This window comes from Macaca nemestrina, chromosome 8 (genome assembly GCF_043159975.1).
Source record: "Macaca nemestrina isolate mMacNem1 chromosome 8, mMacNem.hap1, whole genome shotgun sequence".
NCBI lineage: Eukaryota > Metazoa > Chordata > Mammalia > Primates > Cercopithecidae > Macaca > Macaca nemestrina.
The window spans coordinates 40491102-40779459 of NC_092132.1; the positions used below are offsets into that span (position 1 = coordinate 40491102).

Here is a 288358-nt window from a genome sequence, read left to right on the forward strand (position 1 = left end):
CTGTATGTGTTTGTTATAGTTTTCTTCTGTGTCCATTTATTGAGTTTAGAGATCCTGTTCTATAATAATTTGGTGTACACTGATCTACTATCTGTTGACCACCTGTATCGTTTATGACATTTGTCTGGATACTCTAAAGGACCCCCAAACACTAAACACTTAAGCACATGATATTTAAAATAAGGATATCTGAAATGCTGACTGATACACTTCAGGTCCTCTGATAACAATGCTCTTTTCTGGTTCATGACACTCTCTAATCTAGTGTCCCACCCCTTAACTTAGAGTAAGTTACCAATGCATTTTTCACTACAAACAAATTTGTTACTGCCAAATGTTGCTAATATATGAATAAAAGTAGCATTTGTCTCCTGGTGACCCTGCAGCCTAAAATAGAAGAAGCCATCAAGGTAGCACCAGTGATTATGACTGCCAAGCACAAGACAATAAATTCAGATTTGGCTGATGGGAAATGCTTAAAAGCCCCCAAAATTCAAATAGAAAAAAAATAATAACGAAAAAAAGAGGGGGTTGTGATGGAAATTAGAGTAAACAATAAAATATGGAGACTGGAAAAACAAGTTAAAAAGGAGAAGATGTAACTTTTAATTCAGCTTCAAAGTCCAAGAGCTTGGAAGTTGATGCTCCCAGTGTTGTAACAAGATAAAGCTGAACAACTGAAAATCAGTGACTTTTCTTGGACCCACCAGAGAAATGAGGACTCAAGGCAAACTGCCACTCCAAAATATGGAAAACAAGTGCATCCAGAGGGTTACAACTGCTTCCCTAAAGCAGAAGCTGTTGGGACCATAAACTGGTAGAAACACTTGAATGGAAATTTTAATGCATTTCTGAAGGCTAAATATGGACTAGCATGAAAGTGAGAAACTTATGAAAGCTGTTGTCTCAGGGGGTCCTACATACTGTTGTAGGCTTCACCTGCAGGAATCCCACCAGGTTCTCAATGTGAAGCTCCAAGAAAGAGACTTCATGGTGCTGGTAGGATGATGGGGAAAGTAATAATTGTAAAATACATCAAGAGCCTTCACAGCAACAAAGGCCTACTCTATAAGGCAAAAGATATTATCACAGACTTAACCACCTAAATGGAGAGTATTTATCCAACTCAAGCTGCCTTTCTGTCTCATACAAGGGAAGAAAAATAGTCAACAGGGGTCAGGGCTTTTAGGACATAGCTGCAAATACCACAGTCAGAAAAGAGTAGGAGTGGGGGTAAAAAGCTATACAACTGGGGAAACTATTGTAAGAGTCACAGTCCCCAGACACAGGCTCACTGAAATGCTGAGATTAATTGAATATTATAGAATGCTCTCTCTCCCCAGAATCTTACTATTGTACCAACATGTCCCCAGCATAATAACAGGGAATTCTAGCTAATAGAGCTGCAAGACCCAGACTCTCTAAGGAGGGGTACTTAGGGAAGCCCAAAGTCAAACAAACACACTAGAGGAATTTGAAGTTTCTGGCAAACATTAAATACAACCCAAATCTTATGCATAAACTCCCATTTAACATAAATTCTCACACTAATGGCTTATTTATCTCCATATATGGCTTTTAACATAACTGATTTTCAACAAAATGGCAAGAAAACCCACACTTTGAAGAAACAAAGCAATTGCTATCATAACCAGACGCAGGCATGATACAGATGTTGGACTCATCAGAATGAAATTTAAAATAACTACAATTAATATGCTAAGGACTTTAATGGGAAAAGCAGACAACATGCAAGAAAAGATGAAACGTAATCAGAAATGAAAATTCTAAGAAAAAATCAAAAACAAACACTAGAAATTAAAAATGTAACAGATGAAGGATGCCTTCAATGCGTTCACTATAGGCACAAAAAGGTTGTGAAAAGAATTTAAAATTGAAGACAGATCAATCAAAATTTCCCAAAGTAAAATACAAATAAGAGGAAAGATAAGTAAAACAGAACATCCAAGAATAGTGAGTCAATTTTAAAAGATGTAACATACACATAACTAGAATACAGAATAAGAAACACAGAAAGGAACAGAATAAATATTTGAAGGAGTGATAGCTGAGCACATTCCAAAATTAATGACAGACACCAAACCACAGATCCAGGAATCTTAGAGCAGAATACATATAACACACATTCTCTCTCTCTCTCTCTCTCTCTCTCTCTCTGTCTCTCTCACACACACACATACACACACACCTAGGCATATCATATTCAAGCTACAGAAAACCAAAGACAAAAAGAAAATCTTATAGGAAGCTGAAGGGAAAAGAACACTTTATCTGTAGAGAAATGAGCATAAGAATTACAAAAAATTTCTTATCAGAAACCACGCAAATAAGAAAAGAGTGGAGTGAAATATTTAAAGTGTTGAAAGAAAAAAAATCATCAACCTAAAATTCCATATCAAGCAAAATTACCCACCAACTATTAAAATTATAATAGTAACATTCTACTGTATGATTATAGCATAAGGATAAGTGAAATAAGTGACAGCAAGACCAGCCAGGAAGAACTGAGAATACTCTAAGGTACCTATCTGTACCATGAAGCAACAAAGTGTATTTGAAGGTATAATATATACTATAAACTAAGATAACCACCAAAAAGATTCTATAAAGATGTATAATTGATTTGCTAAGAGAAAAGATCAAATGTAATCATGTAAAATGCCCAATAAAGACCAGAGAAGGCAGAAAAAGAGGGGAAAAAACGAAACAAATAGTAAATGTAACAAATAGGAAAGAGTAATAAACATGGTAGATATTAATTCAGCCATATCAGCAATCGCATTAAGTGTGAATTGTGCAAATATACCAATTAAAATAATTGGTAAACATGCCAATTGTCAGAGTGGATAGAAGTAACAAGACCCAACTATATGTTGTCAATGAGAAATACAATTTAAATATAAAGATTCAGATGAGTTAAAAGTAAAAGAATGAATAAAGATATACCATGAAATCACTAAACAATAACAGTAAAAGCTGGAGTAGCTATGTAAGTTTCAAGCAAAGCAAACTCAAAACAAGGAAAATTATCACCAATAAAGAGAAGCAATACTTAACAATAAAGGGACCAATTTATCTAAAACACAATACTCTGTGTATGTATTTAACAACAGAGCCTCAATATGTATGAAGCAAAAACTGATAGACCTTAGAGGAGAAATGAACAAATCTATTATTATAGTTGGATATTTCAACACCCCTCTATCAGTAAATGATAGATCAAGTAGAAACAAATCAGTAAGGATTTAGATGACATGACTAGCACTACCAATTTGTTCTCATTGAAATGCATAGAATATTCCACCCAATAATAAGAAAATACATATTCTTCCCTAGTTCACATGAAACAGTCACCAAAATAGACCAAGTTTAGGGCCATAAAACACACATTTACAAATTTAAAAGAATATATATTATACAATGAATGCTATTAGACCACAAGATAGAATTAAGCTAGAAATCAATAGTCAAAAGTTAGCTGGAAAATATTCAAATATTTGAAAAATAAACACATTTCTAAATAAACCGTGGGCCAAAGTAGAACTCACAAGTGAAATGAAAGAATGTTTTGAATTAAATGAAAATTAAAATATAAGTTATCAAAATTTACAGATCATAGTAAAAGCAATAAAGAAAAATTTATAGCATTAAATGCATATATCAGAAATAAAGAAAAAAACCTAAAATCAGTAACTTAAGTTTCTGTCTGGGAAAGAGAAGAAATTAAGCCTAAAGTAAGCAGAATAAAAGGAATAATAAAAGAAATTAGAGCAGAAATAAAAATTGAATTAAAAAAAAAAAATCAATGAAACCAAAACCTAGTTATTTGAAAAAAAATCAAGAAAACTGATAAACCTCTATCTAGACTAATCAAGAAAAAAGGAGAAGATATAAATTAACAATATTAAAAATAAAAGAGACATCATCACTACTGAACCATGAACAATGAAGGAATATTACAAACATCTATAAAAACAACTCTATGTCCACAATTTTGATAAACTGGATGTATTGGACAAATTTCTTTAAAGACACAAACTACCAAATATACAGAAAATAAACAGACAACCTGAATAGCCCTATATCTATTAAAGAAATTGAATCACTAATTAATAACCTTAGAAGCACCAGGTTCGGATGGTTTCGCTGATGAATTTTATCAAACATTTAAAAAAGAAATAATACAAATTCTTCACAATCTCTTCCAGAAAATAGAAGCAGAAGGAATACTTCCTAACTCATTCTGATGGATAATCATTATCTTAATATCAAAACCAGGTAAGCAAAAGATAAGTACAGATCACTATTTCTCATGAATATAGATGCAAAAATCTTCAAAAAATACTCACAAATTTAATTCAACAATTTATAAAGAGCAGCTTTATCCACCTAAATGAAGAGTCTTATAGAATTTATAAGGAGAAGTAGACAACACAAGCAAGTTGGATTTATTCCAGATGTGCAAGGCTGGTGTGACATTTGAAAATCAATCAATGTAATTTACCATATCTACAGGCTAAGAAAGACAAATTATATAATTATATCAATTTATTCAGAAAACACATTTTAAAATACCCAACACCCATTCATGATAAATATTCTTATCAAACTAGAAGCAGAGGGGTACTTCCTCAGGAAAAAAAAAAAAAAAAACCATAAACAAGAAACCCTGCAGCTATTATCATAGGTAATGGTGTGAACAAGATGATTTTTCCCTAAGATTAGAAACAAGGCAAGAATGTTCTCTCTCACCATTTCTATCAGCATTGTACTAGAATTTTTAAGTACTGTAATAAGACAAGAAATAGAAATAAAAGGCATAAAAATAGTAAAAGAAAAACTAAAATAGTTTTATTTTCAGATTACGATTGTCTGTGTAGAAAATCCCACCTAATCTACAAAAAAAAAAAAAAAAAATCTCCTGGAACTAATAAGTGAATATTTCAAGATTGCAAGATATAAGGTCAATATGCAAAAATTATTTACTTTCCTATAAATCATCAATGAACAATTGAAATGTAAATTCAAAAACAATTCCATTAACAATAGGACCAAAAAATTGAAATACTTAGGTATAAATGTAATAAAACATGTATGGAATATGTAGGAAGGAAACTACTAAATATTGATGAAATAAATCAATAAATTAATCAAGCAAATCAGACAGTCCATCTTCATAGACTAGAAGACTCAATATCGTTAAGATACCAATTCTTCTCAAATTGACTTACAGATTCATCACAATCCCGATACAAACCAAGAAAGCTATTTTGTAGATCTTGACAAGCTGATTCTAAAATTATTTGAAAACTCAAAAGGCCTAAAATTGCCAACACAATACTGAAGAAGAATAGAATTGGAGGACTGTACTACTAATTTCAAGGCTTATTATAAAACTAAAGTAGTCAAAACAACATGGTATTAGTAAAACAATAGACACAGAGATTAATCAGAGTAGAGAGCACAGAGTCTGATATTTGGTAGATACCCAGTATTTTTAAGATAAATATATCAATGAATCCTCATTCTGTTTCCTAGCCAGGGGGCAAAAAATGTTATGTGAAATTGGATCAAGGGACACCTCTTGTGCAACTGTGGATGGACATACTAAACCATACCTAGTGAGTCAGGTTACCTCTGGCTGAGAAATACATCAAGGGCTGAGACTCTAGGAGAGCCCTTGTTCCTGGTAGCCCCAAATGAAGCTAAGATACTACCAATTGTACATTCAGTGTGATAGAGGTGGAAAATCAGCTCTTGTTCTGCCAGGAACTATCCACAGGCACAGGTCCTATGTACAAAATAACCTGTCATTTCCCAATATCAATCCATCTATTCTTCTTGCTGCTAGTACTATGGAATATGAGAGTGGCTCATAGGGTGCTATTAACTACTCCAGTTCTTCTGCAGTTATGGCCCTAGGCCCACTGCTGCTCTTGTAGGACACTGGTACTTCTAAAAGATTCAGTAGATTGGTGCAGACAACAATCAGCCAGTGCTTCCAGTCAAGTGCATTGATTGATGAGTCTTAGCTCAAACTGTCCACTTATCATGAAAGGTCACCAACAGGTTTATCCAAAAGTGTCCAAGATCTGAACACTTGTTTCTATATTACCAACACAATCCATTGAACCACAATCGGTAGTTTAGTATTTTCTATTTGTCTGATGCTCAATTTGAAGGGGTATATACCATGTCTTAGTTTTCTGTAGCACACCTGAGATGAGATTAGAGCAACACTAAATAAATAATTTGACTCACATATACCCTTGACTCATCTAATCCAAATCAAATAGAAAGAATATGGGGAAAACGTAAAAGATTTTTCCCTCTCTTTCATATCCCAGTTTCCTTGCTTCTTCCCCAATGACAGCAGAAATATTTAACCTTTCAACAGAGACAACAGAAGATTATGAATCGATGAAGGCAACTAAAATAGAACGCAATCCAACAAAATTCAAATCCAGAATATTTTAGATAGCTAGATAGTAGCTGGAAATGTCATGTTAGCCCACTACATTGTCTGTCTAGCCTGACTCCAAGAGATTGAACATGTACAAACAACATGTTTGTACAATTTTGTCAAATACAGATACATTGGTTTCAGATTATCTTTATAATTTTTGAAGAATCTTTAAAAGTTCGACATACAATTTTAGGATGAAATTCTAGTGGGATATATTTTGAATAAGTTTTTCCTTGCCTATTGCTCTTCTCCTTGCCCATTCTGCTCTAGGGACACCATCTTTCTTGATGCTTTCAAAGAAATCAAGAACAATTCTGCCTTAAAATTTGACCATTCCCTCTGCCTAGAACACTGTTCCCCAGATAATACATAACTCACGCCTCACTTCCTTCACTTCTCTGTTCAAATGTCATTATAAAGCTCACCTCGACCAGCCTATTAAAATTGCAACCTGCCACTCCAGACAACACCCTAATCCTCCTTTCCATAACACGTCATATTCTAATGCATTTTATAATTTGCTTACTCATTATCTTTACTGCTTGAATCCCAATGCAAGAAAGTGAGATCCACAAGAAGAACATCTTTCTTTTATTTACCATCTTATCTGAAGTGTCTGAAATAGTATTTATCACAGAGTAGGTGCTCAAAAATTATTTGTTGAATCAACCAACCATTCAACCCTGTTTTCTAAGAAAAACAAATCTGTGTAAATATTTTTATGAATATTAAGTAAACTAATTACAATTTTTATTTTTATTTTTGCACATGTATATATGTGTTTTATGTCTATCTACCAATCATCTATGTATGTATGTATCTATTATGTATGCATATACTAATGACCTATCTATCTATCTACAATCTTTGACTGTCAGGTGCAAGCAGCTGAACCCACAGTTCCTCTATTCCCCACTTGATCTCCTCCCTCATCTTCTACTCCTGGGCAAGGCATGTTCACCTTCATGAAAAGCAGTGCTAGCTTCACTTGCAGGTCACCCACATCATCAAAGTTGGAAGCATGTGGTTTGAGAGATAAACATGATTCTAGTCTGTTTTCATGGGTTCCAGTTCATCCTTCAGTTTCCAGTTTGCAACTGCTGTTTCTCACTTTATGCCTGTCTTCATAAACTCTTTAACCAGTTCCCACAGTTCCATAAGGTTGAATCCTTACAATCAATCACTTAATATCTATTACTCTTAATGGTTCTGCTTCTCAGAGAAAAAAAGAGAGAGAGCGCTATCCCAACTAAAGCCTAATAAGTACATGTCTTGTTAAGCATTTCACATATATTGTATCACTTAACACCCACAGAAAATTTCTGTGGTATGCGTAGAAGATATTTGTCCAGTATTTGTTTCTTTGGCTGTGCTTATCTATGCATGAAGGTATCATATGAATTGTAAAGACCAGACATTTACTCTTCCTTGACACATGTAGGCATGGGAGTGTAATCAAGGCTTGACTATTTGATGCTCCTGCCTGGAAATTCAGATTTGGACTGTGTGATCAAAGCAGACACAGCTTAGAGTTATATAAAGGGCCAAAGGGGCGCCCTAACTCAGACGTGTCCATATATGACTTGTGTTTCCTCCCTCAAGTGTAACTCCCCCATTTTCCAGGCCCAATTCACCAGACTTCTCACAAATCCTGTGAATTCTTCTTCCAATACATTCCTTTTTTTTTTTTTCCTAATCTTGCAACAAAAAACCCTGACTACTAAACAGGTATAATTTTTATCTGTATTTTACAGATGAGGAAAATTAAAGCTCAGAGAAGAGACATGCAGTTCTGTCTAGATTCAAAGCTGATGATTTTAACCAATATTCTATGACATCTCATTTATTTACTTATTTATTGTTTGATGCTTTTTGTCACTAGACTTATTTTTTACTGGCTCTATATTGAAAAGCAAAATGTCAATACAAAAAGCTACATGTAAATACAATAACTGACAACCTTCCCCTGTAAATATTTGGAAATGAGTATTCCCTGACATTAAATATTCTCAATACTTCGGATCTGGTTTAAATTTGTTGATGACAATTATGTTATGTCATATTGAACGCATACATAAACTTGGATTTTACAACATAGAAAATAAAACAAATCAGCCAAATACATCTACAACAAATTAGTTCTCAGTTCTCAATATAACTTTTCAAAAACTATGACCAGCTTCTGCTGTATCACACAGGAGTGAGCACACTGCCAGAAAGACTCTGCTGTGCTCGTTCGCTCACTCTCTCTCTCCCTCCCTCTCTCTATTTGTAGCCCTATATAGAACTGAGTGACGTGGGGTCACAGGTGGTGTGTTTATCTCCAATCTCTGCATAAGGTCATGGCTTTGGAAAGGAAGAAAGAGGACCAGGTGAACATGTGGATGGTGCTGAAGTACACAATTTGTCCTCAGACCACAGCTTATCATGTAAGAACGATGAGCTCCTGGCAATGGATTCAGTGCCTCTTATGAAGAGTAGGAAGGATAATTCTGACACCAGGATAGCTGAGTTGACCAAGATGGCCTTTATCAGAAGGGGGAAAAGGAAAAAAATTCGCTGATAACATGCCCAAATTGCTATCATGTAGGCCAAAATCTGTTAAAGGAAGTAAAATAGTGTTACAAAATCTGTTGAAGGAAGTACACATTCGTTTTCAAAACAATAATGCAGAAAAATAGCTGGAGATATTTAGATCTTATATATCTTATGCTAAATTTACAAAGAATGATTTAGACAATACAACGAGTCTAAATACACTCATGATATTGAAATCATACAAAGGATGTTCTCTGACCATAGTGGAGTTAAGTTAGAAATCAACAACAGAAGGAAATTTGGGAATCCATAAATATTTGGAAATAAAGCAACATATTTTTAAATAACCCATAGGACAAAAAAATCATGTGGAAAATTAGAAAGTATTTTGATCTTTCTGAAAATAAATTTAAGATAATAAAATATTAATGAAATAACCATAAACAATAGCTAACATGTTTTCTGCGTTTACTGTATACGTGGTGTTTTGCGCACACTTTCTCCTTTAATTCTTCCAGCAGCCCAGTGAGGTAGGTACTATCATTAGCCCCATTCAAAAGATGTAGACAGTGAAATTTAGAAAGGCCACATGCCTAGAAAGTGGTGGAGTAAGATTTCAACTCTGCTGTGTCTGACACTGAAATCCTGTGTTCAATCACTAAGCTATGCTGCCAACACAAGACGAATCTGACCTATGGTTATTGCTTACTTTTGCTGAAAACCTAGTAATTGAAAACGTGCAGCATAAAAGGAGTGGCATTTTGTTTCAAGAAGGCCCCCTTGGGTTTGGAATTCCATGTTCCTGAGCACAGAGACTATACTGAAGAGCTTTTAGATGAGGATGAGGGGAAAGAGGCAGTTTATGGATGTGTGTTACCTACCACCCATGGAGAAGGAAAATGTGTGCTTTCCTAAGATTTATATGAAAATTCTCACAAAGGTAAGATATGGAAACAGTTACTGAATAACTACTGCCCTTGAAATATAAATATGAATAAGATATTCTGTGTCTTTAAGATACTGACAATTTTCTAGAATTAAATGATAAAGACAGAATTACTAATGATTTAAATAGGGTTCCCCATGAAACAGATTTGGGGATATAGATTAGTGTGCAGGAAGTTTATTGTGACGTGCTCCAGGAACACTACTCGTGAGAGAATACAGGTATTTTTCATTCATTCCTCATACCCAATTTTTACATCTCAGTAAAATTTTGCATCCAAAAATTTGACACAGAATCAACATGAAGAATCATTTATGCAATTGGTCATTTTTTCTGCATCATAAAAGTCAGAAAACCAATGAAAAGGAACTCAACTTGTGAGCACCAAGCAATGGTATTTTATCTCATTCAAAGAATTTATTAAAACTACTACTACCAAAAAGTTACATGTAGCAACAAAAACACATTTTTTGAATGCCACGTTATAATAGGTTAAACTAGTATCCGTCCAATAAACTTTTCCATCTTTGGAGCTCTCCTTTGGAAAATGTGGTCTGAGAGATGAAGGATTTATGAAGCTCAGTTTCAAAGTACTGATAAAAGAAATCTGTTATGGCCAAGACAGACTATGGAAGGAAATAATCTGGTGACAGGCCTAGAAATTCATACTTCAACTGAATTTTCATACTATTTACACTACAAGTGGTGATTAAATATATGCAAAACTGAATGTAAAATTCTCAAATTTTGTGATTTTCCACACTCTCTGCTGATGAATGCCAAATCAATCATCTGTAGCCACAACTTCTTCTCTAAGTTCCAGATATGTATATCCAGCTGACTATTACATATTCCCACTTGAATGTTCCATACATCCTTGGAGCTCATTGAGTTTAAAGATACTGATCACATTATCTTCATGTCCAAACCTGACCTTCCTATAAGATTCCCTATTTCTATGAATGGTACTACCATATACCAAAGCCAAAAACTTCCTCTATTTTCCACATTCTCAAAAACACTTATAGATTTGACGTCCTTGTTATGATCTCTCATTGAATCCTATGCTCTTTATTCTGACTGCTAATACTTTTATTCAAGCCCTTATTTTCCACATCGATCTTGTCATTCATAACTGTAACAATCTCCTGACTGCTCTTCCTGCTTTATTTCTAGTCCTTCTCCATTATTTTTTTCATCACAGTGAGGTTTTACACTAAAAACTGATGCTACAACTTCTTCAATGGCTTCCATTGCTCAATGAACTCAAGTTCACATTCTTGGGAAATTGCCCCAAAGCTAGTTATCCTCGCCCCTTCCTTCTGCCTTTCCAGTCACATCTGCTACTCCTCCACCTTATGATGTACACTGCAGCTATTCTGATACCTAAATGTTCCTGGAAATAGCTTGTCTCAAATGTTTGTCCCTTTGAATGGAACATACTTCATCCTCTTCTTTTACCAGGATTATTTGGGTTTGTCCTTTAATCTTGACTTACAACTTGAATGGCAACTGGCAACAAAAACTAGACTAAGAAATGTCATGTACAGACCTACAGCCTCATCAATACTACAGTGAAATTGCTATTTCCACTTTGGCTTCTTTTAAATCTGTTCAGTCCCCTCCACCTCTGAGATACAAAACATAATCTCAACAAAGAAGTTGAGTTTCTACAAAAGAGAGAAATAACTGTTCATCCCAAATAGTTTCTGTTTTCTGCTCTGCAAGAATGACAAACCAGGGAATTACTAAGGGCTTTTCTCTCTACTTGAAATATATGAGAGAAAATTACAGAGAACATTGTATCTCAAAAAAGTATTGAGTGAAATTATCACGGTCACACCAACACAAAATAGGAAAGTAGAGTGAACATGGGATTTGGTAAAAGAAACTGTAATGAACACCTTTGAAGTGTCTACATAGCCCATAAGCCAACACCTTCTTCCTTTCTCTGTGAACTACTCCTAACCACATCACCTCAGGAGTAGGATTCCAGTGGTTGTTTTTGTAGGGCACGACCTCATCTCTTGGCCACACTGATTACTCCAGATGTGGGAATTTTACCTAGGTTGAACCAGTTGAGATTTTTTCTCTAAGAATTTGCAATTGAGACTAAGACTTAACCTGGAATACAAGAACTCAGGAGATGTGGGGAAGCTGTGCTTTCCACTGTAAACCTGAAAAGCAGAGACAGTTGGTACACAGAAAGAAATATAGAAAAAGCAGCAGACACACACACATGAGAGAGGGGAAGGAGAGTGGAGGGGAGCGGAGGGGAGCAGAGAGGAGGGGAGGGGAGGGGACTAGACAAGAGGAGAAAATACTGTGTTTACTATTGCCTTTCAGGTTTTATTCTTTCTTAAGACCTGTACAACTTTCATGACCTTAGGTTCTATATATTTATAATAACACCTCTAACTTTTGTTTATTTCTGTTACTCGCAACCAAAAGAATTCTAACTAATACATAAAGAATTAGCCAAATTCCCAGAACTTTACTTTATGAGCCTTAACTGTATTCATTTCTCCAAGTGTACTTTTTGAGTGTCTTCCAAGTGCTGGACACTGTGCTGGTCACTGGGGATACAAAGGTAAGCTCATCATTGTCCTTGGACAAACCTCTAAATCTGAGCCTCAGTATCCTCTTTTATTTAATAAGGATAGTCGTCACAATGGTAATATCAGACTCAGGGCAAGGTTTAGATTGAGACCATATTCATGAAAGAACTTTGCAAGCCTTAAAGACCAAATAAATGTTGTTTTACATTCATTATGATACAGTTTTGGTTTTATGGCTTTTTATCATGTTTGTAATCTCTAGGATAAGAATGTTTCCAGTTTGACTTTTATTTTCAAAACCAGCCCTTACTAATAAGGCATGTGACTAGAAAATTTCCAGGTCAATTGGCTCAGTCATAAAGCTACTTCATTGTGGGTTTGAGAATCTCCTCATGGGTAAGGAACACAAAGATCATCAGGGTAAGGCACTGAAGAAAGTTACAAACTCAGCTTCACTCAGTTTTACATAAACCTTGCAAGAGGTCCCTCTGCCTTCCATATTTCTGTCTAGTTACCTTCCACCCCTTTAAGGCCAGACAAATGAGATGTCTAGATGTTCTTCTTTACCTCACTGACTGACTTCCAGCCCAATTTACAGATTTATGCATGGTGCGTGGGTGGGGGGATGTGTGTGTGTGTGTGTGTGTGTGTGTGTGTGTGTGTGTGGCTGGCCAAGTTCTCCTCATCAATAATGAAGCAGGTAATCCCTTCTTGTTTTCCAGATCCTGTTCCTTGTTCAAATCCAAAGCCACATCGGCAGTGAGAAACAAGATTATCTGACAGCGGTTGTCCTCACCAGCTGTAGAAATCTGACTACTCAGACACCAAAATTTTCCCAAATATTTATTTTCCTCTTCTTTAAGTGTATTGTTTCAGGATACACGGAACTTAGGGTAATCTCTTTCATGAATTTTCTAGCACTGTCATTTCATCTGCATACCACTTTCTTATTTAATTGGTGAAAAAGAAAGCACAGAATTTTACTTATGGCAGGTGATAGCTTGTATTTAGCAAAAGCAGAGTCAAGATTCTAGTCCAGCTCTATAACTGTTTCATAATTGGTTAATGAAGAGTTCAAAGGGCTCACTGAATCAAGGTTTATTAAAGAAGTTACTAGAGATTCCTGACTCTAAAGGCAATGGACATATCTGAATGTCTGTAAAATGTAACTAAACAGTACTTGCATAGTATTATTACCAATATACACTCCATTCTGCATGTCAGTTCTTCAAATATCACTGTGTAAATTAATGGTAATCAAAAGCAAATCAAATAGACATTTCTTATATGAGGCAGCTCAACAATGTACTTACTAATGATGACCTCGTTCTTTTCTAAGAAGGTTGTAGATCTTCACTTTTCTTTCAAGTCTTATGACTTTTATCTATGGAATACTTTTTAGTCATAGCATTCATGAAAAATATATAGAAGACTCCAACCGATTTCAGATTACTAATCAACACACATAATTCATCACTAAGTACTAACCTAGCCTATCTTTTTAATGTACAACTTAGTTAAAACAAAAGGAACCATAGTGCATATTAATTTTAAAGCGTTACTGCATTTCCAGAGGAGAATGGTTGTACACAGTTTATTAACAGTAGGTTGCAGATTTCTAAATGGTGTGTTACTGATTCTAAAACAATTTGACTGTAACCATCCTCTTGCAATGCTTAAAGCAATATACATTAACAGAAGATGAATTCTGCTTTTTCTAGTACAGTTAAACAGTATAAATGTAAACACTGAGAATTCCCGTCTGATACAAAGCAAATATCACACTGGTTCTCCATATGGAACTCTGATGTGCAGGGAAAATGTAAGTGCTGCAATGTAACACTCAAGCTTGCTTTCTGGAGAATATATCAGAGGTCAGCGTAAGCACAGTGTCTAGTGAAAACTTCTCTCATCCCGTTTACTCTGAAAGCATACAATCCCACTGGTTTATATGGCATTGGAGAGATCTTTTAAGGCAAGAAACGGGTACACCGCTTTCGAATAAAAATGATTCTGCAACATTTGATCCTTGTTCTCTGGTTATCACATCTGGATACCAAAAATGCAACTCAGAATCTCAGTTCTAGGCCCAGAGAGAACATTCAGCAGAGTCACTTTTTCCCCACATACGGTTTTCTATTGAGTCCTAATCTCCAGGAACCTCCTCTGCCATTGGTACTGTTAGAGTCCTGGGTACCCTGAAATGCCTCCAGCACTGCCCATGAGAGCAGAAGAAGCTGAGCTGGAGTGATGCTTGGCTCCTCACTGCTCTTCAAGTAAGAAACCTCTACTTTTATAAGTTTTCTGTATTGGTAGGTGTTTTGGCTTTGTTTTGTTTTGTTTTTGTTGCAAGAATGATTCCTCTGTCAAGCAAGTTTGAAACCTGCTGCTCTAAATAAAATAGCTGATAGGCCCAGTCTATCAGACCCAATATATGGCTCAGTTAAATGGAGCTTCTAAGGATGTGACCAGGAAAGACAGCACCATTAACTTTTGCTCACTCCCTACTGCATCATTTACTCATCAATACATCTCTGAAACTTGAGTTCTCCACATGCTTGTAGCACTTTCTTTTTGTGACTTTGTGTCTATTTAAGTATATGTTTTGAAAATGTTGCAGAGAGTAGAACCATCTTTCCACATATAAAAAAATATGGTGAAGAACATTTTAACATGTTTTGTGTTTTATACCCCTACCAACTTTCAAAAAGATTCCGGAGCAGCTAATAATCACAAAATGGGAAAATCGCTTCAAAATTTCAAGCCTTTCTCCAAAACACCGTATCAGGAGAGAAAAGATGTATTTGAGAAATATGAGGCACCCAGGAGGAATTGTTTGATTGTGAGATGAGTGACACAAAAGCCTGAAAGAAATGAGTGATTTGGTCAGCTCACAAGAAGGAAAAATTAGAAATCAAGTTACATGCTTTGGGACAGCATCTAGACTATGCCAAAGGGGAGGCTTCTCTGCAGAGAAACAGACTGTTCCTCCAATCACTCTAGTTGTGAGAGTCTAAGAAACTAAAAAAAAAAAAATGTAATCATATGAGGTTTCTATTTTAAGGAAATTATTCCTTGTAGTAAGAAATGTGTTCTGATACTTTCTTTGTTCGTAGCTCCAATGAGTTCCTTCTTTTCCCAAGTTTCCCAGGTGTGAGGGGCTATCCCATTCTGATCTGAGCCCAGTTAAAGGTAGTGACCACTTAGAGTAGGTCGTTCATATAAGAAATGGGCACAATCCCAGGACGTAGGCAAGAACCACTCCTGAAAGACAGTTAAGGAGGCTGACAAGATGCTGTTAATGAGTTGTGTTCACAGTTCTGCTCTGAGGAGGACATTACTCTGCCTCTGGCAGTGACCAGCCTTGCTAACACAGACCCATGGGTACCAGATCAGCTTGCAACCCTGTCCAATCTCTGCCAGTTGGTGAGTTCTAGCCAAGTCTTCAACTCACCCTGTATGGTGACCATTCTCACTGTACTTTTCTGAGGTGGCCATTAGAATCTTTTGCAGGCACACTTGTTTTCCCTTTCATCAATACACTACTTAAATGCCCATAAAATTTTGGAATTCCCTCTGTACCCTTCTGGGAAACTCATAGCTGTCTCTTGTTTCTTCTTCTGAAACTCATAACTCTGCCAGTTTTACTAGATGGTATTTGCAAGTATACTATGGTTGCCTTCTTTCTGGATCTCATAAAGCATGTGAAATACAGTTTCTCTGTCCTCTCAGATCCACAGACTCAGAGCTGGGGTGTCTATCATGCTTCCCACATGGCACATGGGAAAAGTCTACAGCAAGGATCAGAGGGCAAGATATAAAGTCTCCCATACTAACTCTGTTGCTTCCATAGTAGTTTTTATCACTCTCCCCTACCCCAAAATTCAGGGGGTTGTAATGAGTTTGGAGGGGAACAGAGTGGACAGAGGATATATCTGACTTGGATTATTCTTACTGCTTTCTAAAACATTTTATTTACCCTTGAATCTGTTACCTTTTGTATTAGTCAAGGTTCTTCAGAGAAACAGAAACAATAGAATGTGTATAGATAGGAAGGGAAGGAGATTTATTTTAAGAAATTGGCTCACATAATTATGGACGCTTGGCAAGTTCAAATCTGAGAGGGTAGGCCAGCAGGCTGGAGACTCAGGAAAGTGATGCATTCCGAGTACAAAGGTATTCTCCTGTGGAACCAGGAAGAGTTGATGTTGCAGACTGTATTAGTCCAATTTCAAGCTGCTGATAAAGACATTCCTGAGACTGGGTAATTTATAAAGAAAAAGAGGTATAATTGACTCCCAGTTTCACATGGCTGGGCAGGCCTCACAATCATGGTGGAAGGCAAAAGGCATGTCTTACATGGTGGCAGTCAAGAGAGAATGAGAGCCAAGCAAAAGGGGAAACCCCTTATAAAACCATCAGATGTAATAACAGTTATTTACTACCCTGAGAACAGTATGGGGAAACCACCCCCATGATTCAATTATCTCCCACCAGGTCCCTTTCACAACATGTGGAAATTATGGGAGCTACAATTCAAGATGAGATTTGGGTGGGGATACAGCCAAACCACATCACAGATGAAATCCCAAGGCAGTCTGCTGGAGAATTCCCTCGTGCTCTGTAGAGAGAAGCTTTTTGTTCTATTCTCTCCCCTCCCCCAAAATTCAGAGGGTTGTAATAAGTTTGGAGGGGAACAGAGTGGACAGAGAATATATCTGACTTGGATTGTTCTTACTGCGTTCTAAAACATTTTATCTTAACCAACTTATCGGATGAGGCCCACTCACATTATGAAGGGCAATCTACTTTACTCAGTCCACTGGTTCAGATGTTAATCTTGTTCTAAAATACCCTCAGAAAAACACCCAAAACAATGTTTGACCAAATAGCTGGGCACCATGGATCAGACAAGTTGACACATAAAATTAATCATCACACCTTTGAACTTAAAAGCAAAAAATGCTGTTCTTTTTCTCAAGTTTCAGTGCTAATGTTGTCCACTGGGCTAATGATAAATCTATGCCTAAGAGAAGAAAAAAATAATGGCCATGGTTGAGGAGGGAGGGGAGAAGAAAGGAAAGTCTGATTAATATTCATTAAACAAATACTTACTGATAACCTACCATATAGCAAGCAATATTCTAGGCACTATGATTATAATGATTATTCTGCCACATTCATAAGCAGCATTGTTTTTTCTTATTAAATTGTTTGATCGCAAATCTGGAAGCACGCCAAAGACATATTATTATTTTTTAATCCAAAATTTTCTATTTCACATCATAGATTTATGGTAGAAATGATTTCAAGTTCTAGATGTTGAAAGAACTTTACACCTCCCAGAATCTATTTAATTTCATTCCATAACAGGACCTCTAGCTATAGAGTGTTATTATCAAGCTAAAATTCTGACATAAAATTAAAAAAAAAAAAGAATTGAAAACCATTTACTATCTGAAACTGTAGTCACTTACCGGGAAAAACAAATTCTGGATGAAAATCTGGGTCCCTCATTTGTTTTGCAGTAGCAAACACTGGCAACACTTGATAATATCTTCCCTAAGAACACCACACCTGGTCTTTAGGCTCAAATTCTTGCATAGAAAAATTGTTCCAAAATACGTGAAGAGTCATAATACAGACCTCCCTTGTTCTTTTTGTACGTAATTTCAAAATTCAATGTCTGACTGTGACTTTATTTGAGAGAAAATGGATTCCACCTAGGACAAGTTTTTCCTGTGAGTCTCTCACTGACACCTCTCACTTTGGAAAGGTTCTAGCCCTTTCTCCTATCAATAAGGAGACATTGTCTTTTCAGGGTTGTTAGAACAAAGAAATCATTTTCCCTTTCCTGAGAAGCCACTCCGACAGGATTAAGTAGCACAATCCAGTGGCCATAACAGAGACAGATGTGTGGATCATAGACAATGGATGAACTGGCTTCTGGCTTGGCGAGCCCATGTCTATCACCAGTGATAGAAAATGTTTGACTCTTCTTAGAGGAAAACAAAAGAAACCTGACCACACTTAAATCAAGAAAGCCTTAGACCACTTTCTACTATACAGGCATGCTAAGGCAACGTTTCAGGAGAAGTACTCAAAATATTTCAATGGCAAGGCTAATCTGTAAAAAGAACTCTAATAACTTGTAGTACTGGTTAGTGTACAATGGTATTTTTTAAATATTCCATTCATGACCTATAAAGCCTCCTTACTTACAATTTCTCTAAATGCAAACCTTCTACTATATAGATTGTGTCTTGCAACTAGGAAAATTTTTAACATTCATTTTTGACCTATATTGCTAAGTATACATGGTAGGTGCTCAGGAGTTATTCATTAAGTTACTCTAAAATCCCTGAAGTTTTCTATCGTGTTGTTGATTTTCCTCCATTGGAATTTCAACCTTCCAAAAAAATTATTTCTATGAGTTTAGGATCAAGGACTTATGTAAGTTATTGGAGTTCCATGCAGTCAGAGGCTGAGCTGCAATGGCTAAAGTCACTCTCTCTCTAAAATAATTAACTGATAACTTGTTAGACAAGTTGCTTTCATGTGCTTTGGCATCTGTATAAGAAGAGAAACAACAGTTAAACATCAGATGCCTGGAACTGAAATCATGGAAGATATTAAGATTTTCTTAGGGTAAGTTTCTTGCAAAGTAGCTTCCTTGAAATAAATCTGAATATAAAAACATTATAACAGTAGTTCTCAGTTGCATTGGACGATTTTAACTTTAGTAGTCCTGTGGCTCATTTACTCTAGATAATTTAATAGAAGACCTTGACTTATTTTTACAAAAATCAAATGAACACTTCCATTGGTAATGCTTCTCTTTTCAGGAGTATCTTTACATTAATAGAATATACTGGCCACTTGTTAAGAAAATTAACTATAAAAGCCTAATGCAAAGTGAGTTGGTAGAACTTCTAGTAGCACTGTGTAATGTTGAGACCAATTTAAATATTAAATGTTTGAAATGGGTTGGATTGATATCCTTAATATCTGACTTGATAGCTGGAGTACTTCATATTGAACAAATGTTTATAGAGCAGCTATTATATGTAGGCATAGTGATAGATGCTACTTTAGTTACAATGATCAATAAAGCAAAGTCTCTGTTCACAGTAATTCGAATTTCTAGAATTGCGGGGAAATGAAAATAAGCAACCATAAGAATGACCATAACATGAGATTGTATTTGATACACCAAAAGAGAAATATAAGTGAAATGCTACTACAATTAAAGAGATGAGTTATAAAAGAGAGATTAAATTATAAAATGTTTTATAGATTAAATGACATTCAAACTATGCCCTAAAAGATAGTGTCTAGCATATAGGAGTTTAATAATTATAAATGAGTAAATGAGTGAATGAATGAGATTCTGGTAGGAAGAGAGATAAGGATAGAAACTTCTAGCAAAGGGAATAGCATTAACAAGGGCTCAGAGGCAGGGAACAACAAAGTGGGACTGGAACAGAAGGAATAGTTAAGGTTTACATTTATAGTATAAGAAGTAGAGTATATAAACCTAAAATACATGTTTGTTGGGGCAATATAATCTAGGACTTTTAATAGTTATCTGAGGAATTTTTACTTATTTTGAGAGGCAAGTATCATAAGAATATAAAAATGAAAAAGTTAAAAAATGGAAAATACTGCAAAATCTTTAAATTATTTTCAAATTTGTCATGTTTAGCATTATGATCATGATGTATATCTGCAAATACTATGGAGTAAAATCCTCTAAACATTCTAAAACTCAAGTGTTGTAATTTATCCATGCTGCCCAGCCAGTGATTTTCACTGTGCTTCTGAAATGTTTGTTCACTTGTTAAAATTCGTGTCACAAATCTTCAGTGCGGCAGCTAATATTTTACAATTGATCAAATAGTCTTGGATATATATTCCAAATATGTGACTTAATGAAAACAACATAAAGATTTATGCTCCATTTAATGTACTTAGCTAAACTCATGGGATTTCAAAAGAAGATAAAAAACAAAAGGCAACACGGGTTAATGCTTAGTTATCTTTGGTTAACTTATATAGCTTAGCAATCAAAGAACATGAAAGAGGAACCTTTGATAAAACTAAGTTGCTTTTTAAAATCCATAAAAGCAGCTGCTTTTCTAGGAAGGGCCATATTAACATTGGAATGTACAACTTTTAAACAAAAGCTCTCACTAAGCTTCATTTGTAATTGACAGCCAAGAAACAATTTTTTAAGCCATTATCACTCAGTGGTGCTAGCAAAAGAAACCTAGAATAGGAAGATTGTTTTTCTTTATCCCATAAATGAAACTTTAGGACCTTCTTCCTTGTTTGTTTAGAGGACTTTGGTGTTGAGTAAGAGCAGGTGGAGGTTCCTGGGTCTTGACGATAGATGCAGACTTGACAGAACAGAAGACAAGACTGAAAAGCTGATGGACATCTGGGAGGGTACATTTTGTGTTGGGGTTTCTTCTGAAGGTAATTTAAAGACAACATTAAGATTCCTATAATTTTCTCAAATACATATCAGCATATAGATCAGTCCAAAAATTTCCTTCAGTAGTATGATCATGCAATACTACACTATCAGCAGCTCTAGAGCTCTATGACTCCCTCTGGGAAGCCACCATGAAAGGGAACAGAACCTCGGACCTCAGGAGGATGAGGTGGCAGAATGTGAGCTGTGATGAAGTGTGGCTGATGAAGATTCAGGACAAAACATAAAGGGTGGTTCGATGTTGGAAGCGCATTGCCAAAGATTCATGGCATTCAAGGGGCTAGGATGGAAACAAGGGTGGTTAATGATAAAAAATTGGTCATGACCCTCATAGAACTGGGGTCACTTATTCATCAGGTACAGGCTCACCTATACCTCAGACTGTAAGGCTAATCTTATACTTATCCAGGAGAAATAAAGTAGGGGGCCATGACTCAACCTTAAGCTAGATTTGCTCATTACTTCTTGTGTGGCAGTTAGCAGACACACCCTGACAAATTCCCTAACCATCTATGTCTATTGTACTTCCTAGTACCCTTAAAACTGACTTTCTCTAGAAGGTTCACCCAAGGTACAAAGTCCTTCCCCTGGAATACAGATCTCAATACATGATCCAGATTAGAGGTTCATGATGTAGAAAATGCCTACTTATCCAAGGAAATTTTGACAATTGGCTTTTAGGAGCCTCTCCTAATGCAGAATTCTACCCGTCTGACTCTCAGCCCTTGGCCAAGTACTCGGACACTACTTGCTTTAGTTACAACTGGTTGCCAAGGAGCCCCTGCATCTCCTAATGATGTTCCTAAGCTCCTCACCTAACCTTGGTGACTTTGTCCCTTCTATGAGCCCTTATCTTCATTATTTGGGTTAGTCTAATGCTCACTGACCTCTATTCTGTCCAGATGAATGATATGCCCTCTTGTGACAATCTGGATAATTAAGTTAGAAACTGCTGGCATGATTTCATGTAAATACCAGAGATAAAGTGCAATCTAGGAAATTCTGTGTTGATGGGACTAATCAGCCCTTGATGGGTGTGAATTTTCTAGTCACACAATCAATCAATAAACTAATATTTGCAAAACACAAGTTTACCTTCCCAGAGCTTCAGCCCATCTTCTCTCTGATACAGAAAACTTAATCTAGTCCCTTCCAAACACGTTTATAAAACTCAGTGTCTTTTTGCTCATTCTGGTTTTAAAATTCATCAATATTCAGGGTTCCATAACCGCTTCCCTGTCCCTTGGAAGGAAGGCTATGCTCCGATGACCTACGTAAACACAGATTATGGGTAACTTCTCCAGCCTCGATCTACCTCAGCCCTGTGCTGGTCTCCTGCTCCGGTCTGATCCTTAGGTGTGTCTCCTTCCACACGAGCAATTGATTGGCATATTGCCACATTCTAAAGCAGTCGCCAACTGGGCTTCTTTTGCCCTGTGCTGCTCTTGCTCAGCAGAGACCCTCTGCCCATCCATAGGTGCACCCCCACAGGTGCACGCGAACTGGCTCAAACGTGCTTTCTCACTACCTCTGTCTCAGCTAGTTTCTCATGAGTGCAGGGAAGGCTGACTGCTTTCTCCCACATCCTTCCGGGGCCCCAGGAGGCCTGAAGTTGTCAGCAGGTACTCACTTTGCCCTAGCAGACCCCATAGCCATCTCTGTTCTGTTGTTCCTACATCATATCTCAATATATTTCTGTAGGAGCAAGGAGACCTTTCTCCCTCTTCTTATTGATTTCTTCAAATACATCTGGGATTGTAGAAATAAGATGATGTAAGTCATTGCTTCCTTCCATCACTCCTGTTACTCCCTAGGTGGTGGAGTCTTTGGCTGGTCTACGTGAGGGACAGAAAGCCCATTGTGATTGCATGTTTTCAAATCTTTCTTATCTCACATCTGAATCAAATAAAAGCAGTAGCACTTTTATTCTCTGGTTCTCCTACTGACAAACAGTAGTACAATTGCCTGTCCTCTGTTTTGGCCACCTGAAGTAGGGGTGCCACCTAGTAAAGACAGAATAAAAATCACATATTTTGTTGTGAAATCTATGGAAATTTTTAAAAAGCACTTTCTACATATCAAGCACAGTTCTAGATTAGGATCATTCTGTTGAAGTGATAGGGAAAACTACCTCAGGGAGGTGGGATATTTAATCTGAGTCTTGAAGAAAAGGCTTCCAATGCTAATAGTGAGGGGATGAGAACTCCATGCAAAAGAAAAAACAATAGAATTTCTGAAATGTAAGTTCCGTTCTACCTTGCTCTTGTGTATGCGTGTATAGGTGTGTGTTTCACCATTAGAATTTTTTTCCAGTTTGATGTACTTTCAATGACGTTCGTAGGCATTAAGTTAAAATTTTAAGAAAATAACTTAGAGCCACTGAACGTACTTCTCAGATCTTCTTCTCTGATTTGCAGCAGCATGAGCAAATGCTACCTATTTTCATCCCCCTGAAAAGTGTTATCTTAAGGACAAAAGACTGCATGCAATCACTCACTCTAGGCTCTCCCCCTGCTTCTTTGATCTCCTCTTTATGAGTCTGCTCTGTTGGCTTCTTTTCTTGCTTCTATTTCTAACTGTGTATCTCTCCTAAGGTTCATCCCTTAGTCATATGCTTTTCTCCCCCAAGAGATTACCCAGAGTTTCTAGGCTTTATCTACCCATGTGAATGATTCACAGATTGTTTTTTCCAGTCCTTTCCTCTCCCTGGTCTCCAGTTTCTTCATGTATTACCATTCAACACCCTTATTTAACAATTGTTCATTGAGCAACTACCACCTGCCACCTCAATACTAGATTCCTGAGATTCAAAGATGAAAAACACAGTTCCTGCTCTCATACTAACCATAGAGGAAAGAGATTATATCACCCCAAATGAGACATGTCCTACCCTAAACTCTTCTTTCTTTGACATTCTTGTTTCAATTATAGCAAGATCATTCTCTGAATCTAAACACCATGGTATCATTACTGACTCCTCTCTTTCTTTTTCTCCCCCTTTATTATAAAGTCATCTATATCTCCTTATCTCATCATACCCTTAAAACTTCCATAGCTACCACCCTATGGCAAGTCCAGTTTACCTGATGCCTGAGATAATCAAATAGTCATCCAATGGGGCTTCTCAGCTGAGTTCCTGTATCTAAATGCACATGTATGTCCATCATGATATTGTGAGATTCACCTTGCTAAACCAACATGATAGACAGTTAGTTTGTGCTTTGATTTCCCTGCTGCCTACCAATCCACTGAACAGCAAACATCTGTTATATTCATAGCTGCCCTTAAATACGTTGAATGGACTTCCTATTTTTGGAAAAACTCTACATCGTGTGTTCTGCCTCCCTGACATAGGAGTCAGACCTAAAAGTTCCAGCCTCTTTGCAGGTAGGAAGCAGCTGGATAAGCTGCTGCTAAGTGTAATCTGATACACTTACATAACAGTTTGATTTTGGAGTGAACATGCTCTGTGTAAAGCTTCCATTTCTTTCTCATGATTGAGACATTCAGTTTTTGGTGATAGCAACAGTAATGCTGGTTTCCCAGAGTTGTAAAGTGAAGTTTCTGGTGCAGAAATGGAACAGAGGGTGGGCAAAAGCAGTGGCTTTTAGGTTCAGTAAGGTCACAGAAGAGGCAGAAGTTTCTTCATAAGACTAGCTCTGCAATGTGGTTCTGCTCTTGGAAGCTTAACTTCCTGTCTGATTCCTAACATTCACAATAATCCTGTGAGCAACCCAATGGACAGGCATATTAGCCAGAGTCAGTCCCTGTTGTTGGAAATGAAGAATCTTGACTGATACGTTTATATAAGTAAGACTGCCAAGGTTTTCTTTTATCTACTCTATACATTTCCCACCTTTATTCCTCCATGTTTTCATTCATTTACTCATTTACCGATGATTCGTTGATGCCAGCTACTGTTCTTGGTACTGAGAATAGAAGAGGCAGCAAAACAAACCAAATCTCTGCCCTTATGGAAATTAGATTCTTACTCTTCTCTCTACCAGCTCTCAATTTCAGTTAAGTTCATCTACCCTTTATGTCCTGTATACATCATATAAAGCTCCACCTTTGGGTTAGATGATGCTCAGCCTAGAATGATCTCTCCATTCCTCTTAGTTATAGCTATCCTTTTTCCTTGGTCTTAAGAAGTCCCTTATTCTATAAACCCCTTTCTCATGTGCTTTGTCTGAATTATTTTCCTGCTGTCTGACCTTTTACTGAACATTAAGTGGACTCTTTTAGTAACTGGATCATATTTTATATTATTATTCAATGCATAGAACTATCCATCTACTAAATTCTAGGCTACATGCAGGCAGAGACTGTGCATCATACCTTTTTGAGCCTCAGCAGTTGGCCCAATGTCCTGAATATACTATGTGTATAGAATGGAATGGCGAGAGCCTCCCCACTTGTGCTGTTGCTGTTGTCTTTTCTGACATGATGCTGACCAGCAAAGCCCTTTAAAACTTTAAAATTCTCTATTTACTCTCGGACACATTTTAAATTCTTCTACTGAGTCTTTAGGGTCCTCAACAAGCTGGTCCCAAGTTTCCTTTACACTGAGACTGCTCATGGACCTGATTTTCTTAAGAATATTAAAAATATATACTGCTTTTCTTTCCAAACAGAAGTCAATCATCTTGAGACTTGTTTTTATAAAAAGCAAACAATTCTCGATCATTTGGACAATTCCATTTGTGTGTGTGTGTGTGTGTGTGTGTGTGTGTGTGTGTGTCCATCTATCTAGATATCTGATTTAATGATTGTTCTTCCACATTAGTTTATATTATAAAAGCTCTTAAAATAGGAATACTACGTTTATTTCTGATTTATAAATTATGAATGAGGGGAAATAAATAGAACATTTGGGAGAGAAGAGAATGATGAAATTGTAGTTTTTGATTATTTAAATAGCAATTTTAAAACCTGAAGCAAAATAGATAATGCTGAGGAAAAGAAGAGGGGCACAAGAGAGAACATACTGGGTAATTCCATTAATTTTAACTTCTAGAACTTCAAAATTAATAGAAATAGTAATCAGAGCAGTAGTTACCTGGGGCAGGATAGGAGGAGACTGACTGTATGAGGGATTGAGGGAAGTTTCTAGAGTGCTGTAAATATTCTAGATCTTGACTGGGTTAGAAGTTACAGAAGTCTATACATTTGTCAAAACCCACTACCCTGTACATTTGAAATGGATATATTTTGTTACACATAAATTATACCACAATAATGTCAGTATAAAATAAAATTTTTTAATCCAATAAAAACAATTTTGAGGGGATGGGGTCAAGATGGCCAACTAGAAACTGTGGCGATCAGAGGCTCCCATCAGAAGAACCGTATTTAGTTTGTATCCAGGTTCTCTTATCAGAACGAACTAGGCAGCTGGCCTGATCCACAGAGAGGAAGGAGGAGCAGTGTGGTGTGGCGCCCCACCTGAGAGCCACATGGGCACGGAGCCCTCATCCCCAGCCAAGGGAAGCAGTGAGTGAGCCTGCTATCCAGCTAGGGAAATCACGCATATTCCACGGAACTCTGCAACCCACGGATTGGAAAATCCCACTCGTGAACCCATGTCACCAGAGCCTAGGGTCCAACCCTGGAGCAATGCAGATTCTCATCAACCTCTCAGCTAAAATCTGCTTAAGCCTGCCGAACTCCCAGGGGGAGAGGCGGCCAGCGCCACAGCTGTGACTGCCTGCTGTCCAAGCCTTTTGAGCTCCTTCGGGGAGGGGCAGCAGCCAGCACTGGGACTCATAACTGCCTAACACTCCAAGCTCCCTAGGTGGGGGAAGCATCTACCTCTATAGCGCTAGGCCACACTTCTCCCCTGCTGGAGCCAGGGAGGCTGGACAACTTGTCCCAAGAGGTGTCCCCCAGAGCCCAACACACTGGCTGTGGCAGACTGTGGCCAGGGCACCTCTTCAGGCCTGACTCTGACCCATCCTTCCTCACCGGGTGGGGTTTCCAACAACTCCAGCCAGAGGCTCAGGGACAGAACCCAGTCTCCCTGAGCCTGAGCCCCTAGGGGTAGGGGTGGACATAGTCTCTGCGGACCAGCAGACTTAGCCTTTCCTCCTGGTACTTCTGAGGAATGGGGGCAGCCCAGACGAATGAGTTTCCCCACAGTGAAGCGTACCTCCTCCACAAAGGAACAGTCAAAGAGCTTTGTTAAACACATCCTGTTCCCTGTGCCACCCAACTAGGTGAGACCCTCCAAAAGGGGTTGTGAGACACCCTATACAGGAACGATACTGCTGGCATCAGGTCGGTGCCCTTCAAGGTCAGAGATCCCAGAAGAAGGAGCAGTACCCATCTTTGCTGTTCTCCAGCCTCCTTGAGTGACATCTCCAGGTGTGGGAGCGAACCAGATGAACAGGGAATAAAATGAGCCCCCAGCAAATCGCAGCAGCCCCACAGAAGAGGGAGCTGACCACTGAAAGAAAAATCAACAAACAGAAAATAACAACAACAGCATCAACAACAAAGAAAATGTCCCCACAAAAAACCCATCTAAGGGTCAACAGCCTCAAAGATTGAAACTAGACAAACTCACGAAGATGAGAAAGGTTCAGTGACAAAAGGCTGAAAACCCAAAAGGCCAGAGTGCCTCTTCTCCTCCAGATGATCACAGCACCTCTCCAGCAAGGGCACAGAACTGGACGGAGGATGAAATGGATGAATTGACAGAAGTAGGCTTCAGAAGATGGGTAATAAAAAACTTCACTGAGCTAAAGAAACATATTCTAACCCAATGCGAAGAAGATAAGAACCTTGATAAATGGTTAGAGGAGCTACTAACTAGAATAACCAGTTTATAGAGGAACATAAATGACCTAATGGAGCTGAAAAACACAGCATAGCATGAGAACTTCATGAAGCATACTCAAATATCAATAGCCAAATTAACCAAGCAGAAGAAAGGATGTCAGAGTTTGAAGACCACCTTGCTGAAATAAGGCATGCAGACAAGATTAGAGAAAAAAGAATGAAAAGGAATGAAGAAAGCCTCCAAGAAATACGGGACTTCATAAAAAGACCAATCCTACAACTGACTGGATTACCAGTAGGAGACAGGGAGAATGGAAACAAGCTGGAAAACACACTTCAGGATTATCTGGGAGAACTTCCCCAATCTAGCAAGACCGGTCAATATGCAAATTCAGGAAACACAGAGAACAGCACTAAGATACGCCATGAGAAGATCAACGCCAAGACACGTACTCATCAGATTCTCCAAGGTCGAAATGAAGGAAAAAAATGTTAACGGCAGCCAGAGAGAAAGGTCAGGTCACCTACAAAGGGAAGCTCATCAGACTAATGGCAGACCTCTCAGCAGAAAATCTACAAGCCAGAAGAGATTGGAGGCCAATATTCAAGAGTCTTAAAAGAATTTAACTCAGAATTAATATCCAGCCAAACTAAGCTTCATAAGGGAAAGGAAATAAAATCCTTTCCAGACAAGCAAATGCTGAGGGATTTCATTACCACCAGGCCTGCCTTGCAAGAGCTTCTGAAAGAAGCACTAAATATGGAAAGGAAAAATAGGTACCAGCCATTGCAAAAACATAACAATATATAAAGACCAATGACACTATGAAGAAACTGCATCAACTAGTGTGTAAAATAACCAGATAGCATCATGATGACAGGATCAAATTCACACATAACAATACTAACCTTAAATGTAAGTGGGACAAACGCACCAATTAAAAGGCACAGACTGGCAAATTGGATAGAGTCGATACTCATCAGTGTGCTATATTCAGGAGACTCATTTCACATGCAAAGACACACATAGGCTCAAAATAAAGAGATGGAGGAATATTTACCAAGCAAATGGGAAGCAAAAAAAAAAAAAAAAAAAAAAGCAGGGCTTACAATCCAAATCTCTGTTGAAACAGACTTTAAACCAACAAAGAACAAAAAAAGGCAAAGAAGGGCATTACATAATGGTAAAGGGATCAATGCAACGAGAAGAGCTAACTATCCTAAATATATATGTACCCAACACAGGAGGACCCAGATTCATTAAGCAAGTTCTTAGAGACCAACAAAGAGACTTCAACCCACACAATCATAGTGGAAGACTTTAACACCCCACTGTCAGTATTAGATAGATCAACGAGACAGAAAAAGTCCCTTAGACCACAGTGCAATCAAATTAGAATTCAGGATTAAGAAACTCACTCAAAACCACATAATTTTATGGAAACTGACCAACCTGCTCCTGAATGAGTCCTGGGTAAATAATGAAATTAAGGCAGAAACCAAGAAGTTCTTTGAAACCAATGACAACAAAGATAAAATGTACCACAATCTCTGGGACACAGCTAAAGCAACGTTAAGAGGGAAATTTATAGCACTAAATACCCACATCAGAAAGCTAGAAAGATCTAAAATTGACACCCTAACATCAAAATTAAAAGAACTAGAGAGGCAAGAGCAAACTAATCCAAAAGCTAAAAGAAGACAAGAAGTAACTAAGACCAGAGCAGAATTGAAGGAAATAGAGACATGAAAAATCCTCCAAAAAAATCAATGAATCCAGGAGCTGGTTTTTTGAAAAAATTAACAAAATAGATAGAACACTAGCTAGACTAAAAGAAAAGAGAGAAGAATCAAATAGACACAATAAAAAATGATAAAGGGGATATCACCACTGGGCCTACAGAATGCAAACTACCACCAGAGAACACCAGAGCACACCTCTACGCAAATAAACTAGAAAATCGAGAAGAAATTGATAAATTCCTCAACACATACACCTCCCAAGACTAAAACAGGAAGAAGCCGAATCCCTGAGTAGACCAACAACAAGTTCTGAAATTGAGGCAGTAATAGTCTACCAACCAAAAAAAAAGCCCAGGACCAGATGGATTCACAGTCGAATTCTACCAGAGGTACAAGAGGAGCTGGTACCATTCCTTCTGAAACTATTCCAAACAATTGAGAAGAAGAGACTCCTCCCTAACTCATTTTATGAAGCCAGCATCATCCCGATACCAAAACTGTGCAGAGACACAACAAAAAAAGAAAACTTTAGGCCCATATCCCTGACGAACATCAATACAAAAATCGTCAATAAAATACTGGCAAACCAAATCTAGCACACAGCAAAAAACTTCTCCACCATGAAAAAGTAGGCTTCATTCCTGGGATGCAAAGTTGGTTCAACATATGAAAATCAATAAATGCAATCCATCATATAAACAGAACCAAAGACAAAACCACATGATTATCTCAATCTATGCAGAAAAGGCCTTTGATAAAATTCAACATCCCTGCATTTTAAAAACTCTCAATAAGCTAGGTATTGATGGAACATATCTCAAAATAAAAAGAGCTACTTATGACAAACCCACACCCAATATCGTATTGAATGGACAAAAATTGGAAGTATTCCCTTTGAAAACCGGTACAAGACAAGGATGCCCTCTCTCACCACTTCTGTTCAAGTTAGTATTAGGAGTTCTGGCCAGGGCAATCAGGCAAGAGAAATAAATAAAGGGTATTCAAATAGGAATAGAGGGGGTCAAATTGTCTCTGTTTGCAGATGACATAATTTTATATTTAGAAAACCCCATCACCTCAACCCAAAAACTCCTTAAGCTGATAAGCAACTTCAGCAAGATCTCAGGATACAAAATCAATATGCAAAAATCACAAGCGTTCCTTTACACCAGCAATAGACAAGCAGAGAGGCAAATCATCAATGAACTCCCATTCACAATCACTACACACCTAGGAATACAGCTAACAAGAGATGTGAAGGACCTCTTCAAGGAGAACTACAAACCACTCCTCAAGGAAATAAGAGAGGACACAAACAAATGGAAAAACATTCCATCCTCATAGACAGAAAGAATTAATATCATGAAAATGGCCATACTGCCCAAAGTAGTTTATAGATTCAATGCTATTCCCATGAAACTACCATTGACATTCTTCACAGAATTAGAGAAAACTACTTTAAATTTCACATGGAATCAAAGAAAACCCTGTATAGCCAAGATAATCCTAAGCAAAAAGAACAAAGCTGGAGGCATCATGCTACCTGACTTCAAACTATACTATAAGGCTACAGTAAACAAAACAGCATGGTACTGGTACCAAACAGAAATACAGACCAATAAAACAGAACAGAGGCCTCGGAACTAACACTACACATCTACAACCATCTAATCGTCAACAAACCTGACAAAAACAAGAAATGGGGAAAGGATCTCCTATTTAATAAATGGTGCTGGGAAAAATGGCTAGCCATATGCAGAAAACTGAAACTAGACCCTTTCCTTACACCTTATACAAATGGATTAAAGACTTAAATGTAAAACCCAAAATCATAAAAACCCCAGAAGAAAACCTAGGCAATACCATTCAGGACATAGGCATGGGAAAAGACTTCATGATGAAAATGCCAAAATCATTTGCAACAAAAGCCAACTTTGACAAATGGGATCTAATTAAACTAAAGAGCTTCTGCACAGCAAAATAAACTATCATCACAGTGAACAGGCAACTTACAGAATGGAAGAAAATTTTTGCAATCTACCCATCTGACAAAGGTCTGATATCCAGAATCTACAAGGAACTTAAACAAATTTACGAGAAAAAAACAACCCCATCAAAAAGTGGGCAAAGGATATGAACAGACACTTCTCAAAAGAAGACACTTACGCAGCCAACGCACATGAAAAAAAGCTCAACATCATTGATTGTTAGAAAAATGCAAATCAAAACCACAATGAGATACCATCTCACACCAGTTAGAATGGCAATTATTAACAAGTCACGAAACAATAGATGCTGGTGAGGCTGTGGAGAAATAGAAACGCTTTTACACTGTTGGCAGAAATTTAAATTAGTTCAATCATTGTGGAAGACAGTATGGCGATTCCTCAAGGATCTAGGGCCAGAAATACCATTTGACCCAGCAATCCCATTACTGGTTATACACCCAAAGGAATATAAATCATTCTACTATAAAAACACATGCACACGTATGTTTATTGTAGCACTATCTACAATAGCAAAGTCATGGAACCAACCCAAATGCCCATCAATGATAGACTGGATAAAGAAAATGTGGTACATATATACCATGGAAAACTACCATAGAAAGGAATGAGATCATGTCCTTTGTGGGGACATGGATGAAGCTGGAAACCATCATTCTCAGCAAACAGGAACAGAAAACCAAACACCAAATGTTCTAGAAGTTGGAGTTGAACAATGAGAACACATGGACACAGGGAGGGGAACAACACACACCTGTTGGGGGTGGGGGATGAGGGGAGGGAACTTAGAGGACGGGTCAATAGGTGCAGCAAACCAGCATGGCACACATATACCTATGTAACAAACCTGCATGTTCTGCACATGTATCCTGGAACTTAAATAAAAAACAACAACAACAAAAAAAACACAATTTTTGCATAAAGATGCCTTTGAATTGAGGTTAGGTATCTCATTCACTATTTGCCACTATTTCATGTGTCTACTGCTGCATAACAAGCTGCCATGAACTTAATGGCTAAATCAATACGTATTTATTATCCCACAGTTTCTGTAAGTCAGGAGTCTGAGCATGGCTTAGCAGGTTCCTCTACTCAGGATCTCAGGACAATAAATAAAGGCAATATCCAGGCTTTCTTCTCATCTGGTGGCTTAACTGAAGAAGCTCAGTAAGGTTATTGGCAAAATTCATTCCTTTGTGGCTGTATGGCTGAGGGCCCCGTCTTCTCACTGGCTATCTGCTAAAGGTTGCCCACAGGTCCTAGAGGCTACCTGCATGCAGTTCCTTGCCATGCAGCCCCTCTCAGTAAATACCTTACAAAATGCTGTTTACTTCTTCAGTGCCATCAGGAGAACCTCTCACTCCATTCTACTAAAATAGAATCTTGCATGATGTAACTCAGTCAAGGAAAGTAACATCCCAACTCCTTGGTCACATTCTATTGGTTAGAAGCAAGTCACAGGCTCCACTTTTACTCAGGAGAGGGGGATTTTACAAGGGCGTTACTTGTAGGGAGTCACCTTACAGTACAACCTTCGGCCAAAATTAAGAAAAAAACTGCGAATAAACTTCGAAAATTAAGGATACTATAGCAAGCAAGGCACCTTTCATGTTATGATTTCAAAGGTAAAACTACTGCATTGTGTGGAAAGGAATGTATACTATTAATTCAACTGGTTGACAATGACTCAGGATGATGAATGCCCTCTCATATTTAATTGATCTAATTCCTTCTCCAGGCTGACAATATTTTTACTGCCAATTTTCAATTAAATTGTTTCTCTCAGGCCTCCTTGACCCCTGGATGCTCAGTTCTGAGGAGTAATCTGGAAACCCTCATCTGAGTAATGGTGTCTACAAAATTCAGAACAAGTCCCTTGCACTATGACAGTAAACATAGGCAAACTGTACTAGACTTCTTAATATACCGACCCAGCCAGAATTACTAGCTCAAAAATATAAAGTTTGTCACCATGTTCTTGGATCATTTTCCTACAGAGAGAAAAATAAGCCTTAGGAGGACTATGTTTCACGGCATCAAGCACCACACTAGACTCAAACACAGCTCAGTAAATCCCGTTAGTATAGCTTGAAGAGTAGCTGAGATTGAAACACCATTTCTGTCAGTGGTGATATGTAAATTATGTCATTCAATGACATCCTGAGCAAAAAGGTAAATGAAGAGTTAAATTAAAATGCCCAGTGTATGGTCCCCTAGATCATGACCCATTCAATAAGGAAGAGAAGATACTGGGATGCATATTTCTCTTGTAAATATTTCCTGTGTAATTAAATATCCCACCTTAGAAACCATTCATGTTATCGGGTTCACAACATCCTGTTTAACAGAAAGTACAGTATCCTGATTAGATACCCTTAGATTGACTATAAGTAAGACAATTTTTAGTTATATCTTTTCCTATCCACCTACCCAGAGACGTAATTATAGGTGTGGCATTTATTGTCATGACCATATATTTTACTTGTCCTATAAAAGATAGAACAAATTAATATTATAACCATTATTTTTCTATAATGTTTTAAATGTACTCACCCTTGACAATTTTCATTGCAATAGAGATCTATGCAGATATTGAGCAGGCTGCTTCTTCCTGAAAGGAAATAAAAAGTTTCCATGAAAGCTTGGTTTAAGGATGTCAGTTGAGGAATACGTTCTTATAACTTAATTTTCCTCTACTGAGCCATGAAAATTAAAGGTATCAAGTTTAATGCTGATGCTGTGTTTATAAAAGCCTAACCTGATAATGCTGGTTAATTATGCAACTGAGGTCGTCTCTGACATTTTCCTCTGTTTTCCTATGGGTTAACACTTTTTCAGCATTTATTAACACTGCTGCTGTTCATGATGATAATGATAGCTAATAATTATTAAACACCTATAACTGGCCAAGTACTTAAGCCAAGTACTTACAATACATTATCTTACTGAGCTTCACAATGCTGTATAATAATCTCCATTTTGCAGATGAGAAACTGAGGCTTAAAAGCTATTAATACCATGTGCAAAAGTCATACAAGTGGCAGAACCAGGACTCAAACCCAGTTCGTGCCATCATCAAAGTATATGCTATTGGCCTCTACACCCTACTGCATCACTATGTCTTTTTAGTGGTTTAATTTTATGAATCAATGATACATCATTTATAGAAAAGTCAATGAATGCCCAGTATGTATATGCTGTAAACATTTTAACCCTGGACAGGTACTACAATGCTCTATAAATTTCACAATACTGCCACAAATATTGTGAAATACTGACAATGTACCAGATTAAAGTAATTTCAGCTTCAAAATATCTGTGTAATGTATGACCTTATTCTCAGAGCTTACCAGAGTGTGCATTTCTCTCATTTGAGATGAAGTTTTCTTTAAAAACGTTAATGCATGTTGTGGTCATTTTACAGAGATCTCCCTCGAAAACCAAGTGGCTAGATACAATTACATGCATGTTCCCGTAAAGAAAATAAACACAAGGAGAATCATATTATGCAATACAAGCTGAAAAATGAATATTGACTATCAGTAATGTCAATAATATTGTCAATATCTTTTAAAGATTATATTTCTCTTAAAACGATTAATGAAACAGGGTAGCAAGATGACATTTAAGGCTGCATTAGTTTGCTAGGGTTGCCATAATGAAATACCACAGGCTGGGTAGCTTAAGCAACGAAAATTTATTTTCTCAAAATTCTGTATGATAGGAGTCTAAGATCAAGGTGTCAGCAGATTTGGTTTCTTCTGAGGCCTCACTCCATGGCCTGCAGATGGCTGCCTTTCTGCTCTGTCCTCACATAGTCATTCTTCCCTCTGTGCATCTGCATCCTAATTTCCTCTTCTTATAAGGACACACATTGGATTAGGGCCCACCCATATGACCTCATTTTACCTTAATTTCCTCTATCCAAATCCAGTAGTATTAGGCATTAGCAATGGAACATGAATTTGGTGGGGCAGTTGTGGGTGGGAGGGACACAATTTAGCCCATAACAGAGGCATATCCTCATGATCACCCAGCAAGTAATAAAAATATTGCATTAGGCTGGTACCAAATAACCCTCTCCTTTTCTTGGTATAATTTCTTAAACACAAAAGTCATTAAATTATTCAAAAATAAAAAAGCAAAAATGCTCACAGAGAAGTAGTAATCCCTACCTCTCAAAAGGAAAACAAATCAGAAAGTGGTTAACAATTTACAAAATACAAAAATTTTCTCCCAAAAATTTCAGTTAAGTACTCTAAAAACCATCTCACATTATACAGCAAATAATTTTGACATATTATATATCAATTTTGGCAAAGAAAATTATATTTTCCTACAACTTTCATTATAAAAGCAAAGTTATAGCTCATAGGTATCAAGGATTCCCTTAACTTTATCTTCTGAAAGAGTCCTAGGAGGAGTCATCACTTATCTATTGTTTTTGGATTAGTTCCAGCAACCAACCCTTCAAATAGGCAAGTGATAAGTAGCTGTGACCCATGTGGTGCCTACATTGTATAGGGGTTACAGATTTGTTATTTTTGCAATTAATAAATGGTACAGCAGACATTCCTGAAATTTGTGGTTGGGAATCCACAGACCTAATTATTTCCAAATTCATCCTCATTCTTCATTTTTACTAGAATTTGGCAAAGAACATGCAGTAGCAATTTAAGATTGGGGTGTTTGATGGCATTAGGTAATGGTGATGATGGTAGGGTGAATATTTCAAGATTTTATAAACCAAGGGTATTTTTAATCATTATTAATCATTGCTTTAAATCATGGACCAATGAAGAACTTATAAATTCACACAAAATTTTACACCAATTTCAAAGGCTCTAAAGATTTCTTGAATACCAATGGACATCAGATTTAAAATATCTTGTATTATATTTAAAAAAAAAAGGGGGGGGTAAGAGACATCAATCTCAGCTCAGAGACTTAAGAGAGTTGAAAAGAGCCCAATTCCTGACTACATTAACACTAATCTCCACACTAATGGCCTAGAAGATGGTAAAGAGTATTGATCTCAAAGCATAAAAACTATTTACCTCAGTCTTTCCTACTACATACGATGGCTGGCTTTCAACAGAAAATGACAAAATATACAAAAGGTAAAACAAAACAACAACAACAAACTCCCGCAAGACAAAACAATTATCTGAAGCAGACTTAGATATGACACAGATATAAGAATTCCCTGGAGGTTATTTAAAATCACTATGATTAATGTGTTAAAAGATCTAATGGAAAAGGTGAACCACATGTAAAATCAGATGGTTAATTTCAGCAGAGTGATAAAAAGAATCAATAGAAGTGCTAGGAATGTAAAACACAGTAACAAAGTTGAAGAATGCATTCAATGAGCTGATTAGCAGGCTCCACGCAACCAACAAATAAGTAAATTTTGTTAGATCTGTACAGATCACCCAAATTGAAACACAAAGACAAAAAAAAAATTAAGGGTGGAGAGGGACAAAAACCAGAAGGGAGTATCCAAGAGCTATATTCTATTTGTTCCATCTCTTATTTGTTTCAGTTAAAAATATTTTTTATTTCCCTAGACTTTCTCTTTATTTCATGCATTATTTAGAAATAGGTGGTTTAATTTCCAAATATTGGAAGATTTTCAAATAACTTTAATTGGTTTCCAGTTTAACTCCAGTAAGTCCAAGAACATACTTATTTTTAATTTTATAATCCAGAATACAGTCTATCTTGATGAATTTTCCACATGCATTTGAGAAGAATGAGTATTCTCCTGTTGTTGGATAGTCTTCTAGAATGAGTATCAGAACAAACAGGTTAATAGTGCTGCTTGGGTTATCCACATCCTTCTTGATTTTCTACCTATTTGTTTTTTTCAATTACTGTAAAAGGGTGTTAGTGTCTCCAAGAATAATTGTGGATTTTTAAACTTTTACCATTCAGATATATTTTTTCTTTCAGTTATTTTAAAACTCTTTTGTTATGTGAATGCACATTTAATTTGGCATGTTTTCTTGGAGAATGATTCCTTTTGCAAACTTCTAGAAAAAAACATGGAAAATCCATGTGATCTTGAGATAGGCAAAAAATATTGAGATACAACATCAAAAACACCAGCTATAAAATGAAAACATGATAAATAAAATTTTATCCAATGTTGAAATGATTTCTCTTTAAAAGACAATCTTAAGAAAAGTTTTTAAAAGCCACAGAGTATGACAAAATCTTTGCAAAACATATCTGACAAAGGACTTGTATCTAGAATATACAAAAATCTCTCAAAATTCAACCACAAGAAAATCTAATTTTAAAAATGGGCAAAAGATATAAATATACACTTAACCAAAGACGAGATGCAGAGGGCCAAAAGGCATATAAAAAGTTACTCAGAATCATTGGTAATTAGATAAATGCAAAATTAAACCACAATGAACTATCACTATATACTTATAAGAATGATAGTATAGCTAGTATTAGAATGTATAATATTATACAAACTGCAATCTCACTCACACATATTTACTCAAGTAATTGAAAGTATACATTCACACAAAAACCTGTGAGAGTATTTATAGCAGCTTTATTCACAACCCCCTAAAACTGGAAACAACCCAGATGTCCTTCAATGGGAGAATGGATAAACAGTGTTATATCCACACACAGTCTCTATTTCTCTACTTAAAAATAAAAAGAAGCAAACCATTGATCTATGCAACAACATAAATAAATCTTAAATGCATTTTTCAAAGTGAAAGATGCCAAAATCAAAAGGCTATTAATGAATTATTCCATTCATATGAAATTCTTCAAAAGGCAAATCTAAAGGGATAGAAATCAGATGAGTGTTAGACAGGGATAAAGTGTTGGAGAGGGGTTGACTACAAAGGGATAGCGTGAAAGAATTCAGGGGGCCATGGAAACATCCTGTATGGTACTGCATTGGTAAATATATAACTTTATGCATTTGTTAAAATCCATAGAAATATATGCCACAAAGAATGTATCTTACTCTACAGAAATTTTTTTAATGTAAGCAGATTATCAGGGGACCCCAAGATGGAATGTAGACCATGACAAATGTACCATGTAAGATATTAACATTAGGGGAAGCTGGGTGAAGACTATTTGGGAACTCTGCTATCTCACAACAGATATGGGCAAAAAAATAATAATCTGAATAGACATTCCACAAAAGAAGACATACAAATGGCAAACAGACATGTGAAAAAATGCTCAACATAACTAATTAGCAGAGAACCACAAATAAAGCTACAATGAGGTGTCATCTCAATCCAGTTAAAATGACTCTTATCCAAAAGACAGGAAATTTAAAATGGCTCTTATCCAAAAGACAGGAAATAATGAGTGCTGGTGAAGAAATGGAGAAAGGAGAACATTTGTACACTTCTGGGAATGTGAATTAGTACAGAACTATATAGAATAGTATGGAGATTCCTCAAAAAACTAAATATAAAACTACCATATGTTCCAACAATCCCACTGCTGAGTATAAATCCAAAAGCAAGGAAATTAGCATATCAAAGAGATAGCTGCACTTATATGTTTATTGTAGTATTCACAATAGCTAAGATATACAATCAACCTATGTCCATCAATGGATGAATGGATAAAGAAAATGTGGTGTATATACACAATGGAACACTATTCAGCTATAAAAAAAGAGATCCTGTCATTTGTAACAACATGGATGGAACTGGAGGCCATTATGTTAAGTGAAATAAGCCAGGCACAGAAAAATAAATATCATATGTTCTCGCTCATATGTGGTAACTTTAAAAAGTTGAACTCATGGAAATAGAGAGTAGAATGATGGTTGCCAGAGGTTCAGAAGGTTATCAAGATAGGGAATAAAGTGGGGATGGTTGATGGGTACAAAAATACAGTTAGATAGAATGAATAATGTCTAGTATTCAGTAGCACAATAGGGTGACTATAGTTAATAATGTATATTTTAAAATAATTAAAAGAGTGGAATTAGAATGTTCCTAATACAAAGAAAGATAAATGCTTAAGGGGATGGATACGCCAATTACCCAGATTTGATCATTACACATTGTAGGCCTGTATCAAAACACAATATGTACCCCAGAAATATATTCAACTGTTATGAACTTATAATAATTAAAAAATATTTTAAAGCTACCTGGTTGTATCATTGTCACTTAATATAACACCCTAACACCAAAAGAGAAAGAAGACCATAATCTTATAACAAAGTTCCCCAAATTTACTAAAAACAATTTTTTAAAAAGGTTTTAGCAGTCCATTAGAGCTGCAAAAACACCAGTTTTACATATCCTTTTCTGACACATTTTAAATAATTATTTAAAGGGTATCTGTCTAGGAGGTGCTTAGGGAGGTTTCTGAATGAATAAATGAGCTAAGAAATTCTCAAACTCAACTCATCATCTTTCTCTTAGCCCCAGTTCCATCTTCTAACTAATTTCACCATTTTAATTAATGATGATTTTATCCTCTCAGTGCCCCAGGCTCAAAATGTTGGCATCTTTTTAAGCTCTAGGTTTTCATCTCAACACTTCTCCCCACCCTACATACATCAAGTCACCAACCATGCCATTTCTATCCAGATAAATCTTCCTTTAGCTATTACCCTGATCATGGCATGATTATGTTCTAAAACTGTCAGTGATACACCATTTCCTACTAAACAAATTGCAATCTCTTCAGGGCATTTAATGGCTCCTCACATTTACCAATACAAGCAAGTTGAATCGTTCAATATTTCCCAAGGATAGTATCCATTTTCAGATATTTCATGCCATTGTTATTGCTATTTGTCTACTAGAATATGCTTTTCCTGTCTATTCATAGAAATCCAACTATCTTAATTCACATTCCATGTTCTTCATAAAGCTGCTCCTAATTCCCTGGAAACTGGATGGAAATTCCCATCCCCTCCAAAACTCTATACTTAATTTTGTTTGAACTGCTGTTATGAATCTGATCACATTTTCACCTTGCATTATGATTATTTAACCATCTGATTTATTGTCTCATTAGATTGTAAGCAAAATAAAAAACTGGGGCTGTGATTCATCTTTATTCTTTATATTGCTTACTGGACCAAGAAAAATGTCTGATGCATGGCCACAAGACATTAAATATTTTCTGAATGAATAAATAAATGAGATATCAATGGGTGAATTAGTGAATACTGACCAAATTGTGATGGGGAAGGAGGTAAAGTTTGGACTGAAGATTTCTTTTTAAAAAATAAGTCATTCCTTCTCTCCTATAAAAAAAAAAATTGGAGAAGAAAATCAGCTAAATAGAGAAGAATATCAATGGTTCTTCACAAAGTCTGTGGCTACTGGACCTACTATTTTAGTCACAGGCACATTGCTAACTCTGTAGTTTCTTCAAGGAACTTCTGTGAAAACAGAGAGTGGCAGCCAACTGTCCTCAGTCTTCAGAACTGACTTTGTGAGCTCTGGCAATGGCTACTCTGATTCTTATGAATATAAGATCTTCTATCAGCTTCCATGTACTGAAAATAAAAGTATTATAAAGACTTATCTCTTTTACATAAAAGAAACTAGACTGTACAGAAAGAACACTAGAGAATTTACCCCAGATAATAGCAGTCTCAGTAAAAAGTACCTGCTGACCCACACAAAATTAAGACATCACATACATTAAAGATACACATCAAATTAGATTCTAATACTCCAGATGACACTCTTCTTTATTATGCATGACTGAAAGCAAAAGCCTGTGAGTGACAGATATTTTCTTAAGCAGCCATAGGTAAAAGATAATTTATGGCTCAAACAACTAATTTAAATCCCACATTGAATGTTCTAAACAAGACATGTGTGCATTTTTTTAAAAGACAAATTCTTCCTCAATGCTATTTTCCTGCTGTGAAATATTTTGTATATTTACACAAAATTACTTGAAATTTTTCACTTTGATGGGCAGATCTTGCCTAAAACCATTTATGAACATAAGAAAAATAAAATAACCTCGACTGCTTCTGCTGGTTTTTTCATGGAATATGTCAATGGTCCTAGCCAACCTAACCATATTCATATGGTGGCTAATGTTGGAGAAGTCAGAACCTAGTGCTGAAATACCAATAACCTCCCTGTATGTTATTAAGTCTGGCCTTTAACATGTTGGATTTAACACATCCAATGTTCTTCTCTCCTTTCACACAACACGAATTTAACATATCTATACTTACCTTTTAATACTTTCATTTTTTCTTGGATAAAACACAAAAGTTGAATGTTTCAAAATTCAACATATATAGATATAGATACATATTCTAAGGACAGCCAAACTTTTCAGTGGACTCACAAATCATTGTCTGATGCCATTTAGTTGCCCTTTTTATAGCTCTGAACATATGGGCAAAGAACTTACTATTTCTGAATTATAATATTTTATATGTACAGCCCAACTCTTTAAATGGCTACGTTGCAGCTTTCTCCAAACTCACCTCTACTTTTAAATCACTGAATTCTATATAAGCATCCTGAAAGGGTTATAATATTTTATACCAATAAATCTAGAATACACTTTTACACAAATTTGAATTTACACTAAAGGCATAATAATCTTTAAAGGCCTTATCCTAAATACCACTGAGTCCTCACTTTAAGAAACATTGCAATTTTAAAAAGGAAGAGTTTTTAAAGGAATTCTCTAGTGAATCCTTTTGCAAAGTGAGTAATCACATTCCAACTTATCTGTTTTGTAAGTTGGGAAACAAGATTCTTGCTTCTGTATCTCTGGTAGAGGAGATGAGATGGAGGGCAAAGAGCATCTCTTGGATGGCCCAAGAGGAAAGGGTGAGATGAGAGGAGAGAGAGCAGCCCGGGTTCTCTCCCTGGAAAGTTAAATGTCAGCAGGGTTAGGCCTTGCCAATATAAATACAATCACAATGATGGTATAAAAAGACATGCATTTTCACCTCTATTGACTTTTCACGTTCATGGGATAATTATTGTAACATTTTCTTAAAGGGCAAAAAGCTTTTGATGATGAATACATCTCATTACATGGAATTTTACGTGTAATCCTTACATGAATCTCATTGTAATTCAATGGATGAATTACGTGTTAATGCTAGCATAACAAGCCTTTAACCTATTTGACTTAATTACAGACATATCATCAGATTTACTGGGAAAAGGTTTCTTCCCTGTGCTCTAAAAAGTCTTTTCACTTTTTTTAACCCTTTGGTTAAATCTTTGGAAGTTCCTGTTACAATCTCTTCCTACTACTTGCTATAAACTTTGTCCATAGGAACGGGGAGGACAGAATGGAGAGCACATCATTTTGCTTTGTGGATGTCTATCTAGGTATTGAGGGTTCCAGTATCTCTGGTCCCTTATGGGCAAAGTCTTTTTCAAATCAAAGAATGTAGTGAAATAGAATGAACTTTGGATGGGAGTTAGAAATCTGGCTCCTCTGACAGTCACTAATAGGGTAGCTTTAGAGAAGTCAATTAACCAGCAGGAACCTCTTTTATGTTAAATGGAGAAAATATACTCACCTGCCTAGTCACAGGGTTTTGCTGAAGACCCCAATGATATAATGTAAGTTTTTGAAATAGTGCTATATAAACAATAAAACATAATACAACTAGAGAGTATTGAGGAAGAATAAGAGGGAAAAAAAACAAAGGAGGAGGAGAGAAAGAGAAAACAAAGGAGAGAGTAGAAGAAGAAAAGAAAGAGGGATAAAGGGAAGAGAAGGAAGAAAGGCCAATGAAAGGACCTCACATTCGAAGAGTGAGGATTCGAGTTTTATATGTGTTGTTAGTGTAAGTTGCCTTCACATGCACCTCCTCTCAGGGTACTTTGAACATGCAGTGTTGACAGTTGACTTGTGTTCCCTTCAAAATTCCCATGTTGGAGTTCTGACCCCCAGTACCTCAAAATGTGACCTTATTTGAAAACAGGGTTATCGCAGATATAATCAGTTAAGATGAGGTCATACTGAGTAGATTGAGCCCCTGATCTAATACGACAGGCATTCTTATAGCCCAGGGAAATCTGGACACACGCACAGAAAATCCCTCTTTTCTTTCAATATCCCGGTTGCTAACACCCATAGGCTGAAGCACTTCACATGTCTGAGCCCAGAGCCAAGAGACAGACCATCATCATGAGGCCATAAACGTATAATTTTATTAGAAAAGATGGAAAAATTGGGACCAATAATGTGATCTGCCACAACCACTACACTCAATTACCTCAACATCAGCTTCAGAGGAGAAAGGTAAGGGCCACGGGATATGTGAGCCTCCACAGGACCTCACAAAGGAATAGATTCATGGATGGGGGATCTGAGGTTTTAGATAATAACCTGATAATGGTGCTGATGCAGAATCCACTGTTGCTGTGACTCAGGTTCTCTTGGTAGTATCCTAAGAATAAAGTAAACTTAGAACCAAAGGTGTATTTGTAGGATCTATTCATGACTGTTTTATATCCTGGTGCAATGAAATTGAAGACTCAGAATTATAAACATTTTTTGTGATCAATGGTACTGACATGACCAGAGGACACTGGACAGATAAGGGTCCTCAAGATCACCACAGGTACTGGGGATGTGACTTACCTGGTCTTTCATTCTATAAATATTTATTTATATGAGCCATGAGAGGTCCCAGCTTTTGAACTTGTAGGAGAAAGGCATAACCAAGAGATGATTCAATGCAGATTCCTACTGAAATGGGAGTTGTGATCCTATAAATGAGAGCATTACGTGGATCATTTCTGCATAGTGTCATTTCAGTAAAGTTCCTAAGGAAATGCACTCCAGGCATGGTATATTGGCAATTATTCTGCATCACTCTTTAAATCATTTGAAGACATGCCATGGCTTCACCCATATTAATTTCAACTGCCTTTGATATAGTTATTGGTCAATGCTCCCAGGCTGCATGGAGGTGCATGATCTGCAAAACGTCAAAAGAGAAGTCCTCCAACTAACGTAAAATTTTCATTTCACCTGCACACCTTTTGTTACTGTTGTAAGTCAAGGCTGTTTCCCAGGCATGAAATAAATGGTGGAAAGGGAGGTCAGGCCAAAATGAACAGCCTGCATTGCAGAACACACTTTATTTGGGATATAGCAGCAGAGCACTTGTTGGCTGGAAGCATATGTGGCATGAGGTGCTAAATTTCATTAGCCAAGAATCCATAGTGCAGTGCAGTCTGCCTTTCCGGTATTCATTGTTTTAAAGCAAACAATAGCATTCAGAGCATGACAATATATCCACATACTGGAATGAGTGGTTATGTAGCTATAGCTATACATTAGAAATTATTTCAGAGATCAGCAGTATTACAACAAATCAGCACTTTAAAGCACCTTATTAAATATGCAATACGTGTACTTCCAGAAATAAAGAATGAATAGAACACCCATGGAACACATAACAAGGATACTTAACTCAGGACAAACAACTAATCTGAGACTTGAAGATTAAAGTCCTATTGAAATAGGAAAGAATTAGAAGAAAAACTGTGTTGGGGGCATGAAGGTAAGAAGTTGCAGAGTTTTCATGATAGGGATAATTTGTGCCTTACTACAAGGTGAGGACCCAGTAAATTTTTGCTCAATGAAATAAAGGGAGATCGGCCGGGCGCGGTGGCTCAAGCCTGTAATCCCAGCACTTTGGAAGGCCGAGACGGGCGGATCACGAGGTCAGGAGATCGAGACCATCCTGGCTAATATGGTGAAACCCCGTCTCTACTAAAAATACAAAAAACTAGCCGGGCGAGGTGGTGGGCGCCTGTAGTCCCAGCTACTCGGGAGGCTGAGGCAGGAGAATGGCGCAAACCCGGGAGGCGGAGCTTGTAGTGAGCTGAGATCCGGCCACTGCACTCCAGCCTGGGCGACAAAGCGAGACTCTGTCTCAAAAAAAAAAAAAAAAAAAAGAAATAAAGGGAGATCATAGTTGAGCACAGAGTGCAAGCTAAAAAAGAGTGGGAAGTGAGGGTGAGACAGAAGTGGAGGCATGCTCTAATGGGCTCAGTTGTAGAATGGTGACTCTAGCTATTCTGTGAAGAGCACTGTAGAGAGGCATGGGAAGCAGAAGCAGAGAAGCCAGACAGGAGGCTACTGCAGCCATTCCAAGTTCTTGGAGAGACAGAGGACTCAACTAGTGATTGAGTGTGGAATGTGAGGATATCTTGAGGAAGGGTTACACAGTGCCATCTTAGATTTAATGAGGATGGAGGCACTGTGGCAGAGTTTCTAAACCTCGCCCCAAGTTACAGGAGCATATGGGAAGAAAGACCAAAGTGTGGTGTGCCAGTAGACTCATCCTGAAAGAAGTTCTCTTTGTTGAGTTCTTTTTTTTAACTTACATTTTTTTTAATTCTAAAGTTACGGGGTACATATGCAGAATGTGCAGGTTTGTTACATAGGTAAACATGTGCCATGGTGGTTTGCTGCACCTTTCAACCCATCACCTAGGTATTAAGCCAAGTATGCATTAGCTCTTTTTCCTAATGCTCTCCCTCCCTCAACCCCCACTCCCAATAGGCCCCAGTGTGTGTTGTTGCCCTCCCTGTGTCCATCGGTTCTCATTGTTCAGCTCCCACTTATAAGTGAGAACATGTGATGTTTGGTTTTCTGTTCCTGCATTAGTTTGCTGAGAATAATGACTTCCAGCTCCATTCATGTCCCTGCAAAGGACATCATTGCATTCCTTTTTATGCCTGCATAGTATCTCATGGTATATACGTACCACATTTTCTTTAACCAGTCTATCATAGATGGGCATTTCAGTTGATTCCATGTCTTTGCTATTGTAAATAGTGCTGCAATGAACATTTGCATGCATGTATCATAGTAATAGAATGATTTCTATTCCTTTGGGTATATACCCAGTAATGGGATTGCTGGGTCAAATGGTATTTCTGGTTCTAGATCTTTGAGGAATTGCCACACCGTCTGTCTTCCACAGTGGTTGAACTAATCTAAAGGACAAGGAGGAGTTCATCAGAAAGTGGTAGAGCCCTTGTTTCTTGTGCATCTGCAGGTCAGCAGGGGCAGCTCTGCCTCAGGCGATGGGGGCTGAGGGCCCCTTGCTGAAGGTCTGTGCTTCGACTGGAGTGGCTCTCTCTACATGATCTCATTCTGTGGTCTGGGCTAAAGGGGCAGCCCTTATATGGCAGTACCTCTCCTCGTGGCAATAGCAGAAGCCCAAAAGGACAAATAGAAACATGAAAGACTTGGAACTCACATGGAACCAGCACACTATCACTCCTGCCCATATGCCACTGGCCAAGGCAAGTCACATGACCAAGGCCAAATTCAAGGGGCCAAGGGATGGGAGCTACATTCTACCTTTAGTGCACATGTGTTTATATAGCAAAAAGTACAACTGCAGGAGTGGGGACTAGGGAGTGGTGCAGAATGGGCTCGATAACTCTAGCCACCACAAAGAGCATCCAGAGATAATGTACATGAACAAAGAGTGTATGAGATAATAAACCAGAGATCAGTTTGACTCAGCTTTAGAGCACAATGGAGGAAGGAAAGGGAGTGAGAAAGTGGGATGCAGAACAGTGGGCCTGAGTTGCAATGAAGGCTTTTCTCAAGTCATGGAAGGGAAGGAAGTGCTACTGTGCAAAGGAGCACAGTGTGCCCTGGGAGCAGGTGCAGGCACATTGGCTCTTAGCCAGTCTCAGGGAGTTTTGGAAGAGACTTACCAGACAAAGGGAGTGCCGCAGGCCTAGACTGTGGAATTGCAAGCCCTTTACCAAAGCTGGAGCCCATTGACTGAAGGCACATTGTCTTTGTGGCCCTGCAATGCCTATTTTGACAGAGTTTATACTTAAGCAAAGTAACCAGGCTCTTCTGTTGTGATTTGGTGGATAATGTGAAAGGTCCTCTGTCCCCTAAAATAATCATCCCACACATCTAGGAAGCCAATGGAGTCCAGGATGTGTTGCACTAAAACAGAAAAGAGGGAGGAGTCTGGCTTCCCTGCTGTTCTGAGCACAGCCCACCCCATGGCAGGGGCTCCAGCAGGATTAAACTGTTTGTTCTCCTATCAGCAGGCTAGTTAATCCTCCAAAACCCTTGCCAGAAATATGCACACAGTAAACACTCTGTTCTGTAAGAACTGTCTGTCCCAACAAAAGCCAAAAGAGAACATCTACTCCCTTGTAGATCTGAACACATCTTAGTCCCCTTTCTCTGCAATTACCAGAGGTGATAATTGGTCTCCAAAAATAACGGCAGATTTCACAAGCCTACTAACTCCCCTCTTTTTTATTATCCAAGTACAAGTACATATTACATATACATATGATTGAGTGAGGCCAACACACTCTAGAGAGTTGCTTGAGGTCACATTGAGTCAGTGGCTCAGTGCGGATTAGAAAAGCCTCATGCCCTGTCTGGTCTCCAATCCTTTTAATTTAACCACAGAACAAGTTGCCATATGAACAAAACATAAAAAGCATTAACCTCTGGTAAGTTACATTTATTTTCTTGTGCATTTGGCATTTATTTGGGTTGTTTCAATTTGTGTGTCTCAGTATATAGAGTTTTGCACATTGTCCTCTGATTTCTGGGTCTTTTATTTCTGTTGGTATTTCTCTGATTCTTTAGTTAGAATTACTATTTTCCATTTCAATAAAAGTTGTCTTGAGATCTGTCCTTTGCTTTGGTGTCACTGCAACGTGAAATTTAGCAGGATTGTTTCCACTCCACACTGAGACAGCAAGTCATTTCAGCATCAGCCATTCTTGGTCAACTAATGTGAATGCTTCCTAGGAGGACAAAATGATTTTAACAGTGATTTCACATCTTTCCTCAGGCCATTTCTGTCCCCGGTGAAAGGCTTTGGCCTTTAAATAGGCCCTAACGTTTTCCCCCATTCACAATGTAGTTGGTGTCAGTTTAAGTCTTTGCTGCATTTCAAGCCTATGCATGCCTGCAGTTAATTTTCTTTTGAATCAGAGGTGTTGACTTCAGTGAGACAGCACCACAGGCTGGACACGGTGGTCCCAGAGCTGTCAGCAGGCTCCATTCTGAAAAAAACAGAAATGAACCCCAGAAAATAAAAGGCTTCACTTGATACAATCTAAGCAGCCCCTATGTATCTGCTTTGCCTAACTGCCAAGCTATGTGGTGAGATTCATAGACTGCCTAAATACAAATGAGCATAAAAATGAGCCCAATTCCCTTTGCCACAGCATGTTTTCCAAAAGTTTAAAATTCACGTGAGAAATATGAACAGTTCCCTATTTCTAAGGATTACTATTAAATGATTATGTTGAGCTGGATAAAACAAACAGCATCACAACAATATCTAACAATTTGTTATATCATAAAATAGCCAGGTTTCTAAATTTGAAAGAAAATCATTACGTGTAACTGGGATGCCGTAGACAGCTTCATGACCGTCCACATCTAAGGACATTCTTGCCTGCCATGCTAGCATGGCTGGCACTAAAATGAGGCAGTCATTTCAAGAGCGAAATTTAAGGGGTACCAAAAACTCAGTAGTCAAGATACATATTTTAATGCGATATTTAAAAAACAAAATTACTGCAAAAAATTCATGATAAAAAAATATTAAAATAAATCAATCAAAGTGGATTGATTGTAAAGTTACTGCCCTTCAGAGGGGTACAAAAATCACAGGAAGGACAGAAAGAAACACGTCATCAGTTTGAAATGTCTAGTTGTTGGGGGCACATTCTGTATTTTTCCAAGGACTTTAAAAAGAGATAAATTCATGATTATTCAGTGTTGTGTTTTATGATATCTACCTTACATTAAACAGGACGGGGAAATTGGGGAAGAAGAGAAAGTCTATAGGAAAAGGAAAAAGAAGCGTAAGAGCTACTCAGGTGGTCATTCATCTTGATCTGTTCCCTCTACTTCGGGCCCCCTACCTTGAAGGGGAGATGACATTCTCTGGTTTCCAGCCATGCCGGGCCATCAGCCTCCTTCCTTTATTCATCAGCCTCCTACCCTGGGATTTATCAACATGTTCATGCCATAGCTCAGCACTCACTGAAAGCCTGGCTTTCCAGACCAAGAAGATGTGGAAAGTGACAGCAATAGTTCAGGTCGTTGGGCAAAAATTCTTGGCCAAAATTTTCCTGAGAACCATCCAATGGGTTATATCAACCATTAAAATTGTATTTGGAGACAGTGGAGAAAAGAATGTCAGTTATGAAAAGATCAGGTGTTATAATGTGTGCTATATAATATTCAAGTGTGAAGTGTTATCCATCACAGTCATGAGAATGGGTAAAGTCCACACACAGAGTACTGCTTAGGAAGAGGAAGTCCCTGAGCAGAGGACAAGCATGCGTCTATGTAGGGCAACAGCAAGATGAGACCACCATCTGTGTGCTGCTTGATGCTTGATATTTTATTAATTTTCACTGCTGAGAACTTCAGATCTTTTCACTGTATTTTACCGAGCTTATGCCTTCAGGCTTTTCAAGTAAAGGGCAAAATTTTTAAAAATTAAATCATCTTCATTAAAAGTGTTCATTACCATGAATATGTTTAAAAATAGGGTGCTGAAGTTATCACATAGATCTCCCAAACTGAAATGAGCTGAAGAGAAAATGCATCACTGAGAAAGAGAATCCCTGGATAAACAAGTCAGATCAAAAAGGACAAGGTCCATGATCACATCCATCTGACTGCTTTGTGTCTACTCAGGCAGACCCACGGGATAGATTTATAAAAGCCCAGCCTGGTCGTTCCTTCATTCACTCAACAAATGTGAATTGAGGGCCTACGATGTGTCAAGCACTGAACTAGATCCTGAGAAAAACAGACTCAGTCCCTGCTCTGATGGAGCTTAAGGTCCTGTACAGAAGACACCCTTTAAGAGAATCATATCCTAAATAAGGGATCCCAAATAAAGGATATGTGTTGTTCTACTTTTATCCTAAATAAAGGTGGAAGGACACATAATTGGGGGACTAGACCTAATCTAGGTTTCAAGGAAGAATCCTCTGAAAAAGTGAGGTCTAGCTTCAGACCCGGACAGAAAAGTTACAGCTAATTTGGTGAAAGGATACCTACATGGGAATAAGGAAAGCAAACTGAAAAACAAAATTAACGAATCAGAGAATGAGCAGGAGAGGTAGGCAGGTGAAGATTTCATATAGGAAGTAGAACTTTCAGGGATATGAGAAAAGGCAGACAAGTGCAAGTCTAGAAAGATGTGGCTAAGAAATCTGAGAAACAGTTGCCAGTGGCTTCGGCCTGGAGTCCTGGAGGGTGAATGGGAAGATGAACTTGAAGGGAAGACTGCAAAGCCCACCTCAACCACAGATTAGGAGTTTCCAGAAAGGTCCATGAAATTTCTGAGTGTATGACAACTCCATGTCTGAACCCCATGACCACTTGAGAATCTCAAATCAGGTCCTGTCATTGGCATTGTCTAACCCAGGACCATGAAGGGAAGAGGACTCTGGAAATCCTTGCTCCCAGCCTTAGGCAGATGTGTAGTGGTGGGAACCTCAAAGCAGGATCACAACATTTACTGCTTGCTATCCAGCTTAGAATGTGAGTTTTAATACTAAAATCAATAAGAAGTGCTTGCAGGGGATAGCATAATTGGAAGTTCATTTTCACCATTTTCATCTAGCCATGCTCCGTAGTACTGATTGGAAGGCAGCCAGGAAGAAGCAAAAATACAGATTAGAAGGCTGTGGTAAAGCAAGAGCTGAAAAAAAGTTGGACTAGGGTAGAGAGATTGAGAGAAGTAAGAAGATTAAGATGTAAAAATGTAAAACAGGACTTTCTTCTGAATTGAATTTAGCTGGTAAAGATGAGAAAGGACACAACCAATAGCTGTGCCACATGCGTTTCAGTGCTGGTGCAATTCTCCAGTCTTTAGATTCAAAGACAATCAGGATTGCAAGGACTTCAGGTCAATTCATCTAACTCCCTCCCTGGTTCTGACTGATTGCTGTCTTTATTCAACACCACATCGATTAGGTGAAGGGGGCATGCATGCTTATTTCAAGAATTTGTTTCAGTCCACCTAATTTTCATGTCTTTGCATGAAAATGTCACTGTACCAGCATGAATGCAGGAAGTAGAGTGCAGACATTTTCTCTTTTACTGCAGATCGGTTGTAGACAGAGCAGCACACTAAAGAACTAGGACAAGCCAAGTCTAGCTTTTAGCGAAGACAGGTACCCACCTCCTGCAGCTGTATCTGGATCAGTTATCAGAGGATCAAGTTTAGAGATGAGTAAGAGTGGAGCTTAAAGGGGATTTGAAGGTGATGAGAAGAAACTCTATCTCTATGTGGATGGAGAAAGAGATACTGCAGGCAGCGAAGCCGCTGCTCCTCGCCTTCTCGTTTATCTGTCTCCAAAGCTCCATAGATTGGCAGGAGCTGCCTCGCTTTGAGAGGAGTGCTAAGATAAGTTAATTATGTGTTTGTATTTGATACCATTTGTTAGAAAAATGTCCACTTTTGACCGTTCAGTAATGTAGTTAATGTAAATGAGAAACTCTTACGATACGAGACAATAGTTGTTCTAAGTAAATTTGACAGTAGACTTTCAAGTTTATAAAACTTTATTGAATCCGTTAGAATCTAATTTCTTCCTGAAACCTTGAACTTGGGGATGTTATGAATCATGTGTGAGATGGTGAAACCTACTGGCAAAAAACAACATTGCAGCCTCATGTATTCATGGGGAAATAATAACTTCGTCTGGGTTTTAGATAAGTAAAGCAAGAAAGAATGTAACACAGTTTTGCTGGGTTTGAATGTGAAATCAAAGGATCACCAGAAAGAAGGAAAATATTTATGGGTCCTCCTGACCCAGGAAGAACATTAAGACGGAGGGAATGACACCTAGCGCTCAGAAGAAAGAATATCCTCAAGTGAAGAAAATGTCCTTAAGGAAAAAGCCAACTTCCAGTTTAAAACCTTGTTCAGCCAGTATCCAATGATGTACTATGAGGCCCAGTAGCTCCTGAACTGGCAACATCTTAATCACTTTTACCCCCAAATACTTCAAATCTCCATTAGTAAATTTTCCTTCAAAGGCATTTCTTTTTACTTGCTTAGCCATTTCAGTCAGAAATACCATTCACCTTCAAGAAATATGTTTTATAAAAAGCTTCGCTGTAAGATATATAATTGTGTTTTACTCAACACCTTATAAGCATGTTATGAGACACATGTTTGTTCTTATGAAAAGGTCTGAATAATTAACCTTATCTAAAATAGCTTAGAACTATAAAACCATTATTCTAACTTTAAAATAAAAATGTAATGATATGCAGTTACAAAAATTGATTCTTCATCACCATCATTCGGAAACACAATGCCCCTTTTCTTATAGACACATATAGAGTTGTCAACAAATGAAGCATGAAGTATTCAATCAAATTACTTTCAAATATACAATAACACTGTATTTTAAAAAATTAATTTTATTTCCTATACAGAAAGCAAATTTTCAAAAATTGTCATGTTATTCAAACTCAAAAGGACCAACACTGAAGATTTTAGAAAAAGATTAGTGGCAGCATCTAAGACAGCAATTTTCAGTTCATGAATGACACAAAACCATTTTACAGGGACTTGTTTGTATCCTGAGTGGCATCGTGATGGTTTCTATCATATTGAATGGTAATGTATTAATGCCCCAGAGAGGGCTGAGATTATTGGCCCCCGTAAACTTTTTAACAGCACCTCCAAGTCACATTCCTGTTGCATTTCTAATGTTGTATTGTATGAAAAACAGCGTAATAGTAACAACCTTTTAAGTTTTTGTAAAGATTAAATGAGATAATGCATATAAAGCATTTAACACAATGCCTAACATAAAGTTCATGCTCAATAAACAATTGCGATTATTATAGTCTAACCTTGCCAGCCAGAGAAATTCCATGAGCTGAAGCATGAGTACAATTTTTGTATTGGGGGTTGAAGTGATTTCAATAATATATACTCTGTCATCTTCATCTAATGACAATAAAAGAGTGTCAACACCAGATCAGCTAGTTATTCTTTGTGGGCGAATTTCAGGGGGACCTAAGTCATACACTTGTTCCAAATCTGAAAGAATTTAGTAAAATGCCTCCAGGTCTTAACACTTCAAATAAGTACTTAAAAGTCAACAATAATCTGTGCTCTCTGTGTGAGTTGGGAACAGAATAAAAGATAGTGGCTTCTATTCTTAATTTACATAGTTACTCACATGGGACAATGAGACTTGCCAGCAGATTTCTCAATGCATATGTGTTTTCATCTGAAAAACTGGGATGTTAATAATAATATCTCATGAACAAACTTCTGCAGAGGGCTACAAGGCTAAGGAATCCAGCTAACTGTGGTTTTCTAATCTTGCCTCTTCCTCCTCTTCTTTTCTAGAACTTAACATGCCCGTCACCACAATTCAGTGATCAAAATAAGCAATACTTTTGGCTCCCGATAGCAAAAAGATACATAAATAAAAGTGGTTTAAATAGTAAAGGCACTATATTGTTTATGTACCAGAAAAATCCAGCAACACAGCAGCTTCAGGCCAGTTGTGGTCAGGGTTCTAGCTCTGTTTCCACACAAACACATTGTGTCTCTCCCCTCCTTCCTAGTCACCCTTCATCCCAGGCTGGCTTCTGCCATGGGGTACCATATCCAGGTGTGAGGCCCACACTTCACTTTTTCCAAAAAATAGAACTTTTTTCCCTTACCACCAAATACAAGTTCAGGGCTTCACTTTGACTGAGTCACCTTCTGTCCTGCGCCCATCCTTGAAACCAATATTTATGGTCGGGAAATGAAATTATGCTGATTTACTCAGGGGGTGGAAGCAGAATGACTGCTACCCACAACAAGGAGGCTACACAAGGAGAAAGGGGTGGATGGTGAGACAACCAAAAGCTGCACCATCTGTTAGATTCACCACAGAGGCTAGGAAGTAGCTCCAAGAAAATTGCAGAGATTCTTCTGTAACCCAGCTCTGTCATATTTACAACCTCTGAGATCTGCTCCAGTCCCAGATGGCCAAAGAACAATCTAAAAGATATATTTCATTCTCTGCTGAAAATTGGCACTCCTCTAACAACAGCTTATTGTCCCGGGACCGAGATTATGTATTGCCTCAATTTCCTCTTCATTTGACAGTCATTCTTCTCAAAGACTCCTTGGTCCTTCATGCAAATAGGCTCCCTACAATTCCCTCCTAAACTGCTGGGTATGTGGCTCAAATTAGTGTCTACCACATCTGCTGCATATTTATACTAAAACCTTACATGGAAGTAAATAATTTTATAAGAACTAATTGGGATTCGAAGTCCCCAGGGTGAAGTCAATGAATAAGAAAGCGTAAGTAGAAATCATAGAAATTCTTCCCTAGATGGACTGCAACATACAGGGGCATATGTGTTCATTTTCTTTTTCTTTTTTTTTTTTTTTTTTTTGAGATGGTGTCTGGCTCTGTCGCCCAGGCTGGAGTGCAGTGGCACGATCTTAGCTCACTGCAAGCTCCGCCTCCCAGGTTCACGCCATTCTCCTGCCTCAGCCTCCCGAGTAGCTGGGACTACAGGCGCCTGCCACCGTGCCTGGCTAATTTTTTTGTATTTTTAGTAGAGATGGGGTTTCACCGTGTTCACCAGGATAGTCTCGATCTCCTGACCTCGTGATCCGCCCGCCTTGGCCTCCTAAAGTGCTGGGATTACAGGCGTGAGCCACCGCGCCCGGCCTCATTTTCTTAAAAGAGTGTGTTGTAGGAAATGCTGTGAGGGTGCCATTTTGCACTTTGTCTGACCATCATTTTTAGATTGGAAGAAACAACCCAAAGCCCTTCAGGTCCTAAAATTTCCTCAAGAGTTTTCACAAGTGATTTAGAACTTCAAGGAAATATTTTAGCACGTTTGTGTCATTTTCAAAAGAATTGTTTTCCTTTGTGAAGCTTAACTGAAAAGGTAATAAGTACACTTCTTCATGTATTTAAGTGTCAAAAATACCATCTTGCTATTCATCTTCAAAGGAGTAAATGCAGATCACCTATCAAAAAGAAAGATGAACACCAAAAATACAGCTTATGGGGAAGGGATGGGAAAAACATTCAAACTTTCTCAGGCCACCCAAGTTATCCTATCAATTTAACAGAACTATGTATCTCTCTCTGTGTGTATGTATGTTTATGTGTTTGGAGAATTCTGAGTTTTCTATAAAGGTTGTGTACCTTTTCTGAGCTACAGGTCCCACTGGCTCTCTGGTGAAATCTACAGAACCCACCTCAGAAAAAACAGGATTACAAAGGAAATCAAGTATATTATAACATAGTTTTCAAAATAAAACTGTATAATATGGTAATATATGTGCTTTTATTAATTCATTCAACAATAAGATCTAGAAGCAGGTCCACCAACTACTATAATTTTGAAGGAATTATGACTGTAAATAATATTCTGAGGTACTTGAAAAATTTTAATGTGATACGGAAACATCTGTGATATCGATAACAAAATCATAGGCAGTGCTGATATTACAATGGCCTATTGCATTGCTGAGGGGACACAGTTGAGATACCAACCCCAGGCAATCTGGCTGTAAAGTCTCTCTCAACCACGTTGCTATTCTGCCTAGCACAGATCCATGAGACAATTTAGCTCCAACCCTTCATTTTGCAAGTAATGTAATTAAGGTTCAGAGAGCATAGGTAACTTGCATCCACAACTACAGTTAAGAAATCTTTTCTTTGGTTTTGGTCTTGTGGTCCTCGAATGTATGGAAATGGACTAACCACAATCATTGCTTCAGGACCTACCATCATTACCATCTAGGCATGGTCCTTCTTGCTTTAATTAACTAAGTGATTTAAATAAAATAATGAATATTCATAAAGTCATGACTCAACCCAAAGACTCCACATTAATAATAATTTATATCCACCCCTCCTATGTAATTATTTTTTCCATGATAGCCAAAATGTTTATGGTGCTTTTACACAGACACACACACACACACACACACACACATACATTTTTGTTAAATCACAATACAGGCATTCTTAAACAATGTTGTTTAGTTTTACTTGAGGTTGAACTTTATCATAAAATAGGTAATCTGGAGCTTATTTTTCATATTCACCATTTCATTACTGATATTCATTCATATTGTTGCATGTATCTATAGTTCAATTATTGGTTAGAAAACACACACACGCACACACACACACACACACACACACACAGTCCAGTTCTATTGTGTTTGCAGGAAATAGATTTGAACCCCAATCTCCTAACTGAAACACCAGCACTTGCTTCATTACCCTAAAAGTGCCACTCTTGCCCTCCAAGCATCCCTTCCTCTTCTGAGTGAAATGTTTATTCACAGGAAGCTCTTCCCAGGAGCCCTGAATCACAACAGTAAGTGGTTGCCAACCCAACATTGGGGAACACTGGCTCGTTATCTGAAACATGTAAATAAATTGGCACTGATGGAGAAAAAAGAAAAGCCAGCTCACAAAGGCATGCAGAGGATGAGGGTATGAGTCTATCTGGGTTTCAAAGGTAGCTCAAAGTCACAATCGATTGGGCCATGGAAAGTGAGAGGTGGGAAAGACCCTCATATTGCTTCACTTGGGCTAAGACCAAAAGCCAAGCATGGCTGAGACCTTTGTGGGCAGGACTCAGTGCCATGTTGCTATGGCAATTCTTCCACCAGCTCAGAAGCTTCCCCTGCTCTCTAGCAAAGCCCAGCCTCTAAGATGAAAGGGAGTAGGAGAGGTGGGGAAGGAAAAGATACGGCTGCTGAAGTCAAGACCAGAAGAATTCTACTGTGGGAAGACCATGAGATAAAATCCCCTCTGCTGTGTGCGTTTATGTGTGTGTGTCTGTGCACATGTGTGCATATGCCCACACTGGGGAGAGAGGACTAAAGAGAGGATTTTCTCTGCTATATGCTCACCATGGAACATAGCTTTAACTAATTCATTCTAAACCTCAACATCTTCCCAAATGATAATAACTAATTCAGGTAACTCTATGTTGTAGGATTACTCTTTTACTGGACTGTGAACAGACATCCCTGCACAACAAACAAACACACATGCACACACACTACACACACCCTTCTGCCATCTTTTCTAAACAAACAACAGATTGCATTGCTGCTGTTCAGACTATTATGCCAGGAAAACAGGGAGAAGTTTAAAAAAAAAAAAAAAAAAAAACTTCATCATCAAGATTCAGACCAAATGTATGTGCCTACCAAGTGATACACTGCACAGTTCTAAGCACTTCAAAAATGCTCATTGATGCCCATGCCTGTAAAGATCCAGGGAAACTGTTGCCCAGCCCTACTCTCTAGGGAAAGGCCATATGCGAAAATGAGTCATATTTGCCATCTGCACAGTACATTCCAGAATGCTCAGCAAGCATTCTCTTTGAGGTCACTCATAGTCCCCATTTTACAGATGGACAATCAGAGAAAGAAAAAGAGGTGATATGATGCCTGTCCCCAGTGCTTCTCTCAGTATCCACAGAAATTAGTAAGTTCCTTTTTTATTCATTGAAATGATTTTTTTAAAGCAACAACTTTTGCCAGATCGCAGATGCAGAGTTCAGAGCATGATCATTTTTCACCAGGAAACATGGCATCTACAATGACTGCCACCAAGTGTAAAATGAAGAACATATTTCTCCCTCCTTCCTGGGGTAACTTGACTTGAAAGTTATGATGACAGATACTCACAGGCCACTACACCCACCAGTAACAATTCTGGGTAAGCCACTCAGAAGAACTAAGTGCCTGTTGTATTGTGGCATCATTGTGATGATATTTTTGAAGTGAAATAAGATTAAGATGCTTAAAATCCATTAATTTTTTTCCCAAGTGAAAATTTACAGTCATAGCAAAAAAGAAATTAAAAATAGAAAGACTGCCTATTCAGCAACCCTAATGACACTACTAGAATATGTCATTATTCTACATATGACCCCAGGCAAATTACTTTAATCTTCCTAAGCCTCATTTTTCTCATCTGTAAAATGATGCTATAAATAGTATTAGCCTCTCAACCCAAGTGATTTGATGATTAAATGATTCATTGTGTATGTAAAAAACTTGACACGGTGCCTAGCACCTAGTAAGAGCTGAGTAAATGTTAGAGTTCTCATACTGTGCCAAGTTCAAATGCATTACTTGAACTGGCAAATGATGACCCTTCCCAATGGAAGGATAAAGAATTGCTGCTTTGTGAATTATAGACAGGCCTTAGCAAAACACTGGCCATTGATAAATACATCCTTAAATTATTGTTGAGCATCCATTATTTATAATTTACATGAAAAGAGGCCCATTGTGCAATTTCTGAAATCATGACAGTACTTTCTGCCCCGAGGTGAACTCTGCTGTAGTACGTAGGTGAGCTGAAGTGGAGAAACCATATGCAGGGAAGGATCCAGGTTGTTCCAGGGCATAGATTCCAACTCTGGAGCATGGATGTGGGCAGCTGGGCAAGTTGCATCAGCCTGGCAGCAGCTAAGCCTGGAGCAGCTCCTTTGAATAAAGGTTTCCAGCTGACTGCACACCTAAGTGGCAGGGTCAGGAATGGCCTTAGGTTCTGGGAGGCAAAGATGTATCCACAATCTGAGAAGAGCCTTTACTCCAGGGATGTAAAAAGAAGAGGGCTCACCCCCATCAGTCTCTTGAGCTGCAGACACATATGCTGGGAAGGGGAACCCCCCAAAGCTGTCACCTTTGAATAGCAGAGAATGGCTGGTTATTAACAGTTTCATAACTCAGTAGATGTATTTGTTCATAAGGCTTCAGAAAAACGTGAGTTCTCCCTGTAACCAACCTAAGAGATGAATTGCTGTTCATCTCAATTAGCAATTGATAAACATAATGAATTAAACTAGTTTGTGGCCAGTGTCATCATGGAATCCTAGATGTGCAAGACTCTGAAGAGAATGTAAACATCACCCAATTTACCATCTTCATGGTATAAAGAAAGCGCAGTCAAAGGAGATATGTTGACTGGCCCAAACCCTCACAATTAGCCACATTACATGAGAATGCAATGATTCAGTGCTTTACAATTTTTTGAGAAACTGCCTGCCATTATCACCATCCTTACCTCAGGACCATGACTCAAATATTCTGTCAGTTTAACCATAAAGAACACTCAATCGACTCACTAGTTGTAGGAAATCTTGGGCCACAGTTTGAATAGCCTCTTCCTTTTTGGAAACCTCAAACTGCCTGCTCCCTTGCAACCAAACAAGGAAAGCCAAATATACTTAGAGGCCAATCACAACACTTTCCCATGCCCCTTTCAAAAATCTCAACCTAATAGAATGTGTTTTTTTCTATAAAACTCATTTTCCTTTGAATCCTCCTTGAACCTCTGAAGGAACAAAAGTGACCATAGATATTTCCCTTGAAATAGCAAACATATGAATAAACAGCATTGGCTAATTTGATTTCTAACTTAGTTTTGGTTTGGGCATAGAACTTGAATATAAATGTGTTGTTTAAAAAACCCTTCCCATTGAATAACATTTTTTTAAATACAGAATTTTAGAATTTAGCAGCACCAGAACACCTTAATAGCAAACCCTACATGAAACATTTGAATTGAGGCAGTACAAAACTCATGCATGATTCCAACTCTTTCTTCCTCTGTAAAAGCTACCAACAATATTCCAGATAAGTTCTTTGTCATCCTGTGTCTTGAGTCACTGATGGTACAGAGATCTAAATTGATCTATGTTCGTATACACAAGATGAGTGAGATATAAACTTGTGTGTGTCAAACCATAGAAATTTGAAGTTTGTTGGTACAGTGCTGTAACGTAGCCCATCCTGACTAATCCACCTAGTAAAGTCTTACATTGAACAAGTGCACAAGAGGTTTATTCACTTATATTGGAAAAAACTGATAAAACACAGTTAATTTTTCTGACTTGTGGCCCACATCTTCTGAACTTTAGTTCATGATTGGAGACTAAAAGAAATGTAAGAGAGACATAGACCCAAAAAAACTGTTCACACAAAATCAACCTCTGTTAAATTTTGTAATGGAAAAATAAATAAAGGGCTCTGGGAGTAGAGTGAGGTTGGATTAACTCTGCTTTGCAGATCTGAGAAAGACTCAAGGACGATATATCATTAAATCATTAAATCTATGCCTAAAGAACTTCTCTGGGTGGTGTTGAGAAGCAACGGAAAGGAAACAATATGAATAAAAGCCCACCCTGCAGTTCTGTTGGTTTACTGAGCTGCAATAATAATTACATAAGAGCCTATGATAGTCCCCTGTGGTTTTGACAACAGATAAAATCAAAAGATCATTTTCTAGCTGCTAACTGGTCTCACTAGAAGTCCGCTTAAGGAAGATGATACTTCATGCAGGTAGCTCATGTAGAGATCACTGTTAAAGTGTTCTGGAACTGCTACATTTTAAAGTCTATATTTTTAAAATGCTATTTAATGAGCATGGGCTTTTCTTATAATAACTTCCTATTCAAATTCTTCTTTGTCAAAAACAAAAGTAAGTTAGAAATCAAATTAACAAAGGCTGAGAATACACTTGCTATAGTGAAGGAACCATCTACCATCACTTTAACTCATATTTCATCACGTTCGCCAATTCTATACTTATATCATGATCCTTCCCAAGGGGCTCTGTCAAGGTGGGATTCTCCCTTACATGGTAAGCAATGAACTCCGCTTTGTCTTATAAACAGGTTGTTTTGGTGATGTTTTAGGGAGCCAGCATTCAACAATCACCACTTTTCCAGTCCCCAATATCAGTTTACTCAGTCACCACCCATAACCTGATCACCAAACCAACATGATACAAGTTTGTTCTGCATCACCCCATCTCAGTTACCAATTTCCAAAGTAGTCAAGATAGACTAATTGGGCCAGGTGCGGTGGCTCACGCCTGTAATCCCACCGCTCTTGAAGCCCGAGGCAGGTGGATCACCTGAGGTCAGGAGTTCAAGACCAGCCTGGCCAACATGGTGAAACCTGGTCTTACTAAAAACACAAAAAATTAGCCCAGCATGGTGGTGGACTCCTGTAATTCCAGCTACTTGGGAGGCTGAGGCAGGAGAATCTCTTGAACTCAGGAGGCAGAGGTTGCAGTGAGTCGAGATTGCACCATTGCACTCCGGCCTGGGCAGCAGGAGTGAAACTCAGTCTCAAAAAAAAAAAAAAGACTACTTGTACCGTGATAACAAATAACCATAAAATCTCAGTGGCTCAATACAACAAAAGTAGATTTTTTCCTTGGATTACATACACAGCATGAGTCAAAACAAGGCCATGCTTCACACGGTTACTCAGGAACATAGACTGACAGAAGCACCACCATCTGAGACATTATCATCCACCAAAGCAGAAGACAGAGAAACCACAGGATCATTCATAGGTTTTTTTTGCTGCCTCAGCTTAGCACGACAAGTATTTCATTGGTCAGAACTATCCAGATGGCCCACCTAACTTCATGGGGCCCCGGTAATATGGGAAGCATATTTGATGAGAGTCACTGTCCCTGACACACTAATGTTGTCTAAAATTTTCAAAATAAGAAAAGTGAAGATACTTCCAGCAAGGGGCTTCAAATCTGGTGAAGCAAAAACACTATAAAAACACAAGATCCATAATAAATACCTTCCTGAGGTCATTTGCATGTGGAGCTGCCTCAAAACTAAGACATGATAATTTGCAAAGAACTATCAGCAGACAGGCTGGTTCTAGACCCCACCCCCAGACCTTGCTCCAATCTAGAGAAGAGTCTAAATTATTTGTATCTACTCTGAACTGCTCCCCTCCTTTACCCACTCCAATGTTCCCTTGATCAGATTTAAACTAGGAACATTTGGGAACTTAAAAATGACCTTCTAACTGAAAGACTTGGCAGTTTCATATAACGGCATAACTAAGTTTAGCCTAGCTCAAAGTCAATGGGAATAAAGTAACTTGAAAAATCATAAAATCACCCCCAGACACTGGTAGATGAGTAAGGTCACCACCGCCGCATTGGAAGCTCTATTTGGTTTGGGCATCACTGCAATCCCCAGTTCACTCCTGGGGCAGGTGATTTGGTTGATGGAAATCTAGCTCCTCCATGGGGCTCTGCATTCAGAATCCTATTTCAGTGCTTTAGAGCCTAACCTTGGATCTAATCAAGTCCAATAACTCACACGTCTGTTCTCATTCATTTGAATGGTGAGATGTCTGTTAGAATTACTATGGTCCTGAGTCTCTGGATGTCAAAGCCCCAATAAATTGAGATAAATCAACCCCAAAAGACAATAAGTGATAGCCCTTCTCCAGGAAGACCCTCTTGAGCAACAGTGATGCCATGTCGACCCCATAAAGCTCTCTCCATAGTACTGTATCTATTCTTGTGTCTATTTCCAATCTAAGAATAGCTGCAAGCAAAACAAAACAAACACCCAGAATCGAAATGCATTTCTCTGCCAGGAGGACAGACTGCAGAGCCACAGGTGCTCAGGAACCTGAGGCAGCCCTCTCCAGACCAGCCAAGCCATGGAAAATAACCACCATGTTTGCAAGTTCAAAAACTAAATTATTTAAAATGTGCACTTCCCCCACTTACTTCACATTTCATTTTGTCTTTACTCCCATCTCCCCAAAGGTGAGCCATGCTGGTGGTTCTTGCAACTATTTCAACCATCTGAAAAGGCACTAACTACATCTGTGGAATCAGCCTGTCATGCTTTATGTATCTATTCAGTATGGTGTGAAATCCCTTTTCTTTGAACTGTACAAATGAAATCAGATAGAGAAGCAAGTGCTCATACCTCATGTAGGCAGTGACTAGGGGAGCCCCACAGAGAGGCAAATTCAATTGCATCAAGACAGAACACATCTAAGAGGGAAGAAGAAAGTGAGGAATTTTGCAGAGAAAGGCCCTGGAATCTTGGTTGTTCTGTAGCTGAGGCCTTGACTATCAACCTCAGAGGACAGGGAGGTAGTAGGAGAGATGGTATCCAGATACTGAGCTGATGACAAGTGACAAAAGGGTATCCGAATAAAGAATCCGGTAGAAGGACTTTTTAGAAACCCTGTTTGCATTAGTTAAGAAGACCCTGAAAGAGAATGGTCTTACCAACATAGAGAAGTAACACCCAGCAGTAAATTGCGGAAATGGTGCTAGGATGAGGGTGGAAGAAACCCTAATTCAGGTCTTAAAATAATAGAATCTTAGAATGAGGTCATTGATTCTATCTGTTAATTTTATAAAGAAACTGAGGCTCAAAAAGATGGTGTGAGTGTCTCAAAGCCAAAGCCACAGAGATCCTTAGGGCATTGCTTTGCAAACAGGTTTTAGGTGAATTCTCACAAACTTCCATTTGAAAATGAAAGTGCAAAGCATGTATCATTGTTCAGTTATCATAGTTGGAGTTCTCCCAGAAGCAGACCCTAAGACAAAGACTAGCTTACAAGTTTGGGAGGTACAGGAAATACTGGTAGGATACTGGGGAAGTAAAGACAGATGGCCAGAGGTCTAATAACGCAGCAAGACAAGAAATGGTGTGTTAAGCAAGTCGTACCTCTGGGCACCTGGAGATTATTCAGCTGATCTTCTGGGATCAGTTGGAAAAGTCTGGGAGATGGAACAGAACACGTAGTTTGGAGTTCTACTTGTGGAAAGAGGGATCCAGGGCATTTATCCATCAATTCCTATCTGTCACTGGTTGAGAGGGCTGTGCCTAAAAAGAAATAATTTTCTGGCCCTTTCAGCCTTGTCTGCAAGTGAGCTGAACAGAGTTCCATAGCTTTGGAGAAAGTCCTCAGACAAAAAGAAAATCAGCAGAGTGCACAGAAATGAAAAGGTCTGAAGGAAACAGATGAGGCAACAACGTTTGGTTTTCTGGATATCCACTATATATTTAGCTATATTTCTGCTCATCTCTCAATATGGCTTTGTGTCCCCACCCAAATCTCATCTTGAATTGTAATTCCATAATCCCCATATGCCATGGGAGGGACCCAGTAGGAGGTAATTGAATCACAGAGGTGTTCCCCCACCTATGTTGTTCTCATGATAATGAGTGAGTTCTCATGAGATCTGATGGTTTTATCATGGGCTTTCCCCTTCACTCTGCACTGATTCTCTCTCCTGCCACCCTGTGAAGAGGTGCCTTCCACCATGATTGTAAGTTTGCTGATGCCTCCCCAGTCATGCAGAACTGTGAGTCAATTAAACCTCTTTGCTTTATAAATTACCCAGTCTTGGGTATGTCCTTATAACGGCATGAGAATGTACTAATACACCTCTATTTCATTGATAATTAACAGGTGAACACACTCACTTTTCTCTTGTCATGCGACACAGTTCCTTAAAAGTATAATAGGATTGGCAAGTGCTAAAATGCTGCCTCAATAACCCACTTTTGCCCTTGATCCATTTTTGCAAATTTTGTACTGTAAATACTACATCACTGATTTGACATACACATAATGTACTTTATAGCCTGAACCACCTGTTTATCAACATATTATTACAATACACAGCACAGATACACAAGTATGTTGTTCATTTGGTTAACTCCCAAATTGGTATATGTATGTTTCAAACTTCTAAATATTATAGGATTTTAAATTTAATGAACCATGAGAAGGTTGCTTTGATACCTATAATTCAGGTCATGGAATTTGGAAATATGACCTAATCCCCAGTGTCTTTGTTAATATATCAAAGAGGCATAGTAGATAGGCATATGTCACATCACCTTTGCAAATAAGCAAGTACATCTTACCAACTTTAAAAAGAAGACTGTGTCTCAAATAAAACTGTATGCTTTCAGTTGATGCTGCCTGAAAAACTGTCTGGAAAGTTGATTTCTAGAATAGTTAAATTTAGAGTCATTTTAATGTACAAATCTCTGACAAGAACTAGAAGTGCAACCTATCACCCTGAAAAAAGATAAAATAAATGTAGATTTAAAAAGAACTTGAATTTTTTTAAAGCCCTCAGAAAATGTTACCATTTAGTAATGACATTCCCTATTCATTTGACCTCAGCTTGACACACTGAATTGCTCTGAACAGCTGTGGCCAGACACATAAGTTCCACATCTTAACTCTTGCTTTTCTCATTTGTACAGAAATGTACATTAAAAGAATACCAAGGCTAGGGCCAGAGACAATAAAAGAAGCAAAGTCACAAGTAATTATAAAATCCACATCTACCACTGCAAAGAGGTTATCAACATTTCCCTGAAAACTTTGATAACATTCCACATGGAAATAGCACAAACTTAGAGATATGCCATGCTTCTCACCTGATTCCATGGATTCAAAATGCCTGGATTAATAATACCTGAACTCATGTCTCTCAAATTAAAATAAAGAAGAACACCCTTGTGACTGTTGGACTACTAACTGGATTATAATATGATTAATTATAAGGGATACAAAGTATAGGAGGAAGTATTGGGTTATTTCAAAAATGCTTATGAAGCGAGTGGATCTACAAGCTAATTTTCATGCACGTGTTGGCTATTTTCTATTATGTGATACCAGAGAGACTCAGCCCCATAAAGCTGGAAGGGAGCAATATACTTTGTGATCTCACTTTTCAGTGATTCTTCATGGTTCTCAACCCTGGCCACACATTAGAATTACCTGGAAAACTATTTAAAAACACAGTGCCCAAGCCTCACCTGGCATCTTTAGGGTTAAACCCAGGAATTGAGATGATTTTAATGTTCACTCAGAGTTGAAAATCACAACTCCTTTTTAGCAGGAAAAGCAACAATGCAAATTGCCTTAATAGACACCTTTATTAGTTTGCTACAAGCCATGATATACATACTCAGTTGCCTATAGAAATATATATTTTATTTTTAAAGTAAATAATGAATATATTGTAGTCCTTCATCAGAGATTCACTGAGCACCTACTATGTGTCAGAGTTAGCAATAAGTATTATGTATACAAAAACTAATAAAATATGGTTGCTAGCCTTGGGTGTGGGAGGAAACACATTTGTTAATTAGACAATTATAATGTACTGGAATAAATGCTTTAACAGGTCTTATAAGATACAGATAAAAAATAAAACATGAATCAACTAATTCTACCTAAAGGAGTCAGAGGGGGCTTCATAGATGGTGAAAAAATTAACTTTTCACTGAATATTATGAAAAAATATAACTATATCAAATATAATTATGAAAGTTATATTATGAAAAAACTTGAAAACAGATTTGATGCAAGTTCTAAAAACACAGGCTCCTATAAGCAAATGACTTGAATAGACATTTCTTCAAAGAAGATATGCAAATAGCCAATAAGTACATGAAAAGATGCCGAACATTACTAATCATTAGGGAAATGCAAATCAAAACCACAATGAGCTAGTACATCACACCATTTAGAATTACTACTATAAAAACGAAAACAAAACAGAAAATAACAAGTGTTGACAAGGATGTGGAGAAACTGGAACCCTTGTGCACTGTTGGTAGGCATGTAAAATGGTATAGCCTCTACGGAAAATAGCAGAGCAGTTCCTCAAAAAGTTAAAAATCGAATTACCATATCATCCAACAATTCTACTTCTGGGTATATACCCAAAATAATTGTAAACACAGTCTCAAAGAAATGTTATACTCAGGTTTATAGAAGCATTATTCACAAGCTAAAACACTGAAGCAACCCAAGTGTCCATCAATAAATGAATGGATAAGCAAAATGTGGTATATACATACAATGGAATATTATCATTAATGTTGACACATATTCATACAATATGAATGGACCTGGAGGACATTTTACCAAGTGTAATAAGCCAGTCACAAAAAGATAAGTACTGTATGATCCCATTTATATGAGGTGCCTAGAGTAGTCAAAATTATAGACAGAAAGTAGAATGAGGGTTGCTGGGGACTGGAGGGAGAAAGAATAGGCAGTTATTGTTGAATAAGTATAGAGTTTCAGTCTTGCAAATGAAAGACTTCTGAAGATGGATGGTGATAATGAATGTACAACAATATGAATGTATTTAATCATTGAACTGTACACTTAAAAATGGTCAAGGTGGTAAATATCATGTTATGTATATTTACTGCAATTAAAATATTGGAAAAAATATGTGGGCTCCCAGTGCTTTCTCAGTAGCAGCACTTTGTCCTCAGTTTGGAAGTTATTCTGGGGCTACCCAGTGATCTTGAATAAGCAACTCCTCACTGGGGTGATGATACTGCTCCAGTAGAGTACCAATGAGGTGGACAAGACCAATGAGGTGGCATTTGGCTGGGCAGGGGGTTTTACACAAGTCTGTCTTGATATACCCACAGCCAGAATGGCATGACTTCAGAGTCAGTTAGAGAAAGCTATGGTTTAAATAAGACACTCTTTAAATATGAATACAAACTCCAAAAACACTGTAAGAAGAAATAGGAGTGCCCAGAAATAGGATTAAAGTGAAGGAAAATTGGCCATAGGAAGGTGGGATCTTGGGCAATTGCAGGAAATCCTGGGTGGTGGTTGGGTTAAACCCTTCCTCCCATTCCCATTGCTCAGGAATGAGACTTTACCAAGATACTGGCTGGAGTCTGGTATTTATTTCACTGTGTATCCAGCTCCTCATCTTGAGTCACTGGAGCTGGGCCCAAGAGTGTAGGATGGAAGACAAAACTGAATTGGCTGATAAAATAGGAAGAGGTCATGGACAATGACAGTTAGAGAAAACAGTCTATGGAATTGTTGCCTTTGGAGGGCCCTGAAAAATGTTCTTCCAATTTGTAGGAGTCAGTGTTTGTTCATTCAACAAATCATCTTTATGTGCACTTAGTATTTGTCAGGCACAAGAAACAAGGCACAGGCTCTGCCCTTCCAGAGTTTACAGTCTAGTGGCAGAGATAAACACACATAATACTGTAAATTACCAGAAAATTGGAACTATACTTTCTATGTGTGTTTATTTCCCTTGTCTCCCCCATCCCATCCCTATCACTATTACAACCATTGTTCTTAGAAGTGTTCTGTAACTTAATGAGGGAATAAACGAATGGTTTAAATGTCTAACATCAGAACTCTGTATGTAAAAAGCCTGAGTTGAAAGAAAGTCTTTAAAAATCTACAGAACAAAGCTCTTACCTTGTAAATGAAAAAGTAGTATTAAGAGAAATTGTAACTTGCTCAAGGTCATAGCTAGAATCTGTAACTTTTATTTTATCCATGGCTCTTTTTGCAAGACCTTTATATGTTGACAAAAGCCTTTCTGGTAGTCCCAGTGAAAATTTCTGTGTGGGAAAACTTGAAGCTTAAGAAACTTATAGAACACCATAAACTACAACAATATTTCTCAAAGTAAGAATAAACAGTAACATATGACTAAGGCAATTTTGAATAAAAGAAGCTTAATGGAGGAAGGAAGACACTAGCCCTCCCAGAGTTTAATGCATTATAAAGCGATAATGATTAAGGATCTGATAAGACTAGACAGACAAAGTAATGGAAGAGAATATGTAACTCAGAAACACAGCTAAGCATATCAAAATTTAGTATGGTATAAAACGTGTATCACAGATGAAAAGGCAATTTAAAATTATTTTTAAAGGCATTAGAACATTTTAAAGGTGCTAAAACACATTAAAAGATACTAGAAGTATTTAGGAAAAAAAAATAGATTTTCCCTCTTCACTATATACTAAAATTTTAGCTGGAATAAAGAATAAATGTAGAAGAAAGAATGGTAAAAAATAAATAAATAAATTGTAAGCAAATATTTATCAAGTCTTTGGAGGTAGAAAGGTTTTTATGGCTTATATGTGGTAAAGAAACTCACAAAGTGATTGGTATGGTTATAAAATGTTAAAGTTGGATGGTTCAAAACTTTACAAAATTAAAAGGCAAGTACAAAGAAAATATTTGCAACAAGTATAACAAAGCATCAATACTTCTATGCATTACAAACTTATAAATAAAGAAAATGCCACAAATCTACAGTGAGGAAACAAGAATGAACAACTTATGAACATAAAATCAAATTGCTAACCAGCACATGGGAAAATACTTTATGTCAAAGGCCATCAAGACAGATATTTACCTATGAGCTGGGAGCAAGTCCCAGACCACGCAATGAAAAGAAAGAAGTAATTACTAACACAATTTCTCTCAGACTATGACACCAGAAAATACTCATTTGTTTCCGGTAATGCCCTCAAGCCAAGCCTCAAATTCCTTAAATACAAAACTCTTGGGTGTCTACTTCTGACATTGCCTTTTCAAAACGAAGTAATTTAATGTTGAAAGATTGTTGAAGGAAGAAATGAATGAAAGAACAAATGTATGAATGAATGAATGAGTTACTTAAACCTTAGCACCATTTATGACTTTAAAATTTACACAAAATATATTAATAGCAGAAGAAAATCAACAAACTGAAAAAAAGCAACAATAGGGAAATTCAAAGTATTTGGGATTACTAAACTATATGTATTTAGCTAAGACAATGCAGATTAAGCCATGTCTATTCTTTGACTTCAGCAACACAGGTAGTTTTGTAAATAGAGGAGTAGATTCTGATAATACAGAAAGTGTGGTGTCTATTAAAGAGATCAAATAGTCCTTTTAGGGGTAGTTGCAGAAGATATATGAATATTTAGCTGGAGGAAGCACCCATCTAATTGCTATTCACTGGAGCAGAAAGCAGAACAATGACAGCTACAGAAGCTACCTGCCCTTACATTTGATCTAGGATAGGATGACTCTCTAGAAAAAGCCTGACCCCAGAGGTTGCAGTGAGCCGAGACTGCGCCATTGCACTCCAGCCTGGGCGTCAAGAGTAAAACTCCAACTCAAAATAAAAAGAGAGAGAGAAAAAGTCTGACCCAAGGAACAGGAGGCCTGCATTCCAGTCCTGAAGAGAGATCAAGAATAGAATCTTAGGAAACCACAAAATAGACTGGGAAGGAACCAAGAAGGATGATCAAGGAGAAATAGGAGAGTGTGGTCAAAAGTGAAAAGAACGAAGAGAGGTAGGGTGTGGTTAACAGAAAGACACATCTTAAAGAAATACAGAAAGATGGTGGCTAAAAACAAAGCCATTAGAGAACGTAATGAAAACTTTTATTAGAGTAGGAGGAGCATCAACCAGGTTCTGTGGACTTTATACATAAAGTATATGAAAGTGAAGAGCTAATGTAAAGGAAGTAAAAACATCAACCGTAAAACATTATTTTCAAGAAGTTTGATGGTAAAGGAATAGTAGGATTGCTTTGAACTAAAATTGAATTTAAAAACTGAATAAATTAATATATGCCAAAACAATATGCATGCATTTACTTGTCACGACAATTAACCCTGGATAAACTGTTCTGATTTTTAACAAATTATTTAAAAATTTTATGTTGCATTTTTGGATTCAAAAACTCTAAATATGTTTAATATATTTATTAGTATTCTTATGTTATTTCAATAACCACAGGACCCTAATGACTACTAGACTTTTGTACATGGAATCAAATGATTTCCTCTCCCATCCCCATTCTTCAATGCAGCATTATTTAACATTCATTAAGCATCAGTAACTTTATTTCAAGGTCTTTTGGTTTTGTCTTGACCAGGTAACCTTTGGAAATATTATCATTGCCATGTAACCTTTTGTCAGCCACACCCTCTCACAGAGATATTTCTTCTATACGCCATCTGCTTTGCCAAAAAATTACCCTGATTATAAAGTTAATAGGAAGAAATGTAATTAACAGAAACAATTCATTCCAAAAAGAAAAAAAAAAACTCACAAAAACTAAATACTCAGAAAAGCCCTAGGCTCTTGGTGTCAGAGTTTTAGTTAAATTCTCAGGCAATGAAGGAGAGAAAGAAATGGAAAATCAGGGTGGCTTCAGAAGCCCTTTATGTTGCCCATATTTGTTCCTAAATCTTGCTTTTGTTTTAATTCTTCCACAGTCATCTTTCTTCCTAATCTCCATGGACTCTATTTCTATGTATTTGCATTCTGGGCAAGGCCACATCAGGGAACCTGGAGAGGGCACTGTAGCTATGCTTCTACTCAGTTAACTTTCCATTCTGAACATGGATAGAGGTTCACCTGGACTTGACATCAGAATGCTATAATGAGAAATGATTCTCTCTCTCGGAACTTCCCTATCAATTGTTCTCATGCCCAGGATGGGACAAGTATGTTTCATAACGGGAGGGTATTTGTAATGATGAGCCAAGAACTTTCCCCTCATCAGAAATATAACTGGATAATTGATCTAATACCAGGACTCACACTCTCAAAAGTACAGGGCTTCCCAGGCCTGGCCCTGGGAAGTAGAGAATGCTGAAAGATTTATTCCAGAAAGGTAGTTAACTATATAAACATATTAGGACGACCAGAATCTAGACGCTCTGGTTATGTCATAATGCCATTCTGGCTGGCCAAGCTGACCGACGCAAACCTTTCAGCAACATGCACGGAGACTGTTGATGAGCCCACCCATGACAGGCAATGGTTCAAGTGTCAAATACTGGCCTAGCCAACCCAAGAACACTGAACACTGCATTCAGAATACCCACAAATACTACCACATTATGCTGCATCTCTGACTTCCTCTTCCCTCTACCGTAAGAGTACCCTGGTAGCTGTGGTACATTTAGACTCCCGATCTTTCAACTCCCATCTTCCTTACCTCTAACCTACCTACTTCATCTGACCACAGACCTTAGTTCACAGGTCTGCTTTAGATAAGGTCATTTAAGGCCTTTCACATTCATGTCCACTTAGCCATTGTTGGCAGATGGACCCATGGAGCATATTAATGCCTAGAAAAATTCCTCCATCAATAAACTACCCATCAGCAATTGCAGTTACACCCCCTACCCACCCCCACCTCATGCCTGAATCTGCTTCTATCAATATCCACTTTCACAGCAGCTCTGGCACCCACGCCGGTTTGCATCATCCATCAATAAGCTCAGTCCAAAAAAGCCCTGCCAAGACTCTGATGATACCACATGAGGAACCCTTGTATGTGCAGGGGAGAGCTGGTCTCCTGATGATGTCAGATTCTGGCCCACCTGAAAGTACAAAACACAAACTCGCTGGCCATTAGTACCTTTTACCAGGTAAACACGGGGAAATCTCAGTGTGGTTCTGGCTAAGGGAGCAGCCAAATAAAAGTACATGATTTACTGGTGTCTTCTGCTTTATATGATCCTGGTTCATACTCACAAAGGACCTTCAGAGCAGCATCAAAACATACTAGGTTTCAATATTACCCCCAAAAATGTAAAATACAAAATTTTTATATTGAGCATGTTTTTAAGCGCTGCAATAATAATAATTCAGATATATTGGGTTAAATAAACTCAAATATAATAATAATTTTAAAAACAAAAACTTTTTTTTTTTTTGAGACGGAGTCTCGCTCTGTCGCCCAGGCTGGAGTGCAGTGGCCGGATCTCAGCTCACTGCAAGCTCCGCCTCCTGGGTTTACGCCATTCTCCTGCCTCAGCCTCCCGAGTAGCTGGGACTACAGGCGCCCGTCACCTCGCCCGACTAGTTTTTTTTTTTTTTTTTGTATTTTTAGTAGAGACGGGGTTTCACCTTGTTAGCCAGGATGGTCTCGATCTCCTGACCTTGTGATCCGCCCGTCTCGGCCTCCCAAAGTGCTGGGATTACAGGCTTGAGCCACCGCGCCCGGCCAAACCAGCTCTTTTAATGTTTGCATTAGGTAATTATTCCAAGATTTAATGTAGTTCAAGAAAATAATGGAAAATAAAAAGCAAGAACCAATCAAGTTCTCCTTCAACTGGCCACCAAGCTCATTGTGTTTTTGGTTTTTGTTGAAAAAAAAAAATCTAAAGAATCTCACGCCTGCAAACAATCCCTTCAAAGTTTAATTCATTTGTATTTGTTTCAGGAAAGTAGAACATCTGTCTTCCCACACCTCTCCCTGGCTCTTGCTTCCTTCTCTGGAATGTTATACGTTTTTTTTAAACCTCAGAGACATCCCATTAGGTTAATAATTTGGAATCAAAAATGTCTGCTTTATTTGTTTTCTTCTAGTTTGATAAAGTAGCAAATATTACTTTACTTGTCCCTAAAGTATACAGTGTTAGATTTCTTTCCTTACCAAGAAAATGGCACATACAGTAATTCTTCTTCTACTGTATATAAATTCCAAATGCTACCTTAGCAGAATTATGAAATAAAAATGAATGCTTTTTAAAGCATTTATGGGGACTGGGGAATAAATGATAGAATTTTCTTATATTTCTTGTATATGCAGATAACAGATACATTTAATGCAAGAAGGAAATAGAATTTTAATAGAATTTTTAACTAAAGATCTTGAAACAAAACTAGACATACATTTTAATTGAATTTCTGGCTCAAATTACAGCAAACCATTATAAATCATTAGGAATCAGTTTTTAAACTGCTTTCACTTTTCTCCGTATTACAAACACAGAGGTAAGCTTTTACAGCTTCAGATAAGTGTTAATAAATTACCCGAATTTCAAAATTAATGGCTGCCCGGCTGCTTTGGGGAGATATCATTGTGTTTCATGAATATTTTGATTTTGTGATTAGATCAAAATGCACTGAATTCCTAAACAGTCATAACCAAGGTCTGCTGATCATAAACTGTTCTTTTTTAATAAATTATATTCCTCACAAATCTGCTGATATGGAATAATTAGAAATTGGTTGCCTGCATTTACTGTAATATTTGCATGACTTTAGATCTCCACCTACTGATCTAGAGGCTGGCAGGAAATGTACATTTTGTACATTTCTAAATATACCTTGCCTGCAGAGATAATGGTTTATATTGTGACGGGAAGAAGGTTTTTATTTGCAAAAAACAAAGAGGTGTCACTTGCCAGTTCTGGAAGACATTGATTAGGCAGTTTATGTCATTTCTATTCAGAACTTATTATTTACAGCTTCCTTGTTTCCTTTCCTTTGTAGGAGATAAAGATCTGTATCTTGTAAACTGCTTAAAGAGTGTCTATTTTGTCTTTTTAGGGAGTCTTGAAATACATTTCATAGAATGCAAGCATCCTGAAACTAAATGTGAACTGAGTAAAATACAGTATCCCAATCTGTGAGACTATCTCCAAGGGTAATCTTTAAATTAAGCAATACATAAATAGTTACACTGAGGAAAAAGAGAATGTCCCCTGTGTAAATCCATCCTTTACCATGTAAAGCACATGTACATAAATTTGAACCTAAACAACCTACACCACGTAATCTGATAATTAAGTACATTCATACTGGAGAAAACACTGACTGCACAAATTAAAGACTATTTTTATTCTTATAAATCTAATGATCTTCTAAAAAAATTGAGTAACCTCAGGAGCTAAAAGCCAGTGAGAATATTCCAATACAGTAATATTTACGGAAAATTTATTCAAGGTTTAGTGAAAGAGAGGTTTTCAAGAATGGGGCAAGAACAACTCTTGATAAAATCTAGAGAAAGTTTCAGGAGAAGGATGCAAGAGAGTTTCAGCAGCTTCTCACCATTTGGAGACCTGGGAAGTAAAGAGGGGGCCCCTGGGAGCATCATTTACTGCAGTAATGATACAATCATCTTCCTCTGGGCCTTCATAAGCCAGAGCCAAGGAGTCATAAACCTAGTATTCACAACACATTGCAATAGTTTCGTGGGTCTCTGAAGTTAAAACGAGGCTTAAATCGGTTGCCTTACTTGTGGTTCATGGCACGCGGCATTTTTTTAAAGTGGTTTAAGGCTAGACCAGTGACAGTTACTCACTCTTGGGGTTCTTTGCAACTCCTCATCTTACCACAAACACAAGAGGATGTAAAAAGGGGGCTAGATTCAAATTACTAAGAGTCCAAGGCAAGCCTTTCCATGAGAAGCATTTAACCTTAATAGAAGACTCTACCAGTCCAACATAGTAAATGCACAAATGTTCCTTTGTTTTTAAGAAAAATAAAAGTGAGGCCGGGCGTGGTGGCTCACGTCTGTAATCCCAGCACTTTGCGAGGCCTAGGCGGGTGGATCACGAGGTCAGGAGATCCAGACCATCCTGGCTAACACGGTGAAACCCTGCCTCTACTAAAAATACAAGAAATTAGCCGGGCGTGGTGGCATGCGCCCGTGGTCCCAGCTACTCCGGAGGCTGAGGCAGGAGAATGGCGTGTACCCGGGAGGCGGAGCTTGCAGTAAGCTGAGATCGCGCCACTGTACTCCAGCCTGGGTGACAGAGCGAGAGACTCTGTCTCAAAAATAAAATAAAATAAATAAAAGTGAGATAACACTCACATTTATAATTGGGCAGCCAGGCTTACTATGGTTTAGTATGTTAGCAAATATATCTAAGAATCTACCCCAAAATTCTGATTAGAGTCCATGAAATCTAATAAGAAAGAGTATAAACTAAAATTCATTAGTTATTGTATATACCTCCTGGAGCTGTTAAGTGGATTGAATGAAACAAAGCATGTGAGATGCTTCAGTGCCTGGAGCATAGTAAAAATAAATATTACAAAACAACACAAAACAAACAAATAAAACCCAGTGGAAATACTACGAATTTCATAGAGACAAACTTTAAGCATGGATTTTTTGTTTTGTTTTCATCTGACCTCTTTTACACATTCATTCTGTTTTCACCCATTCGCAATTTCTACATAAATCTTTATTTATGCTTATATTTGCATTGAAAAGCATTTGGGTGAAAATATTTTTTTTCGTTACTCAAAAGAGAGGGCATCTACATTAGTCATATATGTCAGTATTTGCATAGACAGAGGGTATCTCTATAGCCACAAGCAACTCTGTGCACTTTAATGTAAGGTGGAATCTGCATTGTAGAAACACATTTTCCCAAAAATCAACACTGTCATCGGAAAGCTTAATCATGTTACAATATATTCTTTCCCTGAATATGTTTATGCACATAGATTTATATTTTTAAAAGTTTTAATTAGTTCTATTCCAAATATACAATTACTATTTTAAATAAAGAAGGCTTTCCTAGTAACAAAGAGTGGGTTTCTCAAGAATGATTTATCCACTTAAATATTTATTGAGCATCTGTTCTGTCCCAAGTACTATGCTAGGCCCTTGGGATACATGGACCAACAGGGCCAGGTACCAGTTTCAGGAAGCTGAATCTGTTGGGCAGAGAGAAAACTTCATGTTCAGTTATGGTTTATTGTGATCAACTCTGTGTTGGAAGCATGCATAGAATACCATGGGGCCAAAGGAAGGCCTCAAGAACAGACTAGATGGTCAGACAGAGAACTTGGAGACTGGGAAAACCAGGAGGAGGAAATTAAATGATGAAGCAGAAGAAAAGATAATTCAGAGGACCAACACTTGAGACACGAAGCAGTACATGTTTGAGAAAGTTCATGTATTTCATTAGTCTGAAGCAAATGATGCCTCCAGGTGCCCTGCAAAGCATAAGGCTCCATTTACAATCCATTGGACCATATTTGGGGAATTAGCCCAATTGGGTCTACCTAGCCCAGGTCTAACTGGGAAGGTCATCCTACTAACCACCTTTCACCTTTCCATAGCCAGTTGCAGTCATACGGAAACAAACATTTCAAACACGAGATATACAAAATGGCATTATTGATCTTCTCACTAGACTTACTTCTCCCCCCAGCCTTCCCATCTTAGTTAATGGCACCACCATCTATTCAAATCAGAACTATGGAAGTCATTTTTTACATATATGCCTCCTTCACATAACCCCCATCCACATCTTCAATACTTTCCCAGGCAATTACAATTCCAGATTATACCTCAAATAACTGTTTCTCTGCATTTCTACTACACTGTTGAACTGGAGTTCAAACTACCACCAATTTATGTCTGAACTGTTGCACTGATTTTCACTCAAATCTCTTCACCTCCATTCTTGAGCCTTTAGAATAAATTTTTTCACAAAAGCCATTTTTAAATGTTAATCTGATCATATATCTTTGGCTTAAAACCTGCAATAATTATTCTCTGCCCTTAGAATCAACTCTAAATCTATACTCTCCTTCTTCTCTGGTAATACAGTTACATCTGGACAACAGGTGTCTGGACAACTGGAACTTGCCGTTCTTCTAGGATCTAGAAGTGACCATATAATTAGGTTGCAAAAATGATTCCAAAATGAATGGGAATGATGTGTGTCATTTCCAAACGCCAGCCTTTGCACATGCGAGGCCCACACCCTTATGCTCTCTCACCTTTCCACCAACTAAATATAGCAACAACAGGAGCAATCTTGGAAGAGGAGTATTGAGGATGGCAGAACACTTCTGCTAGCCTAGATCTCTGGACAAATCTGCCAAGCAGAGATCCCTTAGCTTTCCCAGACTCTTTTGTGAGAAAGAAATGTACTGCCATCTTGTTTGAGTCATTGAACTTTGGGATCTCTTCTTTCCAACAACATGGATTTCACCCTGATCCACTCACTGATTCTAGTTTATAAGCCTTTCATGACTTGTCCTTAACAACTCCATCTATAGGACTCTCCCTTTTTCGCAAATGACTTTTGAATGTGACAAGTTCTTTTCTGCCTCATAGCCTTCAAGTATTTAGTCCCTTAACTGAATTCCCACTCCCTGTATCTTTATCTAACCCTCCTTCTCCTGACTTCTACTTATCCTTTAGGACAAATCTTTAAATAACTCATGAAGGAGGTCTTCCCTGATCCTGGAAAACTAAATTAAGTCTTTTATTTTCACTCCTATTAATGTCCTGCTCTTTTCTTTCTTTCATTCCTCTCTCTTTCAATAAATGTTTATTGAGCACAGTGCCAAACACTGTGCCAGGGATTGAAAACAAGAGTTTCTGGTAAATACATAAATAGATAACAGATACATAGAGACATAGATACATAGATAAATACATGGCATGCAGGCTATCAGAAAAGATAGAAACATAAATAAATTAACAAAATAATTTAATGTTATGGTAAGTACTATGAATGACTTAGAAACTAGTAGAAAAAACTAGCTTTATTATAATTTCTAAATTATATTTCATTTGTAAGTTTACTTGACAGTGTCTTTGTATTTCACTATAAGCTTTAAGGGTAAGGTTCTATCCGTTTTGATTTCCCCTGTGTATATTCTGTCTTGTACAAGACCTGGAATATAGTAAGTGCTTGATACAGTTTGGCTGTGTCCCCCCACCCAAATCTCATCTCAAATTGTAATCCCCATAATCCCCACTTGTCAAGGGAGGGACCTGGTGGGGGGCGACTGGATCATGGGAGCACTTTCTCCCATGCTGTTCTCTTAATAGTGAGTTCTCATGAGATCTGATGGTTTTATGTGTTTGACAGTTCCTCCTTCACATGCTTCCTTGCATGTGCTCACTCTCTTTCTTTCTCCTGCCACCATTTAAGGCAAGCCTGCTTCCCTTTTCTCTATGATTGTAAGTTTCCTGAGGTCTCCCAGCTATGTGGAACTGTGAGTCAATTAAACTTCTTTTCTTTATAAATTACCCAGTCTCAGGTAGTTATTTACAACAATGTGAAAACAGTCTAATACATATGCTCATAATATAAGCATAAAAAGAAGAAATGCTTCTCGAAGATTTATGCTAACAAGGCCCAGAATCTGGGGTACACATTTGTGACCTGTATGCTTCTATTACCAATCTTGAACTCATAACTCCGACAAGCATTAGTATTCTCTAGGCACTGCTTTTTTCCAGGCCTGCATATGATCTTAGAACACTTATTAACACTATTCTGGGACATCACTACTAATTTTCAATCTAATCTTTATTATTTCCTTTCTTCTACTTGCTTTAGGTTTAGTTTGCTCTTTTCCCCTTAGTATCTTAAGGTAAAGGGAAAGTTAACTATGTGAGATATTTATTTTTTATCTTTTGTGACAGGGTCTCACTCTGTCACCCAGGCTGTAGAGTAGTGGTGCAATCTCAGCTCACTACAGCCTTGACCTCCTAGGCTCAAGCTATTCTCCCATGTCAGTCTTCCAAGTAGCTGGGTCCACAGGCACACACCACCACACTTCGGTAATTTTTGTATTCTTTGTAGAGATGGGGTTTCATCATGTTGTCCAAGCTGGTCTCAAACTCCTGGGCTCCAGTGATCCACCCACCTAGGTCTCCCAAAGTGCTTGTATTACAGGTGTGAGAAACTGTACCCAGCCTATTCTTTTTTAATATAGGCATTTATAGGTATAAATTTTTCCTAAAGCACTGTTGTAGCATACGTTTTGGTACATCTTCATTTTCATTCATCTCAAAGTATTTTCTAATTTCCATTTTGATTCCTTTAACCCATTGGTTATTTAGGAGTATCTTGTGTTGCTGAATGGAGAATTCCACAGATTATCAGTCAGGTCTAGTTGGTTTATAGTGTTCTTCACATCTTCTGTTTCCTTACTGATCTGCTTAGTTGTTCTATCCATTATTAAAGGTGGGATAGTAAAGTCTCCAACTACTACTGTTGAACCGTCTATTTCTCCCTTCATTTCTGTCAGTTTTTGCTTCAGGTATCCTGTTGATACTCTGTTGTTTAATGACTAATTTATTGAATACTGTATTAGTCCATTCTCACACTGCTATAAATAGAAAAAACTGCCCGAGACTGGGTAATTTTTTTTTTTAAAGAGAGATTTAATTAACTCACAGTTCCACATAGTTGGGAAGGCTTCGGGAAACTTAAAATCATGGTGAAGGGGGAAGCAGGCATGCCTTACATGGCGGCAGGTGAGAAAGAGAGAGCATGTGGAAGGAGGAACTCTCAAGGACTTATAAAATCATCAGATCTCATGAGAATTCACTCACTGTCATGAGAACAGCATGTGGGAAACCACCCTTATGATTCAATTACCTCTCACCAGTTCCCTCCCTCGACAAGTGGGGGTTATGGGCATTACAATTCGAGATGAGATTTGGGTGGGGACACAGAGCCAAACCGTATCATTCCATTCCTGGCCCCTCCCAAATCTCACATATATTTTACATTTCAAAACCAGTCATGCCTTCCCAACAGTCCTCCAAATTCTTAACTGATCCTAGCACTAACCCAAAAGTCCAAGCCCAAAGTCTCATCTGAAAGAAGTCCCTTCTGCCTAAGAGGCTGTAAAATCAAAGGCAAGTCAATTACTTCCAAGATATAAAGTGAGTACAGGCATCGGATAAATGCTCCAATTCCAAATGGAAGAGATTGGCCAAAGAGGCTACAAGCCCCATGCAAGTTCAAAATCCAGTGGGGCAGTCATTCAATCATAAAGCTCCAAAATACTTTCCTTTGACCTCATGTCTCATCCAGGGCACACTGATGCAAGGAGTGGGCTCCCAAGGCCTTTGGCAGCTCTGCCCCTGTGGCTCTGCAGGGTACAGCCCCTGTGGCTGCTTTCATGAGCTGGCATTGAGTGCCTGTGGTTTTTGCAGGTGCAGGTACAAGCTATCAGTGGATCTATCATTCTAGAGTCTGGAGGATGCTGGCCCTTTTCTCACAGCTCCACTAGGCAGTGACCCAGTGGGGACTCTGTGTGGAGGCTCTGGCCCCACATTTCCCTTCTGAATTGCCCTAGCAGAGGTTCTTCATGAGGGCTCTGCCCCTGCAGCAGACTTCTACCTGGAAATCCAGGCATTTCCATACATCCTCTGAAACCTAGGCAGAGGTTCCCAAACCTCAATTCTTATCTTCTGTGCACACTCAGGCCCAACGTCACATGGAAGCTGCCACGGCTTGGGGCTTGCATCCTCTGAAGAAACAGCCTGGGCTATACATTGGCCCCTTGTGAAAATTTTTCAAATTTTTATGCTCTGCTTTCCTTTTAAATAAAAGTTCTCATTTCAGATTATGTCTTTGTGAGTACATATGGCTGGATGCTTTCAGAAACAGCCAGGTCAAGTCTTGAATGCTTTGCTGCTTAGAAATTTCTTCTGCCAGATACCCTAAATCATCTCTCTCAAGTTCAAAGTTCTACAGATCTCTAGGGCAGTGGCAAAATGCCACCAGTCTCTTTGCTAAAGCAGAGCAGGAATAACCTTTGCTCCTAAGTTCCTTATGATCATCTGAGACCATCTCAGTCTGGACTTCACTGTCCATATCACTATCAGCATTTTGGTCAAACCCATTCAACAAGTCTCTAGGAAGTTCCAAATTTTCTCACATGTTCCTGTCTTCTTCTCAGCGCTCCAAATTATTCAAACCTCTGCCTATTATCCAGTTCCAAAGTCCCTTCCACATTTTCAGGTTATCTTTATAGCAGTACCCTACTCTGCCAGTACCAATTTTTTGTATTACTCCATTCTCACACTGCTATAAAGAACTGTCCGAGACCAGGTAATTTTTAAATAAAAGATGTTTAATTGACTCACAGTTCCGCATGGTTGGGGAGGCCTCAGGAAACTTATAATCATGGTGGAAGGCAAAGGGGAAGCTAGCACATCTTACATGGTGGCAGAAGAGAGAAAAAGAGAGAAGGGGAAAATGCCAGACACCTGTCAACCAACCAGATGTCATGAGAACTCACTATCACAACAGCGAGGGGGAAATTCGCCCACATAATCCAATCACCTCTCACCAGGTCCCTTCCTCAACAAGTAGGGATTACAATTTGAGATGAGATTTGGGTGGAGCCACAGACCCAAACCATATCAGCATATATATTAGGCTTATATATCTAAGAGACTGTTTCCCTGCTAGGATACTTCAAATTCTTCGCTAGGCATGTTACCATGGCACTAGAGTGTCCCTGAGGAAAGTGGATCACTATAGATAGTCTAGCATTGTTAAGGGGTCAAAGTGGAAGCAAAAGGACTGCCTTGTTCCATCCTCATATAGTAGTCAGCCAGATCAACTTTCCTTCACATACCTCCTATTGCCCATGTATATGCTAACATGTTCAACAGTTGCAGCTCTACTTCTCCAACGTTATTAGCTGACTCTGAACTCACCTAATTTCTTGTATCATTTTGATATTTATTCTGAAATCTGAAATTCTCCAACATTTATATTTTACAGCATATTGTATACTAATGGTTAAAAGCATGCAGTCTCAATCTCGATTTCCCAGGTTCAAACATTTCTGGTTCTGCAACTTACCTGTGTGATCTTAGACAAGTCACTTAGCCTTCTCTGTGCCTCAGTTTCTTATGTAAACTGGGGATAAAAACCACATAGGGTCTTTAAAATAATGAATAAATCAATAAATATATTTAAAGTATTTAGAAAACCTACCATACAAATGAAAACATGTTGGCCACAATTACTTTCTACAAAGAATTTATACATACACCATCTCATTTAATTCTCATAACCAGCTTGGGAACTTGTTTATTCTCTTCTGACAAATTGGGAGACAGCAGTCCAGAAGCCCAACTTTCCCATGGATCCACAGTTGTAAAATGGGTTTAGGCTCCATTCTTTCTCCATGCTGCTATGATGCTAGAAGGCAACAGATACATTGAAAAAAAATATGGGCTCTGTGACCAAGTAGACTTGGATTGGAACCTCACGTTAGGGAACCTCGGGTTGCCTACCTTCTAGTCATATTCCTTTGGGCAAGGTCCTTTACCTCTGAGCCATGTTTATAAGACAGGTATAATAATTCCTACTTCATAGAGTTATTATAAAGACTGCTGTGAAAAAAACATCTCACACAGTACCTATTACATATTATATGATCAACAATTGTTAATTTTCTTTCTTTTACATCTTCTCTTAGTAATGAAAATATTCCCTCCTCACTGTGAGCTGTGCTCAGGAAGATCCCTCTGTGGCTGTCAGATCAAGAGAGTCAGCTTTGAAATGCTCTCTTGCTGCTTTGTCATGTTAAACATTTAACACAATTATTGTAAGTAAGGCATCCTCATTATTACTGGATGGGATGAATATTTTAAAACGAGACTTATAATAAGATTGTCATAACTGTACTTTTTCAAAATGCCATACACAAAGACAGGAAGTTTTATTTTGTTTTTTGAGCACTACAAAATAAAACAAAGAGTAAATAAATTTTAAAACAAAAAGAGCGGTTAGAGGTTCTAGGGGAGGTGATATATATATGAAGTTAATATTAATAGAATTATGGTGAAACATCTTATCAATCCTAGCCTTTCTAGCAGAAATCAAATATTCAGGCTTTTGTGACCTAGTTGAAGATTCACTAGAAATTAGTAAAGTTATATTAATGGATGGAAAAATTACTAAAGGTATAAAACAAAGTTTCTGTAATTACATACAAGTTTCTTATCCTCTGAACATAGAAGAATAGATTAAAAAGTACTTGCCAAATTAAATAACTAAAGAAAAGGGACAAAAGAAAGATTCACTTAATATTGTTTTCAAGAAGGGACTGGTAGAAAAGAAAGACAGCCCAACCACCTTCCCCAAAGCTAAAGGTTGTAGTTATCATTTGTACTGAGCAAAGAAGGAAAGTAAACAATACTTCAGAGGACACAGAGACACTACAATTTTGGGTTTCAACTAAGCAAGAAAAATGCTTTGCCAAGAAATCTAGGGTAAAAAATGTGATTTGATAGAAGGCAGTCATCAAACAGGAAGAAACTTTTGGGTCATTTCTAGATTCATTTTTCAGATTAGGAGCTCAGACCACAACAAACATCAAAACTATAATAGTTATTTTTTGCCTTTCATGATGCCTAGAATTTGAGCAGAAAACAAGACAGCAATATTCAAGCCTTGGCTCTGTGGCCACACCTGAGTGACTTCAGAAAAATAGAACTTTGATGGTCAAATATGATATAATGCATTTCATCCAAATTCATTGATAAAGCACTCCTTCTCTCTTGAATTTTCAAAAGTTATCATCCACAGCTTACAAAATGGACCAAGCACTCACAATGGCTCCATTTCCCAGGCACTTAACAGGAACTGGGGACACTTACAGAAGCATAAGAGGTCAAGAAAATATTTAAGATAAATATAAACTTCATTCTGAAGTTTGGATCACAGACTTTTGACATCTCACATACTCTATTTTTGCATTTTTAGCGTCTGTAGCTGAATTTTTCACATTCTCTTCAACTAGATTTTGCAATCTGGTTGTAGGTTCCTCCTTGAAGATAGGAATCCCATCTTATATTTAAAAGTAAAGAAAGTATTAATAACACATTCATGAAGTGACATATCGTGGAGAATCTCCAAATTTTTAATATCGCCATAACAGATTATTCCCTTATAAAAATGTATTAACTTACAACTGAAAAATATAAATGCACCATTTAGAATTAAGGAGAGTTACTGTGTATCAACAGAGACCAATCTAGTTGGTTTGAGCCCAGGGTGTTGGGCAGTCAAGCCATGTTCATGCTAGGATTATGAGGTTTAATGGTGATATCTAGCCTCTGGCACCCCTAATTCAAATTCTTTTTTCAGGAAATTAAAATTATTTGTACTTGGCTTGGCTCAAAGCACATGTTCAAAAATCTAAGTTGATTGCATAAAATACACACACAGACACACACACACACACACACACACACACAGAGAGAGAGAGAGATCTAAGTAACTCCCCTACCATTGGGAGGTGACTCCCTTGCCACTGAGAAGGCAATTATTATTAAGAAAATAATAAAAGGCAGCAAGATACCATTCATGCACTCAGCAGCCAAGAAACTAGGATGCTTAGAGTAAACCAATGAGAAGCTTAGATATAAAAAACAACATCTGAAAGGAGAAGTACAAGGGCATTTCCTCACTGCAAGTCTTCAGTACACACTTCAAAAGTATAGAGTATGTTGTGTATTCCAATAGACACTTGCGCTTTCTCACCATTACCCACCAAATCAATGTCAAAGCATGACACCTTGCCTTCTTTACACTGAAATACAGATCCCCAAATACCATGATATCTATAGCATCTACTGAAATGACTATAGGAAATCCCACAAACATTGCTAGAAAGGGAAAGATATCATAATAGTGTTTACGATGCACTGAATGAGGCACTGATTGTTGGGAAAAAGTGCATGTAACATAATATTTTCATAAGTCTTGGTTTTGTCTATGATCCTGACTTCAAATTACATTTGTAGTCATTACACAAAATGCTATCAGTTCATGCTTCTAATACCTCATGTTTTGTCACCTTCAACTTAGAATACTGCAGGTTGGCATAATCTTTCAAACTATCCAAGAATCTGGCATTTCATTGAAAATTTAAGAAAATCCTTTTGTTATTATAGGAATGAAATATCAAAGGCCCTACGATATAACAGAAGGAATAGGAATATAGTCATAAATAAAATATATAATATATTTACATATGAAAATATATAGTGTAAAATAGTAAGTGCCAGAAAGGAATGTTGAGATGGAGAGGGAAACATATGAACATCTGAATTCTACCTTTGCTCAACAATTTCTCCTTCCTCTGAAGTACTGAGAAAGCAACACAACAAAAGACAAAGATGAATGGACACATTATTACTTTAGAATTAGCTGGACCAGGATCCAATAGTCCAATGCAGGATTCTCCTGTAAAATTGGTTTAGTGAGTGTGTCTGATGCTCAAAACTCACACTGGGCTACCATGCCCTAGTCTTAATTTTCCAACTACTCACATTAAGTGATAAGAATTTCGGAATGTGTAATAAAAGAGAGGCAAGATAGGCTTTCCAGAGAGCCTGCCACAGCTTACCACTTTATATCTCTTAAAGGCAATAGGAAGGAGAAGAAAGAGATCAGGGCACAAGAGAACATCAGTTTGCAATGGTAAATGCATCCATTAGTAAACACAGCCCAATAAATTTCCTCTATTCTGACCAGACTGGGATATTGTAAAGAATAAGAGAAATAGAAGAAATGTCCCTCTTGCCCCCACTACCAAAAGTATCAAATGCTTTGGGAACTCAAAGAAAAGAGGGATACTGAAATCAAGAAAAATGTATTCTTTTGATGTTTCTTCCTCTTCAATGATTTCTTCCCCATCTACTTCCTCAGCTCTTCTTCCTCTAGCTATCCCTTAAGTTTTCTTTTCAGGATACACTGCATTGCTACAGACTCAATTCAGGTATAAAATACCACCTGGGTGCTGATTAATTCCAACTCTAAAGCTCAGTGGAGACCTGCTTTCTAAGCTTCAGGTAGCATGCCATGCCTCTTGTACATTATCTAACTTCATTCATCTTCACCTGATAAGATAATGAGGCCTTTCACATTTATCTCTAACCTTTCCTTCTCATTTCCCCCACTAAGCTTGTTCCTCTTGTGTTATTTTTTTAATCTTAAATTTGTAGCACCACTACCCAGCCAATTAAGCAAACTAGAACTCTGTGAGTGATCACTGATCTCTTCCTCTCTTCCTAATCTCCAATATCAATTAAGAGAGTGCTATCAATATTAGCTGCTGAATATTTTTTTGTTTCCTTCCTTTTGATTCTCTCTCACTCCTAGATTATGTTAACATTTTCCATCTACTGCTATTGGCTGTGGGTTTTTCTTCCTCAAATACCTTCTCAACATAACTTCCTGCTTGGTGTATCTAAAATGCAAATCTAGCCATGTCAGTACTGAAATCCATTCATGGTTCTCATCATCTATAGGACAAATTCCAAAGTTTTTAACGTAGTTCAGCAGTTCTTCCCCAAACCCTGCCCACCTTTCTGACTTCATCTGCTGCTTCTCCTTTCCTCCATCCCTTGAGCTGAAACAGCACCTGCCTCCTGGTGGTTTCACCAAACACCTCCTTTTTTCAGCTAGCCTATGCTCACACTAGCTCTGATATTTGGAAAAGCCTTCCTTCTCTGCTACCTTTTTCATCTAGATAATTCTTCATTATACGTTAAGATTCAGCAGAGCTGCAACTTTCTCCAAAAATTATCTGTGATTCACTTCTCATTTCTCAAAGATAGATTATAGTCTCCTCCTCTTTGCTTACATATTTCATTACACTTAGTAATGTACTGGTCATCTACCCTAGACTGTGAGGTCCTAGGTGGCCCTGTGTACCCTTTTGGCACATAACAGGTACCTATGAATGCATTTATTTATAGGAAGACTGGCTGTAAGGATGGAATAAAGGTAGGAAACAATGATTTGAATAGTTTGGAAAATCATTTTGGTAAGCAACAGTTATGTAGAACGGAATTAGAGGCAGAAGGAACCTCATGAGCTAAGGTATAAAATGTAAAACCCAAGACAATGGGTGGAGAGATATATGGATAAAGATATATGAGACGGTACCCTGATTTGATCTTTACACATTATATGAATGCATCAAAATATCACATTCACTCCCAAAATATGTACATATATCAATATTAAAAAGATATATGAGAAGGAAATAACCTTGAAAGTTTGGTCAGGTTGTAAAGGACCAGAAAACAAGATTAAAGGATCTGAACTTCATCAAGAAGATGAACTACTGAATAATTTTGAGCAGGAATGACTGTACCAAAGTAGGTTAATGAAAGAAATCTTCATTTCTGGGTGAGATGTATTAAAGAAATGAGAGTCTGGGGAAACCAGATAGAGGTATGTGGATTGCAGTACTCAGAATGAGTTCTAATGCAGAATTGAATTGCAGAAGTGGATTTGGGAACAGGAAAAAAAAAAAGACATAGACTTAAGAGAAGTTGTGGGGGAAAGAATTGTCAGGAATTGGCAATGGAGTGGAAGTGGGGGAGGAAAATAAGAGGATGTGGATGGCTTAAAGAATGGTGGTATCATTAATGAACAACAAAATTCACAGATGATGCTAGTGTAAGAGGACTGATGATGAATACAAACTGAGACGTGTTGAGTTTGAAGATTTTCTAGAAGAGACATTTGAAGATACCCAGGTTTGGAGCTCAGGAGAGTGACACTGGCCTCAGAAATAGATTAAGGAGTCATTTGCATACTTCTCGGAGTTGAACAAGAAATGTGGATGTCTTTGTGGTCCACCAACCTAAGGATATAGATAAATTCACATTTAATCTAAATCATATTTTATCACATTAATATCTAAAATGTGCTGTGTGAAGCCCTGTAAGATAAGAATTCAACCCTTCTATCTCAACTTTATGTACTTTATTCAAGATGTGTCTAGGGATGTCTCACATCAAAGATAACTCATCCCATATTCTTTTGCTCCAACTTCTTGTCAATATTTTCTTCCCACAAGCCACCTGAAGGAACAGATGGACCAATAAAAATTCAAAGAAGAAAAGGTCATAAAGAACTTTTCAGATTCCAGCCTTGGACACAGCATGGTCTTAACCAAGCTCCATGGTGTAGCCATGCCTAAGAATGTATGAACTGAAATAAAGAATGGGGTCAGTGGAAGTTTTAAAAACGTCAAACCATGAGGTCGTGGTGGTGAAAGCATTGACAAAGGGGATATGGAAGTTACCAAGGACTTCCCAGAAATAATATGGAGGCAAAGGCTGTGGGCCAGTTGCTAAGATTTCAACAAAGAAAATGGATAATATAAATAGACTTTGAAAGAAGTGCTTGAAAAATGACCTGGAAGTTACTATATGGAGCAAAGATTATAATTATTTGTTCTATCTATTAAATTCAATATAATTCCACTTATAAGAAAAATCTTCTGTAATTTCAAATATATGGAACTTTATGGTATGTGGATCTGTATTTTCTATATCTTTTATGTACCTAGAAAGTGCTAGTCACACATTTAGAAATAAACATTTGTTGAACTGATCTAATCCAAAGAATACTTATAATTCAATATAAGGCAAAAACATTTCTAAACCTACGAACACAGAGGACACAAAATAAAGGGTTAAAATGTTGTAAAACATTGTCTTACCAATTATTAATAAAAGCTTCTACACTCAAACAAGCTCTTCACATTAGATTAAAATAATAATTCACAAAACTGTGATGTAAAGACTTTAAGGGTTTGTAAAAATGGTGATAGAAGCCCATTTTCCATAGGGCTACCGGCATTGTTAGAAGTTTGCACTGTTCGGCTTATCAGGTGCTGTGCATCTTTCTGAGTCCCAGTGTTGTTAATCAACATAGATGGCAGACTAGTTAATGCTGCTGTTAGTAAGACTGTGGCAAAGATTAGAAGGTTATCAAACAGATATAAACAGGAGTTCTAGGATTCCTATCTAACATATGAAATTAACAACTAATAGGTATCTTTCTTTGATAGTTGATTTGATTGAGTGGATGTGGATAAAAGTCAACAAGTGAACAACTTGATTGTCTGCTGAATTAATAGAATGGAAGAACTTTAAATGGCTCGGAAAGCTAATTTAATTCAGAAACCTCAGTGAGATTTCAGCTCTTTTGTGAAACTAGTGAATAAAATGCTGGCAATTCATTCAGAATAAAAATGTGAGCATTAGCTTCTTCTGTTCTTGGAATTTTAAAAATGTGTTTAAAAATGTTTCTACAAGGAAGGAGCATTAAACTTAGGAGTATGCTCATATTATCCTCTAAATAAACACTGGGAATTAAAACAAAGGAAAACTGCCTTTTAAATTTGCCTTGAGTTTATAGTCCTTCCTATTTCAGGCTCTCTTCCATTTGCCTTCTCAGACATTTTTGTTTATTTGTATTTCCTTCCCTAAGAATTAAAATTGTTCTTTTCCTAGGCCTAATTACCAGTATGATGTGGGTGTTTCAACCACTGGTGGGCATTATTAGATTCTCTTGTGGTATTAATCAAAGGATGCAGCATCAGATAGACAATAGTACTTATCTAGACTCACTTCAAATCACTTATTATGCCCCTGCCACTCTAGTCTCTCTCCACCTCTCGAAAACCCCAAGCTACTCTCTTCCTTCAGGAATCTGTATGTTGTCCTCTCTCGAGCTGAATTCTCTCCCTATATTCACTTCTCCTGGACAGAGCTCACTCATCATTCAAGCCTCAGATAAAATCTCTCTTCCTTAGCAAAGCTTTTCCCCACCACCCACTTCCCACCTGCCCCTGCCCCAAGCCTCCCAAAACCTTCTCCTTTTCTTCCACTGCACTTTCCACCATTGTCCTCAAGTGAGCAGGCAAAGAGTAGATTCCTACCTTTCTCCCCCACTGGATTGTAAACTCTATGAAAGGGAAGGCCTCATGAGTCTCATTACCTGTGCCTAACAGAGTGCCTGGCCTAGAGTGTGAGCTCAGCAAACACTGTGTTGACAGGTGACACTAGAGGATAGGGAGGAGGCACCAGGTCATTCCAGAACAAATCCATGTATGCTTTGACGTCTACTAGGATCTGCTTAGGATCCCTTCCAGAAAACAGGTCAAAAGTCAGAAGTCTACTCAGTTTGAATGTTTCCCCCACATCAGGCACCTTGTTGTGCCTTTAGGAAGTTTCCTACTACAGAAGTGCCATGTAAGAGCCTGCTTTATATAAATGATATTCTATTTAAAATTCCAATGTATCTTGTACCTACTTCCTTTCTATAATTTTTTTTTTCTACAAAAACCTGGCTGTGCACTGTGGCTCACATCTGTAATCCTAGCACTTTGGGAGACTGAGGTGGGCAGATTGCTTGAGCTCAGGAGTTTGAGACCAGCCTGGGAAACATGGCAAAACCCCATCTCTACTAAAAATACAAAAAAATTATCCTGGCGTGGTGGTATGTGCCTGTAATTCCAGCTACTCGAGAGGCTGAGGCAGGAGAATCACCTGAACCCAGGAGGCGGAGGTTGCAGTGAGCCAAGATCATCCCACTGCACTCCAGCCTGGGCGACAGAGCAAGACTCTGTCTCAAAAAAAAAAAAAAAAAAAATTATGTTACTTTAGTTAAACCAATCCTTTCTTCTCAGCAAAAGAATGGCACAGATCAAATTATAGCTTCCAAAAACGTCAAGTAATTATTCAAATTCTAGCTAGAACAATGCATAGGATATAACTTTGAATGGAAAAGGCAGTATTCAGAACTGTTTTTACTGTCTGAACCTTTTGTGTCATTCCAGATCTCAATCTGTTAATAGTAAAAAGACTGAGGAGAAATACACCAAAATGTCAACTGTGGTTATCTCTGAGCTGTGCATTGCTATGTTGTCTTCTTCCTTATGTTTTTATGTATTTCCCATGTTTTTTTTTATGACTCTCATGTAATATTTCTAAAATCAAAGAAACAAGTTATTTAAACTGGTAAACAATGCCTAGCACATAGTGTACACACAATAACCACTTGTCTCTTCACAACTATCCCTTTCCTTCCCAGGTACCACATACATGTTCTCAAAGCACAATCTCATACGTGTAAGTTCTGATAGTTTCCAATCCTTTTCTTGCATGAAAGGGACATGGGCTTTGGTGGGATCCTATAGTTACTACATTGGTTTTAAAAATAGGTCTGCCACTTACTAATTTAATGATCTTAAACAAGGTATGTAAGTAAACTCAGTTGGCTCATCTGCAAAAGGGAGATAACAATTCCATCCATTCCCATTTAAACAAATACATTTATGCTTTCCCACAAGTGGCCAGAAATACTAGTTCCTCTCCCATTCATGATTTTCCGAAGAAGGAATCTGTTGTCCTGGAAGGTGGGGAAAGATTTCTGGCCTTGGGAAGCATAGACAATTAACTCTGTGTAATGGAAGTAGAAATAAAAGTTGCTTTAAAAATACAAACATTGAATTGCAAGTAACTGCATTGTAAAGAGAAATCTAGAGATCCAACATCCTAAATTTCAACAAGATTGTCAACATATGAATGGAGGGTTAGCCATCAGAGAAAATAGAGCCCCTATAGTAACAAAACAAAACACCAAAATTACAAAGTTTTTGTTGTAAGGATTACTGAGGGAGAATCTGAAATATTTCTAGTTAAAAGATGATGGGTGGATATATGGAAATTAATTTCAGAGAAGCTTATTGCTAATGTTAAAATAGATAAAACATGATTGAAAGTCAATTTAGCATTTCACTCCATCTCTGCAGTCTCCCATCATTATTGTCTTATTTTATGAAATATATATTTAATCATTTATTCATTTGCTTTTTTAAAATAAGTTTTCAGGCTGACAGATTGGCTGTGGGAGTGGGTAAGAAAAAAAAGAGTCAGAGGCTGCCCAAGATGGCCAACTAGAAGCAGCTAGTGTGCACCACTCTTACAGAGAAAAATAGAAGGGGCAAGTAAATACAGTACCTTCAACAGAAACATCCAGGTACATGCATTGAGACTCATCAAGAAAACAACTCAACCCACAAAGAGTGGAGAAAAGCAAGGCAGTGTGACCACTCACCCAGGAACAACACAGAGCCAGGGGAACCTCCCCAGGCCAGGGAAGCAGTGAGTATGTGAGTGACCCCAGGGACCCATGCTTCTCCCACAGCTCTTTGCAACCCTCAGGTCAGGAGATCCCCTCATGAACCCACTCCACCAGAGCCTGCAGTCTGACATGCAGAGCCCTACGTGGAGTCTCAGTACTACAGCTGCTCAGACACACACAGAGGTCCAGGAGCTTTAGATATCCAGGCTTCCAGGCAGAAGCAGCTGCAATTCCAGTACAGTCAGATGTTAGACCCCCACGCATATCCCTAGGAAAGGGGCTGAATCCAGGGGGCTGAACAGTGACAGTTTGCAGGTCCCACTTCCACGACTCATTGCAGGATAAGATCCACTGGCGTGGAACTCCAGCCAGCCACCAGTAGCAACATTATACCTCCCTGAGACAAAACTCCCAGAGAAAGGGACAGGCCACCGTCTTTGCTATCTCTCAACCTTAGCCATCGTTGCCTTCAGTGCAACCACCCTGTAGAAAAGCAGCAAGACTGAGGGTCACCAGCCACCCTCACCAGTGTTTTCCCACTGTCCGTGGTTCTGATGCAACTCCCAGGGGTAGGGATGGGCTGCCATCTTTGCTGTTTCACAGCCTTGGCTGTTGTTGCCTTTGGGCTCTAGGGAGTCTGAGGTGACTAGGGACTAAAGCAGTCCCCCAGCACAGCATAGCCACTCTACAGAGTAGTCAGAGTGCTCTTTCATGTGGGTCCCAGTTTCTCTTTCTCTTCACTAAGCAGAATCTCCCAGTCAGGGTCTACAGCCACCCCTACCAGCGTTTTCTGGCCAGCAACAGGTCCCTACCTCCCTGGGACTGAGCTCTCAGAGGGAGGGGCAGGCAACCATCTTGACTGTTTAGCAGCCTTCACTGTTGATACCTTCAGGTGCTGGATAATCTGAGGTGACTAGAGATTGGAGTGGACCCCCAGTATACTGCAGCAGCCCTGTGGAAAAGTGGACAGACTTCTATGTGGGTCCCTGATCCCACATCTCCTCACAGGGTGGGTCCTCCTGGCCTGGTGTCCAGTCAGCCCCCACACCAGGGCTGTTAAGACAGTAGCAGCTCTGCGACTCCCTGGGAGAGAGCTCCCATTGGGAGGAGCGGGTTGCCAACTTTGCTGTCTTGTAGCCCTTACCTTTGCTATCCCCAGGCCCTGGAGAGTCCAAAGAGACCAAGGGCTGGTTGAGAACTGTAGCACAGTGCACCCACTTCATGAAAAACTGACCAGACTGTTCTTCATGCAGGTCCTGATCCTCACTTCTCCTCACTGGGAAGGGCTGCCTGACCTGGCACTCCAGCACAATCACCCTGCCCCAACCTTGCTGAGCATTTCAATCAGAGGCAGCCCAGCAGTTAAAGAAACACACACACACAAAGATGAGAAAGAACCAATTCAATAACTCCAGCAACTGGAATGGCCAGAGTATCTTATGACATCCAAATGATTGCACTAGTTTTTGTTTTGTTTAGTTTTTTGTTTTTTGAGACGGAGTCTCACTCTGTTGCCAGGCTGGAGTGCAGTGGCACAATCTCTGCCCACTGCAACCTCTGCCTCCTGGGATCAAGTGATTCTCCTGCCTCATTCTCCCAAGTGGCTGGGACTACAGGTGCATGCCACTATGCCCAGCTAATTTTTTTGTACTTTTAGTAGAGACGGGTTTTCACCATGTTGGCCAGGATGGTCTCGATCTCTTGACCATCCTCATGGTCATGATCCACCCACCTCAGCCTCCCAAAGTGCTGGGATTACACTCGTGAGCCACCATGCCCGACCTGACTGCACTAGTTTTCTAACAAGGGTTCTTAACCAGGATGAGTTGGCTGAAATGACAGAGATAGAATTCAGAATAGGGATAGAAATGAAGATGATTGAGATACAGGAGAACAGCAAAACCCAATTGAAGGAAACTAAGAATCACAATAAACACTATACAGAAGCTGACATAAAAAATAGTCATGTTAAAAAAGAACCTAACAGATCTGATAGAGCTGAAAAACACACTACAAGAATTTCACAATGCAATCACCAGCATTAACAGCAAAATAGACAAAACTGAGGAAAGAAAGTTGGAACTTGAAGACTGGCTCCCTGAAATAAGACAGTCAGCCAAAAAATAAGGGAAAAAGAATGAAAAGAAAAGGAACAAACAAAACCTCTGAGAAATATGGGATCATGTAAAGAGACTGAATTGAGGAATCACTGGCATCCCTGAAAGAAAGGGGAGAAAGCCAACAGCTTGGAAAACACATTTCAGAATATTGTCCATGAAACCTTCCCCAACCTTGCTAGAGAGGCCAAAAGTCAAATCCAGGAAATATGGAGAACCCCTGCAAGATTTTACACAAGAATATCCTTCCTAAGACATATAATCATTAGATTTTTCCAAAGTCAAAATGAAAGAAAGAATGTTAAAGGCAGCTAGAGATAAAAGAAGGGTTACCTACAAAGGGAACCCCATCAGGCTAACAGCATATCTCTCTGCAGAAACCCTACATGTCCAAAGAGATTGAGGGCCTATATGCAACATTCTTAAAGAAAAAAAAATATTCAAAAAAGAATTTCATATCCAGTCAAACTAAGCCTCCTCAGCAAAGGAGAAATATGATGCTTTTCAGGTAAGCAAATGCTGAGGGAGTTCCTTACCACCAAACCCACCTTACGAGAGGTCATGAAAAGGAAATACCATTACCAACCAATACAAAAACACATTTAAGTACACAGACCTGTGACACTATAAAGGAACTACACAAAAATGTGACATAACAACACAATAACAGTATCAAATCCACATGTATCAATACTAACCTTGAATGTAAATAGGCTAAATGCCCCAATTAAAAGGCACAGAGTGGCAAGCTGGATAAAAAAGCAAGACCCATTAGTATGCTGCATTCAAGAAATCCATCTAACGTGCAAGGACACCCATAGACTTAAAATAAAAGAATGGAGAAAAATCTACCAAGCAAATGGAAATCAGAAAAATGTATGTGTTGCAATCCCAATTTCAGACAAAACAGATTTTAAACCAACAAAGATCCAAAAAGACCAAGAGTTAAAAATTCTCAATAAACTCAGTATTGAAGGAACATACCTCAAAATAATGAGCCATATATGACAAACCCACAGACAACATCATACTGAACTGGCAAAAGCTGGAAGCATTCCCCTTGAAAACCAACACAAGACAAGGATGCCCTCTCTCACCACTCCTATTCAACATACTATTGGAAGTCCTGGCCAGAGCAATCAGGGAAGAAAAAGACATAAAGTGCATTTAAATAGGAGAGAAAGTCAAACCATCCATTTGAAGATGACATAATTCTATACATAGAAAACCTGATAGTCTCAGTCCAGAAGCTCCTTCAGCTTAGAAACAACTTCAGCAAAGTTTCAGGATAAAAAGTCAATATACTAGCACTCCTATACACCAACAAGAGCCAAGCTGAGAGCAAAATCAGAAACACAATCCCATTTACAACTGCCACAAAAAGAATACAATACCTAGGAATACAGCAAACCAGGGAGGTAAAAGATCTCAACAATAGGAATTACAAAATACTCTCAAAGAAATCAGAGATGACACAAACAAATGGAAAAACATTCCATGCCCATGGATAGGAAGAATTGATATCATTAAAACGGTCATACATACTGACCAAAGCAGCTTATAAATTCAAGCTATTCCTATCAAACTACCAATGACATTCTTCACAGAACTAGGAAAACAAAAGCTATTTTAAAAATCACACAGAACCGAAAGAAAAAGGCCCAAAAGCCAAGGCAATCCTAATAAAGAACAAAGCTGGAGACATCACATTACCTGACTTCAAACCGTACTACAAGGCTACAATAACCAAATAGTATGGTACTGGTACAAAAACAGAAAAATAGACCAATGGGACAGAAAAGAATGCCCAGGAAAAAAAAAAAAAAAAAAGTCTGCACACCTGCAGTCATCTGATCTTTGACATAGCAGACAAAAACAAGCAAAGGGGAAAGGAGTCCCTTTTCAATAAATGATGCTGAGATAACCGGCTAGCCATATGCAGAAAATGAAAACGGGGCCCTTTGTTTACACCATGTACAAAAATCAACTCAAAACAGATTAAAGACTTAAATGTAAAACTCAGAACTATAAAAACCCTTAAAATAACCTTGGCCATCCCATTGCAGACATAGGAACTGGCAAATATTTCATGATAAAGACACCAAAAGCAATTGCAACAATAGCAAAAATTGACAAATGGGATCTGATTAAACTTAAGAGCTTATGCACAGTAAAAGAAACTATCAAAAGAGTAAACAGACAACCTGCAGAATGGGAGAAAATATTTGCAAACCATGCACCTGACAAAGGTTTAAGACCCAGCATCTACACGGAACTTAAATAAATTTACAAGGAAAAAAAAAGCTATTAAAAAGTGGGAAAAGGACATAAACAGACATTTCAAAAAGAAAATACACATGCCCTCAACAAACATATGGGCAAAAAAAGCTCACTATCACTGATCATTATGAATATGCAATTGAAAGCTTTATTAACAGACTGGACCAAGCAGAAGAAAAATTTCAGGGCTCAAAGACCAGTCTTTCAAACTAACCTAGATGGACAAAATACAGAGAAAAGAATATTAAAAAATGAACAAAGTCTTCAAGATATATGTGATTATGTAAAGTGATGAAACCTATGAATTACTGGCATTCCTGAGAGAGACAGAGAAAAAGTAAACAACCTGGAAAACACATTTGAGGGAATAATTCAAGAAAATTTTCCTAATCTTGCTAGAGAAGTAGATATACAGGTATAAGAAATCCAGAGGACACCTGTGAGATACTATACAAAATGCAAATTATGAAAGCATACAGTAATCAGCCTGTCCAAAGTCAATGCTAAAGAAAAAAAATCAAAGACAGCTAGAGAAAGAGGTCCTATCATGTACCAATGGAACCCCAGCAGGCTAACAGCAGCCTTCTCAGCAGAAACCTTACAAGCCAGAAAAGATTGGGAGCCTATTTTCAGCATTTTAAAAGAAAATAATTTCCAACCACAAATTTCATATCCTGCCAAACTACACTTCATAAGCAAAGGAGAAAAAAAATATTTTCCAAACAAGCAAGCACTAAGGGAATTTATTACCACTAGACCAACCTTACGGGAATTCTAGAAATGGAAACAAAAGAATAATACCTGCTACCACAAAAACACACTTAAGTACATGGCCCCTATAAAGCAACCCCACAACAGAAACTATAAAGCAACCAGCTAAAACTTCATAACAGGATCCAAATCTCACATATCAACACTAACCTTTAATCTGCTCTCTTGAAACTAGCCTATCCATCTGTTGTCTTCAAGAGACCCATTTCAAATGTAGCAACACCCATAGGCTAAAAGTAAAGGGTTGGAGAAAGATCTATCATGCAAATAGAAAACAGAAAAGAGCAGAAGTTGCTATTCTTATTATCAGATAAAACAGACTTTAAATCAACAACAATAAATAAAGACGAAGAAAGGCATTACATAATGATAAATGATTCCATTTAACCAGGAGAGTTAAGTATCCTAAATACATACACACTCAATGTTAGAGCACTGAGATTCATAGTACAAATACTTCTAGACCTGTGAAAAGACTTGGACAGCCACACAATAACAGTGGGGAACTTCAATTGGACACATCGCCCAGGCAGAAAATGAATAAAGAAATTCTTTTTCCAATTTGAATTTAATGCATGACCAGTTGGACCTAATAGGCATCTACAGAATACTCTACCCATCAACCATAAAATATATATTCTTCCTATCTGCACATGAAACAAATTCCAAGATCAACCACATGCTTGGTCATAAGGTAATCTCAATAAATTCAAAAGAAATCAAAATCTTACCAACCAGACTCTCGAGCCACAGTGGAACAAAAATAGAAATCAATACCAAGATCTTTCAAAACTGCACAACTACATAGAAATTAAATAATTTGCTCCTGAATTACTTTGGGGTAAATAATAAAATTAAGGCAGAAATCAAAATGTTGAAATAAATGAAAACAGAGACACAACACATCAAAATTTCTGGGATGCAGTAAAAGCAGTGCTCAGAAGAAAGTTTACAGCACTAAATGCCTATTTTTAAAAGTTAGAAAGATCTCGAATGATCTAGCAACACTTCTAGAGGAACCAGAGAAAGAACAAACTAACCTAAAACTAGCACGATGAAAGAAATAACTGAAATGAGAGCAGAACTGAATGAAATTCAGACTCAAAAACCCATGCAAAGAATCAACAAAACCAAAAGTTGGTTCTTTGAAAGGATAAGTAAGATAGATAGACTGCTTGCTAGATTAACAAAGAAAACATAAGCACAAATGAGAAACAATAAAGGTGACATTACAACTGACTCCACAGAAACACAAAAGATCCTGAGATTATGATAAACACCTCTAAGCACAAAAATGAGAAACTCTAGACTAAACAGATAAATTCCTGGAAACACACACTCTCCTAAGATTGAATCAGGAAGAGACTGAAATACTGAACAGACCAATATAGAGTTCCAAAATTGAGTCAGTAATTTAAAAACGTACCAACCAAAAAAAGTACCAATTTTGCTGCAACTATTTCAAAAAGTCATGGAGGAAGAATTCCTCCTTAACTCATTCTATGAAGTCACCATCGCCTTGATACCAAAATCTGGTAAAGACACAGCAAAAAAGAAAACTACAGGCCAATACTCCTGGTGAACATGGATGCAAACATTCTCAACAAAATAGTAACAAACCAAATCCAGCAACACATCAAAAAGTTAATTCACTATGATCAAGCAGGCTTCATTCCTGGGATGCAAGATTGGTTCACCATATGCAAATCAATGAATGTCATTCATCACATAAACAGAATTAAAACTTTAAAAGTATGATCATCTCAATAGACTTGGAAAAAGTCATTTATTAAAATCCAACATTGCTCCATTAGATTAAAAAAAAAAAACCCTCAAGAAACTAGGCATCAAAGGAACACACCTCAAAATAACAAGACCCATCTATGACAAACCCGCAGCCAACATCATGCTGAATGGGCAAAAACTGAAATCATTCCCCTTTAGAACTAGAACAAGGTAAGGATGTCCACTCTTACCACTCCTAATTAACATAGTTCAAAACATCCTTGCCAGAGCAATCACAGAAGAAATAAAAAGCATCCAAATAATAAAAGAACGAGTTAAATCATCTCTCTTACCTCATGATATGATTCTATACATAGAAAACCCTAAAGATGGCTGCTGAACTAATAAACAACTTCAGTAAAGTTTCAGGATACAAAATCAATGTATAAAAATAGTAGCATTTCTATACATCAAAAATGTTCAAACTGAGAGCCAAATCAAGAATGCATTTTCATTTAATATAGCTTTAAAATTTTAAAAATAACAACCACCTGGGAATATATCTAACCAAGCAGGTAAAAGACCCCCTTCAAGGAGAACTACAAAATATTGCCAAAAGAAATTGTAGATAACACAAATGGAAAAATATTTCATGCTCATGAATTGGAAGAATCAATATTGTTAAAATGACCATACTACCCAAAGCAATCTGTAGATTCAACACTATTCCTATCAAATTACTAATATTATTTTTCACACTAGAAAAATCTATTCTAAAATAAATATGGAACCAAAAAAAAAGCATGAACAGACAAAGCAATCCTAGGCAAACAGAACAGAGCCAGAAGTATCACATTACCCAACTTCCAACTTCAAACTAAACTATAAGGCTATAGTTACAAAAACAGTATGGTCCCGGTGTAAAAATAGACCAATGGAACAGAATAGAGAACCCAGAAATAAAGCTGCACATCTACAGCCATCTGATCTTTAACAAAGTTGGTAAAAATAAACAATGGGGAAAACACTCCCTATTTAATAAATGGGGTTGGGATAGCTGGCTAGCCATATGCAAAAGTATGAACTTGGCCCTTACATTTTACCATTTACAAAAATTAACTCCAGATGGATTAAAGATTTAAACATAAGACCTTGGCCGGGCGCGGTGGCTCAAGCCTGTAATCCCAGCACTTTGGGAGGCCGAGGCGGGCGGATCACGAGGTCAGGAGATCGAGACCATCCTGGCTGACATGGTGAAACCCCGTTTCTACTAAAAAATACAAAAAACTAGCCGGGCAAGGTGGCGGGCGCCTGTAGTCCCAGCTACTGGGGAGGCTGAGGCAGGAGAATGGCGTGAACCCGGGAGGCGGAGCTTGCAGTGAGCTGAGATCCGGCCACTGCACTCCAGCCTGGGCGGCAGAGCGAGACTCCGTCTCGGAAAAAAATAAAATAAAATAAAAAAATAAAAATAAAAATAAACATAAGACCTCAAACTATAAAAATCCTAGAAGAAAACCTAGGTAACACTAATCTGGACATTGGCCTTGGGAAATAATTTATGCCTAAGTCCTCAAAAGCAATTTCAACAAAAACAAAAATTGACACTAGGAACTAATTAAACTAAAGAGTTTCTGCACAGCAAAATAAATTACCCACTGAGGAAACAGACAACCTACAGAATGGGAGAAAATACTTGAAAACTGTGCATCTCACAAAGTTCTAATATCCGGAACTTATAAGGAACAATCCAACAAGCAAAAAACAACCCCCTTAAAAATGAGCAAGACATAAACAGAAATTTTCAAAAGAAGACATAAATGTGGCCAACAAACATGAAAAAAATGCTCAACATTACTAATTATTAGAGAAATACAAATGAAAACCACAATGAGATAACATCTCATACCAGTAAGAATGGCTATATCAAAGAGTCAGAAAACAACAGATGCCAGTGAGGCTGCTGCAGAGAAAACGAATGCTTATACACTGTTAGTTAGCCACTGTGGAAAACAGTTTGGATATTTCTTAAATAAATTAAAATAGAACTACTATTTGACCCAGCAATCCCAATACTTTGTATATATTCAAAAGAAAACAATCACTCTACCAAAAAACACCTGTGTTTGTATGTTCATCAGAGCACTATTCACAATAGCAAAGACATGGAATTAACCTAGATGCCCATCAGAGGTAGAATGGATAAAGAAAATGTGGTACTTATATACCATGGAATACATTGCAGTCATAAAAAAGAACGAAATCGTGTCATTTGCAGTAACACGGATGGAGCTGGAGGCTATTATCCTAAGCAAATTAACACAGGAACAGAAAACCAAACACTGCATGTTCTCACTTAAAAGTGGGAGCTAAACATTGGGTACTCATAGACATAAAGATGGGAATAATACACACTGGAGACTGCTGGTGGGAGGAGGGGGGAAGGCTGAAAAGTATTATGTACTATGGTTCACCACCTGAGTGACAGGATCAGTTGTAGCCCAAACTTCAGCATCATACAATATACTTGGGTAACAAACCTGTACATGTACCCCCTGGATCTAAAATAAAAGTTATAAAAATTATATAAAAATAATCTGAATTATTTATAATATGTTATAAGAATCAACGAAACTGATTATTATGGAACATTAGCTAAGGTTTGATTTTTTCATATTTTGGTAAAATTATTATAAAATATTTGATTTATAAACACTATAACTTAAGTAAAAATCCCATTGATGTTATCATTATCCTCCCCCCAAAACAAATCAGCTGAGCATATTAGCACTCCCAAAGTATAGCTGACTCTGAGCTAAGACAATAAGAAATCATTCTCCCTGATTATTCTTTTTCCCATGAAGGTATTTTTTACATTTGCTATAACCTTAAAAAAAATTTATATATACATACATATATGAGTTAATTTTTGTAAATGGTAAAATATATATATACATTTATATATATCTCCAAATTAATAGACAAGGTATGTGTCACTGTATTAGTCTGTTCTCATGCTGCTAATAAAGACCTACCCAAGATTGGGTAATTTATAAAGAGGTTTAATTGACTCACAGTTCCGCAGGGCTGAGGAGGCCTCAGAAAACTTATAATCACGGTGGAAGGGGAAGCAAACACATCTTATACAGTGACAGGCAAGAGAGCTTGTTCAGGGGAACTCCCCTTTAGAAAACCATCAGATCTCATGAGGAGACTTATTCACTATCACAAGAACAGCCTGAGAAAGATCCACCCCCATGATTCAATTACTTCCCACCAGGTCCCTCCCACAACACATGGGAATTATGGGAGTCACAGTTCAAGATGAGATTCGGGTGGAGACACAGCCAAACCATATCAGTCACCTTCTTCAATGAATGCTTCAGTACACTATCATACTTTTATTAAGAGCATATTTTTCAATACCCTTCATTTCTAGAAATATCATTACATAAGGCAGAAATTCATAATTTAATAAATGTTATTCATACTAGTAATAGGGATGTTACTACTATATGTGATCATAAATATGAGTAGACATGGAACCGTAAGAGGTTGTCCAAGATATGGCTTCCTTCCCTCCTAGAGATCTTGTAGTGCTCTATTTTTCTTTCCACACAAGACAAGCTATGGCTTCCCAAATCTCATGGACCATGGGAAAAAGGAGATCTCTACTCTTCCTTGGGAAGATACAGTGGAAAAGGTCATTTTTCATGTAAAATGCTAAAAGAAATAGTATTCACCTCATGGAGTTGCTGTGAGAATTAAATAAGTCACACACATGTAACACTCAGTGTTGTAAGCATGCAAAAAATGTTTACTATTTTTATAATTATTCTTATGAGAAGATATGAAGAGCAGAGCCCCCAAATCCCTGCATATCTGCACTCTTTTTAAAAAACAATTTTGTTTTCAGAGTCTACTTACATTTGAAACAGGATCTAATAATGTGCATAATGACTGATACTATAATTTCAATTATCATTTGACTGTCTCTTTCCTTACTCACACATTTATGAGAAAAATGTAGCCTCTAATGTCTCTGTTCTTCACCATAATTTTCCTGCATCCAAAACTGCAATCATGCGTAACCTTTTTTATGTGTTACTTCTCTAAGGATAAAGGTCAACTCATTTATAAATATATGATGCAACAGTTCCAGTTTTACCATCTAACTTGATATTTTATTCTCACAAATCATCAATAATACACCAATAACTAGCCTTTATTGAATTCTTTTTCCGTGCCAAGCACCATCCTGGGCATTATGAAAGATGTGCTCTCTAATCCCTGCTACTTCACCATAAGGTATCATTATTGCCATTTTACACAGGAGAACAAAAAGGTACAGAAAAGTTCAACAACTTTCTCAAAGTCACACAATAAGAAAGTGATTGGATTTCTGAGGCCACAGCCCAGACGGCCTCTGTTTTAACACACTCACCTACAAATCAAGTGTGGCTGGCTTGTTTATGGGTTCTCAGAATGTTACTGAAAGCAGAGTGTAGCGGCACACATCTGTAATTCCAGCTACTCAATGGCTGAGATGGCGGGAGGATCACTTGAGCCCACGAGGTTGAGGCTACAGTAAATGATGATGGCTACTGCACTTCAGCCTGGGCAACAGAGCAAGGCTCCATCTCTTGGACAAAAAAAAAGACAATATTCCTGAGGCATGAGCAATGAGAAGACCAACCTGATGATCACCAAGTGGGTTCCTTATCTACAATGTTTTCTGGATGTTTTCTTTTAAAACAAAATGGACAGAAAGGAGTTGCACTCATGATTCCTGTCTCAGGAAATGGCGACTGAAATTTAGGACCCCTCTTGGCAGTTGTTAATGAAGGTAAGGTGAGCAGAGTTAAGCCCATCTGATGCTACAGCTGATGGAGAAGCGGGTCTCATAAAGAATAATCTGGAGATGACAAGGAAACAAAAAGCCAAACAATAGCATCTCTACCCCCTACATAGCCTGTTTTACTTTATTCCAAAACTGTTTTACCTATTCAAATCCTTAAATTTGACTCTCATAATAGTATTTTTATTGAATGCTTATTCTGTGTCTCACACTGGGCTAAATGTTTTACATTCATTTGTTAAAATTACTAATCTTCCACAATATCTCAGTAAATAAATTACTCTTCCAGTGTTGCCACAAAAGAACTGAAGCACATAAGAAACTTGCCTAAGCTCACAATCAAAGGAAGAGCCTGAATTCAATTTCAGATCATTTGCCCACTAGGTTGTAAGGAACATAAATTATTACCTATTCTTTTTATTACCATTTGTCATTAAAATAAAAATGATATGAGTTTGAACAAGATATCCTACTTTCTTTCAGTGGAAGGGCCACTGAAGACCATCTGAAAAGTTTTCTGTAAAAAGAAACAATTGCCCCCATGCCTCAGACAGGCTAGAAAACCAGTTGGAAGGTACTGCTTGGCATTCTAGTTTTGAAAGGCCAAGTTCCACTAAATAAAACCCTCACTTTGTGTATGTGTGTGGAAGTGATTAGTCATTTAATACTGGAAGCTCTACCTGGAACACATTTCTTAATACATTTTTTTCACATGCATGATGTCTTTCCACAATTTATTGCCACATTTTATTAAACTCTTGTTACCTAGCGTGTAATTGGAATCATCACTGATACATGAAACACGAGTATACAAATCTGAAAACGGAGTGGGGGCAGGTCAAAGAAATAACAGCAAAGCTAAATTTTAAAATGGGTGGGGGGGGGGAGACATAGACTGTAGTGTTATGAATTGCTGCACCCTTTGCCAGCCCAGGGCAATTGCTTCCAGAAAAATCACCCATATAAACTCAATCCTCTGAATAAGAAATGATGGGGGTAAAACAGTAAAAACAGACCAAAAGCTACAAGAGAAAACAGGTAAATTACCACAATAGATGCCTTTACATTTTGACTCTTCAGAAACAGAAATTTTACCAGCATTAAATATAAATTTAACTTCGCCTTCTACTTCATGAGGCTTCTCTGGTTTCTCTCAATGTTTGGACCTTATTTCACAAGCTCTAGCTCATGTATTTTCCTCTGAAATGTAACTGTGTATATCCATGTCAGAATTTTTCTCCCAAATGCTAGTGCAGTGCCTGGCACAGCAGAACACATGAAAAATGTTTTATGAATGAAACAACGGGTAAATAGTAAAGCTAGAAGTGGGAATTCTTAAAAAACTCTATACAAGAAAACATTAAGAAGCTTGTTAGGCTCCTGTGGAATCTTTTCACAAGTAAAATTACATCCTCTTTTTGTGAAATAACTACCTTTCTCAGTTTCAGACTTTTAGAATATTTTTCTGAATTCAGTGACTCTCTTCTTTCATCTCCAGATTACAGCCTTATTTTCACCACAGAGCATTATATCTATTTTCAGGTACATTCAAGGGCCACATTGGAAATTTCACAGTAAAGACATGGCCACCTTTAGACAGAAAACATTATATTTATTTTACTGAGAGACAGGAAAAAAACAGCAAAATATGAAAGAAAGAAAATGAAGAATGTTTCTTACAATTTCTGCCATAATCAGGCATAACCATTCCTGTTTTCTAATTACCATGTTTATTATCATCATTGACACCATAATTATTAATCATTATCCATTGCTTAAACATGGCTAGCTGTGTATGAATTATTACACATTCTTATTACCAATTACCACCTGGGTATCTATGAAGATATGTAATCAAAATGTTTAATCTTATTCACATTTTATAGCATTTTAAAAACATTCTGATTCTAAAAAGAATCAGATTTTTTAGAGAAATATATAAAATGTAGAGATTACAAATAAAATGATTTAAAAGTACCCTTAATTCACAAATGTATTAGTCTGTTCTCATGTTGCTGATAAAGACATACCCAAGACTGGGTATTTATAAAGGAAAGAGGTTTAATTGACTCACAGTTCAGGACGGCTGCGGAGGCCTCAGGAAACTTACAATCATGATGGAAGGGGAAGCAAACACATCCTTCACATGGCAGCAGCAAGGAGAAGAATGGGAGCCAAGCAAAGGGGGAAGCCCCTCATAAAACCATCAGATCTGGTGAGAACTTACTCACTATCACAAAGGTGAAATCGCTTCCATGATTCAATTACTTCCAATCGGGTCCCTCCCATGACACGTGGGGATTATGGGAAGTACAATTCAAGATGAGATCTAGGTAGGGACATGGTCAAACCATATCAATGAATTATCATCATTATTTTATTTTATTTTACAAAAAATTACAATAATGTCATGTACAAGGTAAACAGTGAAGTCCCTTTCTTCCACTGGTCCAAAATACAAATGTCCACACAGTCAAGGAGGACAGTCAGCCAACAAATAACTGCCTGGGTGGGCCCCCGTGCACCAGGAACTGTTCTGGGTGTTTGGGACAGTGCTGAATGTGACAAACGGAGCCTCTCTCCTCAAGAAACGCACATCCTAATGGCTAGAAAAAACTTAAGTAAGAAAATTAAGAAGATAAGTGTTACGAAGAAGGTAGAGTAGGGTAAGGAGGTAAAAGGTAACTTATGGAAGCTCCTATCCTTAGGGCAGTCTGAAGGCCTCCCTGGGAAGATGACACTTGAGGGTAGACTTAGATCTCAGGAAAGAGCATCACTAGCAAAAGGAGCATGCAGGAGCACAGGTCCTAATATGGAAATGAGTTTGGAATGTATGAGGGGCAAAACGAAGACCATCATTTCTGAAATGTGGCAAATGAGAGACATCATGGAGAACGATAAAGTTAAAAAGTTAGGGAAGAGCCAGATCCAAGAGCATCTTTGGGAGTTTAGATTATATTCTGATTGTAATGGGAAGCCTTCAGAAGGGATTAAAGGATTCAGGAGAACCCCAAAATTTCAGCCTGGCCACTGTATATGTAGATGACGGACTTTAGGAAGACAAGCAATGATGCCAGGGCTGGCCAGGAGCCCATCACAGTTGTCCAGGCAAGAGTTGATGGTGACTCAGACTAAGTTTGGGGCAGTGGAGATGATGGATGGTGAAAGGCAGGAAGTATTAGTGAAAGGATAGAACTTGCTGCAAAATTAGACATGGTAGGTGCAGAAAAAGAAAAATCAAAAATTCCCAGGTGACTCCTATTGACAGGAGGCATACATTCATTAGATGTTCTGCTCACATATGGTCTATCATAATCTGTAACTAGTTTCTAATAGTTTACATGTTGATATTAGTAGCCACCATCTACTATGTATCAGATACTTTACATAAATTATCTCAATTAATTCTCATTTAGCAACCTTACAAGACAAATATGTGCTATTATTAGCCCCATTTTATAAATAAAGAAATCAAATTAGAGATTATGTGGCTTATTCAAATTCACACAGCTAAGAAGTGGTTGAAGTAGAAAAGAATCAAAGCAAGGCCTATATGCCCCTAAGCCACACCCTGAATCACCATGGGATATATCTGATGAATGTGCCACATTTACAACCAATTCCCCTTGTTACACATTTAGTTTGTCTTCAGATCATCCCTGCTAAAAATAACGCAACTATGAGCATTATTGCGCACATACCTTTTTTTTTTTTTTTTTTTTTTTTTTTGAGACAGAGTCTTGCTCTGTTGCCCAGGCTAGAGTGCCGTGACACAATCTCGGCTTACTGCAACATTCACCTCTTGGGTTCATGCAATTCTCCTACCTCAGCCTCCCAAGTAGCTGGGATTACAGGCATGCACCACCACACCCAGCTAAATTTTTGTATTTTTAGTAGAGCCTGGGTTTCACTATGTTGGCCAGGCTGATCTCAAACTTCTGACCTCAGGTGACCTGCCTGCCTCAGCCTCCCAAAGTGCTGGGATTACAGGCTTCAGCCACTACACCCGGCCTATTGTGCATATACTTTAAACTTTTGTGATTATTTCTTTAAAATAAATTCCTAGAAGTTACATAGGTACAATAACATTATTCAAAATTTTAAGACATTTTACACACATATAAAATTGATTACTTTCCAATTTTACCCATTTAAAGTTTTACTAGCAGTGAATGCAACTCATTTATGCATTATCATTGTTTTCATAATAATTTAAATTTCTGCATTGTATCCTGACTGTTCTCATACACCTAGAAAGAGAACTAGTTCACAGAACTAGAATGTGAATGTGAACAGGCTGACACCAGATAGACCAGGGGTCCCCAACATTTTTGGCATCAGGGGTTGGTTTCGTGGAAGACAGTTTTTCCAGAGATCGGGGATAAGAGATTGGGCAGATAGGCAGAGATGGTTTCGAGATGAAACAGTTCCACTCAGATCTTCAGCATTAGATTCTCACGAGGAACACACAACCTTGATCCCTTGCATGCACAGTTCACAATAAGGTTCGTGCTCCCATAAGAATCTAATGCTGCCACTGATTCTTAGTGGAGCTCTTATGGTAATGCCTGCTCACCTGCCGCTCACCTCCTACTGTGTGGTGCAGTTCCTAACCACTACTGGTCTGCAGCCCAGAGACTGGGGAACTCCGGCTTAACATAAGAGAAGTAATTGAGTTAGAGATTCAAGTTATTTTTCTCAAATTTTAAATCATGTAATCCAACACCACTTTTTGGATACTCAAATTTTTCACAACAGATCTGAACTATCGAAGTGACAAGTTAATAATTATTATTAAAGTAACCATTTAATATATGATAGGTGCCACAGAAAACACAGGTTGGCAGCAACCCCAAATTAATAACCTCATATTTTCATGGAGTAAATTTATTTTTATGCACATATGTAAAGGCCTATGTTTTGAGTAAGGCTAGCTGCCATAACAAAACATGCCAAAATATTAATGGATTAACACAAAATAAATGTGTATTTTGATCACATCGAATCCAAAACAGTTTTGCTGATGCCAGGTTATCTCCTGCAAGCAGGGATTCAGGGACCCAGAACGTTCCATACTGAGACTTCACTTCAGCAGGTGCTTGCAAGGTGTCTATGCTGGTCGGTCTCATGCTAGCAGGAGAAGGAACATGGAGGATTCCCCCACCTCCATGAGAATTTTTTATGGGGAGGTGAATTCCACTGACTAGAACTCAAACATGTGGCCACCTCTAACTGCAGGAGAAGACAGGAAATATAGTATCTCCGTATGCCTGGGATGGGAAATGCATGTTTAAAAACCACTGCAGTCCAGGCAACAGTCTATTACAGGGCTTGTTATCTTTTTCACTGATCCATGTGTGTGCACTTGTGCCATTTCTGCACTGATTATCCAGTAGCATAAAGCCTCTTTATTGTTATTCTTTCTCAAAATTATCTTGGTTATTCTGATAAATTTATAATCCCTTTCCCGTAAAAGTCAAGTTGCAATAATAGAAACATAAAAATCTACAAACAATAGAAAAATAATTTAGGCCAAGCGCCGTGGCTCACATCTGTAATCCCAACACTTTGGGAGGCCAAAGCGATCGGATCACTTGAGCCCAGAGTTGGAGATCAGCCTGGGCAACACAGCAAAATCCCATCTATAGAAAAAAAGAAAAAAAAGGAAAAAATTAGCTGGTAGTGGTGGCGCATGCCTCTAGACCCAGCTACTCAGGAGGCTGTGGTGGGGGGATTGCTTGGGCCTCGGAGGTGGAAGTTGCAGTGAGCCGAGATTACAGCACCACCGCACTCCAACCTTGGTGACAGAGTGAGACCCTGTCTCAAAAAAAAAAAAAAAAAATTTAACCTCATGGGTAACCAAACACTTTATATTTTGTAAATATATCAAATTTTCAAGCATTTAAAATAATAACTAAAGCCAGGACCATGGACTAAAATCTATATTCTTGAACATGCTGGTGATAATGTACATTAGTATAAACTTTATATATGGTAGAGCGAGAGAAGTCTGAAATTTGGAAATATAAAACAAAAGCTGTAAGTGGTCCATAGCCTTTAATAAGTTATTTTTTATTCCTTCCTCTTTAGTAATAAAATCACTTTTAAAAATCTGATCACTTTATATTATTATGACTCTGGAAAAAATCTCAGATTTAATTATGTGTTCTCATTGCTAGTATTTTGTAAATTACTTATTAACTATGATCTTAACGTATAGTTAATAATTATTTAGAAAACTATTTAAAGTATAAGTGGTTGCAAATTCAGAAAAAAATTAATTTTATTTCATTGCATATTAAAGAAAGTGATCTATTTAAATCGTTTTGAGGAATTGAATGAGGCTTTTTAGTGGCCTCATATATGATTATTTTATAAATGTTTCATGAGCCACCTCAAAAACAAGGTAAAACATTCTGCATATTTAGTAGACAAAATTAGATGTAGAGGCCTATATGTAGGTTAATTTTATAAATACTAACTAAATCTTTTGGTAACATTTTCCCAATTCTATGTATTAAATAAGGGTACATTTAAGTCTTCCAATACTGTGTTTCTGACAATTACTTCTTATATTTTGATAACTTTTGTATTTGAGTTATATATTTTAACCATTGTTATAAACACTGTATCTAAGTCTATATATCTGACTGAAATGTTCATTGGCAGTTCAGTTCATATATAACATTTTAGTGTAGGGCTTTTTTGTGTGCGTTTTGTTTGTTTGTTTTGAGATGGGGTCTTGGCTCTGTTGCCCAGGCTGGAGTGCAGAAATGCAATCATCCTCACTACATCCTCAGCCTCCAGGGCTCAAGCTATCCTCCCTCAGCTTCCTCCCTTAGCTTCCCAAGTAGCTAGAACCACAGGCCCACTACCATGCTCAGCTAATTTTTTTTTGTAATTTTTGTGAACAAGGTCTCACTGTGTTGCCCAGACTGGTCTCCAACTCCTGGACTTGAGCTGTCCTCCCAAAGTGCTGGGATTATAGACATGAGCTACCATGTCTGGCACTTTTTAATTGACTCTCTTATTTTCATTCATTTCTCATTTGGCAGAACATATTTTGAGTAACTCTTTAGTAAAGGACATGTGAAATACATTTGATGGTGTCTAAACCTAATTATGTCCTTCTATTACCTTCACATCTTAACAGCAAAGCAGCTAGATATAAATTTCTGGAGTCAAAAATTTTTCTCTTCAAAATTGTGTAAACATTATGCCATTATGCCAAAGCATTTAATGTTAGACAGCCTAACTTTTCTACTTTTGTAGGTAACTTTTTTCTTGCCTGAAATCTTGCTTATAAGATGCTTTATTGTGATTTTAAATTTTCTACAGGATACAGATACTAATTTCCTCTTTTTAATTTTGCCAGGTACACAGAGATCTTATTCTATAAATGCTCTGAGATATTTCTTTACCCTATTTTTATTCCACTTATGAGTATTACTTCTGTTCCATTTATTACCAACTCATCTTTAGGAACATAAATTATCTTTAGCCTAAATTTCTATCCTTTGTTATCCATAGCTATATTCTTCTGTTTAATTATCACTACTTATTTGAGTTTCTCCTATCTTCTAAAACAGTCTTAATATATTATTTTCTTTAAAATAATTTTGACTTTATGCATTGTAAATTTCCAATTTCTAGTTAATATACCAGCTGTTATTGCATTTTAGTTTCCTTTAAAACTTGCTTTATTACATATATCATCCTCTTTCCAAGATTATATTTTTATATTATTCAAAAATGAAATATATATTATGTAAAATGTACTGTTTATTTTAATAAATTGTTTTCAAATGTTCTTTCTACACAATCTTGAGAATTATTGCCCATCTTTTATTTTGTAGAATTTTTTCCTGGATCCCTTTTCCTTCTGTTTACTTGTCCAAAAATGAGGAGACAGCAATAAGATCTGTTAGCTTTCTATAAACTGAGTTGACAAGCTTTTCTCAGCTCCCTTCACTTTCTTGCTTTCAGATCTTAAGTCAGAGGAATGCTTTATGTAAATAGCAATGCCAGTTAAACAATTCTGCAAGCTGAAGAGAGTAAGTGCAAAGTTGGAGCTATGGAAATAACCAGTAAAAAGCTAAATGATGAGTCCTAAATGATAAGTAGATGTTACTCAATGGATCGGAAAAGGTGGGGTTGATGAGAGATTAAGGGGAATTTCCAATACCTGCAGCATGGAGGAGAGAAAAAGCGTAACACATTAGGGAAATGCAAACTAATGGTCCATAGGTTCCAGATCATTCCAATCATTCCTTGCTTTGCTCATAAATTTGCCCTGTGCTATAAACAAGCATTTTCAAATATATGTCCCACTCCAAACTAGTCCTGCAAGACACTTGATGAAAAAGAAATGGATCTCATCATCAAGTAAATTTGGAAAACTTTGCATATTATATTCCTCCCCCTTTTGGAGATTCATTGGGGATATCAACATTAAGGATCTTGAGAAGACCTATTGTAAACAAAACTGCTTAATCTTAACTTACAATTTCCCACATCTTCTCTTTAATATCTACTAATATTCTATGGCAGTTATTGGAAAAGACTTTGGGAATTGCTGCTGTCATCCACGGAGAGTTATTGAATGGTTTTTAACACAGAAGAGACAGGATCAGATTTGCATTTGCAAAGATTACACTGAATGCTGTAAGAATAAATTAGTGGGTACAAAACTAGAGGAAGAAAGGTAAAGTATCAGTTGTTTTAATAAGCCAAAGCAGAAACATAACTATGGAAATAGAGAAATCTGTGGATGTCCTTTAGTGTCACTATAGACGTTTAGAGAGGAAAAAAACAAAACCTGTCTTTTGGAGTTTACAGGGAACGAGAAAAAATGCCAGCAGCTCTGGATGCTTTTTCACTGTCTATGCCCAGATATTACATAAAGCCCATTTCCAGAAGAACTGTGACCAGAACTTCAACCTTCAATTTTGTCTCTTCAAATTTCTTACAGCACAGAATCTCAGCACACTTCTAGTTGTTTTTCACTCCTTAAATTGGATAAAGGACAATTTTGTCCTTTGTGTTTCCTTTGCCATTTTCAACTACATTTATTCCTGAATTGTTCTATCCATTTTTTCTTTAAAAGAGTTATCTTATTTTTGTTAAGAGTTCACTGTTTTCTTTAGAGGCAGAGCACAGTGTTGTAGCTAAATAGCCCAGGTCACAGAGATTACTAGATCCATTTTATTTTTCTAGTCAGCTCTGCCAAACCTTTTCAATATTACTCTGGCTCCAGTTGATTTATTTTTACTCTTCATACTAAAAATTGGAAAGTTTTTTACATAAAATTGTTCTTCTTACCACTCCCCTCCAACCATGCATTCATGAAAATAATCAATATATTCTTTAAAAAGGGAGGTTACAGAGAACTATTGGAGCATTTCTGCCATAGTAATTCCATTTTGTTATTTTTCTATAAACTCAAATTCCTTATTGCCATTACTTTTAACACAAAAGTAAATAAATTTCTTAAAATACTATGAACTAATAGGATTTGAGTAATTTAATCTAAGACCATCCTATCATTATAACATGCTGATATTAGGAAATATGTAGCTTGTCCTGAATACCCTTACCAGAATTTTGAGTAGTGGCTATACTAGAAGATCCATTTTTTAAAATACATTTTAATTTCTTTTATTCTGACCTACCTCTGCAGGAAAAATATACATATATATGAGCTAATCTAACCTCCCAGAGAACATAATACATTGTGAAATCTATTATAATCAATCACTGAAACTCCAATGGACTTCCCTATTATAGGACAGTCCTAACTGATCTTGTTGAAGAGAATTTAAATCATCCCCCATCACTGCAACATCAACATGAACATTTATTAATCACCCAGTCTTTTCAAAATTGTTTTGTAAGCCCTTTGGATAAGCATTTGGTTCAACATTTAAAAACCATGAGACTTTGATGAGCTTTTCTTTCCTGGTTGTATATTTTCTCATATATTAAATGGAGATAATTCTATCACCTACCTCTTATAACCTGTGCTGGGGGTAGAAGTTACTTTTCAATTGGGCTGTCAGGGAAATGCCCTCTTTGAAAAGACAGCATTTGGGCAAAGAACTTGAAGGAAATGAGAACATAAGACGAGCAACTATCTGGAGGAGAGGCACTAAAGGCGGAGGGAACAAAAGTGCAAAGGCACTTAAGTGGGAGAATACTTGGCTGCTTTAAGGAACAGCAGGAAAGCCAGTCTGACAGACACAGAGTTAGTGCAAGAGAGCACAGAACTGGTTGAGATCCTAGAAGTAAAGGGGCCAGATTGTATAGGGCCTTGTAGGCAGCTAAGGAATTCTACTCTGAATGAGATGGGAAGCTGATCAAACATTTTGATCAGAAGAATGATCACTGTTCTCTCAGAAAAACAGAAACAACTCCAGGTATTTCAGACAAGAAGGGATTTATATAGGGGAATTCATGTTTATAAAATCATTAGCAGGGTTACAGTAATGAAGATCAGAGAAAGCTACTGCCAACTAGTTCTTATGTTGATTACTAAATTTCAGAGGGTCAGAAAGTGATAGAAATTTCAGAAACAGCTGCAAAACTACCAACATAGAGGCAGGTAATTCAGAGAAAAATTTCTTAGGCTCCTACAAAATCTCATGCCTACCAAAATTTATACAGCCTCTGTTTTGCTAGAGGAACAATAATATGACGTCTGCACCATATTCTTCTGTTTCTTCAATTCCACTTTCCAAATCTCTAGTAATTTTCTCCAATTGTTGTCATTTAACCTAGAATTCTAGTGGCAGGAATTCAGGGTAATATAGTTTTTAGGCCTCCAACTTCTAGGCTACAAAAAGGGGATATAAAAAGAATGGAAAGAAGCTCACGTGCCAAACACAATTCAGTACAAGTAACATATTCAGGCTTCTGTTTTAAAGGCATCATGAAGGAAGGCTTCAGTGTTGGAACAGTCTGCAGGAATGCAAAAGTGGAAGCAGAGAGGTCCATTAGAATATTGTTAAATAATCCACGCCAGAGAAAATAGAGACTTGGATCAGGGTATTAATAGTAATAGTAGAGAGCATTTAATGGTGATATTTTGGTGATTAAAGGTATAAATGGCAGGACTTTCTGATATATTGGATGTAGAGTAGCCAGCAAATGAGAAATCAAGGATAAATCCAACATTTCTGACATGAAGATCTAGGAAGATAGTGTTTCCATTTATTTACATGGGAAAACCACAAGATGAACAGATTGGAAGAATGGAAAGGATCAGAAGCTGGATTTAGACCAGCAATTCCTGAACTTTAATTTGTATCAGAATTACTCCAAGGCCTTGTTAAAATACAAATTGCAGTGCCTTCAACTCAAGAGTTTCTAATTTAGGAGTCTTGGATAGGGACTGAGACTTTGCTTTTCTAGAAAGTTCCCAGATGATCCTGATGCTGGTGGGCCAGGGAACACACTTTGAGAAACACTGTTTTAAGAAACTGATAAACAACAGAACTTCCTATAAACTTTTTTAAAAGTGTGTAGAAGAAATCTACAAAAACTTTCTTGCATTTAATAAAATGGAAATATAACAATTGTGGTGGTGTCTTTGAATATCTGAAAGATATCAGTACCAATTGGTTTACCAATCTTCTAAATTTGAGCTTTCATGCCTCAAATACTTTATAGATTAATAAATGATTCTACTATTGTTTACGTTGAGAAAGAAGACTTGAAGCCAAGAAGACTTATAGGCCCAGCTACTTGGGAAGCTGAGGTGGGAGGAATGCTTGAGCCCCAGAGTTCAAGTCCAGCCTGGGCACCGCAGCAAGGCCCTGTGTCTAAAAAAAATTTTTTTAAGAAAGAGAAGAATTAAATATTTATGTTTGTATTGTTTCAGAATTTTTATATTTTCTCTTCCAGCAAGAGTAAAGGTTAAAAGATTTGAAAAAAGATTCCACGTTTTCAAAAAAAATAGCACCTGGAATAGCTACATATTTTGAATTTTATATAACTGAATCCACATAAAAATTATTTTGGAGGGTGTTAACATTTCTCCTTTAGAGATGAGGAAACTGATTTTCAAAGAGGTTAAATAATGAGTCTGAGTCCATACAACTGGTAAGCCTTAGACCCTGAATTCACAAATGGGTAAGGTGATTTTAAAGTAATGGGTCCTTTCCATTGTTTCCCAAACTCACCTGTTATCAAAAAGTTCATGGAAAATGCATACAATGAAAAACTATGAATGGACTTCAAAATGTTTTTGCACCAAAATAAACTCGTACTAATTTATAACAGGTCTAAATAAGATCAAGTTTGAAGCACTCAGAAGAAAATGACGTTAAAAAAAAAAAAAAAAAAAAAAAGCCATGTCAGAGTAAAATGAATTCTGACAAGTAAAATTGAAGCAAGAACAAATTTAGGGTAGATCTGGGGTGAAAGAATGCTAAAATGCTTTTTGAGAAGTTTATGGGAACAATGTCCCAAAGAAGTCAGCAGTTCAGAAATGGATAACTTATTTTAATAAGGGACAAGATGATGTTGAAGATGAAGCCTGTAGCAGCAGACCTTCCATATCAATTCATATGGAAAAAATTTCTCTCATTCATGCCTTAATTGAAAAGGACTGACAATGGACAGCATAAACAATAGCCAACACCATAGCCATCTCAATTGGTTTAGCTTACACAATTCTGACTGAAAAATTAAAGTTGAGCAAACTTTCCACTTGATTACAGATGCCCAGAACCCTTCTTTGGAAATTCTGGTTCTTTGGATTTAAGGTGTGCTTAGGATTTTTACACAAAACCATTGCACCCACATCAGCTACTGACAAGAACCAAGCTGTCAACGAAAATTTTAAACAAGTGGGATCAAGATCCTGAAGCTTTCCTTCAAAGAATTGTAACAAGAGATGAAATATGGCTTTAACAGTACAATTCTGAAGACAAAGTACAATCAAAGCAATTGCTACCAAAAGATGGAAGTGGTCCAGTAAAAGCAATAGCAGACCAATCAAGAGCAAACGCCATGGCAACCAGTTTTCTGGGATTCTCAAGGCATTTTACTCATTGACTTTCTGGAGGGCCAAATAATGATAACATCTACCTACTATAAAAGCATTTTGAGAGTTAGCCAAAGCCTTAGCAAAAAAAATAAAAACATTTTTTTAAAAATCTGGAAGAACTTCACCAGAAAGACCTTATCCACCACAACGAAGTTTCTACTCATTCCTTTCATTAAACAACGGCGATTTTGCAAGAGTTTCAATAGAGAGCCATTAGGCATCCACCTTACAGTTTTGATTGGGCTTTTTCTGACTTCTTTTTGTTCTCTAATCTTAAAAAGTCTGTAACATACACCCATTTGTCTTTAGTTGATCATATACAAATGACTGCATTGACACAGTTAAATTCCATGCACCCTCAGTTTTTTAGGGATGGACTAAATGGCAGATCTCATTGCTTACAAAAGTGTCTTGACCTTGATGGAGTTTATGTTGAGAAATAAGGTTTATGTTTTTCATTTTTATCTTTTAATTCTCCATGAATTTTTGAAGTTCCCTAATACAATCTTCTGGAGTACTTATTAAACATTCAGCATTATAAACATATCCTAAACCTAAAGAACCACAATTTCTAAAGAAAGGTCCTGAGGATCTGTAATGTTTAGCCTTGGCACAGGCAAGTTTGAAAAACACTACAGCACACCCTGCCCAGAATGCCTAGTATAACTGAGTTTAGACATGCAGGAGGGAAAATGTAGACACTTTCAAGTGTTATCTCATTCATAGGATATTAATTTTTAAAGATAATAAGATGTATTTATATTTATTTATAGTTCTATAATAGTTATTTTCTCCACAAGTTTTGGAGTAATGCTAGGCATTTCTATATTTAAAATATCTTCCCCAGTTTTCTTTAAAATACTTTTATTACATTGCTCAGGAAACATAAATGTTAGGATACCAGAATAGGATCAATCATAAATCCTACAGATGTATTTGATTTAAAAGAGGAATATATTTGCTGTGAACAACAGAAAAAAATCAGTGGAAGTATTCATATCTTTCATACAGCTCATGGGATTTCTGGATAAACACTAAGCAAATATTGTACCAAATTATAACATAATAGGACAAAGTTATTCAAAGAAATTCTTGGTCTACAAAGAAAAGTAAATTCCCCAATTCTAAATGTACTCATTTCTTCTCTGTTAAAAGAGACTCATGTTCAGACTGAAAGGAATACAATTAATACCAGTAAGCCAAAGAGGGGTGAAAAAAATCATAAAATGTTGTCTTCATATTCTAAATAAATTAGAGTCACTTGTTTCAACCAAAATACATTCCAGAGAGGGGAAGGGAAACATGTACTGGTGGTGATGGATTGGATTTTTCTGAGCTTCCTCAAAACAGCTAGTTTGAATTATCTTTCTGAAAGGTCACATATCTCTGTCTCTTGTGGGATTGGTCATTGGTGCCTTATTTAATTCGTTTGGTGGGGTTATGTTTTCCTTGATGGTCAGGTTTTCCTTAATGGTCTTGATGCCTGTGGATCTTTGTCAGTGTCTGGGCATGGAAGAGTTAAGTATTTATTGTCTTCAATGTCTGGGCTTGTTTATAACCATCCTTCTGGGGAAGGTTTTCCAGATATTTGAGGAAACCCATCATTCTTGGGAATGTTTTCCAGGTATTCCAGGACTTGAGTGTTATGATCTATGACTTTAGTAACTGCAACAATTTCTGCTTTAGGGGGCACCCCAATCCCAGTAACACTTTGACTCCTGCAGATTCATAGAGGCACTATGTTAGTAGTCTTGAGTAAGATCCAGAAGAATTTCCTGGATTACCAGGCAGAAACTATTGTTTCCTTAATATGATGTTAAAATGAGATACTGTGATTGCGTTCATTTGATTTTTGATTCTTATGAAGGTGCAGATATTCAATTTGGTGTTTCTGTTAGGGGAACAATCACTGGAGACTTCTATTCAGCCATCTTGCTTCACCTCCCTCTATTGATCTCATCTTTATGTCCATGTATACTGAATGTTTAGTTCCCACTTTGAAATGAGAACATGCACTATTTGGTTTTCTGTTCATGCATCAATTCACTTAGCATAATGGCCTCCAGCTGCATCCATATGTCTGCAAAGGACATGATTTTTTTCTTTTATGACTGCATAATATTCCATGGTGTATATGTACCACATTTTCTTTATCCAATCTACTACTGATGAGCATCTAGGTTGATTTCATGTCTTTGCTATTGTAAATAGTGCTGTAAAGAACATACGAGTGCCTATGGCTTTTTGGTAGAACAATTTATTTTCCTTTAGATATATTCTCAGTAATGGGATTGCTGGATTAAATTGCAGTTTTAAGTTCTTTGAGAATCATCTCCAAATTGCTTTCCACAGTGGCTTAATTCACATTCCCACAAACAGTATATAAGCATTCCATTTTATCCTCAACCTCACTAACATCTGTTACTTTTTGACTTTTTTGAGACAGAGTCTTGCTTTGTCACCCAGGCTGCAGTACAACAGTGTGATCTCAACTCACTGCAACCTCTACCCCCTAGATTCAAGCGATTCTCCTGTCCCAGCCTCCTGAGTAGCTGGGATTACAGGCATGCCCCACCACGCTGGGCTAATTTTTGTATTTTTAGTCAAGACAGGGTTTCACCATGTTGGCCAGGCTGGTCTTGAACTCCTGACCTCAGGTGATCCCCCCATCTCATCCTCCCAAAGTGCTAGGATTATAGGCATGAGCCACTGAGCCTGGCCCACTTTTTGACTTTTTAATCATAGCCATTCTGACTGGTGTGAGATGGTATTTCATTGTGGTTTTTATCTGCATTTCTCTAATGATTAGCGATGTTGGGCATTTTTTCATATGCTTGTTGGCCACATGTATGTCTTCTTTTGAAAAGTGTCTGTTCACATCATTTGCCCACTTTTTAATAGGGTTGTTTCTTACTTGTTGAATTGTTTAACTTCTCTATAGATTCTGAATATTAGGCATCTCTCAGATGCAAAGTTTATGAAGGTCTTCTTTTGGATCTGAAAGGGTTTCTTCAAGAAAACAGAACCAGTGTGAGTGATAAGAAATAATGGACTCATAATAGGGACTAGACCTTATGTACTTGTGGGAACTATTGAAGAAGTCTGGTCCTGAACTCACTGTAGGTCAGTGAAGCAGAAAAATCAAAAGAAAAGCTCCAAGTAAAGAAGGGTATAGTTGGAAAAACCAGAACCTGCATCTGTGGGTTGCACCCTGCAACCTCAGTGACATAGGTGATCTGCAAAACGAGTTGGTACTCTATATCTTGGAGGTGCCCCTGAGCCTGGCCCAAAGGTAGGTGACATCGAAAGGGAATATCAGTGGGTAGTAGAGGATTGTGGGCCGAGTAACTGTGTCATGTTCATTCGCAGTGAGTCTGCAGATCAGGGGCAATGTGCATGAGCTGAGGTAGCACCCAACACCCTCTCTGATCTTCAGAGCATATAAGCTACTGCTTCAGTCAGCCTTCCATATCTCACACAATTTCCCCAAACAGCAACTATACAGTTAATGAAATTTTGGGAAATGCAGCTCCAGCTTAGCTCATTTGCCACTGTACAAAGTCATTAAAGCCCAACCCTTGTTAACTTGGCACTCATACATACTTATTTTAACCTTATTTAACTTCTAAATTAATAGCAAATGCATGCTTCCACCTAACATGATACAGCTATCCCTCATACGACTGAAACATGCAAACTCTCTCACCAAAAAATGATACAAAAATGTATTTTTATCGGTCCTTGGGTGACATTCTTTCTTCTTTTTGCTGAATGTCCCATTTAAGTATCCTGTAGATTAAATGCTGAGATATAAGGTTAACTATTTCTTTTAATACAATTTATGGTAAATGGTAAGGGGATGGGAGAGGGGGAAAAGAATTGATTAATAAGTACCCTAATATATTCATTTCGATGTAAGAAAATACTACTCAAAACTATACATGCTTCCCAAACACACTCAAAACTACTATAAATGGATGCTGTTTACATTGTAAGTTGTAATATCTATTTGAATTACAACTATTTGTTTATGACTCTATTTCCTCCACTAGATTATGAGCTTCTTCATGGGAGAAAATGTATATTGTCCATTGCTGTATCCATAGCAACAAGCGCAGTGTTTGACATGTACTCAACATATATCTGATGAACCCTGAATGTCTGTAATTTTATCATTAATTAGGTGTAACATCCTTACAGTATTTATCAATGAACAGAACACTGCTGGCAGAGAGCTTTTAGGTATTTGACTATCTGAATAAGAAAGTCCAGGGTCAAAGAAATTTGAGGACAGAAGCATTTAGTTGTTCAAGTTCTATGAGTTGAGGAGCCTTATGTATCCAACCAGCAAGAAAGCATGTATTTCCATATATAATGGAGCACAGAGGGGTGGGGAAACATTAGAAATCAGAATACTCCAGTTCCAGTCTCAGATCTCAATTTAATTCATTAAGTAACCTTGGAAAACTTAACCTAAACTCTCTGGGCTTCAGTTTCCTCTATATAAATGAGGAAATGAGCCCAAGCATTTCTTAGATCTTTTCCAACTATAATTCCATTGTATCTATTACAGTTAGAGCCCTCCTTCAAATTAGGCCAAAATACTAGAGCCCTGATCACCAGAAGTCACTGAACCTTACTTGGGTTAGAGTGAATGCTTTGGTTAGATTACCAGATTCTCTGTCAGTTTAGAAAAAGATATAGATGGCTTCAAATACTAGTGTAAAATACAATGACTGAATTGTAGCTACATAAATCCCAGTGTATCCTATCCCTAGACAGGATAAACAAAGTTTCACATATAACAACTGTGGAAGCTGTAGGAGCCATGCTTGTGACAAGCAGACCCTAAATGGCCAGGGAGTATCTCAAAGCTCTAAAGAGGAACGTAGATCCTTGTGAGTGCAGCATGACCTCTAGATTTCCTGGAAACATATGCAAATAGGCAACAAAAAGAACAGGATGGAGACAACACAATACCAGCCACTAAGTGGATGCCAAAAGATAGAGCCAGGAAGAGCCACCAACATGAAGTCCCTATTATGTATCAGATTGTGTTCTGACCTTTACAAGGATCACATCCCTTAATCCTCCCAGCAACCCAACTAAACCAGAATTGCAATCCCCTTCAAGAATTAATAAAAGTGAAATAACTTGCTCAGTGTTATGACAATCATTTTTATCAATCACTAATAAAGAGGCAAATAATTTTTCAGTCAATTTAAGATACATCAGAATGAAAATAAAAATAGCAAGTATTGATAGAGAATCCCTGGGGACATTTCTCTCTTCCAGGGACCTAGCTTCTTCCTAGGGAGGACTCTAAGGATGAGATTTTCTTCTGTTGGTTACCAGATTGTTTTCTAAAATAATGATAAACACAAACATGGTTGATACAATTTGACAACACAGGGTTTCATTTTAGTGTTCAAAACTGCCATTAAAATGAAAGATATGATTGCCACAGCATAATTTTTAAGTATAAATATTTTGCTGAGGTGTGGGGTGATGGTTAACCATTGTCTGCCTGGACTCAAATTTTTAAGGTCTCTGGTGGTCCAATATACCCCTAAGCACCAATCACTTTTGATATGATTACAGTTTTTGTCCTTTTCTTCCCTGGCCATTACTATGAAGTACAGGTATTTGCGTGTGTGTGTGTGTATGTGCCCTGTGTGTATAATGTGCGTGCAATGCATGTATGGCTGTGGGGATTACACTCATTTTAAAAATTAAAGTTTACTGAAATGTTTATGTGTACTCTACAGAACCCTGCCTCTGTATAAGTGCTCGTTCGTCTAGAAAGGAAAGGCTCTGCCCTAGCTGCCCCTCTGGAACTAGATAGTGTTTCATCAGACTACTAAACATCTTTGAAAACTTAATGTAAGTCTATATAAAAATTATATTAAATTTGTGAACACTTTTTACTTTCAAGATCTTAGTGTCATATCCATAGAATAACAGAATAATACCTAGACAGGCAATAAAAGCATACAATGGAGGAAGAGGACAAAGCCTGTTCTCAACAGACAAAATAGGATATGAAGCTATTAAGACAAGAAGAAAACCCAAACAGACCACAGAAAGTGACATAAGGGCAACAATAAAGAACTAAAAAGGAGGCCTTCAAAAGTATTACAACAGATAGGGACACCATGCATGGAATGAAAGAAACAATACAAAACCAGTCTGGAATGAAGTCCTGCATCGGAAAACAGGGTCCTGAGGTCCTTCCAATTCTCAAATTCTGTAGTTTATAACTGTAGTTTTAAAACAGTTGCTTAATGAAGTATCTTCAAACTGCAACACATTTTCCCTAAAGAAGACTCACAAGGACTGCTTATTCTCAGATTCTAGCTGAGAAAAACAAAATATCCTTTCTGGGTTCCACCTGAGCTGGAACCCATGTTTAAATCTCCTTCTGTGACAAGTTGTCAGATCTGGCACATACAGAAAGCTATCAAAATACAAACTGACAAACTTCAAAGCCTGTGGAAGGCCTCGCCCTGTCAGATGGCTGGAGGAAGAAAAGTACCCCAGATGCCTGTACTCCAAAACTTTCTAATGAGAGCAGCAATGTAAAATATTACACACTTCAAACCACCAATGTTATAAACTTCTGCCTCACAAAAGCTGTTCCCAAATATGTCCTCTAACAGGAAAAGCTCACCGTGAATCTTTCTTGAAGGCAGTGCACATTTTAATGAATGCTAACATGTTTGCAAACATAATGAAAATAGTATTTCCCGCAGAGCAGAGTGAGATTATTTGAATAAAATATCTGCCTTTGGACATGAGACTCTGCTGATGATCACGGTAGGATCTGTGCTTTATTTGTGGATTAGAAGCCACAGTGCAGTATGGGTATGTGCTTTATGAGAACTGGCTGAGGAAACCTCTCACCCGCTGACATCTGCCCAGATTGCCACTGTTTTAAATCTCTGCATCTGAATTTTAGAAGCTAAAACTTTGGCACTGCTAAAAGAGCCATGTCTCTAAATGGGAAAGTCTCATGAGGGGATAAAATTCAATACCAGAATTTCAAATATTTTATCATTGTAGAACAGAAACTGACACAGAAAGGAAATACAATGAAAATGGCTGGATCACAGGACCCCAACAAACTGAAAAAATGGTGGCATTTCAATTATAATGGAGCTACTACACCCTTGGGAAGGATTAACACATGTCTCATAGGTATCTGTTTTGATTGGAAGATACCATTGTCATTCTCAGGGAGCAGGTTCTAGATTCCATGTCTCCCTGATATCTTATAAGACTATGTCTTTGTTAAATAAATACAGAAATCTGAAGGTATTTGTTCCTGCTAAAAAACTGCCTCAGACAGCCGTCCACATTTCTCTCCAAATCTCCCCCACTTTAAATATTCTTTAGTTATTTCTATATGCATTTGGTGTCATAGCCCTTTCTTCAGTAACTGCTCATCTTCCTTGTAACAAGGCCCTGACTTAGACATGCCTATAGGTAGAAGCCACAACAGAAAAAGATCAGTAGAAAGAAGGGAGCTGATTTGGCATCAGGAAACAAAAGATAACTGAACTTTCAAAAAGTTATTAGAATACACAAGAAAAAATATTCAAGCCTGGTCCACATGAGAAAGCAAATACCACAAATCAATTTCAAAACCTCAGTGGTTTATCAGAATTTGACCTGTCATTTATAGGAAGCCCAATTGGCTGGAGTAGTAGTGCAGGTGGGTATTGAGCTCTGTGCAGTCTTTAAGGTCCCACACTAACAGAATTTTCCAAAGTCACTCTGGGTGTCAGCATCTAGCCAGCAGACAAGGGAAGAGAGATGGTGGAGGATCGCATGAGAGGTGCTTTGAAACAGGATTCTAAATGGTGTGCCTTTCTTTTGGCCACATCTCATTGTCCAGTACTCAGTCACACAGCCACACTTAAAGTGCAAAAGGGGCTGAAAAAATGTAGTTCAGGGATGTGCTTGGAAGGTTTGGTGAACCACTATCCAGTCTCTGCTATACCTCATTAGTTTGAATCAAATTGTTTCAGGGGACTTGAGTTGACCTATAGTGCATGCAAATGGTTGACAAATAAGAAAATAAACCTGATGATAGATATTAGATATTGAATACTTTCAACTAATCCTTTGATTCCCAAAGTAGAATAAACTAGAATACAGTGATAATGTACAATTCAATATACTCATTCAGGGCTGGGATCATGTTCATCTTGCTATCCACTATGTCCTGACAACACCTTATCTGGCAAATGTATGTGCATGATAAATATTTCTTGAATACATTAAAGAAATGTCTACTCTGAACTCAAATTCAGAAGGCTGTACTCTCATCACCTAGAGGTCAAGGAAACTTTTTCTTTCACTTGAGGAAAATATAAAGCTGGCTTCCATGTTCTACGTGTCACAGGCCCCTGTGCTTCCTAGAAACAAACCTGGAACCAAGAGACAAACTCCAGGCCCATGGGCTGCCCAGTGGGTCCAACCTAGTCCTCAACCCATCATCTTAAGCAAGGACAGGCAGCTGGAGCCGGGGCGCTGCAGCCAGACTTCCGAGTGTGACTCTGACTTTGCCAATTGCTATGAGGTGACCGGCATCAACATAGTTAACTACTCCCTGGCTCAGTTTCCCCATCTGTAAATTTGGGGTAATGATACCCACCTGACTTCATTGCTGGAAATATTAAAATAATTGACACATGTAAAAGCACTTAGATGAGAGCCTGCCCAATAGTAACTACTCAATAAATATTAGCTACAATTAATGGCATGCCCACGCCTTTGCGGAAGCAGACACTAAATCATGGTTGGGTTGCCCCAATTGTAGTTTCTAATCCTCACAAATATCTTTGGCATATTTCCCATGTTATTGATATTATGACTAGCATTTAAGGCATCCATTGAGAGCCAAGATCGTAGGAATGAAAACTAAACTTTAGAAAGTATTTACTCTTTTCCACATAATTGGCATTTCCTCATGGGTACTTGGGGAAGTTTGTTTAAATAGTTGCCCCAAGTATCTCAGCAGATATTAGAGCTTTAATTCAAAGATAGAGAATCTTACACTAGAATCTGTGCATTTTTTCAATGAATGGGTGTCATAATTTCCTACAGGCTCTTGGAACAAACAGGCTCTTTTGCACATTCCACGGTACTACCCAATGCACACAGCAGTATCACCCTAAATATCTGTAGAATAGATGGATAGATGGGTAGATGGATGATTGGGCAGTAGTTTGATATACGAACCATGACACAACATTTGCACTCCCAAATAAAGGTACTGGTAAATTTCATAGCAATAAATTCCATTTTAAAAGCCCTGAGTGCCTTACACTGTAATCAACTCAAGAGCACAAACAGAATGAGTAGCATTAACAAAGAGGAGGCCATTCTAAAATAATTTGGGATGGTTTTACTTCCTTGGACTCCCTGATGGTGAAACAGGCATTTGATTGCTTAGCACACCTATCTGAATATTCACACTGATGGAGTGGGTAGTGATGCAGAAAATACATAACATCAGATAATCCAAAAGTCATTTATATTTGGCTCAGGAATGCTTTGCATAATAATTTTGCAGCTGATTGATCCTCCTGGGTTTGTTTGTGCTGATATTAAGGCAATTTTCATCCTGAGAAAATACTGACAGGAAATAGTAGAGTGTATGGCTAAACATATATGTAAGAAAATCATGTGTTCACTCATTCATTCATTTATTTATCAGATCCTTGGTGAGAGTTTACTTGTGCCAAGCACTGGATACGTACTAAGGATAGGAAGAAAACTGAGCCATTTGTAGTCCTTGTCCTGGAGGGACTCATAAATATAATACATATAATTAAGTGTTAGTTGTATGTGATTTTAGTCTTCTGAGTATGTACACCATCATGCCCCAGATTCCCCCTGCCACATACAAATACATTTATCATGCCTGAACTAAAAGATAGCATTTTAATACTCAGGTTATTGTATTTATTCTTATGAAGAATTTGTTATAATAGCAAATACATATAGTACTACTATATTCTAGAACTGTTTTAAATGCTTACATACATGAACTAATTTAGACATGACAAACAACCTATAAAGAACAGTATCATTATCACTCCCATTTTGCAGATGAGGAAACTGAGGCAGAAAATTACCCATCTAAGATAACAAAGTTTGTAAGTGACAGATCTGGGATTTGAACCTGGGCATTCTAGCTTCAGAACTGGTGTTCTTAACCCATGTTCCATTACCCTATTTGAACAAAATAGTAAATGGAATAGGATCTACAGAAGAATCAAAAGTGATTTTTATAGGAAAAAAATTAATTAAACAGGGTACTGTGACACACGCCTATAGTCCCAGCTACTCGGGAGGATGAGATGGAAGGATTGCTTGAGTCTAAGAGTTCAAGGCCAGCCTGGGCAAAATAGCAAGACTCTGCCTCTTAAAAAAAAATTAAATTAGATATCTATTTCACACCTACAAAAATTAAATCTCATTCACTAGAAAAGTTAAAACTTTATGGATGTCAAAAACACTATAAACAAGTTTTAAGGAAAAGTAACAACCTACTGAAAGAAGACATTTACAAAATATGTTATGGAGAAGTAATCAGTCTAACCTAAAAAGAAAGTTTCAAAATGATTTTAAAAATTCACAGAAAAAAATCAAATGGTCACTAAATCTTTGAAGCAATATTCAATTTCACTAATTATTAAGGAATGAAAATAAAAATACCCATTAGATCGGCAAAATTTTTAAAGTTCAAACACTCTACACACTGGCCTGAATGTGGAGAAGAGGAACTCTCATACATTGATGTTGGAGGTAAAAATGGATAGAGCTGCTTTGGAGAGTGATTTGGCAGCGTCTGGTAAAGTGTATCCCCTGTGACCCCTCATTTCTATTATTCTTGGAGGAACTCTTACTGAAACTCTGTTACACACTTACCCAAGGACACACATACAAAGATGTTTATTGCAACATTGTTTGCAATTATGAAAAATTGGAAAGAACTTAAATACCCATCACTAGGGAAAGGAATGGAGATGTCATCCAACATGGAATACTAAAACAGCAATAAAATAAACAAGCGTTATATCTGTTTATTAAAATATGTATTTATCTTAAAACTACAATGCTGAATGGGAAAAAAATACAAAAAGCTTAAAAGTTTGATACTACAAATGTAAATTTAGAAAAACAGAGAAAGCATTATATGTAGATACACATATATATGTGGAGAAACATTAAGCAAGGGCGGGAAGGACACACGCCAAATTCATGGATACTAGCTCGGGGGAAGGGAATTGAACCATCAAAGAAAATAGAATTTGTTGTCGTCGTTTTTTCATTTAATAAAAGACCCATACAAATCATACAAATATGACAAAAAATAATTTTGAAATAATTAGTTTGGGGTGGCAGAAATCTGGTGTTTTTAATGTTAACCTGTGAGCTTTGTAATTTTTTGTATTTTCCTAAGACAAAGAACTAAGTAAGTATATTCTCTGGGGTAGAAATACTTTTATTTAGACCTGAATGTATTCTAACTTTGGTTATAATTGTCTGTATTTATGCCTTTTCTCTTGTACTACAGAAAGCTCTCCGAAGGTACGGTTCAGATCACTGTCAGCTTTGAAGTTCCTTTAATTTGTACAAGCGCACACACACCCACACACACCACATTCCACATACCCATATACACACATGTGCGATGGGGGAGTGTGTGTGTTTGGAGATGCTACAGAACCTCTTCTGGTTCAACTAGAGAAGCTCTATTATGCTTATTTGTTTATCATTCAAAGCAATATGTCATTTGAAAAAATCATAACTGCTAAAACATTTTAAAACCTCTGAAATAGACGGTTTGACAAAGTGAAACAGGACTGGTTAACCACCTGTTGCCTCATTCCTATCAAAACTGGCTTTACTCAATCTGAACAAATTACCCAGTCAAGACAGTCAAAGAATCGTTTATCCAAACTGTGTATTCATTCCATAAATGTTTATTGAAAGCATACTCCACGCAAGGTACTTTCTGGTACTTTGGTACCAGAAGCTCCAGAAAATGCTTACAATGCAGCAAAACAGGAAGACTCCACTGTATTTAAAGTGAAAATCGCATCATGTTCTAATGCACCATTAACAAACAGCTTGTGTGAAAAGTGTTGATATGTTTCTGTCTCTTGCTGCTTTGTGCATTAACTTGGCCTTCCCTTCAGCCCCACCCTCTCTCTCCTTTGAAACCATTGTCTCCTTGACATGAAAAATGTACTTCAGAAAGCCTAATGGCTAATTACATCAAAGGGAAGAAAGTCCAAACCCCAAACAAGGAATGATTAACTGCATAAGCTTTAACGGAAGCTATCACACCCTCAAAACTACTCTTCTTTAATAAAAATGTTTCCAGTAATTTATTTTCTGACAAAGTTTGTGTTCTCTGCCCAGGACTGACTCCTGTTGTGTTCACTTCAGGGTTGTACCCTATCTAGGGCCAGCCCTGACTACAGACGAAGCAGGCAGCCACCTACACAATATGATTTATGCAAATACAGCACACTGAAGGAATAGGTGCCAGGCCTCATGGGAAAAGAAATCCTGCTTGCTTCAGTGGTGCCTCCCAAATTGTGCTCCATGGCACCCCAATGGGTTTTCCAACAAAAAACAATGACAAGGGAGGCTGTTCTATGGCCAAATAATTATGAGAAATGCTGGGTTAAACAAAAGTAACAGGTTTAATTATCAACAAAGTTCTAATACTGTATTTAATTAAAACCAGGTATCAGGGAAGATTATTTATGCATGCATTTTCTTTTTAAAAGTGTATTAAAAATAGAGACTATGTCTGTATGTCAATGGTGTATCCTCAGCACTGAGCACAGTGCCTGTAACATAACAGATACCCAGTAACATTCCTGAATCAATTAATAAATCACTAGCCATTGTTGTTGGGAATAATATTTTACAGCTATGCAATGCCTTATGTGCCTTCATGAGCATCATCTCAACTGTGCCCCATAACAATTCCTCAGAGATGCAGAACAAAAATTAAAATCTATATCCTATAGATTGGGAACCTGAGGGGTCAGAGAAGTATGAAAAAAGGTAATAAGAAAAGAAATAAAAACTGTTGAGGATCTACTATACTGCTGTACTACACCCAGGATCCACTATGTGGAAGCCATATGCCAAGTATTTTTTTACATATAGGATTTCATTTCATCCTCCCAACAGCCCTGTAAGGTACTGATTAGAGACAGGGAAACTCAGCCTTTAAAAGTTAAGGAACCCGCCCAAAGACATACAAGGAGGCAATGGAACAGCTGAGAATACTACTCACATCTTCTGATTCTTGGCCTGAGTTTAATCTAACTATTTCTTGCTAAATGGACATCATAAAATTACTATTGAGAACGAAGCATTGTTCCCAAGTGTTGCGAAAAACAGTACTGGTAATAAAACTACCCTTGAACAAGCATGAGATAGCCGTATCTAAACATCTTGCATATTTCTGGGCATTTTAGAGTAATAGTTTTATTTATTTATTTTTCATATTCAATTAGATATTATTCAAGTATTATAGGGCCCATGGTATAGGAACAACCTACTAGAATTATGATGTGTGAACTTGAAAAGAAAGATGGAGGCTGAGAAGAAGCAGGACTGATAAGTCAACAATATAAACGTATTTACTATGTCCTGAAGTACTATGAAAGAAGATCATGTAAATTCAGGTAAAATAGAATGATGTTACAATGTAAAGTGATTATGCCTGTAATTAAATGCTTTAAGGTTGTCACGCCACTGACTTGTTTTTAATTGCAGGTATCTATAGGCTGCTTCGTATTTGCTAGACTGTCCTAATCATTTTACATGGGTCATCTAAATTTAACCTTAAAGCGACCTTGTGAGGTGCCTACTTCTCATATGCTCTGTGCAGTTGAGGAAACCAAAGCAGAGAAGATTGAATAACTTGGGCTTAATGGCACAGGGAAATAATCTAAAGAGCACTCAACTTCAAAGAGCAGTAATATGCATAATCTTTGTTCCTCACATCAGCCCTGTGAGGTAGACAGGTAGGCATTATCATCCCCATTTTACAGAAGAGGAGCATGAGGCCACACCCAAGCCAAGATGACACAGCTAGTAGTGAGAGGATCCAGAACAGATCCAAGACACCAGACTCTTACCCATTTCTTTCCTATTTCATATTCATCATTGCTTCCTTCAGAGCAGAATATTAGGCAGCACTTTTAGGGCTGAGGCCACGGACACCAACCCAAGTCTCTCTACTCAGAGCAAAAGCCGTAAGAACCTCCCTGTGTCACCTTAGGCATATTACTTAGTGCCCTAGCACAATCTCCCCTCTTCTCTTGCCCAAAAGAGCACTCCTTTGGGGTTTAATCAATGCAAGTGGGACGTTATCTGCAAATTCCCCTTGAAACATCCACACTTTACCTCAAAAATAAACAAGGCTTCAGCTGTCTCCTCTGTTCTTCTAATGGCACAGGTCGCTTATCCTGAAGATAGGACAGTCATTCGAATGAGGAGAAAGAACCCACCCTGACCACCCATCATCACAGAACAGGACAAAGCACGGACTCTCAGAACAGCATTTACCAACCATCACAATCATGTTTTCCTCACTCAATACGGGTGAGAATTCCAACTTAAAACAACCAATCCTGAAAAGGCCAAGAATATCTAAAGATGGCCGATGAGAGCAAACCCTGTCAGTACCCCCACCCAGGATTCCATCTCATACTTTTCCCATTCCCATGGCCACTACCATGGCTTCGGTGACTTTTGCTTCCAGTGCCCACCCCTGCCGTTCCTCTTCATAGGACCATGCTGGGGCTACTGGAGCTGTTTTGTCCATGAGCACAGAAGAAGCATACAGGGCTTACACACACTGGGGTGAGCCTTAGGCAGCAACTGACTAGAGCAAGAGTAGGAAATCCCAGCTATCTTCCAAGAGACTGCAACTACTTAGAAGCAAAACCTACACTCCAGACCCCCTGTGGCATCAGGGCGATGCTACCCTCCACTGGACTTTGCCAAACTTACTTGACATCTTCCCCACCCTGTCCTGCTTCCTCCATTCCCTACCAATTTTTCCTCGGACCACTTCCTTAACCAATCACTTGCACTGAGTCCCCATCTCAGGTTCCGCCTGTGGGACACCCGACCAAAGACACTAACCCAGAACCGACAAAATGGGATCATATAAAAGCACGTACGCTCTGCCCCCTTCACTTTGACCTGCAACATAATTATAGTTAGTGCTGCACACAGTCTATATAGCTGGAAAAGAACAGAACTCAGATTTAGCCTCTGGCTTTGCCTTTATTATGTTATAGTTTTCCCCTTATAGGATCTTAAGAGACGTTTACTCTAATACACCACCTTGTTTACTCTAATACTCTGCTTTATCCACTTTATTTTTGCCCCACCTTTACCTAAAACGTTTTTATTTCCAGAAACAGGAATATTTCTAGACTTCATTAAAATTTCACATTAAGGAAATACCTCCAATCTTTGTCCTTAATTCAAGAAACACCGATGAAATATCTGTAAGAGCTAGGCTCTACAGAAAAAGAGAGAAGACAGCTCCTGCCCTCAAAAAAACTAACACCATTGCTCTATAAAAAACAATTCTGGTCCTTCTGGCCAGCTGTTAACATCATGAAGACAAGAATCTAGGTCTCTGCCAGGGGACCATAAGGCAGTCCTATAGTTTCAGCTCCTCAAAAGGCTGAGGCAGTAGGATTCCTTGAACTCAGGATTTCCAATCCAGTCTGAGCAACATAGTGAAACCCCATCTCTAAACAAATAAATAATAAGAATCTAGGTCTCAAAATCCCCAGTCTGGTGCTTTCTTAAGTTCACCAATTTCTCAATATCTAGCCTATTTGCTTTATGCAGTTTTTGTATAAAATACACCAAAGGTAACAGGTAACAGCAGAGGGGATGGTAAGAAGATGGATGTAAAAGGTATTATACGTTAACCTATCCCTGGATTCGGTGGCCAACACTGGATTAGAGAATGGACACACATTGGGGAGGAAGAGTAAGTTCAAAAAGATGCCCAAAGTGCCTCAGGTATATGAACAGATAGTGAGGCTTTTTCCTGACACAGTGAATACCCAAAGCGGCTTGTCTAGGAGAAGTCAGGGAGCTCGGTTCTGAATGCATTGAGTCTGAAGTGTTTATGGAGTTTCCAAGGAAAGAAGGTAATACAAATGTCAGCTGTATGGGTCTGAAGCTCAGGAAGACATTAGAGGCCAAGGGATAAAGACGACTTCCCAGAGAGTGTGAGGAAGGAGAGGGGCTCTGTGGACATAACCCCCTAGGAACAATGGCATTCAAGGAAAGGGATGAGGAAGAGGAGATTGTAAGTGACCTTGAAAAGGAATAGTCGGGAGTGAGAGGGTTGTAGGGCATGGTACGGGGAGTCAAGGAGATAAGGCATTTAGAGGAGAGCGTAGTTGACTATGCCAACTTCTACTGAGGAGTCAAAATGAAAAGTGTTTTTTAAATGCAGAAAGAACATCTGCCAATTTTGATCACTCCTCCTCCCATATATGTTAAGAAAGCAAGTGTCTGGCATTGTCTTCCTGATCCCTGGCAAGGGTCCTAGAAAATAAGCAAGACCATTTAAAACCACTGCCTGCCATCTTTGACTTCCTAATCATGCTCCTTTCCTTTGGGGCTAGCCTCCTTGCTAGAAATTTTATAATAACATTGGTTTATCACATATGATTTTCTTTTCTTATAGAAGACTATAATTACCCAACAATTTGGATCTTGATCCTAGAGCCTTGCATGCTCATCTCCTGAGATCACAGATGGGACCACATGAAAAGGGTGCCCAGCACAAAGACAATGCTTCATAAATGCTAGCTGGATATGAAGCTTTTAATAGTTGGAATAGTCAAGATTCAAACTTTTTATTGTTTTAAAATATTTCATTGTGTCCAGAAAAGACTGTTAATAACCTCAAAAGCTGTGTGAGTGTACGTGTGTGCCATCTGTGACCACTGGCAACGTGGAATAGTTACCGACTTGGAGGATTGAGTTATGAATGATACAGTACAGAGGAAACCTGAAAGAACACATTTTTAAATGCAAGGTCTGAGTGCTGATTGACATACTTTGTACGATAGTAAAATCTGGCAGGTGCATTAACTTGCATCCCTCTGATCTGTACACATCCACACTTGTCTTCTTAGGGTACTTGGTAATAAGCTTCTTTAAAGATCCCTGAGTAAGCACTGAAGATAATATCTGGAGTATGTAGCACTCAGTCCTTTTAGAATGGCTTTTTCCTGCTCCTTTCGTTTTCTTAAGAAAATGTCAGTTTAATCATTTCCTAATGCTTTGATAATGTGTTTCTTTACATAGCTGTAGAACACTCACTTCAGTGTTTTAAAAGCATGAATGTAGATGTAAAAGTGCCAGTTAAATGAGATTACATTTTCCTAATGAAATAACCAAAGAGGAGTTTGAAGTTTCCTAAACTTGCATGACATTTTTCAGAGCAAATAATAAAGTCCAAGTACTCCAAAGTGTCTGTTACTTGAAAAAATAAAATTTTATATCTTGCTGAATATATAAAAAGCACTAGAAAATAAGGAATTCATTCATCGGAGGCAATCTGTCACACATTAGGTGAGTTCATATCCAGGTAACTGGGGACTTGGGCAACATGGGACGATAAAACAGAGAAAGACCCTGGGACCGGGTAGCATGGGAAGCTACCATCACCAATCCTGATACAGGCCTGACTTCAGCAGTTTCAGCATGGGTTAGCAAACCCACACCAGGCTTTGTGGAGGCAGGTGAGGGTATAAAACATCCCACCCAGCATGTGAAGAGCAAATGTAAGAGGCCAGATGTCAGAAATCCTCACGATTAGAGAAGCAACTTTATGTTTTTGTTCAATCTCTCCTTTCACATCAAGCCTCTTTTGGGAGCTCACTTCTCAGCTTGAAGACAGAAGCCCAGTCTCATAAGCTGGAAAATATGGCAGAATTTAAAGCAGAGGCAGGGAGGTGGAGCAAAAGGAGCAAGTTCCTTGTTATAAGCCCCAGTATGGTGGGCAGAGCACCAGCAGAGCATCAAGACAGACAATGAGATCGTGGTCTAGACCCTGTTCAGGAGGGAGAAAAGGTCTGACAATGGCTAGAGAAAGTGCCAATTTCTTGGTCAAGCAAGTTGAAGTTCCAGGTAGAGTTACAACAACCCACTGATCCTAAACTTGATTTGTCACCTGAAGTGGGACCACATGCTGGGATCAGTGTAAGCTCTGGGCACACAGGGCTACCCCAGCACTTTGAATTCATAGATAATAGCAGTGAAACTTATTCCAGCCTCCAACAACTATCAGGGCAAAGACATTAACATGCTCCCAGTGCTGGTAAGATTGGGCTTGGGAATGGGTCAGGGCCAAGCCTGTCATGGAAAGTAGACAGGAGAGAAGAAGACGGGCATTCATGTGCTCCTGTATGTTTATGTGAGCCCCAGAAATCCCCCAGAACATTTTACCACTGAAAGAGAGGAGAGAGGCTGTATTAACACAGGATCTTCCACATTATTGAATCCATAAGCAAATAAACACATTAAAATAGTTAAGTCATAAGTATTCAGAGGTATTATAATTCAACTTCTGACAATAACTCGATCTTTTTTTTTTTTTTATACATAGCATCGTTCTATCATCCAGGCTGGAGTGCAGTGGTACAATCTCGACTCACTGCAACCACCACCGCCCTAGTTTAAGCGATTCTCATGCCTTAGCCTCCCGAGTAGCTAGGATTACAGGCATGTGCCACCATGCCCAGCTAATTTTTGTATTTTTAGTAGAGGCGGGGTTTTGCCATGTTGGCCAGGCTGGTCTTGAACTCCTGGCTTCAAGTCATCTGCTGGCCTCAGCCTCTCAGTAACTGGATCTCTAAGAAAAGGTCATTTTTAACATCCTTCTTGTAACTGATGACACAGGTAATAGTCCCCTCACCCCCAACTCACTCCCATGAACCACTGAAAAACTGGAATTGATTTGAAATTCAGAAAGGGCAACAGAAACTTGATCTTCAAATTGGCCTTCAGAATCTGAGTGAATCATACTTCAGATTTCATCAAAGTCTTCCTCAAGACTCCCTGTTGATTAAAAAGTAATATAATCACAGCTAAGGTTTTCTGTCACCAAAATTTAAAGAAGTACTTTCTCCTTATTATCTCTCTCCCCTTCTCTTGGACAGAATATTTACCTGTTACGTGATGCAAATAGCCATTTCCTAAAGCATATGGTTTTCTTTTATTTTCTATTTCATTGGCTTTCTAAAAGTATCTCTTCTAAAAGATAGTCTTGACTGGGTGTGGTGGCTCACACCCATAATGGCAACACTTGGGAGGCTGAGGTGGAGAGGATTGCTTGAGCCCAGGAGTTTGAGACCAACCTGGGCAACATGGTGAAACCCTGTCTCTACAAAACATACAAAAATTAGCTGGGCATGGTGGTGGGTGCCTGTAGTCCCAGCTACTTGGGCGGCTGAGGCGGGAGGATTGCTTGAGCCCAGGAGGCAGAGGTTGCAGTGAGCTGTGATCATGCCTCCACACTCCAGCCTGGGAGACAGAGCATGACCCTGTCTCAATTTAAAAAATTAAAAATAAATAAAATATATGGTCTTGTGTTCAAATGCAGGGGCATGACTGGATGACCCATCATTCTCCTCATCCCTTCTGGGCTAGGTATTCTCTGTCCTTCCAGATCCTCTCTTTACCCTTCTCTGCCCTGCTCTGTGCCCCAGGACCCTGGCAGCTGTGGACCACATCAACAGGCCTCCCTGCTCTCTGGCTTCCACAGGGTTTGGCCACTGGGAGCCTCTGGGGTGAGATGAGAGGAGAGAGAGTTTGGTGCTGCCTTGCCTGGCTGCTGTTCTGTGGAGCTGTGGTTGCCAGTGGCTGTCATCCTGTGGGGAAACCACAGCTCCTACCCTATAGACAGGTCTTGCCTGGTTCTACTCACAGCTCTCTCCTCTTGCTCCTTCATCCCTAGAAGTGGGAGAAGCTTCTGGTGGTTTCTAACCCCAGGGTGTTTCCTCATCCATTTGACTTCCCTTGACCCCCCTCCAATACCTTTGAAAACGGTCCCTTCATTAAACTCTTTTTCATCACCTCCTCAGTGTACCATCTGCTTCTTGCCAGGACCCTGAATGATACAGCCTCTTCTATTTATTCCATAGTTTCTCAACACTTTCAGGATATGCTGATGAGTCAACATCAGAGAGGAGATACAACTCTTTCCTGGATCTCCTAGAAGGCTTGCGAAGCAAGCAGTTACAACTGAGAGTTAAAATGGAACCTGCGGATTATCTGAGGGTTTCAATTATCTTTGTTACCCTCATTCTATCTTGCACAGAGAATTGAGAATTGGCTGTGTCAAGACTAAGTTGACACACATCACAGAGGCTATACAGCAGTCTATCTGCTCATTAAGAGTTTTTTACTATGTCCCACTGATCTTCCACTTCTCAAAATGCTTTTGATGTGGGTTTAATTCTAAGTTCTGACAGAGAAAGGGTCTCACATCTGCAGTCCCCAATGCACATGACTGTCAAAAATGCAACTATTTGTCCCCAGGCTTAAAGTGCCAGCTCTAAAAAAGGTCAAGGACTCTCCCTGGGAACATCTACAACATTCAAGCATATACTTAAGATCTTCATTTTATCTCACACTTTCCTTCAATCTAATGTTAATTGGGATATCATATTTCCATAGGCCTAGTATATGCTCAGCACATTCTAAAAACAGAGAATAATAACTCAGTTCTTGTTTCCTAAGACCACAAATCTACCTGCTGTACTATACAAACACTGATAGGCCAGATTTAAACCCAAGAAGTGTGATGAACCATTCACCTTAATGAAAGTCACTTTTCTTTTAATAATTTCTACATGTAACTCTTAGATGTATTTACTTCCATCCTCAATAGTCTATGATTTAAGGAGAAAGATGAAATAAAGTCTTTAACAAGCAATAAATAGCAAGTCTTTTCTCATTAATCATCAAGGAAATAAAAATGTTTTCCACATGCAGCATACTTGCTCCGCATGTAGCATCAATTTGCTTTGATTTTTTTAACTTTTGGTCAAAAATATATGACAATAATGTCTTTCATACCACATGTCTTCTCATAAGTAACACAATTCTCAATTTTCAATTGCTACAAGAATTAGAGTCTTCTTAAAATTCAGAAATTTTCTAAGCATCACTGTAATAATTAGCATTACTATCACTAATTAGTTTTTCCTAACAACAGTTCTTGAAATGGGTAACTATTTTGTATGCCTCAGAGAGGGTTGGTAACTTGGCCAAATTGTGTTTTGCAATTTCACTAGAAGTTCAAAATTTTGGTTGTCATGCATATGTGCAATCCATAATTCACTTTCATCCTCTCCTTCTCATTTAAACTGTTAAGTTTGGGGTTAAAGCAAATTGTGTCATTTACTTGGCCCTAAAATGAGCTGGAATTGCACAGGACCAGCTTTTTAAGTGTAGGCTTTTGGAGTCACCAAAGATGGCTAAATTCCTAGTGATGCAACTAGCTATGCAACTAGTCATGCAACTAGTGTTGGTTTATAGTTACACTGCAAGGTAACTGTAAAGGTACCTATTAATAGGAACACATTCATATCTTCATAGAGACATCACTTTTGTGTAAAATGTACTCACATGTTCTATGCAAATGATGGCTGCTATGGCTGCTATTATTTTTATGACTATCCTTTAGAAATTTTATATACAATTAATCATATCCAAGTGGGATGATGCTCTTAAATTACATTGCCAGGTGATTAAATTTTCACTCTAAATGTGTGGAAAGGAAAAGAGCCCCACGATTCTTTTTTCTATTAAAAGATAAACTACTTAAACATTTTGTAGATGAGGTTTGCAACAAAAAAAAATTGCAAAAAAAAGAAAAAAAAAGAAGAACCAAGAAGCTACATACAGCATTATGTAGGGCAGTGACCAGAGAATATGGTTATAGCCCCAGCTTTGTCAATTAATAGCCTTATAACCTTGAGCAAATCAATAAAAGCTTTTTGGACTCAGTTTCCTCCTCTGTTAAAAGAAGTTGAACTTAAATGGGCTCTGGGTTCACATCAACCTTTCAACATTATGATTCAGCTATTGGTGTATACAGCACAGCAATTAAACACACAGGCTTCCGGGTCTCTGCCAGAGTTTAAATTCTCACTCTGCCATTTACTCTCTGTGAACTTCTGTGAGTTACTTAACCTTTCCAAGGCCAAGTTCCTCATTAATAAAAGGGAGACTTGGTGGTGTGCTGGCTCACAGAAACTCAGCAGAGAATTGTGTGCCTCTCTTCCCAACTTCATGTCCCGTGACATTACCTGGTAGCTTGAAATCTGTCACAATGAGAAAATTTACACTGCAGGAAATTGGCAAAAGCTGCAGAGGGTTCCCCTTCCCCATTAGAGAAGCAGGTATTAGATGTTTACCAGAATAGCACTGAAGGTGATACCAGTATGTATTTAATAACCATTTTTTAGTAGTATAGGAAATAATGCATGCAAATAATAAGCAGTTTTAGATAAATATTATGCTTCCCATAAATGTTATTTTTATATTATAGTCTGTAGTCTTAAAGAGTTACAGTAAAATGTAATACTATTCTTAGAAATCTTGCTGATTTCCAAAACAAATCTCAGCTTTCCTAAAATCTACAAGAGTCTAACTTTTGCTCAGTTACTGAGTTCCCAAGCACACACACACAAAAAATCCTCTTTTAATTTCATACTTACAGGTCTTCTGTTAAGCACCATCCCTAGTAGGTAGTTTTCCTCTTTACAACTTGAACAAGGGTTTCTCCTTAGTTTCTAGCATTTCCATAAGCCTGATAGAAGCTCAGTGATATGATTTTTTTTCCTAATGTGGGAAAATATGACTAATTTATGTTACAACCAACTCTTTCCTTACCTTGTGCTCCCAGGCTCAGTCCACCCTGTTCTAGCTAGAAACCCAGGAGAACTGTTCCCTTAGTTCTCATCCCTAAGGCCTATCAAATTTCACCTCCATATCTATCCAATCCATTTGTGTTTCTCCATTTCCACTACTGTCACCCCTGTTTGAACCACTGGTGACTGCTACTTGGGCCACTGGAACAGTCTTCTCGCTGGCTCCTCCCCTGCCCGCCAACCTGCTGTCCTCTGTTCCTTCTAGCATGCCCATCTCTTTGCTTGGAGCCCATCGGGGCCATTCCACTGCTCCTGGGATGGAAGGGTGACCATCCCCTGGCCCATAGGACCCTGCTCAGGCAGCCCATGCCTGCCCTTAGCCTTCCTCACACCCATCTCCCATTGAGAGCTGGGCTCCAGATACGCTGACCTTCTGCTCCTCAAATGGGCCAAGCTTCCTCTGTCTTATTTTCTCCCTTTCTGCCTCTCTTCTTACCTCATCCTTTAGACCTCATTCCAAGTCAGCCTCATTTTGTCAGAAAATCCCCTCCTGGACCACAAGTCTCCTTCTTCATACATACCCACTAAAAGATATCCCAATCCTTCAGAGTACATATCAGCTTGAAGTTTTACATTATTCAACATCTATTTTCCCCACTAGAGTGAGTTCCATAGGTTAAATTTATTATGCTAATCACTATATAACTTTGGTGACAAATATACTGGCTGGTAACATTTGGTTGAAAAAAAAAAAACAAGTTTTACTTTGGTACTTGCAGATTATTCAGCACTAAAAAAAAAAAAAAAAAAAAAAAAAAAAAAAAAAAAAAAAAAAAAAAAAGAGCTGTCAGGCCAAAAAAAGACATGGAGGAAATTTAAGTGCATATTGCTAAGTGAAAGAAGCCAATCTGAAAAGGCTACATACTGTTATTTCACCTATATGACATTCTGGAAAACATCACGAAAAAAGGCGATAGTAAAAGGATAAGTGGTTTCCAGGAGAGCGAGGGATGAATAGGCGGAGTACAGGGATTGTTCAGGGAGTGAAACGACTCTGTATTATAATGGTGGATGCATGACATCACATATCTGTCCAGAGCCATAGAATGTATAACCGAAGGAGTGAACAGTAACGTTATCATCTGTGGAACTTGGCTGATAATGATGGGTCAATGTAGGTTCATTGTAACAAATATACCACTGTGGTGGGAGGTATTAAGGGGGAAGGCTGTGCAGGTGTGAGAACAGGGGTATATGGGAACTGTCTGTACTTTCTACTCTGTTTTGCTGTGAACCTAAAATTGCTCTAAAGAATTAAGTCTGTTTTGGAAACAAATAAGTACATGAATGAATGAATGAGTAAATGAATGAATGAAGGAAGGAAGGAATGAATAGATCATAGCCAGGTCTCTCATTCCAGTGGCTCCCATTGCACTTAAGGTAAAACCCAAACTCTTTTCCACTGCTGAGTGAGGTCCACATGGTCAGGCTTTTGCCAACCTTTCTCTCCTACTCACTGAACTCCAGTGATCCTGACCATCCTGATGGTCCTCAAGCACACCAATTCCAGCTTCAGGACCCAGGCACTTTCTTTCTTCCTTAGAAACTTCGAGATGTCATGTGGCTGCTTCTTCCACCTTTCGGGTTGTGCCCCAAACTTCAACTCCTCAAAGAGGTCTTCCCTGATCTTCAGATCAAAACTACACCCTTCCCATACCCAATTTAAAACAGCTCCCTTCCACCCTGTTTCATTTATAGCATTGAAATGCATGAAATAATCTTAGTTATGCACTTCTTTTCTTACTGTCTTACCCACTAGATGGTAAATCCTAGGAAAGCAGGGACTTTTTATTCTCCTGGATTCTTTCCATACTTTCCTTATTTCTCCTCTACTTTCCCCATAAAACTTCAATCAGCATGGCATCCATATTTATCTCCAACATGGGCTTATTAAGCTCAATTATTTTATTAAAGGTTTTGCGACTTTTGAGGTTTAACAAACCAATTTACTATCAAGAAAAAAAATCCTTATTACAGATATTTATATATTTAAAAAACATTGTTAGCATACAGCTTTCACAAATGCCTAAAAACCTTTCACATATAAAGCAGCACAATCAGACAGAACAGAGCATTTGGTTTCACGTCACTTTAAGAAGTAGTTGTGCTCCTGAAAGTATAACTTTTGGTTAATACAATCGGAAGTGCATACAGTAGTATAACTGGCTATTTTTTCTATCTATGTGATCTAGAAAGACAGCTAATATGTCTGTAGTTTGGGTTAGAAACTCAGATACAAAAACAGGACATCTCTTGCTCTTACGGAGTCTGTAGTCGGAGGAAAGCGTTTCCATGTTAGTTTTTTCTTCATAAATAACATAATGATTTTCCTTTCTTATCTCTGACATTTTGTATTTGCTTATGTTCATGTTTCAAAAAATCAAGGCACAATTGAATTGAGAAATTTTGGGGGGTATAGCATTCCCTCCCCTTTTTCTTGGAAATAATTACATAATCTCTCAGGAACTTGTTTCCTTTGTGTACAGAACTGGGGAATTATTATTCCTCCTTTCAAATTAGGAATATTGAAAACAATAACACATTAAGAATATACAGAACAGCAAAAGCCAACAGCAAGATATAATAAAAAGCTGAGACATTCTTCCCTTTCTGGGACAAGTTTCCTGGGAGTTTTTTTGTTTGTTTTTCTTGTTGTTGAGACAGAGTATCGCTCTGTCACCCAGACTGGAGTGCAATGATGCGATCTCAGCTCACTGCAACCTCTGCCTCCCAGGTTTAAGCAATTCTCCTGCCTCAGCCTCCCAAGTAGCTGGGACTACAAGTGCATGCCACCATGCCTGGCTAATTTTTTGTATTTTTAGTAGAGACGGGATTTCACCATGTTAGCCAGGATGGTTTCCATCTCCTGACCTCATGATCTGCCCACCTTGGCCCCCCAAAGTGCTGGGTTAGAGGTGTGAGCCACTGCGCCTGGCCAGGAGTGGCTTTTTAATCCAAACAATCCACGATCCTATTGCCAGTTTTTCCTGTTTCTATATTGCCAATAAACTCTTGAAGCAAAGGTCCATTTACTCACCTATTCAGTTGTTACCCAATTCTTGGACACTTACCATGCACCAAAATGGTTAGACTTAAGTTAGCACAAAAAAAATCAAACTCCCAAACTAATATATCTTCTAACTATAAATATGTAAACTAAAAATGTTGAGAATTTTCATTTAAACAGACCTTTAAGTAAACACTCCCTTATAACTTCAGTCCTTGAATAGGCTAACTTCAGCTGTAATGAAATGCAAATAACTATGTTAATGCAAATGTTAAGGCTACAAATTCAAACATAAAAAAGTCAAGAAATGCAAAAGTTAAGGTTCTCCTAGAAACATTAACTCACTCAAATTGTACATATAGAATATTTCCAATTACACGGAAGACAGCAAAATGTGATCCCTTAATGTACTATATGTGCAACACGGGTAAGTTAATGCTGTTATGAGAACGTTAAATTTTACAACCTCTGACTTTGTTTTAAAAGTTACTGCCCGAATATTGCATTATTCCTATCCTCGTAATGCTATTTTCTTAAAACAGAAAGAAAACAGAAGAGACACAAATGTCACTGTATTTTTCATCAATACAGGATCCTACATTTATAACATATTTTGGTTAATGAATGAGACCAAAATATGGGGATTTCTAAAAATTATTTAGTTGAAAAATCTACCTTGCTTGGATTAACTGAGTGGTTTAGTGAGATATTCCAAGTTACAGATGTGTAAAAATGTACAATAAATATTTGTGAGGTTGTATTTGCTATTATGTATAACATGTAAATTACGCAAAGAACAAAAATTCCATTCATAAAGGGAGAAATTTTGTAAAATATAAAGTTAGAGGGGAACTACATCAAATGATTTTTTAAAAATAAAATTCCATGGTTTTTTTTCTTGATCCGGAACTAAAGTCAGATAGTATTGTTTTTCTCAGGGCCATCTGCTCTTCCACTTTTGAAGGAAAGAGCAGTGTTTTGTTTAAATACGTCTGAAAGCTGAAAATAATATATTTCACTATGTATTCTCAAATGTAGCTAGCATTTATTCTACAAATATTCAGTCGTGCAACAAAATGTTTCATTAATTACATGTTGAACTGGATAAATCGGTCTTAATTGTGACGTTGCAAAAAATGGTAGAATGAAAACAGAGCAATAAACAAGCAAGCTGGAAAAATTTGCAGTAGTGTTGTTTGCAGTAATCGTCTCTGAAGGCAGGGAGGGCTCCTGCATTTCCTGCAGGGCCTTCTCGTGTCCTCTTTGGCACTCAATAAATGAGACACCACATTATCCCAGTCCCATGAAGGAGACGTGCTCTAATGGATGGAGGCTTTTAAACTGGAAGGGAAGAGCAGGCAGAAATTAACAAAGCCCCAAATGCACACAGCAACCACAGCATACAATGTTCTAGATTGATCACTCACTCCCAGTGCTTTTTCTGAAAGCCCTTGATTACTGCAATTTTTGACAGTGTTCGTATCCCATTTAGCAGATTCTCTTTAAAAATTTGTCAGGCTTTTGGACTCCCATATTAACCTGTATTTTCTTGTCTTCTGACAACAATTATTCAATCAGACTTCTTTTGTGAAGACTACAAGATAAATACCTCCACAGTCTGAAAACTATAGTGTCATGCTTGAGCTGCCTGATCTTAGACTTTATGCTGCAAATAAATTGGTATGTGCTTAGATAATTACCAGGCAGTTTGTCTACCACCTCTTGTGAGTGTCGAAATGCCTGACATTATCTCTCATGTGGCAGGAGAGCCTCCTGGTTCCACCCCATGCCTGTTGTTTGCTCCTTGTAGGACTTTTCCATCCTCAACCCGGAGAACTGTGGTTAGACCTGGGTGGGGAGGATGGGAATTCCACCTCTGAAAAACCAGCTTGATCTCTTTGTTCTTTGCCATCCTGTGGATTTGTCTCACAGGGTTTCTGAGAAAGTGTGTTTATCAATGTTTGTTTATGCCTGGAAAATCCCTAAATCAGAAATTTCAATTTGTATGGTATATTAATTTCTTACCTGTTTGTGGGTTTCCCTCTCAACTTGAAGGCTGAGCTGTTTTGAATGTTTGTGGCAGTATTTTCACAAAATATGTATCTTAGGATTGAAGGGTTAATGTCATTCTGCCTGAAATGGCTCAGGGGTTGCTACAATTTTAAAGGCTTAAATCTGTGCTAAACGTGAAGATTTCACAAAATAAAGGCAAACCAAAAAAAGTAGGGGAGGGAGACTTAATAAACAAAGAAGCAAAGGGGAAAAATCTTTTCCTCCATTTCTAGTTGGAACTGCTATTTTTTACAGCTAACTGAAATATTTCAACATTTGAAAAACACCAAAATAGCTAGAATTCATAAGTCTGAGAAGGGGAAAAGAAAGCACTTCGCTAAAGTGAAGTAAGTTCAGCATTTGCAATGTAATTCAAATTGCACTTGTAATTCAGGTCCTGGAATTAACCCACTCAACCAAAGCTTGAAAAAGATTTAGATTTACTCAGACTAGCAACAATACAATACCGCCTTACAATTGCACAACCACCCTGTCTTTTGGTGATACATCCAATACACTCTAAATTATAATTCTAAAACTCAGTTTGTTGTTAAAAAAAAAAATCTGTGCATCATATCAGAGTTTGTCTGGTTGCAATTTAAAAGGGGAGGAGGGAATCACAACCAGTTTTAATCAGGGTAGGATAACACCTGAGCTCTTCCTGTAAACACTTTTTTAAAAATGATTTTTACTACAATTTTTAACTGTAAAGAGGTGAATTTGGAATAGAAGTCCTGTATTTTCAGCCCATTGACTACAATGAAAAGAGTAACTTTCAAGGCATTGTTGTGTTTGGGGTGCAATTCAGGTCATCTGAGCTGCCATTTTATTTTTCCAAGGTTGATTCCACCAGGGATTCATCTCATTGAAGGTGGGAAGCTGAATAGGTTGGGGGAGATGGATTAGTGGCACCGCCTGTGTAGCCTGCCTGTCCATGAAAGTTATTTGAAGGTTTCCCATGCAAGCAATTTAGAAAAATGCAGCCATTTTTACCTTATCTAGTTTGACAATAGTGAAATCATCCAGGAGAAGTTTTTTTTTTTTTTTTTTACAAAAAGGGGCAGTGGGGGGAAGGTCTGCTAAGATTTTGAAAGGGCAATTTTAATTTTCTCATTTTTTATGATGGAAATTTTCTGTCAGTCGTAAACAAAACTTAGATAGGCTTTATGATATTTCATTTTAAAAAATGTGTAAATTTTTAGAACCAGGCTATGAATGAAATTTATTTGTTTTAGCTCACTAGCACACAAAACTAGAGAAAATGTTACAGTATTAACGAATGAGCACTTACATACCAAGCACCTCTACCAAGTTAGAAAGACAGAGGCAGTGTTCCCAACTACATGTTGCAATTTTTTTTTAAAGACGAGCATCAAGGCAGCGTTTTCATGATATTCCAAAAGACTGACATTTGACGGCATAAAATACCTTCACCTTATAAGGCAATTCTTTAGTGGAAACACCTTCAATTTTGCTTTTTTAATCCTATGCAAAGCAGCATCACTTCATATTTATTTAGCTTAGTGCTTTCTTTCTATTTAAAACATCTATTAACCAGAAAGACCTTAGTGACATGTAAATTTCATTTTCTATGCCCTATAGACTAAAATACATCTGTTTCAGCCATCATTCAGGAAAAAAATAATTGTAATAGTTCATTTTACAAAAAAAAGATTTATGTCAGCATTCAGTTCTGACAAGAAAAGGCAAGTCGTTTGCAATAATACTAGGCGAGAGCTTTTTTCTCTTCCAGAATTTTATCCAAATTGAACAGAACTGTGTCCCTGAAATACACAAGGAGAGCCAAGTAACTTTGCTTCGTGCTATGTGGTTGCTGATAGTGATTCACTAAAACACCAGGTAAACTGTTCTTTGTTAAACTTAATCTGTGATGTCCTGGCATTTGCATGATACCATAACTGAAATAATGCAGCTCTTATTCCAGTGCACTTCAATTCTGTGGTCAGGAAAAATATTAGGGATGCATTTTAAAATCTGGCATTTAATGAACTTTCTTTGCTTCTAATTATGTGCAGTATAGCTTAAGAGCAAATGATGTTTATATAACATGCCTGGAATAGGCAAATTTTTAGAGACAGAAAGTATATTAGTGATTGCCTAGAGCTTGAGGAGGGCGGGGTGGGAGTGGGAGAGAGTGACTGCTAATGGGTTAATGGGTACAGGATTTCTTTTGGGAATGATGAAAATGTTATAAAATTGATTGTGATGATGTTTGCACAACTCTGTGAATATATCAAAACTATTGAATTGTACACTTTTAACAGATGAATTGTGTGGCATGTGAATTATATCTCAATAAAACTACTGTATTATACCTTCCTCCAAAAAGGACAAATCCCACCCCAGGCCTGGCTCCTGAAGAAATTAGTCTTGCCAGATGGGGTCTCTTCCTTAGGGAAGAGTTTCCCTGACTGAGAGAACAGTACATGAAAAAGTAGGAGGGCAAACAGGCAGGAGAGAGCATCAGGTTTCCAGAAAGATATGAATATTTTAACTCCAAAAGTCAAGGAGTCAGAACCTAGGGAAAGGTAGAGGGTGTCCAGGAAGATGTATGAAAAGAAAACGCTTGAATGCTTCTATCTTCAAGTTACAAAAGAAAGCAAGGGAAAGAATTAACATTCATAACAGTGGAAGGTTAATGATAAAGGTGTCCAGTTGTCAGTAGGTGCTTATTTTCTTTATTAGCTTGTTCTAATTATATATTCTCTACGGGAAAATGCATAGCTTTGTCTTATGTTTATGCTTAGTTATTTTAATAAAGATATCTATTTTTCATCAAACAAGTATTAGTAGTCTGTCAAATTGTCTCATCTTCTTTTATGAGATTAATTGATTGACCACTGTCATGGTGGAACTGACCCCTTGTGCCAGCAGATCACCAACGAGGCCCCATACTCCCCTCACAGCAGCACATTTTCATAACATGGAAGACATCAGGAGCCTGAGCAGCACCAGCCTCCCAACCCTAAGCCTATTCCATGATAGCAAATGCTGTTTGGGCTTTTAAAAATCAATTTAAGGCCAGGCACAGTGGCTCATGCCTGTAATCCCAGCACTTTGGGAGGTTGAGGCAGGCGATCACCTGAGGTCAGGAGTTTGAGACCAGCCTGGTCAACATGGTGAAACCCCATCTCTACTAAAAATACAAAACTTAGCCAGGCATGGTGGCATTCGCCAGTAATCTCAGCTACTCAGGAAGCTAAGGCAAGAGAATTGCTTGAGCCTGGGAGATGGAGGTTGCAGTGAGCCAAGATCGTGCCACTATATTCCAGCCTGGCTGATAGTACAGGAAGATTCTGTCTCAAAAAAAAAAGAAAGAAAAAAAAAATCAACTTAAAGGGAAAAACAAAATCTGTTAAAAACTGTCTTCTGCAATAGCAAAACTAAAATGACTGTAGAATTGTACTGCCCGCACTGGAGAAGGTATATTTCATGTAGATCATTTCAATGTTGATGGTTACACAGCTATGCAGCTTGGGGAAGACAAGCCTAGAGATGCTGCTAAGTACAGAGCTCCTCTTTATTCTGTATCTTTTGTGATGTTAAATCTTTCTGTCTCTTTTGCTCCCTACTCTTATTTCTCTACACCAGGAACAATGAAAACACATACAAGGAAATAGAAAGTAACATATTCTCAAAGGCTTCTCATGAGCCAGTCCCATGCTGATGCTTAACATGCATGATCCCTCTGTGAAGTTGTCCTTATTGAAAGCAATGGGCCACCTACACTGTGTCTTTATCATTTGGCGTTTATATCAGGCATCTTCTCATTAAGACTTCAGCAACCCAACAAGATAGGCATAATTATTATCAGTCCAAATGTAAAGATGAAGAAAATGAGGCTGACCTAGATGAAGTAGCTTGCTCAGAATCAGACACATCAAGGTGGCAGATCCTGGACTGATGCCCAGAAGTGTTTGAAGCCCACACCCATAATCTCAACCACTCACTGTTCTGCTTCTTACCCAGAAAGCCAAGGTTTCATGTTGGCACAAGCAGGACAACTGGAGGAGGGAGGAAGCCCCAACGGAACTAAGAACTCAAGAAGCTAGAAAGTAGCCAAATACTCTAGGCCATGGGGTGTCCCGAGAGGGAACTAGAACAAAGGTGACACTCACTGCATGGTTCATACTTGATACCATCAGTCACCCACCTGCAAGCTTTCAGGGCTGGAAAAATCAAAATGTCTTTGCCTGCTGTGTTTGAAAATTGGCATGGCCGGGCGCGGTGGCTCAAGCCTGTAATCCCAGCACTTTGGGAGGCCGAGACGGGCGGATCACGAGGGCAGGAGATCGAGACCATCCTGGCTAACATGGTGAAACCCCGTCTCTACTAAAAAATACAAAAAAACTAGCTGGGCAAGGTGGCGGGCGCCTGTAGTCCCAGCTACTCGGGAGGCTGAGGCAGGAGAATGGCGTGAACCCGGGAGGCGGAGCTTGCAATGAGCTGAGATCCGGCCACTGCACTCCAGCCTGGGCGACAGAGCAAGACTCCGTCTCAAAAAAAAAAAAAAAAAGAAAATTGGCATTGCTTCTCCATTTCTGTACCTCCTTCCTCTCTAAACACATTTCTTCTTTCTTTCAATCAATGTCATTCCACAAATATTTACTGAGGCCCTACTAAGTATCTAACTCACTTCCAGGCACTAAATATACAGCAGGAAATGAAACCGATTGGCTGTCCTACACCTTACATTCTAATGGAGTCAGATCATCCACAAACAAGAAAATACACATTTCATCCTCCTAACTGCCCCTACCTAAACATATCATGAAATCATACCATGAATTCTTAGAAGGTCTGAGCTTTGTAAAGAAAAATGTTTAAAAGATCAAAATATGTGTGTAGCAGCCCATACTTGCTCTGCTATAAAGGCACAGCTGAGACTGGGTAATTTCTCAGAAAAGAGGTTTAATTTGGCTTACAGTTTCGCAGGCTGTACAGGAAGCATAGCAGCTTCTGCTTTGGGGGAGGCCTCAGGAAGCTTCCAATCATGGCAAAAGCCAAAGTGGGAGCAGCTGTCTTACCCAGCAGGAGCCAGGAGCAAGAGCAAGGAGGGAGGTGCTACATACTTTTAAACAACCAGATGTTGTGAGGGCTCACTCATTATCACAAGGACAGTACCAAGAGGGATGCTGCTTAACCATTCATAAGAAATCCACCCCATAATCCAATCACCTCCTACCAGGCCCCACCTCCAACATTAAGGATTACGTTAGGGATTATAAGTCCATACGAGATGTGGGCGGGGACACAGATCCAAACCGTATCAATGTGCTTAGGAATCTTTGTTGACCATCTCCGTAACAGAGCTGTGAGGCTAGAGTTACCTATGCCCAACTTTTAAAAGCTGACAAAAGAGCCAGTTCTCATGAATTGCCAAGTGTAGCTATTTTCTTTCAGTCACACAGACTTACACAGTCACCATCTTTGATAAACTCAAATACATTATCAAAGCGACTTTATTTTTGCTTTTACTTTTAAATCAGTGAACTTACTGATCTCAAATAGAAGACAACTGATCCACATTTTTTCCCATCACTAGAGCATTTAAATATATCCATCTGCAAACAATTGAGAGGTAGTAAACAGACAAAACTTTCATAAAATTTACTTATTAAAGAGACAATCCTTCTAAGCTTAAGACAGATGGTGTCAATATTTTAGTAACGAAGGAAATTTTGATAAGTGTTGTATAGACAGAAAAAGTTTGCATAATTTCTCATAAAAAATTGAATACAGAAGTCTATTTATTATAGGGTAGATTTATACTTTTTTCCTATGTGAGAGTCATTAAAAGAATACTGTTTTCAAAATGTATAAATAAAAACAAATCTGATGATCTACCCAGTTGTATCTATTATCAGGAATGATTAAAGAAAATTGGAGTCTACTTAGCCAGTTGCTAGAATTCAAGGCCCATGTGATTATGAGGTAAGATACTCTTCATGGTCACCCTCTCCTGACCTCCTTCACCCCACTTTCTCTTAAAGGTAAATTTCAGTGAAAATCTACAACTAAGAAAAGATGCTGCAATTTCATTTTTCTTACACAGCAAGATGGACATTTCAAAAAATAAGAGCATCTTTTTGAATGAACAAAGACCTACTCAAGGATCTGGACTTCTATAATAAAAGAACAAATTCAATGGAATAAGGTTATTAACTTATTAATAGTTTAGTTAAAAGATTAAAGAGTTGCTTTTGAAATTTTACAAATCAATTACTTGCAGTTAAATTTTAAACCAAGTCTTATAGTCAAAATCAAAGATTTTTTTTTACAGACTGAGATCAAAATCCAACTGCTCATGTTTGGAACCAATTAAGTTACATTTCGAAGGCACAAGAGATATTCTTGCTTTTTTAAACTTAAAGGTGCTTCATTAAATGATACTTTAGGGCAGCTTTTCCTATTTTCAATAAGTTACATTTGCTAAAAGCCATAATGAGAAGACATTTGTGATAAGACGACGTGTACCTCAATTGAAGGATCTCTTCACTGAACAGATGAGAGAAAAGTTAAAACATCTAGACCAACGTTGTATGCTTTTGTTTCTACAAATGTAAATGTCTCTGAACTGAGTTCTTGAGAGATTTCTAGTTAGATGATGACACAATTAATTCTGACCAAATAGACTCAAAATTCTGCAACTGCACTCATCCACAGGCGTTCTGTTTAGAGACAAAATAAAGTATAATTTCACTCTATCTTTTAATGTAAGTGTTAGCCAACTTTTTATAATACTTAACACTATTGAACTTTTCTATGTCAGGTACAGTAATGAGCACTTTGCATTTTCTCATTTAATTCTCATGGTTTTGTCTCGTTTTTCAGGTGACACACCCTGTGGGGGATAGCAGATGATCCTACCAAGATCACTGAGTGAGGCCATGGCAGTGCCCTGATACAAATGGAGTCCCTCTGTGTCCAGAGGCTGCACTGTTAACCACTGACCTATATTCTCACATAAACAAATAGGAATTGGTGAATGTCTTTATTATTGCCTCTTTATCAAAATAGATCAAATATGAGTCACCTGTTTATCAAACAACTCATCACAAACTTTTTTATAACTTCGGAAGGATAGCTAAAATTTATGACAGCTCACCAAAGTAACTGATGAAAATGTGAGCTGAAGTTAAAATGCAGAATTTGCATCTTAAAACATTATAAAAAGAATAAGAAGAACAAAGGCTAACAATTTTTAAAGTAAGGAGTAATTTTTTAAACATCACAATGATTGCAACTTAATTTCTTTTTTTCCTAGCTTTGGGCTAACACAATGTACTGTAGTGATATTTGGGATTTGTGCTTCAGAAATTTCCATGGACACATTAGCTTAGATGGTTTCATTACCCACCCTCATTATTAAGTAGGATTCAATTACTGAGTGTTGTAATGCCAAAGAGCATAAAAGAGAGACAAAATCTCGGTAAGATCTAAGGGTAAAATGGCATTTTTATATTACTATAAAGATTACTTAACTCTAGTGCAGTACTAATGATCATTTCTGTGACTAAAAACATCCCCTTATGATTAATTATGTAAACTCTCATCATTTCAAGCCCAATAAAGACTTTAAAACATTTTTCATGCATCTTGTATTTCCAGCATCTTTTTTTTGATTTACTCACATATGAATCAACTCTAAGGATTAAAGTAACTATTTTCCATCATATTAAAATGGTGTATCACGTAAGAGTATCCAGATTTATATGAACAACTCAGGTAAATAAATGTGGAGGATGTTTTAACATGTGGTGGGGGAAGAAGCCTTTTGCATTCTTCATAAATGTTGATTTAGGTTCCTCATGGTTCTATAAAAGGCATATAGTCTCCTCCTGGAAGGAATAGCTCAATAGTCAAATATTTCCAAATTGCATATATTTGAAAATTAGAATATACAGTAAAAATCTTCCTTGAATATTAATTACAGTTTTGTCTGTATCACCAGTAAAATTCAGGGAGACTGCTGTTGAATAATAAGGAATTGTTTATAATAGAATACAAGGCAGCCATTAACTGTGAGGTTACATATAAAACCTTAATAATATAGAAAGATATGATGTAGCATTTTGTAAAAATAAAAGTCATGAAACAGTATTATGAAATGACCACAATTTTTTAAAACTGTTTACATATGTACATAGCCATAGACCTTTGATTGAGGGATATGCAGAAAGGCATTCATACTTTTTATCTACATGGTAGGATTACAGGGACTTTTAGGCTTTCTTCTCTTGAAATAGACTAGAATTTTTCTAACGAATGTGATTTACTTTTGTTTCGGACAAACAAGTGAAAATGTCCTCTCTTGAAGAAAGTGATCATTCAGAGTCCGAAATTTGAGACATTTCTTGGAGAATGCTCCATACTTACGAAAAATTGCTTCAGAGTTAAACCCAAGTGACAAAGCCCCTGCTTTAGCCACTGCTAGACCCAAGAGCCTGCTTCCCCAGCTGGACAGGTGCAGAGAAGACAAACGACAGCGTGACAGCCCATGCTCTGCGCAGGCCTGCGGGCAGGGGTCTCCCTGGTTGCCCTGTGGGTAGGAACTACGGCAGGGACAAGGACAGGTTGTAAGAAGTGAAGTCTGTATTATTCTTTATCATGCAGCTTTGAAGACACTGAAAAGCAGAACATAAAATGGGAAAGCAGAGGCGGCCTCTGCCTGAGACTCCAAGTCACCCGGCTTCAGAAGTGCGCACAGTTTGAATGCAGGGACCTGGGGACTGCAGGGCGTTCCCTCTGGGTCACCAAGGTCATTTCCTCCAGCACGATGCCTCGCCGTTTACAATTTCCTTTGCTTCTCTTTCTTCCTTCCTTCCCCCCCCTAACTGGACCCATCTGGAGAGTCTCTACGTGCAACAGGAATTTAGTTTTCAGAAACATGGTTCCGGGCATCTTCTTCACAGAGACTAGTAATAACCCCAAATTGCATGTTTTATTATGTGGGCTTCATTTGTGTTTCTTATGAAATGACCTGAGACACTCAAACTCATTCCAGACAGCAGCCAAAGCTAAACTACCACATCATCCCTAGGTAGAAGGTCAGCATGTTACAGGCAAAACTGTCCAGCTTCTGAGTTTGCTGAGAACTCAGACAAGATGACAAGCTGCTTCCATCATTGTTTTCAGCAAACTGCAGATTTTATTCCTGAATGGCATGACTGTCTCAACAAAAAAGAGAAAGGCAAAGGTCTTTACCTCATACTTCTGGATTTCTCTGTATGGTCTCATTGTGATTCAGTATAAAAAATCACTCTGGGATTTTATTTGGAATAAAAACAGGCAAAAAGCGTTAGCTTTTGCTGCAACAGTTTTACACATAAGGAGATTGAAACTGCTTATTCTCTGAAAATAAAACAATTGGGTTCACTTCTTGGCCAACACAGAGCAATTTCTAGTAAGGATTTCCTCTTTTAATCAGTTATAAGGTATAATGACAGTCTCTACAACCAGCCACACCCTGTGGGGGCAATGTGAATAAACACTGGTAACTTCCGTCAGAAATAAACACCAGATTAATAGTATGCCGCCTGTACATCGGGCCATTTCCATCTCCCTGAGACCCCAGATGAGAAATTAATTAAGCTAATACATTTAAAACTAAATCCATTTTACTCCAAATTACCTTCCCCAAAAAGTTCAACCAAAATGTGAAACGCCAAAATTGTAAACTTGCATTATATGTGTATTCAGACCCTGGTAAAACAGATTCAAATAAAGAAAACACGAGATAAAGAAAGCCAACAAGCGATGACTGACTCAAGATCCCCATCTAGTGACAGTATGCTGAATAGCATGTAATTTGTTTGCATTTCTGGGAAGGCCTATAAATCGAATGAATTAGGCATTTGTTTGGTTCATTGTTCCAAAGTGACATGCCTCCTGTTATTATGCCCTTTTACTAAGTATTCTGGGGGAAAATGTAACCCCCTTACCCAACTCCAGCAATTCCCCTCTGAGCCGGGTTCATCTGTTTTTGACAGAGTCTGTTTCCCTGGATTCACTGTTTATTCCCTAACTCCCATGGCGCCTGATTAAAGAGGTTTGAAACTCTTGCCAAGCGTTTAAGTAAAATTGCACAGTACATGTTACATATTACAGTATGTGTAGCGGCCAAGCAGTGTGTACTTTCTGTCTGAAACTGTGTTGGCGGCCCTGCCTGTATAGGTTCATAGGAGACCAGTAAGGGAAACCAGAATATTTCACCCCAAAATATGCTTCTTTGGCATATTTAAATGTGGCTATTTGGAGGTACTGCAAACACAGAAATGGCCTGAAAAGCTGTATTTGTGGTGGAGATTTGCAAATGTAGAGAAAAATCTACATTAGTGAGGTTAACTTTTACTGTATGCATGACACACCTCAGTAATATATTTTCTTTTTAAGTTGGAATCTTGCTCTGTCACCCAGCCTGGAGTCCAGTGGCGCATTTCCAGTTCACTGCAACCTCCACCTCCCAGGTTCAAGCAATTCTCCTGCCTCTGCCTCCATAGTAGCTGGGATTACAGGCGCCTGCCACCACGCCCAGCTAATTGTTGTACTTTTAGTAGAGACAGGGTTTCACCATGTTGGCCAGGCTGGTCTCGAACTCCTGGCCTCAAGAAATCCACCCACCTCGGCCTCTCAAAGTGCTAGGATCACAGGCATGAGACACCATGCCCAGCCAGTAATAAATTTTCTAAAGGAAGCTTTTCCGTAGCCATTGTTTTACCCTTATCCTGTGAGATAACAGCCACAGGAGGCCTTTTGTAGTCCGCTAAGAGCTAAGTCCCACACAGATTTCTTACGGATCCTCAGGAATTTGATAAGAGATTGAGTATCTATGAAACCTAAACATCAGTATGTAAAGGACTTGGATTCTTATTATTTCTATAATTTGATTAAATTCTTAGGACAACTCCTTAGCCCAGGTCTTAACTGAACAAAGTGAATTGTACCCATCGTTTCAAGGGGCAGGACCCACTGTTCTGTGAGGAGCTATGAGAACATCTTCCAACCATGACTGTTTTGAGCAGAGTGGAAACAAAGGCAAACGGAAACCTGAACAGGTGGGTGAGTTTGTGACATAGCCACCACAAGCAAATCCTGTCCCCATCCCTCTTTCAAATGTCTGCTTTTATAATTTGTAAGACATGGAATGTTGGAGCTGGAAGGAAACTCCCAGTTCATCCCCATGTTTTCAAGGGGAGACCCAGAGAGACTGTGTCTAGTCCCAAGTCACTCAGCTGGTTAAGGACAGAGCTAGACCTCCACCAGTCTTTCCAACTTCCAATCTTTCACATTTCAAGGGCTTCAAAAGCTCCCTCAAGTATAGTCAGGACAACACAGTCCAAGGCCTTCAAATCTTTTACAACTATTTTCAGAGGTAGTACCTGCAAAAGTTCCTGGATCCTTTTTCTTTCAAGTTGCTTTTTTTTTTTTGGCGGGGGGGGCAGGGGAGACAGAGTCTCACTGTATCGCCCAGGCTGCTGTGCAATGGTGTGATCTCAGCTCACTACAACCTCTGCCTCCTTGGTTCAAGTGATTCTCCTGCTTCAGTCTCCCAAGTAGCTGGGATTACAGGTGCGCACCACCACACCCGGCTAATTTTTTGTATTTTTAGTAGAGACACGGTTTCGCCATGCTGGTCAGGCTGGTCTCAAACTCCTGACTTCGCGATCCGCCTGCCTTGGCCTCCTGAAGTGCTGGGATTACAGGCGTGAGCCACCGTGCCCCACCACTTCTTGCTTTCTTTCATTCCTTTGTTCCTTTTGTCCTTCCTTCCTTCTTCTTTCATTTATTTTCTCCAATTTTTTGTTTGTTTCCCTCTTTCCTTTTTTCTCTCTTTCTCCATGATATACTTTCTTGCAACCGAAGTCTTCTTCTCAGTTTGCTTGTCAAGAGTTAGGAAGAAGCATGTAATTCAGGCCATTGCTTTTCAGATCTTACCCCTGAATTATGTTCAAGGGTTACGTAGGCCTTGCTCTCCCTCCTGCCCAAGCATAAAAGATTTGTACCCCACAAGCATAACCAGGCAGATGTTCAACTTTCCCTATGAACAGCTCCTCCCATGCACTGCAAAAGCAGCTGCCCTGTTTACCACTAGGAAAGAAAGAAGGATCCCAGGACAGAGCTCTTGTTGGCATGTTTCTCCTTTATTTTATCGTTGATGCCCTGCAGTTCTGACCATCACCTCGTGCTTGGAATTTACCCTATTACCGCACCAGGTCTCAAACTCCATTTCAGAAATGCCATTTAAATTCGGGATGGCCTTTTACCCTCAACAATATATCTATACTAGAGTGGTCCACAGAGGATTATTTATGGCCTCCTGGGTTCTCAGACGTGTGTGCTAGTGGTGCTACATCAAAAAGTGTTCATTGTGCCCAGGCACAGTGGCTCATGACTGTAATCCCAACACTTTGGGAGGCCAAGGTGGGCAGATGACCTGAGGTCAGGAGTTCAAGACCAGCCCGGCCAGCATGGCAAAACCCTGTCTCTACTAAAAATTAAAAAAATAGCTCGGCAACGTGGCACGCACCTGTAGTCCCAGCTACTCAGGAGGCTGAGACCGGAGAATCTCTTGAACCTGGGAGGCAGAGGTTGCAGTGAGCCGAGATCACGCACTGCACTCCAGCCTGGGTGACACAGCAAGACTCCTTCTCAAACGAAAAAAAACAAAAAAAGTGTTCATTGTGATGCCGATTTTAGACCTCAAATCATTTAGAATTGAGTGGAATTCATGAAGCAGTAGGAGAAGCAAAACAAGGCAGATTCATCACCAGCAGCATCTGGTGAACTCCTATTCACCAGTTTTTGTTGAACTCCTATCTTGGACAAAGATCAGATTTTAACCACCCCAGGAGTTCAGAGGAGGAGAAAGTACATTGGGGGAAGGGGGAAAGCTCAGCCTGGCAGGGAGGGAAGAGCCTTAGAGGGTGCCTGATCCCACACCCCTAGGTGCTTGAATATGTAACTATAATCCATGTTTGCTCTAAAAACATTTTTCAGATAATTCATTAAAGTGAAAACGAGAAAGTAAAAATCGGCTTTAATATCACAATTGCCCCCAAAACACTTACCTTTAATATTTTTGTGTGATGACCTCCAGACTTTAGTCTATGCATATTCTTAATACCAAATATGCCATTCCTTAGCTGCTTTCATCATTTGACAACATATCTAAACACCATACTATGTTGATAAATATAAATCTGCATAATCATTGCAATGTCTACATAAGAGCTCTGGATTCATTTGCATGCAGACTGCTGAATGGTATATTGATGGTCCTTAATTTATTCACTTTACTTCTTTTTTTTTTTTTCATGGGACAGAGTCTTAATCTGTTGCCCAGGCTGGAGTGCTGTGATGTGATCTCAGCTCACTGCAACATCCACCTCCCAGGTTCAAGCAATTCTCTTGCCTCAGCCTTCTGAGTAGCTGGGATTACAGGTGTCTGCCACCATGCCTGGCAAATTTTTGTATTTTTAGTAGAGATGGGGTTTCACTATGTTGGCCAGGCTGGTCTCAAACTCCTGACCTCAAGTGATCTGCCCGCCTCAGCCTCCCAAATTGCTGGGATTACAGGCGTGAGCAACCACGCCCGGCCTCACTTTACTCTTTATTAATGTTTGTGATACCCAGTTTTTTACTACCATAAACAAAGCTGGGATCAATTTCCTTGCACATACATATTCTTAGCTTGTCTGATAATTCCCTTTGGATAAATTTCTGGAACTTCTGACTCAAAAGGAAACTTTACATTTTGATCCATGGTACCAAACTGCCCAGAAGGATTTGAACAATTTCTACTCCCACCAGCTTTCCTCACCAACACTGAGTATTATCATTCTTATCTTTTCCAATCATCATACAGTGGCAACTGTTGTTTTAATTTATATTTGTTTGATGATTTGCAGATGTTTTTGATTTGTAAAGTCTACCACCAACCTTTCTACTTGATGTATCCTAGCAAACTGCGTCTCTACCCAGCCCACTGATGACTTTCTCCCCCGATGCTGGGTGGAACATCTTCATGAAAATTTGACTTATTTGCAAAGCTAGTGAAGTTGTCTCTGAAGTATCCAGATACTATCTGCTACCCACAGCAATACCGCTTCCCTCCAGACCTTGTCTCTTGTCTACCATTTCTTTGCAGAAGTGGCCATCCTGTGCCCCTCTGTGCATGAAGTTAAGAACTCTGGAAATTTGCCACTTCTGAAGGCTCTACCCTATAGTCTAGGGCATAGGCCATCTCTGATCCCTAACTCCCCAAACTGATGAGGATTCCATTCACACCCTCATCCCCAGGACTCAGCCTTGTGAAGGCTGACTTCTTAAGGACGCACCTACATGAAACCTTTACTCCCCTGATTCTGTTCTGCTTGTCCCCTCACCCAGGCCTGGGAAATTTTGTCTATTTTCAGTTTTGCAATCTACTTACCATGTAGTTGCCTAAATACCTTGTTTCTTCTCAGGGCTAGGCATGTGAAACAAAACCCAAGTCATGGTTTCCCCTATCTGAGCTAGGGATGAAAATGGAGGCCTAACTGCCAAAATTCAGGGCAGGGATCGAAACAGATAATAGGAAGGAGAAGAAAAGACACATGTGTTGTTTAACCGGTGGGAAGAGGGCCATTCCAGATGTGAGAAACAGCACAAGCACGAGGTAAGAATGTGCTGGAATCCAGAGTCTGGCCTTGCCTCCACTGAGATCCAATGGAATAAAAGATTATACAAAGGTATAGGTGGGGCCCCTTACTTGCAGAATTATCATTCAGTGAGCATGACAAGAGTGGGCATACTGTGTTATCTCAGTGCAACTTACTGATATAAAACTTCCATTTAGCTTGATATCACAGCAGGGTTTTTTTTTTTACTATTTTTAAAGGAAGTAGATTATGGTGCTAATGGATAGGATGTGGCTTCAAATGCAAAACAGTCCTAGATTTGAATCTGGGCTCTACTGCTTATTGTCTGTGATGCTAGGCCCAGTTTACTCATCAACACAATGGGAATAATACCTCTTTAATAAGTTGATGTTTGTAAATTACATTAGAGAACATATGTAAAGCAACTAGAGCTTAGCAGATATTCTTTTCCCCTCTTTCCTGTTTTTAGACGCAACCCTTAGAATGACTCATAGCTTGCCTCATTCCTACCCAAATTAATCTACTGCTAATATTTCTTAGGTTACTAGAAATGCATCATGAATATGCATGAATTATATGCATAAATTTGTATGCTGGTGGAACACATGTGCTTCCTATCTTTTATGAAGAACTCTTTTGCTTTAAGTTGCTAATCCTCTCTATATGATTCCAATTTCAGAATATGTGCCACCAAAGCAAGAACTGTTTTTCTTTTTAATATTCACTGGGATTTATAGAAAATATTGATGAAAACACTTTGTAAACTGGAAATAGCGTCCAAGTGTGCAGAATAAAGGTTCTGAGGTATCACTGACTCTAGGAGTAGCGCAGTTCTTTCCTCAAAACCTTTTGCTCCTTCCTTCCTGCCCATCACGCAGAAAGAAACCTAAAGAGGATTACAGCCCAGGACCCTGCTGGGCAGTTGTCCCAGGGAGCAGAGGCGGGCTTACAGAAAACTGAGCAAAGCGGGACAGGTGTGGTGGCTCACGGCCGTAATCCCAGCACTTTTGGAGGCTGAGGCAGGCGGATCACTTAAGGTCAGGAGTTCAAGACCAGCCTGGCCAACATGGTGAAACCCCAACTCTACTAAAAATACAAAAATTAGCTGGGCATGGTGGCACATGCCTGTAGTCCCAGTTAATCAGGAGGCTGAGGCAAGAGAATCGTTTGAGCCTGGGAGGCAGAGGTTGTAGTGAGCCAAGATCACATCACTGCACTCCAGCCTGGGTGACAGAGCGAGACTCCATCTCAAAAACAGAAAAAGAAAGAGAAGTTGAAGCCCTGGCTCCTGCATGCAAAGCCTCTCAGGCTTGACTACTGGAGAATGCATCTTCTGTGTGGCTAGTGAGGTAGGAGAGACTTGAGGAGGCTTCACTCTCTCTGGAGATGCCCCAGCCCTGGAAGACCAAAGGTAGAGTGAATTTGCCCTGCTCCAGGGCACACACTCTCCAGGCAGAGCCTCATATCCTCTACTCTTCCTTCAGGCTCCCTCACTGGGAGGGATAAGAGCACAAACACATGTTGAGGGTCTGGTTCTTGGTATAAGAGTTCTGTATCAATCCACTTCAGTCTTATTAGGCAAGTAACAATGACAGCAGCAGCAGCAGCCATCAAGGCAGCCGTAATAGTGGTCAATATGTACTGAGCAGCTAATCTGTGCCAGGTATTGTGCTAAGTGTTTTATAATCATTTTCTCATTGAATCCCCACCACAACCCTATGAGGTAAGTGCTATTAGGGTATGGTTTGTATAGATGAGGAAACGGAAGCTCAGTGAGTTTATGTAATTTGCCTGAGATTACCAAGGTAGGAACTTATGGAGCCTGGATTCAAACCTAGACAGACGGAGCCTCAGGAGCTCCACGTAGTATATAACCCAGCTCACCAGAACTAGACATCTAGCATCAAAGGCTCCTTAGTTTTCTCCTCCTCAGAAATCTCTCAATAATTTACAGGTGTAATAAAGAGCCCTTTGAGGATTTAGGATCCTTTATCCCAGCAATCTCTCCTCCTCTTCCACATTTGAACATGACCACTAAATATCACTACTCCCACAGACTTGTGGCTCGGCTCAGAACACAGTGCTACTGCAGAGCAGACTCTAAGAATCTCTCACAAGAAAGGAATATCAGGATTCTTCTTTCACTTTCTCATCCCCTGAGGAGAGCAAACATAATGATACATCTTCACTACAGCAGACACAAAATGGAAGGCACCTTAGAGGAGTATTTGTTAGAAACATATGCCTTCCCAAAAGGGTTGACGCTCACTGTTGACCTTCTCCCAGTCTTTGAGAAAATGATCATTTGTATTATCTACCTCTATGGACACTGATATTCATGAGGAACTTCAAGGGAACATCCTGAGCATCTCTCTGGTTATGGAACAAAACATTTGGGAGACACGTGAATTATCCCATCTCTGAGGAGTCTCTAGAGTTGGCTGTCTTGGAACAGACCCAACCCACTCTTTCTTGATTTCTTGCCATACACAATAATAGCTAAGGCTCGGGCCTTGCAAATTTATATGATGGAAAGCTGTCAGCAGCAATCAAAGCTATAGGCGTTCTCATTCTGGTCCAGCAGAAGGGGGACAGTGTCTCTGCCCTGCTCATCAGGGGAAGGGACAGAGACCCCTTCCTTACATCTGTTTGGCCACTGTAGATATTATGACCACTTCTAAACCAGAAAAATATCATGCACTGGTTGGCTTCGGCCTGGGTTGATGCCCACCACTAACTAAAAATTCTGTCAAATAGGTGGGATTTTCTGAAAGACTTAGGTCACTTAAACCCCATTCCTGGAGGTGGGCTAGGTCAGTCCTGTCAAACGATTTTAGTTCATTCTGAATGCTATAACAAAAATATCATAAACCGGGTGGCTTATAAATAACAAAAATTTATTTCTTACAGTTCTAGAGTCTGGAAAGTCCAAAATCAAGGTGCCCACAGATTTGGTGTCTGGTGAGGGCTCCCTCTCTGGTTCACGGACGGCTTCTTCTATCTGTGTTCCTAAATGGTAAAAGGAGCTAGCTGGCTCTCTGGGGTCTCTTCTAAGAGTATTAATCCCATTCATGAGGGTGAAACCCTCCTAACCTAATTACCTTCCAAAGCCCCTATCTTCTAATACTATCACATTGGCAATTAGGTTTCAGTGTATGAATTTTGAGGGCACACAAAACATTTAGACCAGAGCACAAATCATAAAGCTAATACAAATACACATGGTTGTGGGGGAGAATGTCCATGTTCCAAAAAATCTGGAGTTAAGAAGGGAAAATGTGCAGTTAAGAAGGGAAAGGGACAGCTTCAGTAATGGGTAGGAGACAGATGAATGTCTACCAAAATTTACTTTTAAAATCCCAGAAAATACCAAAGATTAAAGTTATCAGTGATTCTTTCAGTGGTAGGATGAGAGGTATTTGACCCTTATATGAGCATGTAATTCTTATGTAACTGATGAAAATATAAAGTTACTTTTAAAAGACTTTGAATACATAGTATTCATAATCAGGAATGGAATGAAGTGAACAAATACCAAAAAAGAGGAGAATCATCTAAATGCCATACTGTGATGAAGCAGCAGTATCACATTCAAATACAGAGAAAAGAACATATTTCTTAAAATTTTTCCAGTTGGCCAATTGGAGTGAAGACACACTAACCAAGGGGTAGAGAACCAAGTGCCTAAGAATACACAAAAGCAAAATCTCACATAGTGTGGGACTGCTATAGAATATTGAATCCCAGCCCAACAGACTGGTGAGACAGTCAACAGTCCAAGGAGAGAATGATATCTAATGATAAGTTAGCAACATATGTAAACATTTACTGCATACAAGTGTTTATATATGTGATTGCATTTAATACTCACAATAGCACTTTGAGGTAGTGCTGTTATTCCCATTGGAGGAAATGTTGCTGACGCCCCGCCTGCATTCTCACAGCATTCCCCATTCCCGTCTACGTCAATAGCTTCCTCCTGCAGTCACCAACTCATCTCTGCCTCAGGATTTTTTCTGGCTTCAGGTGTATGTCTGTCTGCAGGTGCATGGGGCAGGCCAGAAATGCTACGGAGCTAACAACACCCCTGGGAGCGGTGCTCAATTAATACAGAACAGTATTTGATAGATAAATACCCTAGCTTCATCGCCCTTTAGATGGGGTAATGCTGAGGCATGTTCTACACAGGCCTGGGTTAGAGGTTCCCAAAGGGATGGAGCCCCAGTGGCCCGCAGTGATGACCTGCTCATTAACATACCTGTGTCGGCTCCCGTTTTCTCCTTGTCTCAATTTTCCATTATCTTTGTGCTATGATCTGAATGTCTGTGTCCCCTCCATATTCACAGGTCAAAATCCTAACCCACAAGGTGACGGTGCTAGGAGGTAGGGCCTTTGGGAAGTGATTAAGTCATGAGGGCAGAAACTCCATCAATGGGATTAATACCCTTATAAAAGAGACCCCCAGAGAGCTAACTAGCCCCTTCTACACTGTAAGGACATACAAGAAGGCACATTTATGAACCAGGAATCGGGCCCTCGCCAGGTTCCAAATCTGTTAGCACTGTGATTGTGGATTTCCCAGACTCCAGAAATATGAAAAACAACTGTCTATTGTTTATAAGCCACCGACTTTATGATGTTTTGATATAGAAGCTTGAATGGACTAAGACACTTTGTGTCCTTGGATCACGGGTACTATTTACATTCCAATTTTTGTCTCAGGATCTGCTTCTGAGGACATCCACTCCAGATACCTGTTTAAAAAACAAAGCACTGGCACTTAGTAAGGGATGCCCAAATCACATTACTAGTAAGTGAATAAGGCCAGCCTCCAACTCACAATAAACTCCACTTAATCACTAACATTATCCCAAACACAACACACGCACTGCTGGAGGTACTTCAGAAACTTTCAGATTGCACATGAATGGACTGGTTGGTAGGTATTTCAATGTATGTTGGAAAAGGAAGGCCAGGCACAGGGGCTCATGCCTGGAATCCCAACACTTGAGAATGGTGTGGCCAAAGGATCACTTGAGGTCAGGAGTTTGTGACCAGCCTGGGCAACACAGTGAAACCCTGTCTCTACAAGAAAAAAAAAAATTTCTTAATAAAAATGAAAATAATGTAATATTTCCTCAAGTATAAGATACTTTCAATTGTGATATACACCAGTATTTCCTGTAGTGCTAAGAAAAACAGGACATTGCTATGATCCAAAGTTTTTTTATCACTTAACATTTATGTACATTTTTCTTTATTTCTCCCTACCCAAAAAGCAAAAATGCTGAAAGTGGGGAAATTCTCTCTCAGAAACTATGCTCTTGTCTCCCTCCCCATTCACTTAACATTTCTATTTTACTCTTACTGACAGGATAGTTTTAGGATTCTTTAGACATAGAATTTTAAAATACAACACACTTGGGCATAAATAAAAATAAATACACATATATGAAAATGTAATTAGCTAAATATTTCTTAAGTTTCTTTACAATCAAGTGTTCAACTTTTTGGAACCACTTTTAAACTTGAAGTCAACAATGCCTGTGTTTCCCACACGATGTCATCGTCCAGCCCATCAATAACATTGGTGAAGCTGCATTTCCTCAAGCACGCTCCCCACACTGGCTTCAGGGTCTTCATCCGTGCCGCTAACATCCATTCGTTTTTATCTGGTGCCTTCTTCTTCTCACCAGAAGGTGTCAGGCAATGACAACTATGTCCTGATTGCTGCCCGATCAACAGAAAGCTGAAGGATGGGAACTGGCATCCACTGTATGATTCCTCATGACTTCAAAGATGTTAACTTATGGAAAAATGTGTACCATAGAGCTAATGAGATAAAGTATATAAATGGCACACTAAATCTCAGATACATGGATATTATTACATAGGATGAGGCTAAAGTAGTATGTAAACTTTTAAAATGTGGGTTAATGTAGGGAAAAGTTTTAAATTAAAAATTGTGCCCATGCCGGGCATGGTTGTGTGCACCTACAGTCCCAGCTACCCTGAGGTTGAGTCAGGAGGACCACTTGAGGCCAGGAGATGGAGACTGCGGTGCAATATGATCTATGATTGTACCCATGAACAGGAACGGCACTCCAGACTGAGCAACATAGCAAGACCCTATCTGTAATTAAAAAAAAAAAAAATTGTGCAGGCAATACACTGATATGACAAAAACCATAAAGACAACCAAGAACTGAACTTTGAGACACTCAGTATTATATCATGCCCCAGCACACGAGAGAGATGTGTGCAGCCACTAGCAGCAATCTCTGTAACCAGCAGTGATTATATCTAACACACTGTTCACTTACACTCATACTGCCACCCACTGGGACTAATTCCAGGACTCTCTCAAAAATTGCACCTATGGGCCGAGCATAGTGGCTCATGCCTGTAATCCCAGCACTTTGGGAGTCCGAGGCAGGTGGATCACCTGAGGTCAGGAGTTCAAGACTAGCCTGGCCAACATGGCGAAACTCCATCTCCGCTGAAAATACAAAAATTAGCCGGGCTTGGTGGCGGGTGCCTGTAATCCCAGCTACTTGGGAGGCTAAGGCAGGAGGATCACATGAACCTGGGAGGTGGAGGTTGCAGTGAGCTGAGACTGGGCCACTGCACTCCAGCCTGCGGGACAGGAGTGAAACTCCATCTCAAAAAAAAAACATTGCACCTATAGCATGAAAATGGGCTCCAAATTACTAAAGAGTGATTAAAACTTGGGGGTAGGGTGGAGGAGCATACCACCAAAGGAAAAGAGTCAGAATAATGTAATAGATCCCATAAGGTTGAAGATCAAGTGAGGATTAATGTGTGTATGCTTGGTAAGATTAAGTTTCATCACTGGAGGGGAACTGTACACCAGCAAAGTCTCTAGCCTTGTATTTTTTTTTTTTTTTTTTTTTTTTTTTTTTTTTGAGACGGAGTCTCACGCTGTTGCCCAGGCTGGAGTGCAGTGGCGCGATCTCGGCTCACTGCAAGCTCCGCCTCCCGGGTTCCCGCCATTCTCCTGCCTCAGCCTCCTGAGTAGCTGGGACTACAGGCGCCCGCCACCGCGCCCGGCTAATTTTTTGTATTTTTAGTAGAGACGGGGTTTCACTGTGGTCTCGATCTCCTGACCTTGTGATCCGCCCACCTCAGCCTCCCAAAGTGCTGGGATTACAGGCTTGAGCCACCGCGCCCGGCCTCTAGCCTTGTATTTTCACATGACAGATGTTTCCATGGCAGAGGGACTTCCTTAGACTAATAAATAGTTATACTCATTATCCTTAATAATCAAACTCAAACAGAACCCCAATTAAGGAATTTTCTCATAGTTGTCCCCTTAAGAGATTAACTCGAGTTCAGAAACTATAACAAACATATGTTCAAATTGAAATCTAAATAGAGAAACCACTAAAATGTGTGGTTGTTTAAACCTGCTGCAGTGCTTGAAGTAAGAGACTGTGAAGGACAATGATCCAGACGACGTGTGAATGTTCCATCTGCCATATATGTTCAGATCCACTAACCTGGAGCTAATTAAAGGGAACTATAGGACAGAAAAGAAGATCGAGTGGCCTGCTTTCTTCCTATTTTAGGTTGGTCAGATGTCATAACTTTCTCACGGCTCCAGGATGAAACAGAAGCTTCACATTTCGTCCCAGCTGAATGTGTTACGTTGGGTTTTTAAAGATTTCTTCCCAGATCCTGCCAGCCGATGATAGGAAGAATGACAAGGCCCAATACTGTAAAATTATGGAGTACATTTTTTTTCTCTCTCCCTACCCAAAAAACAAAAATGCTGAAAATGGGAAAACTCTCTCTCAGAAACTACGCTCTTGTCTGCCTCACCACTTACTGTCTTTCCACTTGCTCCCTTTTTTTTTTTTTTTTTGAGACGGAGTCTCACTCTGTCGCCCAGGCTGGAGTGCAGTGGCTGGATCTCAGTTCACTGCAAGCTCCGCCTCCTGGGTTCACGCCATTCTCCTGCCTCAGCCTCCCGAGTAGCTGGGACTACAGGCGCCCGCCAGCTCGCCCGGCTAGTTTTTTATATATTTTTTTTTTAGTTGAGACGGGGTTTCACCGTGTTAGCCAGGATGGTCTCGATCTCCTGACCTCGTGATCCGCCCGTCTTGGCCTCCCAAAGTGCTAGGATTACAGGCTTGAGCCACCGCGCCCGGCCTGCTCCCTTTTTTTTCTATCATATCTACTCTAATTAAACATTTGGCCATTCAAGTGATTAACCAGGTATAATGACAATACAAAGGAATAACAGAACCAAAGGATAGATTTCAAGTCTTTTGTTATGCAGCATGGCACAGGTTAAACCTATCACAGTGTCCTTTCGGGGCAACACAGTCCTAGGGACCAGAAGGATGAAGGGCTATGCCTTCTCTCATAAGAAAGACCATTACCCTTCAGGATGTACAGAGGTTGCCTTTTTTTTTTTTTTTTTTTTTTTTTTTTACCATCTACCTCCTCTTCTTTGGATCCTAGCATCCAGATTTTTTTTTTTTAAACTCACCTTCCTTGAGTCTCAGTCCATATAATTCCAGAACACCTGGATCTTCACCTCTCCTTTCCTGGGCACAATTGCCCAGATTCTTTTACCAGGCCCATGTCCCATTCCCTAGCTGCTAACAGTTCTGAGCTCACTGTATGAGAAGAATTACCCTCAATCAAACAGGTGCCACCTAGATGGAGGTTCACACACATACACACTCCCCAGAGGCAGCCCACAGACAGTGACTAAGTGACCACTGCGGTCCAAAAAGCCATTCCCTTTGTCTTGAGTTGGAACTAACTTCATGGTGCAATTCACACTCCAGAGCTCCCCGTGGGATCACACTCCTGCTGAGACCACATCCTTGTTTAGCTTCTACTGCCCTATCCTGTTTTCCTCATTCCTCTTCTGAAGGCATTTCCCCAATAAATCACTTGTACAAGAATCCTTGTCTACATTTCTGCTTCAGAGGTGCCCCCCTCTAAGGTTATCACTGCTTCACCCCATCTGCCTCTCTTTTACCTCTCTGCTCCGGGGAGGAGCCATATCCCAAGGACAGTGTTTGAGTCCTCATTAAGCTGTCCCTAAGGCTAGATCTGCCTGGGGTTTTTCAGTTAATTAAGTACTGAATTATCTTTCTGGCTTAAGTCAATTTGGGTTGGGCTTTGTGTTTCTTAGAAACTAGAGTACTAATACATTAGAAGATATTCAGGGCACAACTATAACGTGGTTCATTTGTTCTTTGTTCCATAATTATTTATTGAGCATATATTGTGCTCCATCTACTATGCAAGGATCTATAAATAGGATCTATGTTAGGATATAATGATGGAAAAGACATAGCCCTTGGCCTCATGTAACTTTCACTCTTCAAGTAGACTATAATGACAATGCAGAGCAGTAAGTGTAATTTAAAAGGGTGTGTTATGGGAACACAAAAGAGGAGCAAACTAACTGCTTCCTATGGGCACATGGCAGGGCATGGGGACACCAAGTAGGGAAGGTTTCCTAAAGGAAGCAATATCTGCCCTAAAATCCAAAGGAAAGCAGAAGTCATCAAGGAGAAAAGAATTCCAGGCAAAGGATTCAGATGTACACGTGAGCAAAAGCAAGTTACATCTGGGGGAGTCTGGGAATATCAGTCTGGGAATATTGAGCGTGGGTTGTACACCCTGCAGAGTAAGTGTTCTGCCTCAAGGCTTTCTCTGAGGCTGTAGAAAGCTGCTCACCTACACAGAGAAGCAGCCAGAAGTTTGAGGGAAGCGGGTAACCCAGCTTCGGGTATAGTTCTCCAACCAACAGAAATGCTGTCAATGCTGTCAGAAGATACATGCCCCAATCTCATCCTTGCGGGACAATTCTGAAAAGGACCCTGTGTGGTTCCTCAGATGGTCTCCAGGGAATTGAGCCCAGTCATCTGCCATAAGGACCAGCTCAATAACAAACCCTGTATTGATTTTTTTTCCTCAAGTTCACCCTCCTGGTTCCCTCACTCTATCCTGTAGGACCACCTCCCAAACAAACCACCTCCACCCAAATCTGTGTCTCATACTTTGCCCTCTGAAGAAACCAAACTAAGACACCCATGTTGAGCAATTTGGACGTATCCCAAGGGGAGTGGAAAACCAATAAAGGATTTTAACCAATGGAGTGACATAAGCATGCCTGTCCTTTAGTACCATCCAACTAGGCTGCCCTGCAGAGTATGAATCCGTGCAAGAGAAAGCAGATGGTCTGGACTTATAGAAATACAGATTCAAAGTGATGAGCTAAGTTGAACTGACAAAACATAATTAACTGGGTATAGGTGTTGAAGAAGAAGGAATCAAGAGGAGGGGCTGGAAAAGAGTAAATGGTTATAAAGAGACCCTCATAGGTAGCTTTGCTTCCTAAAGAATAATCACATGACCAATCTCCATGATTTCCTTTATTCCTTTATTCATTCATCCAGAAATATCATTTCTTTTATATGCTACATTGTAGCATATATTTAATTCTATAGTATCCATAGCTCTATAACAGATGCCATAAAGTACACTCATGTGCACCCCCACATGCATGCACCCACACACAGAGACACAAACACACAGACGAAAATATGGTCCTTGATCTAAAGCGGTTTACAATCAACTTGAGGAGAAAAGGTACAGCATCGTAAACAAACAAACCTACGTAATGTAACAAGTACTAGATAATACAAATGATATTGGGAGTAAAAGCTTTTCTCTACCCTCTTAAATTTAGTGATTGGAGGCCTGCAAATTAAACTGACAGAAGACAGATTAGCAAGAGAAAATAAAACATTTAATTGCAAATGTATGCAGGAGTTCACAAAAAAATGTGACTGAAGGAGGTGGTTAGAATTGGGTGCTTATACACCGTGTTAACAGGGTATAGGAAGGGACAAAGAGGTGTTTCTGGGAGAACAAATGACTTCTTGGGGAGCAAGGAGAAACTTACGGAAAAACAAATGACTTTTTTGAAAGATAAATGGGCCCCTAGGAAAATAGATGGGAGATGTGATAATCTTGTGACAATGTCTGTTTGGGTGTGGTGCCAACTTCTCCTCTCCAAGAAGAGATTAGAATTCTCCCAAGGAGGGGATTTATGACAATTGAGTTCTTTGGGGAGGCTCTGCTTATAGACAGATAAGGGATTTTAGGAACTCAAATGCCTTCAGCTAAAAATAATTTTTATGCCACAATGGTTTATTCTGGACTCCTTCGATTCATAAATTCAGGGGAGATTGCCCAAAGCAAAAGAGTGGTCAATGTGGACTGAGTTTTAGGGTGTGGATAAATACAAATTCATAATTTATTTCCTGTTTAAAGCTTATTCTGTACCAGGCAGAACACTTTATTTTTACTTATTATATTATCTAATTCTTATAAAATTATTTTGCAATTGATATTATTAACTATTTTTTTTTTATTTTCGAGGAAGAATTTCAAGAGAGGAATAGTAAAGTGTGATAGTAAAGTGTGTGTGTGTGTGTGTGCGCGCACATGCATGCACGCGCACATGCATGCACACAGTAGACACTAAGGTCTAGTCCACAGAAAGTGGAGGAATTATGCTGGGGAATACTTAGAGACAGGCTTAGAGGGAAGGAGAGGCAGATGGACAATGTGGAGTCTATCACAGTTGGTTAGAGTTAGGATAAGGTGGGATATGGAAAAGGAGACATTATGTTCTTAAGGAAATGGAAGACTGTAAAATATGTTCATCAAATATGACTCTAGGAACTCCATGCCAAGTACACTGGATTAGGTGCAGTTGTTCAGGAGTCTATTAAGAAATTAAAACATTCAGTCATGAAGACCTGCACTGTGTGAATTAGAAATTAAAGAAACATGGAGAAAGACCTGATGACCACTTTGGAGCAGGTACAAAAGAAGAAACAAGGACATCTTGAAACTGCCTTTTCAAAAATAGTAACAGTGAGAGAAATCTAACATAACTGACTCCATTCTGCTTCTAAACTCACCAGCTTACTGCCCTTGCTCATTCCTGGGTATAGGCCAAGCTAAGAATGGGAAGAATGCTGTTTATGGTTTAACTTTAAAGCAAGGATAATAGTCCCTTCCTGAAACAAACCCCCTCCTTGTTTAGGAACCAAAACTGCCTTTGTAAAGCTAAGGAGAGGCCACAAGGTTAGAATTATGAGAAGGGCCTGAATTCTGCTAAGACATAGACACAGTTAAGTGATAACCAGCCATGTTCCCTAGCTTGCTTTTCTAGAATTGCTTACTGCTCAGGAGTCATGTAGTCGAATGTCACAAGATTTGTTAATTTCCCCAATTGCTCCTATAAATAACATCACTATTATAAAACTGAAGATTGGTCTTTGGGATATTTTTCAGACTTTTGCGTCCTGGTGGCCCATATGACGCCACTTGGACCTGTGACCCATACCAAGAAACTGACTCAACTTGTCCTGTGAACTCCACCCAGAAACTGACTCAGTGCACAAAGACAACGTCAACATCCCTATGATATTATTCCCAGCCAAACCACAGCACCCATTTCCTAACCCCTGCCCACCAAATTATCCTTAAAAACCCTTGCCTCTGAGTTTTCAGGGAGGCACATTTGAGAAATAACTCCTTTCTTCTTGCTCAGCTGCCCTGTGATAATTAAACTCTTTTTGTGCTGCAACACTGCTGTCTCAGTGTATTGGCTTTTCCGTGCAACAGGCAATAAAAATCTTGCTAGAATCTTGGACTAGAACAATCTCTAGGCTTAAATCAAGAGTTTCGGAAAGATACTACACTTAATATAATGGAGGATGAGTCATTTCGAATGGCAGGATAGAGAGCAAGAGGGCGGCTCTCGAAGAATCCTCCAGGCTTTTAAAAACAGGGACTTTTCTTGGCCCTTGTCTCACCTTCATTCTCAAAGTGGGATGTATATTTGCCGTATGGCCCTGTGTGTGTTAGACACACAGTAAGTACCTGCTGAAAGAATGGATGGATTTATGAGGGATCGAAAATAAAGAGCAATAAGCAATGTTTCCCCTACTCTCCACTGTCTCTGTTCCCTCTAAACTGTAGGGTAGAGCCTGATAGAATGAGGGGAAATACATAAAATCTGGAATCAGAAGGTTCAATTTTTAAAGCTCGTCTTCTGTACATACCACTTTTATACATCAGACAAGTCAAAATTATCTCTAAAGTTCAGTTTCTTTCTCTGTAAAAGGAGAATACCACCACCAATCCTCCTATCTAAAAAAATACATCACTTGTGTTAGTTGGGTGCACACTACCAAGTACTTTAACCACTTACATAGAATAGTTCTTCTCCCATAGGGCTCTGTCAGTTCTCTTTCAAAATCCAACTGTGTGTGTGTGTGTCCCCTCTCTTCTCTTCCTGTCTCCAACCCCACCCCCAATCTTCCGGGAGTTTCCAAAGGTATGTGTTTGCTAACTAGAACCACAGCTAAAATCTTCCCTTTAGAGGACAAAAGCACTTCTCTTCCACTTTGCTTCCTCAATAAACCCATAATTACTAAGAGCATGATGGCACTTAGCTAGTACATTTAAAGGAACACCCATTAGCATTCATTTATTCTCAAAAATGAATTAACAAAATGATGAACAACAGGATGAACAATGAGGATTTACTCTATTCAACTTCTCACTTCATTACACCATATAAGAATATTCAAAGTCAAACTGTTATCACAGAATGTAGTTAGGAGCTTATGAAGCTGCACCAGTTGCATTTTTGCTTAACTCTTACACTCTTTTGTATCTTTCTTTTTTTAATAGGAAGGGAGTATACCTTAATTCCTCCAAGTCACTCCAACTGGATTAGACTCTTAAAGAAAAGAGACTCAGCCTTCCTCATTTTTAGGCCTTTCAGAGTCCCTAACACAATTCTCCATTCAAAATAAGCATGCAACTGGTACATATTTATTAAAAAGATGAGTGAAAAAAAGAAAACTATTACTGTTTCATCATAAGTAAATCTATATTTATTCTAAAATAAATACTTAAAAGCAGAGGAATGCCTTTCATTCTGGCAAACCTCCCCTAGATTCTATAAATCTGTGCCTTGCATTCCCAAGCTACAAATCTTGTGGCACTCAACCATATTGTGCAATACAAGAGAAGGCCTCTAATGCATATTTCTACATCTTCATTTCATAAGAATATTTAAACAAGACACGCAAACTCAAGAGCAAGCAAGGTCTAAGGAAACAAACTATATTTATGGGTGGCTGTATTTATGCACAAACGTAGCATGTAAGCCTCAGAGTTCTGGGTTGCAGAATGAGGATGGAGTCCTTTTGATACAGCTGGAGCTAGGAGGAAGACAGCTGTGGCTCACAGGTGAGAGTGCATGGAACACATGGACAGCCCTAGTTAATAAATGTTCTCCATAGGGCTAATGATGGATGTTGCAGATCATGTTGAAATGTTGGGCTCACTTTACTATATAGGTCTATCCTATAATGATCACTTCTCAAGGCAAGTAGTTACTTGCCTTGTCCTACCATTTCCCATCACAATATGCCTGTCTGTGCATGAAACTCTAGATGGAATACCAACTTGAGTCTCAAATTGTATGTATTCATCCACTTATTCAAAGGATATTTATTAAGCATCTACTGTGTTCCAAGGACTGTGCTAAAGATATGAAAGCGGCCGGGCGCGGTGGCTCAAGCCTGTAATCCCAGCACTTTGGGAGGCCGAGGCGGGTGGATCACGAGGTCAGGAGATCGAGACTATCCTGGCTAACATGGTAAAACCCCGTCTCTAATAAAAATACAAAAAACTAGCCGGGCGTGGTGGCGGGGGCCTGTAGTCTCAGCTACTTGGGAGGCTGAGGCGGGAGAATGGCGTGAACCCGGGAGGCGGAGCTTGCAGTGAGCCGAGATCACGCCACTGCACTCCAGCCTGGGAGACACAGCGAGACTCCGTCTCAAAAAAAAAAAAAAAGATATGAAAGCAAACAAGACATGGTCCCTGCCCTCAACAGATTTAAAAATAGCAGAAAATACTGTTACAGAAATGTCACTGAGAGGAGCCATGCATTAAGCTGTTATCAATAACATCTTGTCGTGTTTTCTTTCTCTATGAAAGGAATGAAACTGCCTATTAGACCCTCAAAGAACTTTCTCCTTATTCTTTCACCTGCAGTGTGAGGTTTGTAACAGAAGATGGTACAATCGGGTCTTACACCAAGTAATTTAGTTCTCTTAATTTGGAATATGAAAAAGACAGCATGGTGAAACACATGCCCCTTAAAATATAAAATACCATTTTATTGTACAAAATTAATACAAATTGAATAAGCAAAAAAACTCATATCTCAATATAAAACGATTAAATATAAAAATAACAGAAATAGATTCCAGTGGCTATAACCCATCTCCTTTGAGTGTACTTTTGAGTTACCTGAACACATTTATTCTTTAGGTTTGTTCATTTGGAGACTCTCGAGTTGTTCCTAATTAGTCACCAGTCTTTCCCTTGACCTTACTTTGGATGTTTAACACTTGGTACTTGTTATGCTGGGCTTTTCCATCCACTTCCTTGGCCTCCAATGGTGTTTCATGCTGATATGCTAGCAACCTGATTATTTCATTAAACTCTGTCTCAAGGTATGTCTTATATCCTCTATTCCTACTCAAACCCTAGCATTTCCTGAATCTAATGCATAAACTCTTAAATCAGTGGTTATCAATTAGGGATGGTTCCTCCCCCCCCCCAAGGACATTTGGGACATTTGGCAATGACTGGAGACATTTCTTATCGTACAAGGATCAGGGCAGGGGTGGGATGGGCACCCGATGTCAGAAGCGGGGATGCTACTGGCATTTAGATGGTAGAGGCCAGGGATGTTGCTAAACATGTTATAGTGCACAAGACAGTCCCCACCAAAAAAAAAAAAAAAAAAAAAAAAGTCCCAAATATCTAGAGGCTGAAAAACCTCCACTTAGAAGAGGGCCCAGAGGGGACACAAATCATAGGAGTCCTACCAAAGCAGACCTGGGAATGTTAACAAAAAAATGTAAGTGTCTTTTCTTTAAGAAAGAAGATTTTCATGTAATAGTCCAGGCAAACTGTCACCTGTCAGAGCTTAGCTTTTGCAGATTACTAAGTGGGCCTCCTTTTAATTTAAAAGTCATCATGTAGTCCAAACATAACCTCACATAAAACATTTTTATGCAGATCAGAACCTCGGGGTTTCTGCTCTTCATTAAGAGTTAGTTGACAACTAGCAGGGAACAAGATAGGAAAAGAAGCCTTTAGCTGCAAAAGTGGGAAGTATCAGCATAGCTGTGTTTGCTTGACAGTCTTCCCTTGACAACACTCAACTTCATCTGAGCCTTGTGTTCCCTGACAGCAGCTACAGTTCAAAGACCCCCCAAACCCTACTGTGTCCCAAAAAAGGGCACATCGCAAAGCACCATCTTGCCCTTCCATATGTTGCTCGTGACTCAGATAAGATTTGCTTGCTAGGCAGGGCGCAGTGGCTCACACCTGTCCCAGCACTTAGGGAGGCTGAGGCAGGAGGATTGCTTGATCCCAAGAGTTCGAGACTAGCCTGGGTAACATAACGACACACACACACACACACACACACACACACACACACACACACACACACGCCTGTCCCAGCACTTAGGGAGGCCGAGGCAGGAGGATTGCTTGATCCCAAGAGTTTGAGACTAGCCTGGGTAACATAACAAGACACACGCGCACACACACACACTTAGGGAGGCCGACGCAGGAGGATTGCTTGATCCCAAGAGTTCGAGACTAGCCTGGGTAACATGAGACACATACACACACACACATACACACACACACACTTTATATTTACAAAGACTCACTTTCTGTCCACGTTTCCTTGGGACTCCTTGTTTATTTACCTCAATAGAACTCTAGGTTTTCTGTTTCTTTGAGATGGTCCTGATTAATGAACATTTTCTCTAATGTTGAATAAAGCCTGAATAAAATCAACTCCTTAATAGTTTTTTTTACATCTTATCCTTTTTTTCACTATATTTTAGGAAGCCAGACCTTTGGACTGCTCAGGGGAAGACTAGTATCTCCAAATCTCCTCCAGACAATGCAAATCTCTGAGAAAAAGAAAGAAGTTCAATTTCACTTTCCCATCAGCCTTCCTTAAAAAAAAAAAAAAAAAAAAAAATAGGCCGGGCGCGGTGGCTCACGCCTGTAATCCCAGCACTTTGGGAGGCTGAGGCGGGCGGATCACAAGGTCAGGAGATCGAGACCACGGTGAAACCCCGTCTCTACTAAAAATACAAAAAATTAGCCGGGCGCGGTTGTGGGCGCCTGTAGTCCCAGCTACTCGGGAGGCTGAGTCAGGAGAATGGCGTGAACCCGGGAGGCGGAGCTTGCAGTGAGCCGAGATCGCGCCACTGCACTCCAGCCTGGGCTGGGCGACAGAGCGAGACTCCGTCTCAAAAAAAAAAAAATTTATTTAACTTTTATTTTAGGTCCAAGGATACACGTGCAGGTTTGCTACATGGGTAAACTGCATGTCACAGGGATTTGGTGTACAGATCATTTATCACCCAGGTTAAGAAACATTGTATCCGATAGGTAGTTTTTCAATCCTTACCCTCCTTTCACCCTCTACCCTCCAGTAGACCCTGGTGTCTGTTATTTCCTTCTTTTTGTTCATATGTACTCAATATTTAGCTCCCACTTATAAGAGGGGACATTCAATATTTTGTTTTCTGTTCCTGTGTTATTTTGTTGAGGATAATGGCCTCTAGTGCCATCCATGTTGTTCCAAAGGGCATGAGCTCATTCCTTTTTTGATGACTGCATAGTATTTTATGGTGCACATACACCACATTTTCTTTATCCAGTCTACCATTGATGAGCACTTAGGTTGATTCCATGTCTTTGCTATTGTGAATAGTGCTGCAATGAACATACATGTGCATGTGTCTTTATGGCAGAATGATTTCTATTTCTTGGGGTATATATCCAACAACAGAATTGCTGGGTCAAATGGTAACTTGGTTTTAAGTTCTTTGAGAAATTACCAAACTGCTTTCCACAACAGCTGAACTAATTTACACTCCCACCAGCAGTGCATGTGTTCCCTTTTCTCTATAACCTCACCAGGATCTGTTATTTTTTAACTTTTTAATAATAGCCATTCTCACTGGTATGAGATGGTATCTCTTCGTGGTTTTGATTTGCATTTTTCTAATGATCAGTGATGCTGAGCTATTTTTCACGATTATGGCCACACGTATTATCTTCTTTTTCAAAGTGTTTGTTGATGTCTTTTGCTTACTTTTTAATGGTTTTTTTTTTCTTTTTTGCTTATAAATTTAAGCTCCTTACAGATTCTTGATATTAGACCTTTGTCAAATGCATAGTTTGCAAATATTTTCTCCCATTCTGTGGGTTGTCTGTTTACTCTATTGATAGTTCCTTTGGCTATGCAGATGCTCTTTAGTTTAATTAGGTCCTATTTGTCAATTCTTGTTTTTGTTACAATTGCTTTTGGTGTCTTCATCATGAAATCTCTGCCAAGTTCTATGTCCAAAATAGTATTTCCTAGGTTGTCTTCCAGGGCTTTTATAGTTTCAGATTTTACATTCAAGTCTTTAATCCACCTTAAGTTGATTTTGGTATATGGTATAAGGAAAGGGTCCAGTTTCTATCTTCTGCATATGGCTAATCAGTTATCCCAGCATCATTTATTGAATAGGAATTCCTTTCCCATTGCTTGTTTTGGTTGATTTTGTCAAGATCAGATGGTTGTATGTGTGCAGCATTTTTTTCCCAGTCTATCAGCCCTCCTTGATGATGATCTGGCAATTACCAGCTGCAGAGGGGTTGGTAAAAAGAGTCCCACCCAAGTCCAGATGTTGGGGTTCTTTCTTCCACTTGTTAAGAACCTTAACCACTTGCTAGGTTAAGAATGTCCCACCTCCTCCCTTTCTGGAAGGACTAACAAGCAGGGCAGTTAGAATAGGAACCCCGTGGGACAATTTACAGAGGAGATTAAGTGCTGGATGGACCACCCTCCTCCCTGAGCTATGAGGGGCTCTGCTGGCTGGTAGGATGCATGGTAGGGAAGGGGTCAGCTCCCAGTGGCTCCTTGGCATTTTCCACCTTCCAAGCCTTTCACATCCTTCCTCAAAATAGCCTCCAGGTCACTCTCCAGGTGGCCTTTACACTTTAACTCACTCCTTTAACTCTCTTTCTAAGCTTCATTGCTGCATAAACACTAAGCCCTACCTGCGCTGTCACTCTCCCTTTTGATTCTCAAGAGCATAGTTTGGAAGTCAAAAGAAAGCTAATTCTCATCTTTACATTCCTGCACTGAAATCCCTACTCCCCTTCAGGCAATGTTCCTGGCCTTAGACTAACAGGGGATGGGGGCAGAGTATGGGCGGAAAGAAGGAAAGGCACAGAGATTAGTACAAAGTAAAATATTGCTGCTAATTCCATCAAATTTAAATGACTGGTAATAATTCAACCAGTCCTGGCAACTGGGTGGATATAAGGTACCAGTAAGAAGGACGAGGGAAAGATGATACCAAGGTTTTGAGCCCGAATGACTGGGAGGATGGAAGGTGGTAACACTGGCAGAAATGGGCAAGTCATGAGATGAGGGGGTTTGGGAAAGAAAACGACCGTGACTTATATTTAGGACTTGTTGGGGCTGAGTGATGGGAAGATATCCAAGTGGAATGTCTTCTATGCTGATGGATTATGGCATTGGAGATCAGACAGGGTTAGGGCTGAGGGCATTATCTATGAAGGCCTACATTTAGCATCTATATTATATTAGTAGTCACTGAAAGTAAGGCAGGATTTGTTTGCCCGGAGATAAACAGTAAAGAGGGAGGTCACCTACATTGAAAATTCAGCAATGGTGACAGCAGAAACTAGAAGAAAACTAATGTGCATTCTCACAAAAGTCCCAGAAAGGTTTTGTGTTTAGTTGGAGGAAGTAGTCCCCTACATCCCAATGCTGACAGTGCCAGAGGTGTTTCAACCAGAGCAACTCTATCTTGAATAGGAGCTGGGTAAAATAAGGCTGAGACCTACTGGGCTGCATTCCCAGATGGTTAAGGCATTCTAAGTCACAGGATGAGATAGGAGGTCAGCACAAAATACAGGTCCATAAAGACCTTGCTGGTAAAACAGGTTGCAGTAAAGAAGCTGGCCAAAACCAAGATGGCCACTAGAGTGACTTCTGGTCGTCCTCACTGCTACATGCCCACCAGCGCCACGACAGTTTACAAATGCCATGGCAACATCAGGAAGTTACCCTATATGGTCTGAAAAGGGGATTCATCTCGTTTAGTATATAATTTTTTTAAAACCCATAAAAATGGGCAACCAGCAGCCCTCGGGGCTGCTCTGCCTATGGAGTAGCCATTCTTTTGTTCCTTTACTTTCTTAGTAAGTTTGCTTTTACTTTACTCCATGGACTCGCCCTGAATTCCTCCTTGTCCGAGATCCAAGAACCCTCTCTTGGGGTCTGATCTGGACCCCTTTCCTGTAACAAATGTCACGGCAGATGAGTTTGAGAAAACACAATTGAATTTAGTCCCCAGAACATCACCAGAGTCCTCAGAGAAGCAGTAGGGGGTGGGAGGGTAGAGTGTGAAGCTAATCTCGGACCCTGTCTGCCCTTACAGAGCCCCGATAAGTCATCCAGGAAGCTTGAGAACTAGTCTAGAAACAGGAAAACTAAGAATTTCATCAGAAAATTTCACAGTGAATGACAGAATGGCACGTCTTCTAGGCTTGGAATAAATAAATAAAATGAAGGAGATGTGCTGTCCCTGACACGTGGAGGGTGCAGACCCAAAAGAGAAGTAGATCCCTCAGAGCAAACGTCTACTTCTGATTGAATGATCTGACCCTGTGATTCTCTCACAGGGTCTTCAGCTTTCAGCTGCAATACACCCTCTGCAGTGCCAGGAAGCATGACCATGAGAAAGAAAAATACTTTTTATTTGAGGAACGTGAGCCCCTTTACATTATCAAGCCCAGAAAGGCATTTGAAATGTAACACAAGGCACACCTCACTCACCCTTGAGCTGATACATATCCCATTTATCCTGATATAATGATTACACATTGTATGCCTGTATCAAAATATCTCATGTATCCCATAAATATATACACCTACTATGTACTCACAAAAATTAAAAATGAACATAATTGTGTCTTGAAGCCACTTGCAATGCAGGCTGTAGACTAACTGATGCCAAGTAGCCATAAAATGCATACACCCTGTACTTCAACAATGTATAGCCAATCACTAACCAATGTGTCAGAAGCTTTTGAACCAAAGTGACTCCATCTTGAGTAGGGGCTGTATAAAATAAGGCTGAGACCTACTGAGACCTACTGAGATCTACTGGGCTGTATTCCCAGAAGGTTAAAGTATTCTTAGTCACGGGATGAGATGGGACATCAGGACAAGATATAGATCATGAAGACCTTGCTGATAAAACAGGTTGCAGTAAAGAAGTTGGCTAAAACTTACCAAAACCAAAACCAAGACGGAGATGAGAGTGACCTCTGGTGTCCTCATTGTTACACTCCCACCAGCACCATGACAGTTTATAAATGCCATGGCACCATCAGAAAATTACCCTATATGGTCTAAAAAGGGGAGGCATGAACAGACCACCCCTTGTTTAGCGTATAATCAAGAAATAACCATAAAAATGGACAGGCAGTAACCCTTGGGGATGCTCTGCCTATGGAGTAGCCATTCATTTATTCCTTTACTGTCTTAATAAACTTTCTTCCACTTTATAGATTCACCCAGAATTCTTTCTTGTTCGAGATCCAAGAACCTCTCTTGGGGTCTGGATCCAGACTCCTTTCTGGTAGCAAATGTTATTTCTGTAAACCAATGAGAATTCCTGACAAACAACTTTTGTAATCGCCCCCGCCCCCTGCCCCCCCCCAACCCCTGCTCCTGATTCATCCTTTTTTCTTTAAAAATTTGAGCCTCTATTTTGTTCTGTGGAGCACCCGCCAAGGCAACTTGGAAGTGTATCCCAGGCTGCAGCCCTCGACTTTGGCCCAAATAAACTCTCTATATTAATTTTGCCTCAGCTTCTTCCTTTTAGGTCAACAACCAAGTATACCTAAGTAAGTTCAGTGGGGCTTCCTGGAGTGTCAATTATATTCAGATTTTTAGTGGCGTAGAGGGTGTTATTTTTATATTATAATCCAAGGTAATGGGGTGCATTATGGTACAGAATGCAAAATGTTCATGATGTTTCGAATAAAGCCCAGAACTTCAAAGTAATTTCAAAATCATGGTGTGCCATTTGGGGCCACACAGGCTCAGACCACAGAAAATATTTTTTTTAACTTATCTGCTGTTATATGCACTTCCATGAGAAAGCTTGAGTAGCACTATTACTTTACTCCTTATTCACTTCTTGTCAGGTGAAGACACTATTATAAAGTCCATGTCACCTCTACTAGGATTGATATTCAGTTCTACTGCAGATGTTCATTCTCATAATTAATTGCCTCGGTCACACCAGTGATTCAGTATTTTTAATTATTCACCAGATATTCTTATTTTCATATTTATCTTATTTTCCTGTCCTTTTATCAACATCTTTTCATCTCTTTTGGAACAGGGGCTGTGTCTAACTTTTCTGGGACTCCTAAGCAACATCTACACCTATATCTTGCATGCAATAGGCCCTCAATTAATTAAATTGACCCAAACTGAACATTGCAGAAGACCAATTGTGACCACTGGTTTTAATAAGCTGCATTATGTAAATTTACTATTTTAAAGTACTATATTAAAGCACATTCTCTCATCTGCTTTTCACAAGAACTTACTTGTGTAGGCCAAAACACAAGCCACAGAGTCAGAACTAGAAATCATGTCTTCAGAACACTTTTCACTTAGACAATCAATCCAAAAATATTTACTGAGCACCTACTACGTGCAAGGCACTCTCCTAGGCTCTGGAAACACAGTCTATTTTTACACTTAGCTCTACTAGCAGGTCAGATATACATACCCTCATGGAAGACATACATATGTATATTTCAGGGTATATGTACAAACCTCATGAAGGAAGAACCCAGACATATTATATAATTAAGTAATCACTAGTGTACTGGTTGCTGAAAAGAAGTGTACAGAGCCATTGAAGCATATCCCAAAGAGCTCTTGTTAGGATTAGTAGATGTGAACTTCTCACCTGCTCTCTGCAAAATCTCTTTTTAGGTGACTCTCTTCTACTGTACTTGGTTCAATTTTATGTCAGGAGGAGAAAATGTGGCCAGGGAAATGCTGAAATTGAAGTAGTGAAGGAACCAAACAATGGGAGCACATATTTGTCCAAGGATCTATTTAAGGTGTTTCACTGCAGGGAGGACAAGATCTAATATAGCCTTATTAACATAAGAATATGCTTCTTCATTATCTTGTTTGCTGTAGACTTGAATTTCGATGGGAAAATTTTCAGGGCTTAAACACTTGATTGCTACTAATAGCCAAAGTAATAGCACAGCTGTATTTAGGCTTAATGTATGGGTATTTAACATTAAGTATAGATTTATCCAAATGCACTTCCTATTTCACTGGGGCTAGCCTATAAGACCATCAAATCCCGCTGGAGTAATCTCAAGCAATGCAAATGCCCCATATACTTATCTCAAACTTACAGATTCTTATTATACAGAGCATGATGACCAACAATTGCTAACACGTGTTTGACATGTTTTCCCCATACAATTTTGTTTTAGAAAAGCTTCAGTAGTAGGCACAAACTAGATTTTATTTTTTTGAAATTCCCCTGGCCTTGTAAAAGAACTCTCATACCTCCATTTCTTCACTCAGATAATGGCTTGGCAAATGTTTGTGCCATTGGGCTGGTGGACTTCACCTCGAGTCCACCAGGGGCCGCTGTTCTGCAAGCAGTGACACCTCCAGGGACCGTGTTATTTAACACCAAGCAAGACCAAATAGCTTGATGGTGCAACAAAAACACTCCTTTCAACATTTGTTTTCTAACCTTTAAAACATTGCTAAGCGAAAGAAGCCAGACACAAAGGCCACATATTGCATTATTCCATTTATAAGAAATCTCATATTTAGAGATTGTAAATTGATCAGACAAGAAACAACATCCTGTCTGTGATTGCTGAATTTTGCTTCAGAATCTTGCTCCAGGTGCCTTCTGACATTCCTGTGCCTTCTGACAGTCTCCTGACAGACACCTCTTGCCCCAACCTCAAACCCTCTGAGTCCACCTTTCACTCCAGCCCTGGCTGCTGCAATCACCATCGCACCTTGGTTGCACCATGAGTTTCTGACACATGGGAAGGACCCTGCAGGGTCCGGCCTAGCATTTGCACATGCACGACCTACAAGTGTGAGGGAGTTAACCCTCAGGGGCTAGGGACTGGTAGACAATGTCCCTTCCTCCGTCCTTAGCCAGACAATGCTGAAGTACGTTCCCCATGGCTCCTCAAAAGGGACCAGGGAAGTTGAGTCCCAGCTTCTCACAGCAGTGACTGACTCAAGACCGCACTTCTGTACGGTTCCCCTCCTTCTCCGTTTCACTCTTCCCTGCCCCATTCCTGTTCTCTGGGATTACTTCCCAAAATAAATACCAGAACACAAGCCACTGCTTCAGGATCTGCTTTCCAGAGAGAAGACCACGCCTGTCAGAAAGCCCATGGTTGACAGAAAACAAGTCAGATAGGAGAAGGGGGTCACTGAAGTCTTCAGCTTCTCACACAACTCCTCAACTTGGCATTCTGTGCTAGAGTCAACTTCCCAACTTCCCACCATTCTTGTAACAGAATCTAGTGTCCTAAACACACAGATACTACATATACACATGCGCGCGCGCGCACACACACACACACACACACACAGAGGTTACCATTCTTTCCTGATTTATGTGGCCGTTTGCATGACAGGAAGGTGAATGATCCTAAAATCAAGACAAACCAAAGCTGCACCATTACCACGATTGGTGGAACTTGGCACAGGGTTCCCTGTAAAGTGAGGATCATGTCACTGATTTTCTCGGGTTGCCACGAGCATTAGATAAGTCATAAGCGTTAGATAAGTTACAGATAGTTAGAGGATTGAAACCCCCTTTGCAAAATTATGACTGAGACAGTGAAAGAGATCTAACTGAACCAGCTCCATCTCGCTTCTAACCTCCAGCTGTCCTTGTTCATTCCTGGGCGTAGGCTAAACTAACTTTGGGAGAAATAGTTTATAGTTTATAGTTTAAACAAAGGCAGTAACAGCCCTTTCTCAAAGCAGACCTCCTTCTTGCCTAGAGACTAGATTGCCTTTGTAGGACCAATATAGGCCACAAGATTAGAAATTATGGTTTAGGAGTCATGCAGCTGGAGGCTACAGGATTCTGACCCTCCCTAAACTGCTCCTAAGAGCAGTGCTTGAGATATTTTGCAGCCCCTGCACTTGATAGATCAGCTGGCACCACCCAGATCAATAAACTGGCTCATCTGATCTTGTGCCCTCCCCCTGACTCAGGAACTGACTCAGCACAGGAAGACAGCTTCGACTCCCTATGATTTTATCCCGGACCAATCAGCACTCCTGGCTCACTGGCTTCCCCAGACCCATCAAGTTATCCTTAAAAACTCTGCTCCCCAAGGCTGGGCATGGTGGCTCACACCTGTAATCCCAGCACTTAGGGAGGCCAAGGCAGACAGATCATGAGGTCAGGAGACCATCCTGGCCAACGTGGTGAAACTCTGTCTCTACTAAAAATACAAAAATTAGGTGGGCGTGGTGGCGCATGCCTGTAATCCCAGCTACTCAGGAGGCTGAGGCAGGAGAATCGCTTGAACCAGGGAGTTGGAAGTTGCACTGAGCCAATATCGTGCCACTGCACTCTAGCCTGGCGACAGAGAGAGACTTCATTTTAAAAAAACAAACAAACAAACAAACAAAAAAAACACTCCGCTTCCCGAATGCATGGGGAGACTGATTTGAGTAATAACAAAACTCCAGTCTCCCACACAGCTGGCTCTGCATGAGTTACTCTTTCTGTATTGCAATTCCCCTGTCCTGATGAATAGGCTCTGTCCAGGCAGCGGGCAAGGTGAACCCCTTGGGCAGTTACAGAATCGTTTCCTTCTCACATGGTAGATAGTTTCTTTCTCCTCTGCCTGAAGTTATTCCAGCATGAACCTAGAAAGAGCACAGACCTTGTCAGCAACTAAATTTGGTTTTGAATCCTGTGTCCCCCACTCCTGTGTTAGCTGTAAGGCCTTGGGCAAATTCTACTTCTTTTAGTTTCCTCATCTGTGAAATGGGGATGATAACCTTGCTTCACATGAGGTTTAAATGAAATAGAACCTATGCCTACACTCAGTAAAGACCGATCTCACTTTCACCAGTCTAGACTAATCCACACACAGTTCTCTAGATGCGAGGTCCATATTAAATACTACTTCCAGTATGAAGCCATTTCTGATACCTCCCCTTTTTAAACCTATCATCTCTTTAAACTTCCATTATGCAAAATTGATTTCTATTTTTCTTGCACCACCTTACACAACTGCCGCAGTGTATCTGAGGTCTTTTCCATTCCTTCCTTACACACAATCGTAAGGGCCTTAAGCTAAGAACACTCTCTTACCCATCTCTGTGGCAGTTTGGGCTACCTCTTTGCACAGCTCCCAGGCCGCATTTCCACTGTGGTGTGGGGAAGTGAATCCCGGGGTTTGTGCAGTGTGCAGACCTGCCCGTCATGATGTTGTGTAGATAGTGGATTCTCAACAAATACTTGTTAGATTAACCTCCATGGTGTTCATCTGACTGATCTGTAAATCAGTTTTCTAGTTATAGAAACTTTTTTCTAATGTACATCATACAACTCAGATCAATATGGGGAAATTCTAATGGAGGAGAGAGAGGGAACAGAGAGGATGTATCCTGTCCTTCTCAGCATCCCACTCACCCACCTTCCTTGAGACATTTATGATGTATCTCCAGGGAACCCTTAGACTAGATCATCTTTGCACTTGCAGGCAGAGCTGACGTTCTCTACCTGCTTCCTCAGTGCCTACATGGCGTTCTGGTTGTGAACTTATGTGGCCCTCAGGGGCACTGACAAACATCTCAACTGAGTGGGGCCTGAAACCTGGGTATGGACATTGCCCTCCTCTTAAATATATTATACTGATGAGTGGTCACTGGTGAATACAGGATGAAAGTAAGTTCAAGAAATGGTAAACCTACGTGTAATGTCAGTAAAAATATAACTCAAGACTTGCTAAAAAAACAAAACTGAAAGCAAGTATAAAGGAGACATAGAGGAATGTCTTTGCTCTTTCATTCAGGGTGCCACCCTGTTAGTGGTAGGAGGTGGTGTACAGATGTGGTGCTGAGTCTAACGTGGGCTGCATCCTTAGGATTAGGTCTGCCTGTAAATAATGATGACTCCAACACCTAGTGGCTTAACCAAAGAGGGGTTTTATTTTTGCTTACATAATCACAAGTCAGGGCTAATATGCTGGCTCCAATATGCTGCCAGGACCAAAAGCTCCTTTGAGCTTTCCATTCAGCCATTCTTGACATGTGGCTTTGGGCCTCATCTCTGTCACTTTATGCCACAATTTTGGGCATCATATTCTTATTCAACATAAGAAAAAGGAGAGTAGAGGCAATTCCATCAACGGCTGTCTCTTTTACCAAGAAAGCAAAGGCATTCATAGGAACCCTCAGAATACTTTTCTCATGTCTTCTTCAGAATTCACAGCACACTTTAAAAAATATTCTTACTCACAGTACCTCTTCATTTACAAATCCAAGCAACTCTCTTTTATTGAGCAACTACTGTGAGCCAGGCACTCTGATAATCACTTACATGCATCATCTTACATCTTCCTCCTCTTCTATTCCTTCAAAAAATATTTATCGTATGTCTACTGTGTAAAAATAGTAAAACTTAGCCTGACAGAGAGTGCAGTCAATCATGCCCCAGAAGAAATTTACATTTCTAAAAAGACTTTCATTCCAAGAAATAAGCCATGAATGAATCACAAGGCCTTGCCAAAAGTTTTCCACCCTGAGATAAGACACAAAAACCATACAAACAAAAACCCAGGAACATTCTGTTGGGAGCAGGGGGCTGTTTTTCAAATTTTATGTTAATGAAAGACAGAACTTTCTGTTTATTGAAACTGGCCCAAAATACATCTAATCAGAATTGCCAACTACCATTTAATAATTTCAACTACACATTTCACTTTTTCTCTATATTCTGAGAGCCAGTTAATTCAAAAGCTGGGCTGCCTTGCATATGATTTACACTGGCAAAATAAGAAAGCAAAAAAAAAAGGGAAAGAACAAAAATCTTCTCTCAGAACTACAACCTTGTCTATGTAGTTTTTCTTTGGCATAAATGCCAGGAAGTGAACAAAGCAGTGAAAGGCCCTTCTCTTAAGAAGCCTATGTCTGGTGCGGTCCCTAAATTCCAACTCAGTAATATGTATCTTTAATATAGAAACTATCATATTATTATTATTATTATTAATTTTTGAGACAGAGTTTCACTCTTGTTGCCCAGGCTGGAGTGCAGTGACACAATCTCGGCTCACTGCGACCTCCATCTCCTGGGTTCAAGTGATTCTCCTGCCTCAGCCTCCCAAGTAGCTGAGATTACAGGCATGCAGCAACACACCCGGCTAAATTTTTGTATTTAGTAGAGATGGGGTTTCACCACATTGGTCAGGCTGGTCTCAAACTCCTGACCTCAGGTGATCCACCTACCTCGGCCTCCCAAAGTGCTGGGATTACAGGCGTGAGCCACCGTGCCTGGCCCAATCTTATTATTTTATATTCACACCTTGTATATGTCACTATTATTATTCATTAAAACATGTGTTTGCTGACTGGACCTACCAATTTTCAAAGCACTTTCAAATGCATCATGTCATTAAACCTCACATTAACCATTGAGGTTCAGTCTCACTAATGGAATCTTACAAATGAAGAAACTGAGGCTTAGAGAAGGTTAGGGACGTCTTAGGATCAGGCAGCCAGTAATTACAGGAGCTGAGATTTGTGCCTGGATCTCACAGCTTCATACCTACAGCTCTTCCTGTCTTCTGTCTTCCAATGATATAACCTGGTAACTCCAGGCTTGTCTGAATGTCAAAAGCCCTGTCCCCTCATCCCTATAAATTCATACTTGACTCATCATCAATTTTTAGTTCAGAAAAAGTGGTCACAGTCTTGATTACACACCGGGCAACGTTGACCAGAGTCCTCAGGCAATGTTCCCTAACAAAGAGGTAAATAGCAGCTAGCTGCCAGACACACGTCACTGTCCTTCATCAAATGTGGTGAGGAAGGAAGGAGGCAGCAGTATTCCTGAGGCCACTCATTCTTCTGGTTTACCCGATCTGCTTGCATTCCACTGAGAGAGCCTTTTCTAAGCTCTACTTGATGAACCTGGGTTACCTATCGAAATGGGAAAAAATCGTCTCCATCTCACCCCACACCGTTTCTCCTTGCCAGCTCCATTTCAGCAGTGTTTTCTTTTACAGCACGATTTCTCAGCTTCGGTACTACGGCCAGAAAACTCTTTATTGTGGGGAGCTGCCCTGTGCATTTAGGAAGCTTCATGCCGTCTTTGTCCTCAAACCCACTAGTTTCCAGTAGTACCCCTCCAGCTGGTCACAACCAAAACTGTCTCCAGGCTAGGAGCGGTGGCTCGTGCTTGTAATCTCAGCACTTTGGGAGGCTGAGGAGGGCAGATCACTTGAGGTCAGGAGTTCAAAACCAGCCTGGCCAACATGGTGAAACCCCATCTCTACCAAAAAATACAAGTTAGCCAGACATGGTGGTGCATGCCTGTAGTTCCAGCTACTCGGGAGGCTGAGGTGGGAGAATCACACAAACCCAGAAGCAGAGGTTGCAGTGAGCCAAAATCAGGCCACTGTACAGCAGCCTAGGCAACAGAGTGAGACCCTTGCTCAAAAAAAAAAAAAAAAAAAAAAAAAAAAATGCCTCCAAATATCACCAAATGTCCCCTGGGAAGCAAAAATAACCCCTACTTGGTAATGTTGTTCTATATGACTAGGAGAAAAGGTATAAAAGCACAAATCCACTGGCTAATTCTTTGTAAAGACAAATGGCCCTCCTGCATCCACCTAGTAACGAGTAACTTAATAATGTAAGAACTAAGATTTGAGCACCTACTGTACGCTAGGCACTCTTCTGATGCTCTATTTAAAATATCTCTTATTTTTAACACATTCCTGCCAGGAGCATATATCAGCACCATATTAAAAAGTGAAGGGGGAAAAAAAACCAAAGGATATACACAGAGTTTAAATAACTTGCCCAAAACGAGCTGAAAAGTGGCAGATCCCTTTCTAATTTGGGTTCTCTACTCTAAATCTCATGTACCTTCAACTATACCATCTGGCTCTGTTCATTTGGTTCATAACTGTACCATCTGGCTCTGTTCATTTGTTTTTGTTTTTGTTTTTTTTTTTGAGACGGAGTCTCGCCCTGTCACCCAAGCTGGAGTGCAGTGGCATGATCTGGGCTCACTGCAAACTCCACCTCCTGGTTTCAAGCGATTCTCCCACCTCAGCCTCCTGAACAGCACGGGTATGCGCCACCGCACCTGGCTAAGTTTTGTATTTTTAGTAGAGACAGAGTTTTGCTATGTTAGCCAGGCTGCTCTCGAACTCCTGACCTCTGGTCATCCACCCGCCTCGGCCTCCCAAAGTGCTCAGATTACAGGTGTGAGCCAACACACCCAGCCCATTTGGTTCATTTCTGCTGCTCACCATCTGATGACCTCACCATCATTCCTAGAAAACTCGAGTGTTGTGCCCAAGGTCATGATGCTGGTATGGTCAGTGCTGGGATGCAAGTGTTCACTGTACAAGTCGGCCCAGGAGAAGCTGTAAAAAGCTGTAACCTTGGGATCTGAGCTTTCCCTGCCCCCTGATATCCCCCTTGAGCATGTGGTAAGCAAAGCAGCTAGGAGACAGCCTGAGCACCTGAAAAAATGAAATTGTTCATTAGAAGCCTGCTGACAGCATCATCTTACTAGAGGCAGGACCAGAACATGTCAGAGTGGACACCAGGGGAAAAGTGTTCTGTGAAGGTAAGAGCTCTGATTCTCAGATCAAAGAGGCCTAAAACTAGACCTCATCTCTGCCACTTTCCAAGTGCATGAACTTGAGCAAGACCCTCTTTTGGTTTTAGTTTCATCTGTAAAGGAAGATGACACTACCCATTCACAGACAGTTGAGCTGGCTGAATGATGCGGTACAAGTGAAATGCTTAGCATGGCGCTCAACTTACAGAAGAGTTACAAAATGGGAGCTTTTATGATTGTTTAGTTAACATCCCATTTCCCCTAAGTGATTCAGGTTTATCATCAAAGATTCATCACACTGCTCAAAAATCCTTTATCCCCAGGCTGTTCTTGTTCACACTCTCCATCATCGAGTTCGATATTTCCACTGGTCTCTTTAAATTCCTAACTCTATCCACACCATCCCTTCATTAAAGCCAGTCTGTGCCATTTGCTTCACAGATAAAGACTATGCGAAGTACAAAGTATTTCCTACTCTATTCCTTCCACTCTAAACATATTTATAACGCCTTAGCAAGCTGTATCAACATCTACGTATACCTCCTTTGTATTTTTCTGAGAGAGAAGATGACTCTCTTCTCCAAGAAAGGCCACATCTACTTTCTATGCCACCTTCTAGAACTTGTTACCCCCTCCCTTTCCTGTACCTTTAATATCATCTTCTCCACTAGACTTCTCCTTTTCACCAGCAAATGTGGAGACTCGCTGAATTTACACAGTAATTACAATGTTTTTGCTTGTATTGTATGTTTCTTAGAGTGGTTTTTGAGGACTTTCAGAATCTAAGGGAGAGATAAATCACCTGTTCAGGTCACTCTCTAGAAAAATGACCCTCAACCAGGCGAGGCATGGTGGCTCATGCCTGTAATCAAAGCACTTTGGAAGGCTGAGGTGGGCAGATCTCCTGAGGTCGGGAGTTTGCGACCAGCCTGACCAACATGGAGAAACCCCGTCTCTACCAAAAATACAAAATTTGCCAGGCATGGTGGTACATGCTGGTAATCCCAGCTACCTGGGAGGCTGAGGCAGGAGAATTGCTTGAACCCAGGAGGCGGAGGTTGCAGTGAGCTGAGATCGCGCCATTGCACTCCAGCCTGGGCAACAAGAGCGAAACTCTGTCTCAAGAAAAGACAGACGGACGAAATGACCCTCAACCTTTTAGAAAAACAAATCTGCATTTTTCTGCCTTAGTTTTCCCTCATTTTATTTAGCATTTAACCTAGTGTGCTGTTTTCTCTTTCTTATAGTTGAGAAAATTTGGAGTAGGTGTTCTGTTCATAGTTATTCTCCCCATGGCCATGTTTGATACATCCCGCTTCTTTCTCCTTACTCCTTACCTCTTCTTCCCTCCAACATGTGTTCCATATGGGGGCTGCCATCTTCTTATAGAAGCACAGCAGCCTAAATCACAATGATTGGTTTAGGAGTAAGCAGGCTTAGCCAATGATCAAGACCTTGGCCATAGTAATTGGTTCAATGAATGGTCATATGACCCAAATGAGACCAATTAAAATTCTTCCCTGGGATTTTCCAACAGGAGCTGGGATGAGGAAGTTTGTTTTCTCTTTAATTGTAAAGTAACAGTGGGAGGCTAAAGTTGCCGGTAGCCTAATCCTCCTGGAGAAATTTGCCAAGAGAATAAAACTATAATATAGAGAAAAACTGAGCTAAGAGACCAAGAGATGGCTATGCCATTCCTAAGGCCAGCTGCATCCCTGCCCTACACGTATTTTGGTTAAGTAAGCCAATCACTTTTTTATATTCTTAAGCTATTTGGGGTAGATTTCTATCCACTTCTAAACAGGAGAGTCTGGCTCTCTGTGGTTACTGCTTTTTTGCCTCCTTCTCTTTGCCTCTAAACTTCTTGAAATAGAAGTCTACACTTATTATCTCTAATTTTTTACCTTCTATTCAGTGCCAAACCTGTTGCAATCTGACTCCTATCTCTATCACTCTGTTAAAACAGGATTAGCAAAAGTGATTAAAGACCTCCTAATTTAAACATCCAATGGCCTATTTTAAGTCTTTATCCCATTTGCTCATGCTACAGAGTTGACGCTGTACACCTACAAGTTTCTCCTGGCCTTCCTTTGTAACACACCACTCTCTCCCAGATAGTGTCCCTTGCTTGCCCTTGCATCTCAATGTTCTTCACAAACTCCCTCTACTCTGCCAAATTTTTAAGGTCTGGTGGGCTCCAGAAATTTACCATTCATTCTCTCCTCATTTGACATATTCTCCCTGGGACACTCTGTCTATGCTTTAACTTCTGTCTCTATGCTGATGACTTCTAAGTTTATACCTTCAGCCTAGTTCTTTCTCGGAAGCATCAGACTTACACAATGAACTTGGGCCCTGCAGACATTCAAGAATAACATCATTATTCAAGATAATAGAGCTCACAGTATCACCATTTACCCCATTCAGTTAAGAATTATTTTGCGATTATCGACGTGCTAGCTATTCTCAGTACTAAAGATAAATCTATAAACAAAGTTCTTACTCCAGTGAAACCTATATTCTGGCAAGAAACCTCATTATATTCTTTTTCCTCTCCTTCCAATCCAACTGGTCTCCAGTCCTATACATTTTTATTTTTTAAATATATTCCAAATTCATCACTACTGCCACCCTCATTTCTCACTTACTATTTTTTTAACAGGTTACTACTTAACTGTAAAGATCCTCCAACCTCCAATTTATTCTCCACACTAATGCCCAAGTATCCATCATGAACAACAACAACAACAAAAAGGTTTATTTTCATTCCTTTACTTCAAAATTCCTGCTGGCTCCCTCTCACTGAATGATAAAATTCAAATTCTCTAATTAGGTACATATGGTTCTACACAATCTGGTCGTAACATGACTCTCCAAACCCATCTCCCCCCATCCTACTCCCACTATACTACACCCCAGCCACACCAAGCTTCTCACACTTCTCTGAGCACAGAAGCATTTTCACATCTCTGCCCCTTTACAAATGCTGAGCCCTTAACTATAAATGCCCTTCTCTTATTTCACTCCTCTGTTTTTTCAATCTAATGATCTCTTACCCAGTCTTCTTGATTCTATAAAACGTCATCTATCTCTCTGAAGCCTTTCCTAGCTGATAAAGCCATTGTTATTTACCTCATCCTTCGACTCTCAAAGCACTGTGATAACATATGGTGCTTAGACCATTTAAAAATACATCTACTTACAAATGTTTCTTCCACAAACCAATAAGCTCCTCAAGGACAAGGACTGTGCCCTATTCCTTGTTGCATTTCCTAGAATTGTGTATAATGTCAGCAAATATGTAGGTATAATGAGGGGGAGGACTAGCTATAGCTTACTCCGTTTCAGTTACAGTTTTAGATAGAAATTATTAATACTATCACTAGTTTAAGCATAAAAATATTTATAGCAGGTATTAGATGGCTTACAAAATTGCTGCAAGGGTTGGAGCAGCAATGTCCCCACTAAACATCCAGGAACAACCCTCAGCCCCCAGAATCACACTACCTTTGCCACCATCAGGAAATGGCCACTGCTGCAGGAAGCCACTCCCTTACGAAGCTGTTGACAGCAGAATCACAGTGCCTCTGCCATAGACTATGTCTGCATAACAGGCATTTTACTCTCTGCCAATAGCTCTCTCTCCTTAACTCTGTCCCATATTCAGGTCTTATTTGAGTCCATGCAATTGATGGAACCTAACACACATCCAGAACTTGAGCTGCAAGAGAAGCTGATAAATGGCCTTTTTAGCTTTCCAACCTCTGCAGTGAGGGTATACACCACAAGGAGTTTGGAATGGATGTTAAATAGGCTAATCCATCATGTCCATGAGTCTCTCCTATGTGGTAGGCATTTCAACAGCTGGGCGAGGTAGGTATTATTATCCTCACTTTACTACTGAGAGGACAAAGGCTTGGAGAGAGTAAAATCTTGTCCTAGATGACTTAGATGGTATTGGTGGGCTCTATTCAAAATCAAATCTGCCCCATTCCAAAGACTGTATTCTTTCTACCACACTAGTTGGTTATGAGGGCTTTAGTTAGGATATCTTACACAGGTCTAAAAGATAAGCAATGAAACAACAACAGAAATTTAACAAAGTCTGTCCCTTCTTGTTACCATCTTGTCACCACTGCTCTAGATTTTTGAAAATACGTGTTTGTGGTATAAATCTTTGTCTTTTTTTGTTTTGTTTTGAGACAGAGTCTCGCTCTGTCGCCCAGGCTGCAGTGCAGTGGCACGATCTCAGCTCACTGCAACCTCCACCTCCCAGGTTCAAGCGATTTTCCTGCCTCAGATTCCCAAGTAGCTGGGATGACAGGTGCCCACCACCACACCCAGCTATTTTTTGTATTTTTAGTAGAGATGGGGTTTCACCATGTTGGCCAGGATGGTCTTAATGTCTTGACCTCGTGCTGAGATTATAGGCGTGAGAGCCACTGTGCCTGGCCAAATCTTTGTCTTTTTACTATGACCAAACACATTAGCTATCAGTCCAATAATAGGGTTGGATAAATGTAAGGTTACATAGAGCCTAGTAAAAAAAGGCCGTATTTCACTGAAAGCTTACGGATTCCAAATGTAGATTGAGTGACAATGACTCCTGGAAACAGCCTTATGTCCCAGTGTCTGGTTAATGCACAGAACACCCTCATCTGACCCAAGTCAATGCAAAATTAACCCAAATTAGCATCAGCTTCAGACTGTGACTGAATCTTCTGCCTCTATACTGAATGTTCTTCTTTTGGTATTCTGAGTCATTTACTAATCACTTTTAGGATTAGGAAAGTCCACTGAGTCAGCTGATTCTAAAGAGCATCAGCAAGAGAAAATCCTCATAAGTAAAATGAGGGATGACCTTAAATCAGGCTTCCAAGCTATTAAAATGCTGAAAAAGGTCAGGCACAGTGGCTCACGCCTATAATCCCAGCACTTTGGGAGGCCGAGGTGGGTGGATGACGAGGTCAGGAGATCGAGATCATCCTGGCTAACACGGTGAAACCCCGTCTCTACTAAAAATACAAAAAACTTAGGCAGGCGAGGTGGCGGGCGCCTGTAGTCCCAGCTACTCGGAAGGCTGAGGCAGGAGAATGGCGTGAACCCGGGAGGCGGAGCTTACAGTGAGCCGAGATCGCGCCACTGCACTGCAGCCCGACCGACAGAGCAAGACTTCATCTCAAAAAAAAAAAGAAGTGCTGAGAAAGAGCAGCAATAGACAGGCCATTGCCAAAGCACCATCATGCTACTACTTAGGGAGACTGAGTGAAGATCCGGGAAAGCCTATGGAACCCAAAATAGAGCTCACAAGATGGCATGACCAGAGAGTAAAGAGAGCCCTTGGTCACAGAGAGAAAGCCAGGCTCCCAGCTCCAGGCTATATACAGTCATGAGCCACATAATGATGCTTTGGTCAATGACAAACTGTATATTCAAGGGCAGTCCCATAATATTATAATACCACACTTTTGTTTTTGTTTGTTTTTTGAGACAGTCTTACTCTGTCGCCTAGGCTGGAGTGCAGTGGCATGATCTCGGCTTCCTGCAACCTCCACCTCCCAGGTTCAAGCAATTTTCCTGCCTCAGCCTCCTGAGTAGCTGGGATTACAGGCACCTGCCATCACGCCCAACTAACTTTTTGCATTTTTAGGAGAGACAGGGTTTCACCACGTTGGCCAGGCAGGTCTCAAACTCCTAATCTCAAGTGATCCACCCGCCTCGGCCTCCCAAAGTGCTGGGATTACAGGCATGAGCCACCATGTCCAGCCTTATAATACCACACTTTTACTGTACCTTTTCCATGTTTAGCTGTACAAATGTCTAGTATTGTGTTACAATGGCCTATTCAGTACAGTAACATGCTGTACAAGTTTACAGCCTAGGAGTACAGGTCTGGAGCCTCAGTTATACCATATAGCCTAGACATGTAGTAGGCTACCATCCAGCTTTGTGTAAGTACACTCTATGATGTTCACACAATGATGAAATTGCCTAACAATGCATTTGTCAGAATATATCCCCATTGTTAAGTGACATACGACTACAAGATGGTAAGACATTCACTGAGGCGTTGTAGGGGCAGGCAGTGAGACTTGCTTTGGATTGAGTCATTTCCCTTCTCTTTGAGTCACCCTTCCATGGCAGAGGGAAAGGAGGTGATCCTACCTCCCTCTGTTACGCCAGATGAGGAGTATTTAGAAGAATCATTTGTGGGGCAAGACTCATATTCCTTGGAGTCTGAAGGATGCGGAGACCAGTACTTCATTTATACATGAGAAATCTAGTTGGAGAGAATCTGGGGTTGGCCAAAGGGGCCTTTGGCAGTCTAACCTAGAAGGGGGCTATCCCCCAAGGAGCCTCTGTAGGGGCCCTTGCAGAGAAAGAGTCAGTATGGACATTCACCATCCACAAGAGGCCCCAGGCCATAAGACTTTTTGTCCTCCCTAATGCTCATAACCAAAAGATGACAGAAGGTCTAATGGAGGTGCCTAATGCACAGGTGGGAATTTAACACCGAACACTTCGAGACTGAGGGGGCTGGGAAATGTCCCAGGCACTAGCTGACAAAGGGAGAAGGCACAGAATATAAGCATCTTAATAAGTAACAATGGATCAAAGCCCAGGGATTCTTTCTTGGATTGTCAATCCTGAGGTTACAGTGCTTTCCTAAGAGAAGGGAAGAGGCCTAGTCCTCCCCAGGAAGAATTGAAATTGAATTTCTTACCAATCCTGGCTGACCTGTACCAACCCAGATACAATCAGATTTAAGAAAAAAAAGAAAAAGAAACATGATGTATGTTACACAGAGTGTTGTAGAGCTATTAATATAGGTCACATATGTATGTGTACAGCTCCTCATCTATTGTCCGGCATTTAGTAGAAGCTTAACAGGTGCTAGCTCCCTCTTGGGACATTTTTTCTAACTGAAAAGAAAATTCTAGGATGGTCAAGTTTGTCGACTTTGGAAATGATGGAAGAAGGCCCTTACTCAAAATAGTAGCCTCACTGGAAGGATCACTTGAGCCCAGAAGTTCGAGGCTGCAGTGAGCTATGATCGTACATACCACTGCACTCCAGCCTAGGCGACAGAGTGAGGCTCCATCTCTAAAAATAAAAAATAAAGTTTTGCAAAATAAAGGAATTCAAGTATTTTGGTCTCATTGTCTCTACTCTCTGCTTCTCTACTTCTCTATAGCCATTCTACTGCTCCCCCAAAACTGGTCCAGCTGCTTTTTATTCCTTAAAGACATTATGCAAATACCCCTCTCTGTCCTTTCATTGTATCCACCTGTCTTTCTGCCTAGACTATTTGCCCTTCTTTCTATTCCTTTAAGTCCTACCCATTCTTCAAGTAATCAACTCCTATCTTTATTCCTCTGCAAAGATTTCCTAGTGCCCATCAATATACAATGCAAAATGCAGTGCTTGCACTTAATAGAGGTTCCATTCACTCAGACATGTTTCTTGTTCAACTGGTTATTCATGCAACAATTTTTTTTGAGTGTCTGCCATAGTCCAAGCTCCATAAGAGCTGAAATATTTTTGCCTAATTTGTTGACTACTATATGCTTAGTGCATATTATACTGGTTTATATTCAGTAGATGTTAATTGAATGAATGAATGCTGAGGATACAGTGGTGAACAAAAGACATAAAAAGGTCTTGTTAGTAATCATGATGTTGTCTTGTTGCTGATAACAATAGCACATTTTTCTTCTCCATGACTCCTAAATGATAATATCCTCCAAAGTTCTGTTTGAAATGTTTTTCTCTCCACCCCCTCTCCAGTGGCAATGCCATCCACCCCTGCAGCTTCAGACGTCACCTCTGTGCAAACGAATTTCTCAATTAAGGACAATTTTTTCTCTTGCCAGGGGAAACAATAAAGGTAAGTTTTTATTTCTGTCTACATGGGTAGACTTAAGCCAGAGGCATACATCCTGGGAATAAGGGTGAAATCTGGCCTTCAGGTCACCTCCTATTCTCCCAAGACACAGAGGGGAAGAAAGAAGACCCACAGGCAGAGGAGTAGAGTTAGAATGACCCTTTCTCACCACTCTGTGGACTCAACTCCTGCTGGCAGAGAAAAAGGAGGTTTTAGTGAGATTTTGGATGACTGGAGAGGAAGGCTGCCCTGATATCCACAGCCATGAGATCTTAGCAGAGAAGAAAATTCCCTTCCATCCCAGCAGGTACAACAACAGCAGCCCAGACAGGTATTTCATGCATATTAACTTAAAATTTTTCATACTATTTCAGTTAAGGATAAAGGAACGGAGACACACAGAGTCTCAGTAATATCCCCGACATTTATGGAGTCTGTAAATCGCTGGGCTGGACCCAGGTGGAGCCAAAGCAAAAGTTTTAACCACTACACCACATCATCCTTGTAAGTATGAAGTGAAAGGCTGATGCTTCCAGGCATGGGTTCACCCCCGTCATGTGCTGCATAATGACATTTGTCAATGATGGACAACTGCATATACCACAGTGGTACCATAAGATTACAATGAAATTGGAAATTTCTATCACCTAATGACATCTTGATGATCCTGTCCCTATGTTGGCCTAGGATAATGTATAGGTTTGTGTCCTAGTTTTTAACTGAAATGTTTAAAACCTTTTTTAAAGTTTTTGAAAATTAAAAATAGAAAAAAGTGGCTGGGCACCGTGGCTCACACCTGTAATCCCAGCACTTTGGGAGGCCAAGGCGGGCGGATCACCTGAGGTCAAGAGTTCAAGACCCCTCTGACCAATAAGGTGAAACCCCATCTCTAGTAAAAATACAAAATTAGCCAGGCATGGTGACACATGCCTGTAATCCCAGCTACTTAGGAGGCTGAGGCAGGAGAACAGCTTGAACCTGGGAGGTGGTGGTTGCAGTGAGCCGAGATCGCATCATTGCACTCCAGCCTGGGCAACAAGAGCGAAACTCAATCTCAAAAAAAAAAAAAGAAGTAAAGGAATAAAAGAATAGCTCCTCCATAGACAGAGCAGCCCCCAAGGACTGCTGATTGGCCATTTTTATGGTTATTTCCTGATGATATGCTAAACAAGGGGTGCATTATTCATGCCTCCCCTTTTTAGACCACGTAGGTAACTTCCTGGTGTTGCCATGGCATTCGTAAACTGTCGTGGCACTGGTGGGAGTGTAGCAGTGAGGATGACCAGAGGTCACTCTTGTGGCCATTTTGGTTTTGGTGGGTTTTGTCCTTTACTGCAACCTGTTTTATCAGCAAGGTCTTTATGACCTGTATTTTGTGCTGACCTCCTGTCTCATCTTGTTACTTTAGCTAATGCCTTAACCGTCTGGGAATGCAGCCTAGTAGGTTTCAGCCTCATTTTACCCAGCTGCTATGTAAGATGGAGTTGTTCCGGTTCACATGCCTCTGACAGTAGGTTATACCATATAGCATAGGTGTATAGTAGGCTGTACCATATAGGTTTAGTTAAGTTCACTCTGATGTTTGCACAATGACAAAATCACCTAATGATGCATTTTTCAATGTATCCCCATCATTAAGCAACGCATGACTGATGTATTTCTAATCCTGATCTCTTTCCTAACTACCAGACCATGTTTTCAACTAGGTTCTAAAAATATTTTTCCAGATCGTCTCACCAGCATATTTAATCGAAAATGTCTAAAGATGAAATTATAACCATTTCTCTTCCTGAATTTTCTGTCCTGTTAATATTATTCCTACTCTTTCAGTCACGCTGTCTGGAAATATTAACATCTCCATTTATCCCTCCCACTCCTATTCACTCTACCCCAAATTAATTGTCACATCCTATAGATTTCACTTATATAGTATCTCTAAAATATGACCCCTCAATTCAATTGCCACAGCTTCAGCCCTGATTTCTACCCTTCGCTGATAATAGCTATTAACTTTCCGAATATTTATCCTGCATCACTCTCTCAAAGCTATCCAGAACACCTCTATTATATTAGTCTTCCTGGAGCACAATTCTAATAACATTACTACCCTATTCAATAACCAAACCTTCAATGACACCACTCACCTCCTGCAACTGCTTATCAAATTACATGCATTCCTTGCTGCCATTGATCTCTAGGACACCTTTCCAAACCTATTCTCCTGCTGGTCCCCTCCACAAACCCAATGTCTTGGCCAAAACACATTGTATGCATATTTTACCATGTCTTTGTTCAAATACTCTCACCCTATCTTCTACCTTTTAAAGTTTTCCTCATCCTTCCAGGTCCACATCAAAGGAAGCTTCCTGCACTGTCTTCTCTGGGCTCCCCCATGTGAATGCTCTCCCTCACCTGAACTTCCACATTTCTCATCTTTGACCTCTATTCTGAACTGCTCTTCCTGCTCCCTCTCATAGATACTCCATCTGAGTATCTATGTCACTCTTCAAAAATGCAAATCAACCCTGTTCACATCCATCACACACACACACCCCTCTATTCATGTATCTTTCTCATGCTTCAATCTTTCAGGGGTTACAGGATCACAGAAGACAGAATGTGCAACAAGAAATGTATGTCACTCGGGACAGATTTCTAAAGGTTCTTATTCTACTGCCAATCAATCAAATTATTTTTTTGTTTCTCACTACCACCTTCAGAAATGCTTGCACACCCACTCGTCCCATACACAATCAGCAGCACCAGTGTATTTATGTCATTCCTGTGCTCAGAAACCTCAATAATTCCCCTCACTTCCATTTAATTCCCAATTTGCAGTATGTTTCTGGTCTTCTACTGCTTCCCTATCTGGCTCATGTTGTGCTGTTCCCATTCAATGCTTTCCCCTAAGACAGTTCCTCTGAAACTGTTCTGGCCTTCTATCTGAAATGTCTTTGTCATAGTCACCTGAGGTGTAGGTGAACTCCCAATCCTCTAGCACCCCCTATATCTCCTGTTTGAACCCCTTTTATGGCACATACTACATACTACTTTGTACCCTAGATTTTGTGATAAGCATATTATTCCATTACTAAGTTGTAGGTTCTTACGCTATATAACCAGACTGCCCTGTCTCCCCAGTATGGTTAATTTTTTTTCTTTTTTCTTTTTTTTTTTTTTTTTTTTTTGAGACGGAGTTTCACTCTTGTTGCCCAGGCTGGAGTGCAATGGTGCAATCTCGGCTCACCACAACCTCCACCTCCCGGGTTCAAGTGATTCTCCAGCCTCAGCCTCTCGAGTAGCTGGGATTACAGGCATGCGCCACCACACCCGGCTAATTTTGTATTTTGAGTAGAGACGGGGTTTCTCCATGTTGGTCAGGCTGGTCTTGAACTCCCGACCTCAGGTGATCCACCTGCCTTGGCCTCCCAAAGTGCTGGGATTACAGGTGTGAGCCACCGTGCCCGGACGCAGTATGGTTGATTTTCTATGTCAAATTGGCTGGGTTTTGGATGCCCAGTTGTTTGGTTAAATACTAGTTTAGATGTTACTGTGAAGGCAGACATAATTAACATTTTTTAGATATAGTTAACATTTACAATCAGTTACATTTAATTAAAGCAGATCACTCTTCATTATGCAGGTAGGCCTCAGCCAATCAACTAAAGGCCATAAGAGCAAAAACTGAGATTTCCCAGGGAAGAAGAAATTCTGCCTCAAAACTGTAACATAGAAATCCTGCCTGCATTCCAGTCTGCTAGCCTGCCCTACAGATTTTGGACTTCTTAGCCCCAACAGTCATGTGAGCTAATTCATTTCCTTTAACTCTCCATCGATCAATCGATGGATAGATAGATGCATAGATTCTGTTTCTTGGAGCACATGATTAGGTCACATTTAATTTTGTTTTAAAATTAACCAATTCCATTCATCTCAATTATGTATTTCCTTCCTCACTACAAAGACACACCCGCACCCCTTACCCAACCCCTAGGCCACAGAATAAGTCAGGAATTCCAGCGGGCTGGGAAATTGTGCCTATCTTCTGAAATGCTCCATTCTCTGCATCATGGGGTCTCCATGAAAACAGGCTCTTAATCAGGCACTCCAGCGATCCTGAGCAGCCTCTGCTCTCTCCCAGTCATGCTCTGGTGGCAAGGAACCTGCTGCTGTGGCAGTATCTCCTGGGGTACAGGGAAGGGCTGGAATCGATCTCTCATAGCACACCATTGTCAGCCAGAGCCTCAAAACCACAATCCATTGTCTACCAAGAGGTGTTCTCATGCCATCCACATCCTGTGTCTTCTTCTAACGATGCTGCTGGCCCTGGCCACCACTCTAGACTGCCCTTCTCCTTAAAGTGAGTTTCCTCTTGAGGTCTTCATTTATAAACAGCTGTCTTCAATCACGATCACTTTAATCCATCAAATGTGTTATAGAACATGTAACCTCAAACGGAAACGTGCCAGTTCCCTTCCACCAAGAACCCTTCTTGGTTTCCATCCAAATTTGCATCGCTTCTGCATCACTAAAAGGTACCACCAAAGTTGGTTATTTCCAAACAAAGAGGTGAGCTCCAAAATATATTATGGCTTCAACCTCTAGTACTAGAAGCCACCAATAACTTCATGAAGGCAGATTTTCATTTTGAATATCATGCATGAGACTTCCCCGGTTACTTCTCAGGAAATAGATCTTAAATAAGTCAGTGCATTGACAAACCAGTTCCTCTTTGCCTCAAACACCCTGTCTTTTCCTCTCACTCTGGGAGAAATAAGATCAGGAATTTCTCCTATGTCTGAGGACTGTATTTTATGGTATTTACATCTAATAAAAGTAAGTTGCCATCTCACATTGGACCTATAGATGTTGAGTTGTATGTGTTCAAGGCCTTTTCGAAACCAGGGTAGGAAATCCATACTTAACTTGATAAACAATGGGGAGCCAATGAACTTGGGTACTTAATTTCAAAATAATAAAAGACTAATTATCTGCTTTATCAAGACTACAAATTCAGCATATTATATACGGAGGATTTTTTAGAGCAAGGGATAGCTCTGTTAATTTTTTTTTTTCTTTTACAAGATGCTGCTAGTAAGCCTTTTATGCCTGCAAGGCAGGATCAGGGTTTCTATAAACTCCTGTAAAAAACTGGTCCAGATTGGAGAATTTTCAAATGTTTCTCATTTTTGCAAATCACATTTCAAAAAAGAAAGCATTTGCATATTCAAGGTGAAATCCCATGAAAAGATGCTTCATGCCCAGTTTTATAGAGTAATTATTTCTACATTTTTGAACTGGCACCACCTTCAAAATATGTTGGCTCAAACCACACAATAGACATAGGTATTAATTAGCAGGCTAATTATCCAGACTTCTTTAGACTAATCAAGTGATGAAACAGCTTCAATCTGTTGGATTTTTCTTGAACAACTAACAGTCAAACATGAACTTGTTATGACTAGTAAATTATACAAACACAATTTGAGACTGAGAAAGAGACTGTGCGTTCCCTGGATTCAGGCCTTTTCTCACAAAGCCAGATCCACAACTAACTCTGCCTCCAAAGATACTTTGAAGAAAGGTTTTCTGTCTCCTTACAGCAGAAAATCGATACTGCACACTGGAGGGGAATATGGAGAGTTAAAACGTCCCCTTCACACGAGTGAGTAAACACCACCTCCATGCTTGGGATGGCGCAGTACAGAACTGCAGGCTGTAAGGCAGGCTCCAAATAAAACCCTTCCCCAGCACTGAACACTCAGCCCCAGAGCTGGCATAGTAGAGCCCTTCGCCTCATATAATTTCACTTCTGCGCAACTGCAGATCTGTGTGCGCCTGCAAAATTGCATAATTTGCCACTTACCCAGCTGTTATTCCAGCAAACCTATTGTTTGCACACCGATTTGCCTGCCTGCCTAATAAATCCATAGGAAGGGAGGAGAGAGAGGGGGAAAGTTTCAGCATCACACTGTGTTCTCCGTGTCTCCTTCACCTCCAGCTGCCTGCCCCTCCCACATGTAGAGAAAATCACAGGTCTCAAAGCTTCAATGAATAGAAGCTTTGTGTGGGTCCTCCTCTCCCCAGGCTTCACCACTTTCTGAAAAAAAGATGCATGTTTTTCATCCTTTGTGTCTTAACCTGGTTACATCTCCCTCTCCTCAGGTCTGAAACAAAGCTTCCTTTCCTCTTGGCTTCTCCCTCGCTGCTCTTACATTTTTCCTGAGATGTCCTGGTATTTCTGGTTTCTCCCCACATTGAGTCAGATCTGAGCATGGGTTGCAGAAAGCGTCTACCGTCATCACCAAATACTAAAGGTAGGCAGAGCCTGCCTACCTTTAGTATTTGGAAAAGACAGCTTTTCACAGCCCACATCCTCAGGCTAGTATTTTTCCGCTATAATGATGATAAAAGATAAGGCATTGTTCAAATGTTCTGATGCTGAGAACAGTCTAAAAGCAGGGCTTTGAACACACAAAACATTGCTAGTTCCCAGGGACAAAATTCACATCTTTTTTGTGTGTCACCACAAAGCTCTTCAACACCCTTGTAGAATGGAGCCCTAATGACTCATGACACTCCAGAGGAGCTGTGAGAAGCACAGAAGCAAGCTGGTGCGTGATGATGAGGCACTGGGGTACCGTGGCCTGAGTGAGTCAGAAGTCAAGAGAAGCTGCTGTGGCCTTTCCTCACATAAACGACCCCCCAGCTCTGCTCACACGGAGCCAGTGACTTTTTCCTATTGATCTGTTCACTGTTAATTACATCACGATGTACAATAATTTCTGAACTATTAATCCTCCTAATAGCACACTATGCATGTGCTATTTGGGCTACAGTACAGAAAGGGAAATGTATACTATATGGGCTTATACAATAGACATGTTTCAGGAAATGTGAATGAGTGGTATTTTATAAATCAGATCAAAGCATTTGGGAGCTTTGCGACTGGAAGACATTTTACTGCATACCCATTATAAAATATATAATGTTTCTGGTAAATATGGTTTTACTCATGGATTTTTTCAAGAAGGAACATATTTTCTCATTTTAAAAAAATGGGCATAGTAGTATTATCAAATAGAATTATTATTGAATAGAAAATTGTGAAAATTTTATTTAGATTTCTGTCCAATCTATGGCAGTGCCTCATTAAGGCGAGATTTTGAATAATCTACAGCCAAATTCTGGAATACTCTGAGGCATAATTTCTGTATCCCACACAAGACTTTTAACAACAAAAAAACATGTATTCAAGAAAAGGCAGCAAGCCTGCATCAGATTAGAGCATAGCATTACACAGCCATTCTTGCAAGACTGTTGCCTCTTGCCCAGAACTGCACCATTTCTTACAGCAAAAACATCAATATGAGGTGATACTGATACCTGAGATGCCTGATACTCTTTTCAACCTGATCACCTGGCAATCCTTCTTTCTCTCTTTCTCTCTCATATATACATATTTCACTTTAATAATGAGTTTCTACATTTAGGGCTTCCTAAAAATGAAAGAAGTTTACTTTTGAAATGGAAATTTTTTCTTAGTGAAAATATATATTTAGCTACAATCTGGATGACAACTAATTAGGTATGTCGGAAGTACCTTAGAGATTGAAGTTTGTATTATGAACCTATGATGTATGTATGCACATGTGCACACACACATGTTTTAATTTTGCTGCAATACTCTTAACATAAAAAATTTCCATTCGTGACATCTAGTACGTTTGCAATGTTGTGCAGCCATCACCATTATCCAGTTTCAGAAGGTTTTATCACCCTAGAAGGAAACCTGTAGCCATTAAGCAGTGACTTCTTATCCTCCCCCACTCCAGCCTCCATCTCCTGGCAACTACTAACCTGTCTTCTGTCTCTGTGGATTTGCCTATTCTGGATATTTCCTGTCAATGGAATCATACAATGTGGTCTTTTGTGTCTGGCTTCCTTGACTTAGCATTGGCAACCCTTCTAGGTACAAATCCCCTCTAGTGAATTGCTTTGAGGTCCTCTTTCATTTCCATCCCCTCTCTTCCCTTCTCAGGCCCTCACTGCATTATTTGCATTCTGTTCAGTGTGAAAGCACCAGTCCTACAGCCATCCACTGTAGGACTCCTTACTACAGAGTCCCACTGACAGCCCTTCTGCCACATTTCAGGCCTGACTCTGGAGCTGCCTGTGGAAGCGAAAGAACAGCAAATTGTCCTCGAACTTCTCCAAGATTTTCATATTTTAAAATAAAATGTGAGAGGCACTTTTTCCCTTCCTGACAAATGTAAGTGATAATTAACTGGTAACAGGAAATCTCCCCTGAAGTGTCACAATGTGCTTTTATTTAACAGAGCCACCCTTAGATCCGCACCACAAACTGGCTCCAAGACGAACAAAAGAGCTGGCATTGCTCACCTCAGCCTAGGTGTTCATCTGTACACACAGTACATATTGCACCCGCATTTGCTTTTTGTTAACAGAAGCAGCTTAAGAAAGAGCAGACTGTGTGAGAGAGTACTGGACCCCATGTGAGAAGATATTGCTGCTATTTATTATTATTATTTTATTTATTTATTTATTTTCAGATGGAGTCTCGCTTTGTCGACCAGGCTGGAGTGCAGTGGCGCGATCTGGGCTCACTGCAAGCTCCGCCTCCTGGGTTCACACCATTCTCCTGCCTCAGCCTCCCAAGTAGCTGGGACTACAGGCGCCCATCACCATGCCTGGCTAATTCTTTGTATTTTTAGTAGAGATGGGGTTTCACTGTGTCATCCAGGATGGTCTCGATCTCCTGACCTCGTGACCCACCCACCTCGGCCTCCCAAAGTGCTGGGATTACAGGTGTGAGCCACCATGCCCGGCTGACTGCTGCCACTTATTATTGATGTAACCACAGGCAAGTCTGGGAGGAACATGGGTCTTGGGTTTAAAAGGAGGGTCAGGTTGGGCGTGGCGGCTCACACCTGTAATCCCAGCACTTTGGGAGGCCAAGGCGGGCAGATCACCTGAGGTAAGGAGTTCAAGACCCGTCTGGACAACATGGTGAAACCCTGTATCTATTAAAAATTCAAAATTAGCTGGGTGTGGTGGTGCACACCTGTAATCCCAGCTACTCAGGAGGCTGAGGCAGGAGAATCACTTGAACCCAGGAGACAGAAGTTGCACTGAGCCAAGATCATGCCATTGTACTCCAGTCCGGGCAAAAAGAGTGAAACTCCATCACAAAAAAATGAATAAAAATAAATAAAAGGAGGGTCATTTTAAGCCGTGGCTAACTTTACCAGGTAGTTACCAAGATAGAAGCCAAGAAAACATATACTCTTTGTAAACCATGACCATATTCCCCAAATGTGTCATATTATAGACTGAATCATGTCTCCTCAAAATTCATATATTGAAGCCCTTACCCTCAATATGATGGTATTTGGAGAAAGGACCTGTAAGGAGGTGATCAGTGTTAAATGAGGTTATAAGGGTGCGGCCCTCATCCAACAGGACTGGTGTCCTTATAAGAAGGATGCCTGCCCTTTCCATGTTCTCTGCCCATCCTCATCTGGAAAAATTTCAGGTATCCCCTCTTCCAGGGAGCCTTCGGTGATCCCCCTGAACTTGGTTGGAACTCCTCCTTTGGCATCTAGGGTACTATGTATTAATCTTATTCCACAGGTAGCACGCTGCACTGTAATAATATGATAATAGTTTGACCTCTACCTCCTTTCCTCCAGAAATGACCCTCTCCAGGGCCAGGACCACTTGACCTGCATCTCAGCCTCCCCCAGGTACAGCCAAGAGGTGGAAATAAAATACCTTTCATGAATTGTTTGGGCAGAATTCCTAGAAGATTACAATAGGATAAAAGTAGATAGTTTAATATTTTTAAGAGCTAAAGATCACGATTTTCTTTTCAACCACTTTAGTCAGGTATTGTCAGATGTTAGTCTGATGCTGGAGCTGGGAAAATGCAGGGAATGTTCTGGTGTAGCCCTCTTATTTGGCCACACGAAAGTCCAGAGAGGAAATGGGCATGGATATTCATGGATACTCACAGCATCATGCAAAGTCCCAGCAGGAAAGAGTAAGCATATCTGAATATGATAATTCCAGGAGGGTGTGTTTGTTTTTGCAAGAGCACTATTTACCAAAGTAGGGCTGAAGTACAGGGGAAAGAGAAGAGATCATTCGATAACTGAAGTGGAGCTGTTAACCCTCCTAGGGCTAGGATGACCAACTTATCCCAGTTTGCCTGGGACTTCCAGTTAATTAATTAATTTATTTATTCACATCTTTTAGAGACAGGGTCTCACTCTATCGCTGAGGCTGGAGTGCAGCAGCACAATCGTAGCTCACTGTAGCCTCGGACTCCTAGGCTCAAGTGATCCTCCCACCTCAGCCTCCTGAGTAGCTGGGACTATAGGCACATGCCACCATGACCAGCTTATTATTAAAAAGAAAAAAATTTGTAGAGATGGGGGTCTCACTCTTTTGCCCAGGCAGGTCTTGAACTACTGATCTGAAGCAATCCTCCCACCTCAGCCTCCCAAAGTGCTGGGATTATAGATGTGAGCCACTACACCTGGCTGACTTCCCAGTTTCAAAACTCAAAGTCCGAGGTCCTGGGAATAACCTTAGTTCCAGCAAACCAAGATAATTGATCACCCTACTTGGGGCTGAGGTAGGAAGGAAGGGGGATGGTTAATAAAACCTGAAAGGAAAGACAGTCCCCTTAAAGGAAGCATTGATCTGCAGATAAGGCCATATTTAACCAAAAGGACCTCACGGCAAAGAAGTTAGAGGAAATAGAAACTTCTTCTTCCTCTAAACTCCTTCTTCTTTCTTCCTCCTTCTAAACTCCTGCTAAAGCTCCACATAGGACCCCCCACCCGCCCCTCCATGAGCCAAAAACCACCAGAAGCCTGGTCCACAGAGGACAGAAAAGGGTGGAGGGTGCTCCTGGAGAAGTAAACAGAGTGTCCAGCCCAGCCACAGACACACGGAAGAGTCCAGGTGAAGATGCCCAATTTCGTGCCCAGCACAGACCTCACTAGTCATATTGCAAGTAACAAGGTGGTGTTACTCAAATCTTCAAATCCTCCCCTAGATTTTCCAAGCATTGAAAAGGGGCTGGGGGAGAAGAGTGCCTTTAAGTTCTGCTTACCTCTGGCTCCCATCTCTTCTCTACAAAACACCTTGGCACCCCATGGGTGCTATCTTGGCCTGCAACACCTAGGTCCAGATGTAAGATGCAGTCCCTTCCTCAAATTCCACAAAAAAATCCACTCACGAAAGGCAATTTTTATGTTTATCAGATCATATTGGAGATTTGAAAGGAGACCAAAGAAGAGTTCATATGGCAAAGAACTTCAAACTGAACAAGACATTTGTGTGCTTGGAAGTCCTCGGCCCCTGCACCACCCAAATGCTTCATGGACTATCTCTTGCTCTGTAGACCTCTCCGAACCCAACACACATACCATGTCTTTATACCTGTCCTCCACTTCTAGTTCTCCTTTCACACCCTCCTTCAACACGACCAAAAATAAAATGCTTTTTCTTTTTTTTCTTTTTTGAGACGGAGTCTCATTCTGTCACCAGGCTGGAGTGCAGTAGCACGATCTCGGCTCACTGCAACCTCCGCCTCCCAGGTTCAAGCAATTCTCCTGCCTCAGCCTCTGGAGAAGCTGGGACTACAGGCGCATGCCACCATTCCCAGCTAATTTTTATATTTTTCATAGACATGGGGTTTCTCCATGTTGGCCAGGATGGTCTCAATCTGTTGACCTGGTGATCCACCTGCCTCCACCTCCCAAAGTGCTGGGATTACAGGCGTCAGCCACCGCACCCAGCCTAAAATACCTCTTATGCTGAGCAGTTTGCCATTTTCTTCTGGGCATCTGCAAGACCAGTCGACACCCAAGCCTTGGAGTCTCACCATCTTCCCCGAGAGACATCCTAGAAGGCTTTGCCTATCAGAGCTAGCTCCCTCTCTGCAATGAATTCTGCTACCAGCTGTTAGTTGAGAAGTTTTTCACCTCCTTTTGTACATTATTACAGAGAAAGCAGTTGATTGTGGTATAATCCTTTGAGAAGTTTATTAATCAACTTGCATAAAAGCCTGTATCACTGGCTTTCTTGTCTTGTGGAATTCAATCCCTCCTCTGAACATGTCACAGAGCATTACCCTGCTCAGAGTTAGCATATTTGAACATCTTGTAGTTGCTCAAGTAGCACAGCCATGGCATATTGAGCTCATCTTTTTCTTTCAAAGGCTGATTCCCGCAGCTTAGGCTCTCAGCTCTTTAAAATTACATTGAGATGAATCTTGCTGCATACAAGCTGTCAGTCTAAATGTAATTTTGGTTTCCAAATCCTGTAAGGTCCTGTATCTTAAACAGTTATATTCAAAACGCCATCTACATGTCTGAACCTTTTACCAACTTTACATTTGTCCTTAAATTAAGTTGAGTTGTGAACAAAAGACCAAGTCCCTTTAAAAATGTTCCAAATGTTAGGAAGAGGCTTTACTTCAAATACTGCTGGCCTTGATGTAGAAAACCAAAGGGAAGTGGATGAACCTGGCTCAGATTGCTGGGGAACTGCTGCCTGTTTACGTTGTTTCTTTTGAAGGTAATAAGAGAATGAGCTCTACAGTACTAACAGCTTGCCTTCAAGGTAGAGAAGGATCTAAGGGAGACTCCAGAGTTAAAGGGCGGGGGAAAAATTAAATTGTTATTATGTTATTTAAATCATAGAGTATGGAATTTCAGAGCTTCTTCATTGTTTTGCCTTAATTCAGACTTAAATGTTATATAGACACTTGCATCTCAGGACATACTCTTTTGCTTTTACTGTTTTATTTGCTGGATTGGGTAAATTTTAAAGATTCTTAAGAATTAAGCAAAATTAAATTATATCTCTTTGTATCCTATTATCTATATATATTTTTGTTCAGTTGTAGAAGTACTTTGTAAGTATTTCTTTAATTTTAAAAACTATATATACAGTTAGGCATAAAGAAAGAAGACCCTGCTGAGGTCAAAAGCCTGAACCTTTAGCATTTGCTCTGTTAGGAAATGTGTAAACGCTGGTGATCGAGCTTTAGTCGCTATTGCGACTTTTAGCTGCAGGTTATAGAACCACCACTGGCAATAGCTACCATTAAAAATAATAATAATAAATGTTCTTAGTATTTAAACCCCTCTTAGTTGGGTTTTCTATTATGCCAAGATCTCTACATCTTGGCAGAGATGCAGAATTGGGATCTCTGCAATTCTCTTGAGGAAAGACCTTTCCCTCATGGTCACAAGAGGGCTGCCACAGCGTCAGCCATCTCACATGGCCATAGTCAGAAGTAAGAAACAGGTGAGTAGTCAGGGAAGTTACAGAGCATGATCCTTGTACGCTTTTTTCATCAATGAGAAGAAAAATCTTTCCCAGAACCTCCCCAAACCCAGTAAACCTCTTTTATCATCTCATTGGCCTGACCTAGGTCACACAGAAATATCTAGTTTCAAGAGAGGCTGGGAAAGTGGGTCATATTATCAGTCTGTATAGTGGCAAGCAGACCAGGAAGGAGGTTGTTAGGCAAAGCTGGGACAGTGGCTGTTCCTGAAAACCTCATGTGACCAAATGAGAACATACATGGGAAAATTATCTAGAGCTACTGTATTTAAACTCACATCAGAGGCTCATGACTCTCTAATGATATATAAAACCAAGAACCATCCTGCATAATTTAAGTGGTGACTATAAGGAAAACCTTCCCATAAGGAAATACTTCAGAAAACAGAATATAGGAGAAGATTCCAAAGAGCTTAACGTTGTCAACCAAATGATATCCCAGGCCTTCTTCCACCATCCAGGACACCACTTACTAATAAATCACAAGTGGAGGAGTAAGAAGCGGTTCTTTCACTAAATCATAACATGCCCTGAATTAAGAATAGATTGTCCTGATGAATGTAAATTGGAAAACAAACTGATAAAGGTCTGAGAATCTCTTTCCAGACCTCTCCCTGCCCTCCCAATAGCTACTCCTGAGTCCACTCCCTGAGCACAGCCCAGCAGGCTTTTATGCATAAAGCAGAATTAGTCAATGCAGAAATTAAGCTACAGCTTAACAATAAGCATTTGGTGACTCGTGGAGGCACGCTTCATGAGAGAAATGTCACGGACTTGGCAGATATAAATGTCTGAAAGAAAACATTCCAATAGAATGTACTGAAACACACAAAATCCAAGCAACAAGCCAGGCTTTCTGGAGGAATCCAAGCATATCCAGGGGTTGCTGGGAAAATCAGACAGATTAAAAATATATATAATACTTAAAATAGAATTCCAAATTAATGCCTCCTCATTTCTGTATGGAAATGATACATCTGGGGTTAAAGCTACCATGCTAAGCAAATTTAGATTCGGTATTCATTAAATCCTTTTTGACTGACTGGTGATAATTTTTTTTTCCTACCAACAAATATCTATCAGCTTCTCTACGTGCTCATCCTGATCAGAGATAAATCCAATCAAATCCAGGTGTATAATATTTTCTTCTGCAGTGTAACAGTCACATATACTTGCTGTGCATTTAGCTTATAGACACTGAATCAGAGAAGTCACCTTATACCTGTTCTTTGCTGTCTTTTCTGGACACTTGAGGGGATACAGGAAATAGAGGTAAAAAGCTAAGTATATATACAAGGGAGCCTCCTTAGAGGCAGGGGCAAGCAAAGGAAAGGTCCTTGTGGAAGAGACAGTGCAGGGATCCCACCAGGGTAGGAGGTGCCACAATTGGGCCAGCCCACAGACCCCAGGAGACTCAGAACAGAGTGCATGCATCGAGAACCTCCGGATACCCCTGTATTCAGCTTTGCTGGGAAACTGTGACAGAGGGACTGCCTCAAACTCAGTCCAAGCTGAATGGAGACTCTAAACTGCTGTTCTCAACCACAGATGTTTTCCCCACATAGGGGATATTTGGCAATATCTGAAGACATTTTTGCTTGCCACAAGTGGTGCTTCTGGCCTCTAGTGAGTAGAAGCTAGGGTTGCTGCTAAACATCATACACTGCAAGGTGCCACCCCCAAAAAGAATTAACTAGCCCCTGATGTCAAGAGTGCCCAGGCTGATAAGCCCTGCCCTAAACTATGAGACAGGAAAGCCGAGGTTGGGAAAAGGAGAAGATCTGCATCTTACTCATTTCTTCATCAACAGCACTCAGTACTTTACACTGAGAGTAGTAAGCCAATTTTAAACCTGGCTTTACTGTTAGCACATTCAAAAACCTTGAACCTGATCAAATCCCTTTATCTTACTCTGCTTCAACTTTCTCACCTGTAATGTGGGAATAACAATATCTAATACAGGTTGAGCACCCCTGATCTGAAAATCCTGTATTAGTTCATTTTCATACCACTATAAAGGACGGCCTGAGACTGGATAATTTACAAAGCAAAGAAGTTTAATTGACTCACAATTCAGTACGGCTGGGGAGGCCTCAGGAAACTTACAACCCTGGTGGAAGGGGAAGCAAGGCACCTTCATAAGGTGGCAGGAAGGAGAAGAGTGCAAGCAGGGGAAATGCCACTTATAAAACCATCAGATCCCGTGAGACTCACTATCATGAGAACAGTACAGGTGAAACCACTCCCTTGATCCAATTACCTCTACCTGGTCCTGCCCTTGACATGTGGGGATTATGGGGATTACAATTCAATATGAGACTGTGGGTGGGGACACAGCTAACCCATGTCAAGCCCAAATCTAAATGTTCAAAAAATTCAAAACATTTTGAGCACTGACATGGCACTCTAAGGAGATGCTCACTGGAGCATTTCAGATTTTGGAATTTTGGATTAAGGATGCTCAATCTGAAGTATAGAGTAGAGCTACCATGGCAAGATAGGTCAGTGACAGCCAGCCCTAAAAATCAAGGCTGGAGGGAGGGAAGCAGAGCTTCCTGAATGGTACCTTCCCCACCTCATAGCTTCTCCCCCTATCATATGTGCCAAAGTGCTAGCATTCGTTTGACATTGCCACTGTTCTCCTGTATATTTAAGAGGCGATCCACTTGTTTTATGCTTATACATCTACTTGACAGCTGCATTTCCATGTTTTCCCTCACTGTTCAATTTCATTCCCTCCTCTGTAGGTTGCTGCCTGCAACTCTTATACCACAGTCTTCCCTTAATATGTCCTGTTATTAGCATAGAGTCAACCAGAAAATACTTAGAGCCACCCCTCTGTATATTCCTAACCGTACCATAAACACAAGGGTGTGTGTGTGTGTGTGTGTTGTATGCGAAGAAACTTTATTGAGGGATTGAAAATAGTGAGATTACAATGAAACAAATTAAATCTAAAACCTGATTGCAGAATACCCCATGCGCTGCTTTTGCCTCATAGGAGTGCACCATCTCCTAACCTTTCCCTGCTGCTCAAGATCCACTCTCCATTTTCTCCCAGACACTGTGATGAACTGAATATTTGTGTGTTCCAAAAATTCATATGTTGAAGGCCTAACCCCCAGTGTGATTATACTTGGAAGGGCCTTTGGCAAATAATTCATGAGGGTAGAGCTCTCATGGGATTAGTGCCCTTATAAAAAGAGACATGGGGGAGATTATCTCTCTCTTTCTCTGCATGTGAGGATACAGCAAGAAAGCTGCCATCTGTGAACTAGGAAGAGGGCCCTCTCGAAGAACCCAACCACGCTGGCACTCTTAGACTTCCAGAACAATGGGAAATAAATGTTAGTTGTCGAAGCCACCCAAATTATAGTATTGTGTTATAGCAGCCCAAGCTGACTACACAGACAAGTTCCTCAGTTCTCCCCAGTGTAAATCTCCACCCCACTCTGCAAAGAGGAGCTGAATTACATTAGAATCCATCCTCTTCCTTTCACTAAAATAATCTCAAAGTCAGAATTGTTCAAACTAGGAGATCTATACGAGACCTCCACTGAGCAGAGAAGGCCTATGAGGCAGGCACCCTTTAGTGTCACGGGTTGGTGGGGCACAATGTAATGTCTGGTCCTCTTCCAAGTCTGTTATTCATCCCATGCCATTATCTCTTGAACCCACTTTAGATTTCCACTCCTCATTTCACTGAACTCCCCTTGCTATGGCCATCGAGGACCTCCACTTTACCAAATTCAATGGCCAGGTTTTCAGTCTTGATTTTACTGGATCTATCAGCATTACTTGATCCTGTTCATCACCACCTCCTTAAAACAGGTTCTTTACTTGGCTCCCAGGACATCACACCCCTTGGTTTTACTCCCATCTCAACTGACTTCTTCTCCATGCCATTGCTGGTTCTAACTCATCTCCCAGCCTCTCAACTTTGGAGTGCCCCAAGCCTCAGTCAGAAGATCTTCTCTTTTTTCTGTCTACATCCATTTTTAAGTAAGCTCATCAATCTCAAGACTTGAGTACCAGTCTACGATTCCCAAACTTTTTTCTTCAGTCTAGACCTCTCCTATCAAATACCTCTCCTCAATAAATGACTCATGCTTTGTCATTGAAATAGCTGGCTGACATCTCAAACTTATGTTTAAAACTGAACTCCTGATTACCCTTCAATAGTAACTCCAGGCTTCCAATTGCACAGACCAAAAATGTAGAAGTCATCTGTGACTCTCCCTTTCTCTCACATCCCATTCAGTTGTTCAGCAAATACATCCAGAATCAAACCACTTCTTGCCCCCTCCTTGTAACTTCATCCAAGCTACCATTTTTCTCCTGGATTACTGCAAGAAATTCCAAATGGCCTCCCTAGCTCATTTCCAACATATATGCCAGAATGATTCTACTACAAAATCAGACCTTATCACTGCTATGCTGGAATCCCTACAGTGTTGCCCCCGCTGATTCAATAAAAGCTACAGTCCATATTACATCCTCTAAAGGACTACATGCCCGGCCCCTCTGTTCCTACTTGGCCTCATCTCTCACTTTTCTCCCCAGTTTCACTCTTCTCCAGCCCCTCTGGCATCCTTGTCCTTCCTGGCAATCCCCTACCTAGAACACTCCTTCCTCTGATGTCTGAAAGGCTCAGCACTCAAACTATCCCCTCCTCACTCTTCTACTTAAAATTGAAGCCTCCTCCACCCCACACTCACTTTTGCCTCTTTCTGCTTTCTCTTCATAGTAATCCTTTGCATCTGACATATTACTTATGGTAATTATTGCTTTGAACACTCTTCTTTCTCTGGAAGGAAAAGGCTCCGTGATGGTAACCTCCATGATATCTTTTTTTGCTCATTATTTTATTCCCAGCAACGACATCAATGTTTGACACATTGTAGGCACTCAGTAAATATTTATTGAATAAGTAGACTATTAGAACACACATACATATCTCCCAATGATAAACAATTCTTGAAGGGACAGTCTAATTTTTGTCTTCATTTTTAAAGGTATTTTTACAATACTTCAGTCTGATTTGTATATTTTATTTTATTTATTTATTTTTGAGACAGAGTCTCGCTCTGTCGCCCAGGCTGGAGTGCAGTGGCCCGATCTCGGCTCACTGCAATCTCTGCTGCCCAGGATCATGCAATTCTCCTGCCTCAGCCTCCTGAGTAGCTGGGATTACAGGCATGTGCCACCACGCCTGGATAATTTTTTATATTTAGTAGAGTCAGGGTTTCACCCTGTTGACCAGGCTGGTCTTGAACTCCTGACCTCAAGTGACCCACGTGTCTCAGCCTCCCAAAGTGCTGGGATTACAGGCATGAGCCACTGCGAATTTTTTTAGAGATAGGGTCTTGCTCTGTTGCCCAGGCAGGAATACAATGGCATGATCATAGCTCACTGGAGCCTCAAAATCCTAGGTTTAAGTGATCCTCCTGCTTTGGCCTCCCAAGTAGCTGGGACTACAGGCATGCACCACCATATCCAGCTAATTAAAAAAAAAAAAAAATTATAGAGATGGGTTTTTGCTATGTTGCCCAAGCTGGTCTTAAACTGTTGGCCTCAAGTGATCCTCCCACTTCAGCCCCTCAAAGTGCTGGAATTACTGTTGTGATATTATGTATCGATTTAAAACCTGACTTTTTAATTTATACATAATATTAGTGTACATTTATAGGGTATATATGATACTTTGTTACATGCATATAAGGTAATAATCAAGTCAGGGTATTTAGGACATCTGTTACCTCCAGCATATATTACTTCTATGTGTTAGGGACATTTCAAGCTCTCTCTTCTAGCTATTTTGAAATATATAATACCAAGAAAAGGAAAATTGTTCATTAATGTAATTTAATTTGTATAGCTTTTCTATCTGGGCATAGATACCTCCATTTAACACTGATTTTCAGAGCAGCTTCTGTTTCTCTTTCCTGGTTCCATACAATGTCCCAGAATCACAGATACATAGAAAACAAGTCCCACTGTAGTACCTATCCAATAGAAACTTCACCCTCTACTGGTTCATTTGTAGGAACATGGTAAAATATAACTGTCTATAGCTAAAATTTTCCTTTACTTTAAGCAGGTCAAATTCTTTAGCAGAGTATTCTCTTCAGAGGTCTCCAACCTTTCCACCAGCTAAAGGGCTGTAGAGTAAGAATTTATTTTTAGGTTATCCAGAGAAAATGTTCAAGGTATTATGATTGAAGGAGAGTTCTTCTAGATGTTTATAATTTGGCTACAGCTCTGCTTAGAATAACGTATTTTAAACGTTAAGAGGCCTTAAGAGATCTCCTACTTCAATCCAAACAGGTAAAGAAGGCACATGTCTTGAAGGCCTGTATGGTTATTCAGAGCTGGGGATCAAAGTCCTTAATCTTTCTGAGCCTCTGTTTATTCATCTGCAAAGTTGAAATACTAATACTATCTTAGTATTGCCAGGATTAGAGATGGCTGCCTCTATGGACTGAGCCTCACCTTACTTCTTGGAACTGCAGACAGAAGGAAGTTGCAGAACTCCAGAAGCCAGAGATCAGTGAAGGGATTTTTCTCTCCCTCTATTCCCCATCCATGAAAATGCTATTAAAAATTCAGGTATCATTCTCCCTGCTCCCACCTCTCTGCCAAAGTTGAAATATTTTGCTGTCCAGCAGTCCCATGCCTCTGAACTGGAACAGCTTACTTGGTCAGAGAGAAGGACCCACAGGAGTTTCCCTACAACCCTCAGAAACTACAGACATAAACTGGCAACTGCTTCAAAGGCAGAGGATGTTCTCGCCCTTTTATAGAATTCCCAAGTGGAAACAATAGACCAATGGAGACAGTCAGTCATATCTCTCTTCATTTGGGATATATATACACACACACACATATGTATATACACGTATATATATGTGTGTGTATATATGCGTATATATGTGTATACACACATATACACAAACATACACAAACACACATATATATTTGTTTTGTTCTTTAATAGAAACATTGGAAAGCAAGCTAGCACACTTTCAGACAGAATCTTCCCAGGAAATTTGCAAACATTGCATGTTCTTTTTCCTTTTTAAATATGTATGGTGTATCTTCCGGGAAAGGGCACACCGATCTTTACAGTATCTTTATTAAGAAAAGCAGCAGTCATTACAGCCTGGTTAACTCTGCTTTCTACCAAATATATATATATTTTACACGGTGAGTATATGTGGTGGGGTGGAGGAAAGGAGGTGCTTAAAGCCTATGAAGAAGATTTCACTGTGGGAGTTAAATAATAATTACAGATTTCATAGTGATACCACGAGGTTCTAGTGAAATCAATATACAAATGTGTAGCACAGTGCCTAAGTACTCTGCACTTAATAAATGCTAGTTTCCTTCTGTCCTTTGTATTTTTATCAGAATGATGGCTGGTGAAGTTTAATTCTTCAATAGCTTCCTTACTGCTTATCTCTTATTGCCCGTGAAAAAAAGGAGCAAACACGATGATGCCCTTGGTTTAAGCAGACAGAAAGAATGGGGTAAAGCAAGCGCTGGTGGAGACAAGACTTTTTTCCCTCTTTGGACTGGTTCCAATACATGCACATGATGGCATATGGACAAGTTAGAGAGGTATCAGATGAAAATCAGGCTAATAAGTCATTTTTGTAGCCACAGAAATGATTAAATTATGCTTCATTAACAGGGAACAACAAAATGAATTCTAGTACATTCCATACCATAAAATTCCAAGCAGATATTACCAAGAATGAAATAGATCTCTATGTAGAGACATAATCCTATTTTACACATGTATATATCATATGTATAACATATAATCACATATTTATAGATTAAATATAATCATATAAGCATAGAGGCATATAAAAATATATAATTTATACACTAAAAATATATCTGGTGTATAGATATATATTTTTTACATGCCTCTGTGCTTATTTATGCATATACATATGCTTATGTGTTTATATGATGAGTGTATGCATCTGAAAGGGCACAATTCAAACAGTTATGTATAAAATGTCTGAGCCTTTTTATGCCATACATGTAGCACAAACCTTTAATTCTCATTGATTGTCCATATACTTCTGCAATTTTCCATTTTCCCATACAGTTAGGTGGGGGTCACATAACTGGTTTCAGCCCATGACATGTAAGCAGAAGTGATATACATCACTTTATCTCTGGGATACTTAAAGTTGTGAGTCCTTCAAGCAATCTCCCTACCACAAAAAGGAAGCAGCCTGGGTCAGTGTTACCCATGCAAGATAGCTTCCCAGGGGAATGCCTAACTTGAACTAAAAATGTGTGAGTGTGCATATGTGTGTGTGTGAGGGGATTATTGTGTAAAGGCACTGAGAAATGGAAGTTCATTAATGTAGCAGTTGTCTATTGGAGCATAACAAATCACTCCCCCAGCCCCCACCTGCAAAGCTTAGCAGCTGGAAGCAACAAATATGTATTATTCACAGGTCAGGAACCCAGGAGGAGTTCTGGCTCAGAAACCCTCATGAGGCTACCATTAAAGTACTGACCAAGGCAGTAGGCATCTCAAGGTTGTACTGGGGCTGGAGAATCTGCTTCTAAGCCTACCCACATGGCTGTTCGTAAGTCTCGGCTCCTTGGTAGCTGTTGTCTAAAAACATCCATGACCTCTCCGTAGGGTTGCTCATGATGAGGCAGCTTACTTCCCCAGAGAGAGAGACAAGAGGATAAAAGATAGAGGGGCATAGAGAGAGAAAACACGATGGAAGCCACAGTCTTTTTATAACCTAATATTATAAGTGACATCCCATCATTTCTGCCTGATTCTGTTAATGAGAAACAAGTCACTAAATCCAGCCCACATTCAAGGGGATGGGAAATGCACAAGGGCATGAATAGCAGGAGCTGGATTCCTAGGGGCCATCCTTGAGGCTGACTACCACAGGCAGCATAGCCTAGCCTACCCCAAACAATGCAATATTCTTCTGTTTAAACTTTTTTATAGCAAGGATGAGTTATTTTTAAAATATAAAAACCAAACACTAAAACCTTATATAGCATGTTTTTTAGAAAACTACCCAATTAGAATCTCAGAAGTTCTTCCCCCCACCCAAAGAGAGTTACCTAACGTGATAGACAACTAGTAAAATGATCCATTTTGCCTCTAGTCAAAGTAACTCATTATTCCAGTTCTTAAATGCACATCTTGAAAGTGACTTATCTCTGGCTCCATTTGTGCTTTTGTCACACTAAAGACATTTCCTTTCCTATAATCTAAACTACTAGGAGGTCTCCTGAGCATTTTCTGCAGAAAAATATTTTCCCCTCCATTTCCTTGGTGTTAATTGTACAGAGAAGCAACCTCTGAAATGAGAATACAAAGTGAACCAGACAACAACCCCCTTTTAAACCCAGGTCCCCAAAGTTGACATCAAGCTTTGAAGACACTGCCTTTTATTAATTAGCTAAACGTCTGCTTGTGGTTGCTACTGTACAACCACCTCGCTGTTTACCTTCATCTTCACTGGAGCTCTTCACTACTCTAAGATAATAAGGCAACTGGGAGATGAGCTCACCAAGCCAGCAGGATTTGGGTCAGTCTTACAGGATATTCGTACATCTCAGATGTCTTTCTTGATGAATCTGAAAAGGAAGAAGGTAAAAGTGAACATAAATAGTAAACATCTTTAAAAATAAAAGGGTAAAGATAAAAACTTCAAGGGGTTTCCTCTATATTTAGAAGGAGAGGACTAAACAAGCAAAACCCCAGAGCTACCTTTAGTGGAAAAAATTACAAGGTAAAAAAAGAAGTGATACAAGAGACAGAATCTAGAAGATAGAAAATAAGATCAAATAGAATAGGGAATGTTGGGAAGATTGACATTGATGGTGTAGTAGATTTCAACTTTCTAAATAGTAGACATCATATTTCATACCATTTTGAGAGTGAACGTGCTTTGACTGCCTGTACCCTTTTTAAGAGCTAGGTAAGATTCAAGTGAATCTAACAGCATGGTAAAGTTGGCAAATGACTTTAAATCATTTTTAATAGTTGCAGTTCGCAAAAACAATGGGTCCAATGGGAAGACAGTGAGGAGTTTTCACCACAGCTGGGTAGTCCCCATAATTTCCCTCAATTTTCCTCTAAAAATCCCACATCAGCAATGTAATTGTCTGCCTCACTGTTTCCCTTCCACCCCAGATGGAAGACAGAGTGCACTGAAGAGAACAATAATGTGACATTCAATAAAGTGTTCTCAGCAAAGCCCTGGGCTGGGGTGGGAAGTAGGAGTGGGATCCAGAGATGAAAGGGACACCACTTCTCGATGGGAGCATCACCTCCTCACAAGGCACACCACTTTATCATTGGACACCTCTGATTCTTGGAAATAAACCCAAATCTAGTCCCTTTGAATTTTTTTTTTTTTCTTTTTGGTCTTTGTTTTCCTCTCCAAAAATGCATAGGATTTCAACCTGCCATCCCACCCCTACCCACACCCCTTACAGTCCTGGGTATCACAGAGCCAGAACCATTTGGAGGAGACCCTTCTGGGGCAAAGAAAGAAAAGATGCACACTTTGTCACCATCCTTCTTTCAGAGTAGTTTGGCTCATGTTTATTTTACATATTGGCTTTCACTCAGGTTTCATTTGAAAGAGCTTGGAGACAAGAAAAGAAAAACTTTTTAAATAAATTGATAAACTATCCCAAGGATTAGCAGTAGCTTAAAAAAAATTCTTCCAGAGTGGGAAATTCTCTTAGGCATGAAATATGGGGGAAATACTAAAACTGGTAACAGATTCATATTCAGAAAATCGCCCAGGACCTTCCAAGAGACAGTAAAAGTGGTTTGCCTGAGCATTCCTAATTTGTCTTGTCTCTCAGGTCTCCTAGTCTAAGAGCCTGTTGGTGGATAAGGATGTGCTGACTGTATTAGTTAGGATTAAGTGCAGCTGCATATGACAGGGAATCTAACCCAAAAGTGGTCTAAACAAGATGGAAGCAGTGGCTCCACAGAGTCATTCGGATTCCACGTGCCTTCCAGCTGTCCCTAGGGTCTGGCCTCCATCATCACTACCCACAAAATTGGCTAGAGCTTTAGGACCAAATCTGGCCTTCCGGACAGCAAAGGAGACAAAGAGAGGATACACACCCACAGTCCTTTAATGAAGTTTCTAGAAATGCCCATATCCATTAACTCCTCCCCAATAACGCTGTATTACCTTACTCTTGTGACTGTGGCTCTCTGATCTAGTCTGGCCTCAGCAGAGCATCTCTGCTTCAGGCTGCAGATCTGGCCAGGCTTGGCACCATGCTGCAGTTTGGATTTAGGTCTGCTTTATGTGTCTTCACTCTGTTGCCCAGGCTAATAGAATCAACACTTCTGGAAACATGTTTTTTCTATGGAAGAGTTCAAATGCTCCCAGAAAGGCAAACAAAAATGTGCAATGCCTCTTAGGGTATAAGGTTTGAATTGGCACAAAGTCCCTTCTACCCCCATGACACTGGCAAAAGAAAGTCACATGGTCAAGTTCAATATCAATCACATGGAAAGTATACTCTTCCTATGAAAGTTGAGGGAGAGGAATATTTTTTGAATCATAATACATTACACCATCGGTACCAGGGTTCCCCAAGACTTGTACATATGGTGATTCACTAAAAGGACTCACAGGACTCAGAAATCATTATGTTTCAGTTACGGTTTATTACAGTGAAAGGATACAAAGCAAATTCAACAAAGAGAAAAATACATGGGGTGAAGTCCAGAGGAAACCAAAGGTAAACTTCCAAGAGTCTCTCCCAGTGGAGTCACATAGGAAGCACTTATTTCTCCCAGCAACGAGTTGTGAGAACCTATTCTGTTCAGATTTGTTTAAGAGGGAAGCTTGTCTGAGTCCAGGACTTTTTTTTTTTTTTTTTTTTTTTTTGAGACGGAGTCTCCTGCTGTTGCCCGGGCTGGAGTGCAGTGGTCGGATCTCAGCTCACTGCAAGCTCCGCCTACCAGGTTTACGCCGTTCTCCTGCCTCAGCCTCCCGAGTAACTGGGATTACAGGCGCCCGCCAACTCACCCGGCTAGTTTTTTGTATTTTTTAGCAGAGACGGGGTTTTACCGTGTTCGCCAGGATGGTCTCGATCTCCTGACCTCGTGATCCACCCGTCTCGGCCTCCCAAAGTGCTGGGATTACAGGCTTGAGCCACCGCGCCCGGCCGAGTCCAGGACTTTTATCAGGTGTCAGTCACACAGGCATGTAGTTTCTGTATGACTGACCACAGTCTCTGGAGCCCCAGATCCCAAGAAGGAAAGCAGGTATCCATCATAAATCATATTGTTGGCACAAACTACCCAGATAAATGGGTATAATGTGATTCATGCAAAGCACTCATCAGTTAAAATATTCTAAGGACTCAATTCTGAGGGATCAGCCAAGGGCCAGTCATGAAACAGGTCCTTCTTAGAAAACTGCAATATTTGCAACTTGAGGCAGCTAACGCTCTCCTGCACACTACCCCATACCCTTTCCTCTGATAGAGGCCAAAATGCCATCACATTGACCATACCTAGGTGCAGGGAGTCCGGGCAAGGTAATTTTTGTTCCAGGTGAATACATATCAAGCTAAGAATCAGTTCTACTCTTAAGGAAAAAGTTAAGAGATTATGGGGTGCCACACTGAGCACTTGAGATGAACTGGAAAACAGAGTAAGAGACAGATCAGAGTTAGGGAACTATTACTACCTGACCACTGATGAAAATATTTTACCTCAACCAAGATGCCATCAATTACAAGACATATTATGTAAATAGTGCTAGAAAAGGAGGGAATACTGCTGCCAATTAAACAATGTCAATGCTTTCATTTCACATACATAAAAAGTATGAAACTCATCAATAAAGCTCGATGAATTTCCACACCCAGGTAAACAGCCTGGATTAAGAACAAGAACATTGTCAGAACCCTAGAAGACCTGTATGCCTGCTGTCAATACTACCTCCCTCCAAAAGTAACCATTATCCTGGCTTCCAACACCACAAAAACTTTTTTCCTATTTTTGAATTTTATATAAATAGAACTGTAAATTATGTATTCTTTTCAGTCTGGCTTTGTTTGTTGAACATTACACTGATGATCCTCACCCATTATTACATGCTATTAGAACATATTGATTCTCACTGCTGTATAATATTCCATTATATGAATATACACAATATAATGATCCATCACATTATTGATAGGCATTTGGCTTATATTTTGAAGGTTTTACAAATAATGCTGCTATCAACATTCTTATACTTTTATTTGGATGAGTATTTATACACATTTCCACTGGGTACAAACCTAGAAGGAGAACTGCTGGATCAGAGTAGATATTCAGATGTTGCCAAAGTATTTTTCAATACTTTTCCAAAGTAATTGCTCAATTAACATTCCCATCAGCAATATTCAAGAGTTTCAGTTCCAATAGCTAAACCAGCTTACAACTTGATATGTTTGGATTTTAGCCTTCTCATGGGTATGCAGTGTTATCAAGTGTGGTTTTAATTTGCATTTTTCTGATGACTAATGAAGTTAAGCACTTTTTATGTTTATTGACCATTTTATATCCTTGTTTGTCCATGCCTCTGCTCATTATTTTATTAGGATGTTTCTCTTATCAGTTTGTAGGAGTTTTTATTGCACGGACTATAACCCTTTGTTAGATATACATGTTGTAAATATTTTCTCCCCCCTTGTGACTGACTTTGCCACTCTTTCAATGGAATGTTTCGATGAAGAAATGCTCTTTTTACATGGTTCAATTTATTCTTTTCTTTATAATTAAAGCATTTGTGGTTCTGCTTAATAAATATGTGCCCAACCGAAGCTCAAGAAGATAGTGTCCGATGTCATGTTTCCGTAGCTTCATTATTTTACCTTTCACTTTTAGATCTACAATCCATCTGCAGTTGACTTGGGGTATGGTGTCAGAGAGATGCTTTTCTCCCCCGTGTGGACATCCAACAGACCCAGAGCATTCACTGCAAGATCATCCCGTCCCCACCGCACTGAAGTATCATCTGTGTCACAATCATTACTTACAATTTTTTTATATTTTTGAAAGATTCTTTAGATTTCAATAAAATGTATTACATATTGTTTTACATATATTAAAAGGCAAGTAAAAGCAAAATAGGCCAAAATATTTTTAGTATTTTTAATCATTCAGTCTGACTCTTCAAGTTTTCAACTATTCAACTCAGAGTCATTGCTGTTTCTCCACAAACATGGTCCTCTGTGCCACCAAGAATGTTGGACATGCAGCAAAAGCATGTCCCACCGTTATCCCAGGATTTTCTTCAAAGACTTGATACTCATTCTGCATTTTCATGTCAATGTGCAGAAAATGAAAACTTTACCCTAGCTTACAGTGATTTTAAGATACAGTCTGACCTCAAACTTGTTAAAATGTGAAAGTACGTGTGGCTTAAAATCAAAGAAATATGGTTCTTGTCTTAGGTCAGGTTACTAGAAGCCTGAGAGAGATTCAAGTGAATGTGGTTTATTTTAAAAAATGATTTTTAGGGGAAGAAACATAACTTCTAAGAGAGGGAAAGAAGATTAGGGAAGACGTAGTAGTTAAGCAAGAATGGGATCTTAGGAAAAGTCTAGCTCTAGTCTGCTCCATGCAGAAGGCAGATGGGTTGCAATCTCCTCATCTAGATTCCTCTTTATTGACAAGAGCAAGTCTTCAAAAAAAAAAAAAAAAAAGCAATTAGCTATTATCTTTAAGCATCAACACTGAAAACAGCTGAAGGATGGGTACATTGGTAAAAGGAATATGAGCTGGACAATAGTATTTACTATAGTCATAATACCTAAAATGTATTGAGCATTTACCATATGCCAGCCACGCTTTTTTGGCAAATGAGAAAGTTGAAGTTTGGAGAGGTTAATTAACTTACCCAAGGTCAATGGCAGAGTTTGAACACAGGCCACCTGACTTCAGGACGCTTGCTCTAAATTAATGTATTACTTCCAAATAAATTCAATCAGGGAATTAAATGCATTATTTAAGTGAAAGAAGGGAGAAACCCCTTGTGTACTTGAAGCTGGCCAAGTAAGCAAAAGAGGGAGATTATATTCATTTTTAAAACGTTAATTCTTCCAAACTCACAATTTTGTTTTACCTTCAATTCTGTTTTGTTTTTAGATTTCTAGGCAGATTCTCATCTCACATTTGGAGCCAAAGATAAAACTGTTAGTACTACATAATACACCTTTAATGTTGGGCATTTATCAGCTGGGCACGGTGGCTCAAGCCTGTAATCCCAGCATTTTGGGAGGCCGAGACGGGCAGATCACGAGGTCAGGAGATCGAGACCATCCTGACTAACAAGGTGAAACCCCATCTCTACTAAAAAATACAAAAAACTAGCCAGGCGAGGTGGCGGGCGCCTGTAGTCCCAGCTACTCGGGAGGCTGAGGCAGGAGAATGGCATAAACCCGGGAGGCGGAGCTTGCAGTGAGCTGAGATCCAGCCACTGCACTCCAGCCTGGGTGACAGAGCAAGACTCAGTCTCAAAAAAAAAAAAGTTGGGATTTATCATCATCTTTGGTTTAGCCCTCTTGGACAGTTATGAGTCCCTCATCATTAATGTCTAATGTGTAGAAGTAGCAGTTAAGTCTTTGTCTTGGGATCACAGAGGATCTTTATAATGCACATGACTGATTTTCTTACAGTAGCAATGATTACTTTGGTTCATAAAGTCTTGGTTTTTATTCATTCTTTCCTGTGACATTCAAAATTGTTTTCTTCCATTTCTTCAACATCTTTAAATAGTATTTCATAGGCACAGACAGCAGAAGGCTAAGATTCCTCTTTATGTCTATTTGACTTGCCCTCAAAAGCAGCATAGAAGTTGGGTCTCTGCAAAACTAGTTGGTCTCATATTGAAATTCTCATCTAATTTTTTTGTCTTAACCATCACTGATTCATCTTCATTATTTCCCATACTTCTCCACCCTCCATACCCACATTCCAAAAGAAGTGCTATTAAAAAGAAAAAAAGTAATTTAAAGTGGCAAGCCCCATATAAACCAAGCCAACACAGAAGCCTGCATCCCAAAATACAAATCAGTGATTAAGGAGGTTTGCACTGAAATTCCCAAAATCAATTTCTACAGACCCCAAGCTTCTCTTACAATAACAATGCAAGCCCAGGGTCATCAGCATCACCTAGGGACTGTGCTGAATCCTAAGTAGTTCTTCTGGCTGCACCCGGCAGAGATCTAGGCCCTCATAACTTCATGCTTCATAACTGAGCCAAATGATAGGCAACCCAAACCCCCAATGGCTCCTCGATGGCACATAAAGAAAAATGATGCTAAAAATGGTAGGAATGAACATCAGCAGTTGGCTGGGAGTAGAGTTTCACAGAAGCCAAGACACTCTAAGGGTAAATCTGATCTCCATTGTGAAAATTGTGTTTAATCTTCAATTTGCAAGAAAGACACCTAGAGAAATGTTAAGCGCTCACATTTCTTCTTTAACCCTTGCTGTTCAGCACCTTTCACCAGGGTGAGGGCAGAAGGAATTGTTACTCTACAGAACAGCCCAAGGTAAAATTCAGAGGGAATAAAGTTGATTTTTATTGTCTACTTATGCATTTATTATTTATCTTGAGACAGGGTCTCACTCTGTTGCCCAGGCTGGAGTGCAACGGTGCAGTCTTGGCCCACTACAACCTCCACCTCCAGACTCAAGGAGTCCTCCCACCTCAGCCTCTCGAGTACCTGGGACTACAGGTGTACACTACCATGCCCGGCTAAGTTTTGAATTTTTCTGTAGAGACAAGGTTTCACCATGTTGCCCAGGCTGGTCTTGAACTCCTGGGTTCAAGCAAGCCCCCCTGCTGTGGTCTCCCAAAGTGCCTGGATTACAGGCAAGAGCCAGCATGCCCGGCCTCCAATGTCTTTTTAAGCCATTCTTTTAGCCAGTGTCCCTACTTCTCCAGGGACACCAGATGCTATAGACATCATTTTCTCCTTTCTTTAGTGTAACAATTTAAAGTGATTTGAGCACAAATTAATGCCTTAATACAAAGAAATGGGATCTCCAGTTATAGACTTTTAGGCAACAATGAGTAGTTTTAGAGACTAGAGAGGCCTTCTGGCTGATCATACTACGTAAGCAACACCAATGACAAGAAACATTCTGCTGATCTGGAAAGTACTGGAGATGAAGACATTTTAAAAGTCTGTAATTCTTATCTTCTATTCATAGTTCTGTGTTTTTCCAGCTGCCACTGTTACGTTTCTTAATCCTGCTGGGAAGAGGATAGCTGAGGGCTGGATTTCCTCATTGATAAATATAGACACATTAGAAGAGAATTTTCTTCCCTCGTGTGAGGAAATGAACAATGTCGAATTTGTTTCATGGAGATTTAAGTGAATCTTAATGCCTTTATTCTGTAAACTAATAAACAAATCCCCCTAATTCTGGAATAAATGATTCCAATATTTGTAGAGCACCAAGCAAAGTGCTTTCCAAATTTTCTCGTTTACCTGCCCACAACTCTGTGAAATAGGATAGCCTGTGTATTCTTATTCTCACTTTAGAGAGTAATTGACAGGCTCATGTCTACACAAGAGCTGATGGATGGGTCAGAATGTTGCCCAGTATTCTGGCTTCAAATCCTATGGTCCTTCCACCATATCTCTCTGATTTGTGGAGAAGCATAAGGACTCAGTATTTGTGCTTTATTATGATACTGCAATCTGTGACAACAGTTACCTCTTGTTTTTACGAGCTTGGCATTAAAGATTGGCTTTGTCAACAAGTTTATCCAAACTAATTTCATGTGTCTTATCCTTCCTCTTTTTTTTTTTCTCTTTTGCCAAAGTTGGCTCATTTGATCCCTCTTCTTCCTTAAGATAAAACACACAGATGAATCAATTCCTCCACCTGGGAAAGGGGTGGAGTGAGACACTGAAAAGACAAAATAGAGTAAAAGGAAAATAAGACAATCTTTTTGTTACCTACATTCGAAAGGAGATTTTTTTTAATAATGCTACTTTGCATAGCTTCTTTAAAATCTCAGTAAATAATAGTAAAAGATTATCTCAGACAAAGGGCCTTCTTGAAAAATTCAAGAGCTGACATGTGAGTAGGAGTCAAATCCAAGGAAAAATATGGTTGTTATGGGAAGTGAGTTTGATCAACCATCCTTTCTTTCCTGGAAATTCTGACTTAGCTAATGAGTAGCATAGAAAGCAAGTTTTTTTTTTGTTTGTTTGTTTTTTGAGATGGAGTCTTGCTCTGTCGCCCAGGCTGGAGTGCAGTGGAGCAATCTCAGCTCACTGCAAGCTCCACCTCCCAGGTTCACACGATTCTCCTGCCTCAGCCTCCCGAGTAGCTGGGACTACAGGCCCCCGCCACCACACTTAGCTAATTTTTTTGTATTTTTAGTAGAGACAGGGTTTCACCATGTCAGCCAGGATGGTCTCAATCTCATGACCTCATGATCCACCCGCCTGGGCCTCCCAAAGTGCTGGGATTACAGACGTGAGCCACCGCGCCTGGCCCAGCAAGTGTATTCTAAGCTTCATCGCTAGAATGGGAGCTCAGTATAAATCGGTGAACAACAAGATCAAACCCCTTCCTCAGAGACAGACAATAAACTATAAAATAATGAAAAATTCAATTTTATAGTGCTAAGAGCCATGGGGAAAAAAAGCAGAGGAGCATATGAGGACTTAGGAAGACTAGCATTTATGGCCAAAATTTTGAATATGCTGATGGTGTTGGTCTCAGAAAGTGATGCTTAAGCAAAGACTTGAAGATGAGGTTACCCCGGGCAAGCCAGTGCAAAAGCCCCATGGCAGAAGTATGTTTGCATGTTTGAAGAATAGCAAGGAGGCCAGTGTGGCTGTAGCAGAGAGAGGAAAGGGAGGCATAACAGGAGATACGGTTGAAGAGGGAAATGATAGTTGCTTTTGTCAGGCCTCAGAAACCACTGCAAGAATTTGGGTGTTCACTCTGAGAGCTTCTGAGGAGAGGAGAGCCACCACTGACTTCGATCACTCCGGCAGCTACGCTGAATATACCAGGGAAAAGGAAGAAATTGGGAGCCCAGTTTGGAAACTACTTCAGCTAATGAATTCTTAACATTTTCTTTCATAGTCTTAATATTGCTGATAATACTATTTTTATTACTCCCTTTGCAAATGCCTCATAGATGGTCTAACATCTGCTTTAGGATGTGGATATACTTGGAATCTGTTGTTCTCAGCTTTCAAGCTTCAGACAAAACCTCAAGACTGCAAGAGTCCCATCTTAACACCCTATCACACTCACCTAGACAGGGCTTCTTCTCCTGTCCTGGTTACCTTAAGGGACATCACTTTTATGCGTGCCAGCCACAGGAGTAAGTGGGACATTTCAGTATCAGTCACCAAGCTGATAGCATCTCATTTGTTGCCTACCAGGTACCAAGATCTATGCTAAGAATACAACAACAAAATCCTTAATCTTAAAAAGTTCATAGGCTAAGGGAAGAAAACAGATCTGTTAATAACTATAATGGGGGAAAAGTGATGGCTATGACAAGAGTCATGTGAACCAAGTGCTATGGGAACAAAGAAGGGGTACTTAATTCTGCCTTGTGACAGAAGAGGACCATTCAGAGGAAGCAGCATTTGAGTCTACCTTGAAAGTTGAGTAGGGCTGAAGATGGAAGAAATATACTCTGAAAAAAGGAAACAGTTTGCCCTCAAGCATAAATGCTAGGAATTATGCAGCAGGTTCAAGGACCAGAGAGGGGCCTAGTATGGCTGACTTCTCATCAAAAATGGAATCGTTTATGATGAGGGGCAGGAAAACATATGATGGGGGATGAGACTGGAAAGTGTGCTGGGTCTAGGTCACTGGGGACTTCAACGTCGTGCCAAAGAAAAGTCAGCAGCAATATTTAGGCCAGGGAGTGATAAAAATCTTATTTCAGATGTTAGAAAATTATTTGAAATGTGGAAAATAAATAGGAAAAGAAAAATAGCCAGTGAATGGCATCTTTCGAGATAAGAGATAACAGGAGCCTGACTAGGGCAGTGACACAAGAAATAGAAAGGAGGGGGAAAAGCCAAGGGACATTTTGCAGGTAGAATACAAAAGGACTGGAGTATGATTATGTAAATTATAGAGAAAAGAAAATGTACTACACAAAGAAATTATAGGACAGTAATACCATTAATCAGCTAATACCCACAGGGGGAGTAATGGACTAGGGAGAGAGGGCAAGATCCATGATCATAGTTTTCTGCATATGAAGATTATTTTCTTCACTTAAATGATTACCATGCCAATGCTTCTGTACCACAAACACATCATGCTGCCAGAGCTTACATGTAAAGAATCAGATGAGTAAACAAGCAGAAAGAAAAGGTAAAATTGGGAAGATACTGTTAAAAGAAAAACATTAGACAAATTCAATTTAACAGGGTTTGAACAAAGAACGATTCATGAATTGCACAACATTCAGAGCCAGAAGAGGGTCAGAGGCTCCACCCAGCAACACAAGCAGACAGCTTTTATAGGCCGAATATGGAAGTGAAGTAGAGAAATCACCTGATTGGCTATATGCAAGCGTTTGCCTTATTTGGGCATAGTATCAGGAGGCATTTGCCTTGTTGGGGCATGGTCTGATCAGTTGGTTGCTTGTGATTGAATAAAGCTCAGTTATTTGTTACAAAACATACTCCTGAATTAGATTTCAGTTTGTTTAGGTAGGAACTCAAAGTACAAGACAGCCTCAGGCCTACGGTCTCCTGCTTATTTAACAGTGCAGACCAGTGAGAGGCCACATCCACAGAAATTGGTTACTCAACTGCCACTGGAAATATCCCAGGCAAGCGAGGGAAGAGTCCAGAGTTGATAAGGCCAGACTGAATATGTAGAATTGTTGATCTGGGATCCTGGAACAACGGCCCTGTGTTCTCCGCCCTGTTGTATGCTCCCCACTGAGGACGGAGAGACCTGGTGAGTGGGCGTTCATGGCAACTGAAAGTAAGAAACCTGAGGATGGTGCCTGCCCTCGCCCAGGGCCAACCCAGCTCCTGCCAAAGCCACTTTCTGCCAGACTTGCTTTTTACACAGATATTTTGTCACGAAGTGAAAGCATTATTTTTTCTTTGAAATATTTTAAAACACACCAGCACATGCAGAAAATACAAAACTGTGTTAAGTACAGGGCAGTTTCCCCTGACAATGGGTACTAGAAAATACACAATAAGGTATTCAGGCTGTGGAATTCCCTTACCGCCCTCTTTTCCCAGTCTCATCTTTGAAGGGAGACATGAAGGAGGCAGAGAGAGGAAGAAGCACTTTGGGGAGAGAAAGATGTGGGTGCACTAAAAGGGAGATGGGAAGGGAAATCAGAGAAGGGAGGCAGAGAGAGGGAGAGGAGAGAGGGGACAGTGCTAAGTACAACCACCTGAGCCAATTAAAACGCCACAGAGCAAACTCTGCATGAACAGGGAAAGAAAGAATACATTCTCCTAAGATGGCAGCAAGAATTGTAGACCACCCTCAGAAGGTACAATTATGTGTTCCTGTTTCATAAATGTGTGCCTGGAGTGAGCAACAGAGGTGGGGCCTGCACCTCCATTTGAATGGTGCCAAACTAGACAAAACAGGTGCTAATTTGTTTTCTGATTTTAACCATTTCAAGCCAGTATTTCCATTACACACCTGCCTCTCTTTTCTCAATTAGTTTAAAAGCATCAGCTGGCTCATCTACCGCCTCCTGTTTCACCAAGCCCTGCTCTCAGGCTTCTGGCTAACTCCCGAGTCCCAGATCTGGGGACAGTCCATTCCGTTTGATTATCTGTGCTGTGGGAGAGCAGTCAGACTCATAAGGATCCCCTCATCACAAAATCCTTGTTTGTTCTCTGTCTTTCCATGACCACAAATAGCTCAAGTCTCGAGTTCTGTGTTTTAGAATGGAATGACTCTCAAATACAGCAAAGCCTATATGACCATCTCACTGAGGTTCCAGAAGGTAAAGATGCTGGGGTTCTTAGAGGTCTAGAGGCAGCTCCAAGGAAGCAGTGTGTTACACTGGGGAATGGGTTGTTTCCTAGTGGCCAGAATGCCTGGGGAGGTCCTTGTTATACCAAATATAAGCCAGTCACTCCCTTCAGCTCTCTTGGCCTGATTGCCTCCACTGTAATATAATGATGTTAAGGCTTTGTAAACTAAAAAAGCTATTCCAGGGGTTTCTAATTTGTGTTTCAGAAAAGCCTAGATTTCCTCAGGAGAGCCTCAGCAGGCTGGGGAGGAAGCCTGCTGAGGCTCTCAGACAAGCTGCCTGACCGCCTACCCCCAGTTCAAGCAGGGAAGTTGGCTATTAGAGCTTGATGTACAATTTAATTCAGAAAAAAAGAGTTCAGTAACCTTAAAAAATGGAAAAGCATAATACTTTACAAATTTTTTCTTTTCTTCCACTTTTCCCCATAGTACATTCCCAGTTAAGCCTAACCCCTCTTTCACTCCTATTTTTTAAAAAAGAGGGATGATAACTGCATTAGTCCATTTTCACACTGCTATAAAGAACTTCCCTGAGACTGGGTAATTTATAAAGGAAAGAGATTTAATTGCCTCACAATTCCACATGGCTGGGGAGGCCACAGGAAACTTACAATCATGGCAGAAGAGGGAACAGGCACCTTCTTCACAAGGAACCAGGAGAGAGCGTGAAGGTGGAAGAGTCCCTTATAAAACCATCAGATCTCGTGAGAACTCACTCACTATCAAGAGAACAGCGTGAGGGAAACTGCCCCCATGATCCAATCCAATCACCTCCCTCCCTCGACAGGTGGGGATTACAAATCAAGATGAGATTTGGGTGGGAACACAGAGCCAAATCACATCAATAACCCTTCACTAAATACAGCCTCAATTCCCCACCTGCCATTCATTTCCCTTCTTTTTGTGTGACCTGCAGGGAGGATATAGGACAATGTTCCCCACCCAATACGAAAGGCCCTTCAGGAACTGTGGAATGTTCCTTCCATCCCCCTTTGGCTGTACCTCCTCGAGGCAGCATCATATAGGTCCTGGCCTTTCATGTCTCCTGAGACGTGCTATTTTCTTTTACTTTTTTTTTTTTTTTTAAACAGAGTCTCACTCTGTCACCCAGGCTGGAGTGTAGTGACATGATCTCAGCTCACTGCAACCTCTGCCTCCTGCATTCAAGCAATTCTCATTCCTCAGCCTTCCGAGTAGCTGGGATTACAGATATGCACCACCATGCCCAGCTAATTTCTGTATATTTTTTAGTAGAGATGGGGTTTCACCATGTTGCCCAGGCTGGTCTCAAACTCCTGACCTCAAGTGATCCGCCCACCTCGGCCTCCCAAAGTGCTGAGATTACAGGCGTGAGCCGCCACACCCAGCCAGATATGCTATTTTCAAACCTTTAAATGGTACCTCCCTGACTGCCAGCTCCCTCCCCAAGTGAAGAGCTACACAGGATTTGAAATGGTCACAAGACAAACGTCAGAAGGGTTTGTAAACCAAACAGGAAGGACTGGGAAGAACGCCGTAAGGAAGTCAGTGTAGAAGAGGGGAAAACTGGAGAATGGAGAGGCAGTGCAGGCAGGTGCTCTTCCTTCAGCAGGGACTTGCATATTGGCCTTCCTCTCCTCATGGCAACCCTCCGCTGACCTGTCAGGGACACTACCCTGGGACTGTGTGAGCCAGAAGTGGCAAACACCCTCTCCTCTGCCAGGCTCTCGCCCATCTTCCCTTCCCTAGGCAAGGCCCTGCATACATTTGTAGTTTGATTGTTGACATCCCTCACCTTCCCTTTCTTCTCCCTCCCCTGTCTGGCCAGATTCATTCACTCTAAAGTGTTAAGTGGCTTAATGAGGTGCCTCTCCTGAGAAGATTTGTACTTCTAAAGAGGCAGCTCAGCCAAGCCAATGTTTAACACAAGGGATGTGACATGAGCCATTAGACACCAGCATTAGGTCTAGCATGGGAGATGACTGGCTGTTGAAAAATCACAGCACAGTGAATTCTGCCTTCTCCATCCAGATCTCTGATGAAACCTGCACCTGACACTAATTCCTTTGCTGACAAAGGTTTTTGTATCTTCAGCTATGCCCCCGACCTCTCTCCTAAGAAATGACCTAGCCTTTCTTGCGGGAGATTGACCTCAAGGCCCTCTTCTACAGCCTCTAGTCTGTTCCCTTTTTTCTGTTTCTTTGAATTGCACCAGGCTATAGCTAGAGTGCTGTAGCTTCTGAAAAGCGTGTAATGAAGTGGCTACCGCAAAAGGGCTGGCTTGATTGCTGCTTTGATGAGAGTGTCATTCTTATAAAACATAGAACTGCAACAAGCATTTGAAGGCATTACATGACCTTGCATTCAGCCCACAGGACAACAATATAATTAACTTGCTTAGTCACCAGCTTCCCCTGAAAAAGATTTAGAACTCTGGTCTATGGGCATATTTATGGTCTGTATTCCTTGGAATAGAGAGTTGTTATTTTCCATGAGAATTACCAACATCTTTATGTTTATCTTCAGCTGTCTATTCTCTGAATTTGTAATTCTTTAAGTATTAGTTATGGTTTATCTGGGACTTAAGAACAAGACAGAGGCTACTACTCCAAAGTACATTAAATAATGTAATGTGTAAGCTCCAGCCGAGCAAAGAAATTGTAAAGCTCAAGAATTCAATTTAGTTTCCAACTCCCTCTGGGCTATGTAACCTTACCGAGCCTTTGAGGCACATTTCAGAACTCCTGCAGGGCTAAACTGGTAATTTTTTAAAACACTGTTTGAATTAAATGGAGATGGGGTCCCTAGGATTCCACAGGAGACAGTCCAAGGTTATGCAGTAGCTTCCCCCGAGGAAATGTCTTCTTGATCCACGAAACAATCCACCTCTAAATTAATGGTCTCAGTCTACCAGAGCATCCCAAAGAAGTCACTTTCCCCTGACCCAGCTTTTTAATAGAGCCCCATTGACCCATTATCCATTACCATTGGAGCTTGAAATTTTTAACTCATATATTTTCTGCACAGACTTGCTCCAAGATGCCTCAGATGACCCAGATGCTGCTGTCACAGTCTGTCCGCTTTTGGTTGGTTATCTGGGAAACTCCCAACACAGCAAATTGAGGGCAAATACAACATTCTTTCAGACAGTTGTCTGGAAGGCAAGAGGACTGTCCCACCCCACAGGGTTGGCACTGTAATTTGGCATCTGCACTTCAAGTTTAGCTAAGTCACGGTGCCTTTGAAAGGTGCCTAATGAAGTGGCCAGAAGTGGAACAAAAACAGTTCAGCACTCCTGTGCCTTGGATGTAGTTGCGAACACTGCTCTACAGGAGAACAGTTAAAAATATTTTCAAAGCGATAGTAACTCCTTACTTCTAAGCACATACCCGCAGCCTACAATAAATAACCTGCATGACTGTAATAACTCTGGTACTGCTGTTTATGGCATGCAAAACACATTCACATACATTACCTGATCTGATCCTCATAATGAATATGTGAGGAGCAGATGTTTGACCCCTATTATACAAAGAGGTTGTCCAAGGTCATACAGCTATTGAAAAGTAAAGCTTGAGTTGAAATGGATTCTCATTCTGATTCTTAGTTTTCTGCTACTGTTATTATTCTGCATTGCTTCCCATCCTGACCTTGCAATTATCTCTTTAAGAAATTTACAGTCACATGAGAGAACTATCTGACACACCACTCTGGGTACAGTTAGCCAAAGGGGAGGAGAGAGTTGGCTGGATGTGGAAACTCTTAAGGGCTAGAGTGAGTTATATTTGAGATCCCCTGAAGACAACCTGCCCAAATGAATGAGTGATTCAATATCTGTAAGATGCTAGGGATTCAATACAAGTACCCAGCTGGTGGAGAATTGCAAACTTGAAGACCAAGCAAAATAAGACCACTGGCTTAGGCATTCATTTTAGACAATCATTTTAGGATTCTGCAGGATTTCATGGCTAAGGATACTTTCAATGTGTGGATCTTGGGGGTTAGGATTGGACAAATCACAGTGGACTAGCCAGATTCAAAAAAATAAGAATCCTGTTATTTGCTTCTAATCTTATCTTTATGGTGTGCAATTTATGATGTGCAAGATAAAGTCAAACCTAGAAATCTTCACTAAATGCTAACTTAGACATTTATACTATTTGAGATTTTTACATTTCAGCCATCTGTACTTCCATCAGAGAATGTAAAAACAGTTACTTTGAAAAATTAAAACACTAGGAAGTATAATATACAAACAGAAATGTGCACAAATAATTACATGGCTCAATTAATTTTCACAATCACAGACTTTATAAACAGGACCTAGGTCAAAGGAACTGGTTATAGGGTTATATATATAAGTACCCCAGAGTCCGCCTCATCTGTCTTTTAAATCAGTTCTCTTTCCTGAAGAATCACCCCTCTCCTAACTTCTTGATTTTATCCTTCCCTCCAGAATAAACAAATTAATCCCCTATTAAAATATTACCTTTGAAGTACCTTTCATGTGTGTGAAAGATGAAGAAGACCTCAAATAATTACCAATTTACAATAGACAGCTACAATAACAATGCTGTAAGTACAATTGAAGCACCTAAGACCTATTTTCTAAGGCCTTTTATTCTTAATAAAGACCAGGGGAGTTTCAGACATGCCGTACTGGAAGACAGTCAGGCCTGACATCTGAATCTTCAACTTTCTCTCAGAAAGAATTCTTTCATGAGATGATAAGCAAGAGTAAATATTTTCAGACTATTTCAAGAAATGCTTTTGAAATCTCTCCTATATGGGCTTGGGTCAAGCTCTCCATTTCTATTCGTCTTCATTCTCTCTGTTAAAATCTTGATCTATTGTTCAGCACTAGGATTATTCTCCTGTCAAACCCAGAGCTCCACACACGTGTTGTTAGAAGAGTAGTTAGTATTCAAGGCACCAGGAGAAGCCCTTTCTAAATTAAATGAAATTTCAGTGTGGTTATATAATACCAAATCAGATTGTCTGATTTTAGCAGAGATTTGGTTAAACTCAATTTTATATGTAATTTTCTATTTGTAGAAACTAATAGAAGGAAATTGTAATAGACATGAAAGAGAACAGCAATCTTATAGAGTTTGTCATATTCTGTTATGTATTAAAACGATAACACTGATTTCATGGTCTACTATTTCATTAAATTTCCTGCTGTCATTAATGCTTTTATAATTAAAAGAACCTTAAATTTAATTCAGAACTTACTACATATTTACAATCTTCCCCTCATACTTGGCAATCAGATTTTAGAGGGGTTTCCCCTTAAAGGGATGTGATTAACCTTTGCACCAGAGCCTATACTTGATTTTGGCAGCCCCCTGAAAAAAAAACAGAAGAGAAGAGCTTATCCAATGGAAATTCTGTGTAAAGTATTTCCTAGTAGGTAGGATTACATATCAAATAAGGTTTAGTGTGCTTTAAGGAATTTCCTCTTGAATGATTAATCTTATTGGGGGCTGTCTTTTCATCAAGTGCAGCACTGAATCTCAACCATTTGAAGTTGATGCTTTATTATACATGTATGTGTGTATAAACATACCACACAGACATATATTTCCTTCTCTATGATGTATGATATTTTCTGTATTATAAATGTGTTTATAAAACTATAAATATGTATATATGTATAGATATATACATGTACACATTTGTGTGTGTATGTTCCCTTTCTAGTTTTCTGTGATATTTCCTTTGTTATAAATTACATTTTCTGTATGGGTAAACGTAGATGCAATGGATCAAAGATAATAGATTCAGATTCAGCTGTCTAAGTTCTTATACCATTTACAGATGACTTTGTGATTCATTTTAATATCTGTTAAAACTAATAATAGCCAACATTTATTGAGTGCTAAGTGCCAAGCATGTTGCTAAGTACTTTAATCCATACAACATTTCAAAGTAGTTGCTATTATAGGCCCCATTACACACATGAGGAAGCTGAGGCTTAGTAGTCAAGTACCTTGGCCGAGTCCCACAGTTACACATGACAGTTACACATGACAGAGCCAAGGCTCAAACTCAGATCATTCTGATGGCAAAGCCACATTATTATTATTCACTCTGCCATACTGCCACCTTCACACCCTTAATCTGTGTGCAACTTCCCTCTTCTCTTTTCTAGAATATCATTGATAAAACCCTTGAAGTGTTCTTTCCTATTAAATTTAGAATTAAGAAATAATGTTCTCAAGCATCTTATTTGGATTTTGATTGGAATTGCATTTCACCTATAAAAATATTTGGGAAGAATTGATTTTTTAAAAAATATTTAATCTTCTCCTGTGAGGGTATGACATTGTTTGCTCTAGTCTCCTTTAATCTCAATAAAATATTGCATTTTTCTTCATATAGGTCAAAAGTACTTTTTCAGTAGATTATTCCTATGTACTCTATATTTTTACCGCTGCCAATGAAAGATCTTTCTTGTTATGGCATTAAATATCTATTGTAGTTATTGTCAAGAATCATACAGGGTCTGAGATTTTATACTAATTATAAACTAATAAGCCAGGTTGTTACTGTTTTCTTATGAATTCTGGCAGAAAACACAAGGCTCCTCAGAGAAAGATCTCATGAGGCTCCTTCAAAGAGAAAGATCTTTATTATTCACAGCAAAGCGGTAACAATATACATGAGGATGTCCCATCTGCCCACAGGGACAAAGCAAAGTGGCCATTATGGATGCTTATACATGCAGCAGACTGCATTTATGGAAGAACCCTGAGCTTGGGGTATTCTCCGCTTGAGTAGTGAGCAAAAGCAAGCCTAACCTTTGCTTCACTGGAAATATTACCTAATTCCTCAAAGTAGCTTGCTGCAAAGCCACCCTGAGAAATGACCAGAGCAAAGAATGATCAGGTCGGGATCTTGTCTTCTTGTTATACACAGCAAGAATATGCACGGCCACTTAGGACTGATGGCAGGCAGATCACCTCTTACAAAAGGTATACATGAATGCTGTTGGGTTTTATGTACTTGTCTTATATGCAGAAAATTTATTGAACTCATTATTTTGAATAAGGTACAACCATTATTTCCTTTGTATATATATATTTAAAACTTATATGTCAGTGTGCTCAAATAACATGACCAAATTTACCTAGATAGTAAGTCCCATATCTGGAATTTAAACCTTAGTATTTTAATTTTGAATGCTTTACCTTTTGTCACCATGCCAACCAATACAAATTATGTGTCTATTTTATTTGAAAATACTGTTTTATAATAGCATGACATTACCATATTGTATTGTCATTTGTTTACACATGTTTCTCTGAACTTAGATTGTAAGCTCTTTGACCAAAGGCTGAGTTTCTTCATCTTTGCAGCCCTGGTATCTCATAAAATGCTTACAGTGGGCCAGCATAAATATATATGGATGGATGGATGGATGGATGGATGGATGGATGGATGGATGGACGGACTAATCAATGGATATGTGAATGTATTCTTGCTGTATGTTTTCTGTATATCTAAGAATATTTATTTCTTTGCCAAACACATTCCAAAGAAATTATCAGTCTAAATGTTGTAAGATTGTTACTGGATAAACCAGAAACAACCAGCGCGAGTTTCTAAAGAAGGCTGGCAAAGGTAAATTGGTTTGTCGAATTTTAAAGACCATAATGTTGGATAGGGCTGATAAATATGAATCCTCACATTTACTTTTTTTTATTTTTAAAATAAAATTTACTACTCAAGGTTGAATACAATATTTACTTTCATTTAATAAAAAAAAGCAAATATGAAGCAAAGTCAGCAGATTTTGAAGTACCCATCATTTTTGGTTTTAATTTCCTCAGCATATGTGGCATTTATGTAAAATGTTGATGAAAAAGGCCTGCCCCTCCAAGAGTTTACCATTTGCTTATCTTAGCACTGACATGTGCTGCCTAAGTGAGTTCTTGAAAATGCCCATCTGATCACATCACTCCTGTGTTTAAAATGGAAAAAGATGCACACATGCACACATCTTTCAGAGGTCTCCCTTTGCCTTCAAGATACAGGCAAACTGCTCAGCAAGATATAAAAAACTCTATGAACTGCCTACATTCAAGCTTCGCCACTCAGCATGACATTCCCCCAAACCCAAGTTTTGATGATATCAAAACTGGAGTTTCCCAAGCAAGTCCAGGCCTCCAGGCCTTTGCATACCCTGCTTCCTCTATCTGGAATGTGTTTCCTTGCACCTTTTCCCTGGCTAATATTTAATCGTCCTTCAAGATTCACTTCAAATTTCACATTTCACAGAAATTTCAAATTTCATGGAAAGATTTTTCTTGAATATTCTTCTTGGTAAACTAACCATACTCTTTGTTATACCTCCATTGGGCCCTAATCATACTTTATTGAGAGCATCCATTATACGTTGTTGCAATTGCTAATTTGCAAGTCTGTACATTTCTACCATGTCTTATTCTCTTTTTATTTTTATCTCTAGAGTCTAGCACAGGACACGGCATATGTTATGTGCTTGTACTTACCAGTTTTTCTTCCCTTCTCTTCCCTCCCTCACGCTGTCCTTCATAGGTAAAGTCTTATTACCAGTAATGGTATTTGTGAGCTCTCAATATTGAGACCCACCTCCTATGAAACCGTGCAAAGAACTGGCTCTTAAAGTTGTTCAGTGTGCTCTGTTAACACTCCTTAGTAAATAGGAAGTCTGAAGAAAGAGGCATTTTACATTTTATGTGAGAACCCAGACCCTGGGGCTGGGGAACAGGTATTCATATGTATCAGAGGATACAGAACATCGGTGATTGCACAAAAGCAGGGCCAGCCTTGGGTCGGTATTGTGATGCACTTTCAGATACTCGCTGGATTATTGAGGCTGATAGCTCAGCTGAATGCCTTCTTGGAAACTGTAACCATTCTGAAAGGTCATCCTAGCTCCTGAGCTCTCTGTGGGATTGATTGAGAACTTCTGCATTGCCCAAAAGCACCTCACTCCCTCGCAGGGCTTGCTCCTACCAGTCCTCCCCAATCGACTTCCTGCACGCAAATATCCATCTAAGAATCTAGTTCCTGAAAAGCCCCACTATAAAACAGCAGTCTTCTAATGTAATAGAAATTTGCATTTTGTGGGTCTATGGAAGGTATCCCTATTTAAAACATTTCTTCCGTTGCTTTCTGTTTTGAAGGCTTTGAAATATTTTAAATTCTGTTAACTAAATCCTTCTTGGAGCAATATTTTAACCTAGTATTAGCTGAAACTGCTGAAGGAATAAACAAATGGACCCCATGTTTTCAAATATTTTCTTTTTAAATGTATTTTGTTATTGATTATTTTATTTATTTATTTATTTATTTATTTATAACCTCCCATCATAACTTTAGCTCAACATGAGTAAATCAGTGCTAACAAATAAGCTAATGTAATTATTATTTTTAAAAGCCGTAAAGAAATTTTGATATTTGTTGGCTTATGTACTTTTTTTTTTTTTTTTTTTTTTTTTTTTGCAGTGTTTGGTTTCTGGTAAGGGCTCTCTTCCTGGCTTGCAGACTACCACTGTGTCCACCCATAGCCCTACGCCTGTGTGTGCATCAGAGTGAGAAAGGTCTCTGGCCTCTCTTTCTCTTATTTTATTTCTATTTTATTTTACGTTCAGTTCTGGGATACATGTGCAGAACGTGCAGGTTTGTTACAAAGGTATACATGTGCCATGGTGGTTTGCTGCACCTATCAATCCGTCATCTAGGTTTTAAGCCCCACGTGTATTAGGCATTTGTCCTAATGCTCTCCCTCCCCTTGCCCCCAACCCCCGCCCCTGATATGTCCCAGTGTGTGATGTTCCCCTCCCTGTGCTCCTCCATTATCAGCAAACTAACACAGGAACAGAAAACAAAACACTGCATGTACTCACTCATCAGTGGGAGTTGAACAATGAGCTTATGTACTTTTATTGCAACATAAATATATAATGTTTAATCCTGTTTTCCTTTTCAGACACTAAAAACAGCATATGAACTCCTATTATCATCTTCATGTGCCCCAAGTATAGAATTTATTCTAATCTCTTTATTTTATTTTAGAAATAAGCAAATCAAAAGAAAAAAGGATCAGAAGCCAAAATGATGATGTTTCATCAACAGGACTATCTATCACACCTAAAGGTAAATTGAAATAACCCACTGATATAAAAAAATATGTGTGTGTGTGAGTATGTGTGTGTATGTGTGGGGGGGTGTGGAGGAGGAGGGGGTGTGTTTACAAATAAGTTATCTCCTCTTTGACACAAATTGGCTCTTCTAGCCAAACCAGTAAAAATGTCAAGGCCAGAAAATCAGTGTCAACTTGTTGACTGGCATCAATGTTTGAAGTGTGACACGAAAACAAGAAACTCTGTGATGGTTTCATGGCATTTATTAATAAAGATGGCTTTTGATTAAGGCACATTCTCCACAGACATAGCTAACCTAGAGCAAAACCTGGAGGTAAGCAAACTGTCTCACTTGAGTCCTTCAGTGCCTGTTCAGAAACTCTCCTGCCTTCACTCCTTCCTATGGAGATCTTATATTCTCCCCAAAAGCCCAGGCGTTCTGCTACCTGACCTTTCTTTCTTTCTAGGAGGACAAGCCTCCCAGGTCTGCAGATCTGAAAGGAATTCCTAAATCATTCAAATGCCTAAGAGGCATTTGTAGAAATGTAAAAGGTGTGCCTCCTTAGATATTCTGATTCTTCCCTAAATCTGGGTTGAGGCCCCAGAGTCTGTATGCTTAACAATCACCCCCAGGGGCTTGAGATGATCAGCCAAATTTGGAAACCAGCAGTCCAAGATGACCATTCTCACCAAGTGTTAAAAACTTTACGGTTAGTGTTCTCAAAGGGATTTGCCTTTTGTTTCGTTAGCGAAAGGGAATGCTGAACTCAAGGGAATAGATAGAGCAAAAAGTGAAGATATTACATGACAATTGGACAATCCATGTGCTTGTCAAATCCAACCCACAGAAATCATCTACTCCATCCGCCCCTTGAAGTCCGGTGAGGTAATTTGTACTCATTTCACAATGTCTAAAATAAGGCAAAAAAGAAGAGCATCTCTGTCTGTCTCTGTCTCTGTCTTGTCTCTCTCTCTCTCTCTCTCTCTCTCTCTCTCTCTCTCTCTCTCTCTCTCTCGGTCCCTGTCTCTCTCTTGCTCTCGCTCTCTCTCCCCTCTCCCTCCTTTCCTTTTTCTATCCCTGTCCGTTCCTTTTATTTTAGAGATCATATATACTAGTCCTTTCCTTGTTGGAGAAGAAAAAATAAATTACAAGATGATGTAATTTATAAAGGAATTTTTCAAATGACAAAATTAAAAAACTAAAAATTAAATGCAGAAGGACAAGGAACTTAAACGGCCCCAGTTCTCAGCACTGACAAAGGAGATAGCAGCCACTCCCTAATGACTAACACCAAACAAACACTCCCATGCTCAGAAATTGCGTATGTGCTTCCTAACTGCCACACTCTGAAGCAGACAAACAGCACAAGGTCTTGGTACCAGTTGTTAAAAATAAACTGTGAGCCCGCCAGAGGAAAAGATGGTCTTTGCAGGGAGGGCGTACACTGAGGACTTTGGCAAAGAAGCTATTCACACCGTCCCCCACAACCAGCAACTGCGGACAATTATGGTGGCTACGCTGCCCCCAGCCCTCCAACCAACCTCCAAGATAAATTCAGCCAGAGACTGCAATCTAGAAAGGAATGAACAAAGAAGGAAAACTGTTGAGTTCCCTGTGTTGTGATCATTCTTGCCTTGGAATTTTCAGGAGAGACAAAGCCAACCAGCCCTGATAGGGGTCAGAAGTCACACACTCATCATTTTCTTTCTTTTGATGCATGGGTTCACTGAAATTCTCTACAATTTTCCAAGGATATTTTTATCTGCATCTTGGGCTCATGGGTAGTTTAAGGGAAGATTAATCCAATGGTTTTCTGTATTATACTTACCTCATTAAAATATTGCATTGGAAGATGTGTTAATACCCTAAAATCCTGCTGATCCTTTTTATTGAGCTCTTTAAAGGAATTGTTTAAGCAGTGAACAGAGCTGAATAGTACAGTTTTCATTTAAGCTCAGGATTCGCTTTACTACCAGGTGCTTACACTCAAGGTTAGCTGATCCCTGAGGGCTTTCAGACACAGGCTGTTATCCGTACATCATTCTGAACTTTTCCAGAGACAGAGAAAATGGAAGAGTCTGTCAGGAGAGAAAAACAGCTGACTTGCCCCAGCTCTCTCCTCCTAATTGTTCATATAGGATAAAATCAAAGTAGCAAATTCTAATAAGGTGATTATAATGTGGCAAGTACTGTTCTAATGTAACCAATGATGTTATGAGGTGGATGCTATTGGGAACTCTTACAGATGAGGAAACTGAAGCAAACAGTTTACCCTAGTAACTTGCCCTAGAGCCACAGAAGTTCACCATGTGGTCATTCAGGTTATCACCAATTTCCCCAAATCTCTGCTTCTTTACTTTAAGAACTGGCCCCTGTTCCTGCCTCTTTACTTGAAGACCTGGCCCCTGTGTTCGTTTTTTGTTTGTTTGTTTGTTTTTTCTTACTTTGCAGAAACAGGGTCTCACTATGTTGCCCAGACTGGTCTCGAACTCCTGGCCTCAAGTGATCCTCCTACCTCATCCTCCCAAAATGCTGGTATTACAGGCGTGAGCCACTGGGCTCAGTCCCTTCTTCAGTCTTTTTTTTTTTTTTTTTTTTTTTGAGACGGGGTCTCGCTCTGTCACCCAGGCAGGAGCGCAGTGGCCAAGTCTCAGCTCACTGCAAGCTCCGCCTCCCGGGTTCACGCCATTCTCCTGCCTCAGCCTCCCCGCCATTCTCCTGCCTCAGCCTCCCGTGTAGCTGGGACTACAGGTGCCCGCCACCTCGCCCGGCTAGCTTTTTGTATTTTTTAGTAGAGACGGGGTTTCACCTTGTTAGCCAGGATGGTCTCGATCTCCTGACCTCATGATCCGCCCATCTTGGCCTCCCAAAGTGCTGGGATTACAGGCTTGAGCCACCGCGCCCAGCCCCTGCTTCGGTCTTAAAGCCACGCATCACCTAAAGGGGACTCAGAGCATTATAGCAGAAAGAACTTTCCTTGGCTTCAAAAGAACCCTTTTTTCCCGCCTTGACCACATGTTTTAGCTGAGTCATCTTAGGCAAATCTGAGCTTCCATATTCTCAGTTCCATGGGGGTGGTAACGAGGAAATAACATATGTGAAAAAAGCAAACTGTGAATTGTAAAATGTTGATCAGCATTAGTTATAATTATTAGTAAGATGTGAGATGTATTCAATAGCAATAAAAGAAAACATGACCTGTTCTGACACAATTCATGTATTTGATGGAAAACCAGGTTATACTGGCAGTTGAATAAGGTGATAAAACAGACTAGCATATATTAAATATATCCCTAGGACCCAGGGCTCGTAATATTGAAGGCAGGTCATGAATACATCTTTGTGATCACCATAAGTTACATGTGTATAATATTTTACAGTTTTTAGAGCTCTGTGGTGATAGTATTTATTTTATTATATAAAGGCATGCCACACAGGTGGGGTATTGTCAAGCAGAGTGTGTGAGCCAGGAAATGTGATTGCTGTGGGCAGTTACGTCCAGATAAACATTCACTGCAGTGGACTAATTACAGGTCCTCAGAGGACCCCAAACCCCTATGGTAATCTGAGTGACTTCTTGAAATTATATAGTCAGGAAGGAAATGAGAGTAATGCAGGAGCCTCAGAAATATCCTCCCCCATCCTCACTCCTAGCCCTCATTTTCAGATGTTCTGGTGCGAGGTCCTCAAGGAACATTATGTGTACTAATTCTTGTCATCTGTGTAACTTGGAGATCACCAGGATGTGATAAAGGCCATAGCAAGTTCACACCTGGTTTTCCAGGACCCTTTACATGTAGAACTCAAGATGCTTGCATGGGAGAAGGAATTTCATGAAGGAAACTGGGAAAAGAGAAGTCATCTCATGATGAGAGGATCATGCATTGTGGAGGGCACATACTGAAGCCTGCTTCCCAGAGAGGCCTTTCTCTAACCTCTGTGGCTTAGAGAGAACAAAAATCAGCACTGCAAATGTATCAGTTAGGGTGTTTTCAGCTACAAATAACAGAACACTCAACTAGAAGGTGTGATTTCAACAACACAGATATTTATAGTCTCTCATAATAACTAGATGTGTCTGGAGCACAGTAAGTTGTATAGAAGTGTTAGCTACTATTATCAGTAGTTACAATAATTATTACTAACATTATAACAAAAAATCAAGGCAGGGCACTCCCAAGGTTGGTACAACAGCTCAGGGATCTGGATGCTTTTTTCCTTTGTGCTTTGCATTCACAGTGTGACGCTGATGCCTCCTTTTATGAGCCCAAAAAGGCTACAGTGGTTCTGGGGGTCACATACAAATAAAATCTAGAAAAGGAAAGAAAAAGGATGCCTTCTCTTTTCTAGGAAGAGAAGCCTTTCCCCAAAGCCCTTAGCAGATTCCCCTTTGGGTTCCATGAGCCAATGCTGTTACTTGCCTTTGCATTCGTCATAAGGGAGGCTAGGAAAAGAGTAACTGGCATTTTCTGTAATAAGAGAAAGGCCTCTCCAATAAGGAAAGAGAAAAGGAAGCTCCTGGGAAGACAAAAAATAGTGCCAGCAGTCCATAATAGTAAGCTAGTTCTTTCACCACACACTGCTCAGAAAGCATGGGGAGCTATCAGTCCTATATTTCTGCATCTCCCCCTGGAGGTAGGGATTTGCAAAGAGAGAAAGCGATGCTATTGGGCAACTTGAGGTTGGCATAAGAAGATTTAAACTTTGGAGTCAGTCCTTGCCCTTCTGCCTATGTTAGGAAAAAACATTAAGGGACTGAAAAAGGGGTCCTCCGACCATTAACAAGAGATCAGAGTAACAGAGAGATCAACCTCCTTGGGCAATGGCAACTTCTGTAATGGAGGGGCCAGAAGCAGAGCAGACCACTTCCAAGACAACATGTGCTGGAGCCTGTCACATGGGCAGCCATGTAGCTTGGGCAGAGCAGACAGCTCCAGAGAAGAGGGACTCAAAAGAAAGTCACCACCATAGGAGGATAGGTGCTTGTCAACATCCAGCAACCTTGGAAGCACCTTATGGAGAGAATGGATATCAGCACACAGCATTAACTGTCCTGTTGCCTGGTAAGCTTTATTGTTTGGAGATTAAAAAAAAAAAAAAAAAAAAAAACAGTACCAACCTTTGGTAAAATAGAAAAATATATCAATTCCCTAGGAAATCATATTGTTCTGTGTGTTCAGTCCTCTGTGAAAATGATAGCATATTGAGGCAACCTAGGCCAAACAGATTATATTGAGAAAACAGACATTGGGAATTGGATTTTTGTGGCTCTAAAGTGAAGTGCCATTCTAACTGATTTCCTCAATACTCACCCTTAAGGGATGTTTATCAGAGACTTGTCTATAGGCAGGCTGAGCACTATAGTTGGGAAACCAGATCTCAGCCAGATCTAGGCAAGCAGTTGGCTGGATGTTGATCTCAGTGCCAACCACCAGAGGTGGGAAAGACTTGGAGATAGAGACGGGGGCCATCAGAGAACATGGCCCTTGGTTAAGAGCAAAGATTCTAATATCAAACAGATAATACTTCAAATCCCATTTAATAGCTATATGAACTCTGACCAATTATTTAACCTCTCTAAGCCTTAATGTCCTTACATACAAAAGAGGAATGATGAGTGTACCTTCCTTACAGGGTTGATGTGAAGATTAAATGAATTAATATATGTAAATTTTTAGAACATTACCTTGCATATATAAATATTAACAGCTCATTATTAGAAGACAAGGCTTATGAGAGAACCCTGCCATAACCAGTGTGAAATTCAACAGAGTAACTAACTTGATTCTGCTCAGTCAGTTAACAGAAGAACTCTGTGTAAGTGGATAAGAGTTGGCAAAGGAAATTTGGGGAGGGGGGTACAACCTTTTTTACCCATGATATAATTTCTATTGCATTAATTAGACATTTTTTTTTTTTTGAGATGGAGTCTCGCTCTGTTGCCCAGGCTGGAGTGCAGTGGCATGATCTCATCTCATTGCAACCTCCACCTCCCGGGTTCAAGCAATTCTCCTGCCTCAGCCTCGCAAGTAGCTGGGACTACAGGTACATGTCACCACATCCAGCTAATTTTTTGTATTTTTAGTAGAGACAGGGTTTCACCGTGTTAGACAGGATGGTCTAATTAGACTTTTATAAGGCTACCCCCCTATATTGGGGGTGAAGACCAATATTCTATAAAACTACCTGGAACTTCTCTGTGATGTGCAAAGCAAAGAAGCTGAGCTGGGGAGGGCTAGGTGACTTCCAGCCTTAATCACAACTCCTGCCAGCTTGAATGGAGACAGGCACATGTGCTATTTAAACCTCCCTTATGTTACCTTGCGGAATAAGACCTGTACAGTGTAAGAGTGGAAATGAAGATAGCACACTCAAAATATGTGAAAGACTGGATCTCCAAGAGAAGGAAATAAAAGACCCCCCTCCTCCACCCCCACCGTCCCCATCCCGACACACACCAAGAGAAGGAATGAAGCTCAGGAACTGGAAGCTGGCTTGGGAACAAAGGCAATTCTAGGCCTCTGTTACCTTGTCACTCCCTCTCAGCCTCAGGAGTTCAGAGAGTTCTGCTAGTGTAATGAGTCAGCTCCTTTCACCTCTCCTACTGCTACAAGTAACACCTATGCCATCTGGTGTCCACTTACTCATCACTCTGGTCTACTTGTGACTTCTGCTTACTCACAACTTCTGTTACTCATGAACCTTTAAGACCCTTCTCCCTTATGGCCTGGCTGCCTTCATCCTCCAGATTTCTTTTCAGAAATTCTGATTTGTCTCATTTAATACCCGTTGTTGTAGTTGAACAAAGCTCTTATTCCATGACCTCATAGCTTATAGCTTCTCTTTAGCCAGAAATCTGCATCTGGTTTAATCAGCCTTGCCCAAGAAGATAGGGTCTCATGGTACCAACAGGAACATACCTGCTTAAAGAACTGCCTGCAGCGTTCCTTCAGGAAGGAAGGAAGGTGCCTCTCTAAAAGAAAACCATAGATTTTGCAGGCATTCTAAAGCTTGGTCTCTCTACTTCAGCAGGTATCTCAAACTAGAAACTAAAACTGAGTAGGAAGATATTATCTAGAAACTTCAAACTCTTTTAATAAAGAAAGGACTTTGGTACTTGACTGGGCATAAAAGAAACATCAGAAGGCCAGGAACACAGATAGTGATCAGACTAGGTCTCCAAGTCACCTAGGACACTAGGAGGGAGAAAAAAAACACACCAACTTCATATTAGAATAAAGAACAATGGGGTTTGATAAAGCATGGTGATACTTGTACTGGGATAGTAGATACAAATGCTGTAATTCACAGAGTGTATTGTCCTTGAACTATTTATTTTTTCTGTACATTTTGAATTTTTCTTATTCCTCACTTTTTAATAGTCATTTGTGAAAATTACAGCTGGATTATCAATACTTAGGGATAAACAAATGTAAAGGAAGAGGGGTGCATGCCTCACGGAAGAGTCACAAGGAGCAGGTGAATCTCAGGAACTGTGTTTCTTGTCCTAGAGTTTGCTCTTTGGACTCTTACTCATTTGGGTTTGTTTTACACAGCCAAGAGGGGCCTAAGAAGATATGACAGGTAAATGTGATGTGGCATCCTGGATGGGATCCTGGAACAGATAAAAAGGCTTTAGGTAAAAACTAAAGAAAGCTGAATAAACTGTGGACTTTAGTTAATAATAATGTATCAATGTTGGTTCATTAATTGCAACAAATATACCCTATGAATGTAAGTTATTAATAATAGGGAAAACTTGGTGCAGGAGTTGGAAGAGAGGCGTATGGGAACTCTTTGTACTACCTCCTGCTCAATTCTCTGTAATTCCAAAACTACTCTAAAAAATAAAGTCTATCAATTATTTTTAAAAGATCTATCTCTAGCCATAAATAATTTAGACATTTCAGTTCACTCAAATGGAAAGCGATTTAGGACATGGCCAATAGTCCAAACTTTTTCACAAAGATAAATTATGCAACTAGAAGGTTACTAGAGAAAATGTTGGAATCATTATTTGTCGGGCCACCATTTGACCTTGTCAACAATCAAATAGCCAAACTGTCATCCTTTACTCTTCAAAATGCAACTGAAACTTACTATTATTAGTTGTAAAATACTTTTCCCAAAGTTTGTGTATTGAAAACTTAATCCCCAATGCAGTAGTGTTGAGAGGTGAAACTTTTAAGAGGTGACGAGATCATGAAAACTCTGACCTTATAGATGGATCAATGTCATTATCACTGGAGTAGATTTTTTTAAAATTTAATTTAAAGTTCCGGGGCACATGTGCAGGATGTGCAGGTTTGTTATATAGTTAAACGTGTGCCATTGCAGTTTTCTGCACCTATCAACCCATCACCTAGGTATTAAGCCCCACATGCATGAGCTGTTAATAAAAGCAATATCAGCCCTCTCTTGCTCTCTCTAGTACTCTCTTGCCCTCTGCCTTCAGCCATAGGATGACACAGCAAGAAGGCCCTTACAAGATGCCAGTGCCATGCTCTTCTACTTTCGAACCTCCCAAACTGTGAGCAAAATAAGTTACCGTTCATTATAAATTACCTGGTTGGTGGTATTCTGTTACAGCAATACAAAACAGACTAAGACATCATTAGCAAAAAACATAACCAAGGGAAGCTGCATGCTGCAATTCTAATGCCATGACTCTAAACTTCAAATATTAACATGATGGGCTACTTGACTTTAAAAATATAAGAGTAAATAGTGCCAAACAGGTGGCACTTGACAGAGAGCTGGAACAGAACAGTGAGTTCTTCATAATGAGAAGGCTTCTAACAAGAGCCATTTCAGACATAATCAGTTCAGGAAAGAAACTCAGCAGAACAGAATGAGCATTCTAATTCAATTTATATTATTATATTGATGATGCATTTATATAGTGCATTTTTCGCCAAGGCTGTCAGGCACATTAGGCTAAGTTCTGCACAACAAACTCAAAATACTTAATAGGAGAGCCTCACTGTAAAATTCCTCACCTTCAAAGGTCTTTAAGGACATTCACAAAACCACATTTTTGGTAGATATGAGTTAGGAATTACAGCTACCTTGGGAGAAACATTTGTCAAGGTTTTACTTCCCATTTTTTTTCAATTGGTTACTGAAAGAGAATGCTGTCACTAGTTTCATGGCTTTCAGGGCCAAGAATAGAAAAGTAAAAATCCCAGTTTGGTGTTTTCTATGGTTTGAATATTTGTGTCCCTCCAAAATCCATATTGAAACTTAATCTCCAATTCAACAGTATTGAGAGGTGGGATCTTTAGGAGGTGACTAGGCCATGAGGACTCTGCTCTCATGGATGGGATTAGACCCCTGTAAAAGGGCTTATGCCCTTCTGGCATGTGAGGACACAGCAACAAGGCGCCATCTTGGAAGCAGAGTGCAAGCCCTCACCAGACACCAAATCTGCCGGCACCTTGATCTTGGACTTCCCAGCCTTCAGAACTATGAGAAATAGATTTCTGTTGTTTATGAATTAACCAATCTAAGGTATTTTCTTATAGCAGCAGCAACAAACTAAGATAGTGTTTGATATGATGGGAAGCCTCCCACAGTCTGTGGATAATGGTGCATTGAGGATGGTAGCTCACTTAAAGCCCACTACTACTGCCCTACCCTGATGTTTGTTTTGGGGTATACATTTCTGTCTTCATCAAGGCTCTCAATGAACAGGAACTCACTCCAATCTATTTGGGTAAATGGGATTTCTATTCAAACACACACACACACACACACACACACACACACACACACACACACACACAAAATTTTATAAATGTTCTAAGAGCCAGAAATGAGATAGAATTGGGCCAGGTAGGAATCAGAACTGGAGGGTTTGATAGCAAGGCTGTGCCTTCCACTCCTCAGTGGGCCCCTTGGTCACTCAGTTCTGTTCCTCCCTGGACATCTGCCTTCACCCCTGTTTCTTCTCTGCAGGTTGGCTTTCTGGGTTTATTTGGGGCCTCTCTATTCTCCCATATTTCAGTTGCATACGGTTTGACTTATAACAGTGACAACTCTGATTCTGCCCTATATGACCTTTCAGTTCAAGCACTCATCATCTGCCTCTGCTTGTCAGTACCTCAATTCCAGATGCCCAGGGGGATGTCTAGGATAGATGGGGTTCCATGACACATAATACACCTATTTCTTCCAGGAACTGAGAGTCACTGAGAGTGGGGTCTTTAAGAATGAAATGTGAGAAGGGAGGATGTAATTGACTTGCCAATGTCCCCATCTTCCCTTTTAAAGTTAATTTAACTTATATTAATATACTTTTAACATATATTCCTTATAGAAAGATAGAAAATTAAGATAGGCAAACACACTTTAAATGTCTGTGATTTCTGCCATCCAAATACAACTACTGCAAATATCATGGCATGACCTTTCAGAATTTCTAAAATACACATGTATTTATAGCTATATCTCCATTAATATTTTTAACAAGAAGCAGGATCACTTTATGCACACTACTTTAAAATATGCTTTTTCACTTAAAAATATGTGTGAATATATTGGGTATATTCTCATCTCCATGAATATTAATCAGTACCATTTTTAATTACTGCATAATATTTATTTAATGGATGTGCTATAATTTAACCAGGTACCTCTCATTAATGTTTGTTTCCATTTCTTTCTTGTTATAAAAGCAACCAAACACTCAGCTCAATAGTCTTACACACATCTAAGTACAAACGCCTGAAACTTTCCTCAGTATGAATTCTCCCAAGTGGATCTGCTTGTTTAGAAGGCATGAGACATAGGATCAGAGTATTTTGCATAAATGCGATTCCGATATACACTTCCATGGGTACTCTATCTATATGATGTGCCAATTTCTCCATATCCTGGATATTATCATTCTCTTTAAACTACCTCAGTTTCTCCTTAACTGCCTTATTTTCCCCTAACTTGCCATCTGTGTGGCAACTCAGGCTGAAGTTCCCTTTAGACCAAAGATACTGCATCTGTGACTCTCCTTGGCCAAATGTTTCATTTGAGAGAGCATTATTTTCAGTCTGACCTTTTTCTTCCTCACTGTCTTTGTAACTTGCTAAAATATTTGTATTGAGCATCTGCCTTTCCTTTACCAGCTGGGATGAATGCAGGAGTATAGCTTTCTTTCTCTATTTAAAGCTGTCAAATATACCATATCCAGGTTTAGCCCATTCATCCTTGGTCAAAGAGTGCAGACATACTTCCTGGTAAAATTGACAGTCTGATAAATTATCAGAGGGTTTTATAGGGAATCAGGCTTTGCCATACTGGTACTTACTTTCTGTTTAGGAGAAACACTTATTCTTTCACCTGTCTATTCATTTATTCATTTATCCACCCATATTTGCTAAGGACATGTAAGCATGTAAGCTATAAGTCTCAATTCTCTAAAGGCAATTTTTTGAGAGTCATCCTTATGCAGGTCTCTCTATATCTATATCTATAAATATCTATAGATATAGATATATATAGAGAGAGACAGAGTCTTACTCTGTTGCCCAGGCTGGAGTGCAGTGGCGCAATCTCAGCTCACTGCAACCTCCGCCTCCCAGGTTCAAGCAATTCTCCTGCCTCAGCCTCCCAAGTAGCTGGGATTATAGGCACGAGACACCACGCCTGGTGGTTTTTTTGTTTGTTTGTTTGTTTTTGTATTTTTTTTAGTAGAGACAGGGTTTTGCCATATTGGCCAGGCTGGTCTTGAACTCCTGACCTCGGGTGATCCACTCACCTCAGCCTCCCAAAGTGCTGGGATTACAGGCATGAGCCCCCGTGCCCAGCCAGGTCTTTTAATATTAAGTACTTTCTCAACAAGCACAAGTAAGGAATAGGTAGGTATAATTTAAGGTGATCAGTAAAAAAATATTTTTATAAAAGGAAAATGTATGTTTATTATAGGAATTTTCTCAAACACAGAATGACAAAACATAAAACTTATCAGTAATTATATAACCCAGTGGTAATCAACAAAAACCACACATTTACTTCCTTTTTTTTTTTTTTTTTTTTTTTTTTGAGACAGAGTCTTGCTCTGTCATCCAGGCTGGAGCACAGTAGTGTGATCATGGCTCACTGCCACCTTTATCTCGCAGGTTCAATCGATTCTCCTACCTCAGTCTCCTGAGTAGCTGGGACTACAAGCGCATGCTGCCATGCTCAGCTAATTTTTGTATTTTTAGTAGAGATGGGGTTTCACTATGTTTGCCAGGCTGGTCTCCTGACCTCAGGTGATCTGCCCACCTCGGCCTCCCGAAGTACTGGGATTATAGGTGTGAGCCACCATGCCTAGCCTGGAATCACACATTTATTTCTATTTTTTATGTCTTTATCGTTAGCATAATCCCAAATAACAGCTGCCAAAGAATCACTTTCAAAAGAGCTTTTAAACTGGATCTTTATGTAAAATGAATAGTGAAGGAAGAACAATAGGCCCCTGTGCAGTGAATGAAGGAAAGATGAAAAAGAGAAGAAGGGTCCGGGTGCGGTGGCACACGCCTGTAATCCCAACACTCTGGGAGGCCGAGGTGGGTGGATCACTTGAGGTCAGGAGTTTGAGACCAGCCTGACCAACATGGTGAAACCTGTCTCTACAAAAAATACAAAAATTAGCTGAGTGTCATGGCAGGCACCTGTAATCCCAGCTACTCGGGAGGCCAAGGCATGAGAATCACTTGAACCCAGGAGGCGGAGGTAGTGGTGGACGGAGATTACGCCACCGCACTCCAGCCTGGGCGACAGAGCAAGACCCTGTTTCAAAAAAAAGAAAAAGAAGAAGAAGAAGAGGCCGGGCGCAGTGGCTCACACCTGTAATCCCAGGACTTTGGGAGGCCAAGACAGGCGGATCACTTGAGGTCAGGAGTTCGAGACCAGCCTGGCTAACATGGTGAAACCCCGTCTCTACTAAAAAATACAAAAAAATTAGTCAGGCATGGCAGTGGGCGCCTGTAATCCCAGCTACTAGGGAGGCTGAGGCAGGAGAATCGCTTGAACCCAGGGGGCAGGGGTTGCAGTGAGCCGAGATTGCACCACTGCACTCCAGGCTGGGTGATAAGAGCGAAACTCTGTCTCAAACAAAAGAAAAGAAAAAGAAAAAAAAGACGAAGAAGAAAGAAGGAAGGGAGGGAGGGAGGGAGGGAGGGAAGGGAGAAAAGGAAAGAGAGAGAAAGAAAAGAAAGGAAGGAAAAAGAAAAACAAAATGGAAGGGGAAGAAAGAAAGGAAGGACCAGGGAGAAATGAAGAAGAAATAAACAGAGAATTACACACTAAAGAATGGAAATAGCTGGTGGTTTAAGAAAGCAAAGGGAAGATTATAGGAAACAGGGAGAAAAGGGGACTGCATCAGAGCAGATTCTTTTATTAATCAGGACTCTTAAAGATTGCAAATGACAGAAACCCCATGTGAAGGAGGATACACAAAAAGAGGGAATTATTTGGAAGCATGCTAGTGTATGTCTACTAACTGAAGGAACGATTAAATAATCAAATCTATCCAGAGTTAAACTGTGTCTCTCAATAGAAACCAGGGATTCAACACCATTAGGGCTCTCTGAGTATTTCTTGTCTTTGCTTTTCTTTCCACATCACATACATCATATCCCACTGCAGACATGCTGACGCCATATGACAGACAACATAACTGCCAAGAGCTAGCAAACTTCCTATCCCAAGCCTCTCACAACCTGAGAAGGACTTACTCATTCCCCAGCTGCAATTAGGAACACCTCAGGGATTACTTTGATTTTCTTACTTTGGGTAATTTGTGCACCCATGCACCAATTACAGTACCTATGGCAATATAGTGATGTGAAATAAGAACAAGGTGGCTCTCTCCAGAATCACGTAGCTAGAGCAGAAGGAAAAGCAGTTCCCAACAGAGAGTTCCCACAAGGCTCTGGACAGACAGACTAGAGTTAGTCATTACTCTTCCCAACATAGCATAATTCTAAACCATTTGGAAGAAGTTTGAGAGGTAACAGCAGATCATCGTCTCCCTAGAAAGCATAAAATAGGTGGGATCCTCCACAGGTTACCCCCTGAGGCCTCTTTGGTTTGGTAGTTCCATTCAATTCCTGGCAGTGGCCCGCATGCTCCTGGCACAGTCCCAAGAAACACTGAGTGCCCAGAAAAATTGATTCCTCCAAGGCCAATGTGTTTTCTTGTTCAAGAATCCTTTCCCAATCTCAACTTTTGAATCCAATTCCCTAAAAGCATAGCTTATGAGCAAGCCAAACCAGTAGAGGGCATCTGTGAAGCATAGGGTTTGGGGAGTATGACCATCATTACTGGGTGGGAAATCCCTAATGTTGACCGGTTTATGTCAAAGCCTAGTGAAGTTACTTGGGAAAAGATGGGGAAATAGCTAGGGAGTCAGAGTGACACCAGAAAGAAAGGGAACCAGCCTTAAGTCTGGAGTAAGAAAGCACGGCTCTAGAAACATTTTATTTCCCTTCAGAAAACACTATACACCCAACCCTATTTTTTTTCTTTTTCTTCTTTTTTCAGGCTAGGAATCTTGTTCCTCATTAATTTATCTAGCACTCTTTGAGTTAAGTAAGATTTTTCTTAAGGACATGCCAACTATTTCTATTACCCAACTTTTAAAAACAGACTACTATTCTAGTCCAACTGTCCTACTAGATTTTAAATTCTGTGAGAACAAGGGATCTGGTGGATATTGTTTCGCATTACTGTCTCTCCTCTCTCTCAAGCTCTTGGTGCAGTGTGGCTAGTAGGGCTCAGTAAATATTTGTTAAATTGAATCAATATATAATCAGAAAGTACTTGGACATCACAACTATGCCTGCAATTAAAAGAGGCTTAGAATGCATTCTATAAACAAGATTTTGCTAATCCATCCTTTCAATTACTTTTTAAATCTTATTCAATTCACTTCTACCAATATTTATTGAGTGGCCAACTCTGTACCACTCAATGTGCTAGACACTCACAACACATTTTCGGTAAAGTTGTCACTGCATCTCCAAAAAGGCAGACGCTCCTAAAGAAAAGTTAGACTGCCATAGAAATAAAGAGTAGGCAAGTTAAAGTTTAATCGTTATTTGCTGACAAGACGCGGGGGATGAAGCTGACAGCTTCAAGCAGGCTAAAGATCCTGGAGCCCTTCAGCAATTCTTGCAGCAAGAAATCCAACAGGCTAAAACCAGAGTTTTGCTGCTGCTGTTATTACTGTTTTAGGAACAAGCAGAGTGACTCAGAAGGAACAATTTGGTTTGGTTTTTTTCTCCATCATGTTCTCCAGAGAAGGGCATGGAGAGTTACTTCATTTGAGAGTCACAATTAGTGAGGAGCCATTGCCATATATTGACTAGATTCTTCAGGCACTGTTTGCACACCACTTAAAACTCCATTGTGCTTAATTGCACAGTTGGACAGTTAACAGCATTATTTAGGTTTTCTTCCCTCCTTGTTTTAGTCCCTTTTTTAGAGTTTAAAGGTTTGGGTTTTCTTGCACTTGCCAAAAGCAAGTTTTACTTTGCTTTGAATCAGTGTCATATGCACTGCCAGAGAAGGAGTCTTTTTCCTTCTTTCCAAATAGTATGCTCCCTATGTTGAAAAAATTCTTAGAGAAAAAGTAGGAAAGTTAATCCAAAAAAGAAGTGTAAACTTCATAGGTTATCTAGCTGCAGAAATGCCAAGAGACTCAGTTTTTGCTTCTCAGGGATCCCAGGGATAAATGGGTATGACACAAAATGTGATATTAAGAGGGAAGATAGAATATTCAGTAGACGTGCCACACATCTCTTCCTTGTGATTACATTGGGCCCACCAAGATAACACAGGCTAAGTTTTCATCTCAAGGTCAGCTGACACAAGTTTAATTCCACATGCAACCTTAATTTCCCTTTGCCATGTAAAGTAACAGATCCATAGGTTCTGAGGATTAGGATGTGGACACCTTTGGTAGCCATTATTTTCCCTACCACAACACCTCAATCCTCAATTGTGTTTAGGGTGTCAATAAGTCCAGAGACCCTTGTTTTTATCTACTTCATAAACTAAATCTCCTGTTTTCTCTGGGGTAGCACAGGGAGACAATAGCAGTTAATGACTGGGCAGACCGGGGGATAGAATCTGAATGTCTGTCATACTACTTAAAGAGAATTTCAATGAATCTTCCTGTTTCTATCTCCACCTTCATCATCCCATTTCTATAAGTACCTGGCATGTATACCAGGTATATCAATTTCTGAGACTTTAGAAGATTCTATGGATTACATTAGTACATTGGATTGCTTCTTGTCTCTCCCCACTGCAAGTTTAGGATTCAGCTTTCTCAGGTGTCTCTAAGTCAATTGCTACTCATTAATTTTCCTTCTACCTTCCAAAATTTCATTACTATTGTCTTCTGTTCTCTTTGTCCTTGTGGGTTTATATCATTGGGGTAGATTTAATATAGAAATATCCGTAATTTCGTCCTCATATTTATGCCCCTTGCAATGTAAATTTGCAGCTCCACTAAGAAAGTGGCAAAGCCAATTTTTCCATCCCTTAAATCCAGGCAGGCCTTGGGGCTTGCTTCAGCCAACAGAATAAGGTAGAAGTGACAATGCATCTGATCAAAGGGTAGATCTCAAGAGACCCTAGACACTCCACTCACTTTCTCAAGATCCCCTTCTTCTCCCTATGGACAAGCTTGATCTGGCCTGATGTTGGATGGTAGCCTGAGTCAACTCAGTGGTCCCAACTGAGACTGGGGAGATATGGAAGTCCAGTCAAGATTAGCAAATCTGCACTTGACCTGCAGCTGACTGCAAATACATGAAAGAGCCCTGCTGAAACCAAAAAATCATTTATCTGAGCCCAGCTCACATTGCAAATCCACAGAATCTGAACTGAATAAATGGTTGTTGTTTTAAGCCACTTTATTTTGGGCATATATTGTTATGCAGCAAAAGCTAACTCATACAGTCTTTAAAAATCCCTTTACAGTTATTAATTAGAAATTCAGGGGCAGACTGTAGATGTATGTGTTCAATCCTTTATCTTTATAGGGAACTCCTGACTGACTGTTTTCTCAATAAGATCTGTTCAATAGAGAACCATAGAAGTATGCCTATATATCACATTTTTGTTATTTACTTTTGATTTATTCACTTGATTTTGTTTCAATCTTTATTTTACATTCAGGGAGTACATGTGCTGGTTTGTTACCTAGGTATATTGTGTGATGTTGAGGTTTGGGGTACAAATTATCACATCACCCAGTTACTGAGCATAGTACCCCATCGTTAGTTCTTCAACCCTTGTCACTCTCCCTACCTGCCCACTCTAGTAGTCCCCAGGATCTATTGGCAACGTAAGGATGGCAACATCTTTATGTCCATGAGTACCCAATGTTTAACTCCCACTTATAATTGAGAATATGTGGTATTTGGTTTTCTGTTCCTGTGTTAATTTGCTTAGGATAATGGTCTCCAACTGCATCCATGCAGCAAAGGACATGATTTCATTCTTCTTTATGACTGCATAGTATTCCATAGTATATATGTACCACATTTTCTTTATCCAGTCCACTGTTGATGGGCACCTAGGTTGATTCTCTGTCTTTGCTATTGTGAATCATTTACTTGATTTTTAAAAAGCAGTAACTTTGTCCAAAGCATAGCTGACATAGCTTCTGGTTTTTCATGATTCCTGTTGATCAAAAAAGTAGTTGCTAGGATGATACTCAACATTCCATTTGAAGCGCATTTTTATTCTTAATTTCTATCAATACAATACATTCTGTGCCTTTTCTTATTTCACCCTCCAGCCATACCCTTTCATGGTACTCTTAAATAGGAAGTTCTTTAGCATCTTTGATCACGGGACAGTATAGAATATAATTTTGAAATGTGGCCAGTTAACATTTCATTAAAATAAGTTCTACTGATGCACTTTTTTTTGCTCATTTTGCATCAACAGCCCATTTGAAGTGGTATAGTCTGTCTAAAATGGAGTAAAGCTTTCTAAGATAATAATAGTACATAGTTCATAGTTCAATGTTTCCAAGTATTGAGATCCAAAATCTTAAGTTATATTTCATAATATGTGCAATGCCTTGTTTTGTTGTCATTCATTGATTTTATTTTTATAACTCTTCAAACATTAGTATTTTTCATCATCTGAATAGATATTTATTTTCTAAGTTTGGTCATAAAAGAAATTATTTGAAAGAGTCATTCAGGAGGACAAAGTTCTTCCAATATCTGAGGGAAGATTGCTGTGTCTCTGGCTCTGATTGTCAAACCAAAGTAGGGTATAGCTCTAACCAATACAATAATTATTGTATCCTATCCCAATTATTAGGCTCAGGAATACAATTATAATTACACAGAAGCTTTTAATAATTTTTCTCAGCACTTACTTTTTATTAACTGGGTTACAATTAAATGTGCTTATTTTAGCCCTAAATTCAATGATAACAGATGATTTGGAGTCTTTGTAGGCAACATCAAGGATTTCTGAGCAATATATAGCAGAAAATCAAAGGAAAAGAATGGAATCATACTGTTGCCTTGGTTATTAATGGATTTGGAGCTTCTTCTACAACCACTAATGATTACTACCATTTCCTACATAAAACAAAATGCCAATATTTGGGATATAGAAACTTGACATGAACATATTAAAAACATACAAAATGGAAAACATGTGGAAGACACAAGTGCCAGTAAGGACACATGCTAAAAAAATGGAAAAGATAGGATATGATATGAGTCCAAAGAGGAAATTAACAAATAGTAATAAAAGCTAGTATTTTTGAGAGCTTACCATGTGACACCCTTTCACAATCCTATCATATAGGTACTATTACTATTCTCATTTTCCAGGTACTATTATTATTCTCATTTTGCAGTACCTATCAGATAGGTACTATTATTACTCTCTGAGAAACAGAGGGGTTAAGCGACTTTCCTCATATTACATACCTAGAATGGGAGGGAGCAGGGCTCATACCCAGCAGCCTTCTACAAGAGCCCAGGCTCTTAACCACTGCACTACAGATTCCATGCCAGAAGGAAGCCATACACACACTGCTTTCCATGGAATTTGGCCTTCTCTAATCCCCTTTCCTCTAGTAACTCTAAAAATATCCTACAAGATACAAAAATTATTATACAGATATAAGTGAATATGTATGTGGAATTATATTATCTTCTTTTAAAAATTCTTTGTCTTGGTATTTCTTCTTAAATCTTGTACAGCCTGCTTTTCACCTTTTGCTTTTTTGCTTTGACTTCATTTTATAAAATGCCTACGTCATTGGCCTATTTAACAATTAATGAGACAATAATATGTTTTTATGATTTTTGAAGTGGTCATAGTTTTTTTTAGGTTGTACAGGTGTGCAGTCAATGCACCTTTCAAATTCTATGGAGTGTGGTCCTCCTTCTAATTGCAGTAAATTGGTTGCACTAATCACTTTGAGTTGTTGGCCAACATAGTTATAGATTTGTACGAGGTGTTCTACCAGAAGATAATTGCTTAACAGTAAAGAGTATTTCAACAGCATTGATTAAAAAAAAAAAAAAATCCAATGTTAACTCCACATGCTGGTTTCATATTTTATTCACTTATTCATTCATTCACTTATCCTTAAAAAAACACATCATGCATCAAATGTGTGCTAGTCATTAAACCAAACATCAGAAAAATGAAAAGTATGGGATATACTTCCTGCCTTCAAGAATCACAAAATTTAGTGGCTATAATAATGAAATAAAGGATATTATGAGCCACAAAAAAGAAATATATAAAAAATTTCCATAAGAGTCAAAAGGAGTGAATGAATAGCTGTGCTTTAGAGGTCTGGAGTCAGAGTCACAAAGGAAATAATAATGCTTAAGCTAAATCTTGAAGAATGTGTAGGAATCCACCAGTTGTGGGGAATGATGCAGTTCCTGGGAACATCAGCACAATTTGTGTGGTTGACACATGGGGTGCACGTAGGGGAAGGGCCTAGCCAGGAGGCTGTGCTGGTAAAGTGGATTCAAATTGTGGAGGATCTTTTATTTCAGGGAAGAACTGAAACTATTTTCTTATTAACAAGAGAGAACCATGGAAGAGTTTTAATCAAGGAGTGGTTGTATCTCAGATAAAACACATAGCACAATGTCTTGTAATTTTCTGTGTACAAGTCTGTCTCCCACTAGTGTCTGGCACATCATAGGTATTCCATAAAGTTAAGTAAATCCTGAGTGATTGAATTAATAAGATAATATTTTTTAAAAGATAACATGGTCAACCATGTAAACCATGGATTTGATTAGGGTCGGTTGGAAGGCAAGGAAACCATTTGGAAAGCTTATATTGGTGCAGATATGTCATAATGAGAGACTGTGCAAAACTAGAGCAATAAGAACCAAAATGCAAAGCCATCTAAGCACTATCCTAAAATGAACCACCAGCCACTTTATTGATCAACCCTGTGAAATCTTGTGAACAGATGTGAAGAAAACCTTCAGGCCTGCGATAGTACTGCACCAGTTACCCAGCTTATTGAGGGCACTCACCTGGACTGCCATCAACTCCTTGAATGCCCCATAATCTTATTGGGACAGATACTGTCAAACTCCTCATAACTAAGTGATGTAAACAGGTCTTCCTTGAACTGAAAACTCTGTCCCTTGTTGTAACCAACATATTTCAGCAAACATTTTGGATACAATTGCACTGCTTTGATAAGATGTCTATCTGAACTGTTGGCAATTCAAACTATAGTCTTTACCAGGCCTAACAGTGGTTATTTCTAACATCAGCAAAATTCTGTAGCAGCAGTGACAACAGTAATACTAGGTAAGAGGACTTATAAATAAGAGAGGCTGAGAGTTAACAAGATACAGAAAATAAAAATGATAAACTATAGAGAGAGCTCAGTGCACATTTAAATACCATTCTTTATAGCCAGAGCAGAGGCCTTTGATGGCCCAAAGAACTAAAGAATAAATGAAACTATTGCAAGGAAAGTGCTCAGAGAATGTAATAGACCAATATTAAAAACCATTACAAAGGGAAACTACCCTTTTACTATAATACTATTAGCATTATATATTTATAAAGATGAATAGAAATTGTTTATTACCTGATTCTTGGAAGCACCTCTTGAAACAAAAGTAGCAGAATAAAAAATATATGTACAGCTATATTCTTTCTCTAGACATCTTTCTGTGAACTCAAATTGTTTTGGATTAAAACTTCTTTCTCTCTCAAACTCAGGCTAGGAAGATAAGCAACTATTTTTTCTCACTCTTTTTGTCCTTCCACTCCACCCTCCACCTTAGAAACCCAAAGAGCCTCTAAGTATACCATTACCAGATATTTTCCCAGCAACAAGATTTTCCTAAGTGTAAAAACTCTGAGTAGAGGAAATCAAACATTAAAAAGTGAACATCTTCCCATTTTAAGCACAGACATAATTAATTCTCACATCACATACTCACAAACAAAAGCATGATCAATATTATACCACGATGTTGACACAGAGGCAAACTACATTTGAAAAACATCAAGCTATGAGCAGAAACAAGAAATCAAGAAAGAAGAGCTGGTTTGGGCAGAAGATGATGAGTTTGGCCTTAGGCAATGCTGTTTTTGAAGGAAGGAAAATACCCATATTTTGGTGAATTGTCTTTCCTCATTCTCTGCTCAGTTTTAGGAAAGTGTTTAACAACATACATAATAAAAGTCAAAATGCATAAGACCTATAAAAACATGTTTTTAGTTTGCATTTTAAGAAATTAAGTAAAAATGGTACAAAACAATTCCATTCAAAAGTGCAATTTTTATAGAGAACTCCTATGACAAAATCTTCATTTCATTTCTTGTTCTTAAGGTCTGTAGCCTAACATCTCCCTTACTAGAACCACACTTTCCAATATTTGCAGAAAATAAGACATTTTCATATTTAAAACCTTAAAACTCACCAACTTAAATATGTATACTGTGACAATCATGACAGCTCCTTAAGCTGATGAATAAAAACAGGAGCATATATCTGTTCTAACTGGCATTTCCTTCTCTACTGACTCATTTGTGGGACGTGATAAGGTATGGTCCCAGCAAGTTCACATGCCAATGCTCGGGCCAGGACCACAACATGTATCTTTTCAATCAATGGAATCAGCAGCGCATTCAGTTTAAAAAGAAGTCCAGTTATAGATTAACAGATTTTCTTATGAAGACCCAGCAGAAAAGTGTATTGTTTCTCACTGCTTCTTAGCATCAAACTATAACGATTCCTTTAATTACTGTTTTGGTGAAAGGATCACATTGATTGGCCCACGTGTTAGCTTGTTAATTTTTTGTTTTTGCCAGTGAGTCAGTTGATATGGGAATATTGCTTTGCTTAGTAGATATATGTCAACAATGTACTTTTAAAAATACCAAGTACTCTTGCAAACCATCTCTCTCTTTCACATATGTGCACATACACACACAGAAACCACATTTAAATTATCCATGTGTCTGTGAATGTGTGTGTGAGAGAGAAAGATATTTATTTATGAATGAGACGAGGGTGTGACATTCAGATAGAGATGCCAAACAGGAAGGAGGATATTTAGTTCTAGAGTGAAGGAGAGATGCTCAGCGTGAAGACAGGGATATGGGAGTTATCTGCATAGAATAAATAATAGCAGATATGTCAATGGAGAAAATCATAAATGGAAGAGAAAGATGCCTTAATGAGTTGCTGTTAAATTAAACTAAATTTGGCCTGAGGATGCTTTGGTACTTTGAGTCTTTACATAACAAATTGCAACCTAACTTAGCATAAACTAACTGAAAGCCTAATTTAGGAGTGTACTTTTGTAACAAACAGCTGAGTCTTAGCCTATCACAGCAGCTGTGCTTCAGTCAGTCACAGGCAGTCAACTGATGAAGCTATGCTCAAACGAGGCCAACACTGAGCTGTAACCAATCAAGCTGCTTCTCTTCCTCACCTCTGTTTTCTGTCCATCAGTGCTGTCTGCCCACATTGTGGAGCAGAACCCCTGCTGGTTCTGAGCGCTGCCCCATTCTCAAATCATTCCTCGCTCAATTAAACTCTGTCAAATTTAATTTGTCTAAAGATTTTAACAAAGCCATTATCCTAAATTTTACGTTTAGCTCAAATAAGCTAATTGAGTTAATAATATAGTGAGCATTTGTTCTTGTTTTTATTCTGATATTGCTTGTTTGTTTGGCTTGGTTTCTGCCTGCCTGGCTTCTGATCTCATTTGAGGATTCGGGCAGAAATAACACTTCTCCTTTCACAGGTAAGGACACATGTAGATCCCAGTCTGTGTCAATAAAATCAGCCCAGACTTATCCTATCAGGAAAGATAGTTCACTTTTAGCTTCAGCTGCTAAGCTGGAAGTTCTGTAAGCCTAAAGCTGTTGCTCAGTCTTCTGCACCCCTTGGGGAAAGCCTGCATTGGGATGATGTTAATACAGAAGAAAAGAACTAACAAGGCCAGAGGAGACTTCCTGGTGGCATCTTTTGGTCTATCAGATTAAGTTGTGCCTGAAGCTCAACTACTTCTGGACATACCACTTGCAACTGAAAGGATTCTAACTTATTCAGATACTTGTAGAAATGAGTCAGAATCAGAACAGGAGGAAAATAAACTTTCTGTCATAAATTTACAGCTATTCAAAGAATGGAACTCTTGTTTACAAAATGCAAAATTGCCAGCAAATCGTTATTGGACAAAATTGTTTTATTTTTATTTGTTTGTTTTGAGGTATACAAACACTAATCTTCCTAGATTAGAGCTACAAAGACACAAACTTTGAGAACTGTAGAAAAGTGACATAAGCTGGAATCTTCCAAGAGAAGCAAAGGAAAAAGTGAACTGGTGATTACTAGAACGGCCCCTCCTTTCTCTAAATGACTGCTCTCAGTGACCTCCATTTAGCAAAAATGTCATCAGTCAACTTCCCCAAAAATCTTTACTAAGGCTTACTTAAAATATATATGAGATTTTTCAGTTTCCAGTTTCTCATTTAATGATTTTTCTCAATTCTCAATCTACAAAATGATTGTTCTCAATCTCAATTCACAAAAGTCATTTAGTGTATTAAAAACTAATTTATAAAAAATTCGAACTTTCTTGGTGCCCGTATTAATATAGTAAAAGCTCAGAAGAGAAACATCAACTTAGTTTTACACGTCCAGACAACAATTTGGAACCATCAGAACCCAGAAAAACAACTGTTACTAGCATATAATGTGCCCTACTCTGTGCCAGGGAAAATGCTAAATACTTTAATCTCAATACAGTAAAGGGCTGATAACCTTATAAAATACAAATAAGAAGAATGAAACTCAGATACACTGAATGACTTACACAGGTCACAGAGCAGTGAAAGTATAAACTATATCATCATATGCTGAATCCCAAACCCATGTTCTTAATCACTCCATTATACTGCCTCTAATTAACATCTCTACTTAAAGGGCTGTGGGATGAACATCTTTGTTACTGGGACTTGATTTGCAAGGCTTTTTTTTCCCAGGCCTCAGGCAAACAAGGAAACTGGAAAGATAAATTTAGAATATTTTCCCAGCCCCTAAATTATTAAAGTTTAAGATATAGCAAAAAGGGAGTGATGAGGTCAGAATTCATGAGCCACACAGCACAGTGTCATATCTTTACTTGAGCACTTATTATATAGTGCAAGAATTATTTATTTGCTCGTTTTCTTCCTTAGCAGGCTATGAACTCCTAAAAGAGAGAGATCACGCTCCATTCATCTCTGAATCCCTTGAATCTGGCTTAATGGCTCTCACAAAGAAGGAAGTTAATACATTTTTGTTGAGTAAGTGAGTATGCCCTTAAGAGATCCCTTTGTAGGGTGTGTGTGGGGACATTCCTTTGGAAAAAGGGTGAATCAGTGGAATTTTTCCTTACCTTGAGGTTCCAAGAAAGGCCAAGCGGGGCAGTTAAATCTGGGATACTATGTGGTTTTCAGTAAGTTTACTTATCTAATGCAGTGCCAAAGGAATAAAATAAGCTCTTAATTATGAAAATGACTTGTTTACTTTACGGAAAAAATAATAATAAAGAATTTTAAAGTCAACCATAATCTTACTAGCCAGAAATAGCTATAGTTAACATTTTGGTGTTTTTCCTTCCAATCTTTTACACACATGCATATACACAACTACATATACACTTATCTTGTAGCAGGACGAGCCGCAGACAAAACCTCTCAGACACCGAGTTGTAGAAGGAAGGGCTTTATTCAGCTGGGAGCATCGGCAAGCTACCGCCTTAAAATCTGAGCTCCCCGAGTGCACAATTTCTGTCCCTTTTAAGGGCTCACAACACTAAAGATTTCACGTGAAAGGATAGTGATTGATTTGAGCAAGCAGGGGGTACGTGACGGGGCTGCACGCACCAGTAGTCAGAGTGAAACAGAACAGGGCAGGGAGTTTCACAATGTTCTTCTATACAATGTCAGGAACATCGGTTTCTAAGTCATGAGTTGATTTTTAACTACTGGGTTTAGGCCAAGGCAGACCCAGATCTGGTTCTGGGCCTGGCACCGGGCTGCCTGTCTTTGGTTTTACTTCCTTGTTTTTTTCTTAAAACAGGTACTGAGTATAAAACAATATGAGAGCGCCTCTCTCTTTCCTCAATCTAATGTACATTTTCTCTTAATATTATATTATGCATATTTTCCATATGTTTACAAAGTTATTGAAAACATAGTTTTAATAACTGCATTAAATTCTACTGTGTAGATGCTTTAGAATGCTTTCAATCTCTCAGCAATAATGCCAATCAGCAAATATTTATTGAGCAGCTCCTATGTACGGGCCATGAGTGCTAAGCTCTGGGGAGACACAATAATGAATGTTGTACATGTGGCATTCATGGAGCTTATGATCCCCTCCCAGTGAACATTTAGGTGTTTTCAATGTGTTGCTACTTTCAGAAACAGTATGATGAATGTCTTTCCACAAATATCTTTCTAAAAGCTTTTTTTCATGTGTGCAGTCACACATGTATACAATAATGAAATAAAATTTTATGAAACAACACGAATCCTTACTATATATAATGTGTTCCTAGTTTTCTATTCTATTAGTCTTTAAAAAAATTTTTTTTCTAAATTGTTACAGGTAGTTAGATAGGCATCAGCTGGGCAGGAGAGGGCTCTCCTGCCACCCACTAGGAATGTCAGGTTCAACAATTACTTAAGTGGCTATGTAGTCTGGGGTATATACCCTGGGGTTCTTCGTCTTGCTCCAGGAAAATTTAGGACATGGACCCACATGAGGAGTTTATGAGCAGAGGTTTAACAAGCAGAAGAGAAGAGAAAGAGAAACAGCTCTCTCTCTATAGAGAGAGGGGTCTCCCAGCAGAAAGGACTGGTGGGCAGCAGATGTGCTGGATTTTATAGTCAGGTTTGAGGAGGCAGTGTCTGATTTATATAGGGCTCACAGATCGATTCCATCAGCTATGACATTTACGTAGCATGTAGGAAGTCTGACCACCCCACCCTGATCTTACTATGCAAATGAACTCTCCTGTTAACTCGAGCCATTGTTTGCTCCTTACTGTACATGTGGCTGATAAAGACAAGGGAAGATGGGGCCGCCATTTTGAACATGATTGGCACAACTGCCAGCATCTATGACTGTAGCTCGATTTTACAGGCTGCTCTTTGTTAGAAAGGAAAATGATTTGGGGCTGCTTTTCATTAAAAAGAAAACCTTACTGAGGACTTCCGTATCCTCACTATCCACCTAAGTAATTTCTTCTTACCTCTTGTATCATTATCACACTGCCTCTCTAAAAATAATTTCGCAGCCCACCAAGGGTGCCAGGGAGAGGCCATTTCCTGATGACCCACAGCTATTAACATTAAAGTGTTGATTGAATGCAAATGAGAGAGAAAAACTTCCTGGGCATGTGCACTTAAAGACAAAATGGTGAAATATGACCTTCCGGGTGCACTCCACTGGAAAAAAGGAAGAAAGCTTCAGATGGGCATGCATGCAACTTCCTAAACACACTGTGTGCTCAGTTCCTAAGGGTAAAGAGAGCACTGTGCATGCAGGAAGCCCACCCTAAGGGAAGAATCATGGGAAAGAGGAGTCTGTATAGCCCTAGGATGAAGACTAAACACTCCCTTATCTCTTTGACCTTCAGGCACCCTTTTGGATCTCTTCCGAGTCAACTTTTCTTTCTTTCCTGTTCTAAAGCTTTTTAAATTAAACTTCCACTCCTGCTCTGAAACTTCCCTCTGTCTCTTTTTCTGCTTTATGCCCCTCTGTTGAATCCTTTCTTCTGAGGAAGCAAGGATAGATGTTACTGCAGACCCATACGGATGTCACAGCAGTAACTTGGGGTAACTCAGATATCTGCCACATGTAACAAAATGACTGCTTTTGACCTGCTATATTGATTTCTGACTCACTAAGGAGTAAGGACCTACAGTTTGAACAACACTGCCATAGAGCATGGTAAAGCACCATGGTTTGTCACTACAGGGCTTAATAAGCATTCTAGTACCTACTGAGTATCAAACTAAGTTATCAGCTATAGAGGAAGCATGGGGCTTTCTGGGAAAAAAAAAAAAAAAAACCCCAGCAAAGTCTCAGAAAAGCTGCTGTTAAGAGGATTGTTGCCATTAGCGAAAGAAGCCACTAGAAGCAGTTGCTATTTCTCAAAGCTGTCAAAAATAATAGGATCAACTAAAGGGAGGAATCTAAAGGCAGGATCCTTGCTAAGAAGAGCAAGGCCAGTAAGAGCAGGTGCCAGGAGCCTTTCACCATCAGGATGCTCCTCTGCTGAGAGAAATTGCCAAGTGCAGCTGAGGCATCCCTGACAGATGATTTGATGGTTAACAGGAACCATCATTATAGCATCAGAGTATCTGGATGGAAGAATTTCAATGCCCAGAGGTCTTTAGCTTTCTCCCTCTTGATAGAGCTTGTCATCTTTGAAATCAAGAGAATTGAGTTTTTTTTTTTTTTAACATAGTTGTCACCAAAAAGGAAGAATAATAATTTTCTGGCTAGAAATCCAATAGAGCTAGAGGCTCAGAAAACCACAGAGACACTGAGTTGTCAGCCTGCGACTTCCTGTGGCCCAGAAAAGAGGGTAAATGGGCTGCAATTTGTAGTAAGAGTCTCACAGCAAATGCAATGGTAAGCACAGTCTGCCGACTAAACTAGTAGAAGTGGTGGGTGGGTGAAGATTACAGCAGGATATGACGGGCAAAAGATTTTAAGGAGAGCCAAATATTTTACAGCCTGAAGCAGAAAGATAAAGAGTGTTTCTAAAATCAGACATCTAGGGTTACCAACCATCCTGGTTTGCCTGGGACTGTCCTAATTTTAGCACGGAAAGTCCTGCTTCCAAAGAAATCCCTCAGTCCCGAGCAAACTGGGAAAACTGGTCACCCTGAGTCCAGTTAGTTTGCAACTTACAGATAGTGCGACTGCTACTGACAGTCTCACTAACAGCATGACTTAGTATCAGTGTGACTCAGCATTTCTCAGTAACTTACTTAGCATCTTTGAGATTGAGTCTCTTCATCTGTAAAGTGAGGATACTAGTGCTTATTCACAACCAATAAAAGGAGATCAGAAGTACTTTTTGGTATTGTAGTTCTATTCGTGTAGAGATACAGAGGCTTGCCTCACAGTCAACTCTAAGCACAATAGCACCTAAGACAAGAATGCAGAGAGATGACTGAGTAATCTCCCTTTAGACAGTATGGAGTCAGAAGGATTGTAGTACTAGGGTTCTAGCACTGATGGCAGCCTTTTTGCATCCTGGTAAGTTTTTGGGGTTTTTTGTTTTTGTAGAGGTGGGGTCTCACCCTGTTGCTCAAGCTGATCTCCAATTCCTGTGCTCTAGCAATCCTCCTGCCTCCACCTCCTGAGTAGCTAGGACTACAGGTGTGCACCATGGCACTTGGCTCGCCTTGGTAAGTTAGGAGTGACTTGGGAAATGCAAAAATAGCCTGGCAGCCCAGAGCTTTCAGGAACAAAGTAATAGTAGGAGTTTGTAAAAAGAATATGTTTATTATAATTTTGCATACATGCCCTGAAATGTCTGTGACAAATGTGTAAGCTATCCGCTTGTTTTGTCTTATAAACAGAACAAAAATTGTGGGTAAGTTTATTAAATGTAGCCTGTCAAGTGTAAACAAATTGACATTATTTTGAGAGCAATATTATAGACAATTTACATTTTATTGCTTTTACATTGTCTCTCTCCTGTTGGAGGTAGTTTTTTACCCTGCTTGGACTCAAGAGCTAGCTATTTTTATTTGAATAGCTGCACTTTCAGATTCATATGTTCCAATCAAGTTAATGGCCCTTGTTTTTGTTGTTGATATAGGCCATGACTAAGCTACTTCATGCTTGTATTTTTACTTCTTACCACAAGTGTTTCTAGACAATTACCATAAAAAATGACTTATAAAAAATCCAACTTTTTAAGGTGATATCATTTGGTCAGGGTCTAATACTACTCCTTCAAGAAGAATGTTCTCTCAAGGTTGCTGTGCCTCAACTTTTTAAAAGCATGCTTTGGGGGGACTTTTTAAGTATAATGTCAGAAGAGGCTGTGGTATAGACTCATGAATGATTAACAGAGGTAAAATGAAAGCCAAAAACAAACACTATGGTCAGGGATGAGGTGTTGGATCAACTACTATGAAGGCCAAGAGATTTACCAGAGCAATGATGCACAAGTCTTAAGAAATGAATTGTGATCTTTAAACTATACTTGAGGAAAGAAAGGAAACGAATAGAAATAAAATTTTAACATGACTGGGAGAACATGAAATTTAGGAAAACATAAAACTTCACAACCAAAAAATTCCCAACCATAATACTTAAAGAAAAGGAAATAATGTTTTGTTCCCCATTCTATGTGCACCAAGCACTGAACTGGCTGCTCTTCTTGCATAAATTTTGTGAGATAGGTATTGGAATCCACATTCAATATGAAAATAATAAGAAACTTATTAAAGGTTACATAGCATTAAATAACTGCTGAGCTTTGAACTCAAATCTGTTTCCAAAGTACATATATAGTTCAAATCAATTAAGATATCTCTTTTCAAAAATTGATTTGCATAAGACATCTGTTTTTCAGGACTTAAAAATTATGATTTAAGTTGACTTCTTTGTTAACTTCTAAATGAAGTTTCTGCCAATGTCTCTCAAGCCCACCCTCGAACTATGAGCATTCATTCATAGCTGATAAACATAATTTTCTTAAAGGTTTTAGGCCACAGCAGAATGGGACATCAGATCTTTGCCAATTAGACAGTAAGTATCAATTTTGAGAAGAGTCAGCTAGATTTGTATCCCTCCTCAACTAGCAGTGGGACCTAAGCAAGTCATTTACTCTCTCTAAGTTTCAGATTCCTCATCTAAAAAATGGGGATAATAATAGTATATGTCGCCGGGCGCGGTGGCTCAAGCCTGTAATCCCAGCACTTTGGGAGGCCGAGACGGGCGGATCACGAGGTCAGGAGATCGAGACCATCCTGGCTAAAACGGTGGAACCCCATCTCTACTTAAAAATACAAAAAACTAGCCGGGCGAGGTGGCGGGTGCCTGTAGTCCCAGCTACTTGGGAGGCTGAGGCAGGAGAATGGTGTAAACCCGGGAGGCGGAGCTTGCAGTGAGCTGAGATCCGGCCACTGCACTCTAGCCTGGGCGACAGAGCGAGACTCCATCTCAAAAAAAAAAACATAGTATATGTCTCTAGATGTGTTTAAAGATGAAATTAAGTGGTATTAAAGCAATTGTCATAGCACCTGGTGAAAAGTAGGGTTTTATCTGAATCACTATGTATAGTCATTTGCAGGGATCCAGGAGTTTGGTTATTTTCAAAGCAATCTATACAGATCCTATATTAAAACAGAAATCCCTAGGATTAGTTAGGGTCTATTTAATGTCCTAGGAGTTATGAGTACGTACTGAGGCTGCTTTGGCTTGAAACAACCCAGTCAATGCCTATAGGGGCTTAGATAAAGATCACTTTATACTGGTACTTGGGCACTTGTTTGGGCAGGCCATAAGAGCTAATTATACCCACCTTAGTGCACAAAGCCAGAAAAATCCAACAGCTGGCAAAGAAAGGAAGTACCGCCATTAATCTTCCATTTGTCTGTGACTGGGCCCCACCAGTTCCTTGTGCTTGCCAATCCCTCAGTATTTAAGGATCAGAGTCATGCCATTTACTTTAGTATGCATCTTGAAGCATATGCAATAATTTATCCAGGCACTATTCTAAGGACTGGGGATGGCGAGGCAAGTAAGACAAACAAGGACCATTCTCATAGGCAGCTCCCATTCCTAGTAGAGATACACACAATAAAAAATACGATTTTTCAACAGCAAAAGAAGTTATGAAAGAAATGAAATGGGACATTGGGATAGAGAGTGATTGGAGGGTTTAGAGTAATCTTAGAAGGCATCTCTGAGGACTAACATCTGAGCTGGGACTTAAAATACTTTAGAAAGTAAGTGGTGATATAGGAAGTAAGGGAGGCAGTCATTAAAAGGGCATATTACATAAAAGCCATTACACAAGACCCTGGAGTGGCTTAGAGATATTGTTAAGATTGTAAAATAAATGCATTTTTTTAACATATTCATAATGAAACCTCTTGCATCATAAGTGGAAGATTAACCGTAAAGGTATGTCCACTTCAAAAGTATTTTGTCCAGACATAGCATCCTGCTTGTCTGCTTCTATTTCCTGCCATCTCTGTTAAAGACCAAGATACTATCCTTAAGTGAAAAGGACTTTTACCTCTTTAAGCCTCTGTATCCTCATCCATCAAATGGAAATAACAATGCCTCAGAATTCTTTCATGACTTGTAGTGAGGACTAAAAGAGACCATAGACAAAACCATACACAGAGCATATGCTTCCAATCCACCTGAAAAGAAATGGCAAATCTGTGTGACTTTGCATAGACGTGAGAGAGACTCAGAATGATGTTTTTTAATGTAGCCGTGTGGGATTTTTTTTTCAGAAAAGTTTAAATATGTGAGATCTTGGTGCTAACAAAAATATGAGAACCATAGAACCAAATAAGAAAAAGCAAAGCAAGCTAGGTGCAGTGGCTTACTCCCGTAATCCCAGCACTTTGGGAGGCTGACGAGGGCAGATGACTTGAGGCCAGAAGTTCGAGACTAGCCTAGCCAACATAGTAAAACTCCATCTCTACTAAACATACAAAAAATTAGTTGAGCCTGGTAGTGCACACCTGTAATTCCAGCTACTCGGGAGGCTGAGGCATAAGAATCACTTGAACCCAGGAGGAAGAGGTTGCAGTGAGCTGAGATCACGCCACTGTACTCCAGTCTAGGAAACAGAGCGAGACTCTGCCTAAAAAAAAAAAAGCAAAACAGATGAGTATTAGAAGGTGAGGAAGGAATGGGAGAATAAAAAAGAGTGACATCCAGCCTCCAGAGGAATGAATGCCAGCCCCAAAGGATCTTGTTGCTGCCTTGCCATCAGGAAAAGTACTGTGTTCCTGAGTCACAGAGTCCCAAAGGCCTTGTTGCTGAAAGGCACATCAAAGAACCTTACTAGAAAAACTAACAGGCTTGAATTCATGTTTTCCCACACACAGAATTACTTTCCATCTCCTTTGGATTAAATCAATTTGGAAGTTCTGTGAGCAGAAACATTATAGTAGAGAATTACAGTGGTTATTTTTCATTCATTCCACAAACATGCACTGATCCCCTTTCATGTACCATGTGTCACGCAGGGCCTTGTAGCGGGGAGAGTTGTGAGGTCCTCTTCACTCCTACTCTCATGTCAGGGCAGTGCTTCTGGGTGTGAATTCCCAATGGAATGAAATCAATTTACACAATGCTTGTGCACAAGCTCTTGAAATGGAATATTAAGTCATTGCTGTAAAGCTAATAGTGGATTAGCATATTCCCTTTGGAGTGTGGAAAAGGGAGTAGGAGGCACGGTTAATTCCCAGTTTCCCAGAGGAGGTTTGAGAAAACTAGTCAATTATCTAACAACTTAACATTTTCCAATGCTGTTTAACATTCAACAACTGTAAATGGAAGTTGGCCCTGACTACTACTTATTGAAACTAACAGAGCACTGTCAAGAAAGATTTATGGCTTTAACATCATCAAAATATGCATTTCCAGAAAAAATGAAAATTGAATGGCAAGAAACAGATGCTATTTGGAACTTAGCAAATACTTGGTATCATCTATAATTCAGATTACAAAACCTTTAAAAATATAAAGCATATCAAAAATAAAATATCCACTCACTAGTAAAATCAACATTGTATAGTATTTCATCATTATGCATTACAAATACCCATCTTTCTTTCCAATGGTCTTTGTGTCTGCATTTTAAATGGTTGTATTCTCAACCTAAGCCAGAGTTATGCATTGTTTCCCCAAACTAGTCTTAGAGAAATCTCAGTTTCCCATAATTGCCGCTTGCTTTGCTGAAACAAATCTAAACTCAGATACCTACTTAAAAATATATCTGTTTAGGGAGAGAAGGGTGTCTCATGTGTAAAACATGTAGCAGATTTATTCTGGGTTTTCTAGGCATGAATGAGGGCATCATTTACACAAACGCATAACAGGTAACTTTAGAAACTTCATTTATAACTAAGTCTCCTTTATAGAACTTAAAAACAAGGATTCTATGCATCGAGCACAACATTAGATTGAGTATACAGCATTTCACTTGGTCTTTAAGGGTGAAGTAGGTATCGTCATCCCCATGTTACATGAAATGACAAAACTGAAACTGAGTGGTTATGTAAATTTCCCAAGGTCATTTAGCCAGAATTCTAAAACATGTCTGTCTGGCTCCAAAATCTATGTATGTTGTACAATATCCTGCTACTCTTACTGTCAATGGCTCCCTTTCAGTGTCACCATAAAATGACACTATGGCAAAAAAATCAAATCATACCTGATTTTCTACATAGTTTGTCTAGAACTAAAGAATTGGAAGAAACTATAGAAATAATCTAGATTAAACATCTGATCTCAGATAAATTTATGGCATTTACCTGTGGTGCTCAGAGGTAATAGTAATGCCACTGAAAATTACAAGCTGGTATCCTTTTTGCTACCTAGTGTATCATTTTTAGTTTTGGAAGGAGTGTGGTGATATTTTTTGCTCAGAATTTTTTTTATCTTAATGATAAACAGAAATCAAATTCAGTCCTCAGATTTGCTATTTGGATTTTTAACAATTTAGAGAAGTCTTCAGTTCAATAGCATTACATTTAGCTTTAGATTTCAACAACTTCAGGAACCCAGCTAAATTAGTCAGGAATCTTTTGATTGCAAGTGACAGAAATACAACCAAACTGACATAAGCAAAAACCATGTAAACAGCTCACGTGACTAAGTAGTCCAGAGGATTGTAGTTTTAGGCACTACTTGGCTCTAAATAAACTCTCCTTATATGTTGGCAAGATGACCACCACCACTTCCAGGCTTGTATTCTACCAGTGGAATGACCATAACAGTCTCTTTCCTAATAGTTCAGCAAAGTCTTGGGGTTGAATTTCATTGGCTCAGTTCACTGTTAAACTAAGTGCCATGACTAGCAAATGAAAAATGTTGACTGGCAAGATTTGGGTCATCTTTAAGTCCATCACATGGACTTAGAGTTGGGGATGAGGGTGGGGGCCCAAAGGAAAACTGAGATACCATTTCCCAAAGGAAGAAAAATGGATTCTGAGCAGCTAAAAATCGCTGGTATGCACACTGCATGGTTCTTACTTTATTGTTACATCATTTTTTGTTTGCTGTTAACAAAACAAATCATAGAAATTCATAAAGTACTTTCCTGAGAAGTACTTTCTTGTTCTCAGGTTATTAGGATCAACTCTGTTCAAGAAGAACTTGGTATATAACATACACCTTCAGGCAATAAATGCCCAGTTCTAAACGCTGACATTGCCAAGCTCCGAATGGTTCCCTATATCTATGGCCCCCTAAGGGACAGGCTCAACCACCTCTACCTGAAGACCAAACAAGACAATTAGGCAAAAGGTTTTCCAGGTGTATGGGCTCAATGCTCTGAAATTTAGCATCAGCATTTGTTAACTTAGGTATGCTTGATTGGAGAGCTTTTTGAGACTTTATGAAAACAGATGAACAGGCAAGTCTTTTTGAGACTTTATGAAAACAGAACTAGGCCTAAGTACTAGAAAGAGAAGAGGACTTGAAGGGTATCCAAGAAGAGATAATCCGGCAAATAGCCCCAGCATCAAGGCATTGCAGGTACTGCTGTTACTTGTCAGGAAATGACAGCCTCAAGGTTTTCTATAGGTTTTTTAACCAGTCACCCTACAGAGGACTTTAGTAGGAGGTTCGGGGAAAGGTGATTAAGTTTTAGATGTAGTTCTAGTTCTAGTGAGGCAACTACTCCAGAAGACAAGGTAAATACAGCATGCTGGAGTCTGAGTATATAACTGTCAACTCATTTCACACTATACACCTACAAATGTACCCTTTGTCACAGGAAAAATTCAGCAATCCTAGAAATACTAGGCTGCATGTACATAACAACAAACACTATATGTATTGTATGTGCTATGCACTAAGCCAGCTCTTTGACAAGGCATACGGATAAAGAAATCAAGATCCATGGTGATTTAACAGCTTTCTCCAAGTCAAAGATTAGCAGGCAGCAGAGCCAGACTTTGAAGGCAGATCTGTCTGACTTAGAAAGGCTGACCTTCTCCCAGGGATTCATGGCTCCCTGCTGCTTCCCATAGGTGACTTGGTCCTTACCACTTTCCAACAAATGTCCCAGATGTCAACCTCCTCCCTCCTATTTTCTTGAGTCTCCAAATATCCTTTGCTCCTGAACCCCCGCTTACTGGACCCAGCTTTGGGTCTTCCTGGTGCCACCTGCTCTGACTACAACTGTTCTATTGAATAAGCCTCCTCATTCTATGACTGACTTGGTTTGGCTCTGTGTCTGCACCCTAATCTCATGTTGAATTGTAATCCTCAGAGTGGGAGGTAGAGCCTAGTGGGTGGTGATTGGATCATGGAGGTGGTTTCTAATGGCTTAGTACCATCCCCTAGTGCTGTCTCATGATAGAGTTCTCACAAGATCTGGCTGTTCAAAAGTGTGTGGTATCTTCCCCTTTTGATCTCTCTTCTGCTGCTGCCATGTGAAGATGTTCCTGCTTCTCCTTGGCCTTCCACCATGATTGTATGTTTCCTGAGGCCTCCCCAGCAATGTTTCCTGTACAGCCTGTGGAACTATGAGTCAATTAAACCTCTTTTCTTCATAAATTACCCAGTCTTGGGTAATTCCTGATAGCAATGCAAGAATGGACTAATACAATAACCTATCACCTGGACCAGTTTTTTGTTGTTTTTTTTTTCCTAGAATTTGCTGGGTTTGTTCTCTTGCTCACTCCTACCGACGTGGGCTTTCCAGACTCTAGTATCTGCCAGTCTATCCTGTTTTGCTGAAGTTAATGAAATTGACCTTTTCAAGTTCCAAGATAATCACTGTAATATTCCTTTGGCATAATGAATATATTCGTCAACAGAAAGAAAAATGTCTTTAGGTATTCTTCTAGTAAAAAGCTTCAACTTTAGGCTCTTGATTCACAAACTCTAAGAGTAAGTGGAGTGTAAAAGATGAGATTGTGGCCTATGTAATTTAAAAGTATATCCTATTATTGAGAAACTCTCCAAGGGATGAGAATTTCTGCAGCTACCTGGAAAGTAGCCTGTCAATGAAAATAAATTTTATATATACCTGGACTTTAGCCTCTCAGTCCTGCTTCTGGTACTTTATAGAGACAAAAACTTCAGAACCTACAAGTATATATACAAGTATGTTTGTTATAGCACTGAGAAAGTTGGCAAAACTTACAACAACCTGCATAGGAGAGAAGTTGAATGAATCACGGTACATTCAAGCTGAGAATGCAGCTCTTTAAAATAATTAGCTAGAGCAGTGACTATTAAGCTGCAGGAAAGTCTGGTCCCTTAGGGCAGCTTGATGTTCTAAATACCCTGTAAACACCTACTGATGAATGACCCATGGACCATCCTTCTACGTTCATCAGCCAATCTCACCCTGACCTGGCCCTACCGCTCCAAATTCCTAGCTCATCCCCTCACCTTGAACCTATTTTTGGCCTTTTGGCCTTTGCTATTAGGTCACCCTCGTATTTAACTCTCACTATTCCCCCAATGGACTCTAAATGTAGTCCTTAAAAATAGTGAGTCACATTCATATATATGGAGCTACAGGAAAGTCTAGAATGTTGCAAGGAATTGTATTAGAGGATGTCATTTTAGAAAAACAAACAGTGGCCAAGGATATAGATACAGCTGTAGATAGACAGACAGATAGACAGATAGATAGATAGATAGATAGATAGATAGATAGATAGATAGATAGATAGATAGATAATCTTTAAGAATTTGAAGAAAATTACAAATTTTTTTTTTCACCAGGGTGTTTTTCTTGATAACCTCAGATGTTAAGGATGGGAATAGAGACAGGGTACATTACAATGATTTTTTAAAAAATTGGGTAATCTTTGATTTATTTCAACAGTTAAGTCATCACATATAATTAATATAATTTTGGAAGAGAACTTCAATAACAAATTTTAAAGGAAAAATAAAGTTCAATAAATATACCCATGAGGAAAGGGAGCATAATAAAAAACTTCCCCTTTATAACTTCAGGGACAACTCTTACCTCTGTGAATGCCACCCTTTTCCTATCTCCTAGGAAAACAACTTAAGAATACAATAGGAATGGTGCTGTCTGGAATTATATAACACAGCAGCCCAATATTAGCCATTCCAGGCAAAAGGAACAGCAAGGGAAAAGCATGGAGAAGTGAACATCTGAGCAGTGTGGTAAGATTGGCAAACATATAGAGGACAGGGAAAGATGAAGCTGTAGAGGACAGCACAAACTACCAAGCTTGCACATTTTGCTAGCCAATCTCAAAACATATTTTTCTCAAAAAAGAGAAATGACAGATAATGTTTTAGCTCATAACACACTCCTATGAGCACACCACAGTTTGATAAAGTCCAACACTGTAATAATACATAATCACCTTTTAGTAGTAACTATCAACATACTTGGAATGGTAGTAGCTTGCAAAATATTTCAACATTGGCCTATGATAGGCCTCGGATTATATGCAATTCCCCAAGACTTACTTGTAACACTGTACCTATCATTTCCAATCAAGAAAGCACCTCAAATGAGAAGCTGACAAAACATGAATTAGAGAATAGACTTGCTCTCATTTGTATTGGAAAAAAAATCTTCACAAACTTTAGTACATCATTATGAGCAACAAATTGCTTGAGACACACCTAAATGTGACTGCACACACACCTAGTTGATTGTAACACACCAGGACATTCTGACTTCATATTAGAGAGTGTTATGGCAAGTAGTGAGGTGCTAAGTAGAATTCTAATCATGATTGTTAGAAATGGAGTAACATAATTTGATTCATATTTTTGAAAGTCCCCTTTAACAACAGCACAGAGAAAAATATCTACCCGGTCCCAGATTCCAGCCGGGGATACCAATCACCATGTACACACCCACTGACCAAAAGACATAAACCATGGACCATTCTTGTAGTTTCCTCACCTACTCTCATCCTAACCTAACTCTACCCAACTCAAAATTCTTCATTCATCCCCCAGCTAGGAACCTCTTAACAGAAAAATGAAACTCTGTAAAATATTTTAAAGAGGTTTATCCTGAGTCAATATGAGTGACTGTGGCCCAGGGAAAACATAAACTCAAGAAGCCTTGAGTAAGTGATCCTGAGGCGGTCAGATTACCGTTTGGTTTTATACAGTTTAGGGAGGCAGTAGTTACAGGCAAAGTTGTAAGTTAGTACATAGAAGGTGTACATTGGTTTGGCCCAAAAATGTAGGCTATCTTGAAGCAGGGGTTTACAGGTTATATGTAGATGGATTCAGAGATTTTTAAATTTGCAGTTGGTTAGAGAAAAGCTCTAAAACTTCGAGTCAGCAGAAAGGAATGTTAAGTTAAGCATGCTATGTCAGTGTCAGCCACAAAATACTGGGTCCAAGCAACCTGTTAAGATTGACAGCCTGCAAACATGACTTAACCTTTACCTCACATGGCCTTAGGTCTTGCTTATAATTTGGTATCTTATTGCCACAAAGAGTCTGTTTGTCAGTCTTACAATCTCTATTTTTGACATTAATGTTGGTCAGTTGTGACTAAACTCCAAGAGGGAGGGAGTATAATGAGGCACATCTGACCTCCCTTCCTGTCATGGCCAGGAACTCTGTTTCAGGTTTCTCTGGGGGTCCCGTTGGCCAAGCAAGGGTCTGTTCAGTTGGTGGAGAGCTTAGGATTTTATCTGTAGTTTACAAACCTATCTTTGGCCCTTTAGCCTTTGGTATGAACCCTCCAGTGTTTAACTCTCCATGTTCTCCAGTGAACTCTGATTTCAACATGTCTGTTGACTTCCTCCACTTGTAGGCCACCTTGAACAGGAGAGTCTAGGCTGGTCTTGCCTTCTCATACTCAATATCCACTGCTGGCCTTGATGCAAATCCCAGCTGGGCTAGTCCCAGATGCTCCCTTAGGAAATGACTGGAAATGATGAGTTAGGGGTAGTGGGAACTGGAGGTAAAAAAAACTGGTGAGAGCAAAATTACAATAATTCAAACCAGAGGCAACGGGGAACAAACTAAACTTGTAAATATTACACTACACAAAGAAAGTGCTGAGTTGACAATGACTAATTCTAAGAGATGAACTGTCTGAGATGAACTGAAAAGTTCACTAAAGTTACTAACTTAAGCAAATATATACTACACACACGTACACACACACACATATACACATAGAATACACAATATAAATTGAACCTTTGATGTTAACTTTAATTCCTCCATACTTGGGAACTTATTGAAACAAAACTTTCAGCCATACATACTTTAAAAATATGATTCTGAAATGTTTTATTTTGTTTGTCTACATTACAAGAAACAATTTCTTTTTTTCAGGGCTTTTATAGTCATTGTAGAAAATTATTTCACTGCATACAATTGCTCAAAGTTCAAACCCTAAGAACAGTATCTCAGGGTTCATAAACCAACCTCAGTGTGTTTTATAGGATCATTTTTTCTTTTAGTTCAAATTGTACCTTGAAAGGTATCATAACATGATGAGTGTTGTACTTAGTGGCAATAAAGACACCAATATCTTACGTGCAGCCCGCGTCATGCTTTTATGCAATCTTCTTGGTCTCTGTTTACATTTATGTTAGTTGCTTGGCTCCTGTATGCATTTCAGTTTATTATCTCTCACATTATTTTCACAGCTATATCTATATATCATTTTATCTGCTACTACTCAGATGCACATAATATGGGATTTACGTGCCTTCATTCTCCACCAATATTCATTTGCCAAAGTTGTTATTGCTGCTGCTGTTACTGCTGCTGCCTGTAGCTAGGAATTCTTTCTCCCACCTCCTGCCCCCTGTTTTCTCCTTCTGTCTCCATTTCCCCCTCCCTTATTCCTTCCTACACCTTCCTCAAGGATTATAAATTCAGACTGAGTATTACCTGAAAAGTGACCTCCACAGTACCAAAGTCATGACACTAGCTTACTTCCTAGGTTACACTATGAAGCACCAGCCTGGGTCCTGGCCAGCCAACTCCTGCAAGAATACCAGTCAGTAGTTTCATGGCCTTCCATCAAAAAGCCTGAATAAAACTATTTTTTAAAAAGGCTGATTCATTACATCATTTGAGAAATCTTTCACTCTGCTCAGTTAGATTGTAAATCACGTGACTCTACAGCATTAGACATATTTCTAATCAGCATCTAATCACATCATATCACAAACAAACCATCAGCATCACAAATTGTTTGTATTTCTTATCTTCAAACGTAATCTATCTTTTTAAATTCCCAGTGTTTTACATCTCTCTGCTTAGGAAAAGAAAATGTAGCAGCTCTAATAACATTTTTAATTTTGGTAAGGGTGGGAGGACACTGTTCATTACGGCAATTATCCTACTCTCCCCATGTTATGGACTGAATGTGCCTCCCCCAAATTCACACCCTGAAGCCTTAACCCCTAATGTGATGGTATTTGGAGGTGAGGCATTTGGGAGGTAATTAGGTTTAGATTAAGTCATGAGGGTGGGACCCACATGATGGGGTTAACGCTCTTATAAGAAGAGGTAGACAGATCTCTCTCTCTTTCTGTTCTCTCTTGTCTCTCTCTCTCTCTGAGCAAACAGCAAGAGGGCGGCAGTCAGCAGCCAGAACTGTGAGAAATAAATGTCTATTACTTAAGCCACCCAGTCTATGGTATTTTGTTATAGCAGCTCCAGCTGACTAAGATACCTGGTAATAAATTTAATAATCATAAAAATCAAAATTAATAAACAAGTTATAAACCTGATGACTAGTCATCAGCACATTAACTTCCCGGTATGCAGAACTAGACATGTTGCCTTATTTGTTGGTGACTCTGAAATGGTCTGCATTAAAACGACCATCTGCTCTGCTTGATTTGTAAAGTGGAATTAAGAGAAGAAACAGTAAGTTTATAGTTAGTACAACTTAAGCTTATGTAACAGAAGGTAAATGATCTTTCATTTAGAGGAACTGAACAGAATATTCTCCAAGGATATAACTTAAATTAATGCTTGTTTTATGACAATTCAGGTGGATTTTTCATTTGGATGGTTTTGTCTCCAGTGGAGTTAATGAAAGCTGAATATTCACACTTTTCTGACTTGAACATTGAATTGTTGCATTTTATCACTCTTCCATGCTTCATCTGTGATAAGAAGCAGCAAACATTACATAAAGATTTCAAAGCCAATTAGGTTATTCAATGATTATTTTTACTTTCTGTTCTGTGCAGACTTGATGGCATCTTGTTTATAGAGCTTCCTGCTGATTATGGTATTAGAGGATTCTCTGGTGCTTTATGGCAAGAGTAAGGCTATGCTCAATATTTAACATGAATGGACATCCTTCTGCAAGCTCTTTAAATGAATTGTCAGTAGTCATTTTGGCAGAAGTAGAACTTAAAACCATTAGGAGCTAATTGGAAACAGTTAGTTGAACCAAACAATATAGAGCTCTCGGAATCAAAACAACATTGGACAAGACGTGCTATTGTTCACAATGCATTCTTCCACGAGAACTGAGAAATTCTTAGTTGCTTTATGTTTGTGCATACAGATATTCAGGATTAATATGGTTTTATTTCTTGGCTGCTTATGATTTTTCCAGCGCTTTTAAAATTATGTCCTTTTCCACTTTTATGAATAATTCCCTATTACTGCCTGCAAGGGTAATCAAATTATTTTTATCACTTCTTCCAGGTCATTAAAAATGATATCCAATGTAAGTAGCCTAATAATAATAATCTCACTAGCATTCTCCTTAGATAACCTCTTCCTCTCTCAATTCACAACAGGACCATTTTTCATTATGTTTTATGTGCTCTTGCTCCCCCTCCAATCCATTCTCCACACAAGAGTTCAAAGCAATCTTTCTAAAACATGTCATTTCCTCAGCTTAAAACCCTTTATTACCCTTCTATTATACTTAGGAAAAAGTCCAGAATCTTTCAACCGTATGAAGGGCCATCCATGAGCTTGTCCCTACCTAACTTTCCAGCCTCATCTCATGCCAGTTGCTCTTTCGTTTGCTAGTCTAGTGCTTTGGCTACCTTTTAGTTTTGCAAACATGACAAAGTCCACTTTACCTGCGGGCCCTCACACATACACGGGGAATTGGGACTGTATCCTAAAACGTAAGCTTCATTAGCTTCATGTTAACTTCCTCCTCTTCCCTCTGAACTTCTTTACAACATGTAATACAACATGGGCAATTATTTTCTGCCTCCCTAATTTGACTGTGACCTCCACAAAGGCAAATCTGGGTTTGCCATATTTACCACTATATCCTCTTCTACAGATCATAAGTACTCCAAGAATATTTGTGGAATGAACAAATAACTCAGTCAATAAATACGTTTTTTGTAATAATAAGCTTACATCTGAATCATTTAGCATTTACTTACAGATTCAAAAGAAAAAAGAAAAAAAGGAAAATAATTGCTTTGATTGTAATAATGACAAAAGTTTCACTTCAGAAAACCACAACTCTTTTTCCTTTTTGGTCATCTCAGTAAAAAGGCAAAAAAGAGAAAAGAGAGACAATATACAAGGAATAACTTTGTGCCATAGAAGAAGGATGGTGTTTATTTCCACCATGTTTGAAAGTTTCAAGTTTGGCGCATATTATAAGGAGACAGTCTAGTTCTTTCAATCATTTGCCTACATACATGATAGGTTTCATTCGATCACCTTTCACTTCTCATCAACTTATGAAAGACAAATAGTTTGTATAGTCTTTTGATATAAACATTCCACTGAATATAACAAAACTATATCCAGTGTTGTGCCTCTAAGCATTTCATAATCAGTCAGGTATTGGGGGAAAAT

The 288358-nt window shown here is 39.3% G+C and overlaps 1 long non-coding RNA gene across 1 annotated transcript; it reads right to left on the bottom strand.

Moving 5' to 3' along the window:
* Positions 1-34108: 34108 nt before the first annotated feature.
* Positions 34109-235351, bottom strand: LOC139355658 (uncharacterized). Its single transcript, XR_011606474.1, has 3 exons — positions 235317-235351; positions 222218-222284; positions 34109-34166 (listed from the first exon to the last, which is right to left on the bottom strand). It is a non-coding gene; the product is annotated as an uncharacterized lncRNA (long non-coding RNA).
* Positions 235352-288358: the final 53007 nt, after the last annotated feature.